The following is a 288,358-nucleotide window of genomic DNA, read 5'->3' as shown; positions in this document are numbered from 1 at the left end:
TGCACCTCAACACACCCGACTGTCAAACTCCTGAAGTTTGCAGATGACACCACTGTCATCGGCCTCATCAAGGACAGTGACGAGTCTGCATATCGACAGGAAGTGGAGCGGCGGGAGCTGTAGTGCGCCTGACACAACCTGGAGCTGAACACGCTCAAGACTGTAGAGATGATCGTGGACTTCAGGAGGCATCCTTCGCCACAGCTGCCCCTCACGCTGTCCAGCTGCCTTGTGTCAACCGTCGAGACCTTCAAGTTCCTGGGAATTACAGTCTCCCAGGACCTGAACTGGGCGATCAACTTCAACTCCGTCTTCAAAATGGCCCAGCATAGGATGTACTTCCTGCGACTTCTGAGAAAGCACGGCCTGCCACAGGAGCTGCTGAGGCAGTTCTACACAGCGGTCATCGAATCAGTCATGTGTTCTTCCATCACAGTCTGGTTTGGTGCTGCTCCAAAAAAGGACAAACTCCGACTGCAACGGACAAACTAAACTGCTGAAAAGATTGTCGGGACCCCACTACCCACCTTGAGGACTTGCACGCTGCCAGAACTAAGACAAGAGCGTGCAAAATCCAGATTATCGCACTACTAGTCACTTTAAACTGCATACATTCCTTGAAGTGCGGCACGGTGGACGACTGGTTAGAGCGTCAGCCTCGCAGTTCTGAGGAGTGGGGTTCAATCCCCGGTCCCGCTTGTGTGGAGTGTTGCATGTTCTCCCCGTGCCTGCATGGGTTTTCTCCGGGCACTCCGGTTTCCTCCCACATCCTAAAAACATGCATGCTAGGTTAATTGACGACTCTAAATTTCCCGTAGGTGTGAATGTGAGTGCGAATGGTTGTTTGTTTGTATGTGCCCTGCGATTGGCTGGCAACCAGTTCAGGGTGTACCCCGCCTCCTGCCCGATGATAGCTGGGATAGGCTCTAGCACGCCCGCGATCCTAGTGAGTAGAAGCGGCTCAGAAAATGGATGGATGGATGGACATTCCTTGAAGTCTCGCCACCCTTTGCACAATCATCATTGCGCCAGACTATTGCTATATTAGTTATTCAAACTGCTCTAAGTGCTAGAGGACTGCATCTTTTTGCACAATTGTCAACAAAAAACAAACAAACCAAAAAAAAATTGTACCGGCATTACCAGATAACTAGCAACCCTATATTGCCCAGTGACCGTTTTTGTCAATGTCTTTATGTCTCAAAAGTGTTCTCTGTCAATTGACTGTCTGTTGTCGTACTAGAGCGGCTCCAACTACTGGAGACAAATTCCTTGTGTGTTTTTTGGACATACTTGGCAAATAAATCTTTCTTGCAGAATAGTTTTAATTCAGCAACACAGGAGTTTTTTTTCAAGCATGCACAGCCTTTTTAAGATTATGCTACAGCATTTCAAACAAATTCAAGTCCAGACTTTGTCTATAGGCGACTCCAAAAACCTTTAAAAAGTTGACTTCTTGCTCGTGTGTTTTGGATTGTTGTCCTCCTGCAGAACCCAAGTGCTCTTCAACTTGAGGTCATGAACTAATGGCCGAAGATTCCACTTCAGGATTTTCTATGAAAGAGTACAATTCATGGTTCCATCAATCACAGCAAGTTGTCCAGGTCCTGAAGGAGAAGCAGCCCAAGACCATCACTCTACCACCACCTTGTTTGACTGTTGGTATGATGTTCTTTTTCTGAAATGCTGTGCTACATTCATGTCAGATGTAACGAGATACACACCTTCCAAATTGTTGAACTTTCATCTCTTCAGTCCATCTAATATTCTCCCAAAAGTATTTTTTTTTCTGCAAAAGTAAGACTTGTGTACATATGGAATTCAAGTTTTTAGTTAATGTAAACAGAGTAATATTGGATATAGGTCTCTTGGATATAGGTAAATTGTTAAATTGCTAAATTGGAATTGGGCACTGCAAATACTTGGACTAGGACCAAGTACCCTTGAATAGATTTTCTATGGGTGTTAAAGGAACCTGTATTTTAAAATCTCCTTAACTTCCGTGGTTCCAAGCGTGTTCGTTTTCGTGAAAGAACTTCGTTCGCAACAATGTATCAAAACCAACCAATTTATTCCTGACAGAGGAGTCTATACATTTGCAGAGCTCTGGGTTCGTAACTATCCCTATCTTATCCTTAGCAGATAAAGTAGTCGAACGAACGCTATCTGACTCTACCCCAGACTTTATACAATGTTTCAAACAGGCCAGTATGGAATCGCTGTCGTCTGATTGGTCCGTAATCCGACGTCATCGTTGTTCTGCGGACCATCTGATCTGGCTCCAGACTTCTGCTCCAGGTGTCGCCTGCAGATGTCGGCTCACATTCCTGCATTCAATGTTTATAGTGGCTCCCCGCAGTTCCTTTCTTCCTTGAGATGTGTCTCCAAATACCACCTGATGGGGGGGTTTTCCTGCAATAAAACGCCTACCCCCTTATCTGATTATACTGTAATACACATCCTCTTCCAAACTAGTTAGACCCTGAAACTCTATATTATATTCTATTACATATATAATTACATATTAGAATATAAAGTATTCTATATTCCCTTCAATGTCAACCTTTTTAATTAGGCAAATTTTTATGTAATACCCTATCAATGTGTGCACAGCCATTGCCAAACAACTTGCAGTAATGGCCCATACAATTTCTGTCTTTTCACAGAATGTTTCAGTCCACTTCCTCTGTGGAGTGTCAAGGTATTTTCGCTTTCACACTTGCTCCCGAGTATGTACCCTCTACATTTTGGTAATCAAACGAGGTCCTTGCTCCTATTAAATGCTAATCTTTTATGTTTGTTTGTTCCAATCATTTTTTTCACATACAGATTGTTTTCTGGAAGGCACTATAAAACAACATCTGATCAATACCAGCCTGCTGCCACGGCTGAATTGCTCTTTCATTCCCTGTGGAACCTTGAATTCATATCCGACTCCCAGCCAAAATCCCAGCAATACACACACACACACACACAACACATGCACACACACACACTAAAATGCAATCTCCCACACATACATTGTTCCCTACTCCAGTTGACACAATGATAATGTGCCAACTGACTGAATATTGACGGGCCACTTTAATGTATACCAAAAGCACATAATTACATTAAAGAAAAGGAAATATCAATCAAACTATCAAACTCAAATCTACATTTTATGTGTGTGCGTATCTCTCTCTCTCTCTGTGTGTGTGTGTGTGTGTGTGTGTGTGTGTGTGAGAGAGAGAGAATAAAAACTGTTGTCTACAACTGTTTTTAGGTGCTGAACCTAACACGGGCATCAAAATGACTAGGGCATGTGAAGTGTAAGACAATCCTCCATCTGATTGGAAAAAAAGATCCTGTAGAAATCATCAAGGTTGTGAAAGATGCTCTTCACATGTGTTCCAAAAACTCATACGCCTCTCCTTTCCTGCCATTGGCACAGGTGACTCATTTTTACCCCAAAAGCATGTATTTTTTTAAATTTGTTCTAAGACCTGCACCATGCATGCACATAATTCTTTACTCAAAAAAATAAATTACAAAATTAAAATAGAGAAAGTAAGAAATATATTAACAGCTAATAGGAATTGTCCATCTTCTGTTAAATATTTCTTTTATTTGTGTGGTCATGTTCCGATCTTATCACATATTGTGAAAATGTGTGTAATAAATGATTTATTTATTTATTTTTGGTCAAGGTAATTTAAATGCAAGGCAGGTGGCGGATGCCATGTTGGATGCAATGACTGATGGGTTGAATTCAAACACTGAAGACAATTCGTATATTTTTGTCAAGAACATGGTTAGGGCGACGCCGAGGAACGCAAGGCAAGAACATGGTGGACCCAATTGCAGGGAAGCAGGGAGGCAAGGCAGGAGTGCGGGAATCTCAAAATAATAATATTTAATCACAATGATAAAACAACAGGCGACTATGACAAAAACAACTGGCGACTATGACAAAAACAACAGGCGACTATGACAAAAACAACTGGCGACTATGACATGGCAAGACATGTGACAACGACAATGAACCGACGAGAACTGAAAGAAACCAGGGAACTAAATACAAACAAATTGACGAGACAACGAGGAACACCTGGACAAGACGAGTGGCTAGAGAGAGCTGATTGGTCAACACAAAGTAGACGAGAACAGGTGGACACAACAACCTAATGAGCACACGACAAACATGGAACACAGGAAAACATGGAACAAAACTAAACAACCCAAACCAAAACACAGACCATGACATTTTTTTAAGTGTGAATGTTTAAATATGACATTTTTTTCCTTTTAGGCTTTCTGACTGGGGGTGATGAGCCCCCCCCCAGAAAAAGGGTGATTATTTTGGATGGATGGATGGCATCTTTGGCCTTTCTGCTGCAGATTGCCAGCGTATTGTTGCGATTCAGAAAAGCATTTACGTGAACAGAAAAAATGAAAGTAATCAGACCGAGGCTTCACTCACCGTTGAAGGGCTCAGCAATAATGTGCTCATGGGCAACAAAGAGATTCTTGAAATGCTGAGCGTCAAAGATGAAAAGGAGTGCAAGAAGAAAGTGGAGCTGGTCAGGACATTGGTAGACTGGCAGTATCAACCTCAAGTGCTTCACTTTCAAACTTTTGATGTGTTGACAAACTTTCAACCTGAGCATTGTGTAGGAAGCAAGTTAATATAAAAGTCAACATAAGGGGTCAAGATTACACCGTCATCATGCCAAATGGACCTGCAACAGATAATCAGGGATAGACTCTCAAGATCAAGCAAATTGACAAGTTTAAAGGTATTAAATTATTAAATGAAATATTTCTTCTTGTTATGATTTCTTTTTATGAGTAAATAACAGAAGAGCAACTGGTCAGATGTTGCATCAAATGCGAGCAAAATAAAGTGCACCTTGATTTTAGTATTTTTGCACTGCACATTTAAAGTTCAAGTGATGAGTAACATACAGTATTTGTTGATAGATGATCTGCCTGATCACAGGGATGACATGCCAGGCAACACCTCAAGTCACAGTCACCATCAAGGCTGGTACCCAGAGCATACACAAGTCCTGAACCTCTTCCAGGCCACATGCAATTGGGTTGTCAATAAGGTGTTCTGCATTCATGGATATTAAGAGTATTGCTATTAATGTTTCTAAAATGCTTGTTGTTATACCCTCTCATAAGGAGTAGACATGTTTAAAGTGTGGTCCAAGATACAGAATTTGATAAGTATGTACCGGTATTTGATTTATAGTTTGAACACCATATCTGCCACTGCTGAGATTTATCCGTCTGCATAACATAGCTATAATGCAATTTTATTACATGCATTACAAAACATGGAAAACTAATTCAGAAAAGTCTCAAACTCAGTTGCCTGAGATTGAGAGGATGTAAAATCCTGTGCCGTGGAAGAGTCTTCAGATCATGAAGGGGTGGGTGGGTGTGTGGGGGGGGGGGGGGAAGCATGAAACAAAGCAACAGTCATCAGATCATTGATCACATGACATGTCACAATAATGTGGATGCTATTAATGCATATGGCTTCAACAGGTGTTTGGCTGGGAAGAATGGTTAGTGAGTCATCTCTGCATAACATGTACACTAATTAGTAGAGCGGTTGTCACAGTGGTTACTTTGTAAAGTTTTGATCATACTCAGTTTTGAGTCTTTATAGATATACAAAACAACAAGAAATGTGGAAAATCCTGGAAATTAGTTCAACATTCACCTATTCTATTTGTATATTCTGAGACGGCATAAAGTATTTCTTGACTTATCCTGATGACTTTTCCTATTGATTTATTTTGAGTTTGACTTGTAAGAGTACACAAATTTGCATCGACAGTTGAGTTACTACAGTATATTAAGCGCCTATTTAGACCACTCTGGGAACTCTTTAATAAACAAACATGAATAGCGACAAATATAACATTTTCTGGCGTTATTGTTCACCTTTGGACATTGAGGTTCCCTGACTGCAGAGATGTTCACCCATCCACATCCACATCCCCATCCACATCCACCTCCACATATTAGCCGTGGCCCAATGGTTCAGATCATCTCCTGCCACCGTGGTGGACCTAGGTTCAAGACCCCGACTGGACCATCCACCAACATCCCCCGTACTCATGCCTGTGGTGTCCTTGAGCAAGACTCACCGATACCCCGAAATGCTCCCGGGGTGCTTCAGCTGCCCCCTGCTCCAGTGTGTTCCACTAACATGTGTGTGTGTTCACTGTGATGGGTAAAATGCAGAGAACACATTTTTTGTGCATGCATGCATGTTCATGACAATAAAAGGTGATTCTTCTTCAGATTGCATATGAATTGTTCTTGTGTGAAGCCACTGCTGACTGATTTGACGCGACAAGACTGAATGGACAGTCGATAGTTACTTTCCTCACTGAAGTGTTGGCAACATGGCACCAATGGGAAAAGAGTACATACCACTCTCCTTATGAGATTCACTTAGAAAATATATATATTTATTTTTTTGGTTTCCAAATGAATATTGAATGGATCTTAATGACAAAACCCCTAATTAGGATTGTTCATTCAGCAGATATTTACAGGGTGCACTTGGTACATTCCACTGTAATTGCTACTGGGTCCATCATGATTGAAATTACTATGTCACTTAAAAACTCATCTTTGTTGCTTCATAGAGGTATAACCCGCTGTAGACCTAACAGAGAATTAAGACACACCTTAAAGTTTGTTTACAATGTATTCAAACCCCCACAAGTCATTGCAAGTTAAACAAACCATCTATCATTATGGAAAGAAAATGTGCTGTTGGCAGCCTCATTTTAATTAATGGGGTTTTAATGGCTGCTTCTCTGAAGTTCTGTTTAACTTTAATTTATTCATTGAGCCTCACACTCAGTCACACAAATTCTCTTATTACTTTCTCATACGATACTACATAGACAGCGGAAAAGCTGGGTTGGTTCCAATGAGCATGATTCTCATGTCAATGTGAAATGGGCTGAAACTGACCAACAAACATAATTTTTAAAAGTACAATGATGCATTTATGAATGTCTTTATGAGTGTTTTTGCTAAGCTGTTTGCAGTGGTTTCCAGATTAAAACAGGGAATGCCAGTAAAGGCACATTTAAATCAGGTTTCAATAAGTGTAGCGTGAGGAACAAAGCCCCCCATATAGGAGACAACGATGAGTTGAATGACTACAGATCTTTTGCAATCGACGAGAATGTGATAACCGTCGAGTCGAAGTCGATTAATCGATGATGTCATTGATATTTTTTTCAACACAGTACAGCGGTCCCTAACCTTTTTTGCACCACTGACCGGTTTTAAATAAGTTATTTTCCTTTTTTTCTTCTTGACATTACTCCCTAGTGTGTGTTTGCTATATTTCGCCCTGCTCTCTCCCATTTGTTATTCTTCAGTTTTGCGTCCTCACTTGTTTTTTGTCTTATTAGTTCTGAGTGTATATTGTTGTTTCCCCAACTTTGTAGCTTGTACTTCTTATTTTTGTTTGTATTTTATTATAAAAGAAGAATATGGCTCTGAATATACACTGTATGATACGTACTTCAGACCACATAATGTATTATTCAATTTTGGATCAATATCGGCGGCACGGTGATTGACTGGTTAGAGCGTCAGCCTCACAGTTCTGAGGACCCGGATTCAATCCCTGGCCCCGCCTGTGTGGAGTTTGCATGTTCTCCCCGTGCCTGCGTGGGTTTTCTCCGGGCACTCCGGTTTCCTCCCACATCCCAAAAACATGCATTAATTGGAGACTCTAAATTGCCCGTAGGCATGACTGTGAGTGCGAATGGTTGGTTGATTCTATGTGCCCTGCGATTGGCTGGCAACCAGTTCAGGGTGTAACCCGCCTCCTGCCCGATGACAGCTGGGATAGGCTCCAGCATGCCCGCGACCCTAGTGAGGAAAAGCGGCTCAGAAAATGGATGGATGGATGGATCAATATCAAATAGATTGCGGCAACAGGTTACCAGCAAATGTGACAAATGATAAGCGAAGTCGTGGCACTCCCATTCAGTCCTGTTGTGAGCCAAGTAAACAACGCATATATCACTCTCACACACTTTCTCCCTCTCTCTCTATCTCTCTCTTGCACTGCATGCTGGGAGCCTGAGTAAGCAAAGTAAAGTAAAAGTAAAAGTGGCGGGAGGTAATGAATAGGAGGGCACGTGTGGCGTCTCTCCATGTGGAGGGGTTACCTCCCTTGTCAATTAGACATTGGGTGAGAGTGGTGTCTGATACTTAGTATACTGTAGAACAGGTTCTCCTGGCAATAGGAGAACAGATAGGACATGGAAATAGAAACTAAATAGAGAAAAGAGAAGCGAGGAAAAGCTAGTCTAAAAGCAAAGTTATGGTTGTTTCATTCTTGGAAATATGTTTCTGTCATCCTTGTCTTTCTTTTTCTTTTCATAATGGAAAGGTTAAGGGTGGGAAGTTTAAATATAAATGGTGGAAGCAATAAGGAAATGCAAGGAATGATTGTTGAACTTTGCAGGATGAAAAAAATAGATGTGCTATTTTTAAAAGAGACACAGCACAGTAACCAATGAGGCAGAATCGGGAAGTTTAAAAAAAAAAAAAAAATGGCACTAATATTAGTGTAGTGGTAGCTAATCTTGTCTCACAACACCCCAGTTTAACAAATTTTCAGGATTTAATGTAAAACCGGGTAGCATTCAGGTAATTCAGGCAACAATTCAAGACACAGCATTTATTTCTATGAATGTATATGCCCAAATGGTAATGATAGCTTAAAGTTATTTAAACAGAAACTCAGAAGAACCTCATTTACTTTCAGCATCTATGCTGTCTGTTATCATTATAGAAACTCACCTTTTTTTATTTTTTATTTTGCCCTGTTCGCCTGTAAGGTCAATCAGAAAGGAAGATCTGCATCCCTTTTATGTTTTACAGTTTTACTGTGTCACAGTGGACTTTTTAAGCTGCCACTGTGGTTTCTTTGTATTCTGATGGATTGCCAAGATGGCGCCTACCAGTGTGGTCGCCTCGGTAACGCGCTCTCTAGTATTGTTTTTGTTTTTGTGTTTTTCGTCCGTCTTTGGAGACCTTACACGAGACCTGCTAACCATCAAGGAGGCTACTCCGGACTTTCTGTCACCAACTTTCGCAAATCCGCTCAGTTTTTTTCCCCGAGTTACTCACCGGAGCGGCGTCCGCGGTTTTCGGCGCATGGAGACGGAAGCGGCGCCACAGAGGGAAACGGGCCGGCATTCAGGTGAAACTCCGCAAGAGAGGACACAGATTGGCGTTCCCGTCGATCCACCTCGCGAATGTACGCTCCCTACCCAAAAAAATGGACGAGCTTCATCTTCTGTTAAAGACCAGTAAAGACTTCGGACGTTCCACGGCCATGTGCTTCACGGAGACCTGGCTTTGCGACGCTGTACCCGATGGCGCCGTCATGCTTCTCGGCTTCCACATTCATCGAGCGGACCGCGACATGGAATCATCGGGGAAAAGAAAGGGCGGTGGGATATGCCTCTATATCAACGGAAAATGGTGTACGGACATCACGGTGCTCAGCACACACTGCAGCCCGCATTTGGAGTCGCTATTTTTAAACTGTAAACCATTCTACTCGCCACGTGAGTTTGCATCATTCATACTGGCTGGAGTCTACATACCGCCGCAAGCTAACACGAACGCCGCAGTGCTAACGCTCGCCGAACAAGTCAATGAATGTGAAAAAAAACACCCGGACTCACCCCTCATTATTCTCGGGGACTTTATCAAAGCTAAACTCAACCACGAACTCCCTAAATACAAGCAGCACATCGACTGTATACCAGGGAAAATAACATTTTAGACCACTGCTACACTACGCTAAAAAATGCACACCGTGCTATACCGTGCAGCCCTGGGCTCGTCTGATCACTGCTTAATTCACTTAATACCGACGTACAGGCAAGAACTTAAATGCGCGAAGCCTACAGTGAAAACAGTGAAAAAGTGGACCAATGAAGCCAAGATGGAACTTCAAAGCTGTTCAGACTGCACAGACTGGAGTGTCTTTGAAAATTCAGCTGGCAGCCTGGATGAATATACGGACACTGTCACATCCTATATCAGTTTCTGTGAAGAGGTTTGTGTACCAACAAAATCATTTCGCACATTCAACAACAACAAGCCGTGGTTCACTGCTAAACTTAAGCAGCTTCGCCAAGCTAAGGAGGACGCATATCAGAGCGGGGACAGGGCCCTGTATAATCGAGCTAGAAACCAGCTGACTAAAGAAATTAACATTGCAAAGAGGAACTATGCAGCAAAGTTGGAAAAACAGTTTAGCGCTAACGACTCTAAATCAGTCTGGCATGCATTCCAATCGCTGACTAATTACAAGCGACGATCCCCCCAAGCTGAGAACAATAGCACACTAGCCAACGACTTGAATACCTTCTACTGCAGATTTGAAAAGGACAGTTTCACACCACACACCCACCCGGCCGCACCCGCGACCACAATCACACCTCTGACTTCTGCATTAACCATCCATGAACAGGATGTGAGACGCATCTTCAAACAACAAAAGATTAACAAAGCGGCAGGCCCGGACCATGTGTCCCCATCCTGCCTCAAAGTCTGCGCGGACCAGCTCGCTCCAGTCTTCACTCAGATCTTCAATAGATCGCTGGAAATGTGCGAAGTTCCATCCTGTTTCAAACGCTCCACCATCATTCCAGTCCCCAAGAAACCTGCAATCTCGGGTCTGAATGACTACAGGCCTGTCGCTTTGACATCTGTGGTCATGAAGTCCTTTGAACGTCTCGTGCTGGACCACCTCAAGAGTGTCACAGGTCCCCTGCTGGACCCACTGCAGTTTGCCTACCAAGCGAACAGGTCTGCGGATGATGCAGTCAACATGGGACTGCACTTCATCCTAGAACACCTCGACAGTGCAGGGACCTACGCGAGGATCCTGTTCGTGGACTTCAGCTCAGCGTTCAACACCATCATCCCTGAACTCCTTTCATTCAAGCTTCTCCAGCTCAGCGTCTCACCTGCCATCTGCCAGTGGATTTACAGCTTTCTGTCGGGCAGGACACAGCAGGTCAGGCTGGGGGAGGTCACCTCATCCACACGCAGCATCAGCACTGGGGCGCCCCAAGGTTGTGTCCTCTCTTCGCTGCTCTCCTCTCTCTACACGAACGACTGTACCTCAGCGAACCCGACTGTCAAACCCCTGAAGTTTGCAGATGACACCACTGTCATCGGCCTCATCAAGGACGGTGACGAGTCTGCATATCGACAGGAAGCGGAGCGGCTGGAACTGTGGTGCGGCCGACACAACCTGGAGCTGAACACACTCAAGACTGTAGAGATGATCGTGGACTTCAGGAGGCATCCTTCGCCACAGCTGCCCCTCACGTTGTCCAGCTGCCTTGTGTCAACCATCGAGACCTTCAAGTTCCTGGGAATTACAATCTCTCAGGACCTGAAGTGGGCGACCAACATCAACTCCGTCCTCAAAAAGGCCCAGCAGAGGATGTTCTTCCTGCGGCTTCTGAGAAAGCACGGCCTGCCACCGGAGCTGCTGAGACAGTTCTACACAGCGGTCATCGAATCAGTCCTGTGTTCTTCCATCACAGTCTGGTTTGGTGCTGCTACAAAAAAGGACAAACTCCGACTGCAACGGACAATCAAAACTGCTGAAAGGATTTTCGGTACCCCCCTACCCACCATTGAGGACTTGCACGCTGCCAGAACTAAGACAAGGGCGTGCAAAATCCTCTCGGACCCTCCGCACCCCGGTCACCAGCTCTTCCAGCTCCTTCTCTCAGGTAGGCGCTACCGATCAATGCAAACTAGAACTAGTAGACATTCCAACAGCTTCAACTTCTTAAACACCTAACCTATAATTCCATTACAACAAGCTGGCAATTTTTTGACTTGAGTTCGTTGTCACATTTCTGTGGGGCCAATTATGTATTACTCGTGCACTCACTGTAGTTGTCTCGCCATGCTGCACTATCTGGATATACTGGCCACTCATGCCAGAGTAGCATCTGCTCCATTTGCACACTGATTGAGGAGTATCTGTAACATTTGCACAACCAACATTGTCCCAGATTATCGCACTACTCGTCACTTTAAACCGCATACACTCCTTGAAGTCTCAGCGCCCTTTGCACAATGGTCATTGGACCGGACTATTGCAATATTAGTCATTCGAACTGCTCTAAGTGCTAGAGGACTCTGCATCTTTTTGCACAATTGTTTTTTGTCGATGTCTTTATGTCTCCAAAGTGTTCTGTAAATTGACTGTCTGTTGTAGTAGAGCGGCTCCAACTACCGGAGACAAATTCCGTGTGTGTTTTGGACATACTTGGCAAATAAAGATGATTCTGATTCTGATTCTGATTCTGATAGATATTTATTGAGAAACAGTCGTTGAGTCGAACAGTGTTTAAAGGAGGGTGACAGAAAAAAACAAAAAGGAAAGAGAGTGTAAAGGTACCTCAATACTATAGGACAAGAAGACAACAAAAGACAAAACACTCGCTGTAAACAAGAAGAGGAAAGTAAAGCATTATATACCTCGTACGATGTCACATTGGATTTGAGTGTTGTATGGGTCAGTCGTGCTACACCCTGTGAGGAAAGGACAGGACAATATAGGACAGGACTGGACAGGACAGGGACAGGAGGGGAAGCATGCAGGACAGGGGTCGTGGACCCAGCTGTACAACTGAATTGTGGTGGGAGTGGCTATATAAATTATAAACATCTGTAGGACCAAAGTGGAAGTGAGGGGATACCCAAGAAATTCGTATATTTATGTTATTTATGGCAATGAGTGAGGCGCCACACACCCAGCGAATAAGTCCTAGGGCTGTGTTTCTGCGGACACTTAATTGACACCGTTTGGCATGCACAATAACCGTCAGAAGTGTCCTGTAATTGCACTGCTGCCCTCTCAAATCCCCCCACCTCCCCCACCGCCCAAAACCCGCTGCCCTACAGAGATATGCGTATGTAGTGCATTTAAAAGAAAGGGTGTGTGTAATGCATTAAAATCTTGGGGGCAGGCAGGATGGAGGGGCAGGATGTCTAGACCGGGAAACAGCACTGACACCCGCACTCTCCCAACCCCTCACCAGCCCCCCAAGAAACCCCTACGGACTCTGTCAATGTCTTTCTGTCTCCAAAGTGTTCTCTGTCAATTGACTGTCTGTTGTCGTACTAGAGCGGCTCCAACTACCGGAGACAAATTCCTTGTGTATTTTTGGACATACTTGGCAAATAAAGATGATTCTGATTCTGATTCTGATTCTGAATGCACGCAAGGTGTTTTCCATTATTTTCCATCAAGTGCTAATTTGTTGTGTAATTTGCACCTTTTTTGTAATTGAACAATTTTATCATTAAAGGAGCTGTTAAAGGCAAATGTCTGTCTCTCTCTCTCTCTCTCTCTCTCTCTCTCTCTTTCTCTCTCTCTCTCTGTCTCTCTCTCTGAATGTGGACAGTAGAAACTCCTGCAATTTTCTGCATATGTCACATAGTGTCATAACCACATAAAGAGTATAATTAGCTGTAAATTATGAATGAGCAATCCTCTCACATTTCCAAAACCCACACTTGGAAGACAGCAAAGTAGACAGTGGCAGCCCCGGAGAGAGAATTCAGTATACTATACCTGTTGTTGAGTGTTTCCCTCTATGATCATTCATTGTACCTTACCTTACAGACCTTAGCTCTGTGATGCCACTGCATAACGATACCTGCGATGGTGAGAGAAAAAAATTTTGACACCTAAACTGGAAATATACTGTTTGCAATGTAGAAAAGTAGTACACGTCTCTGTTGGCTGTACTGCTGTGCAATACTGTTATGTCTCAAGCAAAAGTCAGTCAGCTGTTTAGTGTGTAACAGGTTAATGTGCGTAGACTCATCTCACAGGCGCACACAATAATCCTCTCTCTGTGCATTTATCACGAGTCCGCCATGCGTGACCCAAGTTAAGGGCGACATACACAATGTGTTTTTTACTTTACAGAATTTAACTGACTAAATCACTTTTGCTTAATTCCAACAACATGCATGTTTGGTTAATAGAAAACTAAATTGCACATTGGATGTGTGTGAATGTGAGTGTACATGACTGTCTTTGCCCTACTATTGGTGGGCTACCAGTCCAGGGTCTTGGCCAAAATCAGCTGGGATAGAGTTCAGTTCACCCATGTCCCTGATGAGGAATGTGGTGTAGAACATGGATTGATGACACTTATGAATGTTATGAAGTGCGATGCATGTAGCCTATCACTTCATTAAGACTCCCTCTCCTCACTTCTGTTTTCACTTCGCCTACAGTACGCGTCATCAAATGGTGAGTCAATTTCTTTTATTTGGTCTTATTATACAGCAATTTACTTATTGACTACATGTATGAAATTAAAAGGTTACTTAAAATTGCCAGTAGAGTTAAAAAGCTACAGTTTGATGCGAGACTGGATTTCAATTACGGTATTTCGGTATTCAATTCAAATGGAAAACACTGTTTTGAAATTAAAACAAATTGGAAGTCACAGGATGTTCTGTGTTTGACAACAGAGATTGAACTTTATGTAAATGTTCTTCAAAGTCAACCCCCCCAAAATCCTTGTAAAAAGTTAATTATTTTAAGAGGCGGCACTAAAGTTAGTTGCTCGCCTGAGGAATGAGTTACTTTCACCTCAAGCTATCATGAGTACCGGTATGTTTTGGTTGGTTCTTTCAGTGTCTAAAGACCAGCAGTCTGCTTATCAGTTTCAGAGTTTTCAGTTTTTCCAGTCAAAGGAAAGGCATTTGGTGTGTCGCACATATGGACACAAAAATGTAGGCATGTGTTGTTTTTTTCTTCTCCCAAATAATCTCTTTTACTGTCCAGCACTACAACACACACCACATTAGCAAGAACATACTGCCACATGTGATGACAAAAGCTGGACATTGTCTACTGAAGGTTACGCAACCTGTTTTTCTGGGTTTGAAAGACACCATAGCTGTCTCAGGTGCCTTTATGAAATGATTTTCTATAATTAGCCACTAATAAATTACTGTAGTCTATGCAACGTAAACATAGTCAGAATAATTGTAACAACTTGATAAATTAAAAACTTAAATAAAATACATGTGGTAGAAGGCATTGACGTTACTAATTCACTTATGAACCCCAAATTGTTTAACAACATTGTTACACTGGGTCCCACAGGTGCTTCCTGTCTCAGCTTTGATGTATACAGGCCCCCCATGTCCAGCATCAGGCAATGCAGCTGCCCTTTGTCAGCATGAGTCAAGTCCTACCTATCATCCGCTTGTGTAGTTTGAAATTCTGTGTAGACGGAGGATTTGAATGAAAATAGTGGTGACAAATTCCTTGTGTGTTTTTGACATACTTGGCAAATAAAGAGGATTCTGATTCATATTCTGATTCTGAAAACTTTTACCACAGCATGGTGGGAATCATAGACAAGACCTAACTATGAGCACATTACATGTAATGTACCTTATGAGCCATTATTGAATACAATGTCTGTGTTGTTGCATGGTTTATGCATGCCCATTAAAACCATTGCATTGCATCAGGGACAAAGATCTTAAATAATTTAACCTTCAAAAAGGAAAAAAAAAAGAAAAAAAATCCAATGTCGGCCCATCCATCCATTTTCCAATCCACCTCTTATCTGAGGTCGGGTCGCGGGGGCAGTAGCTTTAGCAGGGACGCCCAGACCTCCCTCTCCCCAGCCACTTCATCCAGCTCTTCCGGGGGGATCCCGAGGCGTTCCCAGGCCAGCCGAAGGACGTAGTCTCTCCAGCGTGTCCTGTGTCGTCTCCTCCCGGTGGGACGTGCCCGGAACACCTCACCAGGGAAGTGTCCGGGAGGCATCCGAATCAAATGCCCCAGCCACCTCATCTGGCTCCTCTCGATGTGAAGGAGCAGTGACTATACTCTGAGATGACCGAGCTTCTCTAAGGGAGAGCCCGGACACCCTGCGGAGGAAACTCATTTCGGCCGCTTGTATCCTGGATCTTGTTCTTTCAGTCACGAACCACAGCTCGTGACCATAGGTGAGGGTAGGAACGTAGATCGACCGGTAAATCGGGAGCTTCGCCTTTCGGCTTAGCTCCTTCTTTACCACAACGGACCGATACAAAGTCCGCATCACTGCAGACGCTGCACCGATCCACCTGTCGATCTCCCGTTCCATTCTTCCCTCACTCGTGAACAAGACCCCGAGATACTTGAACTCCTCCACTTGGGGCAGGATCTCATCCCCGACCTGGAGAGGGCACGCCACCCTTTTCCGACTGAGGACCATGGTCTCAGATTTGGAGGTGCTGATTCTCATCCCAGCCGCTTCACACTCGGCTGCGAACTGCTCCATTGAGAGTTGGAGGTCACGGCTTGATGAAGCCAATAGAACCACATCATCAGCAAAAAGCAGAGATGCAATACTGAGGCCACCAAACCGGACCCCCTCTACGCCTCGGCTGCGCCTAGAAATTCTGTCCATAAAAGTTATGAACAGAATCTGTGACAAAGGGCAGCCTTGGCGGAGTCCAACCCTCACCGGAAACGAGTCCGACTTCCTGCCGGATATGCGGACCAAACTCTGACTCCGGTCGTACAGGCCCGTCAATGTCGGCCCATTAATTTTTAAAGTTTGTTAAAGTTCAGACAATGATATTTAAAAAAACCTACTGAGGTACATGCCACATCTTCTGGGCATTACACTCATATCTGATTTGTTCACATAACACAGAAAATCCTTACATTCCTTTTCATCAGTCATCCCACCTCCACTCCTAACACAAAGACAACAGCACACGGCAGTTAGACTTACTTAATGTTTGTAGGACCGAGACATTCTCCAGCTACCCCATTCTTTTGTCAACACTTAATTGAATATCTGAGTACTATGGCGTGCAGCACATGCAGACATACCAAAGCACACACAACCACATCCGACTGCTTATGTACAAGAGGCTGAACCTTCCTGACAGGCCTGTCTCAGAAAGGGAAGCAATGAGAGGGTGGGAGCGCAGACAAAAGTAAAGGAATGATGGTGAAAGAGAGACAAGACAACATGATAGAGTGAAAGAATCTTAAGAGGATGCTCGACTGACAAAGTGAGAGAACGAAGGAAAAAGAGAAAACGTCACATGAGGGAAAACGAGTTGGCAGACAGCAGCTGGAGGGCACTATCAAATCAAGTGACACATAAACTCATATCAGCACAGCACGGGGAGAGCGATGGAGCGGGTTTGAGGCAATAAAAGAATGGGACATGTTTAGGAAACAGATAGACAGGGTATAGGTGTGAGAGTAACCTGAGGAGACAGCAAGATGGAGAGAGATAGAGAAGAACATAGAATGACAGATGGCGAAAGATTGGGCAGCTATGATAGACCCTGTCGAGAGTTGAGTTTAGGACAGCGGATTAGGTTTGTAAGGTGTGGCTTCAAGGAGAAGGGTTGGATTTGCATTGCAGGCACGAACGGCCAACTCCAATTCCGTGCCTAAATCTTTTTTGTTGCTGACTACTGAAATCCAAAGCGCCAGTCCAAGGTTTTACCACACTTTCTCATTCCATAGAGCAGGTTTGTATAAACTTTTTCCTCAAAGCAGACAACCACAGGATTCCGCCTTTGGCTGTTGCACATCCGAACTGGAATTTAAGGGAGCCAGAAATCTGAATTGTGTCACTTCATCGACCTCCGTTTAAGCATTGAGATTCAGAATTGAGATTAAGAATCTTTTTTTTTTTTTAAGTGTCCTGTGTCCTTGCCAGACGAGCAGCAGCACAAGTGGCAAGTTACAGTTGAAACATCACCATAATCACTATACGTGTAAGACATTTCGTTTTCAGACGACTTCAGTAACAATCATTGTACAACAGACTAAAGCAGCAAACACACAAGTCGTCATGAATGGGCATAAACAGTAAGTGAATAACGGTACAATTATAGAAAGCAGTGACATGAAAATTATTTATAATTGTTATGAATAATAATAAATAAAGTCAGAAGTGTATGCCATCAAATTCTCCATTACTGTATCCCTCTTAAAGTGCTCAGTTAGACAAGTTCCTTTAGTTTTATGTCAGTTTGCAGAGTGTTCCACTTGCAGCGATTTTCAACCAAGTAGTGTAAATCCCTCCAAAACAAGAATTACTTACATTAAGAGATAATGAATACAAAATTCAAGTTTGGACAAGATGATTATAGATTTTTTAAGGCAAATATATACAGTGTAAGCCTTTCATCCATCAGTCTATAGTCAGCTGCCTCTTATTGTCCTGAAAAGTGCTATGTAAGAGTAATTTACTATTACTATTATTATTATTTAGTAGTAGTAGTAGTATCTCTCATCCAACTAACCTTCAACCAGTTAGCCTTTAATTAGCATTGCTCAGTCCATTTGGCTGCTGGCCAGCAGACAGCCTCCACCTAGTCAGAGCCTAGCCAGTAAACTTCAAGTCAATACATTAGATGTAATGTAATGTACATTTAAAGTGACATTTAAATCCATGTAATTAAATAAGTACCTTTTGGCTAACGGATGAAAACCAACTGTTTTTAATGATGACCTGAAAGTGAAATACAGTATGTGTAGTGGCTTACATGAAACATGTTCTCCAGTATCCTTGCATAGCACTGACCCATCTCTCAAATATATTGTGTTGCACTATGTATTACTCTGTTGCTAGGTAACTTTGATGAGACATGTTCTTTGGGGCTGATGTGCTCTTCAGGTTCCCCGCTGGGCAGACAGGTGTCCCTGCATGGGTTTGATTATTCGACAGGGTGTCGTGGCAGTTGTGACAGTGTGATGCCAGTCGAAACAGGAATCAAGTATGAGATGATTATTACCACATGTCGTCTCTTCACACTTTTTTTTTTGTTTCACTTCATTCTGTCCTCTCTTTGAGCAATCTTTTCACATTGCTACTCTATTTAACATTTTCTCTCACTTATCTCACCTTCTCTTCAACGTGGGAAGGTCCTTCCGTCCCGCTGCTCAATAGCCTGTGTACACCTGTTTATATGTGTTATATTGCTGGTTTCATTCATTATGTAACTTCACAAACTCTCCTCTAAAAGTGTTGGAATAATGAAGTCAATCAATTTATTTTTGCTGTTCATTAAAAATGTTAGTGCTTGACATAAAAAAAAATAATGAAACTGAGAGGAGGTTTTTTTTTTCTGGCAAAACATTGGAACAGACTACATTTTTAGGGGTCACTCCATTCTTTGGAACTAGATGGACAGGACAAAGACTTATTTAGTTGCAAACCCTGTGCTTTAACCGTGGCCTCTTTCAATTATTTTTGTTTTGTTTTGTGGTGTGACTCCCTTTAATCTCATTTTGAGCAAGTAAAATGCATGCAACTTCTTTCGACAGTTGTTTTTTTTTATATACAATATTTCATTGATACATACTGTATAGTTTTTGGCTACACACAATGATGCTGATTATTCTCGCTGCTGTCCATATTCACTTCTGTATACTGTATATACTATCTACTATCTATTGACATTTTCATGCATAGTAACTATTATTCAAGTAGAGTTGCCCAAAAAAAAACAAAAAATAAAAACGGAATCCGCTCCAATGACAAAGCGGTACGGAAAATGGATGGATGGACAGAATCCGCTCCTTCTCAGTCTGATTGCCTGATGTTCTAAATATGCACATGAATCATTTGGGATTCTGGATTATTGATATTATTCTTTTGTGCTGCTACTGTCTGCTTTGCTGCTGTAAAACCTAAAGTTCCCCACTGAGGGACTAATAAGGGCTAAGTTTATTGTATTTCATTCCTATATATTATCTGTCCTCCCTAATGATATGGACAATGCGCCTCCATATTTGCAGGCTAGAACAATGATTAATCTTCAGCCAAACACCCATTTTACAATCTGTAAACCATTGCCTCTATTGCATAAGGGTACATTTTAGGTCAGTTAGTACCACAGAGATTCCCTGCTTGCGTCAGTCTAAAATATTTTGACAAAGCACCATTAGACTTAACATTCTGTCCACCTTTCAACTGGTTAACCGCAAGCACAGTTGTGCCCATGGGCATTAGACTTTTATTGCAAAGGAAATTATTCAGTGGGAAAGTGAATAAGTAGAAGCACGCACAGCACACCACAAGAAGTTTTTGTGCTGGGTGAGAAAAGAACACTTCCTGAGAGCTTGATAGGACACAAGTGTCACATTGTTGGGCTGAAGCAGTGAAGCAGCAGAAATCTGTTTTTGTCCTTAAAGTCATTCTTCTCTTCCCTTCTGTTCTATATATTGTCTTTGTTTTTAACCAAATGTGTGATGATCAGACCTGATTTAGTCCAGCTCATATGTATACTCATCTGCTCCATCACAAGCACACAATTTGTTTATCTACAGCATATCTTCTTTTTCTCCTTCCGTCTTCCCCTCCTGTGGAGTGCTATCCCATGCTTGATTGTGCTCAGAGGAGAATCGGCAAGCATCGTTTCCTAATTACGAATGGAACATCAATGTTAATTTCTTTTGTCAGCTGGTTTCTGGCCCGATTGTACAGGGCTCTGTCCTCACTCCGATAGGCATACTCTTTAGCCTGGCCAAGTTGCTGAAGTTCGTTGTTATTAAATCGTGCAAAATGTCTTTGTTGGTGCACACACATCTTCACAGAAATTGATATTGGATGTGACACTGTCTTTATATTCATTCAGGCTGCCAGTTGAAGTTTCTAAACAGTCTTGGAGTCATCTTTGCTTCATTGGTCCAAATATTCACTGTTTTCACCACAGAGTTAGAACATTTAAATTTGTGGCTGTATGTTCATATTAAGTGAATTAAACAGTGATCAGACGAGCCCAGAGCTGAATGTTGTTTTCCCTGGTAGGACAGTCAATGTGCTGCTTGTATTTAGAGAGTTTGTGGTTGCGTTTTACTTTGTTAAAGTCCCCCTTTGTTAAAGTGAATCTGGGTGCTTTTTTCCCCAAGTTTGTTTACTTGGTCAGTGAGCGTTAGCAGTGCAGCGTTGGTGTTAGCCAGGGGGGGATGTAAACACCGGCGAGGATGAATGAAGCAAACTTGCGCGGCGAGTAGAATGACTTACAGTTCAAAAACAGCGACTCCAAGAATGTGTTTTGAGCTCCGTGATATCGGTACACCATTTTCCGTTGATATAGAAGCCTATTCCCCCACCCTTTGTTTCCCCCGATAGCTCAGTCACACGGTCCACTCGGTGGAGTTGGAAGCCAGGAAGCAATACATCGCCATCGGGGATGCGTTCACAAAGCCATGTCTCCGTGTAGCACAGGGAGGCGAAATGCCCAAAGTCTTTACTGGTCTGTGAGAGAAGATGAAGCTCATCTGTTTTTTTTTTTGGGTAGAGAGCGTAGATTTGTGAGGTGAATCGACAGGAGCGCATTCGGAATCCTCTCTTTCGTAAGCTTGACTTGTACTCCGGCACGCTTCCCTCTGTGGCGTCGCCTTCGCCTCCTCCATGTGCCATAGACATCAGCCGCTCCGCAGGTGGGTAACTCTGAGAAAAAAACTGAGCAGATTTGTGAAAGATGGTGAGAAAAAAATCCAGTGTAGACTCATTAATGTTTAACAAGTCTTCCTTTGTGTAAGTAAGTCATGTAATGTCGCCAAAAATGAATGAAAAACAAAAAGACAGACAGCACTACACTGATGGTGTAGTGGGACACTCGGCTGATTTTGGTGCAGGCAGCGTGGGTTCAGTTCCCAGTCAGTGATGGTGTGAATGTGAGTGAGAATAGTTGTCCGTGTCTATTTGTGCCCTGTGACTGACTGGCGACCAGTTCAGAGTGTAGTCCGCCTTTCTTCCAAAGTCAGCTGGGATAGGCTCCAGCGCCCCGCGACCCTAACCAGGATAAGCGGTGTTGAGAATGGATGGATAGAGAGTACTACTGAGCCCGTTATTGAGGGGACCGCTCGGTTAGGTGCCATCTTGATCTCGTTTTCTGGTAATACTCACTGCTTTACTGCTTCCTGTTATTAGCTGCTCCTGTGGTGCAGGATTTAGGGTCACCATCGGACCCCGCTCAGGTGGCACATTATATGTTGTCACCATCGGACCATGGGTCGGTGCCATGTGACGTGCGGCGGCTGCCGTTCGTCTCGATGGGTTGGCTGGGACTTCAAGCGGGGTCTCTGCGGCTCCATAGAGTTCAGGGTTGAGGACATCAGACTGGGTGGCCTCGACGGGCCTCGTGTTCTTGGCCTCACAGTTATCGTGCGTGTGTTTTGCGTCCTGGACGGCAACCAGACTGGCCCCAATGGGTGTCTTTCGGTGGACTGATCAGCCTCCGGGTACTCTTGCGCTCATAAAAAACAAACAAGATATCTCCATAATTGAGTACTACCGGTCCATAGTTTTCAGTATTTGCACATGTTTTAAGAAATGATCTTCAAACATGTATATTAAATTTAGAAACAAATCTCTGAATTCACTTTCTAGGATCTTAGAGTGGAATTGGATAATTTCCAGCACCACCCCTGATGATCTCTCACGGCACACTAGCACCCTGGTTGGAAATCAATGCTGTAAAGTATAATGATGGTCCCTTTAATGCAATCCATCTCCAAAGCAATTATGCATTCTTCAGTGGGGTTTCCTTAATGAAATCTTGCCACATAGCAGTCGCTCCAGCAAAATCAAGTGAGGCTGGGGGGACCTAAGTGTGCCATGAGCTAAATATTATCCCTCAAATTTAATTAGACTTGAGATATTTTCCAAATAATATTTACAAGGATAAAATCTGTGTTTTTCCAGCTATCTGCTTTTTTTGTAACCCTGCAAGTCATTTGCATCAGGGAGAAATATGTAATTTCATAAATACATCTCACAGTTTTGAAGAAGATTTGTGATTTTCAGCAATGTATATTTTCTTATACACATCTAATAACATTCCTAAATACATTTGAGTGTGACCATTTAGACCAAAATAACTGCATTATGCTTTCTGTTATTCTGCTATTGCATAATATAATCCGATTGCATTTGGAATTGTACAAATAAGAGACATTAGTGCATATGGGCATGCAGAAACGACCCTCTTACCATGATTTCCACATGTTTTTCATGCATTCTGCCTCAGCTCAGCGTATGACTGCTTGGAGCTGTTAGTCAATCACGCAAAATCGTGTGCAATTTTCTGTTTGTCCTATCAGAGGTCACCACAGCTAATCAGTCGCATGATTTGTCTGGCAGAGTTTTTATGCCGAAAATCCTGACACAACCTACCCATTTTTTATCCAGGCTTGGAACCTGCAATGGCTGGGTATTGGGGCACCACAACAATACCTGTGCTCCAGAATCCGGCATGAAACAGTCTTAATTTACTCTGTTTCTGGCCACAGGGGTCAGAGTACTGGTATCCAATTTTTTATTGTACATTTGACTTCAGTAAAAGCAGTAAATAATCGTGATGTGAATGTACTCATTGTGAAAGTTGTTAAAATATTAGTTTCAACTGATTTGTGGACTGAGGATGTGTTACAATTTACTAGTGTAAGAACTTCAAGAAAAAACAAGAACCAACTCTGATATCCTACACATGCCACACCACTCTAGAAATTATTGCGGAAACAAGTTGTGTGGTTTATGTAAAATGATGAGTAGCATGTCATTCTTACACTATGCTGCTATGTTGAGTTTTGTGAGAAAACATTGATGAATTGCACAATTAAATAGGACATATTTTGTTTTCTATTCTTGTTGTTTTTGGTACTCCATGGTGTACTCCAAGTGTTGATGTGTGCATAACAAATTTGATGGACAAATCTGATCCAGCAACATTTTGTTTTCCTGCTTTGCCCCAGTTGCTTCAATTTATATGGATGGATTTATTTCTTTTGATTCAATAATAGTTAGTTAGAGCTTGTTTATACACCCTATATACACACTGTATATAACCTCTGGAGACTAAAATGAGTTGCATTTTTGGAGCTGGTGCAATAGTCTGTAACCAGTAATGTTTAGCAATAATAGACATTGCTAATGCTTTTTCACTGCTCGTGCAGGTAGTCTATCTAGCCACTGAAGTGGAGCATAGGGACCTAGGAGGTTATTATCCAACAGGCAACAGATGTGCTAATTGTAGCTGCAAATGTGAAATAAACAGCTGATGAGTACATAAATTGAAACTGAAACACATGGTATTGTAAATTGGTAAAACACCCAAATATTCTTTCTTTCACTACTTCTTCCTGAGAGGCTCTCACTCCCCTTCAAATGTATATAAAAAGTGAGGTCAGTTCGTTTATTTTTGCTGTAGAGTGAAAACATGAACAGAGACGAGCAATATTGTTGTACAACTGTCTGTTTCTTTAAATCACCCCAGCTACTGAATTGACAACTGACAATATTGTTTCACAGTACACAAAAGGTACATTTACTTTTTTATTTAGATGCAACATCTGTTTTCTGCATATTAGACATCCCTAAATACACTAGCTGTGGCGAGTAAATGTGCTGTCCCCGGGGAGCAGAGATGTGAGCACCGTGGTTAATCAAGCTGACTGGAAATTAACCTTACACCTTCCGAAAGGAAGCAGCTAAACATCTGATTCTGACGAAGGGGACGACATAGGACGTTAAAGTGTAAACATACGGTAAGCACAAGTCAGTAAACATCAAGATCAAGTTTTTGTTTTTGGTTTTTTTTTAAATAAAGATTGTTTCCTTTAATTTTGTGTGCACTTTTACTGATCCAGAATTCTTTGCATGTTCAATCCAAGGTGTCAAGTTTGTTATTGCAAGCTTGATTGGAGGTCAGCACTTTCTGTACACAATCCAGTTTTTTCTTCTTCTTTGGTATGTCACAGTAATATTTTAAAAGCTTTTTACTCAACATAACTTCTCCATTCTTTTCATTTTCTATACTGCTTATCATTATTAGTTTGGTGGGTAACTGGAGTCTATACCAGCTGATTTTGTGTGAGAGGCATTTTACACCCTATACTGGTCACCAGTCAATGGCATGGCAAATATCGCATTAACAAACAACTGTTGACACAACTGTCTCTCTTGCACCTAATCACACACCCATACAAACAAACATACACCGCTATATACTATTCACACTCCATGTTTGTAGCAGGGGTTTTCTTTTTTAATTTAATTTCTTTTTTTTTTACCCTACGTGCTCCTAGTCGTGTGGCAAAAAGTGCGCTTGGAGCAGGCAAAAGTGCCTTTAGAGCAGTCAAAGTGGCCCTGAAATTTTTCCATCAGTGATCCCCACCCAAAAAAAAGGTTAAATGAAATGCAGACTCTGTTCTTTGGTGTGAATGTGAGTGAGAATGGTTGTTTGTCTGCAGTATATGTGCCCTGGTGTTAACTGGCAACCAGTCCAGGATGTACCGCCCCAAAGTCAGCTTGGATTGGCTTCCAGGTCACCGTGACATTATGAGGAGAAGCGGTACACACTTCTGTATATCTCAATGAATTCAAATTGTCCATCCATCCATTTTCTGAGCCTCTTCTCCTCACTAGGGTCGCAGGCGTGCTGGAGCCTATCCCAGCTGTCATCGGGCAGGAGGCGGGGTACACCCTGAACTGGTTGGCAGCCAATCGCAGGGCACATACAAACAAACAACCATTCGCACTGACAGTCATGCCTACGGGCAATTTAGAGTCTCCAATGAATGCATGTTTTTGGGATGTGGGAGGAAACCGGAGTGCCCGGAGAAAACCCATGCAGGCACGGGGAGAACATGCAAACTCCACACAGGCGGGGACGGGGATTGAACCCCGCACCTCAGAACTGTGAGGCTGACGCTCTAACCAGTCGGCCACCGTGCCGCCGAATTCAAATTGTGATAAAGATTAATTTAGTTAGGTAGTTCAATTCAAAAAGTAAAACATAAAGATGCACTACACATAAAATACTGAAATATTTCATTTTTGTTTTCAATATATATGTATATTTTTAATAATGATTATGGCTTACGAACAAAAACCGTAAGTTTATCATTTTCTACAAACTAGAATATTATGTAACAAACAATAAAGAAAGCATGAACAAGATTTTAATGTATAAATTTGTCAGGGCGGCACGGTTGAGACTGGTTAGCACATCTGCCTCACAGTTCCGAGGACCGGGGTTCAAATCCCGGCCCTGCCTGTGTGGAGTTTGCATGTTCGCCCTGTGCCTGCGTGGGTTTTCTCCGGGCACTCCGGTTTCTTACCACATCCCAAAAACATGCAGGGTCGGTTAATTGAAGACTCTAAATTGCCCGCAGGATTATGAATGAATGTGAATGTGAGTGTGATGGTTGTTTGTTTATATGTGCCCTGCGATTGGCTGGCGACCAGTTCAGGGTGTACCCCGCCTCCTGCCCGATGACAGCTGGGATAGGCTCCAGCACGCCCGCAACCCTAGTGAGGAGAAGCGGCTCAGAAAATGGATGGCATGGGGAGAACATGCAAACTCCAAACAGGAGGGGCAGGGGATTGAACCCGGGTCCTCAGAACTGGGAGTCGGACGCTCTAACCATCGGCTACCGTGCCTGACAAAGATCACTTTCAACAAAATATGAAGGGGTTTTGGTGTTGACCTGTTAAAGCATAAAGGGAAATTCACATAAAAGTGTCTATTTTTAAAGGACTTTGCTATTAAAAACATATATGCTACGTATATATTTATTGCTGTGTGAGTTACCGATCCATGGTGCAAAAAATATTAGGGATCACTGATGTATCCAACTATTTAAAAAGATAAAGTCTTTTATTTGCAGATACACCCCCTCTGAATTTGTTGTGCACAGCCTTAAACTAAGAAATCAGAGGTTTTACTGTAAACAGCCTCTGTTTATGGGAGGAGAGCGCTGGTTTGTGCTCAAGTAAAACGGACACATGCAGCACAAAGCATTAATTCATAGTAGGCATGCACACGCATATTGTTTCTATTTTTTTCCTTTCATACTCCCGGAACTCTCCTGTGTTTGCTCTTGCAAAAACACAAAAACAATGCAAATCTAGTTAATATGGGAGCGCGTTGTGACTGTAACGATAATTTTATAACACTCGTAGTGGATTTATTCAGACAATTTTGAGTTCAACTTAAAAGTGTTGCTTGGCCAACAGCCATCAACACAAGGGAGGGGCTTTCACCCCAGGAAATACTTTCTCAGGACTACTTCTTCTCGCAGTATGCGCACAAACACACGCAAAGAAGCAGAGCTGTGATTGCAACTTCTACTGAAATACCACTGCTTTAGTCACACGACGTCATGACGACATGGCGTCACACCTCTTCCCTGGATCATTCAAAAGACAAGCCAAATGAAAAAAAAAATGTATGGGAGATGAATGAAGTTGTAACACTAAAAATTGTACCTGAAGAATCCATTAAGCAAACATTGACTGCAGAAAGGTATGGTTGACGTAATTGAGTAATGAGGATTGCATTTCCTAAGATTGGCTTTACACGGTGAAACTTTTACGCTTGCTTAACTAAGTGCAGGTTGCTAATTGAGTGAAGCATTTGGAGATTGCCTCGTGTCGTGATCCCTACTGGTGGATTGTATGTACAACCCCAATTCCAATGAAGTTGGGACGTTGTGTTAAACATAAATAAAAACAGAATACAATGATTTGCAAATCATGTTCAACCTATATTTAATTGAATACACTACCAAGACAAGATATTTAATGTTCAAACTGATAAACTTGATTGTTTTGAGCAAATAATCATTAACTTAGAATTGTATGGCTGCAACGCGTTCCCAAAAAGCTGGGACAGGGTCATGTTTACCACTGTGTTACATCACCTTTTCTTTTAACAACATTCAATTAACGTTTGGGAACTGAGGACACTAATTGTTGAAGCAGATGCTGGCTTTTGAACTTTGCGTCCATAGCAGTCCGAATGGTTCTTTTCCTCTTTGGTCCGGAGGTCACAACGTCCACAATTTCCAAAAACAATTTGAAATGTGGACTCGTCGGACCACAGAACACTTTTCCACTTTGCATCAGTCCATCTTAGATGAGCTCGGGCCCAGAGAAGCCAGCGGCGTTTCTGAATGTTGTTGATAAATGGCTTTTGGTTTGCATAGTAAGAGTTTCAAGTTGCACTTACGGATGTAGCGCCGAACTGTATTTACTGACATTGGTTTTCTGAAGTGTTCCTGAGCCCATGTGGTGATATCCTTTACACTTTGATGTCGGTTTTTGATGCAGTGCCGCCTGAGGGATCGAAGGTCACGGGCATTCAATGTTGGTTTTCGGCCTTGCCGCTTACATGCAGTGATTTCTCCAGATTCTCTGAACCTTTTGATGTTAGTATGGACCGTAGATGATGAAACCCCTAAATTCCTTGCAATTGTACGTTGAGGAACATTGTCCTTAAACTGTTCGACTATTTTCTCACGCACTTGTTCACAAAGAGGTGAACCTCGCCCCATCTTTGCTTGTGAATGACTGAGCAATTCAGGGAAGCTCCTTTTATACCCAATCATGGCACCCACCTGTTCCCAATTAGCCCGTACACCTGTGCGATGTTCCAAACAGGTGTTTGATGAGCATTCCTCAACTTTCTCAGTCTTTTTTGCCACCTGTCCCAGCTTTTTTGGAATGTGTTGCAGCCATAAAATTCTAAGTTAATGATTATTTGGGCACGGTGGCCGACTGGTTAGAGCGTCAGCCTCACAGTTCTGAGGACCTGGGTTCAATCCCCGGCCCCGCCTGTGTGGAGTTTGCATGTTCTCCCCGTGCCTGCGTGGGTTTTCTCCGGGCACTCCGGTTTCCTCCCACATCCCAAAAACATGCATGAATTGGAGACTCTAAATTGCCCGTAGGCATGACTGTGAGTGCGAATGGTTGTTTGTTCCTATGTGCCCTGCGATTGGCTGGCAACCAGTTCAGGGTGTACCCCGCCTCCTGCCCGATGACAGCTGGGATAGGCTCCAGCGCGCCCGCGACCCTAGTGAGGAGAAGCGCCTCAGAAAATGGATGGATGGATGGATGATTATTTGCTAAAAATAATCAAGTTTATCAGTTTGAACATGAAATATCTTGTCTTTGTAGTGTATTCAATTAAATATAGGTTGAACATGCAAATGATGGTATTCTGTTTTTGTTTCTGTTTAACACAACGTCCCAACTTCATTGGAATTTGGGTTGTAATTATTCAGTCATTTTTGTCACTTTTGTTCTGAATTTGATGTGGAGAAACCTTCATGCAGACTTGTTTCAGCCTTCCCAATGCCAGAAGAATGGTTTGCACTCAAATCAAACTACAGGCTCTCCTTTCATCACTTTTCCTAGATCTGTGTGCTTTAGCACCAAGATAACAAAATTGTCTTGTCATTATTTTGTCAAGTTGGACATACAATTCAGATTTCTAGCCACTTAGAGGCTGAATTACCAGAACCACAAATTTTGTTCTGAGAAAAGATATTTGACTAACAACTTTCGATTGATCCTTGGAGGCGTGACGGTGAAAGAGAACAGAACTAAGTGCCCGAGTGTCTTGAACACATAGAAATGGTGCAGTGATGATGGGAAAGACTTCCTAATCTGATTTGACTACACGTCCATCTCACACTTTTAAAGCAATAGTTTGTAATTTTATCTGTGTTAAGACATTGTTGTCACCTATGCTGAACCATAACCAGAACAATTTGTCCAAATTTGTCTGAATTTCCATATTTTCACAATTTTGTCAAGAACATTACCTTGCGACTGTCAAAACCATAATCGTTAATAAATTATGGCTTCAATATTTGTCTTTTATTCTTATTATTTTTTTGACATCAACCTTATAATGGCGGACACAGTTGCAGCCTGAAGCAAAGTACCAGTATTTGCGATTTCGACGTGCCATCATCAAAAATATCTGTGTCAATGGATTCATTTACATTTTGCCAATTGTTTTCAAGCCTGGTAACAAAACAAAAAAAAGTGAGTCTATTAAACTCGATTAATGAGATCTCAGATCTCAAAAATTAAAGCTCAGCACTCTATTTTGCAAACAAACAAAATTTCTCATAGATTGAATTGGATAGTTTAAGTATGGACAATAGTTTTGGTTTCTATTTTGTGCAATGTACTTCTTGTATTTCTTCACTTTGCAGGCTATTTATAGAACATACTTGTATTTCCTATATCCACAACTGCTGGTGAAATGATGCAAATTGCCCCAAAGGTTATCTTATTTTATATTACAAATATTTATTAATAATAATAATATGCTTTTAACCTGCCAGATTCTGAAGTGACGTGTGGAGTGACATACTAATTCAATTCTAGTTCAGACGCGTGTATTATTTTATATATTCTATATCTTATATATATTATATTATATATTTTGTTGTTCAAAGTTGGTTACTCTCCGAAAAAAACTTGATTCCAGTCAGACCTATGTGACAAGTGTACTGTATCACCAAATCACTTCTTTCGATGTTTTGCGACTGCATGACACGGTAGTTTCGAAATTAACATGGCTTTGACATCGTCTCCACCTTCCAATGGCTTGTCATTACCCTCAAAGGTACACCTATTGTACCCCTTAACCAGCGTACATATTAGGACCCTCACAATTTGTACCCTTAGGGTACATATTTGCTTACAAAGGGTACAAAATTTAAGGGTCCCAATATGTACCCTGTTTAAGGGGTAAAATAGGTGTACCCTTGATGGTACTTCCCCAGTGACAAGTCATTGGACCCTTAAAGGTACAAATTTAGCACCTTTTTTTCCCCTCACAGTTCACACACGAAAGCCTTGTCCACACACCGTGGGTGCAAATATTTGCTTACACTGAGAAACATCGGGAACAAAAAGTGTATGCACAGGGAACACAGCGGCACTAATGGGTCAGCGATTGCTCAACGTGAATTTGTTGTTGAAATTATGTTTGCATGTTTTTGTTGTGGCATTGAAGAGAGGAGTTACCGGAGGAGTTATTGAATCCCTGGGATGCAAAAGAGCACTGCAACAACAGAACTCTAAAAATATGCACACCTGTATGTTTTTAAAATACTAATTACTTTGTAGAGGGTGTGAGTATATCACGAACATATTCTCGGGCTAAAAGCTTGCATTGTCTGCTACCATTAAAAATGTCAAAAAATATTGTCTACTTGATCATATCGCATTACATTGGTGTGTAAAATTTTGCTTCTGTATGAGTGCAATTTATTCATCTTTGGGGGGGGGGAAACAAACGTTAGTGTGCAACACCCTGTTATAATTTGAGAGAAAAAGAAGCCCAAGAAATTCAGTTACTTTTGGCTCGTTCTCGCCTAATAATGCTTTACAGCAAGGCTTTAATCTAGTGTGTGTGATGTGCTATGAAATGTTTCGTCCCCTCAGGCTCTGTTCTGCGGTGTATCAGGCGGCTCTCATTGCATCACGAGAAAGCATACATCAAGTTTGATAGATATGAATAAACATATTGGAACTATTTTTTTTTCAGAGCTCTGGATTGGTTTAACAGTTTCAAATAGGTCATTGTTGAAATGTAGTGTATTAGGTTATATCTGTATATGCCTAATTTCCCATATGCGCAATGTGATGTCATGTGATGTCGCATTAATGTGTGACTTCATTTGTATTCAAATCTCTTACAATTCATATCATTTACATAAGTTATGCATTCCTTGTTTTGGCTTGTCCAATCTAATGATACCATTTGGGCTATACTTGTGTTCAGTTCTTTCGGTTTTATAGACCATATTTCCTTGATATCTAGTTTCACAGTTTTAATAATAATAATGAGTGGCAGTCCATTAGCAGTTGCCCATCTCCATAAAAGGACACTAGAGTGCTGTAAAAACACAGCTTTCAATGCTGTTTTTTATGTACCGCTTGTGTGGGCTGTTGGGTGACATGCACTGTTGGCTTTGTGATATAATAACAGTGGACACAATATTCTGAACTTCAGCACTAAGACTGTCAACATGGCTGCATGCATCTTCATAATCTCTTTAATGGACTCTGTGGGCCGGATAGTGACATTTCACTCACCCACACTGAATTCCACGTGAACTATAAACATGTTGCCAACCTTACACTGACTTGCCATGTGCTGATAATTGTCGTCTAACATAAACCAATTTGTTTTAGAAATTGTTTATTATATTTATTAGTATAAAATGTGATCTTATAAAATATTATTTTCCACAAAAATGATGAACTGTTTGGAAAAGGTAGCTGTTGCCTGACGTAAAAAAGAGCTTTCATAAAGCTTCTTATTTCTGTGAGTAATAAAAATTGAATTCATTTTCAGACAATATTTATACAATATGTCAAAATATCACTCTTCATTGTCTTACTCCTGCCAAACATTAACATCAGAATATTCCCTCTCAATACTGATCACCTTGAGGTCACATAGGGTATGACTTACTAAGATCCCAATTAAATTGTATGTTCACTCCAACAGGTTGCGTGCACTATGATTGGGCGTGTTGCACATGATCAACTAACCTGTTCACTCACAATATGCCACAAGTGTGTGGCAAATGCATGTATCCTGCGTGACTATGTGTTTAAAACTTGGGACAGCACACCTGAAAAACTGTTCTGGGAAAGGCCAGTACCAATCGTCACCATGCACTGAAATAACCAAGATGCCATGAAATGCAAAGGTGAGTTTATGTTTCAATGTCATTTTATCGGGTCTTTATTTTGTTGCACTTTTCTGGGCATATCCCTGTGAGTTTATGGCTAACCAACACATACGTTTACAGGTTAAACAGCAGCAGTCATGGAAGTGCCTCAAAGTATCTCTTAACAGAATGTAATACTAGCTTTAGGGTGACCAAACTATATCTGAAGGTGTTGGTGACTCGGGGTTGTATACAGACCAGTAAATTTGTCCAATTATTACTCCAAAATGACATTTAGAGCCTGATGTCATTGAGTTGCTAATCACATGTTTTTGGCTTGAGGAGAAGGCAGGGTCCTTTTAGTAACAGAGGAATGCGCTGAATGCTATTAGTCTGTCAACTCAATCGAATTAAATCGTTTTCTATTTCTGAATGCGCAGCTTTGGAAAGTAGGAGAGAACCAGAAAAGGGGGAAAAAGCCACGCTTGAGCTTTCCAGTTCGCATTATCAAACTGGAATGACAGCGGGGAAGTACTCCACCGCACACGAAGAGGTAAATGATTATTTGCAAATACTGCAAATTCTCACCATGAAGAATCAGCTGCTGTGGTGGACCCTGAATGCGGACAGGTTTCCCCATTTGGCCAAGTTGTCCAAATGTTACTGTACATTGCCGTTCCGGCGCAGATACAACAAACTTGGGGTTATGAAAACATGAAACACAGCCAATAAAACAATAACAATGACAATATTCTCTTGGTTCGAGAATTTCTCAAACACCCATGACCGGAGCTCCGTGATGAGACAGCTGGCTGTCGCTCGCTAGGCCGGAGCCAAGCAGCACTGAGCCAGCAGAGAGAGGGGAACGGAGCTTCGACTCTTGTTTTTGTGATGGTGAAATTATCTCGGTGAATGTCAACTTTCCATGTCCTTTGTAGAACTGGGTCACTGTTTTAAAACGTGTTGAAATAAAAAGCCGAGTTGAAGTGCTGAACGTAAAGAGCAGGCGGACGGTACGGCACGCAGTGATGGCTGGAAGAGCTGTCCCTTCATCTTTAAAACCTTTTTTGGGTTGTTTTTTTAAAATGAAAGTTCCTGTTTTACCCATTCACATTCTTTGCCTGTAGTCATGTCGAATGCCAAGCTGGTGAGGATAGTGATAGATGTCTTAAAAAAGATAGATGACTTTCACAATGAATTCAGAATGTTTCTGTAATGTTTATGAGAGCAATATCCACCTGAGAGAGGATGATTGATTACCAGGCTTACATCAGAATAAACATGTCACCCGACCTTATCCCAATCTTATATCTTTTTTTTCTAATTCTGCTTGCTTTTACCTCTAACACCTGCTCTATGTTAATTTCATATTGATGCCAAGAAAGCCTTTCATAAAATTCACAGGCATGGTCCCAATTTATTTTAGAAAATGAGGCAAACAGTTGAGAGACAGCTTGAAGAACACAACTGTCACTGGGGCTTGTATTGCATCCACTAAGTCACTTTAAAAATGATAGTGAATGGAAAGGCTTGCATGAAATCTCAAGTATTAATAGGAGTAATTCACCGAATATATAAATAGCTCTTGAAGCATGGGTGCAGTAATATTTTTACATTCGTCACCCTCCAGAGGATCTCACAGGAAGACCGCCTACGTTAACCTCCGTGTGCATAAAGGTGCAGAGATGTCATTAATTAATCATAGCATACATAAAAAACACATGGAAACCTAAAATCCCAAAGCTGGAATTAATTATACCTATTTCAAATGCAGATCGATATCAAATACGACTTGGATACCCACAAATGCAGCGTGTAGCGTTTTAGGAGTGTGCACAGGTGTTTCAGATAGGAATTGCACAGTGGGACCTGAATATATTAATTCTAAGAGGACACGATGGTGACAATGGAAGAAAAGGGAGTCGCATGCATAGACCATCATTGCTTCTTTTGTCAAATACGTGCCTAGTTTTATACAATTTCAGTTAAATTTGGTTACAAATTAAATATTGCCATGTATGTGGGTTAGATCAAACACAAACATGTCGAAGATGACACAACAGAGCTAATAGATGTTGTGTTGGAGTTCAGTTGTAAAGGCGGTGACTATTAATCATATGACCTCCTCCCACAAAACAAAGACACATGAAGTTTTGTCATTATGTTGTGGTTGCGCATAAATTTTGATATACAGTAATGTTTCCGGGAGCCCTACAAGTTACACAAGGCATACAAAAACTGTGCGTGGGAAGAGGTGTAAATTCACTAGGATGAAGACATGCTATTTCATGCCAGCAGAGATGATCTAAGAAAAGAGAAGATCACCTCAGTTGTCAACACCCTTTAGCTAAGCACCCATAAATCCATTTTACAAAGGCCATGCTTTCAAGCTACAGCTGACCATCTCTGAATTACTGCTCATAGTACGTGGTGGGGTAATAACAGCTTTGGTTTGGTCACACAGAAGAAGTGAAAAGCAAGCGATTTGCAACCCCGCTGAAACAATGAGGACACAGGATAATGCAATGGAGGAACAATGTACAAATTCCAATTCCAATGAAGTTGGGACCTTGTGTAAAACAAATAAAAACAGAATAAAATGATTTGCAAATCATTTTCATATGTTCAATTGAATACACTACAAAGACAAGAAATTTAGTGTTCAAACTCAAGGTTGTTTTTTGTGCCAATATTTCCTTATTTTGAATTCAATGTCTGCAACATGTTTCAAAAAAGCTGGGACAGGGGCAACAGAAGACTTGGAAAGTTGAAGAATGCTCAAAAAACACCTGTTTGGAACAATCCACAGCTCAACAGGTTACTTGGAAACAGGTGAGTGTCATGATTGGGTATAAAATCCACTAAGGGCTCAGTTTTTCACAAGGAAAGATGGGGTGAGGTTCACCACTTTGTGAACAACTGCGTGAGCAAATAGTCCAACAGTTTAAGAACAACAGTGCATAATATCTTCAAAGGATTGAAAGAATTTGGAGAAATCTCTGCACGTAAGTGGCAAAGCCGAAAACCTACATTGAATGCCGATGACTTTCCATTCCTCAGGCGGCACTGCATTATAAACTGGCAACAATGTGGAAAGGATATTGCCAAATGGGATCAGGAACACTGTCCAACCATTGTCAGTTAACACAGTTGGTCGCTACATCCACAAATGCAAGTTAAAACTCTACCATGCAAAGTGAAAGCCATAAATCAAAAACACCCATAAACAATGCCAGCTTTCCTGGGCCCGAGCTTATCTGAAATGGACTAACGCAAAGTGAAAAAGTGTGCTGTGGTCTGATGAGTCCACATTTCAAATTGTTTTTGGAAATCATGGATGTCGTGTCGTGACGTGTCAAAGAGGAAAAGGACCACTTGTATTGTTATCAGAGAAAAGTTCAAAAGCCAGCATCTGTGATGGGATGGTGGTGTGTTAGTGCCCATGGCATCTGTGAACATATGGTGCCATCCAAGAAATGTCTTTTTCATTGACACTCCTTGAACCGGGGCCCATTTTTTGATAGGGCCTACTGGTGTTTTTCCTCTCCTTATTGTACTCTTCAAAGACTGATACCCTCTATAACATCCCTGTAACATGCTGTGCGTGCGCGTGTGTTTTTGACTGTGTGCTTTTCCTGCCACTCCACTTCCATCATGTGTGTTTGTTTTTGACTGTAATGAGTCATTCTCCTTCAAATACCCGGAATGACTATTCTCTACGTCTGAGAAGCCCACACAGTGTTTTATTTATTTATGTTTTATTTATTTTTTTTAACCCAACAACAGCAACAACATATCGGTGATATCTTGGTGAAGAACAGCAAGGGACAGTTCCATTAGTGTGTTCCATTTTATTTGCTCAAATTCTACCCAATTCTAGGTCAGATTGTTTCACACGCCAACAGCATTTCACCTCGTCTTTGGCTTTCTTTCTTTTGTTCTCTTTCTCCGCCTCCTCTTCCTCCTCCCTCTCCAGATGTCTCTCCTCTCGTCACTCACATCCTATAGTAATGTCAGCCAAGGTGGTCACGCTGTACTGAAAAAGCAATCCGACTCCTACTTTGCATTGGTGCCGCAGCGTCTTTTGAACCTGATGGATGAGGTCCTCATTCAGGCATAATCAACAATATATTGTTTTCTGTTCTTTAATGAGAGGTAGGCTACATTTAGTTGTAGTATTATTTTTCCATATTTTAGAAAGTGTGCCTTGTCACATTCTAAGACTATATCAGTGTTCTTTGTGTGTTATTTAATTACCTAGACTGTACCTATTTTTTTGTGTTAAAAAAGAGAATGTTTAATGTTTAAAACAGTCTGTCCAACTGACATATGTATATTACGTATATAATAACAACTTTACTGTATTTATTGTATGAATGTTTAATAACATACATACAGTTATCAGTTATAATGGTCTTTTCCACAGAGATGCACATTTAAAAATGTGTTTCTTTTATCAATCCAAAAATCTCATCCAGCAATAAAGAAAACAGCAAGGGAACATTGTTCCAAAAGCTTGGAGGATTTATGACACCATTAATAGCCTCTTTTACACAGAGATCTGCTTGTATTGTGAATGTTTTTGAAAAATAAATGTCTTCTCAATTCGCCTCCAGCACTAAATTCACAAGCATCTACTTAGTAGGCTGTTAAAAACAAATATATATAGTTCTGTAGAAACACAGCAGTGTGTTTAAAGACGTGAGTGAAGCTCAAAAGCCTTAGAATAGCTTGCATTAAGAACACAGCACATTCTATTCCAACTCCACACATGAATAAAATGTGTTCCTTTACAGAAAGAAAATATTAACGATATTAGGCTATTGAAAATCTCCATATGAACTCATTCCACTCATCCTGGGCTAAAATAACAGTTAGCAGCTGACAGAGGTTAGTCAACTCCATGCAACACAGTAATGAAGCAGCTCTCAGAAACAGTAGTTATATAACTAAGTATTTGTTCAGAAGTTCACAGGAAAGCAGCAGTCAATCATTCACCAATGTTTCAGTTTATACAGAAAATCTTTGTGAAGAAAAATATGCCAGCCTAATGTAAGGTAACATTCAATGAATGCTTCCTTTGGGATAGAATATGCAGTGTTCCTGATGTATTTTTTTGTGCATTATAAAGACTTTGAGCTTCACTCACTTTATTCTACACTTATTATTCTGATTACACCTGCAAATGCTACTATGTATGAGCTGATATTTATACATCACAGGATTTGGATATGAAATATGCAGACCTTCCCTCAGTGTTCCATCAGCAAGTCAAAGCCACTTTCCCAAACTTGTTATTTCAACTCCCTTCATCTCAACAGTTTTATGCGGGATTACTCTATTTTGGATAAAAATGGAACTCATTTTTGTCTCATCGCCTGTCCCATATGGCTCTCCCTCCCCTCTTCTCTTTCCAACCCTCCTCTAATCCTATCTTCTCTCCTCGACTTTCCTACTTTTCTTTTCTTCTTCTCTCTATTACTGCCCCATCTCATTCCCTATTTTTCCAATCCTCACCTCCCCCTTTCCCCTTTTCTGTATGACTGCCCTCCTCTCTCTGATGGTGTCCTTCATCATCCTTTCCTCTTTGTGTCCCTCTCCCGTTTTGGTCTTGATCCTCACTGGTTCACTCTCCTGTCTTCATTCTTCTCCTTGCTTCCTTCGTGCCTCTCCCTAACACATTCTTCTTTCTACTCACATCCCCTCTCTGGCTCAGGAAGGCCATCCACAATTTTGGCCTCATTCAATTTTCTCGACATTTCTGCTTCTTGCTCATCTTCTCATTTTCTCATTGCCCTCAACTTGCGTCTCTTCTCTACCTTTTCATTCCTCAACTTCTCACTCTCCCAACTCTAAATGATCTTTGAAAAAGAAAGAAAATCCCAACGAAGGGGAAACAAGCTGCTCGTTAAGTCTCTGACGTCGACTCATTCATTTATGTTTAATCTTTTGAGTCTGGTGGGTGTAAAACGGTTTGCCTCAGGCCCACTCACAACTCACAACTCACAAATGCATGCATAGACAAGTTCATTGTGACTTGCCAGAGCATTAAATTACAGCCTCACCGATACTGCTGTGGGGGAATCGTGATCATCTGCTCCGATTACAATCTTTTGTCCTTGTCTCCTTTCACCCTCCATCCTTCTCTTGTCTCAATTGTCCTTTATATTGATTGGTACTTCTCCTCTCTGAGTCATGTTGTCTCTTCACAGTATGTTTATATTTGTACCATTGTCATTTTTTTCCATACTGGCAGACTTTCCTGCCCATCACATGCAACTCTCTTCCTCTGTGGCCTAATTGCATCACGATTTCTCCTTTCCCTCTGCTGGTCTCCATTTCTGTCACATCCTGTTCCAAAATGGCATCCATTCACTTTGTCTTTTCTCCCAAAGCTATAAAATGCATAACCGTATCCTTTCATAACCTCTACCTCCTTATCCATTTTCTTTTTCGTCACACGTAGTCATCTCTGTTTGCATTTTCATATTACTACTCTGTACGCCAACTCCCTTCTTTTTGACTCAAGATCGCCATTCTCACTCTTCCTCTTGCTCTCTTCACAGCCCTCATCACCATGTGTGTGTCCGTGTCAGGTTTCATCCTGTCAGCAAAAGGTCAACAGCAGGGATTTCCCAGGGCATCACAGCTCGCAGCTCTAGCACTGTGCAACTGCAGCCTTATGGTGCGTTTTAATAAGAATAGCAACAGCACGCTTACCCCCTTTAATGCCACCATCTTGCATATTAAACAGAAAATAGCCAAAGGCGCGATAACAAAGGCCACTAGTACAGTGTGATTGTTTTAAAGACTTAGCTCAGCTGTAACACTTACTGCTATCAGCTAAAGACTATGGCATGCTTAAAAGCAAAAGACCTATGCTGTGGTATTAGGCTAAGTGCAGAACTATCCATGTTCTGCCTGCTGGGGATACTGTAACATCCGTTTTCCATACCGCTTGTCCTCATTAGGGTCAAGGATAACCGGAACATATCCCAGCTGATATTGGGCCAGAGGCGGGGTACACTGGAATGGTTACCGCTGCATCACATATAAGAATCCATTTCAACTCATGCACATTTAGTTACTGTAACTATCATTTAGTTTAAAACATGTTTTTTGGACATGAAAGGATATGTGGAAGACCTGGGGGTGAGCATCCAAACTTTCTCTGTGGGTACAGTTGTAACACAATTTCAAGAACAAGTTAGGACTCACCTTATGCTTAGTTTAGTCCTTAGTCTACGTGAAGAAGAAGTGTCATAAAGCAGACACAGCTAAATTTGTGTGAGAAAAAATTATTTTGAGGTAAGAACATATTTTTGTTTGCGCAAATTATTTTTGTGAACTTCACCAACGTATACCATTTTGATTATGTGTCTGTTTAGCTATATTTTATTCAGATTGTTTGTGGTAATGTTTTTAGTTGTGAGCTAAATTATCTTATTGCTAATGCACTCAGGGACAGTTGTAACAAACTTCTTTGGGGTAAGTTGTAACATTCATAAAATGTTTACAAATGTTGTACATACCACAAGCTAAATTTGACTGAATACATGAGTACAAATTGGATTTTGATTCAAAAACAATTGGCCTTACAATCCAGCCACATTTGTACTTCTACAAGAGATCGTCCAGTTGCAGCTCTTTCGACCACAAGTTCAGTTACTGGCCAAGCTTCTGCTCCAGCTACCGACCAAGCTACTCTAACTACTGATCAAGCTTCTGTTCCAACTACTGACCAAGTTTTGCTTCAACTACCACCCAAGCCTCCGCCCCAACTACTGACCAAATGCTTGTCTTCAAAATAAAGTTATTTAAATTGATGCGAGTTTTGTTAGCCCATCTGTGCCATTTTGCATTGTGTGTTAGCGTTAAGCTAGATGACTTCGTTAAGACAAAGTTAATGTGATTTGGTTACATAAACAACATGTCACTGTCTTCGTTTCAAGTTAGTTGAGAGTGGCAGTAAAGAAAAATGTTTAAAAATGAAGCAAGCACTTGGGCCTTTTTTGGAGGAATTGTTCATTATCTTCCAAACAGCTCCCTGTCGGAAACTTCACTGCTACCATATAGAGTGCTCATAATTCAAATTGTTGCTCGCAACACAAGAAAAAAAAAATGCCCGAACAATGGCTTGTATCTCTAAAAACCTTTACGTTGGGTCACCACTGTATCACTGTACGGCACCCAAAATCAGACGGAAAATTGTGGCACGGAAATGTATTTTGCTTTCATTGACCACACACTGTAAAGTGATGGTGGCAAGCCGGATCTGAGGAGTTTGAACCCTGTAGTCTAAACTGTCGATAAGTGTGAATGGTTGTTTGTCTACATGTGCCCTGCAATTGGCTCTCGCCAAAAGTTAGCAGAACGAGGGCTACAGCTCATCCGTGAATATTGTGAGGACAACCGGTATGAAAAATAGATGGCTGGATCAACAATATATGGTTGGACTCTATAAATAACGTTATAATACAGTATTTCCTCATGAAATGCGGAATTACTATCATGGTGGGGATCTCTTCATTAAGTGGTACTGAACAAACACCAAGTAAATGTAATCTGAAACTAACACGTAACATGAGCTTTACCACAGTAAATTGCAAATACACTGTTTAGCATGCAGTACATTATGATTTTAATGCACAGCTGGATAAGATCATAACTCAGAACATATGTTGCTGCAAAGCTGTAACATTGGATTATGCCTTCTGGAAATAACCCAAGAAAGTAGCAAAAGACCTTAACTTTAACTGTCTGCATTTTATGTTTTATACCTTCTGATAAATATAACTATCATATTCCTGATCTTATATGACAATATCCACGAAATGCAATCCTTTGCACCATGGAGTCACGGGGTCACGACCTTTTTGAAACAAAATGCTACTTTTTGGGTACGGATTTATGTGGAGGGCTAGCAGTTTGATCCACACTTCTGAAATTTGCTCAAATTACCTTTAAGAATATATTATTATTATATGTGAATAATAACAATTAACTAATAATTCATAGTTAAAGAAACTGATCATTTTAATGATTTTGCACAATAATTAGGAAACTGATATCAATATGCAACACTTTATTTCTATAAATCTCTGCCACTGTTTACATTTTCAAATGGTAACTTCTACACCATTCCTAAAAAAACAATGGAGGGATATTTTTAGAACAGGCCCTCAGTCTACTCATGTGGTCCTTGGGGGCTACCTGGTTCCCACGGGCACCACGTTGGTGAGCCCTAATCTAGAGCATTGTAATCAACGATACGGTGAATTTTGAGCATGTGGTATGTACTGTATGTATTGAGAAGGGGAAAAAAAGTTTTCTCTTATTATTAATAGCTTTATGCAGCATCTTACAGTGTTTTGCCATTTTTTGTATGTATGTATGTATGTATAAAGTTTCATTTTGCCTTGCAACATACCATTAAGACATAAGGCATTAGGTTTATTTTGAATTCATTTCAGGTTAATGTTGAATTTATGCTTGTCTGAGTGGCGGCTCCGATAACAAATCTCTCTGGTTGGCTGCATGGCTGTGAACACCAAGAGAACATTCATTACTTTGACCTTCTTTTCACTATACTGGCATGGAATCAAAGGTCGATGATTCCCAGAACACTTCTCTCTGGTTTGCCAAGAGTTCATTTGAGGCTTTAACAATTGCAGTGTGTTGCAGACTGGGCACAGTATTAATACATTTAGACTTAATTATGCCATGCTCAGCAAAAGATGCCTTTGGACATGTGTAACCAATACAGTACATGCAAGTCATATCAGATGTGGTAAATTAATGCATGTAAAAAAGAGTCCACTTCTTTTAAATTGGTGGTAAATTAGTTTTAGCTATGCTTCATTGTGTTTTCCTGACATTTTCGAGCATAAGTACAATAGAAAATTTACTGCTCTAATTGAATAATCTGTACATGGATCTAGACGCATTTTTAGCTCTAGGTCAGGATTTCTTTTTTACATTATTCTTATTTTCTTCTCATTTTATTGTTATGAATACATATACTGGTGGATGCCATATGCTACATCATAGTTGGACTTGTCTTTCTCAACCTTTGAAATCAATTCAAACTGATAATTTTCACAACTATTCTACACTGTACTACATTTAAATCTCAACTCGTGACTCACAAGAAGAAGACACACCCAACTTTCTTTTTGGTGGTCACAAAACGGCATGGCGTGCAGCTCTTTAATAAAAGATAAGATACACAGTCACTGGCTGTCTTTCAAAGTGGAGAAACCATGTTCTCCCTCAACTTTCTATTCTGTGGCATCAAACTCATTACGTCCTGCCCTCTGGCTCAGATAGCCCCTGCTGTGGAAGTTCCATCTGTATTACTTTATACTTACAAAACAAACAGATACAGTGGACCCCACATATTTGCTGTGTGGTATTCCGAAATTGCGTCTTTTTTTTTTTTTTTTTGGGGACTTATACTCCATTAGTCATAGAAAAACCTTACTATTTGTGACCTTCTGTCATCGATGTAATGCCTGTGCTTTGCAGGGAGATCATATGTTTATTCTTCTGCACTAAACTGCACTGCTACAGTAATTCGTCATCATCAGCAGCAGAATTATTGGTGTGTACATACAGGTACTGGACATTGTACATCTGCGTGCTTAGCTGTAAGCTGTACTATACTTTACTGTATTATTAATTCTTTTAATTATATTAAAATTATATATAATTTTGTGGGAATTTCAATTATTTTTGGAAATTCACTATTTGCAGCTGTCCTCTGCTCTTATCCTCCACGAATAATGAGTCTAATGTATTAATAAAATTTTGTATGTTCCTCATGCTTTCCATGATGCCTGGTGAGGGTAAACATTGCGGCCTCCTGTCATATATTTTAAAATTGCACTAAATACATTAAACAAGAGCGGCACGTTGGACAACTGGTTAGCATATCTGCCTCACAGCTCTGTGGACCGGAAAATGGATGGATGGATGGACAAATTGATCACAGTAATAAAAGGTTGACAAAAGAGTGCTAACAGTAGAACTTTGAAAGTTCTAAATTTGAAGACCCTTAGGGGCCTGATTTACTAAGCTCCCAAAAAGCTGGCACAAAATTCTGTGTTCACAGATTACACCCGCTGTTGGTGGGTGTCTTGCATGTGATTTGACAAGATTCCAATCTTTTAACATGATCCAAAATAGCACGCATAAAATTGGATGTTTAGTCACGCTAACAGCGGGACGATGGCAACAGGTGAAAAGGTGGTGGAGGTTGCCTTACTTAAAAGTGTTTTGCGCTTGAGATAGCTTTGATGGGTTTCACCATGAAAACTTGGGAGAGCACCGCAAGCACAAAATGTAATTTGAAGTTATGGAATCAGAAGAGGCAAACAAACATATTGCTGAGTTACAGAAAATATATTGCTTTGATAATTTGGGGAAAGCAAGCCACAGCATTAAAGCCATGTGCTGTTTGACCTAATTTCGCCGCAAGTCCGTGGCAAATGGATGTATCCTGCATAGCGTTGCATTTAAAACCTGCATACCCGAAAAACTGCTCTGGGAGAGGCCAGCAGCAATTCTCACCATGCAAAGAAAGGAGTTGCAAACAGTTTTGTCAGGTGACACTGTATGGCCTGACTCCTTCTTGTGATTGGCTCCAAGTCAGCCCTTATATCATTCAGAAGCTCCAAAGTTGCATTGGTGAATATAAAATATGCTGCAATATGTTTATTTCTGGGGTTAGTAAAATGTTTGCATGAAGTAAACAGTTCTTCCCACCTCTTGTTCGGTCTGCCCTATGCTGGCACTTCTGTGTTTGCCAGTTTGCACTTGAATTTGAGATGTGGTATTTAAAGATGCAAAACCAGCCAATTTTATGCGTTTGGTAGATGCAATCCTAGTTGTACCCAGTTAGTAGATAAGCCTCCACATCTGCTTGCATAAGCACTCAAGACTGTGGCCGTTTTTGCACGTGCAACCCTTTAGTAAATCCGGCCCTAAATGTCATTTGTAATTTGAGGAAAATGTCATTATGTGTGACGTCACAAGAGCTCAGTTCAGTTCTGTTTAACCTTAGAGGCACCACTGCTACAAAAAACTAGATATTCCCCAGCATCACTCCTGAATATGTCTTCATTTAGGATAATAATAAACAAACAACATGACACATTTAGACAGACTGTTGTCTAATTTCACCCTCATCTCTTTTTCACACTTCTTTTATCATGAAAAGTATCTTTTTTCACCTTCCGTAAAATCGTGTTTTTTTTCCCCCCCTCATCATTTTCAGCTTCTCCCGCTCGGTTTATCTTCGTACTTATTCATCCACTCATAACGCACAAGGCGACAGGGTACTGTAGCAGATGCAGTTGACGTTCTGCACCAATGGAGCATAAGACTGTAGTTAGCCTGCTTGGCATGAAACAGAATGCCTCAGCACGGAACAGAGGTGAGCACAGCAGGGCTGAGGGCTCGCTGGAGCAGCAGGGACATCTCACATACTCGTCACGTTCTATGTTCACTTTCTCAGTGTCAACTATTTCTTTTCGCATTTTTTACAGTCCCATTTGTTCAGTCTGAGCTGAGTACAATCATGTGTATGAAAAAGAAATCTATTAAATTTGAATGCCGCATTTTTTAAATCACTGTGTACTCTGTACAGTAGGTGCTCTGTGATTGACTGGCGACCAGTCCAGGGTGTAGTGAGATGTATTTGGAATAACCTAAAAGAGTTAGGGCACCAGACATTTAAAGTCGTTATCATGAAATACAAAAGGCAAACGCGAGATGTCATTAGACACTCTCGTCTTCAGCAATGCGCCTGATATGGTTTTAATGAGACACCTGTTGTAGACTATGTGCTGCCAAGGCTGGTCTTGATGATCCTACCCAAATGTACAAGTACAACTGGAGTCACAGCACAGTTACAAAAGTAATAGTTGACTATTGTTTGTTTACCGCATCATCTTTGTCTGCCTCACATTGAGGAGATTAACGTCCCGAATCGCCATTGGAACGGCTCTATGTGGCATTTACATGTTCTCCTAGTGCTTGGGTGGGTTTTGGACGTTGTGTGAAAAAAAAAAACTGATATATTGCTCAAAGCTAAGCCACATAGATGTCTGACTGAGACGGCTAAAGGCATTCCCGTGATGCTCTGGGTGGGGGGTTCTGCTGAAAGACTATCACAGGGCAAGTTGTTGTTGGGCTGTTTTCCGTCAGTCTTGGTTAATCCAAAACAAAATCACTTGGCAGCCATGTCTGGAATGAGCAAAATCCACCTTGTTTCATTTGGCTTTGCCCTGAAAAAGTCGCTGTGCCGTTCGGTGCCGTGCTATGCCATCTGAAACTTTAACATGCCAGAGTTGAAGCAAGGGCACAGTGGTGCAGCGGTCTCGATCATTACTGTTGGCTCCAGTTTAATTTCAAATGTTCCTTTCCTTGCTGTGTTCAGCTGTGGCATAGTTTTTCACACTGCTGTACATTTCAATGTCATGGTGAGCTGAGGTGTAATTTTACACGGTGGTGTTAGGCCATATCTTTGCTTTGCTGCAAAGTGCCATGTGTAGTACAGCACAGGAAGGACGGGAGCTCTGCCAGAGTACTCAGTTGCTCATGCTTCAGTGACTGGAACAAAAATATTATATCTGAGGAGGCACAACTATTTTCAGAGTCTTGAAAATCGTTGAACAGCAACTTAATCTGAGTGAAATGATCAGGTTTTATTTTGTATTTTTTTTCAAAGTAATCTGTCTCCCTTCAGTGGACACAAAACAACTTTGCTTCCTCCAAATACATATTATGAATGTTGCATTATCGCTGTTATTTTTGTTGTTGCAATGTGTGTCCACCTAGGGATCAAGGATTTCAGTAATTTATCATGACAATGTGGCAGCACGGTTGTGGTGGTTAGCATGTCTGCTTCACAGTCGGGAGGTTCTTGGTTTGAATCCCAACTTGGGCTCTCTTGTGTGCAGTCTCTGTTCTGCATGTGTTAAGACAAACTTAGAAGTAGCCATGATTCAAAGTCCGAACCTACTTGCTGTGTGGCATACCTACTAAACACATACAGCCTATCACTGCGTTGCCTGCCCTACAAAATCACTATCCATCCATCCATTTTCTGAGCCGCTTCTCCTCACTAGGCTCGCGGGCGTGCTGGAGCCTATCCCAGCTAACATCGGGCAGGAGGCGGGGTACACCCTGAACTGGTTGCCAGCCAATCGCAGGGCACATACAAACAAACAACCAATCGCACTCACATTCACACCTACGGGCAATTTAGAGTCTTCAATTCATGCATGTTTTTGGGATGTGGGAGGAAACCGGAGTGCCCGGAGAAAACCCACGCAGGCACGGGGAGAACATGCAAACTCCACACAGGCGGGGCCGGGGATTGAACCCGGGTCCTCAGAACTGTGAGGCTGACGCTCTAACCAGTCGTCCACCGTGCCGCCACAAAATCACTAATAATGTCATTTTTACAATTGAACAATAGAAAATTGATGAAAAGACACCTTTGCCTCACAGCCGATGGAATTAAGAATAACCTAAGGTTGACAACCTTCCCCCCCCCCCATAACAGTGCCTGATAATGTGTACACAGTGTGACTGGATTCAGAACTCACTGACCTATACTAATACTAATACTGCAAAATGAGGGGGGGGGGAAACAACTAAAAAAAACCTTTGTACCCATCTGTCTGGTAGTCCTTCTATTCCATGTGGCTCTGCCATGCTTTTCCTATTGACCTTCTCTCTCTCTCTCTCGCTCTCTCTCTCTCTCTCTCTCTCTCTCTCTCATGCTCTCACTCACTCGCTTATCTCTTTCCCATCACTCTTTTCATCCTGAGCCCTGGGAGAAACACATTAACCAACTCTCGTTTCACTATATCCACTGCACTCCATCACAAGATCTCCTTCAGTCCACACTCGTTTTCCTTTAAGAACAATTCCAGTATATTTAACATGGGTCCAATTTTTTTTTACATTCAGGATCTGAATGATGACTACAGTCAATTTATAAAATATAAAATAAGAGACAGTTGTTATAATCTTAGAAGAAACAGGGGTATTTAAAAAATCGAAAACAAGAACAAAAATAAAACATGTATTTCTGTAAGCGGAGTTAACCTTTGGAATGATTATGACAATGAATTTAAATCATGTTGCACCCTATGTTTAAAAAGATGATTAAAACAAGAGTGATAAATAAATATACAGATCAGGTATCGGGGAAAAAAACAATGTAGGTGCATATGTGTGCTTATGTATTTATATGATTAGGTATATATGTGTGTCGTGTATATAGTATATATGTCCATCCATCCATCCATTTTCTACCGCTTATCCGGGTCGGGTCGCGGGGGCAGTAGCTTTAGCAGGGACGCCCAGACTTCCCTCTCCCCAGCCACTTCCTCCAGCTCTTCCGGGGGGATCCCGAGGCGTTCCCAAGCCAGCCGAAGGACGTTGTCTCTCCAGCGTGTCCTGGGTCGTCCCCGGGGTCTCCTCCCGGTGGGACGTGCCCGGAACACCTCACCAGGGAGGTGTCCGGGAGGCATCCGAATCAGATGCCCCAGCCACCTCATCTGGCTCCTCTCAATGCGGAGGAGCAGCGGCTCTACTCTGAGATCCTCCCGGATGACCGAGCTTCTCACCCTATCTCTAAGGGAGAGCCCGGACACCCTGCGGAGGAAACTCATTTCGGCCGCTTGTATCCGAGATCTTGTTCTTTCGGTCATGACCCACAGCTCGTGACCATAGGTGAGGGTAGGAACGAAGATCGACCGGTAAATTGAGAGCTTCGCCTTTCGGCTTAGCTCCTTCTTTACCACAACGGACCGATACAAAGTCCGCATCACTGCAGACGCTGCACCGATCCACCTGTCGATCTCCCGTTCCATTCTTCCCTCACTCGTGAACAAGACCCCGAGATACTTGAACTCCTCCACTTGGGGCAGGATCTCATCCCCGACCTGGAGAGGGCACGCCACCCTTTTCCCACTGAGGACCATGGTCTCAGATTTGGAGGTGCTGATTCTCATCCCAGCCGCTTCACACTCGGTTGCGAACTGCTCTAGTGAGAGCTGGAGCTCACGGCTTGATGAAGCCAACAGAACCACATCATCAGCAAAAAGCAGAGATGCAATACTGAGGCCACCAAACCGGACCCCCTCTACGCCTCGGCTGCGCCTAGAAATTCTGTCCATAAAAGTTATGAACAGAATCGGCGACAAAGGGCAGCTTTGGCGGAGTCCAACCCTCACCGGGAACGAGTCCGACTTACTGCCGGATATGCGGACCAAACTCTGACTCCGGTCGTACAGGGACCGAACAGCCCGTATCAGGGGGTTCTGTACCCCATACTCCCGAAGCACCCTCCACAGGACTCCCCGAGGGACACGGTCGAACGCCTTCTCCAAGTCCACAAAACACATGTAGACTGGTTGGGCGAACTCCCATGCACCCTCGAGGACCCTGCCGAGGGTGTAGAGCTGGTCCACTGTTCCACGGCCAGGACGAAAACCACACTGCTCCTCCTGAATCTGAGATTCGACTTCCCGACGGACCCTCCTCTCCAGCACCCCTGAATAGACCTTACCAGGGAGGCTGAGCAGTGTGATCCCCCTGTAGTTGGAACACACCCTCTGGTCCCCCTTCTTAAAAAGGGGCACCACCACCCCAGTCTGCCAATCCAGAGGCACTGTCCCCGATGTCCACGCCTTTAGGAACTCCGGGCGAATCTCATCCACCCCCGGGGCCCTGCCACCAAGGAGCTTTTTAACCACCTCGGTGACCTCAACCCCAGAGATAGGAAAGCCCGCCTCAGAGAACCCACACTCTGCTTCCTCATGGGAAGGCGTGTCGGTGGAATTGAGGAGGTCTTCGAAGTATTCTCCCCACCGACTCACAACGTCCCGAGTCGAGGTCAGCAGTGCCCCATCCCCACTATACACAGTGTTGGTGGTCCACTGCTTTCCTCTCCTGAGACGTCGAATGGTGGACCAGAATTTCCTCGAAGCCGTCCGGAAGTCTTTCTCCATGGCCTCACCAAACTCCTCCCATCCCCGAGTTTTTGCTTCAGCGACCATCAAAGCTGCATTCCGCTTGGCCAGCCGGTACCCATCAGCTGCCTCAGGAGTCCCACAGGCCAAAAAGGCCCGATACGACTCCTTCTTCAGCTTGACGGCATCCCTCACCGTTGGTGTCCACCAACGGGTTCGGGGATTGCCGCCACGACAGGCACCTTACCACCTTACGGGCACAGCTCCGGTCGGCCGCCTCAGCAATGGAGGCGTGGAATATGGTCCACTCGGACTCGATGTCCCCCGCCTCCCCCGCAACATGAGCAAAGTTCTGTCGGACTAGTATATATGTATATATGATAAATAAACACACAAATATTATATAACTATGAGGATGATGAAGCAGTGCTAGCTTGAATATAGGTTGTTATGTGTATTTCAATGATTAAAATCTCCATTACATTACATTAATTAATTAATTCATTTATCAATTTTCCATACCACACTTCCTCACTAGGGTCGCGGGCATGGGAGAGCCTATCCCAGCTATCTTCAGGCGAGAGGCGGGCTACACCCTGAACCGGTCGCCAGCCAATCACAGGGCACATAGAAACAAACAACCATTCGCATGCACATTCACACCTACGGATGAATTTAGAGTCTTCAATCAACCTACCTTGCATGTTTTTGGGATGTGAGAGGACCACATAACCACATAAGGATATCTACCTTTCAACTTTTAAAACTTTAACTTTATAGTGGTGAAAGCAATGATATTCATACAGTTACCCTTTCTCTTTGTCAATCTCTGTCTCCTGTCTCTGTTTTTCCTCTTCCCCTTTACTAAAGGATAGCCATGCACAGTAATTAGGAATGTGCATCTTAGTCACTGTGGCTGATGCGCGCCTCAACAAAACATTGTAATACATTTGAGATATGTACAGTAAAAAGCTACTCCCACTGTGGTACGATTCACTCCAATTAAGACGCAATATAATTTGCCTGAATGTCGACGAATGAAGACAGTAATACAGTTGGTTACTGCCTTAGCGCAAGCTAAGCTGGTCACTTGTGAGCCATGAGAAAAGTAATTAACCAGTCACAGTTAGAACTTGTAGCTGAATCCAAATAGGCAGTAGAGGCAGACCGATCTATTTAGGTGACTATGTCAATTAGTTGTTACAAATTTAATACATATAATACAGTAACCTAATTTTTGCTGATCACTGAGAATCATGACAGCCTCGAGGAAGCTGTCATATTCATATCTGTGATCATATACGGTATCTATTTCTACCGCATCATCGATAGGGAACCGTGAAGCAGCTCGGCAGTTCGACATAAACGACGCCAATGTGAGATTATGGAGGAAATCCAAGCAGAAGCTCCTACAAGAAAAACCACATGGAAGGGCTTCAGGACATGGGAAGTGGCCCAGTTTCCAGAGATGAACTGCCAGAGATAATAGCAGAACGGAGGGCAAGAGGCTGCACAATCAGCACTGTAGCACTTAATCTCCAAACCTTGAAGAGCCATCCATCCACCCATTTTCTGAGCCGCTTATCCTCACAACGGTCGCGGAAGTGCTGGAGATCATGAAGGATTTTTTCCAGTTGGTGCGACAGAAACATCACTGATTATGAGAATGCATGACAATGTGTACATACGTCAGACACAGTATTTGTGTCGGCTACATGAAACTGCAATCTGTCTTTTTATGTACAATACTTCACTTTGTCTCTCTCACACAAAAGAAACAATTACAACTCTGTGTCCTTTGAAAAATAACCAAATTAATGTGAAGGGCTAATTTGTGTCGTGCTGTCATGATGCCAGACATTATTTACATCCAAATAAAAAAATAGGACATTAAAATATTTTGATCAAATATAAGCCAGCCGTGCTATATGTGACACTGGCTTCTTATGAACGGATGAATGATAGTTATTGTTTGCTATCATGCACTCTTCAGCATTTCTCGAACATTTATGCATGCGGTCGCCCTGTGATTGACTGGGGATGAGTCCAGGGATTGCCCCGCCACTTACCCAAAGTCAGCTGGGATAGACTTCAGCTCACCTGTGACCCTGTCAGATAGAAAATCTTAATTTAATTTAATTTTTGATAACCTTTTTTTCCTTATTGATGGTTTAATTATCCTGGATAATGTCATTTTGGATTGACAACAATGTAATCAACTATTGTTTCGTCTTTACAAATCACTCAGGCAGTTCACATGTTGAGAACTCCTCAAATCATTTTCGCTCTTGAAATCAAGTCATTTTAGAGGAAAATGTGTGAGGAAAGTGTTCTTCCCAGGCCTTATTATCACCAGTTATTTGTATCTCATGTTTAGGCACAAATAGAATCACGAGGCAGAGTTACTGTATAACAAGAGCATCTGTGGAGGGTTAGTTGGAGAAGCAAGCATGGATGAATCGTTATGAGAGAGGTGGTAATGTGAGAAAAGGTGGAGCAGGAGAACTAACATGGATATGCATGAGTGTGCCTGTGTATCTGTGTGCGTGTGTAAAGGATGGAGCAAGAGAATTACAGTGGGATAGATCAGAACATGTTCAGAAGCGCTTTTGGCTTTTCTCTGAGGATAAAGCTTTTTTCGCCTTGTGCTGCTGAATCCTGCAATGGAGCTCTCCCTAGTGCTGAATCGGCTCTGGGAGGGTTCTTTTTTTTCTTTCTTTCTTTTTTCCCGCATTACCTCCTATTTCCCCCAACTTTCAGTTACGTGTGGTCTCATTGACGAGCGCCCCCGCACACTCTTCAGCAATTCTTTTTTTTGAAAATACTGAATGTCAGCCCCTTCATTTTTAAACACATATCAGGTTGACAGTAAGAAACCCTTAACTCTCACTATGATATGATCATCAGGATAAATTACAATCTTGATTTGTTTTTCTTCCCCCCCCCATCTTTACCCTTGAAGAATGTGCTTTGAAACAAACAAACAAACAAACAAACAAACAAACATACACCAAAAAAAAAGCAGTTTCATGAAGTCAGTTACAGTATAGTGGAACTGTCAATGTCAATTGTCCTTAGTTGTACAATTTGGAGTTCACCTCAAAAGTGGCATAGAGATGGAAGAATCATCGAGTACCGTCACAAAGGACTTGGTGAGATTTCTGCTCAGTGAGCATCTGAAGGATTAACTCCTCCTTTCTTGCGTTTTTGTGCAGTCACCAGGAACCAATAAGGGAAGCAGTAATCAGGACGATAGAATTGGAAATTGAACTTGCTGCTCACTAGCTTACAATATGGCCAAGATGATGACAATAAGTCAACTCTATTTAGCGCTAATGTGAAGAGACTCAGCTCCCAGGCACACACGATCTCTGCCTTTGCACATTATGGTTCCCTGTCACAGGGAAACTCATTTATATGCTTGTATGACTGAATCGTATTAAAATCAAGCACCATCAAAGGGTGAATAATGTCATTTTAGATTAGTTTTATTTTTTTTTAAACTTAACCTACAACAATCTTAAGCACATTTATTTTAACCCTTGTTTAGGTTATGGGTGTTAAAGTATTACATAAGCAAGTCCCTGTATAATTCAATGTTTTACAGCACTCCGGTTTCCTCCCACATCCCCAAAACATGCATGGTAGATTGATTGAAGACTCTAAATTGCCCGTAGGTGTGAATGTGAGTGCCAATGGGTATTTGTTTCCATGTGCCTTACGATTGGCTGGCGACCGGTTCAGGGTGTACCCCGCCTCCCGCCCGAAGATAGCTGGGATAGGCTCTAGCAGCCCGCGACCCTAGTGAGGCTAAGCAGTATGGAAAATGGATGGATGGATGGATGAATTAAAATGATAACTGTTACCTATGTTTTAAAGTTAAACCAAACTTGCCGTCAGTCAGACTCGCAGAATGAATTGTTTTCGACTTTAGATGTCAAACTTGTACTCATTATTAGAGAAATGTGTAATTGGGCCAAATAATTCCTGAATCAAACATCAACTTTTAAACCACTCAGGGTTATATTTCCATCTCATCTGGGCTGTGTTTTAGGTTTGAAACTTGTATTTAAAGCTCTCAAGATGAGCAAATCGGATTTTCCCCTTGGGGGTACAGGCCAATCAAACCATGACATGAAGTGAATCTATCAAAAACAAGACTGAAATAGTTTGTTTCTTATGACCAATAATTTAGGCAATGCTGTTGTTAAAATTTGATTGCACACAACCCAGATAGCAACCGGTTATTGAAACTACATCGGACCAACATCATTTTTCCAACAATACATCATTGAATCAACGGTGAAATCCGATGTTGATTCTACATCATTGTGCACATTGTTTAATATTGAAACAACATTGAAATTCTGATCACAGAACAGCAGAATTTCAATAGTATTTCAATTATCAGGAATATTGAAACAACAATGCGGTTTTCATTCACTTTCAACTGTAATAAAGTGATATTCAGGGCTAAAAACCCTGTTTAATCTACAGACAGGATGTAGAAAAAGTGATGAAAACCTAGAATGGAACAAACCAAAAAATCTACCCTGCATTCCAAATTATTATGCAAATGATATTTTTTCCCTAAACAGTTGATACAATGTGCTGTTACTGTGCGTTGGGGACTATTTGCCCTATACAATGTCTGTCAGATTGTAGAAAGAAATTCTCTCCTCCTCCATAAACGCATGTCGCAACTAAAGGCCTCGGACGCTAAACGATTGAGAGGAGTATAACCAAAGGGCTATTTCTTTAAGTTTCTCCATGTATTAATGTTAGTATTATGTTGTTATAAGCACTGTTGCAGTACCGCTACCTACATAGCAACGAAATCCAAGATTTGTTTCCCCAAATTTCTGTAAGATTTTGTGAGCATTTCGCTATGATAATACCTCACATTTCAACTTTACACAAATGAGGGTAGTATGAAATGTGTGTTTAAAAAAAGGAGTCTTACATCACACGCCTTAATTATGAAAGGTATTGCGGAAGACCAATAGGGCAGATTTTCTTCTGTTCTGCTTTGCATCCGCCAGAAACACACAAGAGCAAGTGAACGTCACACCTAAACTATAGTCCTGTTTACGGGAAAAGTTTGTTTCTATAAGTTACAAACTTCCTTTTGAAGACAATAAAGAATGTTGCTCAGGGTCACCCTCATGCCTGTTGCAGAAGCTGCTTTGTACACCTCAAAGAGACTTGGCACCAAGGCATCCAGGTCATCCAGAAATCACTCTAGTAGATCTTTGGTGACAATTCTGAAGAATTGCGCATTTACCTGTAACAAAAAAAAAAGAAGAAGAAAGATAAACAGCAAAGAAAGGTGAGTGAAAATAGGAACAGCACAAAGTTGCAGGAGTCGAAACAAAAATCACAAATTAAACTGAAACAAAGAAGATATGCTTCTGATGACATTAGTGCTCAAGTAACAAAACATTGACTGATTTCAATTATGAAATAAGTTCTGGTACACAAATAAGGATTTTTTGAATCTTAAAAGATTATTATTTTTTTGTCTGTGACAGACGCCACACATTTAGATAAAAAAAATCAAGCATTTAACAGTTTTGGTCGTATTGTGTGTGTGGTGTACTAGTAGTAGATAGTTTCAACACAGAACACCACACACATAAAGACTCTGTTCCGCCGCCGATCTCGAAATCTCGCGTGATCACACAAAACCGAAGAAGAAGTAGAAACACTTCCAGATATGCGCCTATGTTACTCATAAAAGCTAAATTGACTTAATGAGTTACTAACCTTCTGGTTCATTCAAAAGTCTTAATTAATGTAAAATAGCGTGGCCGCTCACCTACCTATTTAGCATTGAGAAATGAATAACCTTTCTGACGGTTCAGATGAAATATCAACATTGAACATTGGTATCTGGGCAATAGACATCACATTTAACGACAATGATTTGCCAAAATGAAAAGACAAATATGCCTCACTCCCCCTATTCGTCAGTATACACTGATAATATATTTGTTTAACTGACTGGGACGTGAGCTAAGACGAAGCTGTTCAATCACTATCATCAGTTTGTCCTTTGTACTTGCGTTACCTTCATGGCTTCATCAGCTGCAATCTCGAAACTATGCTTTCCTCTATGTAAATGACCCAATGTCTAGCTATAATCAGATAATTGAAGGGTAAGATTAAAACAACAAAACATGCAACATCTGTAAAAACCTGTGTCGAGTATTTGTGATTGCGCTAATCACTGCTATTCTTGTACAGACCCAAGCCCCATCTCACTAGTGGAATCCCATCTCCATAACTCTGCTTATCAATTACCCTTCATCAAAGAGCCAAATGTCATTTCATTCATCAGGTTCAAAAACAATTCAGTTGCGGAAAATAGCTCATTTACATCCCCTAGTGGCAAGTGGTGTGACGATGGCCTTTGGATTTGATCTCATCTTCAACGTTACATTCATTCCACCACTTTTTCCTGCATTTTTGAAGGGGGAAAAAAAAAGAGTTATACTGTAATCATTACAATACTGTTTTGTGAAAGCCATTGCCAGATTTTACGTGCACTCCGGCATGTAAATGCATTCTGCTTTCCCCCCCCCCCCCTAAATCTACTTCAAAAGTTGGAATCAAATGAACATAACCAACAGGAACTCCCCATTTTAAGCTTGGCTATGGTTTCTCTGTGTTATCCAGCTCGACTCTAAAAATAAAAGACAATTTCAGGCAAACGCCCCGCATCAATTAATTATTGCACAATCCAGGCAGCAGCCAGCAGTGTCTAATCGACGGACGGACGCAGAGGCGGGGGAGGACACAGACTGGGTTGGGGCGTGCATCGGCTCCCGGGACAAAGCCCGCAGCCGCGCTGTGTGAAAGTAACCGCAGGCGGCGCACATCTAGGATGCTCACCGACCGTTTGAGCAGGGATAAGACCACGCGGAGGTTCATTGCTGCTTAGAAGGGGATTTTGGTCGTTGGGGGGCTGGTGGAACATTGCTCTACAGGCTGCAAAATCTCCTGAGCGACGGGTCAAGTCAAAGTCACTTGTGTGGCGGAAAGAGCGCAAGGACTCCTGGGAGATCCCCGTTTTTCTTGTCATACCATCAGAGGTGTTTGGGAAGAGCTGCAGAAATGATGGCTGAACTCCGCTGTTGGGACAGCCACGCACTTGCGTCTGGGAGCGACGAGCATCATCATCAGCAACACTCAGGGGACAAACAAACACGCGACTGTCTTTAGGGAGGAATTCTCCGCTCCAGGCTTTCCCGTTGTCAATGCTTTGTCATCGGCGGTTGGATATTGGCCTTTAACGGGCGAGCGCAAGAAGGGGGCGCGGGGGTGTGGGGGGTCTCATGTGGAGAGCAAATGTTCGCGTAACGCGGCAGTGCGCCGGTTTAGCGGCGTTTTCTCCGCTCGTAAGCGCCGTCGCAGTGGATCTCGAGCGGACGCTGGGCACCTGGTTGATTTCAACTCTACTGATCCTCACTCACGTGGCCCGACAGACCCCAAAAGTGAGCGTCGCACAGTGAACGGCGAGACAACGCAAAGAGAAAAGTGGACTATTGTTGTCTCTAAAAAAGAAAAAACAAAAAAAAAGTTCCTGATCCGGAGTGGGATTATTTCACGCATTCTTGGCTGAGAGGAATTGAGCGAATGGTTTGGCAAGAGTGGAGATAACTGGAGAAATAACCTCTACCACCAGCGAGGAGGCGAGGGAGACGCACAGGTACAGTCTATAATGTCTCCATTTCTACTGTTATTCGCCTGCTTATTGCGCAATTTCCCCCACTCTCTGTCTGAGTAATGCACAAAGAGGATGTGAGGGAACCAGAGGAGGCACGATGGGGAGATAATGGCGCTGGGGTTCTCTCTACACGGTCGAGATGTGATGATATCCAATTTGAAGACTCGAGGCAAATGGCGAAATGGAAAGAGAGAGGTGGGGAGTGAGAGTAAATATGGTTGAAGGGATGAGGACGGATGGGAAATGATGATATTCCCAATTTTCATCTGGAGAGTTTGGTGGGGAGTGGTTAGCACGCATCTGCCTCACAACTCTGGGGTTCTGGGTTTGAATCTCAGCTACGGCCTCGCTGTGTGTGGAGTTTGCGTTGTTCTGCATGGGGTTTGTCCAGGTACTGCTTCTTCCAACGCTTCAGTCATACCTGTGATAGACTGTGATGAGGACAAGCGGTGTTGTAAATGGATGGATGGATTTTTGCAGAGAGAGGATTGGATGAAAGAATTGGTAAGGATACACAGTTTTCATATAGGCGGGGGCATGATTAAATAAGTTAAAAGGGTGCACAAGTGGCAGGCTGTGCAGAGGGGAGAGGAGACCTGGGGTGACTTAAAATGAGTTGTCTGGGGAAGAGGGCAGATGGAATACAGAAAAGCACAGGGGAGAGGGGATGGTCCAGGTGATAGGGGAGAGGTGTTTATGGGAGGGGACGGTAGGCCATAATGGTAGCAGAGAAGGAGGACTGCTGAAGGTGAGTGGGGAAAAAAGGGAGCATGGTAGTGGATAATCATAAAATGGAATTGGGGAGGGGACCTGGGGGGGTTGATGGTGGAAGCTCCCAAAAAGACACAGGAGAGTAACAGCAACAACCGGCAAGTATTGCAGCTCGCATTAAAAGCTCGAGCAGCAGAGTGCTATAGGGGCCAAGTGTACAAAACAATGCTGTGCTGTAGCTACTCTTTGATATTATCTAATGGTCTGCTGGGTAATGGCTACAGATCGAGAATATGTAGGAAACCACATAAAGCTGAAGGGAGAGCAGCACACACTCAACAATATAAATATATAAATTGCTGTGTCAGCCCATCAGTATTCCTTCTATTTAAATGGCCCCATATGCAGTTTTATGGGGTTTCCTCCATAAAACATATAATATAACAACATAAATGAGGCTGAGTTAGCGTTGGTGGAAATCAAGCATTTCATCCCACTCCTGTCTCCAAAACATCCCAACATTTCACATGCGACTGTGTATTGTGTGTATTATTTTATTTTTGTACTTTCTTAGAAATCTTTTTTTTTTTTTGCACTGCGGTAGTATAGTGCTTCACCGAGCTGACATCTGTGCAGCTGGTGTGGTATGAAGTCCTATTTAGCGGGCCTATTTCAATTGCCTGGTGATTGACTTGACTCAAGGTGACTACTCACTGGACAGGTTTCCAGTGCGTAGTCATCACTGCTGAGGTAGCATCAAGGTTCCACGTGACCCTGAACAGACTAGGAGGTATTGAGAATGCATGAATGGAATTTGGGTAACAGCTGCGTTCTGAGACATTATCAGAGACAATATGTTTCCAGTTTCAGTTTGGAGCTCAAAGAGAAAACGCACATTTCAATCACCAGCCTAATGATTTGAATAAAGAGAGCATTCTGTTGGAGGCAATGCGTTTTTTGGTTAGGTTCTCGTGGCTCAACATTTGTATTTTGCTAAGAATGGTTGTCAACTGCATTGAATGTGTTTTTTTTCGTCTGCCTTATACAGTAGATGCCAGAAGTAACGAACAATGACATAAAAAAATAAGAGACTTGCGTGAACAACCACCTTCTAGATGAGCACTGGAGAAGCAGATTGCCTTGACTATAGCTAGCTGAAGGTCAGATTCATATGAAGGACTTTTCAATACAATATGCAAACAGATGGAAAAGTGGCAATTCTTCTTGCCGACTGAGGTCGAGTGTCAAGTTTCTTAAGCACCATACCAGAGTGGGAGCTCAGGTGAGAAAGGTTAATGTTGACCACTGAAATTGTGCTTAGTATAATGGTGCCCAATTACTGATGCAGCAAAAAGATCCCTTCTGCATGGAAAACGAGTGCAACAGAAGAAGTCGTTTTATGGGAAATGGCGTGCATCTGCACAAAAAATGAGTCTGTAAACACTTGACTGCTTGTGCGAAAGGCGATAAAGCAGTACTGTTTTCTCTTAGTTTGTGTCGAGTTCAAGGAGTTAGGCTGCTGGATGAGTGGATTGCAAGTAATTAAATTGACAACTTTAATTAATAAACGTAACCCAGTTTAAAAGTGGCTCATCATCTCACAAATCCAAGATTTGTTCAGTCAATAAAGTCACCATGGATTGAATAATAGATGAGCATGGCAAAAAAATCTACCTGCTATCAATATTTCATAAATGTAAAAATGATAATAATTTATGCATTTTTGTTTCCCAGCAGCTTTGAACAAAGTCTTCTGTATTTGCCACATTGTAATATCCATCTCTATCTGTCAATGTCATATTCAATAAGGACGCCGAAAAGAAGTGTAAATTGTAGATTAGAAAAAGGTGGGTATAATTATTTAGTGCGTCTCCATGGGAAAGTGAACCCTGTTCTCCTGAAAATTTTGTGTGAAAAGTAAATCTTAAATAGAGCAAAAGACACACATTGGAAAAAAAACAAAACTAACCGATAAGAAGTGCTCAAGTTCAAGGCGATTTGATTCATCATCAGAATCCATACAAGAAAAGAAATGAAAAGAAAAGAAAAGAAAAGGGGGCATTGGAAGGAAAAAGTAATACGCAGTGACGGTCACATTGCCAGAAAAGAGCCCACTTCAAATCATGTACAATACTGCTTTTGCAATGATTTCATACTAAATTTGGATTAGACCTTGTTGAATATTAAGCCAGAACTACACTACACAGATACATTCAATGAGTTTTAGAAGGAGATGGACAATACTGTTTAATATTTGTGGGAAAATTATATACTCTATATTATATACCAATCTCAGGCACACGTTGCTGCCTGCAGTGATGTTTCTATTTCAACACATTCAAAATGACATTTTAAAAGGATGGCTGGGGATGGGATGTAGTGTAGCTGCAGTGAAAGGCAAACATTTGCGAGATGGAGGGAGGGTGAGATGATGAGAAGAATTTTTACTTTATTAAAAACGGAGGTCAATTAAGAGAAAATGTGGTGTTGGTGGCGTCAAGATCGTACCGCAGAGAAAGAGAGGGAAAGCGAGAGAGAAAAAAATCATAAGGTCAAATGAGATTTGAGGTTTTATAATCAATAATGGAACACATGGGAGTAAAACAGGTTGAAAAAGAACTGAAAAGCAAGTGATTATTCAAGAAGGCAGAGAAAGAAGAAAAGATGGATAATTAAAAGAAAAAAGAATGTTGTGGCAACTCTCTGTTTTATGGTTTGGTATGGTAAATCCAGATTATGCATTTATAATGTTCTCATTGCAATGACACGTTGTCCACTACAGTCGGGGTTTAAATGTCGACACCGATACGCGTGTGTTTGTGCTTGTATGTGTGTGTCTACACGCACGCTATGACAGACGCTGGCTCGTTGGCACATCTCCAGCTCACCAGGGAAGAGCGAGTGAGAGATGGTGCTGAGCGTGAGGAGAAAAAAAAAGAAAGGTGGAGAGAAGGAGAGAGGACTGATGCCAAGAGAGACATAGAGCACAAGGGAGCGAGTGGCGCGCTGAATGCCAAGCAGCTTGCACGTAGAAAGGTGCTGTGTTGTGCTGATATATCACTGCTGAGCCGAACCGCTGCATCCTGCAAGTTACCAATATGCATCTGCAGTGATGACAGTTTTATGTTCTCTTTTTTTTTTTTTTTTTAACCTTAGCAGAAAGAGAAATAGCTGATTTTAAGATGTATTCACTTAAAGGTAAAATATTTTTGACATAATGTTTAGCTGGGGCTGGTTAGAGCGTCAGGCTCACAGTTCTGAGGTGCGGGGTTCAATCCCCGTCCCCGCCTGTGTGGAGTTTGCATGTTCTCTCCGTTTTCTCCGGGCACTCCGGTTTCCTCCCACATCCCAAAAACATGCATTAATTGGAGACTCTAAATTGCCCGTAGGCATGACTGTGAGTGCGAATGGTTGTTTGTTTCTATGTGCCCTGTGATTGGCTGGCAACCAGTTCAGGGTGTACCCCGCCTCCTGCCCGATGACAGCTGGGATAGGCTCCAGCACGCCCGCGACCCTAGTGAGGAGAAGCGGCTCAGAAAATGGATGGATGGTTGTTTAGCTGGTGAGTACGTAAATAGATGTGCCCATCTAAGATGTTCTCTTGCCATAAATATCAGGTTCTACAGTGATTTCTGCAGGCGTTATTCAAATGTTTTTTTCTAATCCTAGTAATGCCTTTGTCTCTTGCTGTAAACCTAAGTTGGTGAGTAAAAACTGATATTTGTTGAAGTCTAATATAAACTATTACGTGGACAATAGAAGAAAATACCATTGCTGCTCATGTCAAGTTAAATACCAAGGGAACACAAGCAAATGGGACCACAACTCCAGCTATATTATTACTAGTTATAGTGTGTAATTACAGACGCCCTCTACTGAAGGCGCCTGCAGTAAAAGGCTTTATTGCAGCAGCAATATAAGCAATACATTTAAAACCCACTGCGGACCAAAACATTAATAATGAATATAAATTGGGAGGTGTTGTTGGAGAAATAACCCTACAATGGCTCAGGGGCATGACACTGCCATCGCGCCAATTTGACTCTGCTTTGGAGTTGCACCATGCTGTGGGTCCAGTTGAGAACCAATTTGACCAAATGTCCTCCTTCATCGATTACATCTGGGTGTCAAACTCCTTTTTTGACGTGGGCCACATTAGAGTTACAGTATGTTTTTCAGTATTGGTCCAGATTTTAGCAAGAAATATCAAGTACATGATTTGCCATGAGACTGGCTGGATCCGGCCCCCAGGCTTAGTGTTTGACACCTGTGTATTGCAGTAGAGACAAACTTAACAGTCAGTCAGTGAATATTTGTTGAATTTTTTTTTGTGTGTGTGAGAGCACTAATTGACTATAACTCGTTGCCTGTTTTTTTTTTTTTTTAACAATTAAATAATAAATGGTTTGTAACATAAGACAATGGCAAAACAAGGCAGTCCAGCTTCAAACCCAACCTAAACCTCATCACATTAAACGTACATGCCGCATAAAACCAAAAAAAGTACCTGTAACTGTACCTGTAAAAAACTGTTCAGTTAATGTAGAGATACTGATCTGCTAAGCCTGTGTTCCCACTCCGCTAGCCTGGGTAAAGTCATTCTATTCACTTTCCATCAGTGTGTATGGCTGCATTCGAGGGACTGTAGAATCTCTCCCTGAATGTTCTTAAATCCTATTTCCATTCCAGAGTTGTATTGAGCAGGTGGTCGAGCAGGAGCAACATCAATGCATCAACCAATTGTTTCCTATGCTAATCCATAGAAAACATAAAATTACAAAATAGTTTTACTTTTGAGGCACATTTCATTATAATTACAGAATCAAAATCACAGCGGGCGTGCGTGGCCGACGGCTTAATCCAAAAATAACATTTAATACGGCCTGCTTTAAGCTTGTGCTTCTCTGCTTTATACATCTTACTTTTAACATTTAATGTCACTGCTCTATGCAGGAGCAAGCGGTCGAAAATGATTAATGGGCATTGTATTACTTGCGTTAATATCAAATAACTAAGAATATTCCAAACGCGCTCGGAAAAAGTAAATGAAGTCAAGAAGAGGTGTAACTGTGCAAAGCTGCTGTAGTTTAAAGACACGGAAAAATACTTGACAGGATGGCTTAAAGATACACAGGCAGCTGTAGTTTTTTAATACCGTGTTTAACAAACTAGAACCCTCGTTAGAAAAGGTTTCGAGACTCCTGTTTGAGAATATGTGGGACTTGTGTCTCCAGTGGACAGTTTTGTCTCCATCTCATCTGTAATCGCTGTGGTCTGCTGTGACATCGCAGACCTGACAAGCAAACCCAGATAGCGAGTGGAGATAGATTGAAAAGGAGTGTGTGCTCACACCTCGAGCTCTGCTCATCAATTACCAGTGTCAGAAAGTAACACTGCCACATAATGGATGGATGCTCCACCCTTTCACCCCCTTCTCAATCAGTTCACTCATTCATTTTTCTCAACTTAGACAATCCTTTTTTTCGCTTCTGTTTTTCACTTCACTACTATGTAGTTTGTTTCCCTGTTTTTCTCTTTACTGTGGTAGAAGGTATGTGCATGTGTATGTCCTGTACAGTATGTTCGTACAAACTTTTAAATGGTCTCAGACTGCATGCTGTAGAGACAAACACAGAATCTTTAATGAGTTGGGGGGCAGTGAGCTATCATTTTGCACGTCATCTGTCTGTTGTCTTTACTAGTGTATGTTCTCACAATTTGTACTTTCACAGTGGCATGTTCTGTTTGAAAAAAAAACAAAAAACATCCATTGATGATGGTATGCCCTTGTGTAATTATGATAGCAGGAGCCAAGAGCAGTTTGATTACTGTTGATGGCCCCATCTCAGTCACAGTAGGAGGAAAATGCACAAGCTCAGATTCAATCCCATAACTGAACTGAATGAATTGTTGTTGAGCTGTAAATCTGAAACATGCAGAGGAGAGAGCTTGTTGGCCTCTTATGGGCCCTGAAGGAGTGAAAGTAAAGTTTCTAACTGACCAATTTCTTCCATGGTACCAAAAGAAGAACCGGGCTTCCATTGACAAAATCGTCTTCAAGCAGGACAATGCACCATCTCTAAAAAAGCAAAAGCGCTCCAAAACCTGTGACTCCAAGTTTAATGGATGCAAGAATTGTGAAGTTTCTATCAAATAAGGGGTCCTACTTTATGTCCAAATGTACTGTAACTTGACTTGTTGTGATGATTTCATTATATACAGTATATGACCTCCTAAAGCTGAAAATTCAATAAATAACTATTTTCAATTCGATAAATCCTGTCAAATGTCTTGATTGCATTTCAGGTTTTTATTTTTTTTCCCAAAAATACTATTATCATTGGAAGGTTTGTTCAAAAAGATTTGATGTATATTCTGTCAGTTGAAGATTTGAAAATTATGATATTTGTGCAAAGTCACTGATGGTGTAGTGGTACACTCGCCTGACTTTGGTGCAGGCAGCGTGGGTTCAGTTCCCACTCAGTGACGATGTGAATGTGAGTGCGAATGTGCCCTGTGACTGACTGGCGACCAGTTCAGGGTGTAGTCCGCCTTTTGCCCGAAGTCAGCTGGGATAGGCTCCAGCGTCCCGCGACCCTAACCAGGATAAGCGGTGTTGGAAATGGATGATATTTGTGCAAGGATTCGTCGCCAGGTATGCGAGGATGTATCGCTGACTGTAATTTGTTCATGATTGTCCAGTTCCGTGCATAATGCATTGCTCAGCGTGCAGCGGGCCTTAGTGGCTCACATGCAACATGCCCAGCAACAGCGCACACAATCTGTTACACTAACCACGCAATTTAGCGCCCGCTATTTGGAGCTCAGTAAATCGGGCCCTTTGTGTGTAAGCCTGCAAACTAACTGACTTACATATAGCAATCAAAACATAACCTTGCCATGGTCACCTAAGTCATCAGTGCTGTCTTTGTGGATGCCTTTCATTAAAGGTTGGGTATCTGGTGCAGTCCCTGGCAATGTGACATCTGCCATGTGTATCGCTTCATGTGTTTAGTCACCTTCTAGGGAGCCCCCTACAGAATTAGAGGCCATGTGCACTGTCCTTTTATGTACATTGTGCATACAGTTTGTGCACAGCTGTGTAAGTAGGCTTCAAAGGACAGTCTACTCCAATAAATCATTTCATTTGGATAATTTTTTTACTTTTAGATGTGGAGGACTTAAAGAATAGATTTTATTGTATTAACTTACCATCTCACTTATGAACTAAATCCATAAATACAATTTGCTTTTGTAACAAAAGTGAGGCATTGTGTTGATATGTTTATAATATGGACAAAAATAATTTGAGGACAGTGTGTTGCAGAGCTGTAACTTGTACAGCTTATCCATCCATCCATCCATTTTCTGAGCCGCTTCTCCTCACTAGGGTCGCGGGCGTGCTGGAGCCTATCCCAGCTATCATCGGGCAGGAGGCGGGGTACACCCTGAACTGGTTGCCAGCCAATCGCAGGGCACATAGGAACAAACAACCATTCGCACTCACAGTCATGCCTACGGGCAATTTAGAGTCTTCAATTCATGCATGTTTTTGGGATGTGGGAGGAAACCGGAGTACCCGGAGAAAACCCACGCAGGCACGGGGAGAACATGCAAACTCCACACAGGCGGGACCGGGGATTGAACCCGGGTCCTCAGAACTGTGAGGCTGACGCTCTAACCAGTCGGCCACCGTGCCGCTTGTACAGCTTATATTTATACTATTTGTTCATCTGGTAAACATGATTTTGTCTTTTTTGTATTGCTGTACAATATTGGAGCCCTGGAACTGGACATTGTCACATTGACTGTTCTGTAATTGTGTTATGTGCTCAGATAGCTAGCATCCCCTCATGAGATGCAGGAATAATTATCCCACTATACCGCTCCGAAAAGCTTGTCAGTCTGTAATATCAGAACTGATCTACACTATATTGCCAAAGGTATTCTTTAACCTCCCTTGACTCACATATGATCTGAAGTGACATCCCTTTCTCAATCAATAGGGTTTAATATAACATTGGTCCACCCTTTACCACTATAACAGCTTGAATTCTTCTGACAAGGCTTTCCACAAGGTTGTGAAGGGAACTTTTGACTACTCTTCCAGAAGCGTTTTTGTTAGGTCACACAGTGATGTCGAATGAGAAGGCCTGGCTCTCAGTCTGCACTCCAATTCATCCAAAAGATGTTTTATCAGGTTGAGGTCAGGACTCTGTGCAGGCCAGTCAAGTTCATCCACACCAAATGCTGTCATCCATGTCTTTATGGACCTTGCTTTGTGCATTGGTGAACAGTCATGTAGGAACAGGAAGGGGCCATCCCCAAAACTGTTCCCACAAAGTTGAGATCAATGAGTGGCTCAAAAGCTCTTATGCTAAATCCTTCACAGTTCCTTTCACTGGAACTAAGGTGCCAATATTTTGGACAATTCCATGTTCCCAAAGTTGGGAGTGGGAACAGTTCTTCCATTTCTAACATGACTGTGCACCAGTGCACAAAGCAAGATCCACAAAGATATGGATGAGGGAGTTTGGCGTAAATGAACTTGACTAGCCTTAACAGAATCATGATATCAACAGGACAGAACACCTTAAGGATGAATTAGAGCGGAGAGTGAGAACCAGGCCTTCTTTGTCCAACATCACTGTGTAACCTCACAAATACACTTCTGGAAGAGTGGTCAAAAATTCCCTACACACACTCCTAAATCTTGTGGAAAGCCTTTTCAGAAGAATTAAAGCTGTTATAGTGGTAAAGAGTGGACCAATGTCATATTAAACCCTATTGATTAAGAAGGGGATGTCCCTTCAGATCATATGTGAGTCAAGGCAGGTGGTCGAATACGTTTGGCAACACAAGTGACCAGTCAGCATGTAATAACTAGACATGATCCAAAACATTCTTTCCTTAGTGGGAGAAGATGGATGGATTGATGGATGGATCGTTCCCTTCATTGAATCTGCAAAAGTGGAAGTTCAGTTCAGAAGAGTTCAAAAATCCCCCAAAAGAGATGGATTTAGTGAATAATGCGGATTCATTAAAAGTTCTTCCTTTTTCTGCATAAAATTCATTTAAAAAAATGCTACTGCATTCAACAATCCTCAGCTACTATGGTTGGTGGGGAGCTATTTTACAAAGGTAAAATGTGGGTTAGATTTCCTTTGAATATAGATATCAGGCACACATGAAGGCACACACTCATACACACATAGCGAGGAATATCTTCCATGCTTCTGTCAACTTCGCACTCAAAAATGGAAGGTTTCTTGCACGCAAACACTGTTTTTTTATTTACCTTATTTACAGGCACGCGTGCAGCTCCTGATGCATATTTGATGATGGCTTGATTGACAGCTGCAGACGGCTGTGTCTGTGAGAGAGACCAGGCAAGAATTAGTATGGCAGCAGCCTGATATTGTACAGTGCCTGAAGTGCCACCTCTTCATTTTCTCATAAAATTCCCAACTTGCACGCACATTTTTAGGACCTTATTGAGAGTCCAATAAAACTCAAATGACTAATATAGAATATTTTGTCAGATTAATATAGGCACTATCATTTAAAAGATTTCTGCTTGTTCACAGGTTATGGTAAGTTGTATTCATTTATATTGTGCTTTTTAAACTGAAGTCAGAGTGATTTTTTGTTCCATTAAGCAGCCAGATTTTTTGTTCCATTAAGCAGCCAGTCTCTTAGGACATAATTTAACTGACAGCTGGGATGGGCTCCAGCATGCCCGCGACCCTAGGATGTTATCCCTCATCAAACGCTTTAAGTCTCACTGTTTTTCTTACATGTATAAATACACACCTTGTGAAACGAAGCAGGTGGGTTGAAGGAACCAGTGTTAAACACAGAACCACTGAAAAAGTTGGAAATGAATTGAACAATAAATCTAAGATCTACTGCGACAGGTCAATTCAACACCGGCTTTTGATCAGGGCTCACAGGAAGCCACTTGAGAATAAGCCAATATTTTGTTCATAGTCATTCTTGGTTGTTTTTAGCTGTGTTTTGGGTCTTTATCCTGTTGTGATCTACCCATGACCTGCGGCTGAGACCAGGCTTTCTGACACTGAGCACATTTTGCTCCAGAATGCCTTGATAGTGTTGATTTCATTTGAGCCTGCACATACTTTGAGCCTGTGCAGCAAAGTAGCCCGAGAACAAGCTACTTAGATACATGGAATGTAATTGTGTTGTAGCAACACATTAAAGGGAATGTCACTGATGATGTAGTTGTTCATTCGCTTGACGTATGTGGCAGCAGCGTTTGTTCATTTCACACTGTGACAGTGTGATTACAAGTGTGAATGGTTGTCTGTCTTTTTCTGTGCATTGTGATTCACTGGTGACCAGTCCAGGGTGAGGTCTGTCCTCTGTCCAAATTCAGCTGGGATAGGCTCCAGCTCCCCGCAACCCTGAAAAGGATAAGTAGTATAGAAATGGATGGATAGACATTGAAGGGGACTACAGTGTTCTGTTCCTGAGAGTATATCATTGTAGAGAATGTTGACAAGAATACTCGGCTGAGCTCTAATGAATTACACCCTGGATCGAGGGGGGATGAGGTCAGACATCTGGCAGGGCACTTCCAGTCAGTTTGCTACAGCTCTGATCGCGCATGAAGATGCCCCCTTAGAACTGGGAAGTGTTCTCCGCTGATGTGTTAACTACCCAATAAATCAGTTTAAGGTCAGGAGTGTGGCGCTTGGAAGGCTGCCATTAAACACTAACATTTGTAAGATAAACTTTAACGGATGGTTTATCTTATTTGCACACTTAACACGTACATTTTTGACAAGGGTTTAAAAGCGTCCACTGTTATTAGCATCCTCACGGGCTGTAGCTCCAGGTAAATAGTGTCCAGTATTTACAGGCTTGAGGCGGGCATTGTATGTGTTGGTATGTGTGTGGCAGCTAAAGATGTTGAAGTCTTTGTCCCAGCTGCTGTGATTTCCTGCCAAGTCATTGAGCTGCCAGCTGTTACACTCTTCCATTCGATAATAATACTGTGGAGAAAAAAAAAAGCTGTTCAATTCTTTCCTTTGTAGATAACATTGCTACTGGGTCTACTCCTTACCAGTCACTGTGCAGTTTAATATGATAATAATTTAATGGGCTCCTTCCCCCAAAGAGAGTGAGTCATGAACTAAGAACATCATATAAGAAATAATTAGGTCACATCACGAGAGGACAAATTAATGTTTTGTTCTTTGTCTGGCTTTGTAACGAGACAGATGCTGTTCAAGCGCACTTTCTCCTTTAATTCACACAACCATGGCGTTGCTTTCCAATGGCAACTGTGTAACACAATACCGTTTTTTTCCAGCAGCAAGACAAAATGGTTATACACAAAGCAAATTGTTTGCACCAGAAATGTGGATCACAGAACACACGTCTTGTTCACATTTTTTATTTTTAAGAGGAAATTTCCGGAATCTGTGTGTCCATACGAGGACATATATATGTAACAACATGAAAATGGTTTTCCAATATAAATAGATTGTCAGGAGTCGTACATTTCCTGTATATGTTCTCAGATTTAAAAAAAAAAACATATACAAAAAGCAATCAAAGCATTAGATTAATATTTTACATTGAAATCATCTTAATTCAGTGTTTAATGGCTAATTTTGCTACCATATTTTGACCTGCATGAATCAGTCAGACTCAGTTCAGCAGATATATCTTTATTGTCAGTAATTTGCTGACAGCATCACAGTGCTATTTAGATGAAGATCAGACTACATTTTATGACCAATTTATCCAGAATGTTAGGAAATTCCAAAGCATTCATGTCCTTTTTTTTTACTTCATGCATTTCCTTAGAACTAGTCTTACACCATGAATTATTTAACAATAGCTGTTTTTAGACCACCTGTTCTTTGTTTCCACTGAACAGACAAGTCCATCCATATCAGATAATTTATGATGTGTGAGAATCTCTGAATAAATGCTTTGATGAGCTCTTTACATGCTTACTTCGAGTAGCATTCCAAGATCTAACTTGTGTCTGAATCTGTAACTAATATCCCAATTACAAGAAGAAAACATTTCATGTTTGTTTCTTTGTTTCTAGATAATTGGCACCACAGTAGGCATTTAGCCATTCTGGAGCACTAGTCCTAACTCCAATTCAAATGAAGTTCAGATGTTGAGTAAAACATACCTAAAAACAGAATACCATGGTTTGCAAATCATTTTCACCCTACATTAAATTGAATACACGACAAAGACAAGATATTTAATGTTCAAAACTGATCAACTTTATTTTGTTTCTGCAAATATTTTTATGTGATGCCTGCAACACATTCCAAAAACGCTGGGACAGGGGCATGTTTACCATTGTGTTTACCATCACTTTTCCTTTTAACAACACTCAATAAGCGTTTGGGAACTGAGGACACTAACTGTTGAAACTTTGTTGGTGGAATTCTTTACCATTCTTGCTTGACGTACCATTTCATTTGCTTGACAGTCGAGGGTCTCCATTGTTGTATTTTGCGCTTTAATGGGCCACACATTTTCAAGAGGTAAAGGTCTGGACTGCTGGCAGGCCAGTCTAGTACTCAAACTGTTTTGCTACAAAGCCACACTGTTGAATGTGGCTTGACATTTTCTTGCTGAAATAAGCAGGGATGTCCCTGAAAAAGACGGTGATTGGATGGCAACATATGTTGTTCTAAAACATGTATGTACCTTTCAGCATTAATGGTGCCTTCACAGATGTGCAAGTTACCCATGCCATGGACACTAACGCACCCCCATACCATCACAGATGCTGGCTTTTGAACTTTGCGCTGATAACAATCTGGATGGTACTTTTCCTCTGGACCAGAGGGCACGACGTCCATGATTTCCAAAAACAATTTGAAATATGGACTCGTCAGACCACAGCACACTTTTCCACTTTGCATCAGTCCATCTCAGATGAGCTCGGACCAGAGAAGCCAGCAGCGTTTCTGGGTGTTGTTGATATATGGCTTTCGCTTTGCATGGTTGAGTTTTAACTTGCATCTGTAGATATAGCGACGTACTGTTTTAACTGACATTGGTTTTCTGAATTGTTCCTGAGCCCACGTGGCAATATCCTTTACACAATGATGCCGGTTTTTATTGCAGTGCTGCCCAAGCGATGAAAAGTCACAGGTACTCAATGTTACATACAGATTTCTTCAGATTCTCAAAATCTTTTGATTATATTATGGACTGCAGTTGATGAAATCCCTAAATTCCTTTCAATTGTATGTTGAGAAATGTTCTTCTTAAACTGTTAAGAGTATTTGCTCACGCAGTTGTTCACAAAGTGATGAACCTCGCCCCATCCTTGCTTGTGAACAACTGAGCCTTTGGGGGATGCTCCTTTTTATACCCACTCATGACACTCACCTGTTTCCAGTTAACCTGTTCACCTGTGCATTGTTCTAAATAGCTGTTTTTTGAGCATTCCTCCCCTTTTTCTGCCCCTGCTCCAGCTTCTTTTAAACATGTTGCAGGCATCCATCCATCCATTTACCGTACCACTTATCCTCACTAGGGTCGCGGGAGTGCTGGCGCCTACTGCTGACTTTGGGCAAGAGGTGGGGTACAACCTGAACTAACCCTAACCAATCGCAGAGCACAAATAGACAAATAACCATTCACACTCCAATTCACACCTACAGACAATTTTGTCTTCAATTAACCTACCATGCTTGTTTTTGGAATGTGGGAGGAAACCAGAGTACCTGGAGAAAACCTACGCAGGCACAGGGAGAATATACATAGAGCAAGGCTGGATTTGAACCTGGGACCTCAGAACTCTTTGTCGCATATTCAATTGAATATAGGTTGAAAAGGATTTGCAAATCACTGTATTTTGCTTTTATTTACACTTTACACAACATCCAAACTTCATTGGAATTTTTTTTATTTTTTATAATGTCTCACAAGTAAGTGTTTCCCTCCACTGGGAAACTAGTGTTTTGCAAATCTGTTTTATGTACAAATTATAATCATTTTTTATTTGTAGTTTCCAGTATTAGACAAAAACTATGGGCATCCATGGAACTGGAATTGAGTTTTAATTAATAGAGAGGACTGTCCATTGCATTTCGGTGAGCAAGCTACTGAGGCGCTCTGTGGGCAAATTCTTGTATAAGGTTTTTTGTGTGTCACGTTTGTAAAATAAATTCTTCAAAAGTTTATTGTGTCTAACGTTTTTATGCATATAATTGCTTCCAATTACTGTACATTCTGTATATACAGTGATATTATTTGACCGTTTTTTTTTTAGGTAAAAATGTAACAGTGTGTATGTGTATTTTAATGGTAAAGGCTTGTTTTTGTTGTTTAGTTTTTTACAGTTGGATGGTTTTATTTATTTGTGTGAATACCAACATTTAAACCTTTGTCTTTGGCTATAGTTACGATTAAATTGACAGTTTTTAAATCTTGTGTGAAGAAATTTTAATGTTTGGCAGCAATATTGCATGATTAAATAATGCTGCCCACGCAGCTAAATATACAATAAACATCCATATGAAGTGAAATGACGTTGACGTTGTCTGTGTCATTAAATCACAGAATGCAGTCAACATTATACATCACATATGTTGTTACTACTGGATCTGCTGATGACAGCTGACACGCTTTGGTAGCTTATTGGTCCTTTAATGCAACATTTATTTAATTTTTTTTTTCCAAACTCGTCAAAAATGTTTTTTGTTACAAAATACGTTGCAGCTACAGTCTTGAATATGTACCTGTACATCCTGATTTGAGTCCACTTTATGCCTGGATCAGACTACAAGACAAATTTGGTCTTTGACGATTGCACTATGTCAGACTACTGCCATAAAATCTTGCCGTATCTCGGTCAGACAGTGGCAACACTACACGACATTTTATATCCCGATACTACCGCATCCCGTCTTTTACGACCACTCGGCTTTTTCTTGTCAAATCAAACACTGTTAGAGACGCAGAACCAGAAAACGTGTCACCGGTCAATGTGACCGGATACACCCCTCACCATGGTGACGAAAACAACAGTGGATCTCGCCAATATATTGGTAAACATTGGTTTGTGCGCGTGAATAAATGTTGACAACAGCGACCAATTATGTTGACAACAACAAGCAAGGGAGGCCATGCGCCGGTCACAACACGCAAATCCTACGATCGACGTCAAGGTGTCGCTGATATGTCACACTACACGAAAGATATCCCAAAAAATCCAACATGCTGAACTTTTCTCTTTGGCGTCGCAGGGCTATTGTAGAGCCAAATCCTTGGTCGTGGATTATGTTACACTACAAAATGTTTTGTAGTACGCCAGGTTGTGTGTGATTTTATCGGGTTGTGTGTTGAAACTTTTAGGAGTGCTTGTGGTCATAACTTTTCAAGCTCAAACAACTGCAGTCCTAAATGTGGGACTGAACTCTGAAATCGCTTTGTTCCATGTATGTTGTTCATGAACATTCTTGTTCTTTAAATTTCACTTGATTTCAAAACATATTTATATTATCTGTAAAGGTCCGCTTGTTATCTTGGTCCTCGTAAATCATATTTCTGACACTACATGTTCGCCAATTAAACCATATTGAGACGCAGAAGCCGCCCCAAAAAATGTGATTAGACAAAAATGGGCCTTTGAGAGGCCCATAAAGGATGAGGTATGGCCCCATAAACCTGTCCATAAATTGATTCGAGTCAAAATGAAATGAAGGAATTACGAGGGAAGTGCGAGATCCCCCTCATGCCTTCCATGAAATGGTCTGGGTTCCCTCTAAATTTAAAAATACGGACAAAGACTCATTTGTCACAGTGCATGTGGAAGAAGGACTGTTCTTCGACACAGCGCATACACAGCAACAGCCACTGTGTAATCATTACAGCATGTAATTTACCAATTGATCTCAGTCAACTCTCATAATTCCACTGGAACAGCCCATTATGTTCTCCTCTTTCTGTGAATTCAATATGTGTGTCAAATTCATGCCGCAGCTCCATGCAACTGGACTCTGTTTCTTGAAAAATGTACCATACACACATTCACTTGAATCTTTGGACAGCTGTGACATCAATGTTGGGGTGTGAAACCATTTTTACACCTTAAAAGAAAATCAACTATATCCTTTGAGTGACATGTCAAAGTCGGCTGTTACGGGAGCGTCTGTCTCCTTCACTACCAGAAATGTCTGTCAAATATTTGTGGGAAAAAATAGAAAATAAAAAAAAAAAACTTTCATGTTATAGTCAGTAGCTGTTAATGCGCTCAGTTCATCAGTTAAATGGCTTGCGAGCATATAGCAGCTCCAGAATTTGTTTTAACGTATTATTTGTAAAATGTGGTCATAATAAGCAATTTGATCAATCCATCTGCTTATCCTCACTAGGGTCACGGGTGAATATGGAGACTATCCCAACTGACCCTGGAGTGGTTGCCAGTTAATTGCAGACTAATAACAATAATTAACAAGATAATAAAACAAATGATAGAATAAAAGAGAAACAGAGAAACAGAATAAAACTAATAAAAATACATTGCAGTGTGATTAAAGTGAGTAGGCAATATGGAATACTACTAGTACTACTACTACAACTAATAATAACAATAATAATAACAATATCCATCCATTTTCTGTGCTGCTTATCCTCACTTAATAATTATATTCCAGGACACTGTCTCCACCTTGTTTGACGCCGAGGCTCTATTTTTGTAGAAGGCGCAAATGCCAGCGAATCCTGATTTTCGTGCAAGTCACAATTGCGTGTTTGCCGATTTGGCAAACCGCTCTGCGCCGAGCTGGGCGTACTGGCACAGTGGGGATGTTTCTTTAGCGATGCGCCCGGTGGAGTGACTATTTGGTGGTTGAAAGTCTAAACCACAGGTGTCAAACTCAAGGCACGGAAGCCAGATCTGGCCCACCACATCATTTTGTGGCCCGCAAAAGCAAATCATGTGCATCAACTACCATGATTCTTGCAAAAATATGTACCAACATTTTACATTTTCATATTTAATAAATAATAAATTTGAGATATTACAAGCATTTTTTAACCAAACCCTTTTGTACAGTAACTTAAAGAATATGATATGCCATCCGTCTCCAGAATATTGTTGACGTCTGTTATTGTTGTTTATTTGATTGTATTCTGTCATCATCCACTTTTGTTGGCTTTAGTGGTTTTCCAGGAATTTTGATGTTATTGAGAAACTTAGGACTCTTTGAATGCAGTGTTGAGCAACGGCTAAATGAAGACTACAATGAGGGCAGCATGAATTACAAACATGCAGTAGATGAAGGTGACCATGACCATGATGGTAATGATGATGATGTTGATGATGATTAACATCCTTATATGATCTCAATTGTTTTATTTCAAATCCATTGTGACCTAATTGTAAATTCCTTCATACAAATCTAAAAAGTGAATTGCAGTAAGGGGGATGAAAGGCATAATTACAGTGGTGGCTTTTCCTTGTAAACATAGAATGTTCTCCCATTACACCTTCTACAGATGTGACCAGAGGCAATATTTTTCCAGGTTGTAGTCATGGTCATAAGCATTATCTCACTAACACCTTCCATTCTTCAAATTTCCAGTGGATTTTTATGAAATGACACGGTGAGCAACTGGTTAGTACAGCTGCCTCACAGTTCTGAGGACCTGGGTTCAAATCCGGCCTCACCTGTGTGGGTTCTCCTGTTTCCTTCCACACCCCCCCGAAAAAACATGCATGGGAAGTTAATTGAATACAGTAAATTGTCCGTAGGTATGAATGTAAGTGCAAATGATTGTCTGGCGACACCAGTTCAGGGTGTACCCTGTCTCTCGCCCAGAGTCAGTTGAGAGAGGCGCCAGCACGCCTGTCACCCTAGTGAGGGTAAGCAGTACGGGAAACGGATGTATAGATGGACATCCCAGGCAGTCCTGGATTGTTCTGGTACATACTGTATAATCTATAAAAAAGGAAACCCATTCTTTGAAAATGGACTGCTGGAGGCATTCTAGCACATGCTAGTAATTCCTTTCATTACACCAGTTATTGGATTGAAGTGCAATTGTGACACATTGGGAGTGACAGCTCACTGAATGCCAAAGGGCTGCTAGACATACACCAAGCTTGAGGATTTTACTTTTTAGAGATATCATTTGCATCCTATTGTATATACTTTACAATTTTCTGTTGCAGTCATTGCCGGAAATGTCATACAATTATAATTATTTGGTCAAAGAGAGCTAAGGAAGTTGTTTTTTTTCCTTATCTGTATTGTGCAATCAAATAATACTGACTATAGTTCTTGCTCACTGAAAACCTAAGCTGGAGCATCTCATCCATAATGAACAGAAGCGTTTATGTTGCTCCCAAACCTCCAAGCTGAGTAAGTTACACAGAATTTGAGCACATTTGTTGAAGTCAAAAGTCTCAATCTATTATTTGTATTCAAAATGAGAATTATTCAAATAATGAAATTAAACACTTCTATACTGTGGCTTCAGTATAACAGAAAAGTGCCCTAAAAAAAAAATACCAGTGATGATATTCCATTTCCTTTTCATCCTTTTCCTTTCTCACAGTAAGCCCAATGATCAGTTGCATTAAAAGCAAGATCCAATAAAACCTAGTGCTCCGCTTGTCATCAAGGGAACCACATGGGAATGGCTCTTGACCTATTTTAGATCTCGACCTGAAGTGGTGAATAACCATTATATGCTTGTTCAGTGTAATTTTCGCCTTTTTGTTCTTTGAGGAAGCCTTCTCAGGACAACGAAGCACCACAGAGACACTGAGAAATGGAGCGGAACCAGCCAAATTCGATCTTCTCCGGCCTCCATTGTAACTGGGGCCACAATTTAAGAGCAAACATAGAGGAAAGAATAAAAGCAAGTCAAAAACAGAAATTTCCACAAGTGAATTTGCACATTTATGTTTTACTGTATATACATTCTAAAAATATCAGGCTTTATGTTATTTTGTCTGTCATCGGAATTATTTTTGCAGTTTTCCGGACAATTCAAATTTTTGTGACAACATGGCGATACAGGATAGGATCATAAAATACCAGTCACCTTGCCACCATCTCCCTGTCGTCCTTTTTTTCTTCCTCAAGCTGTCTTGTATGCCTCAATTCACCACCTTTTGTGTGTGTCATATGCTGTCTTTCAAACAGTCGGCGGTGTGAAGCAGAACCAGTGAAAGAAATCTACAGCTCACCCCCTTTTTGTTTCTGTCTTACAGTGTCCACTTTAAAGCACAGTTGTTATGCAGATGTGTCATATCCCACATAAAGACAAGGAAAAGGATTGAGGATTGCATTTATTAAATTGTGCCTTTTCAATTTAGGGGAGGAGTTTGATTAGCTACACTGTATGTTTGAATATTTAAAAAAAACAAAAAAAAAACCTTGGGTGAACAGACCACCTCGTTGGATAGGCAGTTGCATTAAATGAATGGGTGGTTGAAGAGATGGATCAGTGGCACCCATTTTACATTAGAAATATCTTACAGCACACAACCAAACAAAAATGTCACAAAAAGTATGAATATTTTTAAAAAATCATGATCCCGCCTCAATTTAATTTAACACAAAGCTCGCAGTAAGCCTTGATTTATTCTGTTGCATGAATGGCAACAGGTGGATACACAGATTTACTGTACCTTCTGCCATCTATTTTTTTTTTTTTTTTATGTATTTGTGTCTGTGCGAGTGCATGTGTGCCTGGATGGACTAATCCTGTGTCCATCACATTCTCTGACACAGTGACCTGAAAGTCCCTGTGTAGCACGTACTAATCCTGATGAGGCCATGTGGCGATTAAATTCAAGATCATATCACTTGTGAATATGAAATAGAAGAACACTCTAGCCACTTTACAGACGGCACAATATATGGCTGTCTGAGACAACAAGATGACACAGCTCACAGATGTCACACTAAACACACACACTGATGTAAGTTGGCTTCACGGAGCCGATGACACAGAATGTTATTTATAGCCCCGGTAAGAGGTAAAAGGGTCATGAGACGACAGTTGCTCGGGATAAAGAAGCAGGAAGAGTACAGCATCCCAAAACCAGGTCACCGTGCCGATGAAGTCAGTTGATAATATTTAGTAACTCTAGACAAACATTTGCCATTTTATCTGAAAACAGCAACGATATTAGTGTCCCCTCAATCAAAAAAGCAAGGAGACTGTAATAATTTTTCAATTTAATTCATTGTCAAAGGCTTCATGCGAGTCACATTTGCCGAGTGTATTGAAGTACATTGTCGTTCAAGCCTTTTTTACTAACTGCAGTTTTTTGTTTGTTTGTTTGTACAATGTGAGCCTTCAAGGTTGAATGCTTAGTTCTTACAATTTGGAGTTCACCCAAAATCTTCTGGAAAAATATGCCACTCTTCAGCTGCGTGAAGGATAAGTTGTTTTGCTTTTTCTATGGCTTTTTGTGGGTATTTTTTGTGATCCCACTATAAGAGGAATGGCCAAAAGAGATCTCATTTCATAGCTATCTACTTATCCAATTAACCTTTTTTTTTTTTTTGCTAAAGGAGCGAGTTATGTAATTTAAAAGTGTTGTGCAAATTACTTTAAAAAAGTAAATAGTTACAATTACAAATTACTTTTCCCAAAAAGTAATAGAATTAGTCACTGAATTACTCATTCATATATGTAATTAGTTACCAGGGTGAGGAATTACTGTGTTACTTTTTCGAAAAAAAAAATTCAAATGTGTCAAAAAAAACATTTGATTTTTGAAAAGGTTCCACAGGTTAGTTACAAAGAGTAGAACAGTAGAAGAGCATGCCCTCTACACCATGCATCTCTGCCAGTTTGTTTAACTTGGTCCCAGACTAAATGTGAGGCGCCGAAAAAACGATTTTCATTTGTTTTCGTGGCGTGGCACTCGTCGTCGTCTCCGTCGGTGTTAATGGCCACTCATTTCGTATAGGTTTGTGGCAGTGAACGATTTTACATCAGGTTGCTCGCCACCGATGTGGAGAAGCGCTTTTGTCCATGGCAAGATGTACATTTCATGTATACATTCTTTCCTCTAATTCCTGTAGTTTACGGAAAATGTACGTCTATACTTCCAGTTAAAGAAGGCTGCTTTAGCTCTAGATTTAATCAGGTTCGCCATTCCTGTTATATATCATTTCCTCAGTCCTCACAACTCATGACTTACTATATGTCAATTCATGTTGTGTGTCTGTGCAACCATCCTTGCTTTATGTCTAAACCTGCCCAACTTTTGCTCTACCTCAGCCAATCATCATCACTTAAGCGGTTATCTCGTGCCCCTTCACTAAGAATAACACTAGAAGGAAATCACTTCCTCTGCGTTTAGAGATCTTGCTGGTCTGATGAAAACAGCTTCAATTATCTAATAATTAAAGTAACGTGCCATTTTAATTGGCATGAACTGTAACGTTTCTCAGGAATTGCCATTTTGTGGTAGCATTGATATTTAGAGTCCAAATGGCAATGGGGTGGAAAAGGGATAGCCCAGTTAGGGTGATATGATTTTGATATATAGTTTGAGCTAAAATGATCAGTGCACAAGTTTTTTTAATTTGTGTAATGAGTTGTAATATAGGTGTTATTTAATTCCAGAAAAAAGTAAATCTACTCAGTAGTGAAACAACTATGAAGCAGGATGTGATACCAGATGACAAAAGAACAAAAATACCTGATAATTTTGTATAATTTGATTGCAATTATTTTCCTCTTTTAGAGCATAATAGCACTGAGGAAAAGATTCATGACTTCCGGAGGGTGCAGATCACTCCATGGAGCCACAGTAAAATTGTACTAATGTGTAAATTGTATTAATACAGGCTACTGTCAATGGGCATTAAATGGATTTTAAACCAAAGAGATGAATAAAGATATTGAAGACAAATTGGTAGTGTTGAACACAAATGACAAGAAAGGTGCAGAAAAAAAAGGAGTGGGAGAACAGGGGTAAATTGTTTCCGATCTGCCCAAAGAGAGGTCAGCTGTTGCCAGTAGACACACGTTAATCTGTCATTACTCTCATCAGGCCCGCGGCACTGCCACACTCACACTGCGCGAGCATTCGCGTGCGTGCAAAAGCAGAAAGTCTGATTGGAATTCTGTTTGCGGGCTGGGTGAAAGCTGAGTCACCATGACGACCTGGAACCAAGGAATGTAGTAGAATGGGGAAGATACTTGGGAGTTACAGTCAAGTTGTTCTTAACTGCCATCTGTTTTAAGAGTGGAGAGTCCCGTACTGGCAGCCATTTTACAACATTTTTAATGATCTTTTCAAGACCCAGAAAATACTGCGTTCGATGACTATGCAAACACCAAAACTACCACTCAAAAAAAGGGTTCTACTTTTTCCCGTTACTTAGTAATCTCTAGTAGAACATAGGTTGATTTCAACAAAAAGACCTGTTCACCAAAAAAGGTGGAAACAAACTTTTTCTGAAAAGAAAGAGGCAGAACAGTGACTAATGCAAGTATTTTCTCCTTTAGTGACACCCCAAATGTTTTCCTTGTATTGAACAATACAGAGAAAGGGATTTGTATGGCAAAATAATCATCTATTTACAGATATGCAGTTATGAAACGCGCCTTTTGAGTGACGCTGATGCAATACATGGCGTCCCTCTTATGACAAACACTTTTTACTAGCTACCCTGACACATACTGTACGGTTGAAACTATACATATACATACTCTTTTTAAGTGTGAGGTGCCTAAAATTGTCCGACTTGCAACGTGTGGCCATTTTCTCCTTCATAATCTCCCATCTTCGAGTCTGTTCTGAACTCAAATCCAAAGTGCTACACTGCTGTCAACGACAAGGGTGTGTTCGTCAGCACAGTTGTGTGTTGTGTGCCATTGACGTCTACAGAATGAGTCAAGCGTAAGAATGCTGCATTTAGTAATGTCATGTTTTCCTAAGAAGATTCAGAAAATCTTTTGCTCATATTAACCACTGTTGGTTGCTCATTGTTTTGAGCAAATTCCTCATTACTGTGCCCTACCTGAGTATTCCCATGTATAGCATTATTTTCGCTTAATTCTGTTCGGTTCTGCTATGGATTCTGCTTATTTATGCTCCGCAGTTTCCACTTAACAGCTGTAGTTTGTCCATGCTCCATTAAAATTTGACTTCTCACAATGGCCAACAGACTCATGTCGAGATATAAACTCCGGAAAAGAAGATACAAGTGAGCCTGTCTAAAAGTCGGTGTTCTGTGCAATGTTGCTGTGTTTGCTGTCTGCTGCAGTGAGAGAAGTTTGAAAATAAAGTTTGAAAAACACCCACATTCCCCTCCATTGTTGTTTGGTCAAGTGACTCTTCTGACTGACTCGTGTAAGCACAGGCAGTACTGTTATGAAGTGGAAAATTGACCCTAAAAAATTGACTGAAGTGAATAGAGGAAATCACAGCCATGGTAAGACGGGGCTAAAATTACACAAAACTACCACAGGAGTAGTTTAGCTGTTACCTAATACTCTTGGTTTCTGTAAACTTGAGATGAATAGTACATTTTGGAACCTTTGACCTTTTCTCTATCCTAGTGTTTTATTTAAGTGGTAAGGCAATCTAGAATAGATAATTGCACTAAATGAGTTTGAGCGAGTGTGTCTGAGAGGTGACAGACACGCAAGCCTTCACACCAAACTGCCTAACATAGCACCTCACCTAAAAAGAAATGTGAGAAGGCAAAGTGTCAGAATGTGTATTGAACAAAAAATGTAGATTCAGGAGCTTGACAAAAGCTCCAGTGCACAGTTCAAAGATTTCACCCATTTGTAAATGCTTTGAGTATATGACTGCTTCCTGAGCTGACTTTGTTCACTGGATGAACTTCATGTTTCAGAGAAGGAGTGACAGCGAGCAAGAAATAAAAAGGTAGATGGTAAAATGGACACTCAGCTTTTTCTTGAAGCTGGTCTATATTCTGTATATCTTCAGTCAGACCAAGTGATAAGAATTCGGAATTATGTGCTGATCTATGCATTCACCTTTTATCTCCCACAACTCTACACCTGGCAACCAGATAATTTATGGATCTGCACTTTTGTAGCACACTTAGATAAATGCATTTTATTTTTAATGTCCCATATTGCTTGTAAAACACCCCAAAAATATATTTTGGGGATAATATGTTTCGCAATTCTTTTAGTGAGTTATTATGAGAAGTCACGCAAGTCTCTGAAATACATAACCTAAGGGTGTTAAATCAGCAGCTTTTCTAAACGCAAAACTTGCAACTGTCAATTTCTTATCATAGGCAGTGCAGCAACTGATCACGAGAGCCATGTGAGCCCCTGTGCTTTTGAAGTTCGAAATATGGAAACAAAATGTCATATTGGTGTAACAACCTTGTGACTATCACACTGTATCACCAGGCAATAATGATAGGTCCTGATCACACAGAGAGGGATAAAAATGTCAGTTGAATTTCGTCAACGAATGTGATAGCTGGCAGTGCGTATTTAAATATCACACCGCACACACATGACGAAATGCACACACATACACACAATGTGTGTGATGGCAGGTAGCACCTTATCCTCATTTCTCTCCACCTCTGACTCACTTTTTAATGAAATCTTATTTTATCACTTGACTTTCTTTCAATCTTGTCTGTACCTTTTATTTTCTCCAATGGAAAAAGGAAGGCTGCCTTCCTCTCCGTCTGCTCTTAGCAGCTTGTGGACTGACAGTTGTTGAAAAGAATATGTCTTGTAGACCAGTCTGTGTTTGCAGCCTTACTAAAGAAACCCTTGTTGCAGCTATCACAGAGCTAATGGAGAGTAAGAATGATGTAGAAAGCCCGCCTCCACTTGTAGGCCTTATGAATAAGCCAAAAAGTGTTTATTCTTATGAGAGATGTTCTCTGCCGCGGAATATCTGCTCTAGCATTTTACACTTCATGCTGCTCAGCGAAAGGTTGTCTTCAGGTTAGCTGCAATATACTATATATAACATATATAATGCTGTATCACTGTGCCAAATCCATCTAGCCTCAAAAATAGATAAGAAAAAGTGACACTGAAGTGGAAGTATATGATTCTAATTACATTTCAATATGTGTCTGTCTTTAATGGGTGGTGACGGGTTGTTCAAATTTAATACCATTTTTAGACAGGTTCTATCTTACCTGTCTCTAAAAATACTTTCTCTCTCCTTTTCCTGGATACAGTATACTGTAGAAAAGCACTTACGAAGAATCAGAAAAAGCACAGGGTGGGCGCAAGAAGACAACCTAATGTGGATGTTGGTGCTGTGCCATAACACACTGTCCAAGATAGTACTATATTTTACACAATACAAAAATCTAAACTCACAATCCTGCCCGCTGAAACTCCTCTCACCCGCACACTATTAAAAAAATAATAATAAATAAAAAAGTCAAGCAGCAATCAGACTGAGAAAGCAATGACAATCTCCAGGAAAATGATTTTGTACCGAAATGGGGAGCAATGTCTATAGCTACAGGGGGTTTGCAAAATAATTTGCAAATAATGAAAGCTCAAAGACTTCACAAAGACTCTAAATTTTCCACAGTTGTGAACGTTACTGTGCCTAATTATTTGTTTGTATGTGCCTTGTGATTGACTGGCAAAAATTTCAGTGTACCCCACCTCTCGCCTTAAATTAGGTGGGATTGGCTTGAGCTCACCCATGACAGTATACAGAGTAACAGAGAAACATAATACACACATTTGTCACTTTTTCACTTTTTAGTTTAACGTTAAATAATGAATATATTTATATGTTCTTATTGCCCTTTAAAATGAAATATTTTACCCAAAAAGGAGATTATTTCAAATGTATTACTTAATCTTTGAATCATTTTATTTTGACGTACCATTGAAAGTGCAATTATCGCCATCATAAATTTAGAAACATACAGTAATGCAGGGGACGCACAGTGCCCTTGTTTTGAATTAGTGTCTCACTTGGGCCTCCTGTAGATTATTCAGTCCTGCGTAATGTGTTCCGTTGTAGCAGTAGCCTACCTTTAGAAAGCATCTTTGCCCCGCTCGGTACTCGTTGCGTTGTTTGGTTACATTCCGTAACGCCGTCGTTCACCTTGCTCCTTTTCTTTTGTTTAACAGTTTTTTTTTATTCATGTCAATTTACTCCTCTTTCCTTTCCTCGTAGTAAAACATTGTCACTTTAAATTAAAAGCTAATATGAATAATTCCTTTGAATATAATTATACGGAAGGTGAATCTTCACCCTCGTTTTTGGCGCCCCCTTGAGGCCACGGCACCCTTAGCATGTGCTTATCTCGCCTAACGGACGAGCCGGCCCTGATTGCATGGTAGCTTGTACTATTCATTGAGCTTCAACTGCTTCCATGGTAGAAGAGAGAGAGAGCTTCAGGAAGCCAAGGCTTCGGGCTCACTGCTGCTGCTCATCTCCCTGCAATACAGTGTAATGTATGGTAATGGGCCCTCTTCAGTATTTTTAACAACATTTATTCTCATGAAGGCCTGGATTTTATGAGATTTTACTCAGCGCTTCCTCTCCCGTTCATTTATCTCCCAGTTGCTCCCTAAGCATCCATGTTGTGCTATGAAGTGATTTATCCAAAAGTGTCAGCTCTCAATAATGTCAGGCTTAGCAGGACTTAGTGGAGAGCCAATTATACTTGCCCAAGTGCACGCACACATAAGACACACATCGGATGCCAGTGTTATGCTGATGTGTATATGTAAGTGGTTTTATGGCTGATCAAGATGGTTGCAGGCATACTCATAACATTGCCACTGATAAGTGATGCATTAAACTGCTGGGCTTTTAAGATGTCATCTCTTGCACGCCGCCTCTCTCCACTATATCTCTCGTTCTGTATATTATCCATTAGAATTATGCTGTTTCATGTTTAAGAACATTTGTCTTCTGTGTGAAATTGAGGGAGCTAGTGTGCTGCAGATATGTGCGAGTGTTGTGTGTGTGTGTGTGTGTGTGTGTGTGCGCTAATCCACAGAAACAAGTCCTCGAGAAAACCCAAAGAGATTACTTACGCTGTGACCTCTTCCCAAATTTCTTTTACCTACTTTTGTAGGTTGACGCTTCTCTAACCACATGATGAGCAACACAGCATATGAAGAGTTGTGCTAATGATTGAATTTGTTGTCCTACTGATTCATTGCTTGAGTAGAGCATGGAAAATAAATTTCCGTGGAGAGTGTTTCTCTCTATTATCTCAACACAATTTTTAACACATTATATCACTGTAACCTGATGTGGTGGTAAGTGGTATTTTGCATAAGCACCCGAAGGCTGAACTGAACTATAGGACTGTCTTTTATTGTACATTGATTGAGAACAATTGAGTGTGTAAGCCTCCAGTTTCCTTTTCAGTGGATTCACAGAGTGCCTGGCCAGCTCGCAGATCTGTCCTTGTACATCATTTTCAATGTACGGTTTTAGAGTGGGAGACTGAAAATCACACATTATTGATAATTTCAAGTCTGCAGGGCTTTTTAGCCTCCTTCTGATTGACTTTTTTCCCCCCTCGTCCATGTACAGTAAGGATTAAGTATGTACTTAACCGATTTTGGACGGATGAGGGGTAAAACAGGCTGCTTGATTGAGCGACCCGTCAGTTCCAGTGACCTTATGCAGTTGGAGCTTAGTAGAGCAGAGAGGGAACTGGAGCTCTGAGCTTATGTAAATGGTGTCATATTTGGACTTTGCGCAAAGCTAACAGGACAGAGTGGACGGGACTCTATCTGTGTGTGTGTGTGTGTGTGTATGTGTGTCACTCAAAAGGTGATGTAAAGCATAGCACAAACAGCTCTGTGTGGGCGAGCATTTTCATCTTGGAAGATAAAGTTCGGCCGCGGACGGTTGAGATATGTGAATCTCATATTGATATCTCTCTCCAGGCCTCCAAGGCTGACAGGTTTTGTTTTCATTTTCCAGAGGGGAAGATGCTGTCCCACACCTTCATACTGCCTCAACCAAAAGCTGTTACTCTATCAGTGCAGCAATCAGCATAGCGTTATCTGTGTCTTCTCCACAATTGGATTCTATGATGAAACTGCCGCAGGGAGAAGTGGGATTCATAATATTTCTTCACATGTTTATGTACCTGAAGCTTAAAACAATAGTCAATGGCAACAGAAAAATGAGCTTTGTGGCATTGGCAGAGAGGATCTGGCAATTTTTCATGGGCACAACCCACATACTCAGCTCTGCTGCTTATCCAAAAAATGCATGTTGCTTACAAATGTTGTACCATTTTAAAAGGGAAATAAACAGGCTTTCTTTCAATACATGATTTATTGCCAAAAGGTATTGTTTACAAAAAGAAATAATCGACCAAACCCAAATGTCCTTAATTCTTAAAAATCTTTTATAATAAACTGTTTTGTACAACGTTACGTAAAAATAATTCCCTGTTTTGTTTGAGAAAATGCCTAGTTGTATTAGGCTTCACAAGAATGCCTAAAAGACAAGAATAAGAACGAATCACCAAACTGATTGACATGCAAATGCCCCATCTTCTGAACATGTCATCAGGCCTTTCTTGTACTGTACAAACTATCTTTTTTTTCTTTTTTTATTAGTGTCAGATTTTTTTTTAAATCTTCAAGTTCGATTTTCATTTTACTTTACTTTGACTGTTCCACTACTGTTTCTGACTGTTGATGTTTAAGTTAAAACACGCTTTAACGCATTTATCTCTATCACTTGTTTTAAGCACATTGGGATTTATAGAATAATCAAAAGTGCACTATAAATTAGAATATTACCGTTATTTTATTTCCTTTAATTGTTATTCATGTGAAGCAACGGGGACCATTAGCGTTGTAGAGGTTGAACATTTGTCATTTATCTTTAAAAATAATCAGGCAAGAACCCCAATTATTCTGATTGACATCCCACCTAACAATAGAAGTTGAATTTGAATTCTGTCTATGTTTTGCAAATCTGACCTACAAATGCATCAGCTTCAATGTTTTATTTAAGAGCTATGCCAATTGGGAAAAAGTGTTTTGGGGGTTGTCACAATGTGCATGTGATGTGAGGTATTTTTTCTAGGTTGTTGTTTTTGGGTGTAATGCATTTTTATTCTTGCGTAAAGCTTTTCAAGAAGAAAGAAAATTACCATCAAATCTCATGACAATATAATGCAGGATTTACTGTTGTTGACACGAACATTCTTAGGACAGTAATGCATTATTGAGCCTTCTCATTTACTGCTGAAAACTAAAATTACTGTGTTCACTTGATTTTCTAAAATTCAAAATTCATGACTGAAATGTGTGCGATAGAGTGAAGCACAAGTCTGTATGGTTATATAGACATGTTTGAAATCATGCAAGGAAGTGGCCTTTAAATTCCTTCTAATCACTTTAAAAAAAAATACACAGAAACGAACACATTTCAATAAGCTTAAATGGGTATTGCAATTATAGAATGGAATTGGTCATATGCAGTTGTATTGTGTTAATAAGACTCCATTGCACATGGCATAGAACAGTGGTTCTCAACTGTGGTCACCCTGTGACCTCCATTTTCCTATTGTTCTAAAGTCACGACACACTTTTTTATCATAGTATCAACAGTAAAGATGTTTTTGTTTTTGTTGAAATATAGCATATGAAGACGCATATACAATATATGCTACTTTTAAACACTGTTGTATGAACCATAAACCATATTGCTAGCCATGACGTATGCAAGCCAGAGGCAGAGCTACATTGGCATAAACTAGTAGCTGGAGCGTAAGGGTGAAACATTTCCTGTAGTTTACTGAATATGAATACTACACTTGTAATTTTTTACCAGTTGTCCACAACCCAGCCAAAATGGGTCCGCGACCCACTTTTGGATCCCGACCCACCATCTGAGAATCCATGGCATAGAGACTGTAATACTGCACAGGTTTGTAATTAAAATGTGTCTGTGACTTACACATCATGGCAAATGTAGTTTAACAAAATAAATAAATAAATACATAAAACATTGACAGTATGAACTATTAAATACACAGAGCCCAAATTATGCATGACAGAAATATGTACTTCTGCTCCACTTCATATTCTTTTGGATGAAGTTTACTGTGGGGCCTGAGGGAATCATGTGAGCTGGTACATCTACGTAAATTATGACCTGGTAATGTGGCTGTAATATTCCACAGTTTAACGACAAACGGTCCTGAAACGATCCCGAGAATACCCGACGTTGTCATACTGTAAGTGTACCAAAGCACTGTAAATCTTTTTGCGCTCTGTAGCTGAATGTCCTGCACTGTGTTCCTCATTCATGTCAATCTTGTTTGTACTGAAATGATTTGTATTTGAATGTTGCTCTTCACAGGCGGCACGGTGGCCGACTGGTTAGAGCGTCAGCCTCACAGTTCTGAGGTGCGGGGTTCAATCCCCGTCCCCGCCTGTGTGGAGTTTGCATGTTCTCCCCGTGCCTGCGTGGGTTTTCTCCGGGCACTCCGGTTTCCTCCCACATCCCAAAAACATGCATGAATTGGAGACTCTAAATTGCCCGTAGGCATGACTGTGAGTGCGAATGGTTGTTTGTTCCTATGTGCCCTGCGATTGGCTGGCAACCAGTTCAGGGTGTACCCCGCCTCCTGCCCGATGACAGCTGGGATAGGCTCCAGCACCCCCGCGACCCTAGTGAGGAGAAGCGGCTCAGAAAATGGATGGATGGATGCTCTTCACACTCTCTCATTGCTTCCTATCAATCATTCTTTCATTGTTTTTCATCAATACTTCCTCCACCACGACAGCCCCTTGTGGATCAACATGAAAACACTTCCCACCTACCGTCTTTCTTCACACCTACAAGGTTACCTTCTATGTTTTTATTTGAACATGATTTTGTTCTGTGTTGACAGGGCACACACACGCACACACACAAACACACGCATGCACGCACACAAACTTCCTTGAGTTATTTGGCTATGTTTTGTGATTATGCACGTGTATGTGCGCGCATGTGCACATGCACATATTATGATAGCATGCACACACTAACCCCGGGTTTCATCGACTTCACACCGACAGGTGCCCTTCCTCACTTCTGCGTGGAAACAGGTATCATCAAACTGACAGTGACTGATGTGGTTTAAGCAGCAGGGGTCCTTGCACATTTTCTTCTCTAGTCTTCCACCCTCTTCCCTATCGAACCTCCACTCCTCACTTTTTTGTCACCTCACCACTCACATATTCAATTTTGCTTCTCCTTTTACTGCTTTGATAGTTTCTCAACTGCCCCTCGTGCATTTGACATTTCCATCTATGAAAAACATTATTCAATCATATTGGTTGTCCTATAGGGTAATTCAGTTCTCACTTGTTGACTGATAGCATGAGTAAAGTAAGTTGTAAATATGTGTCTGCAAAACAAATCTTTTGCCTCAAGCCCCTACGTTGTCTACTACAACCCTTGTTTGTTGTTTGCTGTTTAATTAGAAACATACCAATGCAATTGTGTCACACTATATTGGAGCAAAAATGAGTACTGAACAGCATTTTAGTACCAATTATTATGGAAAAGTGTTGTGCTGATGCAGAATCAGCAGGGTAGTTCCTTAGTTGTAACTTTCAAACTAACAAAATAAAGAGGGGTTACATGAAGGGTACTTGTTGAGCATATGGAAAACATGAATTGTGTTTCTTTGCATTTTTTACATTGTCAGAACGATCCACATTTACACAGAGAGGCAGAAATGACTGAAAACACATACAGTATATACAAACACACGACAGTATATGCTTGACAATGCGTGCTTGCGTACAAAAGTGTATATTTAACACTCCACACAATGTCTAATTTGACACCCAAATTTTTTTCCTTCATTTCCCAAAACACCATTTTCGTATAAACATACGGCCGAAACAAAATCCATCCATCCATCCATCCATCCATTTTCTGAGCCGCTTGTCCTCACTAGGGTCGCGGGCGTGCTGGAGCCTATCCCAGCTGTCATTGGGCAGGAGGCGGGGTACACCCTGAACTGGTTGCCAGCCAATCGCAGGGCACATACAAACAAACAACCATTCGCACTCACAGTCAGCCCTACGGGCAATTTAGTGTTGTCAATTAACCTACCATGCATGTTTTTGGGATGTGGGAGGAAAACGGAGTGCCCGCAGAAAACCATGGAGGCACGGGAAGAACATGCAAACTCCACACAGGCGGGGCCGGGGATTGAACCCCGGTCCTCAGAACCGTGAGGTAGACGCTCTAACCAGTCGCCCATCGCGCCGCCGGCTGAAAGAAGATCATTTTTAAATCAGTTTGTTTGTTTGTTTTAAATGAATGTCCGGTGTTAAAAACCCCTTCAACCAAGTGCCTTTTTCAACTCTCTGTGTATTTATGACGAAGCAGCCCCACGTTTTATGTCAAACTGTCACATCAAATCCAAAGGACACCACAGCACTTTCGAAAATTACGTTCAAGTGGTATGTTTTCGTGTGATTGAGCCACCGGCACCAAAGGAGGCTAAGAATCAATGTGGCTTTATATGTCATTCAAATGTCATGCTGGAGAGATTTGGTATTACTTACAAGATAGTCTGTCCATCCATCCATCATTTATTATGCTGCTTATCAGGTCAGTGTCGCAGTGAGCGGGAACTTATCCCTGCCGACTTCGGGTGAAAGGCCCGCTACACCCTGGACTTGGCCTCCAGTCAGTCACAGGGCACACATCGAGACAGACCATTCACTCTGACATACACTGTCACTTAGTGGGAACTGAACCCACGCTCTCTGCGCTAAAGTCAGGTGAATGTTACTTAAAAATAAAACTATTTTTCCAAAAAAAACATCAAGAAAATTATGTTATTCAGAGGTTCATCCATTTTAGAAATTGTATACATTTCTTTACTCGCCTACATATGTCAGGCTTCCTAATTAAATGTCAGCTTAATCAAAGGAGCAGTGGCTCTACATTGAGCTTGCTTTGGTTATACTGTCTCTTAATTTGTGCTTATCTAAGGCTAATGCCAAAATGCCCTATAAAGGAAATTAATTCTAGCAGGTTTTATCTGCGATATCATTCTCTTGGTCATTACACAGCTCAAGACTATAGCTGGTGAAAATAGCCTTTGAGGGCAAATTTAGGGTCTGATTCATTAAAACTTTGCATGGGCAAAAACTGGTGCAAACTGGATTGTTCAGGCAAACAGATGTATGACGATGATGAAATTAATCAAATAACCAGGCGAACCCATCATTGGGTCTGCCAATATTGCCATGCAGTTCATTTTGCACATTCTGGGAGTAGTATAGGCAAATAGATGAGTTTAGCATGCGCAATGTAATTTTTCAACCCTGAACAAATTGTGATGGCTGTGATAGTGCATCTTTAAAATACCACTACTGAAGGGCAGGTACAAACCTGGAGTCAGTCACAAGAAGGGGTCATCCCATATCACCAGACCAAACTCTTCCCACCCAGCATTTCCGTGCATCTGCATTCCGTTTGTTTGACTTCTACTAGCACTTCCATTTTCATCACTTCTAGCTTCATCATTTTGCGCTTACGGCGCCCTCCCTAATTTTCCACAGTAAAAACCATCAAAACTACCTAAAGCACAACACGTTCTTTTAAATTCGGTGATCGACCCCACTTTTAGACCTGTTGCCAAAAGTGCGTGCAATCTGTTGGAGTGAGTGAACATGCAATTTAGGGTCAGATACTGGGGATCTTAATAAATAATCCCAATCTTTGCAGATCACATGCAATATGCCCACCATCAGCACAAACAATCTGTTAGCAAGAACATGTAATTTACTGTCTGCTGTTTGGGATCTGAGTAAATCAGGCCCTTAGAGCTTTGTGTTTTTTGTTTTTGTTTTTGTTTTTTATAGTAGAAATCAAGCAGCGGGATTTCAGAGCAGAATGCAATTGGGGCTGCTTTACATTGGTTAGTCTTCTGCACCTGTCTGAGGTCATGATCTGATTAGGTCAACAAACTCTGAATTTGCAGAAGTCTTTCAAAGCAAGCATATGCGCTGTATATACGGCCATGAAAGTATTGCACTGTCAGAATCGAACCATTATGGTCTGCATTAATTTCAAGATGGACCCTAAACCCAAAATGGCTTTTCTGACTTTGATTGAGGTCTGTTATATTTTAGACCAGTCTACCAAAACTATGATAATGTTTCTATTTTATAGCCCAAAGTTCCAAAGGGTACCAAAATAACTGTTCTTCAATTAGTGGTTGTGTTAACAGACAGTGAGCTCCAATTAGGCAACACATGCATCATCAACTTTCAGGCAGAGTAATGCTCCTCTCAAATAGATGCCTCCCTTGTCCTCTCAGAAAAAAAAGGTGGTGAATGTTTTATCTCAGGCCATAAACGCTACCATTCACTTATTTTGTTCTGAACAAGTCATTTTTATTTAGTTTTAAACTTCAGTTTCAATATATCCATATACTGTATCAATTTTTCAACAGTAGCTGTGACGGTCTCAGTTGATTGGTAGATACAGCATCGTCATACAGTATCTGTGTGCATAGGATAGGATTAAATATGATTTTAATTGACATGAACAATAAATAATAATAGTGAAATAAAATAAAATCCACCATGGATACAATGGATAGAATATTCATTTTTTATTAAGAAACAAAATCGGTAGCCAGCACATACTTTTCTTCGTGGAATTCATTGGCGGTTTACAACGTGTCAAACGTGCATTCACAACCAAACGGCAACACCACATCCCTTCAGCAGCTATCACTATCATGCCCCTACACCCACGGTGAAAAGACAAGCCAGATCAGGTCTGTTCGTAACTAAATTTGTGGCAAGCTGATTTGAACTATACCGCTTGGTGGAAACACGGCTTTAGTGAAGCTATAACTTTTGCGATTATAATTATTATGAAAATGAATGCGGAGGACATAAAAGCAAACTGTTAAAAACAGACATTGTTTCCAGGAGGGGAGAAAAACAAAATAAGAGAGACACAAGCAATGCGCAACAACAAAGATGGAACAGATGGATAAAAGCAGCGCCCTGGGGAATAGCTATCTGTGATGGACAAAAGTCAACGTATTTGGCTGAGGAACGATAAAGACGAGAGTGGAACAGGAAACAGTGAAGAAATATATCAGCCAGATACAGTCAATATGTTTTTTCCATCTTTGAATATTTGCCAGGTATGTCTATTAACTGGAAATAATATATTATCTTGATTTATGTCAATAAAGTCATCAGTTTACATGAATCTCTGCCTCCTGCAAGTCTGGGCTGAGATGGAAATGGAAAATACACTTTTATGTAAAAACAGAGGTTTCAAAAACAGAACAACGTCTTTAACAAACATGTTGCTACTTTCTAATTATTTGTAGTGTTGAGTGTTGGTACGCTTAATAATTGCTTCTTATGCGAAGAGCGTAAACATCTGCAGTTGAGCACAAACATCTAAAGTGGACCCTCCACAATTCGCAGCGGAGCGGGAACGGGCCCGTCCACGAATAGCAAAAATCCAATATTCAATCCAATAATTGATGTCCATTATAACTGCCATGAAAAAGTAATATTTTTTTTCTCTAAAAAGTCTGAAAATAAGCAGGACAACACCGCCAAAAAGTGATTGCAGCAAACAAAGGGAGGGGCACAAGGGGAGGGGCACCCGCCCCCCCCCAAAAAAATCTGCAAATCCATGAATCCGCTGGTGGCAAACCTCGAATATGCGGGGGCCCACTGTACAGTATATCATGGTCTGTATGTGTTGTATTGCAACATTTTCAACCTGAGGATAAGCGTTATCGCTGGATGGATGATTTGAAATCCAATTAGTGTTATCTGGTTTTATCGCATTCCTTATTGCGCCATATGTAAACTTAATTGTCAAATGTATTATACTGATTATGATTCCTCTCATGGGAATTCCTCTTACACTCATGTATATTTATTGTTGCACACCACACAGAGAAACAGACCACACACACATATCTGACATGCAAGAGAAGACGGCAAAGTGAAGTGGTGTGCAATCAGTGCTGCGTGCCGTGAGTTAATTGAGTTTAAAGGACCTGTAGCGTCCAGATAGCGTATATTTCACGTTCAAGTCCTCTATGTATTTTTTGCTTGAGAAAATGAAACTGGCAGTCATTTCCAATAATATCAATTTTTGTCACTTTGGTCCATGATTACTTCAAAAAGTGATATGGTTAACATTATTAGCAAAAAAGAAATGTATGCAAAGACAGAGAACTAGCCTCACCTGACCGGACACTGTTGCGACGCAAGAGGCAGTGACACCGATGTGTTTATTTAGGCATAGAACATAATCTGCCAAAACAAAACAAAAAATAAAAAATATAAAAAGGATATCATAACTAGACTAGGTTATGGTACAGTACATACAGGAAACAGTCATTCCTTTTTTTCTATTTTTTGAGCGCAGGATCGGCTTTTTTTTCCTCCGCTTTTCCGCAGGTTGTGACTCAGTTTCCTCGCAGGTGCTCTTTATTTTCGGGATTGCATTCGGCTTCAGTTTTTTCGTTTCTCCGACAAAAATCATTCATCTTTCAAGTCCGAATCATTGAAATGATCATGCAAATTACAAACCTCTCACTTGGTCCATCCTATTTTGTTTTCTTTTGCTAAATTATTCAAATTGTGCGAGAAAATAAAATGAATCAGGATAAAGCAACCAATAACATACCAATGTGCTCTCATTGTTCTGCGTCCTTCTCCAGCAGGTTGATGTGTCAATCATACAGGTTTTCAACCTCAATGTGGATGGGCCAGAATCTGGCTGAAAATCAATGTCTGCCATCAGAAAACAAGCCTAAAATTACGAATGGGTCTATTTTGGGGGGATTTTTTTCTGCAGAAATCGTTTTTGAGTCTAGGACTATGGGAACTTTGATGACACCTCAACATGTGTCAAAAAGATAATTAGAATCTCTTCAACAACTAGTTGCCATTTATTTTTATCCGCAGGAAGACTTGAACTGTCACCCACCATTTGCCCCCAAAAAATATTATAGCAGTCTAGGATTCAATGAGTTAAACATTCTTTAATAATTGTTTAATGCTAGTTTAGTTTTTTTAAACTCAACTATATATATTTAATTTTTTTGACATTTTTAAAATAATTTTCTTTAATGGTATTTTTAATCCCGTGTCTCCAGCTCTGTTTTCGAACTTGTTGTTTGAGTGATTACTGCTGATGTGGGCTTGCTTTTCTCGTGCTGCACGTTTCATAGAGATGGATTGGTCTCCCATGTACTTGTGTAACAAGGGCTAATGATTTTTTAATGATTATTTGTCAGTTTTCTAATTAAGTGGAAAAGTGAGAGTGCAGAGGCACACACATAGGTGGAGATATACTATATCACACAGCTAATATTCTTGGTGGTGTGCCAGAACATTTATAAGGGGTTGGAAGAAAACAAAGGGTTATACTGAAACCTGACAGTCACTAAACAAATGGCCCACAATTGTAATGTTCCTAGTACTATTTGAATGTCATTACTGTTCAGCAACGTGGGACCAATTAGAGGTCTACATTTCCATTGAACATAGCATACCTGGTCCCAATATTGGTCGCAATAAATCCCGCCCCACTCCTTCAAATGCATACATGCACACATATATATATATATATGCTATTTCCAATAATGATCATGGTTGGTGGGTAATGAAGTGAATTTATGGAGACTGATAATCATTGAGTAGTACCACTTGCTGTTCAACAACTGTTAACAACATAAGAGCTACACACGACACGTAGAAGAGACTTGAGGGGACATGTCTCACGTATTGTGCAGCAACAATAATAACAAACCTGCAGCAACACCAACTTTTAGAAACTCGCATCCGTATGCTGGTACCCTCTTAAACCGAGTGTATGCAAATGTCAGGTAAACTACTGACCCCAAGTACAATACATTATTCCCCCGCTATATTGTGGTTTATCATTGAAGCCCCTGGTCTATCGTTTTTTTTAAGCAATCTTTTTTAATGGGTTTTTATAGTATTTTAATGCCCTCCCATGTGGGAAAGGATAGCCACAGTCATCGATGCACTTTTCAGCCATTTGTTGAACGCTGGGAGAACAGTAAAACACAGTGAGAATACTCATGCAAAAGCTGCTGTCGGCCACAGCTCACACCCAGACACTCATGCGGGCTCGTCAATGTCACACGCCACCCCTACAGGCCCCTTCTTCTTAAAGTAGTGTACACAGATACAACAGTAAGTACCATATTTTCTATACATTGTTTTTCAAATGCATTTCCAATGTGTTTATGGCAAGTGTATTTCCAAATCATTGAATGTGTTTTTATTAGTCTAAATGTATTTTAAAGTATGTAAGGAAAGGGTACTGCAATTTTTGTTTAAATTTGGTCTCTCCATAACGCAAATTTTCATCTATTGTGGGGTGGGTCTGGTACATATATCCACCACGCTGAACAAGGTTCACTGAATACTATAATCTGCACTGTAAATAATGAAGAGTGATAAATTCAATCAGGCCTCTTTTTGTGAAAACTATATAAAATGTAATATATATATAAAAAACTGTTTTTTATATGCTCTCTTTCTCAGATTTACAACTATTGCAGGTTGATCTGAGCCTATTCCCCACAACAAACGGGCTTCACTGTATACTATAATCTGCATTGTAAATAATCAAGAGTTGTAAATTCAATCAGATCCCTTGTGTGTGGTTTCTTGAAAGCAATATAAAGCTGCAGTCATGCATATTAGTTTTTTGTAATGCAATCTGGGCGAGTATTGTTGGGTGACCTTGTAGCAGTGGTGGTTGGTGGAGTTATCTCAGAGGGGATAGGATTAGGGTTAGCATTATAAACAAATGATCAATGTTATTGCTACCCTTTCAATTTACCGATGCTGACCCATTCTTACAGTGTTTAAAATGAGCACACAAAGCAACTATCCCGCAGAGCTGCGACAACAACAACTGTAAAAAAAAAAAAGAAGCAGCAATGTGACAGCGGTGTTTGGCAAGGTGCAGCCAATCCTGAATTCAAACCTGCTTTCACTGATTGGAGGACAAACGCTGAGCTAAACTCCCATGATATCTCGACAACAACTTCATTCCTAAGGTCTACCTAGTGGGGTCCAGCAGAGCGTGTAAATTTAGGATTCCACCAGCAAAGTGTCAATACAAAACGTGGAAGTGCTGTGTGCATAGAGACAGAGCATAGACATGTCGACATCAACATATATACTGTAGTTATCTAAGCTTAGAAATCTATGGAGACCGAGCTGCGAGTCCAATGTGACGTCCAGGACTTGGGGCGTTGGAATGTTGCGCCCAACCTTGGTCCTATCTCTTGCATTCCACAGAAGCTACTGCACATGTCAAACTTTTAAAGCGAGTCAGTGAGAAAAGATTTCTGCGCCCAAGACCGGAAATACATAGGCAACAAAATGTAACAAAATAACTGTACTCATCAAACTATATGTATTAACTATATACTGCTCATCTAAAAATAGGTAGTACTATATAATATTACTTTACTAGATAATATTCTTGTTTATTTTTTCTTTTTTTTGTCTTCAAGATAAGTAACATGCAACATCTTTCCTTTTGCCACGTTGTTAAAATCAACCATGGCCAAAGATAGGAAGCAGGTTCATAATTTTAATAAAAATTACTATGTAAGCCTATGTGCACACCCAGTTTTCTTTTTCTGGATGCTGCGGATGAGGACTACCCATAAGGGAAGTAATGACATGAGGTTGAGAGGCTGTGGGTCACTGTTCCCAATCTATATTTGCTCATTGCACACATCATTTCATCCCCGATCCCATGCATACTCCTTTTTGTCTGGCTCTCCCTGGAGCCCCTTCGCTCCTTTCATTCACAGACTGATGTGATAGGATTCATTAACTAACACTGAGATGTTTTATTGCACTGGAGAGCAAGTGGATGCCCTATATCCCCCATTCATACTTGCACATACATATGTTTTGTTTTGAGGCTACACTTTAAATACGGCTCTAACGAGCGAAACACAACACGAGTGTAATATTGGTTGCGTCAACAATGCTCCACAGGTGCTGAACAATCTTCAACACACACACACGTGCAATGACTATACAACATATTCTTTAGCGATTCAAGAATATACATTGCTTGCACATTATGTAAAGACAAAGGGCAACGCAGACCACTGAACGCTAAAAACTAAAACGCAAATCTTTTGTGTGAAATGTCCGTTGTCTGCAATTGGATTACAAAATTACAGCATAGATTTGTTACAATAATTCTGAAGAGGAAACCCTCTTTCATGTCTTCTGGACTATGCCACTGGGCTCCTTGGGTAATGCGTATCACAATACTATACAATACAAACTACAGAGATGTAGCTGTATCTGGGAGACCTACGTGAGGATCCTGTTTGTGGACTTCAGCTCTGCGTTCAACACCATCATGCCCGAACTCCTCTCCTCCAAGCTTATCTAGCTCAGCGTCTCGCCTGCCATCTGACAGTGGATTTACAGCTTCCTGACGGGTAGGACACATCAGGTGAGGCTGGGGGACAATACCTCATCTACACGCACCACCAGCACTAAACCCCAAGGTTGTATCCTCTCTCCGCTGCTGTTCTCTCTCTACACGAATGACTGCACCTCAGCGCACCCAGCTGTCAAACTCCTGAAGTTTGCAGACGGCACCACAGTTATCGGCCTCATCAAAGATAGTGACGAGTCTGCGTATCGACAGGAAGTGGAGCAGCTGGAGCTGTGGACACAACCTGGAACTGAACACGCTCAAGACTAGAGATGATCATGGACTTCAGGAGGCATCCTTCACCACAGCTGCCCCTCACGCTGTCGAACTGCCCTGTGTCAACTGTCGAGATCTTCAAGTTCCTGGGAATTACAATCTCTCAGGACCTGAAGTGGGACATCAACATCGACTCCATCCTCAAAAAGGCAGAGCAGCGGATGAACTTCCTGCGGGTTCTGAGGAAGTACGGACTGCCACAAGAGCCCCCCTTACCCAGTCTTGAGGACTTGCATGCTGCCAGAACTAAGACAAGAGCGTGCAAAATCCTCTTGGACCCTCCACATCCTGGTCACCACCTCTTCCAGCTCCTTCCCTCAGGTAGGCGCTATCGATCAATGCAAACTAAAACTAGCAGACATTCCAACAGCTTCTTCCCTCTTGCCATTAACTTCTTAAACAGTTAACTTACAATTCCATTGCAACATGCTGCCAATTATGTCTTGAGATTGTTGTCACATCTCTGTCAGGCAAATTATACACTACTAGTGCACTCACTGTAGTAGTCTCGCCACGCTGCACTATTTGCATATCTGTTGTTGACTAATACTAGCCACTCATGTCCCTGAGTATCATCTGCAACATTTGCACAATCAACATTGTCCCAGATTATCGCTTACTAGTCACTTTAAACTGCACACATTTCCTGAAGTCTCTGCGCCCTTTGCACAATGGTCATTACATCGGACTATTGTTCTATTAGTCATTTTAAACTGCTCTAATTGCTAGAGGACTGTGCATCTTTTTACGCATTGTCAGGAAAAAAAAAATTGTACCGGTATTACCACATTACTGGTAACCTTTGATTGCTCAGTGACTGTTTTTTTTTTATGTCTTTATGTCTCAAATGTATTCTCTGTCAATTGACTGTCTGTTGTCGTACTAGAGCGGCTCCAACTACCGGAGACAAATTCCTTGTGTGTTTTTTACACACAGTACCGGTACTTGGCAAATAAATATGATTCTGATGTTTATTTCAGTCCTTTCTCCGCCATGAACGAGCAGCGATACAGTGCACGCGCAATGCAGGAATGAACATGCACCCACAGACACACACACATACACACAAGTTAAATTACAGCCTTCTCTTTCCTTGAACGAAAGGAAGTAACTCGTGCTGCATGCTGAGTGGGGTTGTGAGAGGGCGTGAGTACAAATGTGAGAAGTGAGTGAGAGCTGGTTGTGATGTACAAGTGCAGGGAACCCTTGGAGAGCAGCTGTCAGTGTTGGTAGCAGGATGTTTGAAATGGGTTCAGATGATCGTTTTGAGGCTTTTTTTTCCCCCCATGTTCACAGCTACTTTGGTGGAAGGTTTCTGCTCCAGTGTGGATGTGCAATTTACAGTGTAAGTAATGAAACAAAACAACTGCCCTTAGCGCTGTCAACAATCAGAAACAATAGATTAAACTTTTGTTTCAATATAAAAATAGTTGTGTATTTTAAGTAGTTTTATTCATTGATTTTGCCATTGTGAATCATTGGAACTACAAAGGTTTTGTCCTCAGTTGTTGGGATGAGCATCATTCTGTCCATTGCGTGGAATTAATGTGTTTAATCATGTCTTGAAGTAATTAAGGCTAAACGTCCATCTCTTTTAGAATAATACATCCATCCATCCATCCATTTTCTCAGCCGCTTCTCCTCACTAGGGTCGCGGGCGTGCTGGAGCCTAGCCCAGCTGTCATCGGGCAGGAGGTGGGGTACACCCTGAACTGGTTGCCAGCCAATCGCAGGGCACATACAAACAAACAACCATTTGCACTCACAGTCACACCTACGGGCAATTTAGAGTCTCCAATTAATGCATGTTTTTGGGATGTGGGAGGAAACCGGAGTGCCTGGAGAAAACCCACATAGGCACAGGGAGAACATGCAAACTCCACACAGGCGGGGCCGGGGATTGAACCCGGGTCCTCAGAACTGTGAGGCTGATGCTCTAACCAGTCGTCCACCGTTCCGCCTAGAATAATAAAAAAAAAAAAGAAATAAGTCACTGATGGTGTCGTGGTTAACTTGTATGACTTAACTCTGCAGACAGTGTGTGTTTTCAGATTCCATATCATGGTGTGAATGTGAGTGTAAATTGTTGTTTTATACATTTGCCCTATAATTACCTGAAAACCAGTCCAGGGTCTCGTCCACCTTTCTAATAATTGCTCCTTTGTTTTCTATTCATTTATTAATTTTCTGGAACCGCTTATCCTGTTTAGGGTCCCAGTTGACTGGGCAAAAGGCAGACTAGACTTAACCATTCCCACTCACATTCACACCATCGCCAAGCACCACTGTAAATACAAATACAGCAACAACAGTGACTTCCGCTTGGTTTCCCGGTAATCAATTAAGATCAGTCGTATCACCCCTAATTGGTTCAAGGCCTACGTCTCTAAGTCTTTGTTGTATTTGAAAAAAAATGAACACAAAAAAAAAAAAAAACTATCAAATGAATCTCGTGCCACTCTTAGTCTTCTGTCTTTCACACAACCAGGCAAGGCAGATGGTCTTGGTTCTGGTTGAGCGTCTTGTTTGAGGGAATATTTTCATTGCCTGTGTTGGTGCTGAGTTCCTTTAATCGTATGAGGAGAATGTCCTGGGCCTGCTCCATAACTGCTTTAAAGATAACTTTGGTTGTAAATGGATTTGAATTTGAATTGAACTTAATATCAAGTTGGGAAATGTTTGCCAAGAATAAATAAATAAATACATAAAACATGTATAAATCTGGTCTGAAATAGCCATTGATTTCCTATCAGAGATGCTTCCGATATACAGGATGACAGGTCATTTATGAAACATTAGTTTTGGATTTCTTTCCAGAGACTGCAGCACGTGTTTAGGCATATCCACAGCAGTGGATGTGAAAATACATGTAACAAATGCTGGTCTATACCTCTGAAGAAGATTGTAAAGCAATGTAGCATGAAGGAGCTGTGGCCCAGCCAAGCCACCATATAAAGGGAACTCATTTAAGCAGCATCCATGTGTGAGCTCATTCTTTTAATGAATGCAAAAAGCTTGCGACGATGAAGGATAATTTGAATGTAAATCATCTGTTAAATTAACCTTATGGCTTACAGGAAGGGACTTTCTGTATTTCTTAGAATATGAGTGACTGCGCTTTGTTTCTGTGCTGCCAGCATCAGATAATTGCAGGATTATCCCTATATATACATATAAATATAAATCAATAAACCTTTGTTGTTATTGCCATATTTCCATTATCAGGGTACTCATCCCATCAACTATTACTATTTGTCACAGTAACAGTAGCCACCTTCCCTCAGCTTATATATAGGCTGTTGCAATTTACAACTCAGTCTTTGAGAAAGGCTATCAAAATATGTTTTTAATTTTGAAGTGTTTGTTCATGGTGTCCAAATAGCTTTGCATATTAACTAACACATGAATGTGTGATGGCAGGTAGCTTTAAGTCAGGTTAGCAGGTGCACTGTAAATGTTATAATAATAGGGTTAGAGCTGAAAAGCAAGTCTCGGTAACTATCCTTGTAGACTTTTGTATGTCATGAATATACACCCGTTTTCCCCCTGATTCTTTTTGGATAATTCTACAATGTCAACTTTGTTGAAAAAAGGAGATTTTATTATACAAAATAGATATTTCATAATTAGTTATATCATGCACAAGGCAAAATCCATACATCCACAGTCAGATTGGTTTGATGCCCCACGAAGATACCTGAACTCAATCCATCAAACAGATATACACTGAAGAAAAATATTTCCTCCCATTTTTCATGAGCTGGTATACATATTAGACATTAGACATATAGACATATTTTATTGTTTCACTCACCCAATTGACTGAGAGTTGACTTCACTTAAACTCCGCGCGGTATAGGCTGAGGCTCGGAGCGCGTCAGACGCTACACATCGGGAAAAACTCCTTTGCGCAATATAATCTTATTCCAAGTGTTCCACTGAGGCGACTGGTCATTCATGTAAAAAAAGTTAAGACACACTTTTGTTCGCCACCGCTGCCGTTGGGCACAAGCACTTCATCGTGCCCTTTCTTCTTCGTTGGTTTACGTCGGTTCTTCGTTGCGTTTCACAAGTTCTTCTTTGGGGCTGGAGGACTAGGCATCGAAACTGGGAACCGAAAATTTAAAATCTGAACGGTTCCGGGAGAACCGGAAAGTTAGTCCCGGTTCCAATCGGTTCTCGATCCCCGATGCCCAACTCTAGCTCTGAGATCTACAGATTCAGGTCAGATAGTGGAGCACAGAGTCCAGAGCAAACATGGTGAAGCAGCATTTCGCTCTTATGCTGCTGTAGCGGACATGCTCCCCGCAAACGGAGGTGACACAGTGGCTCCCCACCGTTTGATCGACTGCAGCCTTCGAAGCCGCCCTGGTGCCAAAAGGGACCGATCGACGATGGGATGCAAATACAGCAACAAACTATTAGCTTAATATCCAAATGTTCGTGCAAGGCGCCACCCGCAGTCATCGAGAGGAACTGCAATGTCGACCGGGCGGACGCTCATTTGATGTTTAACCAAGAAAAAATGTCTTCTTGGATATTTCACGAACTCTGCAGAATTATTCCAAATGTATGCCTTGATGTCTGTGTCATTGTGTCAACTTTACAAAGGCAGGTGTGAGATTTTGAGAACTGTTGGTCTTGACTCCCAGCAGCATGAAATGTGATTTGAATCATAAGCAGTTGATGATGGAGCCACTTCCAGAGAGAGACTACCACCACCAGCCTGAGCCTACGGTCGTGAATAGACGCGACAAAAGTTTTGCCAGACTACAATATTAGTGCCTAATAATTTGGGGGAAATTACTAGCTTCAGACAAAATCTCAACTTTGTCCTCTCTCTTTCTCCCATCTGCACTGGACGCAGTAAATGCTCACGTTTCCAACTTTAGTCCAAAACACAATGTTCTATTTCCCTTTTCGTACACCTATTTTTGTTCTTTTTACCATTATTAGTGTTATTTTCTTTCTTTAGTTAGCCCCTTTGTGTGTTTCCCTCTAGATCCCTTGTAGATGTCATTAAATATACTATAAAATTCAACTCGGTTGTATTTTGTGTGTGTTCCGAGTTTAAGTAAGCCTCTGTCAGTGTAGCAACCTTCAGATTACGAGACTGATAAAAAAAAGTCTTGTCACAATCCCTAAATATTATCCACATAAAAAGTGACGTGGTGTCCCTTTAATAGGTAAAATTTGTTTGATTTTAACAATTAAACTTAAAATTATGATAAACCGGAAGTAACGCAAGGGTCGCTTCCGGCTTATTCTTTTCTCCTAAATTAATTACATTTTTACTTGACTAATATACGCTACACTGCACACAAATGCAATAAGCTGCCAACAGAAGTGAGTCAGTCCCACAAGTGTCGATATTTTTAAGCCCAGACTAAAAATCTTTTTTTTTTCCTCATGCTTATGATTGAGCATTTTGGAGTTTTTACATTTCTGAAATCTTTTCTCTTGCAAGTAATTTGAGTAAGTTTTCTGTATTTTGTTTATAAATGTCTTTCTGCTTTTTGTTTTTAAATGCTTTTAAACATGTAAAGCACATTGACTTACCTTGTATATGAAAGGCGCTAAATAAATAAATTTGCCTTGCCTTGCCTTGAATGAGCTCAGCTCTGTATATTTCCTACACAAGGTCATGGAAACAGCAAAGCTCGTGATGGTGAAATACTTTTGACGAACATAATTTCTTTAAACTTTAGCACCTTCTCCTTGAATATGCCAGAGAGGTGTAGCATGGGGCAAGGACAACATTTGTGGGCAGATTGGCTTTACCTGAAAGTCTTTTTTTCTCCAGATTTAACTGAGAACTCCTTGAATTATTGGAGTGTTGGCAGATATCATAACGTCATGATTTTTTAAATTGACTTTTGGGGTGGCGTTTTAAAAAGCAAATGGACTAAATTAAATCTGTTTCTCAGGCAGGTATGACTCTATTGTAATTTTAAAGTGTGTCCTTACAATTACATTGTAGGCATTTTGGCACATTCAAAAACACACTAACGCGGAAGTGGAGTGGCCATTTTTTCCATGATGAAATTATCATGTTTTTGTTTATTAGACTGTGTTTCTAGTACCTTTGCTGTGACAAATCTTGCTCTTATATCACAAAGGCCCTCATTGGCTTCTTTGTACAGCACCGCACGTTTTGTGTCATTTTACATTTCAACTATATTTAATGGAACGAGGAACTAAAATGAACTTCTGAATACCTAACATAAACGTGTGATTTAGCTCTGATCAATTCAGCCTCATTTCAAAGGCCCATGCCCACTATTCTTTTAGGAATATGAAAAAAAGGTACACAGATGACATTATAAGCTATATCTTGATATATATTTTTTTTATGTTCGAGGGCAGTGATTCCCAACCAGTGTGCCGGGGCACATTAGTTTGCCGTGAGCGCTCTTCAGGTGTGCTGTGGGAAATTATAAAATTGTATGTAATAAATTGTTTATTTACAAGAAATAATGTATCCTTGTTTTTCTATTTATGCCAGTGATGCATCGTGACAGACAGAACAAATAAATGCTTTTCTATTAAATGCCAGGAAGTACATACCGTGTGCTGTGAGATTTTTCAATTGGAAAATGTGTGCCTTGGCTCCATAAAGGTTGGAAATCACTGTTCTAGGGATCTTACAAACATACTGTTTGTTCTATGGATGAGGTGTCTGTTTGGTTGACATAATGATTGTAATTCCCAGTATACATATTTATTATTTGGAGGGTTGAAGAGATCACTTCATTAGGACAGCTTGTTGCACCACATGCCAGCTGGCATTCAATCAGCACACACAGACATAGACACACACACACACACACAAGAAATGCATACTGTGCAAACACACATTTGCCTTTTGTCCCTCTTCTACTTCTAAGGATACCCACACAAGGGAGCCACTAGTTGTGTTATTGAATTGTGATAGGCCAGTAAAATATAGTCGCTGCAAGTAACAAAAGAGCAAGTGAAAAAGATAATAGGGTAATGAGGTATAGGCATTGGGAATCTGAAACAACAACTTGAGATATTAATTTATCAAGAGAGCGATCGAAAGGGTGGCACGGTGGACGACTGCTTAGGACGTCTGCCTCACAGTTCTGGGGACTGGGGTTCAATCCCCGGCCCCGCCATGTTCTCCCCGTGCCTGCGTGGGTTTTCTCCGGGCACTCCGGTTTCCTCCCACATCTCAAAAACATGCATGGTTGGTTAATTGAAGACTCTAAATTGCCCGTAGGTGTGAATGGTTGTTTGTTTATATGTGCCCTGCGATTGGCTGGCAACCAGTTCAGGGTGTACCCCGCCTCCTGCCCAATGATAGCTGGGATAGGCTCCAGCACTCCCGTGACCCTTGTGAGGATAAGCGACGCAGATAATGGATGGATGGATGGAGATCAAAAGGTGACAGCAAAACAAGCACAAAGGAAATAAGAAACCCACAAAGGTTTGATGTGTGTTTTTTTTTTTTTCAGGGATGCACAACAATGTTGGTCTGGTTCTCAAAAGAGCACCAGAGGTTGTTGCTTGGTGCTAAATTTTTTTCTCGACCCACCGACCTCACTGGTTGAACCTAAATTGTTACAGTATGGGACTGCTGATTTGGAACAGTTCTGTAGTCCAGCGGTTCCTAATCTTTTTTTCCGCCACGGAGCGGTTTCCTGTAAACACATTAGGGCTGGGCGAAGTGAGAAAAAAATCCTATCAAAATATTTTTTTCCATATCAGTCAACGTATCTCAAGATAAAATAAATCTATTTTTTAATCTTAAATGTTCACTGCTACTGTTAACCTTTTGATTTATCCATCCATCCATCCATTTTCCGAGCCGCTTCTCCTCAATAGGGTCGCGGACGTGCTGGAGCCTATCCCAGCTATCATCGGGGAGGAGGCGGGGTACACCCTGAACTGGTTGCCAGCCAATCGCAGGGCACATACAAACAAACAACCATTCGCATTCACATTCACGCCTACGGGCAATTTAGAGTCTCCATTTCATGCATGTTTTTGGGATGTGGGAGAAAACCGCAGTGCCCGGAGAAAACCCATGCAGGTACGGGGAGAACATGCAAACTCCACACAGGCGGGGCCGGGGATTGAACCCGCGTCCTCAGAACTGTGAGGCAGACACTCTAACCAGTCGTCCACTGTGCCACCGCCACTTAAATCCCTTCTTTTCAACTGTGCATACTGGTAGCATGTCTTGCAATATAATTTTTAGGGTTTTTTTGGAGGGGAAGATTTGTCCTTACTCCAGTGTGGGATTGTAAAATCTTGCATTGAACATGCGCTAAGCGGGTTGCACTGCTTCTGGCTTCTATAAAGATTGGTGGTATTCTCTGTCTTTGTGTGTGCATACAGTATATGACATAATTTGCATTGCACACTACTATGTTTCTTGTAAGACTTTACAAAACCAAAAGAAGAAAACCAAATTAGCTCCACACTTCAGTACTAAAGCACACGGCTCGAGCAGTACAAACATTAGTACCATTTGCTACTGGCTGTTACTGTGCTGTGTGCGTCAACCTAACTTGGCACGGTTCCATTCACACCACATGATTGGTCCAGCGCGGAACAATTTTCATCATTACTGGCTATTAATATTGTCTGCCAAAACATGGAAGTGCAATCTATCGAAGTCTATCGACAGCATCTCATATGTCTATCAAGGAAAAGTTATTTTGAGATATTTCTTTATTGTTTTCCTAAGTTGCACCGTTTGCGACGCAGTTTCCCGTGCATCTGAACTGAGACAGGAACAAATCACTGCATAAAGTGATTCCATTCAGTACTTTCACTTAAAAGAGTTGTTCATGAACAACAACGCAACACTACTCGAGGCCCTTCTTCTGCTGTGCTCCCCCTAAAAAAGAAAATGCAAAATGCTTGGTAGTGACATACCTGATTCTGGTGTACTTTTAATATTTTCGGTGTGCATGTGTGCCACTTATTGTATGTGCATCCCTGTTTATTGATATCCTTTGATCAAGATAGGGGATGGTATTAAAGCATCCACTCGGTTTTCTAAATGTACATTTCATTCAGTCCTCAGAACGCATGTATTGTTTTTGTTTTCCTTTTTTTTTTTTAGCAAATGGCACGTTGTGGCCTAATACTTAAAAGTTGACCACGGCCCCCACTTTAATATCCAAAAGAAATATGGCTTATGGTGCACGTGCACCGTATAGCAGGTCTTGTAGCTTTTGTGGCAACCAGACAGACTAGTTACATTTCCATCCACCCACCATTTACTCTCAATCTCTCACACTTGAACTTCTGAAAGTGGTCACTCGACTGTCTGCAGCTGTACTTGTTGAGTTGACTCAGAGCACATCCATAGTTCAAATTGTTGTTGTGCAAACCAAGAGTAGTTGTGCTTTTATATTAACTTTGTAATCATTGCTGTGAAGGTTCAGTGTGATATTTATCATTATAACTATGTTTTTCTGCTGAAAACCTAGGGTAATGACATACTTTGTGCATTTTTTTTCCTTTGGTGAGATGAATTTTGAATCTTTAATTTTACAATGAATGGAAAATTGCAGCCAATTAGGGTAGTAGAAGGAACACTGTGGTCCTTTACGACAGGAATACTGTGGTTCAAAATTGGTAAAACGGATTTAGAATTTTACATACCTGTATTCTGATGCACCAAGCAATATGTAATCCACCGAAAACCAACGAAATTCTCCTCTTACTCTATTCAAACCAAATACCCTGCCCCTGAAGTCACATTACATAACGTTATTACATCAATTAGTACTATCATTCATAAAAGTCATACAGAAGGGAAACATTAAAAAAGGAAGCTTAGATTCATTTTAAAAGCCATATAAAACAAGACTTACTGTAATGAGACAGTATTTCATGAAGGACACACTTATGAAATGCACTTATCATTTCATGTTAAACCTTTAAATGAATTATATTACAAATACTGTGAGTCATAGCCATCCAATGTAAATTGTTTTCAATAAACACTTTCTCCAAAATGACTCTATACCATTTTATACAATGTATTTTTTATGTTACTCATTTTAGAGTATAATCTTTTTGACTTGGAGGCAAAGAGGCCATGCAAGTTGTCACTGTACCTGTGTGTTGTAGTAGTGCACACTGTAGAGCTCACATGCTGGCTAGATAGCAGCGGTGCACTGCACACTTGAGAGCCTTTACCTTTTACATTAAATTCTTATTTGTGATCATGACATGGTGATTGTTTGCTCAGTGTATGTCTTAGGCGTGGGCTCTGAATTAATTCACATCAAACATGGACCCCTTCTGGGTTTAAAGTGTAAACTCTGGGGGTGAACAGCACGCAGTAGGTGGTAGTCCCACCTTAAACAGAAAACAGTCTCCCATCATAAATCTTGTTGCTTTATGGGAAAATTCTGAACTGGGAAGCTAAGAGTTAAAAATGAAAGCAATGAAGCAAGCCTGTGAATCATCATCTTTAGCGAAATATGGATTTGTTTTGTGTTTATATATGACATACCCTGGAGGCAGCTGATGTGTAAGTACAACAACAAAGTTCAAGCAATGTTGAACTAAGTGTTCATTGTTCATCAAACAACAATGATATCGACCATCTAGCTAAGCCACGTAAAAGAAGCTTCAGCAAGATGGTTTAAAATCTGGGTTGTCAACTAATTCTTTGCCAAGATCATTCTATTATGTACACAACAATGACTGCAACATACTTCATTGCCATTCGCTTTTGTAAAAAAAAAAAAAAAAAAAAAAAAAAAAAAAAAAAAAAAAGTTTAACATTGACCCACAGTGCATTGTACACCAACAAGTGATGGGGAATTGAAATAGAGTTTAAACTAAATTGAAAACATATTTGATTAATCAAAACAAAAATAATACAAAATGTCTGGAGGAATGCTTTGAACCAGTAAAGAGCTGTAATATACAACCCCAATTCCAATGAAGTTGGGACGTTGTGTTAAACATAAATAAAAACAGAATACAATGATTTGGAAATCATTTTCAACCTATATTTGATTGAATACACAACAAAGACAAGAAATTTAACGTTGAAACTGCAAATAATCATTAACTTAGAATTTTATGGCTGCAACACGTTCCAAAAAAGCTGGGACAGGGTCATGTTTACCACTGTGTTACATCACCTTTTCTTGTAACAACATTCAATAAACGTTTGGGAACTGAGGACACTAATTGTTGAAGCTTTGTTGGTGGAATTCTTTCCCATTCTTGCTTGACGTACAGCTTCAGCTGTTCAACGGTCCGGGGTCTCCGTTGTCGTATTTTACGCTTCATAATGCACCACACATTTTCAGTGGGAGACAGGTCTGGACTACAGGCAGGCCAGTCGAGTACCCACACTCTTTTACTCAAAGCCACGCTGTTGTAACACGTGCAGAATGTGGTTTGGCATTGTCTTGCTGAAATAAGCAGGGGCGTCCATGAAAAAGACATTGCTTGGATGGCAGCATATGTTTCTCCAAAACCTCTATGTACCTTTCAGCATTAATGGTGCCTTCACAGATGTGTAAGTTACCCATGCCATTGGCACTAACACAGCCCCATACCATCACAGATGCTGGCTTTTGAACTTTGCGTCCATAACAGTCCGGATGGTTCTTTTCCTCTTTGGCACGGAGGACACGACGTCCACAATTTCCCCCAAAAATTTGAAATGTGGACACTTTTCCACTTTGCATCAGTCCATCTTAGATGACCTCGGGCCCAGAGAAGCCGGCGGCGTTTCTGGGTGTTGTTGATAAATGGCTTTTGCTTTGCATAGTAGAGTTTCAAGTTGCACTTACGAATGTAGCGCCAAACTGTATTTACTGACATTGGTTTTCTGAAGTGTTCCTGAGCCCATGTGGTAATATCCTTTACACATTGATGTCGGTTTTTGATGCAGTGCTGCCTGAGGGATCGAAGGTCACGGGCATTCAATGTTGGTTTTCGGCCTTGCCGCTTACATGCAGTGATTTCTCCAGATTCCCTGAACCTTTTGATGATATTATGGACCGTAGATGATGAAATCCCTAAATTCCTTGCAATTGTACGTTGAGGAACATTGTCCTTAAACTGTTCGACTATTTTCTCACACACTTGTTCACAAAGAGGTGAACCTCACCCCATCTTTGCTTGTGAATGACTGAGCAATTCAGGGAAGCTCCTTTTATACCCAATCATGGCACCCACCTGTTCCCAATTAGCCTGTTCACCTGTGGGATGTTAGATGAGCATTCCTCAACTTTCTCTGTCTTTTTTGCCACCTGTCCCAGCCTTTTTGGAACATTTTGCAGCCATAAAATTCTAAGTTAATGATTATTTGCTAAAAACAATAAAGTTGATCAGTTTGAACATTAAATATCTTGTCTTTTAATTAAATATAGGTTGAATATGATTTGCAAGTCATTGTATTCTGTTTTTATTAATGTTTAACACAACGTCCCAACTTCATTGGAATTGGGGTTGTACCTGTGTCTCTTTCTGCTAAATATAACTAATACAAAATCTTTTACCATTATTTTGGTTTTACCGTTTACAACTAATTGCAAAACATTAAAAACAAAGTAAAGCTGTCCCTTTAAAAACTCAGCTCAAAAGAGTAAACAACTAGCAAGTAGCAACACATTAATCCCCACAGCTAAACAAGCTGAAAGTAGCATCATCTTTACCAAGCTAAAGACCGAATTGCACCCAGCGCATCTAAACTGGGAATTTAGAGAGCTATAGAAAAAAAAATGAAGCAAACAAACTGTTAGTAACCCATATAATGGGTGTATGTACATGTAATGGATGAGTCCTGTGGTGAGTCACATGCTGAGCTCTGGACCACATGATGTATGGTGTATATACAATGGTACCTTGCGATACGAGTGACCTGACTTACAAGTTTTTCGAGAGCAAAAAAAAAAAGACAGAAATATTACATGAACTTACTGAGTGGTAGAAAGACAGAGGAAGAAGTATATTTTAAGTATAAGTAAGTATATTGTATAAGTAGAAGTATATTCGTCTTCATTTATCTGTTTCTTCTTCATTTATTATTCTGTGTTTTTATAAAGTCAAATATTATAAAGTGCTATTTTCCTTATTCAAAAACAAAACCACATTTTTTCGGGGGGCTGGAATGGATTAAAGGCATTTCCATTCATTTCAATAGTGAAAGATGATTTGAGATGTGTTTTGAGTGAACAGCATGGACACGGAACACAATAAACTCGTATCTCAGGGTACCACTGTACACAATAGCTGCAGCACTGTTTGGGAAAATAAACTTGTTCTTTTCTTATTGCTTTCAGTTACGGCCATATTGAATAGTTCCAATCAGCAAGCCTAGTCATTGTCACTGCACGCAAACACGCACCAGCATCAGGTGGACTAATAGATGAATGGATGCGTGCTGACCAATGCTCAGTAGAGGAGAGCAATGAGAAGCATATGGGAATAGGGAGGGGTTTAGAGGGAGGACACAATAAAAAAGGGGGAAGGAAGAAGGGAGATATTGAAACCAGCCAAGAATGAATAGATGGTGTCCATAAAACTAATAACAAATGAATACTTTGATTATTAAAGCAGTTATTGTTTGACACATTTGGGTGACTAATAAGGAGTGGATATACAAGCAAGGATGTCATAGAGACTAGAGTGGAGAGGTGGGGGGTAGTTGATTTGAGAAGACAGATTTAGGGAAGGAAATAGAGTGAACGAATGACTGTGCAGAGAGGGGGACAGATGGAGGCAGAGATGACCAAATGAAGGGTATTTTGAAAAGCAAAACAGAAGGAATGGCAGGCAGGAGGGAAGGACATTTTGGGCCATCAGCTGCAGTAAAGGTCAAAGTGTTTTGCCTTTAAACAGCCTAAATAAGCCGCATCGTGGAAGTAAAATCACCACACATAATCACATGCACAGAATGGAATAAAAAGCTAAATCTCACATTTAGGAAAGGCAGTGTGGTTTTCGTCGTGGCCATAGAACAGTAAAGCATCTCTCCACCCTCAGCAGGGTCCTGGAGGGTGCATGGGGGTTCGCGCCACCAGTTTAAATGTTCTTTGGGGACATTCAACTGTGTCCTTCGAGGGAACCTCAGGGAGTATTGGGGACCGGACCCCCTGGTACAAGCTGTTTGGACCATGTACGTCCGGTGTCAGAGTTGGTCTGTATGTCGGATCCGTTAACACTGGAGGTTGGTCTCTGCCAAGGCTGCCCTTTGTTACCGATTCTGTTCATAACCTTCATGGACAGAATTTCTAGGCGCAGCCAAGGCGTTGGTAGGTTTAGTGGCTTTATTATTAGGTCCCATCATCAATTCTCACTGGAGCGGTTGCGATGAGAATCAGCAACTCCACATCTGAGGCCATGGTAGTCAGTGCTCATCTTGGGGTCTTGTTCACGAGTGAGGGAAGAGCGGGGGATCGACAAGAAGTTCAGAGTGACGTCTGCTGTGGTGAAGAATGAGCTGAGCCAATAGGCGACGCTCTCAGTTCAGCATTTGATCCAACCCCGGATAGGTGGAAGATGATAGATAGAAGATGGTTGGACGGATGAGTTTAAATAAGGAAGGACATATCGATATGATGAAGGAAAAAAGTATAATTAAATAACTAGTAACGTCACACATGAAGTGATAGTGTATCTTGTCACTTGATGTCATTTAAACACATTATGTAAATAAAATACAATGAGGCTTGCACATTACATGGATTGCTACAAAATTATTTCTTACCTTGTTAAGTGCCCACCTGAAAAAGAAAAACTATACGGTAGACATCAGCGATTTTGGTGATGATTTGAGTGTGAGCGATAAGCAAGCGTTGCAGACAAACAAACAGACAAAGCCAATATATCTTGTGTAGCTTGGCAAGATAAATGTCACAATGTTTATGTCAAGCGATGGCAAACAAAGGTTCAGGATGTAAATGTATGAGCGTGTGATACAAACCGAACGTTAAGACAGGAGTCAGAGGAGTCAGACAGCGAAGATGAAACACAGTAAGAGGCAGACCGAAGTGTTGTAGTCCAGCGGCAACAGAGAGGGCAGTGTCAACTGCTGTGGTCTGGCTGTCTCCCCAAGACCTATCATAACCTATCCTATCAATTCAAGACAATGAATAACAAAAACACACATCCATGAAAACATGGATATGCAGACAGTGATGTGGCAAAGCAACTTGGAGAACATGCCCCAAGTGGTTATGAAATGGATAAATAAAATGAAGGAAATGAGTTGAGAGGAGCTGTTGTGATAGCGTATTCCAAGTGTTTGTGTGTGGGTGTGTATACAAATGTTCTGTACAGTATATGTGAACTAAAGTATAATCTGCTTTCAATTTGCTTAGGTTAGGGATTTGTAGAACTGCCCAAGGAAAGGACACACTTGAAGGCCTCTGTTGTCCATGTAATAGTTCGAAAGTTACTTGAGTAATTTGCCACTATGATGCTGTAGGAGAAAAATACTCATTCTACTGTGCATCAAGATGCTGGATAGACATTTGAGTTTATAGATAGCCAAAGTTATATTACAGTGCACATTTAGGCTACATTTGCACTGCAGGTATACTGCAGGTATACTCTATTCTAAATATATGCCTACTGTACATCCATTTTCTCTATTGCTCTCTATTAGCATACAACCCCGATCTACATTACATCACTGTGCTTCAGTGGCAGGCTGTGCATTTGGTACCTGGCTTTCAGTGGAGACTCATCTGACTTAATCCACCTCTTAATAGCACCACTACTTTCCTTGCAGAGTCCAAGATGAAAAGGTTCTGAAGACGTAATTTAAAGCTCTTGTATTCTATTGCAGATATTCGACTATTTTAATCAAACTTCCTGTAAGTAACTGGCTGTTCTTGAAATTAATGCTTAACTACAGCAAAAACAAGCCAGCTCGTAAGACTGGTACAAAGTCAGAGTTGGATGAAAATAAAATAAAAGACGAAAAAGATCAAATCAAGGGCGTGATCGACAGATGTCAATCATTATCGGCCGTGTGAAACTTAGTTTAAAGGCAGACTGCTATACACGCATGCACACACACATGCTCGCACGAACACACACAGACATGCACACGCATGCATGCACACACACACGCGCACACACAACCTCCCAGTATACTGACAAACATCCATCCATCCATCCATCCATTTTCTGAGCCGCTTCTCCTCACTAGGGTCGCGGGCGTGCTGGAGCCTATCCCAGCTGTCATCGGGCACACCCTAAACTGGTTGCCAGCCAATCGCAGGGCACATAGAAACTAACAACCATTCGCACTCACAGTCATGCCTACGGGCAATTTAGAGTCTCCAATTAATGCATGTTTTTGGGATGTGGGAGGAAACCGGAGTGCCCGGAGAAAACCCACGCAGGCACGGGGAGAACATGCAAACTCCACACAGGCGGGGACGGGGATTGAACCCCGCACCTCAGAACTGTGAGGCTGATGCTCTAACCAGTCGGCCACCGTGCCGCCTACTGACAAACAAAAATACAAATTTATTATTTACCAACAGTCTGTTCTTTTCATTTTGTAGCTCACTGCACTGCTCTTAGCTTTTTGGTCCAATCAGATTTTAACTTTTATGCACTACCATGTTACTCTAATTTGCCAATGACATTCACAATCAGTAGCCCTGACTGATGTAACTACTAGGGGCCATATTTTCCAGTTTGTGCATAGGTTTAAAAAAAAAAAAAAAAAAAAAATGTATTAATTTTTTTACACGCCTGGCTTATGCACTTTCATGGTACGCAGATTCTTTTGTTATGATTACTGACACACCCACTGTGCGAGACTGGCTCATGTGCGCACAACAACCAAAAAGACGTGACTCACTGAAGTCTTTGTTTATTATTTATTCATTTTTTTTATGCCGGAACAGTTTTACACTGGAGTTTATAAGCTGCCGTTGTGGTTTCTTAGTATTATAATGGATATTTATTGAGAATCAAGAGTCAATCAGTTGAACAGTGTTTCTAAAGGGGAGTGAGAAAAGAAGACAAAAGACAAAGCACTAATTGTAAACAAGATGAGAAAAGTAAATCATTATATATCTAGAACAATGAAACATTAGATATGAGTGTTGTATGGGGGCGTCAGCCTCACAGTTCTGAGGTGCAGGGTTCAATCCCCGTCCCCGCCTGTGTGGAGTTTGCATGTTCTGCCCGTGCCTGCGTGGGTTTTCTCCGGCCACTCCGGTTTCCTCCCACATTCCAAAAACATGCATTAATTGGAGACTCTAAATTGCCCGTCGGCATGACTGTGAGTGCGAATGGTTGTTTGTTTCTATGTGCCCTGCGATTGGCTGGCACCCAGTTCAGGGTGTACCCCGCCTCCTGCCCGATGACAGCTGGGATAGGCTCCAGCACGCCCGCGACCCTAGTGAGGAGAAGCGGCTCAGAAAATGGATGGATGGATGGATGTTGTATGGGGCCCCTGTGAGGAAAGGACAGGACAAGATAGGACACGACAAAGACAGGAGACGCATGCAGGACAAGGGTCGTGAACCCGGCTGTACAACTGAAGTGTGGTGGGAGTGACTATGTAAATTATAAGTCTATAGGACGAGAATGTGAGTGAGGGGATACCCAATCAATTTGCATATTCATAAGTTATTTGTCGCAATAAGTGAGTGGCCCCACACCCATCGAAAAAGTCCCAGGGGGCGTGCCTGTGGACACATGCAAGTGAATAGACCCTGTTTTGCATGCAGAATGACTGACAGAAGAGTCCTGTAATTGCTGTGCCTGCACCGCGGTGGCTGAGGACCCCACCCAATCAATCGAGAGGCGGGATCGGGCCCAGGAGTCCACCCAAGAGCAGCCCGGTGGACGGGACACTTCCCACAATGAGGAACCCAGGGCGCCATGACAACCGGCCACCCGGAGGAGGCCATATTTCTTTGACCAATTGCAATAGAATTGCTTATCAGAATTTCAATATGGCTAGTCTACCTTTGGTGCAAAGACAAAGAAACAAAATATAGAGCTTCCTAGGGTCTGCATTTAAAATTAAAATACCCTCAAATGAAATTGTCTGTCCATTTGTGAATGGAACTGATTTTCAGACCTTACAGAAGGTCAGCTACAGTATATAAATAGCCCTTTTCACACAGTTTCCCTAAAAATTGGCGCATCAGAGGCATAACAGGAAAGCCGACATTCATTCGCTTATACCGATCAGACAGGTATAGGCGAATGAATGTCAAGGCAAGCAATTGCGGTGCAGAAGTTACGCAGTTTTTTTTTTCCATTGTTTTGAAGGCCAAAGTGGCTGATAGGTTCCAGTCTTCCGGACAAATTTGTCAACTGCCGGCCAATTATTAAGAACAACTCACTGCTATTTTCATATGCTCTATTAAAGTAAAGACGAAATGTCAACTAACCCTGCAGTAGTTGTTGAAAACCTCCATACAGCAGGGAAGAACCAACACTAGTAGAAAGGCTGCGGTGCAGAGGTTACGCTGTTTTTTATTTCCCATTATTTTGAGGGCCAAAGTGGCTGATAGGTTCCATTTTTTCGGACAAATTTGTCAACTGCCAGCCAATTATAAAGAACAACTCGCTGCTATTTTCATATGCTCGATTAAAGTAAAGACGAAATGTCAACTAACCATGCAGTAGTTGTTGAAAACCTCCATACAGCAGGGAAGAACCAACACCAGTAGAAAGGCTTCCACCCCTTTAAAATAAAACACTCCTCTCGACCCACCTTTCATCAGTACACAACAAATTGTTTAATGGTTATTGTGGCCAGCAGTGCAAGTTCTTGTCAGACGTTTGCTTAATTAGACTGCCAAAAGTCATCGTATGCTAACCAACGTAACCTCTGTTACTGTGTCTGTGTTTGTGGCTTCCCATCCATCCATCCATTTTTAACACCGCTTATCCTGTTAGGGTCACGGGGCGCTGTAGCCTATCCCAGCTGACTTCGGGCGAAAGGCGGACTACCCCTGAACTGGTCACCAGTCAGTCACAGGCCACATATAGACACGGACAACCATTTGCACTCACATTCGCACCGTCACTAAGTGGGAACTGCACCCACGCTGCCCACACCAAAGTCAGGCGAGTGTAACACTACACCATCAGTGACCTCCTTGTGGCTCCCCGTAATCTGATAAATTGATTTAGGGTAGCGTTAGAGCCAAGGTCTAGTGTGTTCTATACGGTACTTTTCGGATAGCAGCAATGGCTTTTAACACAAATCGGCAGGGGAAGCGACTCTCGGGATCATGTAATTAGCCCGTAGTTCCACAAATGCAATATTAAACAGTACCATCTTTCGACTAATGGAGGCATATACAACATATCATTGCACCAAATTATTTTGTGTTTCCTTGCCCTTTAAAGGGAATGAGAAGAGCTACTTTGACTGGTGGTGAGTGAAGTGGGTTGTAACCACACCCACAGCAGCGCAGACCACCCTCTTATAGATGCATTTGGGTGCGCTGGTCAACAAAATTACCAAACCTGGACTAAACCAACTCTGGCACACTCCGCCCGTCGCGCCAGATTTACGCCGGTCACGAAAATAGGGCCCTCAGTCTCCACTCTAATTCATCCCAAATACATCGGAGATCAAAGATAGTTAGGGTTAGATAGCTACACCTGACTTTTGGTTTGGGGGATGAGACTCTTGGCCAATGCAAAGGTCATCGAGTGTGTGTTGCGCTGTGTCTGAACAGCACAACGCACTATCAGAGCATTCAAAACATACGAGGCAATTTTTAAAATTATGTCAGGGGTCTCTCATAGGCTACAGTACGGTGGTGTGAGCAACACCAGAGATGGGATTGAATGTCTTATTGGGACCATATTGCTGAGTGCCTTGGTGACAACACAGGCACAGACACACACACACACACACACACACACACACACATACACACACACACACGCGCGCGCACACACAGCTTGAGTTGAGTGTTTTACATTCAACAGCTATACAGTCAGGGGCAGCTCTCAGAGGTAATCATAGCAGCATTTAACTATTTGCAAATTGCTCTGATAGACATTTTAACACTTCATTAAGCAACCTTGTAATTTATGCTTAATTAGTTTTACTTGTGCTTTTGTATGAGACATGAACTTTGAGTCAGAAATAATAAATATATTCTTGTTTTGTTGGCTTTCTGTGTTTTCGTGTTACCACTACATGAAGTATTTACACTTTTTTCCGCCTTTTCCCCACTGTATAGCTGCTTGCTAATTTGCTATTTTTTAACAACTTGTTGCAATAACAACATATTAATGAGCTGATGCCAGCAGTCAAGTTAAGTTAAAATTGCAGGTGTATTGACCTAGAGGTAGAAATGTTCATTACATTTAAACTATTATAAAATAAATGGGGCGTAACTATGGAAAGAATTTCTCATGGAAAAATGTCTTACAATAATGTTCTATTTTCTTTTTCCTCAGAGTGAAAACCTTGCAAACTCAACCAAGGTAGTTCATGTTTTAAAATGATGCCGTTCTACAGTCTTGATACGCTTCTTGATTTGTTTTGACAGTCATCGCTGATTAAGTTCACGGTGATTGACCTTAAGTGACCGACATTTCTAATCAGCAAATGTTTTAGCGCTCACTGTATCATCCCCCATCGTTATTTGGAAAATATTTTAATGAGATACAGCTTTACACAAGGTCAAAACAATATTTCATTGTCAACGACAACGCACAAGGGCACACAACGGTATATTTCAAATTAAGTCAAAATGAAAAGAAAAAGAGCCCCCCAAAAAGCAAGTATTTCTCCCATTCCTGCTGATCTTTTTTTTTTTTTTGCACATTTATCACGCCCTTCAGATATTCAAGTACATTCTAATATCTCACAAAGACCACCCCAGTAAATGTAAAATGCAGTTTGTAAATGAGGATTTCATTCATTAAGAGTAAAAAAAAAAGTCAAAATATATCTGGCCCTATGTGCAAAAGTTATTGAACCTAATAACTGGTTGTGCCACCCTTGGAAGCAATAACTGAATCAAGCATTTGTGACGACTAATGATAACTGTTTCACATCGCTGTGCAGGAACTTTAGTCCACTGTTCGCGTAATCGTTTTAAATTAGATATATTGGAGCGCTTTCAAGCACGAACTTCCCATTTAAGGTCATTCCGCAGCATCTCAATTTGATTTGTCATTGTCCCCCCAAAACTTTCCTTTAGTATCTTTTGAGCTATTCAGAGGTGGACTTGCTGGTATATTTCAGGGCATTGTCCTGCTGTATTACCCAAAAGTGCTTGTGACTGATTGCCGGACATTTTCTGGTAGATGGCAAAATTCATTGTTCAGTTCATCACACCAAGCAGCTCCAGACTATCACACTACCACCACCATGTTTGACTGTAGGAATCCTGTTCTTTTTTTGTCACCAAGGTGTTTTTTTAAATGAAATTGACACTGTTATACTAAGTCCATGTTAGAGGTCTATCTATAGACCTCTATCTATAGAGACAACTCTATCTATAGAATCTATAGAGGTCTAAATAGCCAAAATACGGGAGCTTTACGAAATTATCATAGGAAATTAAATTCATCAGAGATGTCACTGTCAGTGTAGTGGTTCAATTGCTTGACTTCCATTCAGGCAGCATGGGTCAGTTACCCCTCTTTGATAGCGGGAATGCGAGTGTGAATGGTTGTCTGTCTATGTGTGCGCTATAATTGATGGCGACAAGTCCAGCGTGTAGTCTGCCTATTTCCCTAACCTGGGATGGCTTTATATGTATATACTGCATACAGCTCACTCGCAATGACTGTTGCTGTGACTCAGACTTTATATAATCAGTAGAAATGTTCTGAAGCTCAGCTTTGTAAACATTTATAATGAGATATCCTAGAATAAATGATAATACATAAGGAGGTAAATGTATAACGGGAACAAAAGCTTGAAAAAGATTCACACATACTGTAGGTCTCATGCTGCCGGTTTAAGGGAAGCTTTGTAAAAAGACATTAATTGGAGTCTGATATATTGAATAGAGAAACTCATGTCTAATGCTAATTTACCTTCAGTTATAGTTGCCATTGCTGTGGGGATTTCTGCCCTGTCTGTTAATAATTTCACTTATTTTATTTAATCACCGACACCGCTGACAACTCCTCTAACTGGTTCAAAGGTAGAAGAGATGGAATTTTGTCAGCTACAACTAACACACCTTCGCACAAGCTCACTCACTCACACGCACGTACGCACGCCAGGCTCACTGGCAGGTCATTTTACCACAGTAACACTGCTGTGCAGAGGGAAGCGGTGCTAAATATAGAAAAGAACTCAGCAGACGTCCAATGACATACAAGAACATCCAATGTGGATGGGAAGTGTGACAAGGGATTGATTACCTAGAGACTGAAAGCCATTTGATAATAACATTGAACCAGAATTTAAAGCCTGCTTCATTTGTCTTTTTGCCATACCGGCGGCACGGTGGTAACGACTGGTTAGCACATCTGCCTCACAGTTCTGAGGACCTGGGTTCAAATCCCGGCCACGCCTGTGTGGAGTTTGCATGTTCCCCCCGTGCTTGCGTGGCTTTACTCCGGGTACTCCGGTTTCCTCCCACATACCAAAAACACACGTGGTTGGTTGATTATAGACTCTAGATTGCCCGTAGATGTGAATGTGAGTGGTTGTTTGTTTATATGTGCCCTGTGATTGGCTGGTGACCAGTTCAGGGTGTACCCCGCCTCTCGCCTAGAGTCAGCTAGGATAGGCTCCAGCACACCCTAGTGAAGATAAGAAGTACAGAAAATGGATGGATGGATAAGCCATCCATCCATTTTCTACCGCTTATCCGAGGTCGGGTCGCGGGGGCAGTAGCTTTAGCAGGGACGCCCAGACTTCCCTCTCCCCACCCACTTCATCCATCTCTTCCGGGGGGATCCCGAGGCGTTCCCAGGCCAGCCGAAGGATGTAGTCTCTCCAGCGTGTCCTGGGTCGTCCCCGGGGTCTCCTCCCGGTGGGTCGTGCCCGGAACACCTCACCAGGGAGGCGTCCGGGAGGCATCCGAATCAGATGCCCCAGCCACCTCATCTGGCTCCTCTCGATGTGAAGGAGCAGCGACTCTACTCTGAGATCCTCCCGGATGACCGAGCTTCTCACCCTATCTCTAAGGGAGAGCCCGAACACCCTGCGGAGGAAACACATTTCGGCCGCTTGTATCCTGGATCTTGTTCTTTCGGTCACGACCCACAGCTCGTGACCATAGGTGAGGGTAGGAACGTAGATCGACCGGTAAATCGAGAGCTTCGCTTTTCGGCTTAGTTATGAACAGAATCGGTGACAAAGTGCCAAGTGCACATGTGGACACCCTTATGCTTGAACATGGTGTTCGTTATGGACAATCCGTGATGAGCACAGAAGTCCAATAACAGAACACCGCTCGGGTTCTGATCGGGGGGGCCGTTCCTCCCAATCACACCCTTCCAGGTCTCACTGTCATTGCCCACGTGAGCATTGAAGTCCCCCAGCAGAACGACGGAGTCCCCAGCGGGAGCGCTCTCCAGCACCCCCTCCAAGGACTCCAAAAAGGGTGGGTACTCTGAACTGCTGTTTGGCACATTGGCACAAAAAACTTTCAGGACCCGTCCCCCCACCCGAAGGCGAAGGGAGGCTACCCTCTCGTCCACCGGGGTGAACCCCAACGTACAGGCGCCGAGCCGGGGAGCAATAAGTATACCCACACCTGCTCTGCGCCTCTCACCGTGGGCAACTTCAGAGTGGAAGAGAGTCCAACCCCTCTTGAGAGGACTGGTACCAGAGCCCAAGGTGTGCGTGGAGGTGGGTCCGACTATATCTAGTCGGAACTTCTCGACCTCACACACCAGCTCGGGCTCCTTCCTTGCCAGAGAGGTGACATTCCACGTCCCTAGAGCTAGCTTCTGTAGCCGGGGATCGGCTCGCCAAGGTCCCCGCCTTCGGCCACCGCCCAGCTCGCACTGCACCCAACCCCTATGGCCCCTCCCACAGGTGACCATGCCAGGGACATAAAGCCCCAGACAACTTAGCTGCTAGGATCATTGGGACACACAAACCCTTCCACCACGATAAGGTGACGGCTCAAGGAGGGTGGATAAACCACACCAGGTAAAATAGCTATCTACAGGCTAAGACAGAATAGGAAGTGCACATTATGGATGTAGTATCCCTATGTTTGTGCATATTATGAATAGCAATCGGGCTTTGAATTTGCTATTTGCCATTCAATATTGGTAGGGTTTTGCCCTGACCGAGATAATGATATTTGGATTGAAGCAATTCAATTAAATAACGGGAAAAATAAAATGTGGAAAACGTGGGATGAAAGAAAGCATCAGAATATAAATTATAGCTTTCTCAACTGACATCTGTTTCGCAGGCTGTGTTGAGTTTTCAACAACGTGATTACAGTCCTTCGCAAACCATTTAACACGTGAATTTGCATATGCTGAATATGAATGCTGCATGTGGGGCTTCAACAAACTCTCCACTACAGCTTTCCACTGTGTTGTCATATACTGTAGCTTCTTTATGTCTTGATGAAAAGACACATTTGGACTTGTGATGAGAGTAATTAATTTCTCATAACATACTTCAGTTCTGTACTCAATCTGCAGGCTACCACGTCAAAGGTCCTGGTTCTTTTTCAACCCGGTACTGTACACCAATTCTAATCCAGGTTGAGTATAACACTCGTAAGAATTCAGTGATAAATGGTGTCAGAAGTAGGATGGTTAGCTGTGAAGTCGTCTCGGGTATGGTAAGTTAGAGGGACTCTTGGGATGTGTGACCAATTTACAATTGACCCTGGAAAGTTTGTAGTGGGGGCAGTGTGACGACAAAGCCATCACTGCAGTTATGTATTGACTACCATGCCCGGGTGCCTGGCTCTTTGGTCATACCACAGGTTTTTAACCTAATAGACCTGGTTCAAATTAAGGTTGTAGGTACTCGTCCTCAAAATTCAATGAGACACGAGCGTCGAACTCGCGGAGAATGTAGGTTTTGCCACACCCACACCTTTCCCAGAGTTTTCGTACAAATGTCTCACTTCAGTCACTCACTCTGCCACTCTGTGGTTGCCTCCCCTCCCACTCACTCTATTGTCCCTTCAAACATGACACAGGCTTTTAGTGCGACCGGCCGATAATCGGCTTTGCTGCCTTAAGTCCCGCCCCTCTTGTGATTTGCTATTGTTCAGCCCAAGCTGAGGAATTGGGTAGTGGGTACTAGCTAGGTTCATTGCTCACAAAGGCACACCTCAAAAGGGCTTAATTAAAGGCTAAATATTGCGATTTATTTCTGTAGGTGGGTATTAATTACAGGAGATTCATTTTCAGCCTATTCTTTACAATTAAATCCAGAAAATAGAGTAATTAAATAACTCCATTCTGTTTTTTTTTTTTTGTTGCAGTTTGTGATAGAGGTGTATCGAAGGAAGAGAGGTCATGCGTGTATCTGTGTGTGTATTTACTTCATGGGCAGTGCTTGTTTCGATCCGAGGTGCACATATGTGTCTGATGTGTGTATATAAAATTCCTGATTTCATTAAAATATGTTTGGCTGGCAACCAGTTCAGGGTGTACCACGCCTCCTGGCCGATGATAGCTGGGATAAGCTCCAGCACGGCCGCGACCCTTGTGAGGATAAGCGGCTCAGAAAAAAAATGTTTTGATTCATTTGTATGAGAATGCAGTATCTGGCCAGTTGACTAAAAACGTACATAGTAACACAGAACACAGTGCCATTTACAGCCGCTTACTTTTTTGCTACCCACGTCCCCTTCAGTTTTGCAAAGTTTACACCACTGCCATGAAAGTAGAAATCATCAAATGAGAGAAGTGGCACATAAAACTCTGAACAGCAAAAAGATCAGATTATTACAAAAGCCATTTCTAGTCGAACTCACATTGCACAGCCTGGATTCACCAAACAATTCAACTCAGGACTAATGAATCCTGTGTCACTCACATTGATTTTAATTTTCATACTGAACCACAAATGTAAATAAGGTTCCCACGAACCTGGATCCTACAAGTCCTCTGGCTGGCTACTGCTAATTACATTAGGCGAGTTACCAGACTCATGTGGTCCACTGACTGGCGTAGGTAAACAAGTTTTTGTTTAGTTTTTTTTGCCTTCTGGGATTTGCTTTATTTTTCTTGATACCAAATACATTATGAAAACGTTCTTATTCCAGAAAGTTTTTCCCCCAATTAACTTGTTAACTTTCTTAGAAATTATAGAAAAAAAGGGAAAAAAGTGTTTTCTCTTGGAAAAGTGTTCTTTTAGTCAAATATATTTGCAATATATACTGTAAACTCCGTGTTTGCCTTCCTGCAGCAGGCTCCTTTCTCATCATACACACATACACATTCAACTCTTGTTTGTTTCTTAGCGCGAATAAAACTCGCTAGTTGCTTTATTTTTGTTTTGTTTTAAATAGTTGCTGGAGGTGTTGGAAAAGTCACTAAACATAGTGACCCATTCACTAAAGTGGCAAAATGCTTCTGCTTTTGTAAACTAGAGCCTTACAGTTCGCAGCTTTGTTGTTGGTGTGGATGTCAGGAGGGGCACATTACGAACTACAGAAGCCTCTATGAAAGCAATTTTAAAAAGCCCTGACTAATGAACAGATAAATTGAATTGCTCAGCCCTACTGTAGGTGAGGGGCAACCTCAGCACATCCAATACTTGTTGCATCTCTATTATTGTTGTTCATTTTATTTTTTGCATACGTCAAACACACTGACACAAATGAACGGAGAGGTAGGGGGCGGGGGGTCACTTTTTTGAGTGACCTAAAGTAGTGTGAATCCATAAAATTAGTATGTTGACTCAGTCTATTCACCAGACTGTGTCACCTTTTTCCAAGATAGTAGCCTTATACTGTAAATAACCTATAACCTATCTTTTCTCTGTTCTTTTCTTCAGGTTGGGCTCCCTCCCTCCAGGCTGCCCATCCTAACCTATTCATCTGTAAGTCACTGCAGATGTTCTTCATGTTGACCCGAATTAAATCAAGGCACACTTGATACAGGTAGGCAAACTTGGCATACAGGTTCTTGTCACCGCCAGAATCACGTAACAATGGCTTAATATACTCAAATTTTTGTATACTGTGAACCACAGAGGAGGCTCGGAAATTTTCTGGTGCTGCTTTGCTAAAACTGGCACAGTGTGTCCTGAATCTGTGTAGGTTAAATCTCAAGATTATCAAGGAATTCTTAAGCAAGTGACACTGACTTAAAGGTCCCGTATTCTGGCTATAGACCTCCCTTGAGTGACCCTCCAACATGAACTTAGTATAAAAGTGTCTATTTCATTTCAAAAATCACCTCGGTTTTGACAGGTTTGTGTCCAGAAAAGACCCCTCTGACAGGTACTTCTGTTTGACCAAGTTTTGTATCCCCTTTGTCCACATGGAATGTACAATGTATATGTTCAAAAGGAGTAGAAAGAAGTAAAAAAATTTTCAGGTCCGACCCCTAATTATGTGAACATACCTGACTAATATAATAGTCGTGATTTAGGAAGCAGATTTATATATTATATTCTCGTAATCTTAAACTAGATAGTCCATGTAAAATATATAATATGAATAACTATTAATAACGGGTCCATCCAAGTTCACTGGACAGGTGCACGTCTCACTGATAGTTCAATAGTAGTTTGATTGCAGTGATTGCGTTAATATGTTTTCCAAGAAAGTTATAGTTACCATCCTCATCAAAAGAAATCATTGGGTTATAATTGTCATTTGAAGTTATTTCAGGAACCACTGTGTGTTTTTCTTTCTTTAAAGATAGGGTACCAACAATTTGGTCCGTGTGTGGATAGAACTGAATCGCATTAGACCTGTAACTATTTTTTGACGGGTATATGTATTTGATAATAATAATAATTTTGTACAGCTTCTGTGCAATCAGTTCACTGCTTATGCCCCATCTCCCTGTGATTGACCGGCAACCAGTCTACGGTGTAGTCAACCATTGGCCTGCCGTCACTCTGAACAGGATGAGCTCTATGAATACCGGATGAATGCTCTTCCAATCTCTTATTACAATTATAATCACAGTTCCAAATGATAGTAGTATGCTTTCCAGACCACATATTTAGGCTACAAAGTACGCATGAAGAGAACACTAAAATAATTTGGGCTGTGACTATTGGTGGAGGTGTATGTCCTCTGGATGATCTTGCTTTTTTTCATTCTGGTTGAATTCCCCCCGCCTCAAGTGATTTGTGGGCCAACAGCTCTACCTTTGTTACAGAACAGCCAAGAAAAATTGAAAAAAAATTCAATCTGATGGACCGTGACAGATGGATAACACAAAAAGGGATAACATGTTGTCAACACTTGTTGTTTGAGCATAAATTACATTTAAAAAATGTATAGCACTTTTCTGGTAGGCCTACAAAGGAGCCCAAAACTCAATACCTCCTAGAACAAACAGAATTTATCAGTTTTATTTTTCTAACTAGCTTTTGGCATAAAGGTAGAGTGTTCCTTGATTATTTATTAATGTTCATGATTAACTTTTGCACAGTTTGAATGACACATTAACAAGTTCAGGGGAGTTCAGGGGCAGTGGGAGTCTATCGCAGCTGACGTTTGGCAAAAGGCGGGTTACACCCTGGACTGGTCACCAGTCAATCTTAGGGCACCTGTCAAGACAGAAAAGTCTTCATTTACCGGGTTACTGTGAGGGAACTGAACTGCAGCTGCCTGCGCAAAAGTCAGTCGAGTAAAGCATTAAACCACTAACTTGTTCTAACCTCGCTTAGAACTTTTGACCAAGATTCACGATGCATCGAGATACGGATAAATGTTGTAGTTCCACTAGGAATATTACATGAAAACCAAATTGTCTGCAACAAAAATGATGATCCAATTCAAAAGGGCTTTATTTTTAGCTTTTACCAAGTGCTGGCTGGTGCTTGTTTTGAAATTGATTCTTTATATCATTTTCAGTTTTCTCTGGTCAGCAAGCTGTGGTCTTTTGTTTCAAGGTGCCAATTTATTGTTGACAAGGCAAAATTGGCATATTTTCTTTTTCTGAAATGGTTTAAAGGCTGAAGCTAATAAACACAAATTTGAATTAACCTACTTGAAATGCTGATTATTTTTAGGCTTTGATTTACTGTATAATGAAACAAGCTCACAAATGATTATCAATTAAAAAAAAACTCTTGCACATGGTTCTTTCCCAAGCATCAGAAGAACCATCTCTCACAAATTTCAGTCAAATGCACTTCATTTAGATGACAGAATGTTAAACATTGTCTAGCACAGAATAACAGTTTCACATCTAATTATTCATCTCGATGTAAGCATGATTTAAAATTCCCTTTTTTGAGCATTGCGAATTATAAAGTAATTTATTTTCATTTATTTAACAAGTCACAGCATTATAGATTATTCATCTGAAATGAATAAACATAACATGCACTATTATCAGGCAAAGTGTCATCTAAGAATGTTTGCAGGGAAATAAAAGGAGGTATTTATTTGGGATCCATTCTTGAGCTAGTCATCCGTGAGGCACATGCAGGAAAGCATGAAAGGACACTGACCTCTTTGTGTTTGTCAGCACAGCTTGTGTTCATGTCCCACATTACATGGTGGGTATAAAAGAAAGAATGTCCCATTGCATGAACTAAGAACACAAGAATTATCACTTTGTTTATGTAAATACTTTCATCAATTGGAGACATACCAACTTGGTATTACATGCATGCAGTTGTTTTTTTGTGTTGGTATTACCAACACAATAAGACACAATAGACATACATACTGTACATATCCATTGAAGTGGAATTATGCCCAAGTCAGGGACGCAGATTTTCATTCTCGCACGCCTATAGTATTTTGACATAATAACTGATTTTTGTGATTATAATTACATGCAAACACTTGCATGCAAATGAGGTTTGAATTTGTTACTGTACAGTATATCCCCTGCTTTCAATGCTTATGTATTTGGAGAGGAGATATTTATCAAACAGTTGCACCTGCTTGGATGAGAAATGCGCCTGACAGCCAAGCTACACCACAAATGTCCTCTCCAAACAGCATCACTTTCAAAATTTCATTACCGAGATTTACTATTCTAGTAAATGAGACGTTATTTGTAAAACAGAATGTTTTCCTATGACATGACAAGCAATTGTTTGCACTGCATTGTTCAAAGATTAAGCCCATGGCACTAAAATTTTATGCTACACTATTCAATATACAAGTCTGCATTCACAATTATGTTGTATGTTAATATGTGTGAATGTCTCTACTCAAGCTATTTTAAGAACTAGCTGTCAGCACAGCTTGTGTTCATGTCAAAAACTGCATTCATAACCGCGAGCAATGTTTCTTCGCACATTTATCATCACAGCTTTATCTTAAAAGAAAACCATGTCACATAAAGTCACTCAGTCACTGATAGTTTTGCTCATAAATATGGTGCATTTCCTAGAAAATTTCATTCTAATTGGATTTAAGGTCAGTTGGTCAGGGATTGTTGTTAAATCACCACTTGTGTTGTTGTAAAATCACCAATTGTGTTAGAAGACTATGTGCATTTCTTTTGGGTTTTAAAAAAGGACATCTATTTAAAGGACATCGTCTTATGTTGTTATTCACAAAGTCTCATGCCCATCCAAGCACATAACTTAAGTCCTTGATCAAGCCTTGATTGGCAACCAACATTACATTCAGACAGTCTTAAGTCATTGTTTGTGATTTGTTCATGCAAATGAGTTTCCATTTACCATTAAGCATCTGTATGCCATTACAAAAGGTTGAAAAGAAATCTATTGGAAAATGGGTATGCATTAGTTTGTTCTATATATATAAAAAAGGCAGTCACATAGCATATTTGACTGCTGTCACGTGTCTTTGGATTCACAGAAAAACTAAACGTCATTGTTTACAGGTATCTTTGTAAAAAAAATGGCTGCATTTTAGAATATTCTTCAAGAAAGCACAATAAAAAAAATCTCAACCACAATGACACTCAAATATTCAGAAGGTTGCTGGGTGCGCGCCACCCAGGAGGTAGGGTCGGACCCAGGAGCGCACCCAAGAGCGACCGGGTGGATGGGGCACCACCCACAACGAGGGACCCAGGGTGGTTCACTGGCCCCACCGAGGCACCTCAAAACTGGCCACCAGGACGAGGGCCCCAACGCTACCCCGCCAGCCAACCACCACCCTCCGCCGCCCACGCGCCCCGCCACCGCAGGACTGATTTAGTGAATCCCAGTCCGACAGCCCCCCAAGAAACCCTGAGTATGTGTGTGTGCCCGGATGTGACTAGTGAAAAAATATTAAGAGTGAGTGTGAGTGTGTGCTAAGTGACTGATAAAGAGGGCCCAGAGTGCGGGAGGTGGACAGACCAGGCAGCAACAAAACCCTACAGCACGCCCCATGGTCAGCAGGGAAACCCCCACGCAAGAAGAGGGGAAGACAACCACAGCCGGATGCAAGGACCGTAGAGAAGAGGAGGGAGCAGGCCACCAGCAGAAGGAACGGGAAACCAAGGCGACGCCAGTTGGCACCACCCCAACCCCAACGGAACATGAGCGAATCCACCACCAGCGCATGCCGGGAGGCCTGCTCAGTCATCCGTCACCCCCTCAAAGGTTGGGAAGGAGTAAAGATAATCGCGCTCCTACAAACGCCGGCACCGCAAGCACAGGGTCAAGAAGGGAAGATCCCCAATCCATGCATGTGTCATTCATCGTGCAAATCAGTCGAGAGTGGAAGAAAGAGAAAAAGTAAATAAATAAATAAGAAAATAAAGAGAAATAAAACAACAACATCAACAAAGAATACAGGAGGCAAAACTTTACGCTTACATTTACAATATAATCCTGTCATTGTCACATGGCATTCTAAGCAGGGAGAGGAATCAAAGAACAATAACAGCATATTGAAGAAGGGTGACCAGCTTTCTGTGTAATTATGAAATTTATTTTTTAGTTCCCAAGATATTTTTTCTAATGCAATATATATATATCAATTTAGGCGGCACGGTGGGCGACTGCTTAGCACATCTGCCTCACAGTTCTGGGAACCGGGGTTCAAATGCCGGCTGCCCTCATACATGTCCTGTATTATTCTAACATACTTCTCTGCCACTCCAGACTTCTGCATGCAGTACCACAGTTCATCTGTGGGTACTCTGTCATAGGCTTTCTCTAGATCTACAAAGATACAATGTAGTTCCATCTGACCTTCTCTGTACTTTTCCATCAACATCCTCACGGCAAATAATGCATCTGTGATACTCTTTCTTGGCATGAAACCATACTGTTGCTCGCAAATACTCACTTCTGTCCTTTCTTTCCTCCACTACTCTTTCCCATAACTTCATTGTGTGGCTCATCAACTTTATTGCTCTATAGTTACCACAGCTCTGCACATCACCCTTGTTCTTAAAATGGGCACCAGCACAGTTTTCCTCCATTCCTCAGGCATCTTCTCACCCACTAGAATTCTGTTGAACGAAAAACTCCACAGCTACCTCTCCTAGATGCTTCCATACCTCAATAGGAATGTCATCAGGACCAACTACCTTTCCATTTTTCATCCTCTTTAAGGCTTTTCTAACTTCCCCCTTACTAATCATTGCCACTTCCTGGTCCACCACATTTGCCTCTTCTACTCTTCCTTCTCCCTCATTTTTCTCATTCATCAACTCCTCACAGTACTCTTTCCATCTATCCAGCACACTACTGGCACCAGTCAACACATTTCCACCGCTATCCTTCATCACCCTAACCTGCTGCACATCCTTCCCATCTCTATCCCTCTGTCTGGCAAACCTGTATAGATCATTTTCTCCTTCTTTATTGTCCAACCTGGGATACATGTCATCATATGCCTCGTTTGGCCTTTGCCACCTCCACCTTCGCCCTACGTCGCATCTCAATGTATTCCTTTCGCCTCTCCTCGGTTCTCTCAGTGTCCCACTTCTTCTTAGCTAACCTCTTTCCTTGTATGATTTCCTGGACTGTGAGGTTCCACCACCAAGTCTTTTTCTCTCCTTTTCTGCCAGAAGATACACCAAATACTCTCCTGCCTGTCTTTCTAATCACCTTGGCCACCTTCCACCACATGGTTCTCTGTTCTGCCTTTGGCTTCTTAATCTTCCTCCCCGCCACCAGAGTCATTTTACACACAATCACCCTATGCTGTCTAGCCACACTCTCCCCTACCGCTACCTTACAGTCGGTAACCTCCTTCAGATTACATCGTCTGCACAAGATGTAATCCACCTGCGTGCTTCTACCTCCGCTATTGTAGGTCACCCTATGTTCCTGCCTCTTCTGGAAAAAAGTGTTCAGTACAGCCATTTGCATCCTTTTTGCAAAGTCTACCACCATCTGTCCCTCCAAAGTCCTTTCCTGGATGCTGTACTTACCCATGACTTCTTCATCACCCCTATTTCCTTCATCAATATGTCCATTACAACCTGCACCAATCACTACTCTCTCGCTGTCTGGGATACTCAGAACTACCTCATCTAGCTCCTTCCAGAATTTCTCTTTCACCTCAAGGTCACATCCTACCTGTGGGGCATAGCCGCTAATCACATTATACATAACACTCTCAATTTCAAGTTTCATCCTCATCACTCGATCAGATACTGTTTTCACCTCCAAGACATTCTGTGCTAACTCTTCTTTTTAAAATAACCCCTACTCCATTTCTCTTCCCATCTATACCATGGTAAAATAATTTAAACCCTACCCCTAAACTTCTAGCCTTACTGCCTTTCCACCTGGTCTCCTGGACACACAATATATCAACCTTTCTACTAATCATCATGTCAACCAACTCCAAAGATTTTATTGTCATAGTCCCAACATTCAAAGTCCCCACATTCAATTCTAGGTTCTGTGCTTTCCTCTTCTCTTTCTGCCTATTATTGTAAAGGTAAATAGCTTAATTGGTTTCCGAGGCAAGGGCCCTAGATGAATAGAGAATAGAAATATTTGCAGACCCATAACAGCAATGTAATTATCTCTTTGAGCCATCATATCCATTTTTTCATAGCAATAAAATCATTTTACCAAATGAAGGCCATAGGATACCGCATGAGCCAACTGTCTGTTTTCATTTGAATTAGGATGGATCAATTCAAAGCACAGTCTAAATATTTGTTTTTATGTGCATGTATGTTTGTGATTGAATGGTCATGTGTTCTTGGATTTCCGTTGTAATGTGTGATCAAGTCCCTAAAGTGGCAGCTGCAAAACAAACAAAAAAGCAGGAATGGAGAAATCTTCACGGTGATGACTACCAAGTGGCATGTACTGCACAGTTCTCCAGCCTGTTTTCTTCCTCTTTTGTTTTACCCTTCCATTCTGAGTTCTCCTTTCTATTATTACAGCTTGTCCTTTTCACTGCTACCCTATCACATATTCTATTTCCACTTTTGAATTTATTACTCCTCCTTCTCATTTTTATACAATATCATTACTCCCTAATCGACATAATCACTGAACTGCTTGCAATTGCTTTTTGCAAAATTAAACACATCAGTCACACCTAAACCTTTAAAATACTTCATGAAATTACAGGCAAAAGAGGGTCAAGATGAGAGAACAGTGGAAAAATAAAAAGAAGAGAGGTTTCACAAAAAATTGTTTGGGAGTTTTTGAACAAACCAACACAACTGAAACAATCAAATGGTGCTGGCAATGCTGATTACTACTTTTCGCTAATGTGCCCCACCTCTACATAAAGGTTTATAAAGTCACAGTTTGTGCTGTGTGCTGGGAGATGCTTTAAGACATCACAGCTGAACTGATGGGACTGTGATGATCCACAAGGCAGAGACATTCACCAGGGATCTGTACCTTTAAGGGAGAGGCAGGTGTTACACTAGTTTATTTGGCTGGCTGCTTGGTTGAACTGTTGGTTTTGTATGTGGAGAGAAAAGAGACACAAATCACTTTTGTCTCCTCATCTCATTATTTACCACACCGCCACAGGATTATATAATTTTAGGTTTAGGGCACAGTTGTCCATTGTTGTCATACAATGATGACTCGAACGGCAAAATTAACTTAAAAATGCATGTATAATTCTCTAAGTGACACTTTAACTAAATCTTCATAAAAGTGTAATGTATTTTGGTGGCTTTTAAAAATGTAGTTTGCCTAATTTTTCTACCTAATTTTCAACACATTTTTTAATACTGCGTGTTGTCATTTGTGTTTCCGGCTTTATTTGGGCAGGAGGTGCGGTACACCCTTAACTGGTCAAATGTAAATTGCAGAGCACAAGCATACAAACAACTCTGGAGGACCTGGGGATAACCAAAGCAAGCACGTGAGAACTTGCAAACTCCAAAAAGGAGGGCTTGAGCCCAGAACCAAAACCTCTCGGCTAATTAGACACTTTAAGAGTGTGTATGAGAAAAGGAAAATAGTCTTTGAAAGATAGACATCAGTATGCTTCACAGTCCTTAATTGTAAACCTCACAGACACAATGTTGGAAAAATAAATCAAAAGCAGTTGCAAACAAATAACTTATTTTGAATTTTTAGAACTGAGCGTGAAAACAGCTTCTAAATCTAGATAAATTAAGTCCTCCTTTTTCTTCTTTACTTTAAATAATTCATGTTGGCTCCTTCAGAAACACTCACTCAGTTTATAGTGAAACAAATGACAATTGCAATTAAGTTTCTAATGCTGTGATGACCATGCTAACCTTTACGTAATATTATACATTACAAAAATGTAAATGTAAACCAACGCTGTGAGTACCCGTTATAGAGTTTACCTAACTTGTTAAAGCCAGTAATGCATCTTTAAATATTTTTATATTGTAGAACCCTACAGTATGTTTTATGTGAAATGGTGTGAAGAGTTGGATGAAATCAGACGCTCTCCAAGGCATTGAATGTGTCTTGGCTGAGTCCTGATCTGTGATTGGTTGAGAATGTCATGGGGTCGAGGTCAAGGTGAAGGCTGTTCTATGGAGAGTCAAGCCTGCGTATGATGAAACCTCATCGATACCACCGATTCATTATACAATTCAATAATGAGTAGAATAGCCGGCACGGTGGGAGACTGGTTAGCACATCTGCCTCACAGTTCTGGGGACCGGGGTTCAAATACCGGCCCGCCTGTGTGGAGTTTGCATGTTCTCCCCGTGCCTTGGTGGGTTTTCTCCGGGCACTCCGGTTTCCTCCTACATCCCCAAAACATGCGTGGTAGGTTAATTGGAGATTCTAAATTGTCCGTAGGTGTGAATGTGAGTGAGAATGGTTGTTTGTTTCTATGTACCCTGCGATTGGCTGGCAACCGGTTCAGAGTGTACTCCGCCTCCCACCCGAACATAGCTGGGATAGGCTCCAGCAGCCCGTGACCCTGGTGAGGATAAGCGGTAATGAAAATGGATGGATGGATAATAAGTAGAATTTATTTTGTCCGCAGTGGTACATGAACCTTGACCTCTCTCCAAAGCCCTGACAGACGAGCAGGGAAGCAGGCCCAGTTTCCACAGGAATGTTCCAAGCTATTATCATAGGTTTTTTGTTTTTTTTTAAAACACTTGGCTTGAGCAGGACACTTGGCTGCTTTTGAAGAGCAGTGCGCAGGTTAAATATCCACCGCCAACAGGTTACCATTTATAACATCATAATGCATTGAGGAAAACAAAGAGAGATAGGGCAATGATGCCAGACAGGCAGAAAGTCAAAGAGTTTGTAGCATGCGAACAGGAAACAAGGACAGCAATGTAAGATTTTTGGCATGGAATAGAGATAGAGGCACAAGGATGTGTTTGTGGCTGAGTGAGTGCAGAATTACGGGTGACATTTTATGTTTAAAAAGTGGTCAAGATGCAGCATGCAAGTGCTTGTTGGTGAGTATTATTTGAGTTTTTATTAATAATGGTTCTTTTTTTTCAAAATGCACACAGGTATAATTTTAGTTTTTTTCTATGCTTGTTGGTGAATATTAGTTGAGTTTTTATACAGGAATGCTTCTTTTTTTAAAGTATTAATTAAAACAAATGTTTAATATATATCTATATGTTAAGTTATTTTACACAATATGAGTCCTGTATTATTATTTTTACTGTGTACTATTATTATCATTACTATTATTTATATATATATATTCACTCACATGCTGTGGAAATTAGCAATGTTAAATGAATATTACTAAACATGAACAGCTCTCTGGCACTTTCATTTTGCAAAAGTAGCTCACACAAGATAAAAGGATCGAGACCCCTGCAATAGAACATGGACTGACAAGCATTGTTGCTGTGGGCTCGCACCACCTCATTATGTACTATCCTGGCAGGACTATTTTAGAAAGATGATGCACTGAGAACAGTGTTGGAAGGGAAGGGCACAAACGTGAGCTGACTATTTTGAAAGGTACAGTGTGAAACAACAAGAAAGAGTCGTGTAACACAAGACATCCCCACACAAGTGTTTGTGTGTTTCTTTTCCTACCTGTATGTATTTTACAAAGTCAAGGTGAAGGTTTGTGTGAACAACTCTGTTTATCAGCCCCTGTGCATTTATGTGGGGATTTGTTTGTGCCATTGTGTGTGTATCTGCAAGGCCGCCAGCTTGGTCACACAGCTGGTATGAGATTCGGATAGCAGGGGATATGTGCCAGAACCATGACCCCATACTCAACATAATTGTTCCCTGTGCCAAAACTATGAACAAACAAAGCAAAAGGTGCCAACAACTATGGAAGTAATTCTGGGAAAACAGGATGTTCTCTAAAATATGACTTAAACTTAGCCGAATAGACTGCACTATAGGTGCATGGCTCAGCCAGTTAATGCTTGCGATTGGCGAATGGCAGTTTGACTCATGTTGGGGTGACACAACGACAATCACAATCAGCAATCTGTGCAGAGCTTGGGCACACTTTACAAGGTTAGTATGCCTACTGTCAGTGTTCTGATCTGTAGCCCTATTTTCACCATTTACAGAAAAACCACACAGTCAGGAACGTTGCAATAACAGCGTTGTACAGTGATTTGAACATGTAAACGTGCCGATACTTGAATGCTCGTCCTGGCCACTGGTGGTAGGGGAGGCTGGGGGAATTTATGGAGGAAGGTCCAGAAAGGTTCAAATCACCCAGTATGATTGACATTATAAAAAGCAGTTTGATGGAAAAACTGAGATTTTATGGAAGTAGTTGTTTTCTCTATTTACAAAAGTAATAGATTTTTAGGGAAAGCAACCATTTTAATATTGTTGTTGGTTTTTCAACTTTACCTATTGCATAACACTTCTTGAGCAAGTGAAACATTTTCCTCCATGCCTTATAATTTGGCTTGCTGTGGGATTGAGCAGGTATTAAAAATCAGTATTTCATCTGAATATATGAGCGCCACCACCAGCTAATAGGACATATGCATACATTCTTCTTTCTCACTGACTGCATAAACAGAGTCCCACACATCTTTTCTTGCAATAGGATTGCCACAGGTGGCACGGTGAATGACTGGTTAGAGCGTCTGCCTCACAGTTCTGAAGACCGGGGTTCAATCCCCGGCCCCGCCTGTGTGCAGTTTGCATGTTCTCCCCGTGCCTGTGTGGGTTTTCTCCGGACACTCCGGTTTCCTCCCACATCCCAAAAACATGCGTGGTAGGTTAATTGACAACTCTAAATTGCCCGTAGGTGTGAATGTGAGTACGAATGGTTGTTTGTTTGTATGTGCCCTGCGATTGGCTGGCAACCAGTTCAGGGGGCCTGATGATAGCTGGGATAGGCTCCCTACTGAGGAGAAGCGGCTCAGAAAATGGATGGATGGAAGGATTGCCACATACTAGACTTTTATCTTGCATCACTTAAATGAAATCTGTCACGTACGTGGTTAGGGAGAAGGCGAGGAACGCAAGGCAAGAACATGGTGGACCCAATTGCAGGGAAGCAGGGAGGCAAGGCAGGAGTGCGGGAATCTCAAAATAATAATATTTAATCACAATGATTAAAACAACTGGTGACTAAACAACTGGCGACTATGACATGGCAAGACGTGTGACAACGACAATGAACCGACAAGGACTGAAAACAACCAGGGAACTAAATACAAACAAATTGACGAGACAACGAGGAACACCTGGACAAGACACAAGTGGCTGGAGAGAGCTGATTGGTCGACACAAAGTAGACGAGAACAGGTGGACACAACAACCTAATGAGCACACGAGAAACATGGAACACAGGAAAACATGGAACAAAACTAAACACAACCCAAACCAAAACACAGACCATGACAAAAACAGGTATCTGGTATTTTTTTTACGATGACATACGGTCAGAAGGAATGTGCAGTTTATGTTTGTTATGTGTGTGTGTGTGTGTTGTGGTAGGATAGAGCAGGCCCAGTGCTCTTGGCCAAAAATAACTACGGACCACTATCCTATAGTGTAGCAGCACTCTCACAGCACAAGTGTAGTTGTATTCTCTGCTATGAGGATTCTGTTCACCAGCCATCACCCTATGACGGCAACGCATTCGTTACTTGCCAGATCTCCAGACCAATCTTGTGCTTTCTCACAGCCCCCATACACACACTTGCAACTCCCCCACAACCATAACACATACTCTTCCCACCTCCTCACTGTTACCATCCATGTGTCATCGACTGTTGCTAAGATACAGGCCTCCACCAAGTTTTTTTCTTTTTACCAACGGTTTTGACACAGACCCCAGTCTGTAGGATCACTTAGTTTTTTTGTTTTTTTGTATTAGCCATTGTCTTCAGCTGTTATTCATCCAGTTGCTGCCATGGCTATGGAGGTCTCAATTTCCGCTGTCTGCTCCAAGCCGTTTTATATCTTCACCAAGACATTGCCCTTAATGGATGATAACTGAGAGAAGAACAATATATATAACTTAGTGTACCACTAAATACATCTCCGACCATGATTTTACTTTGTGGAAATGTTGAATTAAATTATATGAAAGACAGCGTATGTACAGTACATGGCATATTTATGCATACAGGTGAAAGAGGTAGAGCTCAGTACATGTATGCAAATGTACAATATATGTTAAATCATTATTTCCATGGTTTGCTTCACATACAGGACATTATATCCACGCACAGACGACACGGTGTTGTGCGCCAATGGAGGCTGACAGGGTAATCTGTCTCCATTGTGGGATGCAGAGTACTCTAGGGAAGTGCAAGATACACCATAAGACAGACCCTCAAAAAGGCACATACTGTAGATGGACAGATTTTCCAACGGCGAGTTCACACGCATCCAAATCGCCTCTTCCGGTCATCCCTTGCTCTACTCAGTCCAATTTTAGGATAACTAAAAAAAGACCTCCACCAAGGTTGAAAAAAAGTTGAGAAAAAATGCTACTACTGTACATTGTAGCGAGCTACAGTCTGCAATCAACAGTATGACATTTATTGTAAAGCCACAGACAATAGAAGACAAAGTTACCCGTCGTGCTAACAGATTGGGGGAAGGATTTCATTGTGGCTTAAATGGGTAGCAGAGGAAAGAAGTAAATCTAAAAAAATGCTGTCGTTGTATCCAAATTTGGAATTAAATTCAACATATTTTTACTCAGCATATATGCCACCGTTCCAATAATATAAATAAATAAAAACAGCAGGCAAACAAAACAACTAATTATTACCTTTGCGACCTTATTTATCATAAGAACTACATCTCATGTCTTTATAAAATATAGTATGCCTAAAATTTCAATTGTTGATTTGGTATTCTTCACTGTCTTTTAGTGTATTCGTCATCAAAAAGTAATATTATTGGAATGTGGTTTTCAGCAACAATAATCATTCGACTGCAAGACTCACAATATTAAGACATTGTTCCATATAAGGTGTCACGGTGACCGACTGGTTAGCACATCTGCCTCACAGTTCTGAGGACCGGGGTTCAAATCCTGGCCCCGCCTGTGTGGAGTTTGCATGTTCTCCCCGTGCCTGTGTGGGTTTTCTCCGGGTAATAACATCAGTTTCACCACACAATTATGTAACTGTGCCATTGATTGCAATAGTTGCCTTCAACATGCATACTGTGCTTTATTTATTTATTTATTTTATTTTGCCTGGGTGCAGGCAGATTGACACACAAATGCAAAGCAGAGAGCAATCTGTCAAATGGCACAAAGAGACTGTCAGTGTGTGTTTGTGCCTTACTTTGCAATAACATAATCACAAACATTTGCCACTTGAAGACAAGAAATGTTATTCGTTGCAGCTTTTTCACCTTATTTGAGAGGAAATAAATTAACTGCTGCCGAGCTCACTTGTGTAATTAGTTTAAACTGATGCTGTAAATAATTTTTGTCTCCTCGGTTTGTCAGACTGATTTCTTTCATATTTTTAAGGATGTTGAACGCAAATAAATACTAAATGACAAAGTGAAAAACAAAAACAAAAAATGAATGCCATCATAAATATTAAGGCACATGGGTTGTTGCAATTCTGAAGGCCTTTAGCTGTTTAATACAATTCAGATTAGTGTTTAACAACTGAATCATCCTTCCATCCATTTTCTATAGCACTTATCGTCATATTTACAGTCATCTTCACACCTACGGATGATTTATAGTCTTTAATATACCTCGAACCCACATTTTTAGAATGCGGGAGGAAGCCGGAGTATCCGGACTAAACCCACACAAGCGCATGGAGAACACACAAAGCAAGGCCAAAGCCTGGATTTGAACCCCCAACCTCAGAAGAGTGAGGCATATATGCTAACCACTGATTTCCACCATTCCAAATTCCAAACAGCTTAATCAATTAGTCATAAATTTATTTTGATTAATATGGCTCTAAAAAACAGTATACACGTCATTGGTGCTATATATAAGCATTGTCATTGCTCTGGCCATGGTGTGACAATAGATGATGTGAGCGGGTACCATTATTAAATACAGAATGAGCTGGTGATAACTGCTAGCGACTTGTCTGCAGAGATCAGTATCTGTCTGCCTGCACCCTGATCAATTTCACCGAAATGGCGTTAGACCAGCAGTCTAACTTGCACAAGGACTTTGATGTGCTCTGAGCAGGCGTGTGTTTAGATCGACTTTCTGCTGCCAAATTTTCACCCCACCAGGCTCATTTCCAAGGACACTCCTTCACGCAGCCCAATCTGGCAAATTGGCAAACACGCAGCGTGACCTTTTGTGCTTGCACGAAAATCAGGATTCGCCAGCATTTGCGAATGTGAGTCCTACATGTGTCAGTCAGCTCCTCCTACAGATGTTCAGTAGGCTTTTGATCAAGGCTCATCGAAGACAACTTGAGAATATCCTGTTGGAGGACCCGTGACCTGCTGTTCTCACAATAGGCACATTTTGTTCCAGAACACCTAAATACAGAATTGAGATTTCATTGTATCTTTATTCAAGACACCCTATTCCAGATGTAACAGAGCAGCCCCAGAACAAACCCAAGCTTCCTCCATATAATCAGAATCAGAATCATCTTTATTTGCCAAGTATGTCCAAAAAACACACAAGGAATTGGTCTCCGGTAGTTGGAGCTGCTCTAGTGCGACAACAGACAGTCAATTGACAGAGAACACTTTTAAGACATAAAGACATTGACAAAAAAAAAAAAAAAAAACAGTCACTGAGCAATAAAGTGTTGCTAGTTATCTGGTAATGCCGTATGTAAACATAGAGTTGATCTGACTCAAAAAAGCTAGGATTTGTTTAGTTTGTTCAAAGGGAATTCTCTCTGAAACCTTGTGGTTTGTTAATATTCATGTTGGCAAATTCCATTCTTGTCATTTCCAAGTTATTTCAATGACCATTGTCCATTTTTATTTATTTAACATAAGGGTACTAAAATTTAGGCAATGTGTATAATTCTTGGGTTAAAACACAGAGGGTAGAAATTTTGCAGAAAAGCTAATTATTGCTAGCTGCCCAAAGTGCTAAAAGCTGTGGCCAACTGAATCCTTGAAGACTGCAGCAAAATAATTGAAGTGAAAAGAGCTTTAACATTTTTGTGTGTTACAACATGGAGATAAGTAACATTAAAGCTGCTGAGGTAAATAATTTATTTCAAATGTAGGACAGGATAGTGTGTCAGATGTTTGGCTCCCTTGCACGCAGACCAGTACTTCTTGGTGCTGCACACTGTACAGTTCTTGGGTTGCGGAAATTAGAAACTTGTTATTGTTAGATGAAGTAGATGAGATGAAAAATGACGACATAATTGTGCTAAGTTTACATAAAAACTTCCTCTTTGAATGTTAAAGCCAAACATGCTTGAAACTTGAAATTGGTTGTCGACCAGTCCAGAGTGTGTGGGGTGAGGGATGGACGTAGACGATTAATGTTTAATAAGTGAAATTATGAAGACTACTGTTTATGTGTCATGAATGGAACAGAGGATAGGACCCAAAAATGCATGACTCCAAAACAAATGGACAGTTTCAAAAAGAGAGGTTATACGGGCAGAGGTCGGTACACAGGCAGGCAATCCAAAAAAGGCAACAGTATCCAAAAACGTGAGGCGAAAAGGCGAGGTCGATAATCGGAACAGGGTGTAGTCTTACTGTGAGTCTGTGACGTGGAAACAAGGAATGCTGGAACGTGACGACAAGGTACAACGAACTGGCGACGAGAAAGAATGAGACACGAGGTTAAATGCAAGGGGTAATTAAGGTGAACGAGGGACAGGTGGTGAAGATGCTCTCAGGAACCGGTGTGTACGAGACAGGGGGAAAACAACAACCGAAACACACACCCATGACAGTCCCCCCCCCCCTTTAACGACTGGCCCCGGAGCCCACGGATGCGCAACGATTGAGGAAGTCCCGAATGAGCGAGTTATCCATGATAAACGCAGACGGCACCCATGAACGTTCCTCGGGCCCATAGCCCTCCCAGTCCACCAGATATTGAAAACCCCTCCCCCTCCGACGAGACGACAACAGCCGCCTCATAGTGAAGACAGGCCCCCCATCCACAAACAGGGGGGGAGGAGGGGGCCTGGAAGGCAGGACCATAGGTGATTCCCAGGCGGGCTTGTGCAGGCTGACGTGAAAAGCAGGGTGGACCCGCATCGACCTTGGGAGCCTAAGCTTCACGGTGACAGGGTTGATGATCTTTGTGACGGGGAAGGGCCCAGCGAAGCTGGGAGCGAGCTTCCTGGACTCCACCCGGAGTGGAATAATTTGGTAGAGAGCCAAACTCGCTGACCCACTTTGTAGGTCGGGGCGGGTGTCCTCTGACGGTGAGCAGCGGTTTTGTAGGACTGTCCCTGGCGCAGCAGCATCTGGCGGGCTCGCTCCCAGGTCCTCCTGCAGCGTCTCACCAAGGTCAACCAGTTTCTGAGACCAGGATCATGGCTCCTGGGAAGCGAGACATTGGAGCCCAGTCTCCAGGTCCTGGTTCAGCCTCTTGGTTTATCCGTTGGTTTCAGGGTGAAACCCAGATGACAGACTGACGGTAGCACCTATGAGATTGCAAAACTCCTTCCAAAATTGTGAAATGAATTGGGGACCCCTATCAGATAACACATTCTTGGGGAAACCATGGAACTTGAATACCTGGTGTATCATTAACTCTGCAGTGTCTTTAGCTGAGGGGCGTTTCGGGAGTGCAATGAAGTGTACCATCTTAGAGAACCTGTCCACGACTGTGAGAATGGTGGTATTTCCTTTCGAGGCCAGTAATCCCGTCACAAAGTCTACGTAGATGTCTGACCAAGGACGTTGTGGTATTGGCAGGGGTCGCAACTCCCCAGAAGGACGTTGACGAGAGTACAGCACATACGTGGCAAGCATTGACATAATTGATAACATCCCTTCTAACATTGGGCCACCAAAAGCCCTGTTCGACCACAGATTGAGTCTTGGCAATGCCTGGGTGACATACAGTCCGGTTAGTGTGAGCCCAGTGGATGACTCTTCCCCTTAAGGTCGGAACCACATAAAGCCTGTTTTCAGGGCAATTTTCAGGGCTAAGAGTGGTCTTCAGGGCCTACTTTACCGCAGTCTCAATGTCCCAAACAAAAGCAGAAACGAAACAGGACTTGGGCAAAATGGTTTTAGGGTCGGAAAAATAATTGTCTGTGCAGAAAATGCGCGATAAAGCATCTGGCTTACCATTTTTAGAACCAGGTCGGTAGGATAAAGTGAAATTGAATCTAGTGAAGAACAGAGCCCATCTAGCCTGCCTCGCATTTAATCTCTTAGCAGATTTAAGATATTCCAGGTTCTTGTGATCTGTCCATGCACAAAGTGGCCGTGGGTTTGGTGGCGAGGTAGAGCTGGTGTCATCTGCGTATCAGTGAAAGTGTAGGTTATATTTATGGAAAATATTGCCATGAGGCGGCACGGTGGAAGACTGGTTAGAGCGCCTGCCTCACAGTTCTGAGGACCTGGGTTCAATCCCCGGCCCCGCCTGTGTGACTTTGCATGTTCTCCCCGTGCCTGCGTGGGTTTTCTCCAGGCACTCCGGTTACCTCCCACATCCCAAAAAACATGCATGGTATGTTAATTGAAGATTCTAAATTGCCCGTAGGTGTGAATGTGAGTGTGGATGGTTGTTTGTTTGTATGTGCCCTGCGATTGACTGGCAACCAGTTCAGGGTGTACCCCACCTCCTGTCCGAAGATAGCTGGGATAGGCTGCAGCACTCCCGCGACCCTTGTGAGGATAAGCGGCTCAGAACATGGATAGATGGATATTGCCATGAGATAGGATGTAGCTGATAAAAAGGAGGGGACCCAAGACAGAGCCCTGGGGCACACCAGTATAAATGGGGGAGTGATGGGATTTGAATGATTTCCTTTTAACAAACTGTGTGGGGTGGGAAAGGGAGGAACTGAACCACAGGAGGAGTGTGTGTGTGTGATGCCAATTTGTTTAAGTCTGTTTAGGAGAATGGTATACAAGACGGTATCAAAAGCTGCACTCAGATTTTCGGAGTTTGAAGTTAGCAAATAAGGCCAGAGTCAGTTATCAGTATAGGCTCCAGTTCACCCAGGACCCCAAGGAAAAGAAGTGGTATGGGAAATGGATGGATATAGCTTGTTGACTTTGTTTAATATGAATAGCACAGCAGTTAAGCATGTAAAAATTCTGGACATTCACTTTTGATATCACTTATTGTGTTCATGGTGATCGGAAAGCTGAAGCATGGACAGATTACCAATCAATCATGATTATGAATGCAACGTTGACTGATTGACAAAAAAATAGGCTATGTGAAAGCCAACTTGGTGAATAATTAGAGTACTACATTGAACTACAATTTATTATGTTTGTTATGAAAACATTGTTGACTCCAAAGGAAATTCTGGATCTGGATCTGGATCTGTCTGACAGCACTTTAGCACGTTAGTCTGCTTTAACACAGTGAGTGTTGCATTTCATTAAGTGATATGAATAAACATAAATTCTGTATCCTTATCTCATTCTTTCTTCCAGTCGCCTTGTTCCCCGTGGCCGATCATGGAACGGCTGTGGTTGTCTTTGCTGTTGCTGGTGGCAGCAGGATGCAAGGGGCAGCAGTGTCCAAAACGTTGTATGTGCCAGAGCCTGTCACCATCGCTCGCTATCCTCTGCTCCAAGACAGGCTTGCTATTTGTTCCTGTTGCTATAGACCGACGCACCGTGGAGCTTCGGCTTCAAGAGAACTTCATCACAGGTAGCGTAGCAACATTATTTCAATTGTACCCCACAATAATTAAAGAAGGTAAATAACCCATTGTTGCTAAAACGCCAGCATACTGAGCAGTAGCAATACTATGAGCGTACAATGAAAATGTATTGTTTTAGTACATACAGTACAGTAGCCAAAGGAAACATATGTAATTTGGCCTGTTCCGTGATCGAATTGCTGACACTATTACACTGTGGACTAAAATTGTGTTAGAGAATATACAGCATCATAAAACGAGTTTCGTCAAATAGCAATGCACTTTAGCATGTTTCTTATTTCATAACAGAAAGTATCACTCACTATCCATTCCTTTATGTTATAATTATTATGATATATTTTTTTTGTTGGAACTAGTATGCCAATCTTGCCTGAACTGAATTACAAGAAAATATATTTCAAGTGCCCAGACAGAAAGGACACAACTAGACTAAACAAGAGTTATCATGCAAGTGAGCATGCGCTACTCATAAAATGTCACTTGTTGCACCATTATGCTCATCGCACAGCTGTAGTTATTTAGGTCGTAGTCCCTAATTTGAGCATGGGACAATGGAGTCACTGTTTTATTTTGCTTGCTGATTAATTACTCCTACACATAATATTTGAGTGAATCATTTGAAAAATGCTACAAATGCTGCATCCACGATGGCATATTTTGTATTAAAGCTTCATCATGAGTGTTGCCTCCTAACTTTAGTACTTATTCAGTTCCATATTTTATTTTTCACCACTTTTTTTTCCAAAGTGTGGACTTTTAAAGATGTGAGTTTTTAACGTTGTTGGTGGTACAAACATGTTTTAATTGTTACCCCTGACTAACTTGTGTTTCAAAATTAATACTGCATTGACACAGTTAAAGGAAACATGCATTTCTTTTTTTTTTTTTTTTTTATTTAAAACCAGGAGTCTTGAAAAAAATGAACAGTTTGTGACATGCTTTTGTCAAAATACCTTGCAACTCAACAATAGGACACTTTTAACCCCCTTTTTTTTCATTGACAAAATTAGTATGTTGAGAGAGGGCAGCCCTGTCTCATGCTTGTGTGCATGCACTGCTCAACCCGCTCCATATTTTGCTCGGCCAATGGGGAGTACAGATTTTGTTACCATGACCCCCAGTGACGGAGCTAGGAGTGGCTGCATGTTGATCCCTGAGGCCAAAAAAAGTGAGTGGAAACTGTGAAGTGCACCCGAAACCAAACTAGGACAGCCTGGATTGTATACTACTTTGTTTCATCACCGAGCCACAGTGGACACATTGATATACGTAAATACCCACCCGCCCCCAACTTAACCGAGCACCAATGTGTCACTTATCAGAAACTAATGCTCTTGGTTAACAGTAATCTCAACAAGATTCACTGGAGCTTTTCCTACCTTTTGACTGTTTGACATCGTGTAGTCCATCATGGGTGTGGGGGAAGGGGAGATCTTCCTCCAGCCCTTTCTGCTAAGTCATTGTTCAGAAAAGCTCACTTACAGACACATTTTGGGAAATGGGCAGCTAACAAAATATTAGTTTTTTTATTTTCACTTAATGGGTTGACAGGCACTCCAGAGACTAAACTATTTGTATACAAGCAATTAAGAAGTTGTTTTTCCTTTAAGGCTTTCATCCTCAGTAAATTCATTATTTTTGTGTTTGCTCTTTTCCAGCTGTCCGTAGGAAGGACTTTGCCAACATGACCAGCCTGTTGCATCTGACTCTGTCTAGAAACACCATCAGTCAGCTCCTTCCTTCAGCTTTTAGTGACCTGCGGCGACTTAGAGCACTCCATTTAGACTCAAATAGATTAACTGTTATTAAGGTAAACTTGATGGATGGCTTAATGTTTGTTTTGAATTGGGATGTATAGATTTTTAATAATGAAGTTACCCAACACAAATTAAATGACCAATAGTTACTATACAGACCTATCCACCTACAAGAATCACAATACCTTTGCATGCGCAATACTTACTGTACTTTCCTTAGCAATTCCTTAATTCTAATTTAGGTATTGGATCTGTAAGCATTAGAACAGGATATTTGGCCCAGTATATATTGAAGGAGTATGACTAGGTGGTCCAGGTAAAAGTGGGGGGTGAAATGCATTGGAAATCCTGAAGGAAGAGAGGTAAAATTTGTCAAGAGTGTCCAAAAGGTGATCCACCCTGGAGGATGCAGGAGGTTGGCTTACATGGAAAAGGATGACACGCTGTGGCAACCCCTAACGGGACAAGCTGAAAGGAAAAGAAGATGTTGCTGACAGGCCATTGACCTCAAAATACAGTACTAGCATTTCATTCCCTCATTGTTGCCACCCATTCAGTCCACACTTGTAGCCAGCTGCAGCTTTGACCATAAAATCTCAAAAGCATGCCTGAATGGTGTTTTTTTTTAAATTGAGGAATTAAAACAAAAACAGGACTTTTGTTCTTAATGTGCAAACAAAAACACACAACACAGTATGACAGGAATGATGGTGAAAAGACATTGAAAATTTTGCATTCCTTTGCAGCTCTGGCTGACTAGATTGACAAAATATTTTATCTTATCTATTCTTATATTACAAAACAAAATAAATTCCATATTATGACAGTGTGATCGCACAGTGTTTTAACTAAGCATTCTGATGCAAATAATAATTTTCCTAGTAATACATTTTTACAATGATGTACTGCATTACAAAACAACCAAAGAACACATTCACCATTTTCACAGTGTCCGTGAACACGCCCTGCGCACACAGGCTGCTGCAACATGCCTGCCGAATGTAATCACAAATGGCGGTTGCCAAATACAGCGTTCATCCACGACATATGAAGACTCGTATATAGTGTGTCCAGATGGGTTTTGCCCTAGAAGTCCCTAGCAAAACCTGGCACACTTAAATGAAAATGAACTTTTGTTCGAAAACCGTTCTTTGATGCCAGAATGAGCGAGTTTTCAATAAGGTATTGTAGAGTTTTAGTATGTATTCATTTATTTTTGCTTCTTATAGGATGATCATTTCAAAGGCCTGACTAACCTTCGCCATCTAATTCTGGCCAATAACCAGCTTCACTCCATATCTCCCCATGCTTTTGATGACTTCCTGTCCACACTAGAGGATTTGGACCTCAGCTACAATAATCTCGCAGAAGTTCCTTGGGACACAGTTGGACGCCTAACAAATGTCAATACCTTAAATATGGATCATAACCTCATTGAAAATGTTCCCCAAGGAGTTTTCACCAACCTACACAAGCTTGCCAGGTAAGAAAATCACTATATGTAAATGTAAATAGTATGATGCTTCAGTGTGTCCATTCACTTCGCTGATATTGTGGTGGTATTGAAAGAATAAATTACTCGGGACCAGTGACGATCTCTTTTTTGTTTATTTGTGACTGTCAAACCATATGCTTTTATTTGTACAGGCTGGACATGACATCCAACAAACTGAAAAAAATTCCTCCTGACCCTCTGTTCCTGAGGATCCCGGTTTATGCAAAATCCAAAGGCAGTCCCCTGTCATCCTTGGTTTTGAGTTTTGGTGGAAACCCTCTCCATTGCAATTGTGAACTTCTGTGGTTGAGAAGACTGACCCGAGAGGATGACTTGGAGACGTGTGCTTCACCCCAAGACCTTAGTGCCAAATACTTCTGGACAATACCTGAAGAGGTGACATTATAGTCCATAAATAAAGATATATTTCATATCGAGAAAATAAATCAGCTACATTATATAAATACATGTTTTCCTCCCCTTAGGAATTTATCTGTGATCCGCCAGTGTTAACCCGCAAGTCACCTCAAACTGTGACTATGGAGGGCCACCCTGCCAGTCTCAAATGTAAAGCAAATGGGGATCCAGAACCAGAAGTCCACTGGATCAGTCCTGCCGGGCGACTAATATCTAATGGGACAAGGTATTTACATGAGCTCCATAACATAATAGATAGTTTAATAGATAGTCTACAGCAATTATTTGTTCTTCATCTTTAAAGCTGGGGGGGGGGTGCATACCATTACATGCATCACTTAATACGGAGAGTACGTTTCACTTCAGTTGATAATTTGGAGAAAGATCTTAAGTCAGAAACTCTGGAGCTCTTTTTTCATGTGTTGTAAATTATCAAACTGTTTTTTCTTGTTGCTTGTTTTTTTGTCTCACCTATCTGCCTCATAGTCAGAGGTTCAAATTTCAGCTCAGACATTTGTGCAGATTTTATGTGTTCTCCCTGTGCCATGGGCTTTCTCCAGGTACTGTGTTGTCAAGCCACATTTCAAAAACACATGTTTTTGTTAATTGAACATTATTAATTTCCCATAGGAGCTAGTATGAGTGTGTATAGTTGTCTGTCTATACAAAGTATGTGCCCTGTGACTGGCCGGCAGTCAGGCAGTTTTTAATGAAAATCATCCGGGATATGGTGCAGCTCACCCATGACCCTGAACAGGATAAATTGTGGAAAATGGATGGATTGGAAGTGCTTTTCTACCTTATCTGTTTTATTATTATTATTATCCCAAACTGCTGTTGGAGCAGATATTGTAGTTACACAAATATTTCACCCCAGTAACTTTTAGAACTATATGACAGGACTATTTGAGGTGTCGTTGGAATAGTCATATCACCATAGTCCCAGTCACTGACTTTTAGGATTTTAGCAGTGAATGTTAAAAGTTACCTGGAAATGAGAAGAAGACGAAGATTGGTTTAAAAAAAAGAAGATTGATAAAAGAAATTTCTCAAATCTTCCCAAATCAAACCCTCAGTCAATAAGGCATTGTAACTTGCTTAAATATCCAGTCATCCATATTTGTACAGCTTTTCCTGTTCAGGTTCACAGATGAGCTGGAGCCTATCCCAGTTGACTTTTAGTGAGAGGCAGAGTAGGCTACACACTGAACTGGTTGCATGTCAATCACAGGGCATATATAGACAAACAACCGTTGACGCTGACATTTACATTGATGAATCTTCAATTAATTTACCATGTAAATTTTTGAAATGCGGGAGGAATCTGGATTACCAAGACAAAACCCATGTACGTCTAGGGGACAGCATGCAAACTCCATACAGAAAGCCCTGAGCCAAGATTTGAACCCAAAATTCTGAGGCAGGTATGCTAACCACATGCCCCATGTATTTCCCAGGCTTAAATATTTAGAAGGCAAATTTGCATATTTGTTCATGATTTCTTTCAGAACACTGGTTTTCCCGAATGGAAGCTTGGAGATCAATGTCACCTCTCTAAAGGATGCAGGGAACTATACCTGCATTGCCTCAAATGCGGCAGGTGAATCCACAGGAAGAGTGGAACTGGTTGTTAGACCAATGCCCCATCTGGCAAACAGCACAAGCCGTAGCAGAGACCCGTCAGAGGCCAGAGAACCTGCTCCTTCTGACATCCTAACCTCGTCTAAAGTCTTGATGCCTAACAATGAGACGAGAGCAGGAGATCGCAGGGTTTCCTTGGTGGAGCTGACAGGAAACTCTGCCCTCATTAGATGGAGCAGTCAGACACCTATGTCAGGAGTCAGGATGTTCCAGGTCCAATACAACAGTTCAGGGGATGACACATTGGTGTACAGGTTGGTCTGTCCACATGTCTAAATGTTCAGTTTAAAAAAAGAAAAGTGTCTCTCTGCATATCAGGCTTGTTAGTAAAACCCCCTTAGATGGCCTGCATATTTGCTGCTGAGTGTCTGTGTGCATTTGCGTGATAATCAGGAGACTACTGCTTCTGTGTGGATGAGAGGAGATGATAGATGATACACGTGGAGATTAGCCAAGTCATGCATTAATACATGCCTAATCAACTGAAAATATGAAGAGTTCTGCAGTGGAACAGAGATATGACAATCTAAATAAGCCAAATTTGAGGAGGGTGACTGTTGAACACATTTGAACACTTCTCTCTTGAGCTTTATCACCAAATGGCTCCACGAATAATTTCCTTGATTGTTTTATTGTTGGTGTTGTAGTTTATAGCTTACTCATGGACACTTATTTCTTTTCTTTGACATTTTTACTTTAAGGTCCCATATTTTGGCTATTTTGACCTCCATAGAGTGAATCTCTAACATGGACTTAGTATAAAGGTGTCAATTTCATAAAACAACAACAACAACTTTGTTTTGTCATACAAGTGTCCAAAAAAGGCCCCTCTGACAGCTACTTCCGTTTGACCCAGTTTTGTATCCAATTTGTCCGTATTTGTCCTTTGATTGGTTGCCTAGAAGACTCACTTGTAAGAGCACACGTTTGTTATGATGACAGCGCTGGCCCGGGGGCGAAGAGGGTCTCGTGAAAAGCCTCCATATGGAGTCTATGTGTACGTCTATGCTATAATTTCGATTTTTTTTATGGTATACAGTCGTTTCCAGATTCCAGCCTCCGTATTATCAATCACTTAATTTTCTTCTCACTTAAATAAATAACTGACTTGAACTTTAGTTCATTTTTAATCTAGTGTTGGTGGTCGAAACTTTAAAGTTAAATTAGCTGCATCAGACAGCTAGGTACACCTCGTAGGAAGTTGTGTTCTTTATCTTTGAGTTGCCAATCTTGCATGTTGCTCTTCAGTTTTGTTTTCCAAATTTCATCCAAAAGATAACCCTTGAGTGCAAATGTAATCATCTTTGGAGTTCCCTCCGTGATACTTGCTCAATGAGCGAGCCTCAGCCCTCGTCTCATACCCCGCCGGTGGCCAGGTTGCCAGATGTACGGCATGCACGAAACAAAAAAAATACTCCTCACTCACTCTTCTTACAAACAGACAAAGGAAAGAAACTCAATAATTCTGCCTCCAACAAATAACACAAAAACATGGCCTCCTTGGCTTTTAGGCAGCTCCACTACCACTTTACAACTGAATAGAATATCAGTTTACACCTAATGACTCTTGTGGACAACCAGTGGCCTCTCTTCCAGGTGCCCTAACAACTGTTTATTATTTTTTTTATTCCAAAAGAATGATACCATCCGTGGTTTTGGGGTGTGCTCCCAAACGTCGAATTTCTCCACACCAACTGAGGCTAGTTTGTCCTAAGCCTTGTTGCATGAACTGATGAAGTCTGCTCGGATGATAGGTCAAACGTCTTGGAACCAGAACAGTCCAGTTCCGATCAATGCCCTGCGAATCTAAATTCATCAAACAGCTATCTTTATGATTTATCTTAGCATAGCGCTCGTACCCTATGAGAATCCATTAGGGGATGCATCACCGGATATCCCTTTTGAGGTATAAAATAAAAAGCACATGCACAATAAGTGCATGTGCATGTTCATGTAGTTCCTCCTGCCTCCTGTCTCTTTGGTCAATATCCATTAGCAGACCTGAGGCACTTTACTTTGAAAGGAGAAGGGTGAGGAAAATATAGGGCAGGGAACGAAATTGTAGAGGAGCAGAGAGGACAGGAAAACATAGATGCAGTATACTGTAATGGTGCTCAAAACAGACACTCTTTGTGGTTGCAGTGTTTTTATGGCTATTAAAATAAAAGTCATATAATCTTAATTCTAATAGACTGTTCGTAATAGGACATCTGTGTTTTAGTCATTTTATATCTGAAAGAATAACTACATCCAAATAGAGACAATATTATTGCTTTATTTTTATTTATTTATTTTACCTGTTCTGTTCAGTTGCACGGTCATTCAGAATGGTGGATCTGTATGACTTTTATCCAGTTTTGCTGTGTAACAGGGGGGTTACAGCAGAATAATACATGGGCAATCTTGATATATGACTTCAAATAACATAACGAAGGAGTCACATTCTTATTTGTGGATGGGGTGCTGGACTTAAATAGTGTCTTTAACACCTGTAAGAACCGTAGAGTTGACGTCTTAATACAAGCTGTGTCATTATTAGTAATCCCGGCACAAGCAATTAAATCCAGTGGCGTGTCTATGTAAACTGATTAGTGAATAAAAAAACATCTCACATGCATTATAGCCAACTGGTCACTAATTTTCCTTGTCAGGAAAAAATCTAATTTTACATCATGACTAAGAATACCTGTCAGTAATAATGCTGATACATATCACACTTAACAGTACCCTGTAGGTCTGTGTCTTTATTGCGGTTTTTCAAGTATCGTGCCTTAGATGTGTTTGGGGAGACAGCATGGGACATATGTTCTATGTCACGTTTGACGATTTATATGACATACTGAACTGGAAGCAAGCAAATATGTCACACTAAATTAAGACAAAATACTATAGTTATACTTCAGGCATTACTTTTAACTTGGACACTATGTACTTCAAAATCTTGTGGTGTCAGATATGATCAGTTGACTGCAATGACATAAACATGCATCTCTTTAAAAGCAATATTGGACAATAAATCCCATTGCGGTTCTTGATATGATGGGAAAAATCAATACCAAATTTAAAATGGTTTTAGATAATGGAATTATGCTAGGTAACTCCTAATAAAGTTAGGCTTGATGTAATGAAATGTATCAGATTTGTTCCATTTTGGAAACATTTGCCTGAGAGAGTGCAAAATGTCCTTGTTCAATAATGACCAACTCTTAATGACTCTTAAACTTTACAGGCATGGCATAAGAAAATATCAAGGTACTTTTCTCATCTGCTTTGCAAGCATGTTCAACCCTTATTACAGACAACACCACAGGGGCTTCATCCGGACTGCTCACATTTCTTCCCGGTGGTAGATTGTGCAGTTGCTGCTGAGTGAAGTCTTCCATAAAATCCACCCGCATTTCATTGCCCAAGGTGATCACGTTAATTAAAAGGAGTGACATCTGTATGTTAATGTGTGTGTGTGTGTGTGTGTGTGTGTGTGCTGGTGGATGATAACTGAGTCTCAAGGGGGATAGTGTTGGAGCAGGTGATGAAGCGGAGTATGCATGTTGCGGTTGGTGTGGGGGAATGAGTGGATATTTTTTCCAGTATACAGTAGGGAGAGGTGCATGTATGTCTCTCATTCATTAATGGGGAAAAACTATAAACTGTGGTACATTGTTATTCATGCTTTAAGAGAACCAGGAACCATTCGCGATGTGATGTTTTCTTGTTAATAGGTAGCCACTTTGTAGATTTATAAGCTCTATTGAGGTGGTCCCAAGGAAGAGGCTACTGTCGTCGTCTTTTGTGGGAGTGATAAAGGTGTGAATTCAAATCTGTCGAACTGAGTAAATTTGGGACGGTTATGTAATTTATCTGAAATGGAGGAAAACGAGGGATTATTTCAGAAGTTGAAGGGTTAATGATGAAACTAACAAAGATGTGTAATTCTGAACAAGATAGTTTGGCCTGGTACACACATAGAGACTTTTTCACTCTTGGATTTTTTTTATCTGCTACAGACCCCACACATAAAGATACAAAATCAGCCATTCGACAGTTTTGGTCATTGTGTGTGGTGTGCTCCAAGAATCTCAACAAAGCAGACAAAACACATAAAGATTCTGCTGCACTGCCGATCTTGAAGTCTCGTGTGATCACACTTGATCAAAAGAAATCAAAGAAGAAGAATACGCGCCGATGTTTACCGAGTGTTCCCGAAGGTTGCCCGAGCCAAGAGCCTTGTTGTCAAAAAACGACTTGCTTTGGAAAATACTTTTTGCCTTCACGGGAACCCACTTTTATTCATAAAATGACATCAGGTAAGACATTTTTGATTTCATTTAAGGATGCTTCCGTGTTCATCAGTCTTTGATGCTTCTTTGATTGGCGACATTGTGTTCCACATCACCATTCTCAGCATCATAATGCGGGAGAAGTCGGTGTTCACTACTCACATGAAGAGTTTTGGTCGCAAATATTGAACATGTTTGTTCTTTAAGATTGTCGACTCTAACCAGTTTCGGACCCCAAAATCGTGACAGATCCAAGTTTAACACACTTAAGACCTAAGGACAATCTTAGAGGATAATCTTACGTTTGACGTGCTTGGTCGGAAAGGGGCAAAATCGGCTCAAAAACAGGCCGGTTGTCTTTATGTGTGTTCCGGGCCTTGGTTAAATTAAGACATTGATTTTTGCTTTTAATATTTCAAAATAAATAAATATTCATGACTCCATCTAATGGTCGTATAAGAAGGCTCTGCAAAGCTACACAGACTGCTGGTAATGCAATGTGAATTTACTACATGACTTTGTTGCCTCTGCCAAGGAGGCATTGTCTTCGGTCTGTGTGTAGTAGTAGGAATACGTTATTACTTAAATGATTGCCAAGAAATTTTGTATAGAGGTGGTGCATAAGCCAAGGAAGAATTATGCTATTGCATCTGTGCTCGGGTTTATAAACAATTTGGCCTTGGTGGATGTCTAATCTATAGTGTTTGTGAGAGAGCATTTTAACAGTTTTCTCCTTGGCCCATACCGTGCCTCTGTTTCAAGGAAGTTGTGTATGTAGTTTTTTCCATATTCTTGCAAGCGCACAAACAAATACATTAACGTATATAAACATAACATGTTGTCCACTGTTTGGCTCTGGCCGATGTGCTTATTGAATGCTCTTGGTATCTAACTGCATGACTCACTTCATGCACACCTAGGCCAAAATAAGAAACACATGCACATACTAACAAGGATACACATTGCTGGCACCTGCTGTATTTGTGGCAACTAAAAAATGAGTTAGTAGTTCACAGACAGGAAAAAGCCTAATCTTATTTGTCGTACCTATTTTCTCTTACAGTATGTCTCCGCAGGCTTTTTCATCCTTTTTTTTCTTCATGTCTGCGTGTTAGTCTGTCTCTCCTTCTACTTTGCATAATTTGTGTGTTTTAGTGTGCTCATTTTCCCCCACTTCCTGCCTAGAAGATGGAATGTTTGCTCTCAAACAGTTTTCCCTTGTTCCCTGTATGTTCTCTTTTCATTTGATGTTGGCTTTCCATACTTTTAAGTCATGTTCTTTTCATGTTGTTCTAATCTGTTTGGCCTCTCATCTCCCCTGTCTTGCCTCACATTTCCTCTCTGTTCTTGGACGAATGCTGAACTCAGCAGAGCGCCGGCGGTTGTCCAACGCACAATCTCCTTGTTTGGCATCTTGCTGCTCTTTTCATCATCGTCCCAAATTGATGTTTAATTATCCAGCGACGTGCCCTCCCCCACTAACCCTCCAGTTCCCTACTCATCTGTCCACTAACAACCAATCCCGCACCCCGCCGTCAGATCCTCATGGATAGAGGAAAGAATAATTAAACAGAATCAGGGAATATAGTTTGGGTGCAAGAATGGAGGAGAGAAGGAAAGGTGATGAGAGTGGATGGGGATAGGATGAAAGGAAAGATTATGCATGTTAGAGAAGGAATCTACAAGGGGAGGAGAAGATGACAAATTAGCGAGGGATTCAGAAATTAAAGAGGATTTGGATGGTAAACAGGGATCATAGATCCTCTCTCTTAGCACCAACAGCACTCAATAAAAAGTACGCAAATATAACAATCAGTTCTGACCTTTTTCATGTGTTTTCTGAGTTTTAAAAAATAATTGTGTAATGTATATCAATCATCCACCACATAATATATAACAGTTTTTGTGTTTTCCGCGGCTGTTCCAAAAACAACGTTATCTTTTTGACCTTCAGTAATCATGTTCCCAATGTTCTCTAATGGAGCTTTTCCTGGTTATGTTTTAGCATGGAGGGTAATTAATTAATTATCACTGTTCTCTTTTTTCAAATAACGTATTATGCTCATTATGATCCATCAAGGGCTACAGGGAAGCAGTGGTGCCATGCACGTCGACAGTGTTCAGGAAGCGGACTAGCATCCCTCCCATCAACTACTTAAAAGTCCAAAGCCCAAGTACTATTTACTTCTGCCATAAAACTATACTTCTGTATAGTCAAGGCTACAGCAAGAAAGGTCACATTCCATATCAGTTAAGACAATAAATGACTTTCACAAACACAGAACATCAAACAATGATTCTAGTAATCCAGATTATTAAGAATATAATCTACAGTATAACAGTTCTAGGTACGTATACTGTATCTATGTGCCACAATTACTGGATGTGCACCATTCAAAAGGATAATTCCAACTATATAAAACAACTACATTGTGGATCTTGGATATGCCTGTATAGAGAAATATGAATTATTCAGAAATTTGAAAGAAAACAAGTTTAAATGAATATCTCTTAAAACAACAGGGTGGAAAAAGAATGTGAACCCCTTGACTACTTCAAGCATTAATAAGAGTCAGGAGTCAGCCAGCCACAAGTCCAATAGATGAGACAAGTTTTTCCAATCTTTAAGACGCATTGCCCGATGTGGATCATGCCTCGCGTAAAAGAGCTCTCAGAATACCTAGAATTAAGAATCTTAACATTGTATGAAGCTGAAACTGGTCACAAAAGTATCTCCAAAAGCCTTGATTTTCATCAATCCACGGTAAAACACATTTTCTATAAAAGGAGAAAGTGTTGCCTCTCTTCCGAGGAGTGCCTATCCTGTAAAGAAGACTTTAAGGGCACAGCGCAGAGTGAGCAATGAGGTGAGAGTTGCAGCTAAAGGCTTACGGAACTCTCTGGTACATAGCAACATCTCTGTTGGCAAATCTTCAATAATACAATAGACTATAACGCTTATTATTGTCTCTGAATTTATGCTGTTTTTGTCACAGTAGCAGGATTGAGACCAATGACCTTCTGGTCATTAAGACCAGGTTCGTAGGAACTGAGCTACTGCTGTCCAAGATATGAATTACTTGATTTTTATTGCCTTCAGTTTGCGATTCAGGGACTTGATAAAATATTACTGCATCGGAATACAAACGTTGATTGTAAATATTGTACAAAACAAACATACAGGTTCATGTGTGTCTTGTTTATTCTTTAGCACATGAACACAAATGAATCAACATCCAGTCACAGGAAACATGATTCCAGCAGGGATATTGATAATATGTGTTGCAGAAGGCCTTGTATATCATGGAAAGATCTATTCTTTTCCTGTTGGTATGGATATGAAACCTAATACTGGTTGCAATGCTCCTCTTTCTCTCCTTTCGTCTTTTTTTAACACTCCTTCTCATTCCCTTTGCTTGATCGCTCTATTATTCATGCTCTCGTGCGCCAACTCCATTCTTTAGTGTATTCTTTTATAGCCTTTTGTATCCCTTATTCCAAGATCCCCTCTAAAAATAGTCCCGAATTACATTATCATGGTTTTCTCATGATGTGGTTAGCATTCTGCTTTTTCAATCAGGAGAGATTTTTGACATTGATGTGTTATAGTGACTGATAAAAGCTATGACCTTTCCTCTTTTGCTCTTCTTTTAGTAGTTTATTGATTGTTGTTGTTGTTTTTTAAAATGTCTTTGTTAAGAAAATCCGCACCTCATAACCATAACTCAAGTCTATGTAGGGGCCAATTGTGTTGCGTCCACTGCATGAGCCACATGGATCTGCACACAAATTGACGTGGAGTGTAGCAAGTTCAAATAAGCATGGTCTTCTCAGTGCTTCTGTTGTCCCTTTCTTGTTTATGATTAAATACAATTAATTATAACATGTTTTACATTGGGCGGCACGGTGGACGACTGGTTAGACCGTCAGCCTCACAGTTCTGAGGACCCGGGTTCAATCCCCGGCCCCGCCTGCGTGGGTTTTCTCCGGGCACTCCGGTTTCCTCCCACATCCCAAAAACATGCATTAATTGGAGACTCTAAAATTGCCCGTAGGTGTGACTGTGAGTGCGAATGGTTGTTTGTATGTGCCCTCCGATTGGCTGGCAACCAGTTCAGGGTGTACCCTGCCTCCTGCCCGATGGCAGCTGGGATAGGCTCCAGCACGCCCGCGACCCGAGTGAGGAGAAGCGGCTCAGAAAATGGATGGATGGATGTTTTACATTGATGTGATTATTCCCCTATAAAATAGAAGCTCATAGCATATAGGGTTAGTTCTTACTTCCCATTTTCTAGCATGTACAGGAAGTGATGTATTCTGAACATCCAACAGGACTCATCCACATAAAACATGAAATTAAATATTAAAAGTAACATTTACAGTGCCTAGGAGGTAAGACAAGATTTGACCCCCTACATTCCCTCTCCTTAATTATTTATATCGGTTTCAGTCCAAATCCATTGTTGCCTATTATTTTTAATCCATTTGACCCTGATGCCTCATAACAAAAGACCTCTATGTTTGAATCAGTGTGGTGGACTCAAGCATCTCTGTCTGGATTTGCTACATTGACTTTTATACTGGGAAAAAAATAATTGTTAACTGGTTTCACACAGGGCGGCACGGTGGCCGACTGGTTAGAGCGTCAGCCTCACAGTTCTGAGGACCTGGGTTCAATCCCCGGCCCCACCTGTGGGGAGTTTGCATGTTCTCCCCGTGCCTGTGTGGGTTTTCTCCGGGCACTCCGGTTTCCTCCCACATCTCCAAAACATGCATGAATTGGAGACTCTAAATTGCCCGTAGGTGTGAATGTGAGTGCAAATGGTTGTTTGTTTGTATGTGCCCTGCGATTGGCTGGCAACCAGTTCAGGGTGTACCCCGCCTCCTGCCCAATGACAGCTGGGATAGGCTCCAGCACGCCCGCGACCCTAGTGAGGAGAAGCGGCTCAGAAAATGGATGGATGGATGGTTTCACACAATTGCATTTTGTTAGATGACAATAAATATAAAGGTAGTCCAACAAAATATAAACATGTGAAACTGATTAATAAAATAAACCCTGTTTTTCTTTACAGTTACTCTCAATACATAGGACGTTTCACCCTTTACTTTTACCATATATCTTTTTTTTCAATCCAGTCTTTGTTTCAGTTGAATGTTAAGTAGTGTAGGTGGTACGCTGGCTGACTGGTTAGTACATCTGCATCAAATCCGGCCTCGTCTGTGTGGAGTTTGCATGTTCTCCCCATGCCTGCGTGAGTTTTCTCCGGGTCCTCCGGTTTCCTCCCACATCCCCAAAAACATGCACGGTTGGTTAATTGAAAACTCTAAACTGCCCTGTGTGAATTTGAGTACAAATGGTTGTTTGTTTATATGGGTCCTGCGATTGGCTGGCGACCAGTTCAGGGTGTACCTCGCCTTAGCTGGGGTAGGCTCCAGCATGATCGCGAGTATAGTGAGGATAAGCGGTATGGAAAATGGATGGATGGATGGGTTAAGTAGTCTTTTATTGTTCCCATATGTTCATTAAAAATACTTTTAAAGCATTTGGCACTTGTCCCTATCTATCTGTATTACTTGCAATTACTTCAAAGACGCACTTCACAGTCATTCTTTTTAAGTTCCATAATATATACATGCTAAGCTGAGGGAAAAGGGTGATGCAAAATAGTGGTGACAGGAAGGAGAAGGATGAATAAAAGCAAAAGGAGTTGGGAAATAATGAAGGAATGTTGAAAGGCAAAAGCAAAGATGAAACAGGGGTGAGGGGATGTGGGGAAAGGGCAAGGAGGAAAATACAGGTGGAAGAAGATTGAAAGCTAGACATTAAAATGCAAAACAAACGGAGTGGAAGGTAGGATGGTGGAGGGCTAGAAAATGCCTCATTAAGAGGAAGGACCCTTGCTCACCTCCATGGAGAGAAGCTTTTGTCAGGAGTCCTCACAAAGGGTCTAGATGAAAGCGCTTTTAAGACAGAGGTGGGGCACCAACTGCCCAAGATGAAAACATGTTTTCACTCGTACTTCATTCATTGATGGAGTTCTGAAAAGAGAAGAATGCTAGTGAATGCTGATACTAAAAGTTAAGTGATCATGTCATCATGACATGTTCAGTCATTGGCGTTTGAATTTGGAACTTTGCGCCCCCTTGTGACGTCGCCCTCCGTGGAAGAGATGCGAGAAGAGATGGTGTGTGTGTGGTGGCGGGAAGAAGAGGAGGAGAAACGAGCAAAGGATGCAGCTATAAAGAATGCTTCATCCTTTACGACTACAGTATGTTGTTATTTTATGAGGGTGGGGGTTTTCAACTCGAAATGGTTGCTCACCTCTCTCGTAGCATAGTGCTTTGTAATGTGCTTTGTATCATCAGCCTCTCGCCAAGAAAACTTGAGCGATTGCTTCAGATATATATTTTTTTATTTTGCTTCAAATGAACTGACATTAGATAGAAAAGTACGAGTACGATACTGCATATTTAAAAAAATAAATAAATAAAAGGTGGGGAGTGGTTTACGATCATATCTAGTAACTTGTCACATGTTCATTAGGCTATTGCAAAGACGACGAATCCCTAACTTTACAAATGAACTTTGTAATCTCATGGTATGAGCATGTGGAAAGCTTAGAAAATGTGTACATATACTATATAAAGTTACTGCAGATCAACTCATACAACTTCCTGACAGTCACTCTTTCAATAACTTGAAAGATATGCCTGTGAAATTCCAGGCCACAGCGCTGCTGCTCAGAAATGGAAGATTAGCCAGTTTCTAATCCTGGGTGCGTCCATCTACTTTCTCATTTTCTGCTGCGGGGCCATACTGGGAAACAAATGAAACCCTGTTTGACCCAGATTAGCCAGACATAAATAGAACAAGAACGCCCTTGTAGCTTTGAGTTGGAAGAGTTCAGTAATTAAAGAATATTAATACTTTCAACAATTGATACCATTAATGTCATTTAGCTTGAACGGAAATGTATAAATACTGAGTAGCAGAAAAAGATTCTAGAGTTTACAGTAGTACCCCACGAGCGACTCTGTGATTAAAAATAAGGAACATTTGATTGTATATCATTCAAAAGCAGAAGCAATTTCTGATGCATTTCACTTTCATTTTGAAGACTGGTCCACATCTTTAATCCACGTAGTGTTCATACGTAGGATGAACTGACCTGCACTGCACCAAAGTATATTTACATTCAGACCGAGACCACCTCTTTCAGCCTAGGTCTACCTGATTGGAGTGTACCAAAGTTTGGATGATTGTGTTCACACTTGGCCGAACTTAACTGCACAATCATTACCAGCGCACTTGAGTTTTTTTACGTAATGAAACCACGTGACTATACCCTTACTCAACGACCACAGTTGCATTAGTTGTCTTGTGATGGGCAATCAGTTGGCTTTTTCTTGGAAAGAAATGTTCATTTGCTCTCAGCTATGTCAGATTAGCTCCTTTATTATCACCAGGTGTCTTGCTTTGACAGAAGACTAATTCTATTTTCATCTGTTTACTAATTGTGACCAATCAAGTGTTGCCGATAACCCTCTGTGAATGTAATGGAACAATTGTCCGCGTATGATTAAAGCAAAGAGAGATATTACTGACATTGATCTAACAATTTAATTCAGCTGGAGTTTTTTCAGCAACAAGACACCATAAGGCTGTTTAATGAATTGCTGGCTCAGTTTAGCTTTTAAAATAGGACAGTATTGAATGAAACACATGCTTTTCTTGAGCTCCTAAAACTTGCAGTGTCTATCGGGCACAACTTGTCATTGAACTCTAACGTCTATTTCAGCCTTTACAAGACTTTTTAAGCCATTAACAAGCATCAGCCTCAGACGCACTCTCTCCCCCTATGGCCCACTTAGATTGATGTAAAATTAGGCTTTAATCCACCAGCTGAACTAAATACGCTCCCCCCCAGTGTCAACACTGCTCATTCGACCAAATGTTATCCTTCTGCGTTCATTTCCTATCTTTTTGTGATTCTAGAGCTGCTCCATATCTCGATCCAGATTCTCATTATTTATTTCTGTGGGTCATGTTTTATAAATTTCTGTTTATTTAACAAGTTGTCCCCACTTGCCATACTTCATTTTAAATTAGTCCATTCTCCTCTGCATCATTTTCTCTCTCTGGCACTACCGTATACTCTCCGTGCTTGATGGCCCATGAGCAGTTTGTGGATCGATTGCGTTGATAAATGGGAGACAATCTGACAGAGGCTTTTGAAAATATAACCTATTAAAGCTGGTTTAGGAGCGTCCGCTCATGTAGGCCAAAATGACAAACGGACAGGCATTAACAGACACAAATACATGTCAGTTTGGAGAAGCAAGCATTGCTGTTTGGATGTACAGCTGTGGAATCAAGGAGATATACAGTAGCAGCAGCTTCGAGTAAAAAACATTACCCCGTGATCACCATGGAGATTGGCTATTTGAGTCTTTATTCTTTATTAAAAGTACAGTTATTAATGTGGTTTATATATGCATTGAGAGCGAGGTGGAGAGATGTTGTCCATGTAGATTTATCAGAAAGAAAAAAAAAATACTACCTTTGTCCTATTTACAAGCACCTCACATTATTTCTGCCGTCTGGTCTTTCAAGGTCGCAGAATTAGCAACACGGCCTTCTGTTGCTTGAAGCGGGCTGTGGGAAAAATTACTCACAAAGTGAACTGGACGTGCAGAGGAAGACAGGGGCACTAACGATTGAGGTAGCGGTAGAGACATTGCCTCAGTATTGGTTGCAATTACAGCATCAAGTGGTTGTGTTTTATCGTAACATATCTTCCATATATGATGTCCTTGGGATGGTTTATTTACCACCATGTAAAATTCAAACACTCAAGAATCGAGGTTCAAAAGCAAAACCTTTGAGGGTTCCAGCCCAATTTCATTATAACACTAAAGTTCCAATGATGAAGTCAGAAGTGGAATTGAAGGCTGCTTCTTTAGTTCTTCTATTGGGCCTTCAGTCCAACCTCCGTGAGTTCGCATTACATGGATGACTTGTATTGAATACCATTTTCCTCGATTCCTCATTGTTGTCAATTGCACATTTTTGGGATGTGACTTTCTACAGGTATGTGATTTGGTATAATTGCCTTTACGGTTGGAGACAGGCACTAAATGTTGCTTTGGTTGGGGAAAATTAGGCCTCTATAGCCCTCTGTCCCCCAGTTTAGAATTTTTTCATAAGTGACAGGAACACTGGATTATAGGGGCATGCAGAGACCTTTGGAGGGACAGGTGCTCAAAGTAAAAAAGGGAGCCCATAGAAGAAGAGTTTGAAACACTTTACAGTAACATAACTATGAAATTGTAAAACTCACTTTTCATATAGCTGAAGTGATCTGCCCGCTGCTGTCTTATTACACGGCACAGGAGATGTTTGCGTAGCCCCAGACATGAAATGGGGGGGGGGGGGGGGGGGGGGGGGATAGCTCAATTGTGGCCACAATATACTTTAGATAGAACGTGCACACAATATGGTCATTCGTGGCCACAAAGTAGCAGTGACTCCGTACAGTAGTACTCACTACATGATTGTATTTTATTTTAGACTGGGCATAAGCTACAAAGACATTCTGAAAAACCTGGCATTGCAGGCTATCGATGGGAACAGAATGAGAAACGACACATACTTGAAGGAAATTGGGTATTGCAGTTTCTACCGAAGGTGTATGCCATTGGCCTTTCTTTTTTTTTTTAATGGGAATTTATATTATTATACCTACAAATTAGTATTTTTGTGTGGACCTTATACCTATTATTGCCACTAATTAAACCACAAACTTTTAATACCATCTCAACCTTGAAAGTACTCGCACTGAACTATTAAATATACCTTAAATAAACCTATTACACAACCCCAGGTTAACACACCTTTAATATGACAGATGTTATGCTTAAGTCAGATGGTGTCCTAGTGCTTGTAACATAGAGTATTGACAGCGAAAACTGTTATGACATCTGACCTATAGACTGAAAATGCTTAATGCGCTGCCAAGGATGAGGTCCAGTGCGTCTCAGGAAGACTGTTTCTTCCTCTTACCACAGCCCTTCTTCCTTCTTATTCACACACTCGCCATGTCAAATGCATAGAACCTAATTGATTCCTTAATTAGTTTTGTCTTTACCAGTTTTTTTATGATGGATTACATACATTTTATTGCACGCACACATTCAAAAAAAATAAAAAAATACGGGGAAACCGGCAAGTGTTCCGGCACTCAACGCGCCCCACTGCACACCCCCGTTGGAAGAACAGGGATAAATTAAAACATGGTGTTGTGATTGCAATTTGTGTACAACCGGAATTTGCATATCAAAGACCCTATTGGGAGAATTTATGTGGCGTGTGATATCTGCTCACTTCCAGCTAATATGTATTCAAGCTGTGCAACGTTCCATTGTTTATAAATGCACAATTGATTTCAAATATTTGCAGAGATAGGATCTGCTTGCTAAAGCCAACATAAATCTGGAATTGTGTAAATACACTTTTTGCATTGCCTTTTTTACTGTAAATACAAGTATTTTTGACTTATTTTCACATTTAATTTTAGAAAAAGGAAGCATCTACAACGGTTGGATCTTTGGAACGCCTTTTTTTTTTTTTTTTTAAAGAAATTCATAACTTCTCCCTGCCAGTCGACATTACAAGCAGAGATGAACGGCAGAAGAGGCAGACAGAGATAATAGCAGACATTTGTTCTCCAGTCAGTACAAGCAGAATTGACAAACCAAAAAACATACAGCAGGCTACACACTCCATTGTCATTGGGCTCAGATCTATGCTAATGAAAATTGCTGCAGAATACACACATTCACTGTTGAAAAATGTGACCTAAACAATGAGAACACCACAGATAGAAGACAATTTAATTTTTTTCTCAGAGTTATGACTCTTTTAACTGCATCTGAGTATGGCCATACATGGGCCTTTCTTAATGGTACCTTTATTTGATTAAAATCCCACCTCTGCCATAATTTGGCGCAGCTCTGAACGAGTGTGGAGGGGCCCCAGGTTTGATTGTCCAGAAAGGCAAATGGATAAGTGTTCCCTCTGTAGACGTAAAGCTAGAACCTAACAAGCTATCATTAACAGTTTGTTCCAGTTGTAGTGCCACTAATCCCACTAATCTCCTGTTTCCAAAGAAAAGTAAAAATAGTACACATATACAGGATACACGATTCTCAACGAACTGGTTCAATGTTTTTTTTAACTTTTTTTTTTGTTAGGAAGTACAGATTCTGACTACAAATTGTGGGTGTTGCAATTCTGAATTCCTATGGGTGCTTCCAGATCCATATGGATAGTTTTGAGCTTTTTGTGAAGTGTATGATACATTTTTAGGAATTGATAGTAAACATTTATTCCAAACAGTGGTAGAAAACCTTGATGTGGTGTGAAAGCTGTCGTAGTAGATCACACAGCCAACAGAGTAATTTAGTCAGTGCATTCTTTAAAACGAGAAGATGGCACAAAAAGATTTCTGAATGGAACAAATTTATAATTGATAGCATTTCCCTTATGGATAATTAGATACAAAATGTCCTAATGATGCAAGCCTTTTAACCAAATGGTTAGATTTAAAGTTCCTTGGGGGATGAATTAGTGCAGCAAGGCTATGAAAGTGTTCAGATTAGTGACAATGGTGCAGCCAAAAATACTTGAAAATCACACATCATGTTATCACTGAAAATTTTAAAGATTAAACAATGCAATTAAAAGGTTAATAAAAGTTCAGCTCATATTTGAAGTTGTCATGCAATGAGGATTTATTAGTCTCAAACAAACTTTAATAATAAATAAATATTTTTTTTCAATTTTTTATATATATATATATATATATATCTTTATATATATATATGTATATACACATGTTGTCATGTAAATATGTGAGTTAAATGGCAAGAGCACCTGAAACAACAATGCCAGGTGATTGAACACATTTTTTAGACATCACATAATGCATGGCATCGTTTTTGTCAGATTGGCTTCTGTAATGACATCTTCGTTCCATGAATGAGACAATTATGCACAAGGTTAGAGCTCAGTTATTTGATGTGATGAATGTAACTATCCTACTGTCAGTTAAAATGCCTAATCTCACACATGCACACACACACTCACGTGCACACACACGCACACACGGTTTGGTTATTTAATGTCCTTGTGAGCAGTGTGCCAATGGGGAAAACTGTCACTTTAATTTAATGCAGTATTCCCCATTATCCCAGCTTGCTAATTGACTCTGTCAGACTCTTCAGCTTGACAGAAACTGACATTTTCCGCTGTGTGCTTATGTCTGTCACAATGTATGTGTGCGTTCATGGTGTGCATGTTCCTGCCCATTATTTACTTAAGAGCCATGTGAACCTCTGTGAGAGAATTGACATGTTAAAATCAATTAAACGGTGTAAAGTGTGACTTTGAGTCCCTTTTGTAGCCTGTTTTGTCCTTGGCTTCTTTTAAGTAATCAATCATTCTGCATTTTGTTTTCTGTTGGTGCACGTTTGTGTGTGTGTGTGTGTACGCGCACGTGCTTATGTGCGTGTGTCTGTGTAATTTCCTGTGAATCTCTTATGGCTTTATCATTTAAATTATACTTCACACACTCACAAACACATTAACCAGCACAAATCCAAAACATCCCTGGAACCAATTGATTGACAGATTTATTGGTGATTTGTGGGCACATTGGCATGTTTCAAGCTAACTCGGCAGATTTTAAAGGGAAATGATGCGTGTTTACACACCCACTTGAAGCAGAGGAGCAAGATTAGCATCTTGCTATTCTTTTTTTTAATATTTTGACCTTGTGATTAATGCATGCCGGTATCTTAATGTGCCAATATGTGCTCAACCTTCTGTCTGCTGTTTGATGCTGGGCACCTGCTGCTGCAAGAAATGAGGTTGAAACTAACCAAATGTCTCAGAAAAGGAAGGTGGAACCAAAAATCTTTTTTTAGCAATCACGTAGGAACAGAGCAGCAGAGAAATTAGAGCACATGGGGGGGAATGACTGATGCAGATGTGACGCACTGTGATGTAATTTGGAACGGCTTTAGATGAGTCAACGGCTCATTTTTCTTGTACTGATGCCAAAATGGTTAATTTTGGCCGGTAAAGTGCCTTGATATTTAACAAGGTATGAACTTTTCAACTCACTGTACGGGTTGTAAGTTTTTACCAGGAATCAATCCAAATTTCAAGAGGACAGGACGTAGCGCTTGAGAAATCTAACAACTTCTCTGACACATCTTCAATAAAATATGCATTTGTTCCAAAAATATACTTTTTGTTTGCCTTCATCAATCGTTGCCGTGATGTCTATCAATGCACCTCGAACAGCATCATTTTTATTTTATTACACGCCAGCAGCTGATGTATTGCTTTCACTCCACTTAAGAAACTCCAGGCCAACGAGGCTTTCTTTTCAAACCATAAGAGATTGACAGTGATGTAACTGCACACAAACAAACACGCACGCATACACACACCTTCCTCAACAAACACATTTTGTTACCATCCAACAAAATCTTTCAGATGTTTATCCTAGCCTTCTCGTCTTGGCTCATCTTAAATTATTAGCATGGATGGGTTGTTGAGGCATGTTTGCCATCGTAAAAAACCGTCTTCATTAAATAGGAAACAACACTGTATTTACAAAATGGCACATTCTCTTTAAAAATACATACAAGAAATGAAAGCTAAATGGTTGTGCCATGTTGTTGTTTTTTTTCATCGCATAAGGCATGACCTAAAACATGACACAAGAGCCCTTTGGTTATAGAACATTATAGATAACCAATACATGGGCTTGGTGAGCTATTTGTAAATAAATAGTATCCAGACCACACAACAACCTCTCAGTCTTGTCCAGAGAGGGCCACATGTCAGTCAGTATTTTTAATTTTTTTCTGTTTGTGATTGTGTCCTCTCTCAGTCTATTTCTCCGTATTAGAGTGGATCTGCCCACCTGTTCATTTATCTTCCGGCAGTCACTGTAACCACCCACCAACCTTCCAATTCCCATGAATCTCAGTCTGGCTCTCCCAACATGATAGTATGCACAAAGAACCTACTTCAGACCCAACTAATCTCACAGTAATCTCTGAACAGATTATCTGTTCCTGTTTTCTCAGGGAAGGAATGGAAGGGAATACAGATGGTGAGCAAAGAGAGCAATTCGAATTCCAGCCGTGATTTATTTCCCCACAGACACTTTTTATGACAGTGGCGAAAGGGGCCTGAACATTAATGAAGACTGGCAGTAGCCTCCTGTCCTGCAGCAGACAAACCATTCTCTAACTAGACAGCCACTCAATAGAGCACAGACCTCCACCAAGGTGGAAAAATTGTGGTCTACACAGAAAATAATGAAACCTCCAAAGTCGAACACGATGGGTTGTGTGGTGCCGGTTGATTTTTTGTTGTTGTTCTAATTTCAAGCAAAACATGTCAAAACATGCTATTGTTTTGTTGTTGTTGTTGTTGTTTTTTGCTTTTATGTCATACACCTCTAGATCCAGTTTGTCCCAATTTTACATTATTTCAAGTGTTTATTCCATACAGTAAACTATGTGAGTCCCAAGATGCACATTTCTGGAAAAACAATGAGTCCCAGCCCTGGAACAACAATGAATCCTTGCAATTTATCATCACGGAATACAGATACAGTAATCCTACGCTATATCACGGTTCTTGCTTTGCTTGTCCCGCTATATTGCAGATTTTTATAACAGTTATTACTGTAGTGGAACGGTGACCGACTGGTTAGCATATCTGCCTCACAGTTCTGAGGACCCGGGTTCAAATCCTGCCTCGTCTGTGTGAAGTTTCCGTGTACTTGTGTGGGTTTTCTCTGGGTACTCCGGTTCCCTCCCACATCCCCAAAAATTGTATGGTAGGTTATTACAAGGTTATAATTCATTGTTAGGGATAAAATTCATTTAAAATTTGGCCAATAAATTATTTGTGCATACTGTAAGTGTATAAGTGATGACCTCTTTTCTTTGATATATACAAGCAGTACACCAAAGTCAATTAGAATTCATAATAGCGCTATCTCCAGAATAGCATTTAACCTAAGGTTAATACTATGTTGAAATTCCCTTTTTTTATTCTTTCACAAAGAACCCTAGTGTGATCTCAATCACCAGGATAAGTCATTGGTAAATCCTGTATCTCGCTATTATTAGACCAGATTACTTATATATTTATCTATGAATTTTAAACGTTGAGGATTGTTTTTGAAGACAATATTAACACTCGGGATTAGTGCTGACTTGATCTCATTCCGACAATCCTTTGTACGTTATCCTCAGTGAGAGTGCACGTCGTGCATTTCTAAATCATATCTCTACCAGAGGGCTGTATTATTGTTTTTTTCCCCTTATTTCTGCTCATCTAATTTTCAGCTACAGTGTTAAAAGTTAAGCTATGCCTTTCTCTAGTTAAAATATTTGTAGGCTTTGTAAATAAATGACTGGCAAGAAGATTGAATTAAACTTAATTTAATTTGTGCAGCTCCATCATATCTTGCCACCCAGCCAATGTGAAATACTTTATATTGCATGTCAGCCCTCTCTGACCTCCATTCATGCGGTCATGTTATGTTTGACTGCAACCTAACATAGAGGGATGTTATTGCCTTGCTGCCGAGAGGACACATACAGCCATTCCCCTGCTTCGTTATACCTGTTTTGTGAAAATCTGCTCTACCTCTTACTATTTTTGTAAACTTTTGTCCAACAAAATTACTGAAATCAGAAATGACATTCATACAGTAAGAAATGCAATATATATATTTTCAGATTGTTAGAACATTCATTTATAAAACGGTAAGAAGTCATACGACATTTTCACGTTGTAAAAAAAAAGCTGTGGTATGAGAATTACATTGAAAGATCAGCTGCAATGAGTACAATTTTCACTGTTAAAACACAAGAGAATCAGAACATTAAAATTCATCTTCATGCATCATTTTGGGAACAAAATAATGTACAATAGATTGGTAAATTAGATAACCACTGCATACATACTAGATTTGGGACACGCTTTCACAATTTGTGAATTTTGGGATTTTCCATCATTAACTGTCAACACTGCCGATCCAAACAACCAATGAAAAGACAGCTAATTATGCTGTGAGATTTACACCTTATGTACTTAAAACAACGCCATAGCCTGGTTTTCACTCAACTATCACAACTTGTGTGCAAATTGGCAGAGGCGGGCACACCTGAAAGAGCAGTACAACGGCCGTTCAATTGATGCAGTGTGACAAAAGCGTTTTAATTCTATTTAATTATGTTTTTATGAAGTATAATATTATGCAGTGCTATTTGACCTTCTTAAAATACTCCTTCCGACATGTTTTGTTGTATTTTGAGGGTGAAGGCTGGAACGGATTAATGGTATTTGTATTCATTTCAATGGGAAATGAAGATTTGAGATGTGTTTTGCGTTATGAGTGCGCAGAACAAATTAACCTTGAACCTCAAGGCACCATTGTACATATATTTCAAATTAATTAATTTAGTTCTCTATGCTGAATGTGCGCGAAGACAACATTTTCTCTTATGGTGCAAATGCTCCTGCCACACTGGAATACGATACATTTATTTGGCCTCAGTCCATTTGGTGGTCGACTTGGGATTGGTACAGTCGCTCCGACATGATTGCAGTAATGCTCATATCATACATTATATCATGACATGTAACTGTGCCTAAGAGTTATGTTAGTGCAGGCCAGTGGGTTCCAGAGGAAAACCTGGAACATTGTATGGGACAACTGGCAAGTGTGTGTGTGTGTATGTGTTTTCTCAACTATGTATTCATCCGTATACTGTATGTATGGTAGATAGTTCTTTCAAAATAACAAACAGTTGCTCGAATATGGAAATATATACAGTAGTTACATTTGGAAAAATATAGCGAAATATCGTAGCATGACATACTCTGATTCTTAGCCTGAGTGAATAATAGTATCAATACCTTTTACAACTTTTTGGGGAACTTTTTTTCCACGATATTTGTTTGAGGAATCAGTATCCCAACTCAGCAATGTGTGCATCTTTATCCAAAATAACCTCCATTTGTAGGGATTTCAATTCACCAGGACCCCCACAGAGTGCCTCTCAAGCATGTCTAGGCCCTGTTGTGTTTTAGGGAGATGTGTGTGCGAGTTTGGTATCTTCTATTCTTCTGTGTGCCAAAAAACTCGCTGGCTTTTCGAAATGCAAAGCAGCAATAAGCTTAACTCAAAGGCTCCTGTGGACTGCCAGGCTCCAAAATGTGTCACGGAATCGAGCTCAGTCGGCAGATGTGGGCATGTCAATTTCAAAGCTTTAAGACTTTTTTTTTTTCCCACCATGCATCTCCCTTAATCATGCGGTAAGGTATGATGGTTAAATAGTAGTCATAACGGACAACTCGGAACTTAGCCGGGCTTTGTGTCAAGTTTTGGATTTGTGTTGTTCATCCAAGTCTGCTGTCTGTCCGGGGCACATTATGAAAGAAGTAAAGGCAATGCCCATTATTAGTTTCTTCAGAGTGGATTTGAAAGGTTGACAGACAACATGATTTTATTACACTGCATTTATATAGCACATAATATGGAAAATTGACTTTTTTAATTGCTTGTATACAAATATTTGGGTCTCTGGAATACCTCCCCGCCCATCACGTGTGGTCATTACATAACCAAATCAATCTTTTGTGCATTGCCTACTGTTGAAAACGTGGCTGTTAGTAGGTGGAATTGTGGGAAATTTACAGTTGCCGACGGGACAAATGGGTTGTCAACGGCCAAATGCTGCAAACACAGGAATGATGCAAAACCCAAAACACACAAACACAAGACAAATGCAACAGGAAAACGCTGCAAGAGAAAAATGCTGCAATAACAAAGTGGAATGAAAAACTGACAAAAAAAGCAAAAGAAAAATACTGCGAATACCCAAAACACACAAAACTCCCCCAAAAAGCGGCAAGAGAGAAATGCTGCAAATTCGCGCCACAAGACGGAAGCGTGCAAGGCCACTAGGGGGCGACCTGAGGGATGGACCCACAGATGTGGGTATTCCATAGATACTGTATTGTATTCCATCCCAAAATGGATAAATCTCTCTTTTTCTATATTGAAGGATAGGCTATGCAGTTGCACTATTGTTGTATTTTTTTCAATTGTGTTTTGGTTCACTCATTTCACTTTTTGTATTGCCTTCTGTATTCATTTTGAACATTTTGCTCAAGTCATCAAATATGTTTTTTTGTCAAACCAAAGGCTTAAAAGTGGACTTTTTTTGTATGCAGTTTTATGTACAGTACTCTCAATGACCAAAAGTGTTGTTTTGCTCAGTGTGGCCTAAATAACTTTCCAAAGACGTCCCTTCATGGTTTCCAAGTGCTGAGACTTTCCTTGAAGGACTTTGAATAGAGCCCAAAAGGAAGGGGGACGTTCTCCCGAATCAAGACGACTACACTGAATTATTAATTTCAGGAACAATATTTTCAGAATTAAAATTAAAGCTTGCTTCCCTTCGGTAACCGCGCAAATGATAGTGACCTGACAATGATCTTCCTACATTTGTACTAGTTTCTTTTTTTCTTTAGCAGTTAATTATTTAGATAAACAAACGTCACTTAATTTTGGTTGCTGACATCCTGTTTTGAGATCTTATTCTTTGCTCATAATGGTGCAGCATGTTGAATGGGCAAAAATGGTCTGTTGTAACGACTTTGCCATCACACCTTTGCCCTATACTGTCCTGGCCTGCTTGCACTGGATGAATAATTGGCACATTAATATTTTAAAAACAGCCGGAGAGCATTAACATAAATATTCTCTTGACGTTCTGCTTACATCAACAGTCACAACCCGGGGCTCTGAATGTAGCGCAGCATGACATCTAGTGCGTGTGTGTGTGTGTGTACGTGTATGTGTGTGTGTGTGTGTGTGTGTGTGTGCGTGTGTGTGTGTGTGTGTGTCAGGATTTTGAGAGCCCAAGAGCTGATTGATGGACAGTATTTACTAACAAAGCTGTCTCCCATCAAGCAACCTAACTGAATGCAGATAGCCTGAAAAGGTCAGGCTCATGCACAGACATAGCTGGGCATGTGCATTAACATGCAGTGAGAAAGGAAATGTCAGCCACTCTCTCCACTTGAACACGCAGCCTCATGATTTGGCAGTACTGTCCCCCTGTGATGTTGGGTTGTAACGAGGGTGCCTAACGAACCTGTCGCTGTTCTCGCAAGGCAATAATGATGCACTATCAGAGTGAAGCCGCTGATAGCAGATTAGCATCTGTGAATGTCATTTGTGACCTCACACTCAGACCAACCGTTAAATCCCCTAGAAGGATTTTGTATAATATTAAAAAGACCAGTGTGACCAGTGTGTAACTTAAATGTGCTTATCTAACATAGCCACCACCAGTTGCCCACCTGTGATTTACGTTCGTTGGCTCCCTCCTCAGCTCGTCTTGTTCATTTTCTGATTCTGATTGGATAGATCTTACTTTTTTATAGATGGCATCATTTTGTGTACAGCTGTATCATATGTAGTTTAAAATGTTTGATTGCAAGATAAATTACTACTTTGATAACATGCTTCAATAAAGATGTTACCTGAAATGTTGGTATTGTGTCAATATTGAAGAGTTAACATTGGCACAAACGTTATGGTCCACTGTGCCATGAGCAAAAAGGTTTCTGATCAATGGTTCAGACATTGTTGTGGTGAGGTAGATGAAGAAATGAAATCCACCCCCTTGTATGTTCTCCTTAACAGTTGGTAACGGTTGGGAAATGTCTTCCATTTGATAGATCCCAGAAAGTGGCGTGGAGTTTCAGAGGACAAAAAGGAAAGAGCAAAGAAAGCTGTATTATGTTACAATTTGGCTCATTTGGTACATCACAAAACATCAGAGGTCAAACACTGAAATGTTTAGGGTGAAAAGAAAATAGAAGTAGCTTTGTATTACCAAGTTGTGATTTAACTTTTCTAGATGGACACTACCATATATCCTTCTTTACTTTAGGCTCTTCCCTAATATGAAATTAAACATACCATAACCCATTTATAATTTATTTGGTGAAACCAATTCAGGGATGATGAAGTGGAAGGACATTTTGAATAATTTCCCCTGTATTATATATCCCTCATTTACAACACAAAAATTGTCTTTGAGAAAATGGCTTCAAGGGTGGAAGTAATTGAGACAAATGGAAGGCAGTGAAAATTCTTACAAATGAGAAGGCGTAGAATTTTTTTTATTCAAACATAGAATTATAAATTGAATGAAGTTAACTGACATTTCATTTAAAAGGGCTGCTGTGATAATCTGCTCGGCTGTGTGAATTCTTAGTGCCATCATTTATAAATCCTTAAATGGCCTTTTTTTGTTCCGTATGATTAACTGCAATATTAAGGCACATACAGTCTAACAAAGTTGGCACATGATAGTTTTTATCCTTTTCATGAGCACACAAGGAGCGTCACTCATTTAGAATGACTATATAATAATATTCACGATTGTTTTTTTCCCCTTCAACCCATTTCCCTCCACCGGTCAGCTCTATTTTTGTTGCACAAAACGTACCATACATGTTTAATAACACACATATTTTAGGATTGTTTTGTTTAAGATTATGTTCACACATCACTTGTCTTTGCTGGGTTTCATGCGATATGCGTGCAGAGTTTAACACACACATCATATACAGTGTTGCATTGTTAAAGCTGTGTGGTTAGTTCCACCAGACAGTGACAAGAATGGTGTAGTTTATAAACATCTTGGTCAGCATAATTTGCTCGCATATAACTAAAAGATTAGTATCAAATCGGGTTGAACTTGAAGCTATTTGCATTTTCAGGACAGTGGGGGACAATAGAAAGCTTGACTTGTGAATTGTGACAGTCTTTTCAATTTCAACAATAAGATCATTTATTGATTTCAATATTCAGTTTTGTGTTTTTCACTGTGTGGGCTCACAATAGGTTGATGTGAGTGCCCGTGCCGACTGTGCTTGTGGGTGTGACGATGACCGAAGAGGAATTGAATGCTTGTGTAGCATTTTAGAAGTGGCACAATAACCATTTGCCAGTTGAAATCGCTGTTGTGTCTATGAATTGCAAGCAACAAGGAAAGGCATCGATAAATTGTGTGTGTGCGTGTGTGTATCGTGGTTTGAACCCATTAACTGAATCAGGATCCAGTATGATTGCAGTGTTAAATGGGTTCACCCAAGTGTTTCTGCTTGGGCTCGCAGCCCTTGTCCTTTCCAAAGACACACTTATGCAAGATGCAGAACTCTTTCAGTCATTATAAATGTTTAATGATTAGAAATGTATTAAACCTTACAAATTAGTACTGTATCTAATGCTACGTACCATTAGATGTGCATTAAAGGTAGTGTTATGTAGCTGTATGTCTGGGAATGAATTCACTAAATGATATACTTACAGTTTTCTACATAAGATTGTGCACATGCACAAATTCCAGTAGAAACACACTCGCGGGACTCCTGCTACAACACACTGCAAAAAAACAAGGCAGCGTTAAAAAAATAAAAAAATATAAATACTATGGAAATGAACTGTATGACGGCTGTTGCAAGTAAGTGAGATAATTTTGAGTTCGTTACAATTGAGGTGACTGGATGGAGTTGTACTTCTATCTCTTATTCAGTATTTATTTTACATTCAGAAGCACATTCAACAGAAAGCAATTTGTATGAGTTATGTAAAACACAATATAAACTATAGACAAAAGTCTACAGTTTTGTGAGATATGTATTTGGTCTGGTGAGTTATGCATAGTGCCAAATCTAGTTTACTTTTTATTAAATCTGATCTGTAATCAGTTTTTTAGGTTCCATTTTCCATTATATACAGTGTATTGCGAATGCATTTTGGACTGATTACCCTATGACATTAACTTACAGATATTTATTTAATATGAACATCACATACAAGTGGCTACTTAAGAAATCAGATCAAATTATTAAATCAGGTCGAACAAAGTCAGAAAAAGCCCTCTGGGCTGACCATATTATGCAATACTGTACATTACCACCATGTTCCGATCTTTTATAAAGGTAACTTCTGTAAATATTCTGAAAACTTCAGCACTTTTAAAATACATTTAGCTATTGAATGCAGAAATTGGTTTTGTGATTATGTGAGCGATGTGTTGGACTGCAAGAAATAGATTAGAAGCTCACTTGCACTTTACAGATTTCACAAAAACAGCCAGCACAATTCCCCTGCTGATTTCCCTGAGGTATCCTTTCCCAATAAGCTGTAATTTAGTTTGTCTTTCTGCAACGCTGAGAAGAGCCCTATACAAGATAACTGAGTGTCAAAAACGGAAGTTGTTTCTCGGTTTGCTGAAATCATTTACATTACGATGGAGAATTACATTTATAGGGAAGAATGGTCACGGAGACTTTATTTTTCTGATATAATGCAAAAAATCATTTAGAAGCACAGCAGTTGCATTTGCATATCTGACATCAAGTTATAGTTGTAGAAAACAAAAAGACAAGCGGAAACAAGGGCAAAACTGCTTTGAAGAACATATACCCCCTTTAACTAAGTCTTTCTTAATTTCCCCATAGTGATAGCATGGAAAGATTACAGAAGGAAATGGGTAATAATGAATAAGCAGTTTAATCTTATTTGAGGTGGCGCAATGCAGAATGATTTGAAAATACATCAGTAAAATCTCCTCATTATTCACTACTGTATATAAAAACGTATCTTATGCCAATAAAGGGGACCCATTTTGGCTGGCTGTATGACACACAGCAGTCTCTTTATGTCAACATAAGACATGCTTGATTGAAATATGCCCAAGGAAGCGTGTTGGGGTGGTGAGAGGGTCAAACGAACATGGCATTGCAGCTGGAAATGGCTGTTCAACTTCAATTTACACACATGAGTTGACACTAAATTGTGTGCAAGACTTTCAAAATACCAGTCATTATGTCCTTTTTGGGTTCAGAGACGGGGGCTAATAAAAAGAGAGAGAAGATTATGGATTGGCTTTGTGCAACTAATATTAATGACGCCTGGCTGAGAAGGGAATATACGGATGCCATAATAATGAATGTATTAGATCCCACAGGCAGTGTGCGTACCTGAGATAACGACTTGACGATTAAAGAACTTTATTGTTGTAAACATATACATAGGACACAGGAAAGCAATTCAAGTAAATATAATTTTAATGTCTTGTTTTAGGAACTGATTCGTGAGTATACAAGCCTTATTCTTATGTGATTCATACGTTGATAGAATTTAATAGACGGGGTATTGGTTGGCAGGTATTCCATCTTTCTAGATAGAAGAAAGCATATTAGAGGGCAATAAGATTATAATTCGACACAGTCACAGCTTCCTTTGTGCTTTGGGGCTCGACAGAAAAAAAAGGGCCTTCCCCAAAACTCTGTGTGTAATGATTAAGGATCGTTAGAATATTTACACTGCGATTGGCTGGCAACCAGTTCAGGGTGTACCCCGCCTCCTGCCCGATGACAGCTGGGATAGGCTCCAGCACGCCCGCGACCCTAGTGAGGAGAAGCGGCTCAGAAAATGGATGGATGGATGGATAGAATATTTACAGAAGAACACAGATTTGCAGTATCCTGGAGTTGTCAGGTCTCCTCAGAATTTCCTCTCTATGAAACTAAAAGCAATATAGTTTGCTTTCAACGTAGTTGAAATTAGCTGACCAAGTTAAGATTATTTTTATTATTTTTCCTCACCCGCTGTGCCTCCTTTTACGTCCTCTTGCAAAACTACCCTGGATTGGATGACATTGTGTCCAAGACTTTTATCCATAAAAGTCATAATTTCATGAATGCATATTGTAGTTTATATTTTTGTCAAACTGTATGAGAGAAATGTAATTAAAAAATGTCATAACATCCATTTGAGTGCGATCTTAAATTCGCCAGATAAAATCCACACACTCACATTTGTTGGCAAGTGACAAGATTCACACTGTTGATGATAACCAGACTATAAATGAAGCTCTGATGATTTGGTTTACCTTAGCTGTTGATTGACGTACGCCTGTTTCATGTCTTATGCATTTTTTTTTTGTCTGATCTCTCTACTTTTCTAGGATGATTCCCTCCAGCACCAATGACTTCCTGGTTCGTGACCTCGCTGCTGGGAGAAGCTACGACCTGTGCGTCCTTGCCGTGTTCGACGATGTCGTCACCTCACTGACTGCAACACGTCCTCTGGGTTGCTTGTCATTCACGACAGACACAGAATTCAGCCAGTGTCAGGCATTACACAGTCACTTCTTGGGAGGGACTATGATCATCATCATCGGCGGAATTATAGTGGCTTCTGTTCTGGTTTTTATTATTATCCTGATGATAAGATACAAGGTTTATAGCCACCAAGGGACAGCCCATGGAAAAGCTGCCATTTCAACAACTGTGCCAAGACAGCAGAGCAATGGGCAAGGGGGTCAGGCCCAAGTCCTGCCTCGCTCTGCTTCAGAAATGACTGACAGTCAGGACGAGGCAGCAGTGGGCCCATCTGGGGCCGTGTCACCTTGCGACACCCTGAGAGACACTGTTGCATTGGTTGTGGAGGAGGCTAGTGGGCGCAACATCATGATACGGACTGATTCTACGGCCAATGAGGAGTTGCTCTCACCCAGTAAGGCCCGCTTCAGCTCCAGGGTGGCCATTGAGATGAAAAACAGACCGCCATCTGTCGCCAAAGAGCCCACCTCCCCCAAGGAACTGGCAGGTAGAGAGCCAACAGACAAGGAGCATAGATAGCACAGGCAAGCAGCTGAGGGCTAAACCGGCACAAGAAAAAGCGAAAGAACATACATATATAAAGACATTGGGAAGAGCTTTACAGTAAGAGATGGAGGGTGAGGAAAAAACAAGGTATTTTTTAAGAGTGTAAAATGATAATACAGTCAAAGACAAGGAAATACTATAAGCGGAGTGAGTGTGCAAGAGAATAATCAAAATAAGCCATCTTTGTGTCTTGAATCAAGGAAATTTTGGAGGAGGAAAAACTATTTGTTGAAGTACATTTACAGTCATATATTTTAGAACAAACACATGATACATAACTATTTTGTTCAAACGTTTTTTTTTTTGTTTTGGATAATCTTCTACTTCTGTATTATACCTTAAATTGATACTACTCACACAAGAACTCACACTCGTAGAATTACATACCCGTGTAGAAAAATGCTAAATTAGCCAATAGAAAAGGAAAAAATATGTTACCTTAATGTGATTTTTCATTTTAGATGACTATTTTTTGAATGACAGAAGCTGGTGGTTTCTTTTTTGACTTTGTATCGTCATCCGCGAAGGTTAAAAAAAGTAACAAGCCCATTTTGACAAAGAGTAGAAAGTAGAGACATCTGTTTTCAAATGTAGGGAGTGAATCTAAAAACTAAAAAGCATCTGAAAAATCTACAAAATCTAGTACAGTAACAAAGTATTTGTAGTTGGTGACTTTCTATCATTGAAAATAATTTGGCACATACTGTTTAAAGTTCAGCCTGTCTGTTTGTGCTGTTTTACAACCGTTTTGACTCACAGTTTAGGTTCTTCTCCCTTGAGTTATTTCTGTATAAATCCAGCCTATTTTCCTTTGAATATTCAGAACTCTAAGTACACCACTCCTGAGGAACAAAGTATAATAGGAGCAGAAACAACGCAACCGATAGGGAATACACCGCACAAACGACTGTACGTGAGAAGGAATTATGCTATGAGTGAAAATGCTAGCTGATCATGGTGGTGAAGGGATTTAAACAGTATAAAAACACTTGCTTTGTGGGAAAAATCAAGTAATGACAGCTAAAATGCAGTACAGTATGGGCTTATAAAAGAGGAGCAGAAAGGCACCATTGTGACTGTGAGTCATATTAAATAAAAGTCTTGGCCAAGATTTTTGATTCACCCATGCCACACTAACACGGAGAGATTGAAATTATTGTTGCATTTGATCAAAAAGGAAATGTTCCAGGGTGTACAAATGACTAAAGGCTAATGTTCAACATGGTCATGAACCAATTTTCTCCAGTGAAATTGGTTAAAATCCAGCTTCAGAACTATCACATCTCAGTCTTTTGAACTCATGTTTCCTCATAGATCTCTTGTGGCACTTTAATAAAGTATATAGACCTTAACTGATAGTAAATAAGTGAAAAAATGAAAATGTTCTTGTCAAAAACCATAATCTGTGCATTCCAATGCACTTAAATTTGAGAATTCCATCACATTGAGTGCAGAATGTTGCAAAATTATGGTTTTGATTATTATTGAACATGCAGGACCATGGTCTCGCAAGCCATCTCCAGTGTGTGCCAGCTCTGTGTGTGATAATAGACAGACCAATAATGTGATGTGGTTGTACCCAGAGGTGGGACCAAGTCATTGCTTTGCAAGTCACAAGTCTCAAGTCTTTGCCCTCAAGTCCCGAGTCATACACCCTGAGTTTCGAGTCCTTTCAAGTAATTTTAACAACAGAATAAAAATATATTTTCATATTTATATATTTAATTAGTATGTATAAATATTACATAACGCATTTATATATTTTAAAATCCATATGTATTTATCAAAACAAATGTGATAAACAAATGCATGGAACCTTTATAAGAAAACTAGGGGGCTAATAAAAATTTCTGCACCTTCAAAGCCAATCGTCAAGTGGGGGGGGGGGGGGGTCTAGTTTATTAGCCCATCAAAACCGTTCGATAGCACGTTTTCAGTTATTCTATGAAAATGCTATGCTATGACTTACTTTTTCTCACTTTATTTCTGACGTGACATTAAACAGACCTGTCACAAATAAGAATTTGGATCCAGTAGTGCTGCAAATAGTAATCGTGTATTCTACTGACAATTCTATCAGAATAATCAAGTATGAGGATAAAATATATTTTTGCTTGGTTATAGAGCAATTATGAATACACGAGAAAATGAGAACTTTTTACAGAATAATGAACAACCAATTGGTTTCCTCTTTTAGATAATCAACACTATTTTTCTTAAATTCACGTTGTGCATATAGCAGGAAACTGCATTTTCTTGCCTACAAACATTTCTAGTGAGGCCATTTCACACACAAATATAAAAAGTAAATATAAAAATTTATTGTGAGTATCAAAAACATAAGGCAATTCAAAAAAAGAGGAACACAAGTGTGTCATGTCATAAAGGCACAATTCTATCCAACTGTGGTATCTCAGTTGGAACACTACATAAAAGTATTATGTCAAAAAGAGGTGAAGAAGAAAAGGCCAGAAAGAAGAATCGAATAGATGTTAGCTGTGTGCTGTTCGTTCAATCGGTAAAATAAAGTGAATAAAAAAAGAAATACAAGACTGATTCTTGAGAACCCTACACTGAGTAAACCAGACCGTATTGAACAGGAAGCCCACACAGCGCACAGCCAGCCCGCCGTGTTACTATTATCGTGATCGCTCACAAGGCTAGCTGCTAATGCTAACGAAAACAAGCATACATCACATCAAGCCATGCGATTCCCACAATGCAATGTGGATTTTTTGTTGTTGTTGCAATAATTAACATCCTTATTGTTACGTGAATTGTCATTGTTGTATCTCTTTCTAGGGTTATATGTGCCATTTATATTTATACTACAGGAATATATGAAAAGTGAAAACATAATGCTTAGGACAAAGTGTAACACGATATTATTGTTATTGTTAGTTCTTATTATCTTTAAACAGTTAACACCCAGATGGGCACGCTCTTGTAAAGGAATTGAACGAGCGATCATTCTTTCACGCGCGACCTAAAGTAATGGTTTCATTAAAAATAAAATACACCATAAATCAGAAATAAATATGTCAGTTCAATAAGGTATACATTCCAAGAACCACTGTACCACTGTTAGTGTTTTTTTTTTTAAGTCAAGGGTTCAAGTCCAAGAGAAGTCACAAGTCATTGCTGTTCAAGTCGCAACTCTTGTAACATATTGTCAAAGTCGAGTCCAAAGTCGTCAAATTCATGACTCGAGTCTGACTCGAGTCCAAGTCATGTTGTCTGGTTGTACCCATCCATAGACTACAGTATACTGATGTGACCAAACTTTAATCAACAAATTGAACCCCTCCCCCATAAAAAAAAAAATATGTGACCTATGTGAGAGATAGACAGCTAGACAGACCGATGGACGGACCGAAGGACAGACAGGCAGACACTATATTGCCATAAGTATTCACTCACCCATCCAAAAAACTGAAATCAAGTGCATTCCAATCGTGTGCATTCCAACAGGTGTATAAAATCAAGCACCTAGGTATGCAGACTGTTTTTTCAAATATTTGTGAAAGAATGGGTTGCACTGAGGAGCTCTGTCAGTTCCAGCGTGGTAGCATGCCATCTGTGCAACAAGGCAAGACAAGGCAATTTTATTTATATTTTATACAAAAGGCACCTCAATGTGCTTTACATCAGTGGCGAGGCCAGTTCTATTTTGGTTGGGCTCAAACCCACCCAAATCTTGCCCACCCTATGAATTCGTCCACAAATTAATTTGAAAAACAAAAAATATATATATTTTTTGGTTGGTTATTAGAAAAACAATGTGGTGATAGTCATAGTGATGGTGATTCTGTGGTGATAGCACATGCTTTTGCATTGACAAAAAAGTAAACCTCGTGAAAATTGGTTTAGAAATGTTAAAATTATGACTTAACTCATTCACTGCCAGCCTTCCCAGTTAACATCGATATTTGACTTCTAAAGCCGTCAATGGCAGTGAATGTGTTAATTTCAATCTCCATGGATTGCCTTTGAAGGGAACATCGACCTTCCCAACATGGCTGTCACATAGGCACGTCGGGTAGCTGGGCTGCTACAGCGCGCTGGTGTACAGCCTTCATATCTATGGTCAGAACCGCTACACACATTTCCAGGTGTGTTAACGCCAATAACCAGGTCATTTCCAACCCTGACACAATCTATGAAATGACAGTTGACTACACAGCGATGCTTCAATGCCTTTATGTTATGTGTCGGCACTGACTCGGCAGGAGCTTGTATTGGTGCGTACTGCGTAGCTATTAGCTAATAAGCGAATTAGGCACTTGGCGCTATCACGAGCTAATTGAATAGCAAACATTTTTTCCCAGTGTATTTGATACGATATGAAATGTCTCCGTGAAGTATAATAAGCCAATATAGGACGTGCTCATACATGTTTTTATTGATTTATTTATTGATTTATTTAGTATGGGGCACTAAAAGTTGAAAAATTTAATTTCTAGTCAAAACAAATTAAAATTAAACACATCTCAATGTACAGTTTAAATTAAGAATCGTGTTATAGTAACTGTGTAAATACAAAACACGATAAAATACAACATGGTCATTGTTTGAGTGAAAATGACCCAAGATATATTTATATATCTCAAATGTGTCATTACAGTTCACTTTCATTTAATCATTCCTTCTTCCAAACAGTCTTGTTTCCTTTCATCACATTAGTGGTTCAGAACTGCATTATGTACCTCACACTGCCATCTATTGGCTCAGACATGCAATAGCATAGTAACAAAAGGTCACAGAGTCCTCTACTGGCCATAATAATAATTATAATAATAATAATAAAATTACAACATTTAAAAGCACTGGTCTGCTTGGAAATGCAACCCTTCACTCTGGATATGTTCTTCAGCTGTCTTTGGTTTTCAAAGACAGTAACTCCAAGTATTTACAAAAATCTATACTGATTTATTTTACTGCCAACAACAATTGCAGGGACACAACAGCCCCAATGAACAGTAGTCATCTGGGAACACTGCAAGTTATAACTGTGTGTCATCTGCATAGCTACGATGTCAACATTAGAGTTCTGCCTTTGACCAAAGGTAGATTATACAGGCTGAACAACAGGGGTCCAAGAACTGACCCTTGAGGGACTGCATATTTCATAGCCATTCGATCAGATTCAAAATGTCCAATGGTCACAACATTTCTGGACCTGAAACATTCAAAGACTGTTCCATTGAGTCTTCAACCTGTTCATCAGTATATTATGATTTACAGTACAATACAGTTCTGTACAAGTCCAAAAATAAGCATATTCTCACTCCTAAATATTTTTAATATTCAACTGTCAGCGGCATTATAACTAAATGGAAGTGATTGGGAATAACAGCAACTCAGTCACTAAGTGGGAGGCCAACTCAGTTGAGAAAGTCGGCAACTTTCTGCACAGTCAATTGCTACAGATCTCCAGCCCTCATTTGACTTTAAGAACAGTGCGAAGTGAGCTTCGTGGAATGGGTTTCCATGGCTGAACAGATGCATCCAAGTCATACATCACCATGTGCAATGAATAGCATCGGATGCAGTGGTGTAAAGCACGCCGCCACTGGAATCTAGAGCAGTGAAGATGAGTTCCCTGGGGTGACTCATCACTCTTCTTCATCTGGATATCTGATGGACAAGTCTGGGTTTGGTAGTTGACAGGAGAATGGTATTTGTCAAACTGCATTGTGCCGAGTTCTGTGGAGGGGGGGATTATGGTGTAGGGTTGTCTTTCAGGGGCTTGGCTCCTTAGTTCTCATAAAAATAAATCTGAATGCTTTATCATACCAAGAAATCTTGGACAATTACATGCTCGCAAGTTTCTGGGTACAGTTTGGGGATGCCCACTTTCTGTCCCAGCATGACTGAACCAGTGCACAAAGCAAGGTCCATAAAGTCATGGATGAGAGAATTTTATTTGGATGAATTTAACTGGCCTCAACCTGATGGAACACCTTTGGGATGAATTAGAAACTGAGAGCAAGGCCTTCTTTTCCAACAGCAGCATGTGACCTCAAAAACTCTTATAAACACATTCTTACAGTTTGTGAAAAAGCTTCCTAGAGGCGTTGAAGCTGTTATGGCTGCAAAGGATGCACCAACTTTATATTAAACCCAATAGATTATGAATGGGATGCCACTTAAATTCTTATGCAAGTCAAGGAAGCGGCACGACTACTTATGGCAATATGGCTCACAAGCTAGATTTAAATAGCAGCATGAGACTAAATGTCCTTGATAATAATAACAATACATTGTATATACTGTCCATTTTAAATAATAATAATAATAATAAATAGAACAAATAAAGAAAGTTACATTAAATAAAAAATGAGAAAAACAAATTAAATTTGTTTAAAAAAAATAATAAATAAAGCATGCACTTTAACAATTACAGTTGTTTTGTGCAAACTTAAACCTTGTAAATTATATATTTAATTTCTACCAATGTGCACACTGCAGACTAGGATCACAGAATACAAACGAATATGTCTGTTTGAAAGTTATAGGGAAAAACGAATAAAACCCTCTCTATATGCCTCCGGACCACGGTTAAAATTTTGGCCTGGATACAGTCCTGTGCAGGACTAATATAACTGTTCTATTAAGCAACTTAATCATGGGAAGAAAAGGCTATTCTAAGGCTAATAAAATTTGTTGATGACTGACTGCCTTACTCCCTGGATCCACACCCGCAGACATGCACAAAAACACTCTTTATAATTCTCAATAGTGCCATAATTATAGAATTCCACAAGAGCAGATTTTCACTAAACTAAACTCGCTCCAGTAGATTTCCACTGTAACTGCAATCTACTCAGGAAATTAGAATGAATAAATGGAGACACCATTTCACTCGTCAGGCTTAAACAGCTAAAGTTGAAATATGTTATCAGTGTCTGGTCATTGAATTAACCTCTGTGAGTGGGTTGAAATGAGGTGTCATTGAGCCTAAGATAATAACACAGAGGGGAGGGGAGATAACACAGTGGCTTAGCCATCTAGCTCAGGGAAAGTTTTGACCTTCATGAACTCTGTTGGAACAGGTGTAACAATTATAACAGTTAATTGACCTGGACACCCCTTAAATTGAGTCATACAGTCTGGGGTTGTATTGTGAGAGAATCTGCAACTATTTTTTTGAAGATTAATTGGGTGGATTAATTAAAAGTCGCTCTTATCCTTTTCACCTTTTCAACCATGTGGAGGGATCGCTGCACAAGTACTTCACTGAGTGTTTTGAGAAGTTGTTAGCGAAATACTTTTGGGTATTCATTAGAACTACAACAGGCTAGAATTTCACACAAAAAAATATGAAAGGGAATACATTTTACTGAGTAACTGAGCATTGTGGCGCTACCACTTGCACAAAACAACTACAGTATTTTCTTAATTGCCCTAATTCTCTTCTAACCCAAACTGACTGAAGACTGTCAGTCAAAATAACATCCGTCCATCCATCAATTTTCTGTACCGCTTATCCTCACTGGGTTCGCGGGCGTCCTGGAGCCTATCCCAGCTGTCTTCGGGCGACAGGCGGGGTATACCCTGAACTTGGTCGCCAGCCAATCGTGTGGCACATATAAACAAACAACCATTCGCACTCACATTCACACCTATGGGCAATTTAGAGTCTTCAATCAACCTACCATGCATGTTTTTGGGATGTGGGAGGAAACCGGAGTACCCGGAGAAAACCCACGCAGGCACGGGGAGAACATGCAAACTCCACACAGGCGGGGCCGGGATTTGAACCCTGGTCCTCAGAACTGTGAGGCAGATGTGCTAACCAGTCTACCACCGTGCCGCCCAAGCTAACATCCAACAAGCCGTATGCACGCTACAGACAACTGTAACAATAATTTGGGTACTCTGCAAATCAAACAAGTAACAGGTGTCCTTTTGTGTTCCTTGCTTCGCTTTGCTTCCGCATTCACTGTGTGGCACTTCTAGGGCAAATCGTGTTGAGGAGTGATGCTCAAATGTGTCTGACGAGAAACATTTAGGTTTCTCGGGGTGTAAGATAGGCCTGTGATACATTTCACTGCTTGCTGCATTGCAGCGGCAGGAAACATTGATCTGATCAGAGGGAGCTGCAGTCAGAGTGGTTAAAGAACACAGCGTGTGACAGAAACAAAGAGAGACCCCCATTAAAGGCCCCCAGTTGTCAGAAATGATACCCAACATGGGAGAAGAGGCACATTGTGATATTTTAGTTTGTTTCGGTGTTCATGGAGTGTAAACACAAGTATAACAGTCGAAACACAAGTATCGGTGCTTTTTTCTCAGATTAAGTTTCATGATAATTATTATCAAGACTTCAAATGACTTTAAGTAACACTTTAATTAGTCATCCTCCATGAACCTGAAAGTAGCCTACTATATAACAAATAGATGGACAAACTAACACATACAGGAAAACATACTCCGCAATATTCAGCCTGAATATTAAAAAAATATAGATGGTATAATGTGAACCACAGATTGCAGTAAAATCTTGACACACGATTAATTGAGTTAATTGTTTCGCATTTAAGATCAGTGAACCAAATGGAACATCTGTTCATAGTATGTGTTGAATGTGTTTAATACTAGGACGGCAATCCATTCACACAAGCTTTAACTGGGGACAATGAACAGCTTGCTCTGTGTAATCCCTCATGTTTAAAGGGTTAAAAATTCCCCCCGGGAAGTCAATGTAATGTTCTCATAAGTGGAGTGGAAATCTGTGTGTGCACAAAAACTCAGGGTCAGCCACCAAAACCCTGCAGGTCTGTGAATGCATTTCGGAGAGGTGATGTGTGAGGTTTAACCGCCTTAAGCAAGGGCAACAGTGCACACTCTCGCAAGGTTAGCCAAGATAGGAAAATAGTTAATTTCTACACAAGGATGTGTTGGAGTTTTTGTGAAAAGCAACGTGTGTTATCCCTAAGGCCCACCCTTGACCTTGTAACCTGTCTTTCCTCTGTGCCCTTAAAAATACCACCACTCCTTTTATGTCAACCCTCATGCCTGGCTTCATTCTTGTTTGCCATCTGTGTCTCTCTGAATGCATCTCCCTGCTTGCACCACCTGCTGTGTTTTCCATTCTCCTCCTGTCACTTACTCTTGATTTCCCTCTCTGGATTTTTCACCGTTTTCTCGCTTGTTGTCTCTGCTGCTGATTCCTTCTCTCTTTCTCCATGTCTCCAATGCTTCCACCGGCAGATGAAGGACAGCCTCGTAGTGTCGAGTGGAGACATTTTAAGATCTGACTGTCTTCTGGCCTCACAATGAGATGGCTCCAAAGAGTAATGATTGACATGATTTTTAGCATCCCCTGAGTCTCCTCCAATTATTGTAGAATATAGTCTCCGTCTGACCCAAAAGTTTCTATCTTACCCTTTTGTGAATGGCTATTTTTCACATTTTACACATATAATTTAGGTATGATGTGATCAGGTTTTGAGGCATCACTCCGCACGTAAATACCCACAGTTCACTTCATCTCTCCATTTGTAGCTTGTTTCCATCACAAGGTGTGTTAGCATGTTGGTGATAGCTGTGTTAGCTAGGAAAATAATGTCAAACACTGTAGCAGACTAATCCATTCAACAAAAAAAGAAGAATATGATGTAATCAAACAAAACAAAACAATGGAAAATTTAAAATGTAAAATTGTAAATTCTTCTTGGAATGTGACTGTTTGTTACATAAATGCAGAGTTGCCTTTAGATGAGATAATTTTTCAAGATACAAGGCAACATCCAGCCAATTTTTTTGCTTTGACTTGCGAACTCAAACTTGAGATACAAGCGCTGTATGGTGCCAGTGAATTCAATTCAACTCAATTCATAATAAGCAGCAGTTTGACAAACATTGAACAAGTCATCAAAGATAAATACACATTTTTTCTTTCAGCCAACCACATACATGACATAAGCACTTAAAAAGTGCTGTTTAGCTTAATGCTAGCAAACAATGCAAAACACCACTGACATGCTAATGATTAACATCAATAGTTGCGGTTTTATAAGCGACAGATATTTGAACACACATGATGGAGCAACACATACAAGATAATCTAACAATACTCACACGCATATATCCTTTATACTATAGCCTCTATGAAAAATTATAACTATTACAGCAACTTACTGAGTAGTTGTAATGTCGAAGAAGTCTCTTCTTTGTTTGTGTCTGCATGACTCTGCCGCTTCTCCTCACTAGGGTCGCGGGCGTGCTGGAGCCTATCCCAGCTGTCATCGGGCAGGAGGCGGTGTACACCCTGAACTGGTTGCCAGCCAATCGCAGGGCACATACAAACAAACAACCATTCGCACTCACATTCACACCTAGGGGCAATTTAGAGATTTCAATTAACCTACCATGCATGTTTTTGGGATGTGGGAGGAAACCGGAGTGCCCGGAGAAAACCCACGCAGGCACGGGGAGAACATGCAAACTCCACACAGGCGGGGCCGGGGATTGAACCCCGGTCCTCAGAACTGTGAGGCTGACGCTCTAACTAGTCGTCCACCGTGCCGCCTTGCCTCAAAGCCATGAAAATCAAAATAAACAAAACAAGATAAAACTAGAGGGTCATAATATCTCAGTGAATTGTTGCTGTCATGCACGCTACCCGTGCAGCCTTTTCTTTAGTCTGTTGGTTCCACCTTTGTTTCCTTTGCTCATCTCCTCCATGTGTCCATCTTTCACAGTCTTTTTCAACATTTTTTTTAAATATAATTGCTCCTGTTTTCGGTTCATAACTTTCTACCTATTGTATATTTTCGCTAGCAGTGCCACTTGTACCTAATTCTTAATCGTATATGACTTCTTGTACCGCTCTCCATGAAATTAATATTTGTCCTTTCCATCCATCTCATTGCAACACACTGCCTTATGTTATCTGTGTAGGTTTTTTTTTTTTTTTTTTTTTTTTTTTCACCTGCATTACCAGAGTGATGGAGGTAAGGATGGGAGCGGTCAGATGGAGGGGCTTGTTGGGAAGATGTTGACACGTAAGTCGGCACAGCTGTGCTGAGGTTGCGATGGATGAATACAGTTGGGTGGTCGTTGCGAATACCCTGCTTCATTCTTTAACTGAGACTAAAACCACCAGCGTTACATAAACGCTGGTCGAAGATATTCCTTCTGACAAATGTAGTTAAGAATGTTCTCCTGACAAAATGCACACGTTACAAATAACATATGTTGCAATAACCTGCCAGAGAAAAGGACGGCTTCATCCATCTCAAAGATATTGCACTCCCTTCCTTTGTTGCTCTACGTCAACAAACCAATACTGTGTTATTAAGTATTATTATGTGTTAATACTATTATATATATATATATATATATATATATATATTTATTTTTTAGTTTTATTTTTCCATATGGACCACACCCTAAAGTATGACTGAAATGTATCCATCCCACATATTGCAAATCCTGGTAGATTTAGCTAACCATGCCTCTGCTCTGTTGCTGTGTGCCAAATCCTTCGCTTTCTATTTCCCTTTATCCAAACGATTTCTTTTCAAGGTACCCTATTGCATGTAAGTGTTTCCTTTGGGAGTTCAACTGATTCCAGTCCTTACACACACACAAAAATTGGTTTCCAAAGTTCACATCTAATGGTTGTATTTTCTTCTCTGTTTTCTAGAACCCTGAAGTTTTTGTTCCGTGTGGTTGAACTGAAAAGAAGACATTACCACCATGGGGAACAAGACAAAACCAAGAAGAAACCACCCCTGTCTGTTTAGCTTGCTTCCTGTACCCATTGTTGTGTTGCCATCTGGTTTACCTTTTTCTAATTATCCCGGTTCTCATTTCTGGATTGGATTACCATCTCAGTGCTTGCCAATGGTGACTGACCAGTTCCTGAAAGATCCACCTGTTAGTATGATCATCATGATCACCACTAATGGAATACATTTTACAATCATGAACGCAGCAATCTCCTTATTTAAGAAAAAATACAAGACACAGTCAAAGTTGATGCTGCGGACTACAGTGAATAGTTTAAAAAAACAACAACAGAAAAGCATACAAATATGTCGTGACATAAAATGCATATCCTGTAAAGGATCTCCTCTCCAATTGGACAATTACCGAGTTGATGAGGAAAGTAGACTGGCTGCATTTAGAATTTCCTTCGACTTGGATCTACAAATGCTGACCACTGGTGTTTTGGATGTAAAAACTGCTCATACATTAATAGCCCAGATTGCAGCTAACATTAGGAGCACTGACAGTCAACATGTATTCCTTCTATATAATCACGTGGTGAAATGCAACTTTGTAAAAGGAAGATGAGCCGCTGTGAAATGGATTTTAACTTTGACACAACCCTTGCATACAGTGGTTCATTCTGGACAATTCATATCTGAAGCGTAATGATTTGACTCTCAGAGAAAGATGAGCCTTGCCTGGGTTCTGGATGTGAATTCCAAATGTTCTGTCACTAGTCTTGCACAGACTAAGCTGGACTAGACCAAGCGGACCATCTTTTGTACCAGTCTAAAAATTTCCACTGGATTGGACCGCCAAGGACCTCAAACACTCCCTTGCAACTTTCTGGGTCCCCTTTAATCCAGGTGAGTAATATTCAAATTAGCCCATTAACCCAAGCAGACAAGCAGCCAACTGAGAAGTCGTGTCACCCAAAGACCGAGGCGTCTTAATTAGTGTTACATACCCACTGACAGTCACCCCGGCCTTACACCAACTGTGGCTCCTGCTCCAAGACACACTACACTTGCCTTTGTGTCCTGCTACGGTGATTGGATGGGTGCTGGTTAAATGCTGTCTAATTGCTGTCAGCTAGACAATTAGAGAGTCACTTTTGCTAAACAAAGTGTTTTCTTATTACACTTGCCTGACGATATCTCAACGGGCAACAAGAAACGCGTCACACCCTCTTGTTTAGCTCTTTTGGTATCTGACTCACGTGGATTTCACAGTCTCTTCCCTTTCTCTATCTCCACACTTCTTGTCCATCAGATGTCTTGTTCTTAAATATATTTTCGTCGTCTTGCACATGACAATTTGGGTCTGGAAAATGGTGTAGCTTGATTATTGGTCACAAGCTTTGTCAATGCACAATGGTATCAGCTGCATGTTTTTGGTCACGAAAACAAATTGTGACACACTAACTGTAAGAAAGGTGGATATGGCTGTACAGTATGCTCAAATATTCTTGTGAAAGACCTGATATATGCGCATCACACACACATGATTATTTTTTTTTATACAGTATATATTTCTTAACAATTAAGGCAAATTTGTATCACAAATTTAAAAAAATCATATTTCAGACACGTGGCCTGTTTGCAACATAAAACAATTTTTTTTTGTTGACCTGTGCTGTTCATGTGTTCGCATACTAATACACATACACTTTTTTCGACTTTCAACTGTAAGCTTATCCTTATTTCATCCCTATCTTTATCCATGTATTCATTCTTCTATTTTGTAACAGCAAGCGTACAATCAATCTAATTGATCTTTTAGCTTTTCACCAACAAAATACCTCTTATTTTGATATTGAAAAAATAAAGATCAATGAGATTGATTTTACCATGTGGCCAAGTCAAGCACTACTGACAGAAAACATTGCAAGTGAAGCAGATCGTTTTCTCCATTTGACTTACTTTTAATAATACTAATACAACATTTATTTAAATTACTATTGACTATATAGTCACATTTAAAAATATATATATATATTTGAACCACTTTACAAAAACACATTATCATGAACTGTCTGAACATCCCAAGACTTAATTACATCCCTCAAGCTGCTGTGCATGTCACCTGCTGGTTGTTCCCACCTCACTGCTCCCCCCTATGCCACCACCCCATTCCTCGTGTCCATCCTGTTTAGTTGTCATAAAAGGTATGCAGTATTCAGAGCTAGTCTGAGTCATAATGATCACACATGGTTGCTAGAAAAGATTTTGATAAGGTTAAAAACATGTTTGAAATGAAATATATTACTGATGGATTCTCTAATCCCCTCCCCCCAATAACGCTCTTAAAAATAGTTGGAAGAAGAAGAAGGAGAATTTCAAACATACAGGGCGATAGTTCTGATTGCGTAGGTGGTAATATCATCAAGACACAGTTTGTGCCGTGTCTTGTCTGTTAATTTAAGTTTACAGTTGATTGCCGCACAGTCTGATTCCACTCAGTTTGATATCCTCCATCTGTGAAAATTGCACTGCAACATGCAAAAGCACCCCCTCGTTGCCGTTCAGTCTAGTTCTTTAGCCATTGGATAAAGACATTGGAGTCATGTGTCGTTATCGCAACGTAAATGTAGAGGAAATGCATTCGCTGCGTGTGGGATGATTGGCAATACTGTACAACATGACACATCCCGTGGCTGAAGAGGCTCTGATGAGGATACATGTGCCCATGCATACATTACTGAGTTTTTACACAAACAGGCGCCCTAGTCACTTGGATGTGCCCTGGCTTGTACAAACATACAAATAACAATGGGCTCTGTGGCCTGCAGTGGTAACACATCGTTTTCCATGCATGTGTTCACCAGCAACTATCTAACCTGAGTTGATGCCACACTAGAGCATAATGACACCCGAGGTAAGGTGGGGAGGGAAAAGACAGGGGAAATTAAAATAATGTTTACAATGCCTTTACCACCGGGGTAATAATATTTCTGGGGAAATTAACAAATATACAACACAAACCAACAAAGGAAAAAAATCGCTTAGCCAAGGGCAAACAATAACGTCAAAATGTAGATTTCTTCCTAGGTTGATATTGCATGTAATGGAAACCGAGAAAGTAGGAAAGAATTAAATGAATAAATAAAAAACTGAAACAGGTTGAAAGAGGCTCATTTACAAACTATGCACACAAAGTTGCTCCCCTGGTACGACATCTATGTATTATACATGTACTGTACACATGTTCCAGTGCTATCTTATCGTGAAATGTGGCTTTATGGATTGAACTGTATTGCTGAGGAGTAGAATATGGGCGGAAAGCTGAACATGATAGGCAGCTTTGTTTAATGGAATTACGGGAAAGGGGGGATAGAAAAAAGGAGGATTATAGAAAGGGGAGGAGAGCAGGAAATATGCAGCAAAGAGTAACCAAGGAGGGAATAAGATAAGGCTGCGAAGAATAGAAGAAACAAGGAGCTTTGTGGCTCAGATGAGGTGAGGACGAATGTGCGTTGTTCTATTGTGATATTAGATACTGCACATTCAGTTCCGGTAACATAAATGACATAATACATACAGTAAATGTTTAAAGATTATGTACAGTCTAGCATTTAATTAATATCATGTATATACACTGTATATGTAAATATGTTCACTTAAAATATGACCAGCCACTGGGAAAAACATGTAACCCATCCAGGGGGGAAAAAAATAAAGAAAATTCAAAATCATCCTACAGCGACCTTGAAACAAAATGCAAATTGTATTCATATTGTTACTCAATACAAGTATTGAGTAATAAAAGCCACTGAGTTTGAAAGGTCTGCATTTTCTATATGCAAGCATTTCACCACCATTGGGTTTTGTTATGGGAAATAAGTGCTTATATCATGTAGCACATCCTACAAAATGCAACAATTTTAAAGACCTTCTCAATATCCTTTCTTAATATGATGTTCCGTGATCTTGCTTATTACTGATACTCACGATTTGCGATTGGAAGGTTAACACTTATGCTGACGCTGTGTATTTCCTTATGCGCACGGTAAAATGATGAGGAGATTGCAGTGTGCAGCATTTGGAAATGGAGTGTCAGAATGCTCACATGCTCTCTAGTGTCCTATTGGTTTGGCAAATTTAGCGTGTTAGGCAAATATTGGTGGGTATTTGTGTTATTTATAATGCCATGCTGAATTGGGCCATAAGGAAATTAGGTGTACCTGTTCTTGTTAGTGTCTCTTTTTTGGCTGTATGATATAATTTGTTAGAGCTTTCAGAATTGGACAGATTTCAAGTATGATAATGCCAAAATACCTGGGAAATTAAAACATCATGATAATATCTCCCTGGTGCTGTTACAGGAAAGACCAGTAAGGCTGAAGATTAGAAAGACAGGAAGGTGTAAACTGTGAGGGAGAGAGATTGTAGACAATCCTGGATGGACCTTGGATGAGAAAGCGACTACGGACACATAAAAGAAGACAACGTACAGTCTCAAAAACGATGATATGTAATTAAAGACCCAGGCAGATTCTGGCAGTATTACTGGGAAAAACAAATATATTGTCTGGCGAGAAGATGAGTCAAGATGGACTGAGCTCTTAGAAATTGTTTCCTAGCAATGGGAAATGTGAATTGGAACTTTGTGACGTGATTGAAGAGATTGTGGCCAGTGAAGCAACTCTGCTAAATCATGGCAGCAATGCAGAGCAGATATTTTTGCGGCTTCGGTGAGAATGCTAATCAATGAAGAAAGGGCAAAAATTAAGCAAGGTCCAGAGGGAAAAAGTAGAAATAATTGATTTTTGTAAAAGGAACATTTTATTTCATTCTAAGTGTCTACATTCTCTTATGTACAGTAAATATCAATGCACAGATGTCTGAGCATCAACAGGATTGGTTGAATTTACTGTCCGACATCAATTTCTCAATGCCAAAGAACACAGTTTCGCATGATTCATGCCATGGACATAAGCACATATGTGGTGTAAATGGATTGTTGTTGTCTTTCATATTTTATTCTGGTTTCATTAATCCGTTCATATGCTGTTCTGTACATGCAGTGTTGGAAAGATTACTTTGGAAACGCAATTGGTTACAATTACAAGTTACGCATTTGAAACAGTAATAGTAATGTAACTATTTTCAATTACTTTCTCGAAGTAATATAAATAATTACATTTAATTCCAATTAGATTACTTTTCTTAATTTTGAAGTAATGCATCAACAGAACCTTGGATGTTTCCTCGAAGAAAAGTGAAATAAAACCCTAGTAACCTTTTCCAAATCTCGGAGGGGGTTGGTGGGAATAATAAATTGAGCTTTTGCGGCTATTTTTCAAATGTAACTAACATTTCCAAAAGCAACTGTAATTTAACTAAGCATTTTCTCCCAGTAATGTAATCGATTACAATTACAAATATTTTGTAATTAGATTACATAATCTCTTTACATGTAATTAGTTACTCCCCAACAATGTATGTTTCTGTTCATTACATTTATTTTCATTGTGTGTCATCATACAGACACCCTCACACACACACAAGCACATGCACACTGCGTCAAGTTATCATTAACATTATTATTATTCAAAAGCATTTTTTGTGGGGACCAAAACATGTACCCTGGATTAAATGACAGAACAATATTCATTTATTTATAAATATTATTTTTCTCTTTTCAGGCCCAGATCTGTCATATCTGAAGAAAAAAAGCACAGTTCTCCTTGACAACAAAAAGAGATGAAAACAGCAGTGCATCAGTGTCAGTCATCTATCATCATTCTTTTTAACCTTTAGCCTCACTGTCATTCAGTGTTGTTGAATATTTTCATGTGCAGAACAAATATGGTATGCGAGTATATTGACAGCAAATTGTTTACAGCATTGTTTGCGGTAGGTCTCGGCTCCATTTACATCACGATCGCATCGTTATTGTCACCATGGATTGGAGTGTGTGCCCAGCATGAATTACCTAACATCTCATCATAAGTTTCATTTGATTCCTCTGGAGAGTTTTCCATTTGTGTATCTTGGAACACGCCGCATGATCCACCTGATTATCACTTTAATCTTCCTCACGCTTTGGCCCATGCAGGTGGAATTCAGGATGAATAAGTACTGTTTCTGATATGTACCACCCATGTCTGTCTCCATTGAAATTATGTTCATTAGAGTTATGATCCCCATCATTTCAGATTATTTTGGAAGAATACCTGCTCCAGAAGGAAAACTGTGATTCTTTTAACCTCTTGCGGAAGAGACTCACCCACATTCTTCCTTACCAACACACGTTCCTTCTGTGTATGCTTTTTTTCTCCTTTGGTCTCTATCTTTTGTATGTGTATATAAAGCAATTTCAAATCTTATAGTTTTGTACATGTACTTTTTATGGTGTGTGAATATTTTAATTAAAAAAAAAGAAGTGTGGATTTTCCAACTGAGTAGCTGCTTGCCTTGTTTTTGTTGTTGTTGTTGATTGTGTGTTTACTGTAGGTCTGTTTTTCCCTGCTGCAAAGAAATATTTTTGGGACATTTTATTGGGCTGTAAAATTTTTGGATGATTAAGTAAATTTGGCTGGCGACCACTTCAGGGTGTAACCCGCCTCTCGTCCGAAGATAGCTGGGATAGGCTCCAGCACGCCCGCGACCCGAGTGAGGAAAAGCGGTACAAAAAAAATACTTCAAACTTTAATGGGACATATTTTACCAAACCAATTTGTTCTAGTATTTGGGATTTAATATTGTCTCTAGGGTGCCTCAGTAAGCATGTGGAATATGAATTAAAATCTGGCACGCATTCCTGAGTCCCAGACGTTTTTCTGCCGATAGGTCAGGTCATTCGAATTTCTCGAGCTTATCTACGTCACTAGCGAAGAGCTCTGCCTTCCCTTTCAACTCCCGAGCCAGCGCTGTCAACATAACAAACACGTGTGCTCTTACAAGTGAGTCTTCTGCACGGAGGCAAACAATCAGAGAAAAGGGGTGGTCTTACCCAAATATGGACAAAGCGGATACAAAACTGGGTCAAACAGAAGTAGCTGTCAGAGGGCCCTTTTCTGGACACTCATATGACAAAAACAAGTGTTTTGTTTTTGAAAGGAATTGACACGTTTACGCTTTTACAAGTCCATGTTACAGAGTCACTCTATAGAGGTCTAAATAGCCAAAATATGGGACCGTTCAGATATCCTTTAATGGGAAAGAAAACGAAAATGAGGCTCGACTCAATTTGCCAACACTTTGTACTTACTTTATACTTATCAGCCACATCATTACGTTGAGCAGAATCACTCACAAAGCATCCATCCATCCATCCATTTTCTGAGCCGCTTCTCCTCACTAGGGTCGCGGGCGTGCTGGAGCCTATCCCAGCTATCATCGGGCAGGAGGCGGGGTACACCCTGAACTGGTTGCCAGCCAATCGCAGGGCACACATAAACAAACAACCATTTGCACTCACATTAACACACGCAATTTAGAGATTTCAATTAACCTACCATGCATGTTTTTGGGATGTGGGAGGAAACCGGAGTTCCCGGAGAAAACCCATGCAGGCACGGGGAGAACATGCAAACTCCACAAAGGCGAGGCCGGGGATTGAACCCCGCACCTCAGAACTGTGAGGCAGACGGTCTAACCAGTCGTTCACTGTGCCATTCACAAAGCAGTAGTCACAATATTAAGACAGTTCATAAAATAGTAACCTAATTTTTCATCTTTTGTCGGTTAAAATTGACAATACGTACTTCCTTGTTATTGAACATGACGCTGAGTCACATGTGTTCCTCATTATCTTCCTCACAGGTGCTAATGACGACAGTGAACATAGCCTATCTGTCTACAATAGCTCCCTCCTGCTCCTATTATCTTCTCCTCCTCTCATCAATTCCCCCCAGGCCCTCTTGTGCTTCTACTTCATTCTTCCTCATCTCTCACCCCCTTCCATTTCTTCATGACTTTAATACTCAGTTAGTGTGACAATACACAACTCCATTCGACTCCATTCCTCAGTTCTGTGTTCCTAAGTTTGTGGCAGCCTGCCAGCACTAGATCAGCTCCCTGCCACATTTGCCTTCTTTAACTGTCTTTATTTTGAACGGCAGTTTCTATTTTTTTTTTTCATACTTAAAATAACAGTAAGTATCATTTATTGTTGCTCATGGCACTGCCTACAATTATCAAGTATCATTTTGTAACCACCTTTAACAGTATAAATAGACAGCAATAAATTATGCAAAATGATGTGAAGTTAGTTAGATATTAAGCAGATAGAAAGAAAAGGATTGTGCTATATTAGTTGGGGGGGGGCAGGGGATGAGGGAATGTAAACATGGGGCCTTGAGTTTGACACCTGTGCGCTCCTTTGCAAGCTTCATTTTTTATGATACTGGTGGGAAAACAGGCTAGCTTCCAGAAGTGCAGGCAGGAATTTCATAATGAGGTTGATTTCTTTGGAGGAGGCAGGAAACAATGCAAATAATATGACAGGCATGACACAGAACAGTAACAATCAATGCAGGTGGTAGTGATATGACAAACACTTGAACTGGGGAGCTGTATGCTTATGCAATGCATCCCAGTGTGTAGACCCAATAAGATTGGAAAAACATCATGTGCCCGAAAAGAGATCAAACACAGGAAATCAAACTAAAACTAATTTACAAGTCCAATGCCGCACTGGGTCTGTTATATCGTTGAGGACTGTAGTTTCTGATGCTGTGTTGATGTCTACATGGGTGGAATCCACCCAACTTGATTTTGAATTTTTTTGGGCAAGTTTTTTCAGGGCATGAAATGTTTTTTTTTTAGAAAAAAAACTATGTGTGAAACAGATTTTATTCTAAATACTCTCAATCTTGGTAGCAGTCAAATATTTAATTGACCTACTTGTCATCGCAGATAGCGAGTCTATTTCAGGAGAGTGAAATCAACCAAGCAGTGTTACATTCCGTCAGACCATAAACAAGGCGAAATAAAGTTATTTCCCCACAATGATTCAATAGATCAAAAAGATATGTGCATTGAGGTCAGTGGCTGGTGAGGGACAGACTTTTAGATATGAATGAACCCAACCAAGTACAAGTAACTTAAATTTACCATTTCATTTGTCCCTTGCACATTGACTACTGGTAATCTGTTATATCACATTTCAGCATCCAGTTTAAGATAAATAATTGGATGCATACAGAATAACAATTTTTGCAACCCTAAACCAAACCAAATACACAATACACCAGAATGAAGAGTACAAAAAAGGTCCGAAGCATTCTACTTTTAAATGATTTTACTCTATTCTAATTTGGCACATTTTTTTATCGTATTGCATATAAATGGATCATTTGGGAACTTGCATAAAGTAAATATCTTTCACTGATTAGACAACATGAACAGTTGACATTTTTTTCAAATCACTAATGCGTTTCTATGGAACACAATGTCTTTTTTCTTTTGTCCCCAATCCAAACATAGCATTGTACTCATTATTCTTGGCATTTTGGGACTATCAGATGCTTCCAATTTAGTTGAAAAATTGCACACCAAAGAAAGACAAGTTAATTTATTAAAAAAATTAATGCATATAATAATTTCCCATTGCTGTGCCCTGTGATTGGCTGGCGACCAGTTCAGCGTGTACCCCGCCTCTCGCCCAAAGATTGCTGGGATAGGCTCCAGCACGCCTGTGACCCGAGTGAGGATAAGCAGTACAGAAAATGGATGGATGGATGAATTTCCCACTGGAATAATAAAAAAATACATTTTTAAACATTTTTTTTGTGTAATTTTCTTCTAAATGGTTTCTAACCCTAGCCTTTCCATACAAAACTTTAACCGTCACTCCTGAAAGTAGCATTATTAATTGTTTACAGATGAATCATGAACAAACTTGATTGATGAATGAGGATTAAAACATTAGCAAAATCACCCTTAACACATACAAATCCTAACATTTTTCAGACGTATATTTACAGTATAAGGGCATCACATGCTGGTTTACATTTTTCTAATCTCTCGAGATAAGCGGAAAAACTGCTCTCTAGACTGGTTTTTAATCTAAGGCTGGAGGAACACCACAATAACTCATCAACTCGAGTTCAACTAATTATAACTAATTATAAGTTTCCGTCCTCTCTTAGCCCAGTCTCTTGAATGAGCAAACTGCTTTGAAAGAACAACAAAGGGGGACAGACTTTAATCACTAATGTATCTATCCATCCATCCATTATCTGAGCCGCTTATCCTCACAAGGGTCGCGGGAGTGCTGCAGCCTATCCCAGCTATCTTCGGACAGGAGGCGGGGTCCACCCTGAACTGGTTGCCAGCCAATCGCAGGGCACATATAAACAAACAACCATTCATACTCACATTCACACCTACGGGCAATTTATAGTCTTCAATTAACCTACCATGCATGTTTTTGGGATGTGGGAGGAAACCGGAGTGCCCACGCAGGGACGGGGAGAACATGCAAACTCCACACAGGTGGGGCCGGGGATTGAACCTCGGTCCTCCAAACTGTGAGGTAGACACCCTAACCAGTCACCCACCGTGCCGCCCACTAATGTATCTATGAAACTTAAATTATCTCATAGCAATTAAGCGGTTTTCCAAACTTAGGAGGAAGTAGTAACCTTAACAGCAATAATGCGGTTATGATTGACCAAATTTTGCATTGTATTTGAAAACCATGTAAAGGGATTTCAGAGATTTGTTTCTAAAAACAGTATACAATGGAACCTCGATAAAACAGACCTCGATATAACAGATACCGACTAAAACGGACCGTCGGGACTGAACCATATGTCCACAAATAGTTTCCATTTGTCACTTAAACTGTCATTAACAAGATCTGTTAGTTCCAAAATTGGCCACTGTTGTTGACTGGCGCTGTGGCGCAATGCAGGCAGAGAATGGGACTGACATATTTCCGGGTCACAGATATACAAAAAAAAAGTAGATCCAAGTCCAAAAAATATGAAACCCTTGCCTACGTGGCGGCCGTATTGAATGCGGGCATTGATGTGGCAGCCATGTCATTGATGGCTATATCGATTGTGCCGTAGAGTGCATGCAGAGAGAGAGAGAGAGAGTGCATGCAGAGAGAGAGAGAGAGAGCATGCAGAGAGAGAGAGAGAGAGAGAGAGAGAGAGAGAGAGACATGGTGGCAGTTTTATCTCTGAGGAATACATAACACAAGTCTCTGGAATCTGGAGCATGCTATTTTTGGCACAGTAACAGTTTTTGGTATTTTTTTTTTTTCGTTTTTTTTTTTTGTCAAGCCCTTCACCTTAGGAAACAGATTTGGAACTAAGTAGCACAGTTACTACACACGGCTCATGAAAGCGACTTGCCTATGATGAGTACTGTACATCAACAATGTCACCATGACCAAGCACACCGACATGGTTAGTTTGGATAAAAGGTGAAACTTTCAAACATTGTCAAGCATTATTTAAATATTTATTTATAATAACTTTGTACTGTCCTGGGCATTTTAGGCCACGAAAAAAACCTATAAAACAATAATTTTGTACTGTACAGTAATAAGGGTGCATATGGCCTCAAGAAAAAGAAGTGCTTCGATGGAATGGACAATCGGATCTATAGGACGACCCCGTGCCACTGTTAGAGCGTTCTATCCAGGTTCCACTGTATGTTGTGTGTATGTTTGAAGATAATTTCTAAATATGTACAAAGACTGAGAACAATGTAGGACTTTTTTTTGTGAACAATGTAGTTCTGTCATGAACGGCAATGCCGTAAGGGCAGATCCCAAAAAATAGACTCCAGGTCAGAGCTCCGAACAATTTTAATTAAATGGCAGAGCAGGTGATGGCGAAACATACAAAACTAAAGGAACTCACAACCAGAGAGAATCAAAAACAGATAACGCAGGGAGACACGACAAACGGTCCGTGTGGTATAATCGTAGTGAGCCTAAATTTGGACAGCGGTCAGAACGGCGGCAAAAACAAGTGAATATTCCGACACCCACACACTGTCACGGTGCCCCCTAAAAAGGTTGATGATTACAATGCATGACAGGTGTGTCACCGATGTCCACGCCCACCCAGACACTGCAACACAAAGAAAAACAACTTGAAACACAAGGCCATGACAGTATCTTCCCCTCAAAGGACGCCCCCTGGCGGACCACCCGGCTTCTGCGGGTGGAGAGAGTGAAAGGGATGGATCTAGGATCCAAGAGTGGGGAACCCAGGAACGCTCCTCAGGGCCGTAACCCTCCCAGTCGACCAAATACTGCACACCCCTGCCCCTTCTTCTGGAATCCAATAGTTCACCCACCGTGTACACTGGCTCACCATCAACCACCCGCGGAGGAGGAGGAGGCACCGCTGGAGGACACAGAGGGCTGGAGGAAACCGGTTTGAGCAAGGAGACATGGAATACAGGGTGAACCTTCATGGTGGGAGGGAGCCGAAGTTTAACTGCCACCGGGTTAACAACAGAGTCAATTTCGAAAGGACCAATATACCGAGGACCCAGTTTTTTAGAACCCCCGGCCAAATGCAAATCTCGTGTGGACAACCAGACCTTCTCACCAGGACGGTAGGGAGGAGCTGAGATCCGATGACTATCAGCTAACTGCCTTTTGCGAGCCTCAGTACGGGACAAGTCCGCCCTTGCATCCCACCACACCTGATGAGCCCTTCGGAGATGGACCTGTACAGACGGGACGACCACCTCCCTCTCCTGAGAAGGGAACAACGACGGCTGGTAACCGTATGCAGTCATGAATGGCGACCGTCCAGTGGCAGAGCAAACGAGGGTGTTATGCGCATATTCCACCCAAGGCAGGTGAGAAGACCACGAGGAGGGGTGCTGATGGCAAACACAGCGAAGAGCAGCCTCCACATCTTGATTCGCCCTCTCAGCCTGGCCGTTGGTCTGCGGGTGGAAACCGGATGAACGACTGGAGGACGCCCCCAGCGCTTTGCAGAACAACCTCCAGACCCGAGAGACGAACTGCGGCCCCCTGTCCGACACCAGATCAGCAGGAATACCATGAACTGGGAAGACATGGTCGACAAGGAGATTAGCAGTCTCAAAGGAGGACGGCAGCTTCGGCAGAGCAACGAAATGGGCCATCTTGGAGAATCTGTCGACTACACTCAGGATGACCGAGTTCCCTCCGGACAGCGGAAGGCCCGTGATGAAGTCCAAGGTGACGTGGGACCAGGGGCGGGAAGGAATGGGCAGTGGACGAAGAAGACCAGCTGGAGGACGATGGGACATCTTGCTACGGGCACACACTGAGCATGCCGAAACATATTCTTTAATGTCCCTGCGTAGTCCCTGCCACCAGAACCGTTGGGAAATGAGGAAAAGTGTCCGACTGACCCCAGGATGGCAAGCGACTCGAGAAGTGTGTCCACACTTCAACACCTTTGGACGTAAAACGACCAGAACAAACAATTTGCCATCAGGAATACCTCCCGGGGCCTGGACGTCCCTCCCCGCCTCCACCACCTTCTTCTCAACCTCCCACTGAAGCGCTCCCACCACCCGGGTCCCAGGTAGAATGGTCTCCACAACAGGCTGAACAGCAGCCAGGTCATGCAACCGAGACAAGGCGTCAGGTTTGCCGTTCTTCAACCCAGGGCGGTAAGTGATGATGAAATCGAAACGGGTAAGGAACAGGGCCCAACGTGCTTGAGTCTTTTAGCAGTCCGGAGGTAAGACAAGTTCTTGTGGTCGGTGAAAACTTGAAAAGGTTCCATCGTACCCTCCAGCCAATGCCTCCACTCCTGCAGCGCCAGGACAATGGCCAGCAGCTCTCTATTTCCCACATCATAATTGGCCTCTGCAGGGCTCAGGCGCCTAGAGAAGAAGGTGCAGGGGTGCAGCCTCTGGTCGACCGGGGACCTCTGGGACAGGACCGCCCCCACACCTGAATCAGATGCGTCCACCTCGACAACAAAAGGAAGGTCAGGATTAGGATGATGTAACACAGGAGCCTTCACAAACAATTGTTTAATATGATCAAAAGTCACTTCTGCCTTAGGGGTCCATAGAAATGGTATTTTATTGGAAGTGAGTCTTGTCAGGGGTCCCACTTTAAGGCTGTAATCACGTATAAATCGCCTATAAAAATTAGCAAAACCCAAAAACCTCTGCAACTGCTTCCTAGACGTTGGAGTTGGCCAATCAACCACAGCCTGGATCGGCCCGAAGCTGGCCCTTCTCCACAATGAACCCCAAAAACTGTACAGACTCCGCATGGAACTCACACTTCTCAGCCTTGACGTAAAGACGGTTTTCCAACAAATGCTGCAACACCATGCGGACATGTTGGCGATGTTCACGTAGATCACGGGAAAAGATTAATATTTCGTCCAAGTACACAAAACAATACATTTATCATGTCCCGGAGCACATCATTAATAAGACACTGAAACACAGCGGGTGCATTCGTGAGTCCAAAAGGCATGACCAAGTACTCAAAATGACCTAATGGAGTATTAAACGCCGTCTTCCACTCATCTCCCTCCTTCATCCTCACCAGGTGATAGGCATTTCGAGATCTAATTTTGTGAACACCTTTGCAGACTGCAAAGGGGCAAACGCTGAGTCCAACAGCGGGAGAGGATACTTATTTTTTATCGTGATGTCGTTAAGACCCCGGAAATCGACACAGGGTCGCAGGGTCCCGTCCTTTTTATCGATAAAAAAAAATCCGGCACCCACTGGCGACAAATCAACCCAGCAGCTAGCGAAGTCGAAATATAATTCTTTAATGCCTCTTGCTCAGGCTTGGAAATCTGATACAGCCTCGCACATGGTAGTGGACCCTCGGGAATCAACTCTACGGAACAGTCGTATGGACGATGCGGAGGCAAAGACTGAGCGCGATCCTTACTGAACACTAGTTGCAAAGCATGATACTCAGCCGGTACTTCAGCCAATTCGATGTGCTCGTCTTGAACACGGGGGGTGGTAGTCAACATGGCAGACTGCAGACAATGAGAATGACAAAATAGGCTCCAATTCACAATCTGTAGTTGATCCCAATTAATATCCGGATTATGAAGTTTTAACCACGTTAATCCCAGCACAACTGGAGCAGATTGACAGGGCATTACAAAGAAATCGCCGCGATTCAATGTGGTTACCCGAGAGCTTTAAACACAGTGGAGCCGTAATGTGTGTTGTAACCGCCAGGAGACGCCCATCCAAATCAAGAACCTTTCTCGGTTTGCTAAGTCTGTACAGTGCACAATTTAGAGTCTCTATCACACAGGAGTCCACAAAACACTCATCAGCTCCGGAGTCAATCAACGCGGAAACCTTCACACTGCCGCCAAATCCCGATACTTCGCCCGGCAATTGCAGTCTCCTGTTATTCGATCCAGTTCTCAATTCACCGGGTACAAAGTCTTCATCTAAATACTCACACGATGAGACGTTCTTTCCGGAGGCAGAAGGCGCTGTCACCACCACCTGGCCACTCTGCTTGGAACGCGTAGCGTCACTTCCCCGTGAAGGTCTCGCCATGCAGGTGGATACCTTGTGTCCTGGTCGGCCGCAGTACAGACACGGCCCCGCTCTCATGCGTCTCCGACGTTCCGTCTCCGTCAGTCGCCCCCCCGCCGAGTTGCATCGGCTCCTCCATGGCCAGGGCCGGCTCCCTCGTCGACGCCGAGGTGGATGGGGGAACACAGGTGGCGTCTTCCATGGCGGATAAAGAATGTCCCGGGGAAGCGGACTCAAAAAAAATGCGCTGCCGTTCCCTCAGTCGATTGTCCAGTCTAATGGCTAGTCCGATCAACTCCTCCAAATTAGTGGTCTAGTCCCGGGCCGCCAACTCATCTTTGACGGCAGGACAGAGTACCCGACGAAAAATGCCGCTTAACGCCACATCGCCGAATCCACTCTCTGCTGCCAGGATGCGGAACGAAATGGAGTATTCGGCTACTGACAAGTCCCCCTGGGAATGGTCCAACAACCGGCTACCGGCTTCCTTGCCCTTGACGGGGTGATCAAAAACTCTCCTCAGTTCAGATTCGAATGCCGGGAAGGAGGAATGTAACGCTGGGTTGGCGCTGCTGACCGCCATCGCCCACGATGCCGCCTGACCCGTAAGTAGACTCATTATAAAAGCCACCAAATACTAGGGTACATTGATAAATAAATTGACCGCAGCCACCGAGCTCCCCAGCATAACGAGGTGGATTTGGGAGACAAGCTTCCCTGGCGGGTGGCACCGCGGCCACCGTGTTGGTGATGCCACCGTGATGTCTCGTGTCTTCCAACCAAATGTCCCTGACTTGCCAACGCTTGGCGAAAAGAGTCTGAGTTTGTGGGATCCATTTCTGGTCTGAATATTCTGTCATGAACGGCAATGCCGTAAGGGCAGATCCCAAAAAATAGACTCCAGGTCAGAGGTCCGAACAATTTTAATTAAATGGCAGAGCAGGTGATGGCGAAACATAAAACTAAAGGAACTCACAACCAGAGAGAATCAAAAACAGATAACGCAGGGAGACACGACAAACGGTCCGTGTGGTATCATCGTAGTGAGCCTAAATTTGGACAGCGGTCAGAACAGCGGCAAACACTAGTGAATATTCCGACACCCACACACTGTCACGGTGCCCCCTAAAAAGGTTGATGATTACAATGCATGACAGGTGTGTCACCGATGTCCACGCCCACCCAGACACTGCAACACAAAGAAAAACAACTTGAAACACAAGGCCATGACAAGTACTGAATTGTTGCTATATGGCGTTAAACTCTTTTTCACCATTTAAATTGTCCGGATTTTTGGGGTGTGGCTAAAACAAAGCGCGGCGACGCACTTAGGCTTCTGGCATGAGTCGGCCTTCCCCTACTTAATTAAAAACGTGATTTCCTTCTCAAATCAGTGGTTTTCCTGGGCAATTATGAGTTATTTATTACAAGGTCCATTTCAACCATGACAGCATGTTAGCCAGCAAGCTACGCCTGCAACGCGAAAACCCATCTTCCCTGGATGCCACAATTTACAGAAAAGCTTTGTGGTTATTTAGATTCCCAAATGTGATGTATTTTTTGTTATTGGGACTACCAATATATGTTGAAATGCAAAGCATTGTGGGGTTTATAGCTAGCACGAAGTATATGCTCAAACTTCTGTAGTGTGACCCACACTTTGAATAAGAAGTGTAGGCATATGCTAGACATACAAATGTATTTGATGGACAGCTGAAAGTTTAGTGGGCTGTGTTTTAAGCGCATTCGGTTGACACGCCCACAACGTCTGAGAGCTGAAAAAAACCTATCGATTTTTAACCATTTTAAAGCCTGTCTTCATATACTCTGTGATATTTGTATTCAATTAAATTAAAATTTGGCAAGCTTCTCTTCTCTGCAGTGTGTCAAATTTATAAGACATTTTTATTTTCTTTACAGGGACCTACAAAGTCATCAAATCCCACAGGATGGTTTTATTGAATATCAACATTTTTAAGAACATTTAAACTTGTGTATCGTGATTAGGGCTTGTGCATCCATCCATCCATCCATTTTCTGAGCCGCTTCTCCTCACTAGGGTCGCGGGCGTGCTGGAGCCTATCCCAGCTATCATCGGGCAGGAGGCGGGGTACACCCTGAACTGGTTGCCAGCCAATCGCAGGGCACATAGGAACAAACAACCATTCGCACTCACAGTCATGCCTACGGGCAATTTAGAGTCTCCAATGAATGCATGTTTTTGGGATGTGGGAGGAAACCGGAGTGCCCGGAGAAAACCCACGCAGGCACAGGGAGAACATGCAAACTCCACACAGGCGGGGCCGGCGATTGAACCCGGTTCCTCAGAACTGTGAGGGTGACGCTCTAACCAGTCGTCCACCGTGCCGCCCTTGTGCATCCAGTTGATGCATATTTTGTATTTAGATTAAATAAACTAAATGGTGTCAGAATGAAACGGAGGGATCGTGATCTGAGAAGCGGACCAGACAGATGTTGTGTGGTTTGAGATGCCTTAATTTGCATTGAATTTTCTCTGAAACCATCAAACAAACAAACAAACAAACAATTAATTGGCACCATAGAAATTTATAATACAGTACTGATCTTCCCATTCCAAATTAAGTAGCAGAGGGTAACTAAAGACGACCACAGAATTTGTGCTGACCAGCTTCCTTTTCTCATTGTTTCTTCAGATAAATGAGAAGTTGTGATGTTGCACAGTAGCTGACTTGGACTATAAGACAAACTTAAATGTCTGGTTTATCTCAGTGTGCAGATGTTCAGTGAATGAGGGAGCTAAAAGCATCCTGCATTTGGTGACAGGTGTTATGGGAAAGGGAGACTTGGGGCAATGAATTAATTTCCTCCTACACTTAAGTCATGCACAAGCAATGATCCCAACCGTTCTGCTTTTTCTCTGTACACGTGCTCAACTGATAAACTAAACTTCAGTGTGTATCAGTTGAGCATCTTGCACTTATTTCTCTCCTTTCCTTTGGTGACGAAAGGAAATAAAAGCGTTACAGACTGAAATACAGTAGACAATTGCTGATGACAGAAATTGGACATAAAGTTTAATAGAAAAAATAATTATTTGCTCATAAAAGGGTCACTTCAATTGTTAATGCAAAGCCCAGAAGTATACACCACCAATGCATAATGAATGTAAATGCTATTGTCATGTGCGGCAATGCCGTAAGGGCAGATCCCAAAAAATAGACTCCAGGTCAGAGGTCCGAACTATTTTAATTAAATGGCAGAGCATGTGATGAAACTAAAGGAACTCACAACCAGAGAGAATCAAAAACAGATAACGACAAACGGTCCGTGTGGTATAATCGTATTGAGCCTAAATTTGGACAGCGGTCAGAACGGCGGAAAACACGGGGCAAAAACGAGTGAATATTCTGACGCCCACACACTGTCACGGTGCCCCCTAAAAAGGCTGATGATTACAATGCATGACAGGTGCGTCACCGATGTCCACACCCACCCAGACACTGCAACACAAAGAAAAACAACTTGAAACACAGGGCCATGACAGTATCCCCCCCTCAAAGGACGCCTCCTGGCGGACCACCCGGCTTCTGCGGGTGGAGAGAGTGGAAGGCCCGGAGAAGGGACGGATCTAGGATCCAAGAGCGGGGAACCCAGGAACGCTCCTCAGGGCCGTAACCCTCCCAGTCGACCAAATACTGCACACCCCTGACCCTTCTTCTGGAATCCAATAGTTCACCCACCGTGTACACTGGCTCACCATCAACCACCCGCGGAGGAGGAGGAGGCACCGCTGGAGGACACAGGGGGCTGGAGGAAACCGGTTTGAGCAAGGAGACATGGAATACCGGGTGAACTTTCATGGTGGGAGGGAGCCGAAGTTTAATTGCCACCGGGTTAACGACAGAGTCAATTTCGAAAGGACCAATATACCGAGGACCCAGTTTTTTAGAACCCCCGGCCAAATGCAAATCTCGTGTGGACAACCAGACCTTCTCACCAGGACGGTAGGGAGGAGCTGAGATCCGATGACGATCAGCTAACTGCCTGTTGCGAGCCTCAGTACGGGACAAGGCCGCCCTTGCATCCTGCCACACCCGATGAGCCCTTCGGAGATGGACCTGTACAGACGGGACGACCACCTCCCTCTTCTGAGAAGGGAACAACGGCGGCTGGTAACCGTATGCAGTCATGAATGGCGACCGTCCAGTAGCAGAGCAAACGAGGGTGTTATGCGCATATTCCACCCAAGGCAGGTGAGAAGACCACGAGGAGGGGTGCTGATGACAAACACAGCGAAGAGCAGCCTCCACATCTTGATTTGCCCTCTCAGCCTGGCCGTTGGTCTGCGGGTGGAAACCGGATGAACGACTGGAGGACGCCCCCAGCGCTTTGCAGAACAACCTCCAGACCCGAGAGACGAACTGCGGCCCCCTGTCCGACACCAGATCAGCAGGAATACCATGAACTCGGAAGACATGGTCGACAAGGAGATTAGCAGTCTCAAAGGAGGACGGCAGCTTCGGCAGAGCAACGAAATGGGCCATCTTGGAAAATCTGTCGACAACACTCAGGATGACCGAGTTCCCTCCAGACAGCGGAAGGCCCGTGATGAAGTCCAAGGTGACGTGGGACCAGGGGCGGGAAGGAATGGGCAGTGGACGAAGAAGACCAGCTGGAGGACGATGGGACATCTTGCTACGGGCACACACTCAGCATGCCGAAACATATTCTTTAACGTCCCTGCGTAGTCCCTGCCACCAGAACCGTTGGGAAATGAGGAAAAGTGTCCGACTGACCCCAGGATGGCAAGTGACTCTAGAAGTGTGTCCCCACTTCAACACCTCTGGACGTAAAACGACCGGAACAAATAATTTGCCATCAGGAACACCTCCTGGGGCCTGGACGTTTGGGGCCAGGTTTTCCGTTCTTCAACTCAGGGCGGTAAGTGATGATGAAGTCGAAACGGGTAAGGAACAGGGCCCAACGTGCTTGACGGGTGTTGAGTCTTTTAGCAGTCCGGAGGTAAGACAGGTTCTTGTGGTCGGTGAAAACTTGAAAAGGTTCCCTCGTACCCTCCAGCCAATGCCTCCACTCCTGCAGCGCCAGGACAATGGCCACCAGCTCTCTATTTCCCACATCGTAATTGGCCTCTGCAGGGCTCAGGCGCCTAGAGAAGAAGGCGCAGTGGTGCAGCCTATGGTCGACCGGGGACATCTGGGACAGGACCGCCCCCACACCTGAATCAGATGCGTCCACCTCGACAACAAAAGGAAGGTCAGGATTAGGATGATGTAACACAGGAGCCTTCACAAACAATTTTATTGGAAGTAAGTCTTGTCAGAGGTCCCACTTTAAGGCTGTAATCACATATAAATCGCCTATAAAAATTAGCAAAACTCAAAAACCTCTGCAACTGCTTCCTAGATGTTGGAGTTGGCCAATCAACCACAGCCTGAATCTTGGCTGGATCGGCCCGAAGCTGGCCCTTCTCCACAATGAACCCCAAAAACTGTACCGACTCCGCATGGAACTCACACTTCTCAGCCTTGACGTAAAAAACGGTTTTCCATCAAGCGCTGCAACACCATGCGGACATGTTGGCGATGTTCACGTAGATCACGGGAAAAGATTAAGATGTCGTCCAAGTACACAAAACAGAATACATTTATCATGTCCCGGAGCACATCATTAATAAGACACTGAAACACAGCGGGTGCATTCGTGAGTCCAAAAGGCATGACTAAGTACTCAAAATGACCTAATGGAGTATTGAATGCAGTCTTCCACTCATCTCCCTCCTTCATCCTCACCAGGTGATAGGCATTTCGCAGATCTAATTTTGTGAACACCTTTGCAGACTGCAAAGGGGCAAACGCTGAGTCCAACAGCGGGAGAGGATACTTATTTTTTATCGTGATGTCGTTAAGACCCCGGAAATCGACACAGGGTCACAGGGTCCCGTCCTTTTTATCGATAAAAAATAATCCGGCGCCCACTGGCGACGATGAGGGACGAATCAACCCAGCAGCTAGCGAAGTCGAAATATAATTCTTTAATGCCTCTTGCTCAGGCTTGGAAATCTGATACAGCCTCGCACATGGTAGTGGAGCCTCGGGAATCAACTCTACGGAACAGTCGTATGGACGATGCGGAGGCAAAGACTGGGCGCGATCCTTACTGAACACTAGTTGCAAATCATGCTACTCAGCCGGTAGTTGAGCCAAAATTTGGATAGCGGTCAGAACGGCGGCAAACACGGGCAAAAAATGAGTGAATATTCCGACGCCCACACACTGTCACGGTGCCCCCTAAAAAGGCTGATGATTACAATGCATGACAGGTGCATCACCGATGTCCACGCCCACCCAGACACTGCAACACAAAGAAAAACAACTTGAAACACAGGGCCATGACAGCTATATTCGATTATGGTGCTTGAGGTAACACTTGTACCAACTGTAAACATGTACAGCCGATAACATACTACTAATACTATTACTACTACTACTACTACTACTACTAATACTAATACTAATAATAATAATAATACATACATACATACAAACAAACATAAACAATACTACTACTACTACTACTACTAATAATAATAATAATAATAATACATACATACATACATACATACATACATTCATACATACATACAGTACCCTCCAAAAGTATTGGACCGGCTCGGTCAATTCCTATGTTTTTGTTGTATACTGAAGACATATGGGTTTCAGATGAAAAGATGAATATGAGACAAAAGTCCGGAATTTCAGCTTTTACTTCATGGTATTTACATCTAGATGTGTTAAACAACTCAGGACATAGCACCTTTTGTTTGAAGCCACCGACTTTTGAAGTGAGCAAAGGTATTGGAACAGATGTGATTAAATTACCTTAAAGTGAATAACCTTTAATATTTGGTGGCATAACTTTCAGACCGTTACATTCTTCATTGGAAATGCTTTTCCAGGCATTTACTGCAGCCTCTTTCAGTTCGTATTTGTTTCTGCAGGTTTCTCCCTTCATTCTCCTCTTCAGGAGGTAAAATACTTTCTTGATTGGGTTAAGGTCCGGTGATTGACTTTGCCAGTCTAAGACCTTCCACCTTTTCCCCCTGATGAAGTCCTTTGTTGTGTTGGCAGTGTGTTTTGGGTCATTGTCTTGTTGCATGTTGAAGCTTCAAGTAAGGGTTATGCCACCAAATAATACATGTTATTATTATATGTAGACATATATCATGTCTGTTCCAATACTAATCCTTACTTGAAAAGTGGGTGGCTTCAAACAAAAGGTGCTCTGTCCTGAGTTGTTTAACACATCTAGATGTAAATAACATGAAATTAAAGCTGGAATTCGGAACTTTTGTCTCATATTCATTTTTTGATCTGAAACCCAAATGTCTTCAGTATACAACAAAAACAAAGAAATAGACCTTGCCGTTCCAATACTTTTGGAGGTGACTGTACATACATACAGTATATACAAGGACTTTGCCAGAGTGTCGTTAGAGGACAGTTTTATTGAAAGTGTCTTATCAAAGTTTAACATTCTGATCAGAATTATTGAGCGAGATAACATCATTTTCATCAGAGTCAACATTAGATGAGGCGGTGGGGAGTTGATTGAAATATCACTGCCTGCGGATTCATGTCATCTAAGCCTTATTCACATCAGTGTTTATATTCATATGTCCTGAACCTTGTATCTTGATAAACAGACTATATCTCTGGTCTACCATCTGCGCATCAATCGACACATCACTGGATCTTAAGACCACAGAGGAGCTGTTTAGATTCTACAGCAATTCTAGCCTTTTATTTGAAGAGCTCAAACTCCATGTAAAAGAATTTGTTAGCGGTATTTTTAAATTGAGTTAATTCTTTTCAACCGTGAAGGTCAATTTTCAATCATAAAAACGTACTGAAAAGTTGAATAAGAGTGTGGATGACTGCAGGATGAAGGTGAAGTTGGTATGAACCTCTTTGGTCAAATTCATTACAGACATTAAATTGTACGAGATAAAGAACTAATCATGAAAACCTAAAGAACTGCTCAACAAGGCCAAAAAGACCTCACGCTAGAGCAGTCGTTCTTAACCTTGTTGGAGGTATGGAACCCCAACAGTTTCTTCTGGAGTTCACGGAACCTTTCCTAATTTGAAAAAATAAAATATTGTTTATTTCAAACTCAAAACAGGTATATATTTTATTGTCTGTGTAGATTCTCAGTCATTCAGGTCATGCACAAAATGAACCACACATCAGTTGCACACAAATTCATTGTGTTAAAAGAACAAAACCAACCAAACTTGAATTTCCCACAAAAAAACTGACAAAAAATTAAATTCAATGAAAATTTACTGTAAGTGAATGTGAATATTGCTGTTGCCATTCCCCTTGGTAAGAGCCACTCTCATGTCAGAGAACATGTCAGAGAACATGAGAGTGTGAACATTCACAACAAAATCTGTTCCTTTTCTTTATTTCTACAATCCTCGAAAACTGTTCATAGGTAAGAGTACATTTTGTGTGCTCTTTTTAATTATTGGATGCGCTGTTTGAAGCCACAACAATGCTACTCAACTCGTGTATCGTTGAAACGTTGTTCAATAAAGAACAAAGCGGTTCAACTCGAGGCGCAGCAGCGCAATGTTAAACGCCCACCTTGACGCAGCGTTGCGTTTTGAACGGCATGAACACGGCATTGAAAATGCCGTGTAAAAAGGCTTTTACGGATACATGCAAGCAAGCATGCACACACGGTGTGTTTCGAGTCCTCAGTGAACGACATCAAAATCGCTGACATCCTAACATTCGATCATGGTATTTTTAACGGACAAGTGAAGAAGAACAAGCGTCTCTCACATTTATTCTCAACTCCTAGCCCCAGAAAGAAGACATATATATGAGAGGCTACTGAAGATAGCAAGAAAAAGAGGACTAGTGCAGCAAAGCTCAAACTGTGGAATAAAATACTGCAGTGTCCAAAGCTTAGGCAGAGAAACAGAGTAATCTTAAATTAGCATATGTAATTATTTTTGGTCATTGCTTGGCGCGTATACACCACAATTACTATGATTTAAGAATCAGCTCGAGCAATTAAACAACCAGCAGTGGTTGAATTAATTCATTTGGTATTTATGCCGGCGGCACGGTGACCGACTGGTTAGAGCGTCACCCTCACAGTTCTGAGGACCGGGGTTCAATTCCCCGGCCCCGCCTGTGTGGAGTTTGCATGTTCTCCCCGTGCCTGCGTGGGCTTTCTCCAGGCACTCCTGTTTCCTCCCACATCCCCAAAACATGCATGAATTGGAGACTCTAAATTGCCCGTAGGTGTGAATGTGAGTGCAAATGGTTGTTTGTTTGTATGTGCCCTGCAATTGGCTGGCAACCAGTTCAGGGTGTACCCCGCCTCCTGCCCGTTGATAGCTGGGATAGGCTCCAGCACGCCCGCGACCCTAGTGAGGAGAAGCGGCTCAGAAAATGGATGGATGGATGGTATTTATGCCCATTGCCTAGATCAGACTATAGGATTTTAGACCCGATATTGGCCTGATTAGCTGTCACGGGCTATTTTCCAGTTTGGACCTGACATAAATTGTCAGGACCGACAAAACTTCTTGTAGTGTGACATAATCTACGACCAACAATTTGGCCTGACAATAGCATAACATGATCTCAATAAATTTATGTTGCTTCGATTATGCCGCTTCCACCTTTGCGACAGTACGTCAGTATGTTCTGCACAAAGCAGGCTCACAGCAGGTGCTTTTATTGATTACAGAAGTTATTCACCTGTATGGATCTCTAAGAACAATGTCTCTGTGGCTATATGACGTCATCTCACAGACATAAACCGCAACAGAAGGGGAGTCTCCACAGGACTCTGAACCTCTCAAGGCCCTCCCCGGGTGAATGACGCTTGCATACATCTGAAAAATGGCATTTTGTCACATTGACTAGTAATTTTTTCAGATTCAGTCACTGGTAATGGCATGTTCCAGCTATTTAGTATTATTTTGGCACTAACGCATACAGATCACAACAAAGTGAACCCCCGCATGGCGTGGCGATCGAGACAGTACAACAAATGAATGACTAAGTCTATATTTGCTATTATTAAATCAATAAAAACAAAGCGCAAAAGGCCTATAAAAATGTTGCAACTAGGATCTCATAGCTCGTTGTGCTTGTCGTGGTGTTGTGAGCACCAGAGATATTAAACAGGCCTCATTTAGAAACAAAATGTTAGCATTTTGTGCTGACAGCGTACCTTTTTTTTTTAAAAGACATAATTCCAGTACAGTATATTGCTTACTTACATTGGAGTAGACAAAGGTGGGCCTATTGAATTCAAATGACTCTGCATCCGAATGCATAGTTTTATCCACAGCCTGGGGGTTTGTTTTGAGATTTAGGAACTGAAAAAAAAAAAAACTCCTCCTTTCCGGATAATGTGTGTCAGTTGTCACAAGCACACAATTTAACCATAGTTGTCTTTTAAATGAGTTCAATGCTATACAATTCAATACTGTAGAGCAAAAAGGTCAACTTAAAACGCCATCACTGAATTCAACAGCACAGCTGGAAGTAGCAGTGCTGGCTTGAAAGGCACCCTGTGTGGCGCCCCTAGTTGGCGCCCCCTAGGTGTGTCATCCATAGGGGCGGGAGTGCTGAATGCGAAATTCTATTTAACAGGCTATTCTATGTCTAGAATGCAGATTAAGAATACACCTAAACTACCGTATCTGTCAAGAAGGTTATAATTAATTGTTCTTTTGTTCTGAAGGATCATTAATGCAGCCCTATGGGGGGCACAAGTCAGTGCAAACTGTAGGCCGGTCCCAAGCCCGGATAAATGCAGAGGGTTGCGTCAGGAAGGGCATCCGGCTTAAAACCTTGCCAAACAAATATGAGCGTTCATCCAAAGAATTCCATACCGGATCGGTCGTGGCCCGGGTTAACAACGTCCGCCACCGGCGCCGTCAACCTGCAGGGCGCTGTTGGAAATTCAGCTACTGTGGGTCGAAGTCGAAGTCGAAGTCAAAGAAGAAGAAGAAGAAGAGGTGGAAAGCGGGTTCTTCGGCAGAAAGAGAAGAGGAAAACACAGAGCCTAGAACTGAATGTGGGGACTTTGAATGTTGGGACTATGACAGGAAAATCTCGGGAGTTGGTTGACATGATGATTAGGAGAAAGGTTGATATATTGTGTGTCCAGGAGACCAGGTGGAAAGGCAGTAAGGCTAGAAGTTTAGGGGCAGGGTTTAAATTATTTTACCATGGTGTAGATGGGAAGAGAAATGGAGTCGGGGTTATTTTAAAAGAAGAGTTCGCTAAGAATGTCTTGGAGGTGAAAAGAGTATCAGATCGAGTGATGAGGCTGAAATTTGAAATTGAGGGTGTTATGTGTAATGTGATTAGTGGCTATGCCCCACAGGTAGGATGTGACCTAGAGGTGAAAGAGAAATTCTGGAAGGAGCTAGATGATGTAGTTCTGAGCATCCCAGACAGAGAGAGAGTCGTAATTGGTGCAGATTGTAATGGACATGTTGGTGAAGGTAATAAGGGTGATGAAGAAGTGATGGGTAAGTACGGTATCCAGGAAAGGAACTTGGAAGGACAGATGGTGGTAGACTTTGCAACGAGGATGCAAATGGCTGTAGTGAACACTTTTTTCCAGAAGAGGCACGAACATAGGGTGACCTACAAGAGCGGAGGTAGAAGCACACAGGTGGATTACATCTTGTGCAGACGATGTAATCTGAAGGAGGTTACCAACTGTAAGGTAGTGGTAGGGGAGAGTGTGGCTAGACAGCATAGGATGGTGGTGTGTAAGATGACTCTGGTGGTGGGGAGGAAAATTAGGAAGACAAAGGCAGAGAAGAGAACCATGTGGTGGAAGCTGAGACAGGACGAGTGTTGTGCAGCTTTTCGGGAAGAGGTGATACGGGAAGAGCTTCCAGAAGACTGGACCACTGCAGCCAAGGTGATCAGAGAAGCAGGCAGGAGAGTACTTGGTGTATCTTCTGGCAGGAAAGGAGAGAAGGAGACTTGGTGGTGGAACCTCACAGTACAGGAAATCATACAAGGAAAACGGTTAGCTAAGAAGAAGTGGGACACTGAGAGGACCGAGGAGAGGCGAAAGGAATACATTGAGATGCGACACAGGGCAAAGGTAGAGGTGGCAAAGGCAAAACAAGAGGCATATGATGACATGTATGGCAGGTTGGACACTAAAGAAGGAGAAAAGGATCTATACAGGCTGGCCAGACAGAGGGATAGAGATGGGAAGGATGTGCAGCAGGTTAGGGTGATTAAGGATAGAGATGGAAATATGTTGACTGGTGCCAGCAGTGTGCTAGGTAGATGGAAAGAATACTTCGAGGAGTTGATGAATGAGGAAAATGATAGAGAAGGGAGAGTAGAAGAGGCAAGTGTGGTGGACCAGGAAGTGGCAATGATTAGTAAGGGGGAAGTTAGAAAGGCATTAAAGAGAATGAAAAATGGAAAGGCAGTTGGTCCTGATGACATTCCTGTGGAGGTATGGAAGCATCTAGGAGAGGTGGCTGTGGAGTTTTTGACCAGCTTGTTCAATAGAATTCTAGTGCGTGAGAAGATGCCTGAGGAATGGAGGAAAAGTGTACTGGTGCCCATTTTTAAGAACAAAGGTGATGTGCAGAGCTGTGGCAACTATAGAGGAATAAAGTTGATGAGCCACACAATGAAGTTATGGGAAAGAGTAGTGGAGGCTAGACTCAGGACAGAAGTGAGTATTTGCGAGCAACAGTATGGTTTCATGCCTAGAAAGAGTACCACAGATGCATTATTTGCCTTGAGGATGTTGATGGAAAAGTACAGAGAAGGTCAGAAGGAGCTACATTGTGTCTTTGTAGATCTAGAGAAAGCCTATGACAGAGTACCCAGAGAGGAACTGTGGTACTGCATGCGGAAGTCTGGAGTGGCAGAGAAGTATGTTAGAATAATACAGGACATGTACGAGGGCAGCAGAACAGCGGTGAGGTGTGCTGTCGGTGTGACAGAAGAATTTAAGGTGGACGTGGGACTGCATCAGGGATCAGCCCTGAGCCCCTTCCTTTTTGCAGTGGTGATGGATAGGCTGACAGATGAGGTTAGACTGGAATCCCCGTGGACCATGATGTTTGCAGATGACATTGTGATCTGCAGTGAAAGCAGGGAGCAGCTGGAGGAACAGTTAGAAAGATGGAGGCATGCACTGGAAAGAAGAGGAATGAAGATTAGCCGAAGTAAAACAGAATATATGTGCATGAATGAGAGGGGTGGTGGGGGAAGAATGAGGCTACAGGGAGAAGAGATGGCAAGGGTAGAGGACTTTAAATACTTGGGGTCAACCGTCCAGAGCAATGGTGAGTGTGGTCAGGAAGTGAAGAAACGGGTCCAAGCAGGTTGGAACGGGTGGAGGAAGGTGTCAGGTGTGTTATGTGACAGAAGAGTCTCTGCTAGGATGAAGGGCAAAGTTTATAAAACAGTGGTGAGGCCAGCCATGATGTATGGATTAGAGACAGTGGCACTGAAGAGAAAACAGGAAGCAGAGCTGGAGGTGGCGGAAATGAAGATGTTGAGGTTCGCTCTCGGAGTGACCAGGTTGGATAAAATTAGAAATGAGCTCATCAGAGGGACAGCCAAGGTTCGATGTTTTGGAGACAAAGTTAGAGAGAGCAGACTTCAATGGTTTGGACACGTCCAGAGGAGAGAGAGTGAGTATATTGGTAGAAGGATGATGAGGATGGAGCTGCCAGGCAAGAGAGCGAGAGGAAGACCAAAGAGAAGGTTGATGGATGTCGTGAGGGAAGACATGAGGGCAGTTGGCGTTGGAGAGGAGGATGCAGGAGATAGGCTCTCATGGAAAAGGATGACGCGCTGTGGCGACCCCTAACGGGACAAGCCGAAAGGAAAAGAAGAAGAAAGAAGTTCTGAAGGATCATTCTTCAAAAGTATCAGTCATTTGTGAATTTACAGATAAGTAGCCTACTTGTCTCGTACCTTCCTTTTCTCTTTTGAAATTGCAGTTGCAAGACACCTACTCAACCACCTGAGTCATGCTCACAAAAAAAAAAACATACTATTATAAGATGTGTATTTACTACTTCAGTGTCAGTTGGTAGTCTTGTAATGCAATTCACCTTTGTTTTAAAGGGTTAATTGCACTTTTAATAAACCAAGAGATGTCAAACTTGAATGATTAACATTTACAATGAAAGTATATTTGAAACAATTATTTATATATACTTTCTAAACTTTGTATGGGAATTACCAGTAAAAATTAACAAATGAGACTTTCATCTGCAAATTAAATGACTGCCACATACCCAGCAGTTTTTATTTCTTATTGCACATATCAGACTAATAACTGATACAGAGGTCAAGGATATCTCCAATATTTGTCTGTTTGAGATTTTCTTGTCTTGTCTTTCTCTCCAGCTGAGTTGTTCCTAATATTCTCCGCAAGATGCTCGCAACACAGACAAGCCCATATCGTATCATTGCTTTCATTAGGATTTCAGAGATAGCAATATTGCAAAAAATACTGATTAGCTAAGCCTAAGCATTTCAGAACACAGTGAGCTTTTAACAGTCATTTTGCCACTTCAAAGTGACTTTGACTTTATATATTATGACACTATAATTTTTTTTTCTTTAAAACGGACAAAAATGTTTTTTCACAAACAAGACTCTTGTATTAAATGTAATATGAATATCATATGAAGATCTCTTTCCATAATGCTATCAATACATTTTGATACAAATATTTTTTTATCGACCCAAACCTGCAAGTTTTACAAACAATCTTTAAACCAACCAACCCATTAAAACAAGAACAGGGAAAAATACATGCATTATGCAGAAATCTTTGCATCATATAATGATACATATAATAATAAAGATATCAATTATATAGTTTGCCATTTCTATTGTTTCATTTACTCACCCAATGAGAATTCATAAGAAATCAGATCTATAAGCAGAATCTATAATGGAATTGAAATCAGTAAAGTCTTACAAGTTCACATCCTTACTCTTGGTTGTTGGACAAGAAGGAGAACACTGAAATTTTGTCAAAATTAGCATTATCACGTGGCTATGCAGACTTTCCATTGCACAGTGAAAAAATACAATTGTTTTAATAATGATATAAGAAGAACAACCAGGAATGATAATACAATATAATATTAGGTACAGTCATGGTTTGTGCTCACATTTTCCGTGTTTGCACATTATGTGGAGAGCAAATGTTATTATTGTGGGTTTTATACAGTGCAAATGTGTAGTGTATTTTTTCTTTAAAAAAAAAAGCAAATGGTGTTTTTGGAGGGATTCCATTCATTTCAATGAGTAGAGATGATTTGAGATACAAGTCTTTTGATACCTAAGCGAGGTCATGGAACAAATCTGACTATCTCATGGCACCACTCTATAAGGTTTACACCCATGCAGTTGATCGCTATGATTTACACACTTGGCTTTTTTTTGTGTTCTAATCAATTGTGAAACAGAATTGTTTTATTTTTTTTCTCGCTATACTGAAGGACACTTGAGAAGGACGGATGTTAGCTGTCATACAAAGATTGAGCATGGATTGTCTGGCTAAAGGACGCTTTCCTAACTCACGAGCGTTTATCGCACAGCTGTCTGTGTGCTTCCGAGCGTGCCTCCATGCAGGGCATTGGTGACTGACAAGTATTGCTTGACAAAGGAAGCGGACAATCAAACATGTGGAGGGCGACATTTAATATCTTAGGAGAGCTTCTTTTGTAGGCAAGGATAGTATAATATTTATTGCATATTTGGCATCTGACTGTGGCAAGTAATTTCTGTCTCAAGGTACCTCAATACCAATTTGCTTTGTACTGACAGCAGGGAAAGAGAATACGGACACATGTCTGCTGTATCTTCCCGGTTTTGTTGACAGATTAACATTGGACAAGAGGTACGTACATAAAAACAAATAACTATTCACCCTCACATTCACACATATGGAAAATATAGCGTCTGGAGGATTGGAATTAAGCAAATTTATTAAAAAAAACATACGGTGGATTACGATGGTAAAAGAAATTAAAACCATTTCTTCAACTTGTTTACGGAATGTATCAGTATGCAATGTACCATGTCACATTTATCCTCTTAATCCACAGGCAAGTTCAATGCTGTTGTGCTGCTATAATTACACACTATTTTCGGTAGCATATACTGTAGCGGCATCCCGCCTACAAGCGGTTGAAACGCAAGTCGGATCAGTATTTATTGTTCCAAACCATGGCAAACTGTATTGCTTGGTGGAAAAGTGGCTTAACATGATCTCACACAATAGAGGAAGAAGAAAAAGGCCTTTTGTGCGAACATAATTTTAGAATAAATGTAACATATATACATATATCCTTTTTCACCAATAAATAATTATGCTTGTATATAATACCTGCGATTGGCTGGCGACCAGTTCAGGGTGTACACCACCTCTCGCCCGAAGATAGAAGGGATAGGCTCCAGCATGCCCGAGACCCTAGTGAGGATAAAGCGGTACAGAAAATGAATGGATGCATGGATGGATGTAAATAATACGGTGAAATGAAAGAAAGGCAAGAACTCATCTGAAGGCCCGTAGATGGCACGGAACATAAATATGACACACGACATTGCAGAGCAAGCACATTAGGGACAATTGGAATGCTAATCGCAGGAATAGACACCCTCTCTACACAACGTAAGATCATTTTTAATGGGGAACTCATTTACAGCATCCCAATGGCAGCTGGTATGACTCCAGCTTTTAATCTTTTTAAGTGCCTTTTTAAGTTGGTGCAGCTGTAGCAACAGAGTTCAAATGGGATAATCACTTAACTCTTTAACGTCTGTGTGTGAAAGAGAGCATCTATTAACTGAGGGTAATTACAGCTACAATACTACGTGTTATTTTTCTTATTTTCTTCTTTTTTTCCAGTTAACATATAGAAATAAACAATTCAAATTTAAGTTTGACGTCTTTTTTTTCCTACAAGTACAAATATAACAGTTTTGTAATATTGTTCCAACTATATAACAGAAAATTCTAACTTTTAAATTCTTCAGGCATCTCTAGATCTCTCTTCAAGGCGGCAGACGGGTTCCTCATCCTCGTCATCCCCTTGTGACGCAGGAAGGAATTGTAATTGTACTTTAAGATTACTATTCAAGTTAAGCTTTATTCTCTATTCATAGTGATGTCTAAACTCTTCCTAACCGCTTCGTCCTAGTGACTACATGCATGTGTGTATGCCCTTTTATCACCTGTTATTTCCTGTTATTTCAAGCAGGTTGTCGCTGCACACCAGGTTGAGTCTTCAGCTTTACGCAGCCCTAGAGTTATGGGAAAGCAGTTTACCCACCACGTCCATTATTACTTTTGTTGTAATTGTCAGTAAAGTGAAATCGGTGTTTATCGGTAGCATAACTATAGCTTTAAATTCCCAAGAGTCATGGGACAGCACAAAAAACAAACACAGTCATCATCATTATTGGCATTGCAGTCTCAGAAAACCGTAGATTTCTTGAACCTGGGTGTTAGGTTTTAAAAAACAAACTTTTTTCGCTTTTCTTCTAGTTGTGAAATGGCGGCAGTCGATTAGCATCACGGAGCATCATCGCTAAGTTAAAAGTGTGAATATCCAGCATTCCAAGCTATTCAAAATTAAGCGTATCCATTTTTTCGAGTTTTTTTCCAGTCACAGTGTGACGACCCATTGAAAACCTTTGATTCGTGTTGAGGTAATATTTTGCTTGCTGTGCCGTTAAACCAGTAAACATCCCAATAAATAAAAACAAGCAACTCCCCTGATTATTGTGGAAAATTACAAGTGCTGTGAGCATTTGAAAGTCCTCCCTTGTTGTACGCGACAAGCTCTCCTTTTCTCCTGTTACTTAAAACTAAATAAGACGAACGCATGCATCCGTATGGTGGAATTTATTCACACAGACCTGGTCTCAAATGTAATTATACAAAGAACAATCTTGTAACACAAATCTTTTAATATTTCAGAGCGCTAAAATTCTCCTACTCTTTCCGATGGCTGAAATGGGTTCATTGAAAATAATAAAAACTTTGCTCTATTTCAATCGGACTTTATCACAATCTGACATTTAATTCAGTGGGCATTTACTGTACAGTATGTCATTCTACTCTATTCCTCATTCTACAGTTTTTTTTTATTGTTTACCTGCTATTGATGTCATCTTGTTAATCTTAAACCCAACCATAACTCAACTGTGATGTCTACAGAAGGTATTTAAAATAGACCTCAATTTACTCCTGCCTGGCACTAAAATAGTGCTCGTGAGACAGAAAAAAAACTCCTGATGTATCCAGATTTTCTGTCTGAGCACGCTCTATGCGTAAACAGAGAGCAGCTGGACAAACGAGTGGGAATAAATAATAAAAGACTTCCTGTGGAGAAAATGGGAATGGGAACAAAAGATGCAGAGCGGGATAAATGTGCTCTGTTCATTCAGCTTGCATTTTAAGGTGCAAAGAATCTGCTTCACGAAAGCACAAGGCCAAACAATAATAACTAGGACAGATGAAAATTCAGACAGGTAGTGACGAGAGGAAAGATGGGACAATGGGTGAAGGAGAAGCGTTGCCAATCTGCTATTGCAATGACATCCTCGAACCACCTTACTTAATAGTAACCTCATTACATTACAGTTCTAACACTGCAGTTGGGTGGCGACCCGTCCAGGGTTTACCCCGCCTCTTGCCCAAAGTCATTTGGGAAGGTTAGAGTTGGCGACCCTATTAAGGATAAGCGCTATTGAAACTGGATGGACGGGTTGATACAGTTCTAACAATGTCAATGTAACTGGTCTGAATGTTATTTTTAGGTTTTGTATTCATTGAATTTCCAAAATCCTACACCTTAAATTATACAGTTTGGATTGCAAACTAAATGTTCTGGGAAAAAAATATGAAAATCTGCTTGCATTTGTCATGCGTTTTGTGTTGCAGTGCACACAAAGCCTTACTGCTCAATACAATATGGCTATATCACAAGTGCAAGGAGGACTGTAAAAAAATGATTTATTTTTGCACAACTCTGTTTTGGTTTCTAATTAGTTGACATGAATAAAATACAAATATATACAGTGCCAACATTTTTTTGCTTTTATCATCCATTAACTTAATTTCACACCTAAAGATACATGAAGTTAAATTGGGTGACCCTTCAGAAAAATAAAATATGACATTCCTAAAGAGTTATTAAAAGGATGGCGACAGTTACACTCTTAATCACATTAATACATTTTCCATTCTTTTCCATTCATTGGAGCTTAGGCAGTGTCTCGGGTCGGATTGTGTTCAACTTTGAAGGTCAACTTGTCTATGAAAGTAAAGCAAAGCAAATTTATTTATATAGCACATTCCATACAGAAGGTAACTCACCGTGCTTTACATGATTAAAAGCATTTAAAAACAAAAAACAAAATTAAAAAGCAGCTTAAAAACATTTAAAACAAAGAGAAAAATAAAAATAGAATAAAAACAGCGTACAGTGCAAGAAATCAGAATCATCTTTATTTGCCAAGTATGTCCAAAAAACACACAAGGAATTTGTTTCCGGTAGTTGGAGCCGCTCTAGTACGACAACAGACAGTCAATTGACAGAGAACACTTTGAGACATAAAGACATTGACAAAAAAACAGTCACTGAGCAATAAAGGGTTAATAGTTATCTGGTAATGCCGGTACATTTATTTATTTATTTTTGGACAATTGTACAAAGATGCAGAATCCTCTAGCACTTAGAGCAGTTTGAATGACTAATATAGCAATAGGATCATTTAAAAGTGGAAATGCTCTAAAACGCACGAGAAAAAAGAAAAGGACTTAAAAACATGCACACTTAGGGCTGATGTCACTTCTGTTGGCAACTTATTCCATTTGTGTGCAGCATAATAGCTAAATGCTGCTTCACCATGAGTCTGTCGATTTCAGAGCACTACTGGGTATATATTCCACTAGCATTTCTTTCATGTATTAAACCATTTAGTGGATTATAGACCAGTAGTAGAACTTTAAAGTCTATTCTAAAGCTGACTGGGAACCAGTGTAGAGACTTTAGAATTAGAGTATTATGTTCTGACCTCTTTGTTCTGGTCAGAACCCGAGCTGCAGCATTCTGAATGAGTTGCAGCTGTTTAATGCTCTTTTTGGGGAGTCCAGTCAGAAGACCATTACAATAGTCAAGTCTACTTGACATAACAACATAGATGAGCTTCTCCTGCTCTGCTTGGCACATGCAAGCCTTCACTTTGGATATGTTCTTCAGCTGGTAGAAGGCTGTTTTAGTAATTGATTTGATATGACTATTGAAAGTCAGGTCGGAATCTATCAGTACACGAAGTTTTCGGATTTAGTCTTCGTTTTTTAAAGAGTGAATCCAGGTATTTACTAACAGCAATCCTCTTTTCTTTACTCCCAAAAACAATTATCACAGTTTTGTTGTGGTTTAATTGAAGAAAGTTTAAGCTCATCCAGTTATTTATCTGTTTTATACTCTAGTCATCTGGAGACACTGCTAGATATAACTGTGTCATCTGCGTAACGATGACAGTCAACATTAAGTTTCGGAAGAATTTGACCCGAGGGTAACATACGGGCGGAATAGGAGGGTTCCAAGAACTGACCCCATTCAGGCCCCATACTGTAGGTCATTGCTATTTGATGAGATTGAACACTTCCAAAATAACTCCCTTCCTCCAGGTAGGACCTGAGCCATTTAAAGAGTGTTCCATTTAGTCCCACCCAAGTTTACAACCTGGTCAGCAGTATGTTATCCATCCATCCATCCATTTTCTGAGCCGCTTCTCCTTACTAGGGTCGCGGGCGTGCTGGAGCCTATCCCAGCTGTCATCAGGCAGGAGGCGGGATACACCCTGAACTGGTTGCCAGCCAATCGCAGGGCACATAGAAACAAACAACCATCCGCACTCACATTTACACCTACGGGCAATTTAGAGTCTCCAATTAATGCATGTTTTGGGGATGTGGGAGGAAACCGGAGTGCCCGGAGCAAACCCACGCAGGCACGGGGAGAACATGCAAACTCCACACAGGCGGGGCCGGGGATTGAACCCGGGTCCTCAGAACTGTGAGGCTGACGCTCTAACCAGTCGTCTACCGTGCCGCAGCAGTATGTTATGATCTACCATGTAAAAAGCCGCACTGAGATCCAACAAGACCAGAACTGTCACCTTTCCCGAGTTAGTGTTCAACCTCATATCATTTAGCACTTTGATAAGAGCTGATGCTGTACTGTGATGAGTTTGGAAACCAGAAAATGAAAATGAGATTTGCTCCTACTGTTGTTTCATTAAATACTGCATGTATTGATAATGCATTGATATTTAATTATCATCAATTTTCTATACCGCTTAATTTGCTTACGGTTGCATGGAGCCTCTCCCACTTGACTTGGCACGAATGGTAGACTACACCCTGCACTGGTCAACACTCAATCGCACGGCACATATAAAGACAGACATTTAATTCACAGATTTTCAATTGATTTGAGAGTAGTTTTTAATGAAGTTTCATGGTCGTTCACAAAGCTGTATCATACATTTTTAACTAGGGTTGGCATATGGTCAAAATGGTTATTGAGTGCTTGATTCAGTTTGACAAAATCATGTTGCGTGAAGTGTAGTTTGTTGATTTAGATTCTAAGTGAGTAAAGGCATTTGTTTAGTTTCATCCAAAAGACACACGGACAATTAAACAATTTGGGAATCACAAAAAATATGCCTTCATTTACAGTTGTCTGCTGATCCATACATGACAAACCACTGTTGATGTGATTATTTGATAATTAATTACCATAATAAGATTTTCCCTCACTTTGATATCATGGCAGTTAAGCAGATGACTGCACTGCCTCTTCCTCTCCAAATAATAGTAATGTTGGAGGATATTTTGGTGTACAATATATTTCAAGTGGAAGTAGGTATTTTAGAATCATCATATCCAACTCCCTGCTAAATTGGCTACATACCCCCTTGCTTTGGGGAACTGGTTGATCGTCAATTCCCGACAACTACAAACAGTTTCTGACTCCACTTGTTTAATCTGGTATAAATAATGCAATGGCTCATGTTGTCTCTTGCAACACTTAAATTCTACACTGGCACTTTAAAAACACAAAAAGCTCTTTGACGTGCATCTGTCTTTTAACTCTATCCCCTGAGACCCTGGAGGTGGAGTGGGCTGTCTAATAACCGTGGCTTGAATCCTCCAGTGGCCATAAGGAAAAGTCCTTGAGCAAGACACTTAAACTTCCAACAGCACTTCCAGGCATCACCATCAGGGCGATGACTGTGTTTAAAAAAAAGTATTTGACATATAAATAGACAGATGTCACAAAAACAAGGTCAACTATCCATCCATCCATTTTCTGAGCCGCTTCTCCTCACTAGGGTCGCGGGCGTGCTGGAGCCTATCCCAGCTGTCATCGGGCAGGAGGCGGGGTACACCCTGAACTGGTTGCCAGCCAATCGCAGGGCACATACAAACAAACAACCAGTCGCACTCACAGTCACACCTACGGGCAATTTAGAGTCTCCAATTAATGCATGTTTTTGGGATGTGGGAGGAAACCGGAGTGCCCGGAGAAAACCCACGCAGGCATGGGAGAACATGCAAACTCCACACAGGCGTGGCTGGGGATTGAACCCAGGTCCTCAGAACTGTGAGGCTGATGCTCTAACCAGTCGCCACCGTGCCGCCCAAGGTCAACTAAGTAAGTCAAAACAAATTATAACAGTAGAGCGAGAACTCCGTTTTATTCAACATGAGGCCTTTTGATTGGAAAAAAACATGAAGGACATTTTCAAAGGGAGTAGGTCTGTTGGTTGAAATAGGTGCTCATACGACGTGCAGGATTCTGAAAATCAGTACTGATCCTTGACTGCCTCTTTCACTGACAAAATCCTGAAATTTTAAGTCAGTGGGTGGTGTAGAGGTTGACCAGCTTTTCTTTGGAATGGATGTCATAATGGTTCTCAAAAAGAAAACGCTATTCTTAAACTATCACCTTGTACAAATGTCTCAGTATTAAAGAATTCACTTTAATGTCAGGTATAGAGCAATACACACTTAGAAATATTTCACATATTGTATTTTTATTGAATTAACCTTTTGAATCACCTTTGGCACTTTATGTTGTACTTCAGCATTCCTTTCCTTATAGCATTTACACAGAAGAAAAAATAATATTTGTGTAAAAAGGCAACTTTTTACCCATTTTCTTCTTGCTTCAAAATCCAAAAAACAGTTGGGCTTTGGAGTTGGAGGGTCACGATTCGAGTCACGGTTCGGGTCCCGCTACTAACAAAGGAATTGCAACAATTGTTGGAGCGATACTAGTTTGCATCCTGACTACTGCCGAGGAGCTCTTGAGCTAAGCTCTCAACCCTATCAGCCTCTGCTCAGGAATTTTTTAATTACACATCACATCTAAGTGTTTGCTGACAAAATGTTGATATGGGGCTCGTGTTGCTGTATTAAGGTCTCTGAGTAAGTTCGCATTTACGCAAGAAATATCATGATGTAAGTCATAGAGTAACATGACTTTTCAAAGCATATTTGACTTTTGGAAAAGTGGGCTGGTCAGACTGCAACACAATTTCTGTAATACCTGCAGTCGGTGGTTTACACACTCAAGCTGGTGCTGCTCTACAGCCTAGAACACCTCAAATTTGCAGCGACTCATGCAAGTACTATCCAGCTCAGAGAATACAGCTTCATGTTGAACACTGTCATTCTAGAAATTCTCGATGAGTGGAGCATTTCCCCTGCCTTCTGTTAATGTATTACCAGATTCCTGACAGGCAGAAAACAGCAGGGCAGGCTCGGTGATGTCACCTCATCCACAGAGATAATAAACACTCGTGCCCCTCCAGGATACATATGCTCTCTTACCCCTCATCATTACTGGCATACCTTACATCCATCCATCCATTTTCTTTACCACTTATCCTCACTAGGGTCATGGGCTGCAGGAGCCTATCCCAGCTGTCTTCGGGTGGGAGGCGGGGTACACCCTAAACCGGTCGCCTGCCAATCGCAAGGCACATAGAAACAAAAAACCATTCGCACTCACATTCACATCTATGAGCAATTTAGAGTCCTCAATCAACCTACCACGCATGTTTTTGGGATGTGGGAGGAAACTGGAGTGCCCAGAGAAAACCCACGCAGGCACGGGGAGAACATGCAAACTCCACACAGGCGGGGCCGGGGATTGAACCCGGGTCCTCAGAACTGTGAGGCAGACGCTCTAACCAGTCATCCGCCGTTCCATCAAAAGAGTACCACAGATGCATTATTTTCTTTGAAAATAAGTACAAAAAGTACAAAAGTACAGAGAATGTCAGAAGAAACTACAGTAGAGTGTGTCTTTGTAGAGCTAGACAAAGCCTATGACAGAGTACCCAAAGAGGAACTGTGGTACTGCATGAGGAAGTCTGGAGTGACTAAGTATGTTAGAATAGTACAGGACATGTATGAGGGCAGCAGAACAGTGGTGAGGTGTGCTGGAGGTGTGAGAGAGGAGTTTAAGGTGGCGGTCGGACTGCATCAGGGATCAGCCCTGAGCCCGTTCCTGTTTGCAGTGGTGATAGATAGGCTGACAGATGAGATTAGACTGGAACTCTCCGTGGACCATGATGTTGGCATTGTGATCTGCAGTGAAAGCAGGGAGCAGGTGGACGACCAGTTAGAAAGGTGGAGGCATGCACTGGAAAGGAGAGGAATTTAGATTAGCCAAAGTAAAACAGAATATATGTGCATGAATGAGAGGGGTGGCGGGAAAAGATTGAGGCTAAAGGGAGAAGAGATAGTGAGGGTGGAGGACTTTGAATACTTGGGGTCAACAGTCCAGAGCAATGGTGAGTGTGGCAAGGAAGTGAAGAAGCAAGTCCAAGCAGGTTGGAACAGGTGGAGAAAGGTGCCAGGTGGGTTATGTGACTGAACAGTGTTTGCTAAGATGAAGGGCAAAGTTTATAAAACAGTGGTGAGGCCACCCATGATGTACGGATTAGAGACAGTGGCACTGAAGAGACAACAGGAAGCAAACTGGAGGTGGCAGAAATGAAGATGTTGACGTTCTCTCTAGGAGTGACCAGGTTGGATAGGTTCAGAAATGAGCTCATCAGAGGAGTAGCCAAGGTTCGATGTTTTGGAAACAAAGTTAGAGAGAGCAGACTTCGATGGTTTGGACACGTCCAAAGTAGAGAGAGTGAGTACATTGGTCGAAGGGTGATGAAGATGGAGCTGCCAGGCAAGAGACCGAGAGGAAGACCAAAGAGAAGGTTGATGGATGTCGTGAGGGAAGACATGAGGGCAGTTGGTGTTAGAGAGGAGGATGCAGACGATAGGCTTACTTGGAAAAGGATGACACGCTGTGGCAACCCCTAACGGGACAAGCCGAAAGGAAGAGAAGAGTCTTGAGATGTCATTCATATATTCATGATTTTAAATACCAATAACAGACAGACTGATATGGAAAAAGGCTACATTAGTTTTCTGCATAGCAACCACTTTGGGGTAACTACATTCTGCAGTCATTTAATGCAGATTAAATTCTTTGTTTTCAAAATTTTAGAAATATTTTCTGATGTGATTGTAATATATCACTCAAAGGTGAGAAAGGAGGAATAAGAAGATTTAGTTCCATTCCCTTTTCCCTGTCATTGAGAGAAGGCAATAGAAAGTCAATCTGGAAGATTAATCATCTTTGACGGCATAATGTGGGGATAATTTTCTTAAGAAGTCTTCCTAAAAATCAAATCCCTGCTATTTTCTGGTCTACTGAATGTCTATAGAAATATTAAAGCTAACAAAGGACAATTTTGCTTCACGTTGTTCGTTATTGCTGTAGAAGTCTTTACCCCATACGACCAAACATTTTACATTGCAACCAATAAGAGAACAAACTCACATGGTGAGTAATGATACATTTTGGTTCATTTGGACTTTTTACCATTTAAAAAGAAATGAAGAAACCATTTTTAGAAACCCACCAATTGATTTCTGTCAGACAAAATGAAATATATGATTGGCAGTCTCCTTTATGGACATATGGCATAGATCCGCATACATGGAAACTTCATATTCACAGACCCAAAATTTGACCCACAATCCTGACCAACATTTTCTTTCTGTGATACATGAGCAGTGTCTGCATCATTAGGGATCATTTGAAGACAATGCCCCCCCAAATGGGCTCCTGTGCCATCCACCCCACCCCACTCCCTGCAATGTAGTCTTTTTTTGTGGCAAACTTTATATAAAATCCATAAAATAAAAGGCCCAGTTGGTTCAGCTGTCATTTGAGAGAGACCAAAATGCACAAACAAGTGGAAGGACACCCTGCAATTGGCTGGCGACCAGTTCTGGGTGTACCCCGCCTCGAGCCCAATGTCAACTGGGATAGGCTCCAGCATACCCGTGGCCCTATTGAGGTTAAGCAGTACAGAAACTGGGATGGATGGATAGAGTGGAAGGACACTGTCACATATATATATAAAAATACCCACACTCACCGATTACAAATCTTCTAAAGCTAAACCATGTGTTTAATTAACGTTAAATTGTTTGCCGTGGCATCAGTAAAAGAAATTGGCATGTGCGAAGTGTGCGACTGCACAGGGTGCCACTCTGGGAGGCGGGGGGCGGCATGCCAACCCCTCCATTGACATATATAATCACCAGCTAATAAAATGTTATTTAAAGTTGGCGCTCACGTAGCATTTGGAGTGGCAATGATTACAAATTTTCAGATGCTAATATTAGCTGAGTTGGTTGTATTCTGGCGGCACGGTGACCGACTGGTTAGCACATCTGCCTCACAGTTCGGAGGACCGGGGTTCAAATCCCGGCCCTGCCTGTGTGGAGTTTCCATGTTCCACATCCCGGTCACAAGCTCTTCCAGCTCCTTCCCTCAGGTAGGCGCTACCGATCAATGCAAACTAGAACTAGCAGACATTCCAACAGCTTCTTCCCTCTTGCAATCAACTTCTTAAACACCTAACCTACAATTCCATTACAACATGATGGCAATTTTTTGACTTGAGTTCATTGTCACATTTCTGTGGGGCCAATTATATATTACTCGTGCACTCACTGTAGTTGTCTCGCCACGCTGCACTATTTGCATATCTGTTGTTGACCAATACTGGCCACTCATGCCAGAGTAGCATCTGCTCCATTTGCACACTGATTGAGGAGTCTCTGCAACATTTGCACAATCAACATTGTCCCACATTATCGCACTACTCGTCACTTTAAACCGCATACACTCCTTGAAGTCTCGGCGCCCTTTGCACAATGGTCATTGCACCGGACTATTGTAATATTAGTCATTTGAACTGCTCTAAGTGGTACCGGTAAAAAAAAAAAGTGGTAAAAATTTACCGGCATTACCAGATAACTAGCAACCCTTTACTGCTCAGTGAATGTTTTTTTTGTCAACTGACTGTCTGTTGTCGTACTAGAGCGGCTCCAACTACCGGAGACAAATTCCTTGTGTGTGTTTTTGGACATACTTGGCAAATAAAGAAGATTCTGATTCTGATTCTGATGTTCTCCCGGTGCCTGAGTGGGTTTTCTCCGGATACTCCGGTTTCCTCCCACATCCCAAAAAACATGCGTGGTAGGTTGATTGAAGACTCTTAATATCTTGTAGGTGTGAATGTGAGTTCGAACGGCTGTTTGTTTCTATGTGCCCTGCGATTGGCTGGCGACCAGTTCAGTGTGTACCCCGCCTCTCGCCCGAAGATAGTTGTAATCGGCTCTAGCACGCCCACGACCCTAGTGAGGATAAGAGGTACAGAAAATGGATGGATGATTGTATTCTGCTGCGATTGGGTGGTGACCAGTTCAAGGTGTGCCCCGCCTCTTGCCCAGAGTCACCTGAGATAGGCGCCAGCACATCCACAACCCTAGTGAGGATAAGCGGTACAGAAAATGGATGGATGGATTGTATTCTGTCTAAATTGGAGATTTCAGGCACAGATTCAAAATCCACCGTAACCCTCCAAACAAATGTAAAAGGTTAATTGACACTGACAGTGGCGGGCCGCTAAGTACGGAGCTTAACAACATAACCTCACAGATCACAGCTTTGGTGGAGGTCTGGGTTGTCTTTGTGTTCTTGTTGCTTTGCTATGCGTCATTCAGTATAGCTGTCAGCAATATCTATTCATGCATGCAAAATATTAACTCAAATACGGGACTACCTCCTCTCGCTGTGTAGTAATGTTGGATCCAACACATCATTCTTTTCTATCCATAGCTTTGGATCATTAAGTCAGTACCAAAACAGCCTTATGAAACATGACAGCATGGAAGACCACATGAGGCATAAGGGGGCACTATAAGAAAGGGAGGACAGAATGTAAGAAGGGGAATGTGACAACAGAGAACATGAGGGGACAGGGAAAGACATAAGAAAAAGTGTTAAGACCGATAGGGAGAGACAATGTTTGGAATGTGGGAGGTGCAGAAAAGATTTCACCCATCATTAGTGAAGTTGTGGCAGTCTCTGAAGCTCCCCTGAGGCCTTGATGTGGAGGTTTCTGCTGGGTCATATCTTTCAACTCCACCTGGCTGCTATTCCCATCAGTCAAATTTCTAGCTCTAGTTTCCATTCCTCTGTTGTTTCTTATGAGTGAAAGGTTGACTTTTACTTCCAGCCGTATCCCTTTCTGAGTCTTATTTAGCGAATGTTTTCAAATGTGCCTTTCAGTAAGTCACTTAACCTTGCTTCATTGAAGTAGCTCAAAAGTGTCAGATCAGCCTCTGGAGCTACTGGGCAAATTTGAGGTTTGAATATTTACCAGAGTTATTGCACCATATTATTTTATTGGATGTGGTTTTAATGGAGTTCTTACTATATGTGTACATAGCAAAATGAGACATAACTCATAAAGACATGACATTTAGCTTGAGTCTTACAAAATAATCACTTCCTCCCAACTATTGTTGCAATATGTACACCACCAATGATGGATATGACATCAGAGTCAATTCACATGAAAGATAACCTTTATAACTGTCAGACTAGTTTATCATCATGTTGTCGAAGTAATAAAGTGATTAATATTCATGTGGTGTCTTATCTTATTGTCCGTTCAACTATCAGATGGAGAAAGGTCATGCAGCAATGCCATTCAGTATGTCTTAAGAGCCACTTCTTATTTTGTTATCTGTGTAATGTGGGCAAACAAGCATGCTTTGACTGCTACTCCGTTTCTTTTTCTCTGTGTAGCGCAATCATTGTCCGTACTTTTGTAGCGTCCTTGAGCGTATGGAGCATGACTGTCAGTATGGGTGGTCTGTAGTCACATGATTTATTTTGTTTCAATTTCCAGAACCTTAGGATTTGGTAGTCCTCGGTCACCTCTTTTTCCTCTGGTCACAATACCCAATCAGGAGTATAAGTACTATTATTTGATGCCAAAGCATGAACACTGTGGGCGCACAGTGGAAGCTGACAGATGTGGAAGCGGATCTACAAACCAAGATTGCGTCTGCCAAACACGCTAGGCTAAATTGCTCTGCAGTTTATTTTGCATATTGAAGAAGGGGTATATGCGAATAGATCAACTTAACAAGTGTAATGTTAAACCTATGACAAATTACACTGGATGATTTAAAATCTTTAAATACCGCATATGAATGGCAGGTGACAACCAGAATGCAAAATAATGCCAAGATAGCGCAAAGTAAAATGAGAGGCGGCGTGGAGAACTTGTCCGCTTGTGTTAACATTTTCAAACAAAAATTATCGCAACACATTTTCTATTTAGCAATACAATTTTCGGAGACTCTGAATCATCTAAACGGCTGACTTGGAGCTAGTCACAAGAATGAGCCTCATCACCAATGACAAGACTCCTTTCAACTCTGCATTTCCTTGTGGCTTGGTCATTTCAGCGCGATGTGACAATTGGGGCTGGCCTCACCTAAAGCAGGCTGCGGCCCTCCTCGCGTACAATTCCCTTTGAAAAGTGGCCTCACGGATACAAACGACTTGATGATCGCAAGATAACTCACTGCTTGCCTGAAGCCATAGGCGTGTTTAGCTCTTTTTTTTTTTCTAAAGTGCATCCAAGCATCCCCAAAATTGGAGAGCTCTTTAGAATTTTTTGTCACTCTGTGTCCTTTTTTTAACAAGATAGAAAAGTGTTAAAACCATACAGTATATGGTTGAAATGTAATATCTTAACAACCAAAATGCAGTACCCGCCCTTTTGCCTCAAATATCTTTAGAGCCACCTCATCCCTCCCACCTCTTCTGGACTGAGCCGCAAGCCGAGCGTGAGTGCGCAGAACCTTCCGTGCAGTCATAAGTGAGTAGGCCGACCTTGCTTAAACCAGGATATGTGGCATATTTCTTGACATTCTAACACTCAATATCAACACACTATTATCATTACCAGGCCTAATTTTTGCTGCATTTAACCGTAGGTCACTGTTTATGTTGTTCGGCAGGCGTTAGCTGACACTTTTTCTAGGTAGGAAACATTACAGGTGGTCAGACAGTACCACTGTCCTTTTTGAACTTGAATGAGAGAAGAAAGCTTTTGCCATGTGCATGTGTTACTATTAATGCCAAGGTGCTACTGACGAGCTAACTGACTGGATGCCCATCAGTATTGAAACTTCTACTGTGTGTGTATGTTTTGTTTGTATGTGTGCTTGTCTGTTCACACATGACACAGATAGCCTCATCATAGATAAAAAGATTGTTTTCTGGGAATAAAAGAGCGACGTTCAGGTACGAATTTTAGGTCAAATGGTCTATCTATCTAGAATGATGTTTTAAGTTAGATCAATGTATCAGTTTGTATTTCTTATCAGATATAAAACGCATTGTATGGTTATCTATTTATCTATCTGAACTACAAGTATCATATAGTTACAAAACACCTTTTGGTCTTTGTTTGATTTGTATGCAAGATTTTGTATTGACTATTGATTTATAGAGTCATATATTATATGACTAAATAAACTTAAAAAATGCCCACATGCCACCTGAACATTTCTTAAACTAAACCATTTCCCAAAGCCCACAGTGGCATACCTTTATTATAACCCTAATGTTGTGTATGTGTGCATGGCCGCATATTTTGAGAGATGAAATGTGAAGCCCCGAACACCCCTCGCCAACCAAATGCCCCTATCGATGTGCTCTGGGTCCGAAACTGTCAGCCCCCTTAAACAGCTGATGCTAGAATCACCTAAACAGACCACAAAAGAAGGAGAAAAAAAACAGAAAATGTTGTGCTGATGTAGTTTGCTGAAAGGATTTCCACTGTTTACTCTTATCTCTCATATCCACTGTTTAGGTTTACAGCCTTTTTTACACCTGTTGCCGCGAGCTGTTTGTGAGTGAGTGAACAAGTAATTTAGTGCCAGCAATTTGGGATCTGAGTAAAAGATTGAAATCTTGGTAAATCACACGCAACACACCCACCGAAAGCGTGCACATTCTCTGGCATCTGCTATCAGGGGTGTATTTGTATTGTGTATTTTAATTGAAGTCTTAACCAAACATGTCATTTTGAACCAATCAAATTAAAAGGATATGTAAATCTTTCTTATCTGAGATCTATGCCTTCAACAAAGTTCACATTTACAAGGATTATTTAGACATGTCAATCAAATAACCATTTTAAATTGCCACTACAGCTTTCAAACAAATTGTAAGTCTTTCAAGTTGCAATCAGTCTATTTTTTTAATGATATAAAAATCATTAACATTGACAAAACATAATTATATATACTGTACACACACACACACACACACACACACACACACACACACATATATATTTAGCGAGAGAAAGCAAGAGAGAGAGAGAGAGCAAGGGAGAGGAGAGAGAGAGAGCGAGTATACAGTACTGTATATTGGAGGTGACAGTATATTTAATCTAATCTACTGTAAAAAATGCCTTTTATTCAGAAGACAATCACATATGCCCCCATTCACATACACAGCCTTTCACGCAATCATACACATCAATATGCATCGCACAAACAATAAATGAATCAACATGACAATGTAATTGCAACCTAAATGCATTGCTTAAAAGGAAGCGAAGCAAGCGGAAGCTCATCAACTGATTTGCTTGATTAGTTTGACAAATTTAATATACAGCATGGAGTCACAGTGAATACATGGCAGCATAACTAATTGTCTCCTGTCGGTTTTGCCTTGCATGTCTGGTAAAGCAAAGTGTGTTGGCAGAGTTGAGTCAGAGAGGTTCCAGGACTAGTCCACTATTTGACCTGAGTCTGTAGATGTCAGAGCCCTACTGGGTTAATATTCCACTAGCATTTGTTTCATATATTCAGGACCTAAACCATTTAATGATTTATAGACCAGTAGCAGAAATTTAAATTCTATTCTAAAGCTGAATGGGAGGCAGTGTAGAGACTTTAGAATTGGAGTAATATGATCTGACCTCTTTGTTCTGGTCAGAACCCGAGCTGCAGCATTCTGAATGAGCTGTAGCTCTTTAAAGTTCTTTTGGGGGAGTACAGTCAGAAGACCATTACAATAGTCAAGCCTACTTGAGGTAAAAGCATGCATGAGCCTCTCCTGGTGTGCTGGGCACATGCAAGCCGTCACTCTAAATATGTTCTTCAGCTTGGTAGAAGGCTGTTTTAGTAATTGATTTGATATGACGATTGAAAGTCAGGTCGGAAACTATCAGCACACCAAGGTTTCGAATTTGGTCTTTGGTTTTTAAAGAGAGTGACTCCAGGTGTTTACTAACAGCAAACCTCTTTTCTTTACCGCGAAAAACAATTATGTAGGTTTTGTTGTGGTTTAATTGGAGGAAGTTTTGGTTCATCCAGATATGTATTTGCTTTAGACGGAACACCTCAATTGAACTGTGGTCATCTGGAGACACTGCTAGATATAACTGTGTCATCTGCATAACTATGAGGGTCAACATTAAGGTTCTGAAAATTTTGACCGAAGGTTAGCATATACAGCCCAAACAAGAGGGGTCCAAGAACTGACCATTGAAGGATCCCATACCGTATATCATTGCCATTCGATAAGATTGAAAACTTCCATTGGTTACAAAATAACTCTTTTCGTCCAGATACGATCTGAACCATTTAAGGACCGTTCCATTTAGTCCAACCCATGTTTCCAACTTGTTCAGCAATATGTTATGATCTATTGTATCAAACACTGCACTGAGATTCAACAAGACAAAAACTGAGACCTTTCCGGAGTCAGTGTTCAACCTTATATCATTTACTACTTTGATAAGAGCTGATTCTGTACTGTGATGAGTTCGGAAACCTGATTGAAATTTGTCAAAAATCCATTTGAGTTCAATTAATCGCTGAGTTGATTAAAAACCACTTTCTCAACAATCTTTGCTATGAAGGGGAGATTTGAAATGGGTCAATAGTTTGCTAACATGGAAGCGTCCAGCATTCTCTTTTTTAGAAGTGGTTTAATGGCAGCAACTTTATGAGGTTTACTGTAGGAAACTCGCCTGACTGAAGTGAACAATTAATTATTTGCTGCAAATCAGCTAGCACAGACTTCACAATAGTTTTGAAAAAGTCAGATGGTATTGAGTCAAGACAGCTAGTTAACGGTTTCAGCTGCTCAACTGTTTACTCTACAGTTTTTTTTCGGTCAACTGTATTAAATTCTGGCCTGGTAATAGAGTAATTCCTGGGAGGTTGTAGATGTAGAATTTTTTGTTCATTTTGCTGATTTGTGCTGATACTTGCCCTGATGGATGATTTTTTTCACAAAAAATAGCAAGCAAATTCATTGCATTTATCTGTTGTGTGAAGTTCTGGAAAGCTATCTGATTAGGGGGGGGGGGGGGGGGGGGGGGGGGTTGTGAGCTTATCAACCACAGCAAACATCTTTCCATCCATTTTCCGTCCCACTTATTCTCTTTAGGGTCGTGGGCGAATTGGAGCCTATCCCAGCTGACTTTGGGTGAGAGGCGGGGTACACTCTGAACTGGTTGCCAGCCAATTGCAGCCACAGCAAACAGAGTGTGTGTATTGTTCAGGTTCTTGCTCATGATTTCAGAGAGCTGTTGTTGTCTGGCCCTGACTAACGTTTGGTCAAAATTACAAAGACTTTGTTTGTAGAGGTCATAGTAAATTTGGAGTTTATTTTTTCTCCATTTATGTTCTCCCTTCCTACATTTTTGATCGAGGCCTTTACCATCATAGTGCTCCTCCATGGTGTTTTAAGGTTGTCTTAATTGTAATAGGAGCAACAGCCTCCATCACATTTAAGACATTTCCATGTGAACATATCCAAAAGTTCATCAACTCTCTATGTATTCACTGTTGGTGACACAGCTACAGTTTCCATAAACGTAGCGCTGGTACTCTCATTTACTGTATGTACAATTTTTTTTAATGGCACAGAAGGTGCCTGAACTTTTGGGAGAATCTGTAATTCAAAGGACACTAAAAGAATATTGGAAATAGCCAAGTTCTTAATGTCCACTGATAAAATTGCAACATCCTTAGAGATTACTAGGTCTAAGATGTGACCTTGAGTGAGAGTTGGACCTTCATATGCTGAGAGAGGTCGAATGTGTCCAGTATAGCAGAGAGTTCTTAAGAATTTATTTCCATGCTATTGTCAAGATGAATGTTATAGTCTCCCATTATGGTTGTAAAATGGTTGTAGTCAGTACAAATAACTGACAGCAGTTCTGAAAATTGTCCTCCACATATTTTCCATTTTATCTTGGAGGTCTATAAATTATTAAAGCAATAACATTTAGATTACCTTGTACTAAAAAACAGATGTTTAACAGAGCTAAAAATCACCCAATAAAATGTCTTTACACTGAAATAATTATTTAAAAATAGCAGCAATTCCACTGCCTTTTTTCCCAATTCGACACTTGTTCATGAAACTAGAATTTGTTTGTGTTGCCTCATTTAGAATGGTGTTACTGTTACATTCTGTCAACCAGGTTTCATTAATGAGTAAGAAGTCTAGATCATAGTCATTGATCAACATTGATTTGTTACTCAGTAACCTTATATTGAATAGAGCTAACTTTGCAGAGATAACTGTAACAAATCATTTGTTTGATTGACATTTTATATTAACTATACTAAATTTGATTACATTGATTAAGCTTTAGAGCAAACATAGTGTGAGTCACAAAACTCACCAGATGCTGTTGTTGTTCTGACGCCTTACATTATGCAATCTCTCCATAATTCAAAAGACATCGCCTCCCGGAAAATAAAGCAAAAACAAAACAAAAAACAAAACAGGCTAATAATGTCTGTCATCTGTTCACTCGTTATGTGATTTAAAAAAAAAAAAAAAAAAGTACAAGATTTGTTGGACATTAGCTTTGGCATCTGTGCTTGTGGGCAAGGCAACATTATTGGATGATTGTATTTTCCTGATGCATATTAGTCCCGTGACTTTAGTGAAACGCTCTCTTCTGCTGTCACTCTGAGAGAAAGGTTTTTCCACACCCGCACAATAAAATTAATTGTCTTTTTTTGTTGGTACAGAAAATGTTGTATTTTTTTAAGTTGAATAGTGCACCGCAGCAGCTGGTCATTTTAATGTTCTTTTCTTCAACAGCTGTGCAGTTTTGCAGGGATAGAATTGCAACACAACGTACAAAGAAAAGCGCACAATTTGACAAATTAAACCCTAACATATACCTATTCAAGGCAGCAACTCAAGAACACGTATTCTCCTGTCCATTCAAAACTGTCATTTACGCACCCTCAACAATGTCATTTCTTGTAAAATAAAAAGAATGTCTGATCAGTGGGTATGATTTTATTAGGCTTAATAAAGATTTTATGATGGTCATACTTTGGAATGACTTCTCTTAAAGATATAAATTACGGAATTTCTTTTGGTAAATAACAACAACCAGCATCACAGAGCATATTATGTTCAACTTTGGAGCTTCTACTGCAGTGTCTGTGTTTGTGTGTATGTGAGACCCAGTCAAGTTGGGAGCCAGTCCCTTAGAAAAGCGAATCTGAACTTAAGAACCATCACCGGCTTCATAGCTAAAGGAGTTTGATCCAGATATTTTTTTAACTGAGAAAAAAAGCTATCTTCTTGTATTAACCCCTTCACCTCCGAGCAGACGAAACATTCTTATGAGACAATTGCCTCAACCATAAGAAATGGTCTGTAAGTTCACCCTGTGATCTATCATAGTGTTCAACAAAACAGACCATGAAACTGAATTCCTGGGTTACAAACAGGTCTTTGGGTTTCTCTAAGACAGTAGATCATCTGAGGTCAAACACAATGTACTGTATTTTCTGGGACACTGGTCTTCGATTTGTTCTGAATAGGAAACATACATACATACATACATACATACATACATACATCCTACACACTAAAACACTAAGGCCAGATTTATACAAGAACGATGAAATAAAAAGAATAAATAAATACAAATAATTTCAGTGTCTCCAGAGTGCATCTTATGCATCTGTATAAGGATGTTTAACATTCACAACTATCGCACGTGTAAAAATGCACTGTAAAAACAAAGGTAATGAGACACCCTAATAACAAGTGATGAGAGCAAGCCAGTCAACATGCTGCTAGCCCTGTCAGTGGATTTAACGTCTCTTTAGTACTTACATTTCAATGGCTCCTTACCTTATATTTTGAACTTTGAAACAGTTTTGTTTCGTAATAAAAATATTATCCCATCATTTTTGCATCATATGCATGAGAGGGAAAATATTAAAATAAAGCACCAGTGCCAAAGAACTAAGCAAAAATGTATGTAAGTGAGAATTTTCTGTCGGAAGATGTTATTTTTGACAGCTGCTTCACTGGATGTGATTGTGTATTGTGTGTGTGTGCGCGTGCGTGTGCATCTGCATGTGGGTAAATGGCTCACTGATATTTGCATTTGGTAGATAAAAAGGCTTAGTTTGTCAAGTAAAAGTTGAGGTCAGGCATGGTGTTGCAAAATGGATTAAAAAGGAGAAGAGCCTTGTGATAAGACAGAGTGGTTAGTGCAAGCATACTGGGTGAGTGAATGGTGAGGGGTGGTGGGGTTCAGAATGGATGCAATAAGATGGAGAATTTAAGAGATTGATGGTGGGAGTACAGGAAAAAAATTAAGAGGAATGTATGTTGGGGAGGCACAAATCCGGAGCAAGCCTGGAGGAGGAACAGCATAGCATTGTGTTGTTATATTCTCTTCCGCAGGTGAGAGAGAGGAGGAATATATACCCGCTGATTATTTAGTTTTATTAGCTAACATTGTGAAATTGTGAAATTTGGTTGTGTAAAAAGTATTAGATAACAGATCATTTGGATTTGAAGTAAACTTTCGCCATCTCATCAGTCTTTCAATGTGCATGTTTCCAATGTTTCCGCAGTTATCCTTCCTGTGTGGTTTCACCCCTTCCTTAACTTCCTGTTATGCTAGTCCTCTCCCATCTTTCAATTTCTTGCTTCCTCTCGCACTCCTTCCTTTCACCCCACACACATACTTTCATCTCCTCTCTTCTGCAGTCTTCATAGCAAAACTTCTGCCAATGAAATCATCCCTGAAAGGAATTTGAACACTGGTCATTATGTTGTTATATGAAGGAACACATATGCACAACAAGCGACAGAGTGGATGTACAAGTCAATAAATATATGTTTTATTCAAGAACAGTACACGGTCGCAAAGCCACGTTTGCTCTAGCTGGGGTAGAAAAAAAAAAAAGATGACACATTTTACAACATGTAGGCCTTAAATATTCACGTTCACCTTTGACATTAAGCCATGCATGACATTTGCATCCTACATGAAAAAAATAAGCATCTCCACGTCGCAAGGAGACTGCTCAGCTGTGGATAAGGGATGCTTTTCATCCTGTAAATACAAATCAATAAATATGTTAAGTCTGATCTCCTATCAGATGGCATCATCATGCAGGCCGAAACAGGAGGGAAGCGAAAAGTTACCAATTTCTTATGTTAATTTTGTAATTTTTATAACTGCCCAAAGTGGACTCTCAGAAGCAGGATCGAAGCCCTCTGAATGATAATTGAAACAATTAGTGAGTTGATGAGAGAGTGCCACACCTAGCAATAACAGTGTCCTAGTATGCATAACCAAAATCCATCTATATGCAATGTTACAATTTTAAGCAATTTCACATTTACAAAAATATGTTTCAAGTGGTAATGTTCACAGTTAATGGTGAACTATAAGGGAAAAGGTCATAGAAATTACATGCCTGTTCTGATTGACAGCAGTTTTATGCTCCTTCAACATTTTCTATACACTGTGACCGAACAGAAATACATTGTGAGTCACTGACTCATTGTACATCGTGGGTATTGGACCGATTGTTTTAGTTTAACCGCGGTTTTTGTCTTCACTGTTTTGGTGCTCTGTGCCCTTAAACCTTCACATCTTTTTTTTATCTACAAATAACAGACTCACTGTAGCTGTTAGAAAAAACTGATTTATTTTTTTTGGAGCAGCCTCTGATCAAAACATTGACAAAAAAAGTTGGGCGCGTGCTCGCTCACTCGTGCTCTCTCTAAGTGCCACACGCAGAAAAAAAACATTCTTAAATAAAGCTGCCGTACATGGGGCGACGTGGCCAAACCAGACTCAACTGTCACGCAGTGTGCTCGTATGCACACAGCACTTCCGCGTTTGGGGTTAGGTGGTACGTTAATTTCCAGCTGGCAGTTAAAGCTTTGCATAGTCACAACAATGGCAGCGTTAAACTTGTCAAAGTTCACTCCCAGACTAGAATGTTTACTTAGATTTGCATGGCTCCACTTTCATCTCAACTGTATTTACTGTATATAGCACTACAATACAGTATGCTGTAGTGGTAAAAGAAACTGCAGTACCCCTCCAGTCCAATAAGTGGTGGTAAGAAAAATAATGAAGGCCAAACAACCACAATGGCATCATAAATGGCGACGAACAAGCAAGCATCATCCTGTGTGCGACAAAATACGCCAGAATGGAGGGAACTTAGTTTGCTTTTTCAGCATGTCATATGAAATTGTTCTTGAAACAATGCGAGTGTGATGGAAATCAGTTGAACTTATTCTGCTACCCTTTTGTGGTTTAAATACGCGATTACTATCTATCAGGGCGTGATCCCCGCAGCGGTGGAAAGCAGTGGTTTCAACCCAGTGGATGAACAATTTACACATATCCAAGGACACCTTTGACTACTGATGAAACTTTTAAGTGACAATGACAGGCTGACCACCTAGCAGTTAATATACAATAATGAAGCAAGCAGAACCATATTAACAGCTGAGCATTCATTTGAAAGACTATAAAGGGCAGGTGGAGATGCAATAACTGCCACCTAAGCAAAATTAAGTTCGGTCTTAACATGTTTGTTGGATAGTTTGTGTGAACTGAATGGGAATGTCTTCCCACTTCACTGGGGAAGCTTCCTTGTTTTCTTAACCTTTTTGTTTCCAAAGTCCACACTACTTTTGGTAGATCTTTTCAGCCACCTCTTATGGGCTTTTTAAATACAGCAGTGTAAAGTATTTGCTATCTGTTAATGTGTTTGCATGACCAGTTTTTGAAAAGAAATGAATGAACAAATTGTACACTGCAGTGTTTTATTTGTGGACATAAAATACTAAACAAACACAGCCAGAAAGACAGTCGGAAATCCCTTGTCCTAATCCCTTGGCCAACTCTGCATTCTCCGCAACCTGGAGGAGCTCCTACCAGAGCAGCCCAGATCATCCTCGGCAGTTTACTGGCTTTGGTCATTTGCTGTCCTGATGAGCTGCTAACTTGGGATTTCCATTTCTCTGACTAAATCCAGGTTAACATACCTTGTTCAAGTTCCTGTTGACATATAAAGGCAAACTGAATAACAGTATATAATTCAAGTGTCCTACAAGTTATGTGAAATGTTTTACTGAAACAAGTTGCTGCTTGGTTTCAGTTAATTTTAAGATTTAATTGACATTTTTGATCTTGTTTAGAATGAGTCTTTTAAGCTTATTTTAAGATTTAGTTGGCTTGTTTTATTGCGTATAATAAGTGTTTTAGGCTTATGTAAAGATTTAATTTCCTTGATTTAATGTTTTAGAGTAAGTGTATCAAGCTAATTTTAAGTTGTATGTAGCTTGAGATAGTTTTCTTACTTCAAGAAATCTAAGTAAAATTCACTTGGTGCACTGGCAGATAATTTCACTTATTTCTTGTAAATTTACACTAAAAACAAATGTATTTATCTAGTATTAAGAAGATGTATTTTTTCAATGTCAGAGGGGTGTTTTCTGGACACTCATATGTCAAAACCAAGGTGGTTTTTTTTTAATGAAACTTACACTTTTATACTAAGTCCCTGTTAGAGAGTCACTCAAAGGGGATCTAAATAGCCAAAACATGGGACCTTTAAGTGGAAAAAGTGAATGTGTTAGAAATCTTCTTAATTTAACAAAGGATATTGTTCTAAATACTATATGAAAACTCCTTTTTGCTTGATATAAGTATAAAATGACCAACTTTTAGATATATAGACTAAATAAGAACAAAATGTTATATTTGCTTGAAATAAGTGTAATAACCTTACACAGTAATCTGTTAACTTTTATTCAACACTCAAAACAAGATGGAGATGATAATTTGGCTAGATCTAAGACTATAAATCTTGTTAAGATGTAATAATTTTGCAGTGTAGATGAATCACTTACATTGGGTAAAAATTCTAAATGAACGTCTGGAAATTATTATGCAATCAGTCAATACCGTGACAAACGATCGTGCTTATCAAGTGAGCATTTATTCGTACTAATTAGTCCAAACAATGCAAACATGTCCATATCATTCCACGCGAGTGTTTGCCAAGAATTCCATTTTGCTCTCAAAGAACAGCAAATGCTGGTTTCCACCAAACTCAGTAGCAAAGAAAAAGGCTAACAAAAGAAACAGATGCAAAAGAACATGCACGTTAGCCTGTCTCAGATGTGATTTCGTCAGATGCATGGATTTTCGGTTTATTTTAAGACTCTAATTATCACCATAAATGCCGACACTCCAGACACGCATCTGGTCCAAGGAAGGCCATGTTTATTTGTTCTTTAATTAACACAACAGTTTCTAGCATTGACATTGCACAAGTGTTCTCTAATGACCAATTAGCCTTTTAACACCACTGGATGTGTTTGCCAGGCTACCACCATGTTGAACATTCTTCAATTTAATGTAATGACAGCCATGTTCTCTCGTAAATTCAGATGCCAAAAAACTCCCTTCCTCGATGACAATTAAATTAAATATCAAAAGAAATTTAGATTGGTTTATAAATGAGCTAAGGTGCTATCAAAACCTGAGCCTGTTTTTAATTTTTGTCAGTTTCTCCTCCATCATAAGGAAGGAAAAAACAAATCTATAGTGCTGCCTATCACCATGGGGTTCCCAGTTCACGTCATTGAGTGCAGCTTCGTCATACAGTATGTGTGACCAGACTGATGTAGTGAGGACCAATGTAACTGCATGTACTGACTTGAATATGAAATGAAAGCAAAATGGCTGCGGAGACAAACAGATTGGTTCATTCAAAAGATAGTGATGAGTATTTAATCAGTGTTGTTACCTTGATCTGCAAAAATACAATTGTCTTTAATAACTCTTAGAGAGATTGTGGTTGGACCTAACCGACCACACTAACCAGGAGTTTTAGACAATCGATGGCCCAAAAACTGCTGCTTGCTATTTGGTTTTAAAAGATGCAGGAGCTAGTTGGTGATGTAGTAAACATTTCCCTTCGACTCCAATCAATCGAAGACACTGTCGTAAAAATATGAAATGAAAAACAGGCCAAGGAATGGATTTGATTTTAATATTTAAGAGTCAGCTGGGAGAGACTCCAACATGCCCGAGACCCTACTGAGGGTAAGTGGTATGGAAAATGAAAATGGAAAAATTGTTCAGGTTATAGGTGAGCAAGACTTTAAGATACACAATTGTTAGAGGTACGAACGAGTCGATGAGAAAATCGAGCCAATTCTCGAGATAAAAAAAAACAAAAAAACAAACGCTGTCAGAATTTTCACATTGGAATGAAGCAAGTCAGTCTACTTTTTTTAGTCCGTCAAGCACCTTTTACTTTCCCCCGCCATTTAGACTTACTCCACATCACTTCTGCGTATGTACACATTGTGGATTCACCGAGTCACGGCTGAAGGAGGCTAGCTGTCCATTGAGCTGCATGGATACAGTGGAAATGGAAACGGGGACATCGCTAAACGCTGGCGAAGGAGATCGTGGCGGCAGATTTAATGGGAGTATGTTGATCGGACACAGCGTGCTGTGAAGCTACAGCGGCTAGGTAGCCAGCAGGCTAAATAGCTACCCGGCTAGCTGGAAAGGCAGCAGCTTGGTCTGCGAGGATTTATGGCACCGGCGACGAGCGCAAAACAGACCCAAGATTCTACCTGTGACTAAGCTACGGCAATGGATCTTCGTAAAAGTAAGCCATTTTAAAATAAAAAGAAAACATTTTCTTTACAGAGACACAGTAGCTACAACGTGCCAGTCAAAAGTCAAAATGTGCCTGCGTCCTCTCTTACCGGTTCAGTATATAGTTTTCAAATAATCATATTGGACTTCTCATTTGTTGGACTATAATTTTGGAATAATACAAGGTATGAATTCATTCCATCATCGCTCGTTTCCGTCGTCACGAATAACGACTGAGGAAAAAATACCCCGAGTCTGAGCACTAACAACTTTGTTAACCGCCACAATGAGTCAGGACCACTACCACAATCCATCAGCCATTTTCTATTAAGGACAAACGCGTTTGGAGTGTTAGTGTGTAATCCATTTCACACATTATGTCTGACACAGAAGAAATGCTTTCATCGCGTTGTTTTCAAGACATGTATGTGACACAGTCCACAAACATCTACAAGTGGACTAGTAGACTCACTAGAATTACAACACCACCAGTATTTTAGTTCTTCTTTCAACCATTGTGCAATGGTACACGAGGAACTGTGGATTGACACTACTCATAAAAAGTTAAAGGATATTGGGTTTTAGAGTGAAATTTTAAGATGAAACTAAAATGCACAATCAACATTACACTTCAAAAACTCAAAATCTTACCAAGAATATTTGTCTTATTTCTAGTCAAAAGTCTCAATTAATCTTATTACACTTAAAATAAGACTCATCACCCCAAAAAATTTTTTGGGGTAACAAATTTCACTTGGTTCAAGTTAATTTTTAGTTGAAATAAGTAGACTAGGCGGCACGGTGGACGACTGGTTAGAGCGTCTGCCTCACAGTTCTGGGGACTGGGGTTCAATCCCCGCCCCCGCCTGTGTAGAGTTTGCATGTTCTCCCCGTGCTCACGTGGGTTTTCTCCGGGCACGCCGGTTTCCTCCCACATCCCAAAAACATGCATGGTAGGTTGATTGAAGTCTCTAAATTGCCCGTAAGTATGAATGTGAGTGTGAATGGTTGTTTGTTTATATGTGCCCTGGCAACCAGTTCAGGGTGTACCCCGCCTCCTGCCCGATGACAGCTGGGATAGGCTCCAGCACGCCCGCGACCCTAGTGAGGAGAAGCGGCTCAGAAAATGGATGGATGGTTGGATGGATAAGTAGAATAAAAATTTCCTGTCGAGTATGTTTCTTTTTTCCTTTCGAGACTGAATGTGACTTTCAACATCAATCCTGTCATATTGAGTTGCCAGATTGTGTTTGCAGATTAAGGACTACAGTCCTGTTCTGCTTCTTTTTTTTTTTTAATTCCTTCTTTAAAAAAAGACCACTCAAACAACATTTTCCACATGTTTTTTAGATTGTAGGGTGAAAGCTACTCGTGTGGACTGAATGGGTGGCAACAATGGGGAAATGAAATGCCAGTATTTTGCGAGCAATAGCTCGCAGCAACATATTGCGAAAACAAAACACTATGAACTATTTCATTTTTGGAACAGTGATCTTAGTTCAAAATGTTCAATTAAACTATTTAACTATGAACTGAACTAGTTCATTTTTAAAAGTTTGGAACTTTTTAAAAGTTTGGAACTAGTTTGTGTAGAAAATGAACTTTCCCAACATTGGTAATATGAATGTAGTTTTGAATGTGGGTGTCAGTGTTCGTCTGTCCCAACACTTTTACACTGCATTCCAAGCAAATTAGCGCATCAGAAGCATAAAAGTAGAGCTGGGATTTTTTTCTCCTGTGCATTTCAAACAGTACTCGCGGAAGCGGGACATTGCTATGCCCGAAGTGAACATTCATAGAGTCAATGCGGCTTGCTCCATTAACATACACCTTACTTACCCCTCTGGCATGTAGCCTCTCAGGCTCAGTCAGCTGGGAAAGGTTTCAAATTTTCCCACTGTGGCTGAGAACAGGATAAGTGAAACAGAAAATGAAAGGATGATGTATATTTTTGTCAATACTAACATATTTCCCTGTCAAATAGTCAGTAATTTGAGTACAGGATGGCATTTAAGACATTGTTTTTCTTTAGCGTTCATGTTTTTTTACACCAGAAAAAAATTGTTTTACAAACAAATAATAAACAATTCTGTATGTTGTACATCTTCATATCTATAATAATTATACCATACCAGTGCAATGTACTCATACTACTCTTAAAAACTATGATAATATATTACCCTAATAATGTACACATTCTAAACCCTTTTCATTATCATTTCCATCACTGACTGGGTGGAAGAAAGGACATGGTTCTACTGCCTTACAGTGAGAAGTCTGATGTTTCATTTTATTGCATTATTTTTTTGTCTGGGAGGAATAAGTACATGCAGGTGGGATTTGCATCAGATTACAGTTTACATTGATAGTATAATAATAAAATGAAGCAGAGCGATATTAATATTAATACTGAAACTCTGCTACTGCTACGTATGATCACCAGCAGCCCAGCCATGCAAGAACACATGCAAGAACACAAATGCATGCGGAGAGCAAACACAATTCTCTGTCAGCTGCCGCATTGATCATAAGTGAATCTGAAGAGTAACTATATATTTTTAGATCTTAAAATCCAAGCAGAAACAACTATTGTTTTATTGAATCAACTTCACCTGCAGGTCGGAATGCTAATCGTGTTTGTACTTATTTGGGTCGGGTTGCAGAACTAATGGGTTTGTGAGCCATATGAGCTAATGAATATTGACAGGTTGGGCCTGAGCCTAATTTCATAAAATGAATCCATGCAGGAATCTCTTACCAATTATGGGTCCTTGCCCTTTAAATGTTTGTAAATAAATGTAAGCCATCCAAAACGTACGGAGCCCCCCTGGTGCCAAGGTATGAGAAAAATAAAATTCATTGATAATCTGTTCCCTCAGTTTAGTAAACTGTACCCTCAGTTTAGTAAACTGTACCCTCAGTTTAGTAATCCGTACCCTCAGTTTAGTAATCTGTACCCTCAGTTTAGTAAACTGTACCCTCAGTTTAGTAATCCGTACCCTCAGTTTAGTAATCTGTACCCTCAGTTTAGTAATCTGTACCCTCAGTTTAGTAAACTGTACCCTCAGTTTAGTAATCCGTACCCTCAGTTTAGTAAACTGTACCCTCAGTTTAGTAATCTGTACCCTCAGTTTAGTAAACTGTACCCTCAATTTAGTAATCCGTACCCTCAGTTTAGCAAATGTCTGGGGCTCCGTATACCTACGTATATCTGTCAAGTGAAGTTAATTCTATTTGTATGTTATATTCTTACTCGTGTGAATTCTGTGGAAAAATTGTCATGTCGTGATATATACTACATCCCATTTTTTCAACTGAAAGGCAATATTGCTGTAGTTCGAGGGGGTTGATCATTATATAGCAGTACTAGCAGGACTGGCTACAATTAGCCTGCGTGTTTCCTAAACACAGTACTAAATTGAGGGTACGGATTACTAAACTGAGGGTACAGTTTACTAAACTGAGGGTACGGATTACTAAACTGAGGGTACAGTTTACTAAACTGAGGGTACGGATTAATAAACTGAGGGTACAGTTTACTAAACTGAAGGTACAGTTTACTAAACTGAGGGTACAGTTTACTAAACTGAGGGAACAGATTATCAATTAATTATATTTTTCTCATACCTTGGCACCAGGGGGGCTCCGTAAAAACATGAAACTGAAATGTTTTTTTTTTCTTTTGAGTTTACCGCTGCTCCAGCCTGCAGAGAGATGTGCATTTTTGTATTAGTATTTAAACTTGTCCATGATTCTGGGGTTCAAAAGGCCTCCTTGTTCCTTGTTCCGGCCTTGCATTTAAGTTAACCTGGGCCAGTGATAAATAAAGGATGGCTGTCAGGTATTTGTGTCCTTTAAGCACCCCGGACTGCAACAGAAAGTAGTTGCTTGAGATCTCGGTCATCAGAGTAATGGTCAGTAAAAAGATAATGAGGAGATATTACAATGACTAAGTTAATGAGAAAGCAATGGTCATTGAATTGAGATAGATATTAAGTGTTTTTGGGACTAAAAATGTGAACTACGTAAATACAACTAATCCAGGCTCCAGTTTTTTCAACCATTAGGCATCAGTAGTATTATACAGTACAGGTAGGATGCGGACTATCATCACTGCACTGAGTAAATTTAGAACATGTGTTGTCTCTTTCATGCATGAGGTTCTGTTATTGATGAATTCTAAACTTGAAACATGCTTTATCAGCAGAAATGTTTATTTAAAGCCATCATGTATGAGTGCAATATCCATCATCATTAGTGGGTCATTTGTGTGATCACTAAGGGTTTTGTTAAGCCAGAGAGTTTCATCAGCAGTTGAAGCCAGGCAACAAAACATGAATATAATCATAGTCAATGTAACACACAGTTCTATGCCAAACCTACGTAAATAGTTTTCCACCCAGACACCAAAATTCGGCTCAGATTTATAAGGTTGGTCAAGTGAAGTTTATTTGTGTAGCCCTTAATCACAAAAGAGTCTCAGAGGGCTTCACAGGCCCACAGTTGGCAATAATTGACGACATCCCCTAATCGAAACACCCCGATCGAGCAAGGAAAAACTCAAAACCCCATTTGTGGAAAAAAGAAACCTTGAAGGGACCGCAACATTTATCACATAGTCTGGTGCTGTACATTGTTCATTACGAGAGCAAGATGCTGAACAATGTTCATTAGGATGGCATAAGAGTCCATTTCAGGAGAAAGGAGCCGCATGGGTACACGCCTTCGGTGGTTCTGCCTCAGGACCTGACCCGGTCGGTCAGAGCAGAATTCTCCATGGCAATGACTCCGGGGGAAGAGGTCCACTTCAGATCTCATCCCAGTTGGTCAGTGCAGAAGCCAAACAGCAGCAGCCTCAGATTCGGTCAACGTCACCTGGCCCTCTCCGAGCAGTAGAAGAGGGGAGAGGAGCTAGGACAAGCAGCAGTAAAACAGGCCTACATGTACAGTAGTTTAACTAAATACCAAACAGTGGAAATAAGACTTAAATCGGGATTGAAACATTTCTGCTGAGGCAGTAGCTCTCTTGTTTTAGTTCTCTGGTTTCATCTTTGAGCCAAGGAGCAAATTTATTTTGACGCGTTTTAAGTCTTGAAGGTGTTAAGTTGTTGAGAGCATTACGCAGAGTCAAACAGTCACATTAAAGTCATTTGTGAGATTATCAATAGGACCCACGTAAGGAAGTAAGGAAATGAGGCAATTGCCGAGGGTAATAGCACAGCGAGTCCATTAATAGTTGAAGAACTAACATTACGGCTGCTATAGCTTTGGTTGCGGTCAGAACAATGGAAATGGGCCAAGACTTGCGATTTTATGAATGGTCGGACATAGCAGTTTGTCCGGAGTGTATGCCTTAAATAAGAATGGATTATCTGTGATGACCATACAAAGACTAGACTGAGGACCTCACTTTTTTTTTTTCTTTCTCTGTATTTTCCGAAATTATCCCCATCCACATGAATACTTATAAAAAATTGAGAACAATTCATACAGTTCAGATGCCAAACCTGAATGTAGCTATTTGATGCTGCCACAGCAATAATTGAGAAGAAGTAGCTGCAACCATTTGTGTATTTTCACAGAACACAGCAATTTTAATACACTGTTGTTTCTTGTTTATCTATTTAAGAGCAAGGTGGGTGGCGATTGCTTTGCAATTCTTAAAATTACTGAGGTAGCCTGCTGCAACACATCAAACCCAACCCTAAACAGTTATTTTTTTGAAGCATGGTTAGCCTTCCATTCATCATCATCATCATGAGCATGTGCATAAAATACTGCATATCAGCTACACGAGTGTGTATTTAAACACTTTGTGGACACATAGTCCATAGTTCTCAAAGTATTGTCGGCATTCTCTTTCATGCATGCTCTCACACCATCTGTCCACCTCCTGATGTTATCAATCCAGCCTGTTTTCCCTGTGTCCTTTCCTTCAAATTCTCCTTTGATTGCTATCTGTACTACACTATCTGGACGTCGCTTCAAGTGTGAGAAAAGAGCTTCATCTCCTTCAACTCGCTCTCTCTCTCTCTACCTCTCTCTACAATCTCACACAGGTGTACTGCAAGTTGATGTATGGAAAAATCACAATGGAGAATATATACATATATATATATATATATATATATATATATATATATATATATATATATATATATAACCAAACATGCCAAGAAAAAAACTCCTTTGCTAAGTGCCCAACCAAACAGTATTTCCAAAATTGACCCAGGGTGTATAGACGATCTGATCATCTCTGCTATCTCACACAGGTGTACTGCAAGTCGGTGTATGGAAAAATCACAATGGAGAGGCTGCGACAGTGATACTCTGAGCAAGATGTAATCATCATACGTATAATGCTGAACCACCGAAAAGTCACTATAATATTTATTTAGAATGCAAGTATGTACCTGTCCATTTACCTACAGCAGGGTTGTCAAACCTATTTTTGCTGCAGGCCACATCGTAGTTATTGCTTTCCTCAGAGGGCAGTTATGACTGTGAACCCATATAAGTGTATGATGACCTCACTTTATTACACATTTACACATACTCTACACAAAAAAAATTGATGGATTACTAGCTTTGAAATCAGAAGCAAAAAAGGTTGTTTGTTTCACTATTATTCAGTTTATTTTGAAAGGGGGATTGTTACAAAAAATGTGCGCAATAGCTCAATGTTATTAAAAGTGAAGACAATTTGCAGTTTTGGTATTTTAGCAAGAACCATGAAGTTGACGCACATGATTTGCTTTCACAGGCCACATAAAATAATGGAATGGGCCGGATCTGGCCCCAGCTTCGAGTTTGACACCTATGACCTACAGTATGATTGTGGCATGCATTAGAAGTTGCTTTGCTTAGCTTAGTTATTGTTGTAAAGTGTGTTTCTGTCCAGGTTTTCAGTATTTTTTGTTTACTGATTTTTGTATTGGTCATGACAGGGTTAGACGACTGCAACCCTTTTTTGTCCGTGACCACAAGATGTGTCTTCTTTCAAGGTTACTATCGAAATTAGAAACTACTTATTAGTTAGTGTAAGATAAAATTTTGCTAGCAAAATTAATAGATCCCTAGACTAGAGCAATACATCTATATCTTTCTTCTATAGCCCATGTAAGACTCCAGCTTAAATTGGCTTTTTTCATTGTTACCTCTTGAGTTATGGTGGTTTTCAGCATGAGCAAGCAAGATGGGAAGGTCAATAACTGTGTGCCTTTGTGGAGGGGGGTGGGGGGTAAGGGGGTGGATGAAGTTCCGACCAACAAAATAAAGAAAAGAAAAAATGTAGTTGTTTGTTTAGAGAGGTTGTCTTATGGAGCTTTATATTTCGAGTAAGAGGCAGCAAACCAAAACAAAACAAAAACAAAAAATGCAAAACCTATAAAAGCATTGTTAATTCTATGTGGGATCTTGCCTTTGACATTTTAGCATTCCTAACTGCCATACAAGTATAAAAGACAAGTTAACCACTGTAAAATAAAATGTACATCAAGTAAACTACTCACCATTTGAAGACCTGTGGCAGATTAATATTGCAACAATACATCATCAGTAGGGTAAAACTAACCTGTCTCAGAATGGTCTAAACCCAGCTCTTGTTCCCAGGATCATATCATGTGATAAATGTTGGCCACTTACCTTCCAGTCTAGTCATCTGCCTCACAGTCACAAGTTCTGGGTTTGAATTTGTATGTTCTGCCTGTGCTTGGTTTTCCAGTTTCCTCCCAGATCCCAAAAACCTGCATGTTATGTTCATTGAAGATTCTTAATTGCCTGTAGGTGAGAATGTGAGCGGACCGGTAAATGGTTGTTTCTAAATAGCAGGAATCATCAACATGGTGCCCACAGGCAGAATTTGGCAACCAAGGACCACATGAGTCGCCTCCAGGCCTGTTCTAAAAATCGCTCATCAGTGAGATGCCTCAAATTGTTTTTGTGTCGCTGTTTAAAAAAATGGTGCCACTTACCAGTGAGCTGCATCTAATCTGTTTTTATTGATATTCTCCTTAAATCACACTGGTGTACCTTTGGGAATTGACACTAGGCCTACTTCCAAAAAAAAAAAAAATTGTTGAGTACAAGGGTCAGTATCGTAGCGCAAGACCAAAACAGCGTTCTTGGAAACAAGCAAGCAGGTGCAACGACGCTGAGATGTTTTACACACAAAATAATTTGAATATTCTTTTTATTATTATTTCAAAACGCTTGATCCAACTGGTAACCTTTTGTATAATTTAGTTTCGACAAGAAGTAGCTCTCAGTTTCAAAAACATCGGCAAGCCCTTCCTACAATATGTGCCCTGTGATTTACTGTCGAGCAGTCAGTGTACTGTTGTCCACTAACTACTGACTAACCACTAACTTCCATTTGTCGTTTTATGGTTATCGTTACACTTTACCGCTGAACCACTAAAAAAAAGCTATAGAAAAAGAAAATCACACTTAATTGTTGAGATTCTCACTCGCCTCATTGGCCAATAAGAGTGCAGCACATCACATAGTCTTCTTCTTCTTCTTCTTTATTATTATTATTACTATTATTATTTTTATTTAGTACTCAATATTATAGAGTGACAATCATTGTAGGCACATTTTCTCAGTTTCTCTCCCTCTCTCACTTAGTACTTATCTAGGAGGCACTTTTGCTTGCCTCAGCTTGGGAAACGGTCATGTTGTTGGTCGTTTCACAGTGTTTAATATGAGCGTAGAGACACTACAACAAGGTATTGATTTCCTCCGCTGTTCTTTATCTTTACACACCATTTGGCCCACGCGAATCTGTTACGAAGCTATCACCATCTTTCACTGCAAACGCTCTCCTCTGTGTACAACATTTGGGCTACTTTTCACAAATTATCTGAATTTATCTTTATATGCCTTGTAAGATTTAAGTTTTATTCCTTTTCATACCTCTTCACTGCCTCCTCAAATCTAGCCATTGCTGTACAAAGGTGGGCTGAAACAAATGAATGACAACATTTTCCGCATTAATCACGCCCACTTCAAAATTCTGACCAATCACACAATAGCAAAAGAGTTCTGGCCAAGTGATTTGTCAAGAACAAATTGTGTGAACACTCAAATGAGGGGAGAGAGAACAAACTTCTCTGTTGTTGCATAGTATGTATAGGCGTCATTAAAGTGGCTCCTCAGTACAATTCATCCAAAATGTGAGGAGGAAATATTTGCTGAAGTGTTCCCAAAATACACTTGACAATGTTTTCAAGAGATTGCTGCCTACACATACTCCAGTGGCGTGCAAGGGTGTGGGAGTGGGGGTAGGGTCATAGCCCTGGGCATTCACCTGATGGGGGGAGGGGGGGGGCATCCAAAATGGTTAGAACGGGCATCAATCACAATGCCCCCAAATTCCCCTGTGGCCCCTGCCCCACCTGTCGTCACCGATTGTTTTGGAGGGGGCCATAAAATACATCTCTGTGCTCTGTGTAGCTTCGAAGCTTTGCTCGCCACTGAGACTCTCTCACAACTTCCTCAGTGTATCACCTTTTTAAAACGTGCATACATACATATACAGTACATGGTTGTTTTAGTATGGAGTATCCCAACAAGACAATGCAATGGCAATTCAGCCAGCGGATGCCGATGTTAATTTTCCATCCAATATATTTCGTAATGTAATACAAAGCAGCAATGCAATAATGAAATTAATTCATTTTAATTATGCTTCTGGTGCTGTTTAAGGAATCCTTTCCATTTCCTGTGTGTCTGTCTGAGTTCCGGTTGGTTCTTACCAACCCATCAAGCCTGTGCCTCGGACCTTTTCCCCTCTGGTTATGACCGACAATGTGTAATTTACGGACCGCAACTTGTTTTTTTTCAAGGTTAGACTTTTACAGTTCTGTATTTAAATCCGAATATCTTGGGAAATTTCCCAAACTTTGGGTCCTGGTCAGGTTATATTGTAAAATGCAAAAAGCTATCGTAGTAATCAAAAGCATTTGCTTTTCACGACACAAGTAACTTAAGTCATTTAAACCGAAACCCATAAATAAAGCTATATTGAGACTCCTTCTACAAGCTTATGCCAAATAATGCAATAATAGATAATGTTACAAATAAACCAATGCAGCATGAATGCGGCATCATATTATCATTATGTCACCAATACTTTCTTGTTAATGTCTTTTGTTGAGCAAAAAACTTTGGTTCAAATAAGTTACCGGTAATTGTTTTTGCATATTTTTTGGGCCAAGTGTGATAGTGTAGCGGCACGGTGGCCGACTGGTTAGAGCGTCAGCCTCACAGTTCTGAGGTGCGGGGTTCAATCCCCGCCTGTGTGGAGTTTGAATGTTCTCCCCGTGCCTGCGTGGGTTTTCTCCGGGCACTCCGGTTTCCTCCCACATCCCAAAAAAACATGCATTCATTGGAGACTCTAAATTGCCTGTAGGCATGACTGTGAGTGCGAATGGTTGTTTGTTCCTATGTGCCCTGCGATTGGCTGGCAACCAGTTCAGGGTGTACCGCGCCTCCTGCCCGATGACAGCTGGGATAGGCTCCAGCACGCCCGCGACCCTAGTGAGGAGAAGCGGCTCAGAAAATGGATGGATGGGTGATAGTGTAAGAAAAACAACAGTTAAATAGTCGAGGAGAACGACGGTTCAGTTTCAAATTTTATTTTAAACCATTTTTTGGTATCTAATTATTTAATTTTAGTTAATTACCTATTTTTACAGCTGAAGACACATAATTAGCTGACTTTAACAGCCAGTGGATTCCATTTTCCCCAATTAAAAGTTTTAATGGACACTTTGTCATACAGACCATTACAGTATAGTTAACTACCTAAACTATATATATATTCATTTGGCATGTAAATGAGTTAATAATCTACATTATCATGAAGGTTTATTTATTATTTTTGTGTGTTTCTACAACCCCAATTCCAATGAAGTCGGGACGTTGTGTTAAACATAAATAAATACAGAATACAATGATTTGCAAATTATGTTCAACCTATATTTAATTGAATACACTACAAAGATAAGATATTTAATGTCCAAACTGATAAACTTGATTGTTTTTAGCAAATAATCATTAACTTAGAATTTTATGGCTGCAACACGTTCCAGATAAGCTGGGACAGGGTCATGTTTACCACTGTGTTACATCACCTTTTCTTTAAACAATATTCAATAAACGTTTGGGAACTGAGGACACTAATTGTTGATGCTTTGTTGGTGGAATTCTTTCCCATTCTTGCTTGATGTACAGCTTCAGCTGTTCAACAGTCCGGGGTCTCTGTTGTCGTATTTTATGCTTCATAATGCGCCACACATTTTCAATGGGACTGCAGGCAGGCCAGTCTAGTACCCACACTCTTTTACTACGAAGACACGCTGTTGTAACACGTGCAGAATGTGGTTTGGCATTGTCTTGCTGAAATAAGCAGGAGCGTCCATGAAAAAGACGTTTCTTGGATGGCAGCATATGTTTCTCCAAAACCTGTATGTACCTTTCAGCATTAATGGTGCCTTCACAGATGTGTAAGTTACCCATGCCATTGGCATTAACACAGCCCCATACCATCACAGATGCTGGCTTTTGAAATTTGCATCCATAACAGACCGGATGGTTCTTTTCCTCTTTGGCCTGGACACTACATCCACAATTTCCAAAAACAATTTGAAATGTGGACTCGTCGGATCACAGAACACTTTTCCACTTTGCATCAGTCCATCTTAGATGAGCCGGCGGCGTTTCTGGGTGTTGTTGATAAATGGCTTTTGCTTTGCATAGTAGAGTTTCAAGTTGCACTGACAGATGTAGCGCTGAACTGTATTTACTGACATTGGTTTTCTGAAGTGTTCCTGAGCCCATGTGGTGATATCCTTTAAACACTGATGTCGGTTTTTGATGCAGTGCCGCCTGACAGATCGAAGGTCACAGGCATTCAATGTTTGTTTTTGGCTTTGCCGCTTACATGCAGTGATTTCTCCAGATTCTCTGAACCTTTTGATGATATTATGGACTGTAGATGATGAAATCTCTAAATTGTACATTGAGGAACATTGTCCTTAAACTGGTTGACTATTTTCTCATGCACTTGTTCACAAAGAGGTGAACCTCACCCCATCTTTGCTTTTGAAGGACTAAGCAATTCAGGGAAGCTCCTTTTATACCCAATCATTGCACCCACCTGTTCCCAATTAGCCTGTTCAAATGTGGGATGTTCCAAACAGGTGTTTGATGAGCACTCCTCAACTTTTTTTCCACCTGTCCCATCTTTTTTGGAACGTGTTGCAGCCATAAAATTCTAAGTTAATCATTATTTGCTAAAAACAATAAAGTTTATCAGTTTGAACATTAAATATCTTTTCTTTGTAGTGTATTCAATTAAATATAGGTTGAACATGATTTGCAAATCATTGTATTATGTTTTTATTTATGTTTAACACAACGTCCCAACTTCATTGGAATTGGGGTTGTATATTTCTGTCTATGCAGGTGAGTGTTGATGAAATGTTGTACGACTGGTGACTTGCTCTTCTCGCAAACCTGCAAAATTGAGTGGACTGCACCTACAGGTACCCTGTTGGCAGTCACACAAGGCATGCAGAAACCATGCAAATGCACACATGGACAATGTTACAACTAGCATTGAATCGCATGAACGCACTAGGACACATGCATTTCCTAATTCACATTTAGTCATGCTCCCCCAGACACACGTGCGCACACACACACACACACACACACAAACACGTGCACACGCACGCTCATATAGTCATGTGGCAAAATAAAGAGAAACTCTGATATGGATGGTTGCAAAAGGTCAAACGCTGAATGTGAGTACACCAACCACACACGTGAAACGTTCAAGTACACAGATTCATGCAAAATGAGGGCATACAAATGTATACTGGCACATGGATTTAGCTGTGGGCCTGAAAATAGATAGAAAGCACAAGTGGACAATATTGAGATAAAAGATGGAGGATCAAAAGACTGCAAGAGAAGAAAGGTTGAGATAATTGGATGAGGAAAAACAACACAAGATTAATAAAGAGAATGATACACCACAAATAGAAGAGTGTTTCAGAATGAATGGAATGTTTCAGAGAAGCTTGAAGAATATGAAAATGGAGTGAAGGGAAGAGGGAAATGAAGTGTTAAAGTCGTGGAAGACTAATAATTAAACTTTAATCTGGCATAAATTTTCTGGGGGGGGGGGGAAGACCATCACAAATTACTTCTGAAATAAACTTCCACTGAACTTCCTCTTGTTGTCACAAATTTCCTTTAAAAAGGAAAGGACAAAAAAAAAAAAAAAAACATGCAGCATGAAATTGGAATTTGCTCCTCCCTGAGCCTTCACCATACCGTGGTGGATGGGTTTGTGTGTCCCAATAATCCTAGCAGCTGAATTGTTAGGGGCTTTCTGCCCCTGGTAGGGTCACCCAGGGAAAACAGGTCAGAGGTGAGGGACCAGACAAAGCACAGACAATTTTTGGAACCTGTTTTTGTCATGACCGGAACAGAGGATAGGACCCAAAAATGCACGACTCCAAAACAAATGGACAGTTTCCAAAAAGAGAGGTTTAATAGATGGGCATAGGTCGGTACACAGGCAGGCAATCCAAGAAAGGCAACAGTATCCAAAAACATGAGGCAAAGAGGCAAGGTCGATAATCGGAACAGGGTCAAGTCTTACTGTGAGTCTGGGACGTGGAAACAAGGACTGCTGGAACGCGACGACAAGGTACAACGAACTGGCAACGAGAGGGAATGAGACACGAGGTTAAATACAATAGGTAATTAGGGTGAACGAGGCACAGGTGGTGAAGATGCTCACTGGAGCAGGTGTGTGTGAAACAGGGGGGAAGACAAAACCCGGAACACACACACATGACAGTTTTCCCATGCCTGGATGTGGCTCACCGGGTTCCCCTCTGGAGCCACACCTTGAGCTGGGCCTCCTTAGCGAGTGCCTGGCGGCCAGGCATAGCCCAAAGAGACAACTTGGGTCCCCCTTTCCATGGGCTCACCACCTCCGAGAGGGGCCAAGGCGACCAGCCGCATTGTGAGTTGGTTGGGGACCCAAAATCGGGGACCTTGGAGGTCCAATTCTTGTCTACAGAAGCTGGCTCAAGAGATGTGGAACATGAGCTTGAGCTGGTGTGAGAGGTTGAGAGGTTTGAGAAGTTCTATATAAATAGTACACTCTCAATGCAGTCTAACTATCAAATCTGAGCCGTATCGAGTTAAAGAAAGGCAAGATTTTCACAAGTAGATGATGTCACTTGTTATTTTTTGGCTAAATGTCAAGTGAATCCAATTTACACAACTGAAAGTGTGAAGGAGAAAAGATTTGATCGCTGTTGGAAAATTGGGTTAAATGTATCTGCTAAATCCATATTAAAAATATACTGTGGATTTTTGATATTGGACAATGTTTAGGACCATTAAATTCCAGTGCATGTGGAGTCACCAAAGCATTATGCTCATCAATTATTACTATCAATTATTTTCCATTTGTTTTGGGAGTGCACACAGCTCTTTCACTGGATGTGACAAATACTCACAGCTTGGACCGGTTGCCAGTAAATCACAGGGAACAAATAATCAAACTTAATTTAGTCTTTAATTAATGTAAAATGCATGGTTTTGGAATGCAGGAGAAAGCCTGACAAGCAAGCCCTGAGCTGAGATTTGAACCATGCTAACTGCTAACCATTTAAAGCCAACTAATACCCCATTGAAACTAAAATCTATAGTACAGTATTTATTTTGATATATTTGTGTTTCATAAAATTTAATGTTACATATTTCATTATGTACTGTATTTGCTATTATTCTATGTACTGTAATTAATTAATTTTCCGATACAGAGGTTCAAACAAAACTATTTATATTCACGGAGTATACTGTATATAGCTTAAATGGGAATAAAAGGAAATATGAACTGTATGTCTTCATTCCAATCTCTTAGAGCAATTAAACATTCCGGATGGAGGATTGACCTGTACTGGATAAAGACTAGCACAGTGGAAGTCAAAGAAGTAGAGTGAGGATCCAATGACTGAGAAAAAGGCGAGAACACGAGGGACACTGGGGGTGGACGTGGCGAATTGATCGGCAGCGGCCTGAGGAGGGAGAAAACAGTTGGCGACACTTGAAGACGACAAAAGCTAGAAGCATGCTCCTGCTGAAAAAAAAAAAAGCCAGAGTGGAGGGAAGACAAAACATGCATTGCAAGAACGAGAGCAAGATAGGCATATTGACGTGTGCTAACATGTTGGCGGGGGAATCCACTTTTCAGAGGACGGACAGCATGTCACGACTGGCAAAACTAAGGTCTGAGTTCAGCGGGAGGCCAGAAAAAGATCATCACTGTAGGCGGACTGTGCCATTCCATTCATGATCGGTGTTAGCTCCCAAAATAGTTACCAAAGTGCAGTAAAATATAACACAAATTAACATTTTAAATACTATCATGCCATTAGAATCCAACAGAAAACGTTTTTGTCTGACTCATGTACAGGTATTACAGTGGAACCTCTAAAGTCAAAAGACCTTGGTCAATGTAAGTGATTATTTTCAAAAGGTTTATTGACTTTTGTTTGTTTTTTGTTAAGGCAGCCCAGAAGAGTCCAATAGTGATGACCATGGTGTAATCCAGGAAGCCTTAATTTCAGATGACTCAGCACTCTGTCACTCATCATCACAGTTCAGGTTGACAATATGTTTTAGGGTGTGTTCGGAAATGCACTCCGAGTGTGATCTGCTACACTCCGGACCGTTCGGAAACTCAGGAGCGTGGTTAGAATGTGCTGTCCAGGTATCCAGAGCGCCACATTCTGGGAGTGGCGGAGCACTCTCTGGCCGCTCTGGGGAGACGGAGTAGCATGGCGTCAGGAACAGCATGGAAGCTGTTCAAGAAAGAAACGAGGGTTGTGGGCTGACAGTGGTTTGAAAGACAAATTCAAAGAAAGGGAGCACGCTCTGCCTCTCAGAACACTCGCACTCTCAGAGGAGAAGTAGGGCGTCAGGTTGAATTTCAACACACTCTTAGTATTTGTATATATTACTATTTAAAACTATTAACCTATTTTTATACTTTTATGACAGTTAAAAATGTTAAAATTTCCCAGGCTAATGTCCCAGAATTAGTTGCATTGGACTGTAAATCCCCTCCTGGAAGCCGTCACCTTATCGTGGTGGAGGGGTTTGTGTGTCTCAATGATCCTAGGAGCTAAGTTGTCTGGGGCTTTATGCCCCTGGCAGGGTCACCCATGACAAACAGGTCCTAAGTGAGGGACCAGACAAAGCACGGCACAATGACCACTTATGAGGACGACAAACTATGGACTCAGTTTTCCCTTCCCCTTACGCGGGACACAGGGGCCCCACTCTGGAGCCAGGCCTGGAGGTGGGGCTTACGGCCCGAAAGGGTAACGTGGGTCCCCTTCCCATGGGCTCACCACCTGTAGGAGGGGCCATAGGGGTCGGGTGCAGTGCGAGCTGGGCGGTGGCCAAAGGCAGGGACCTTGGCGAGCCGAGCCCTGGCTACAGAAGCTGGCTCTAGGGACATGGAATGTCAACTCTCTGGCAGGGAGGGAGACCGAGCTGGTGTGTGAGGTCGAGAAGTTCCGACTAGATATAGCCGGACTCCCCTCCACACACAACTTGGGCTCTGGTACCAGTCCTCCCGAGAGGGGTTGGACTTTCTTCCACTCTGGAGTCGCCCACGGTGAGAGGCAGGTGTGGGTATACTATTGCCCCCCAGCTCGGCACCTGTACGTTGGGGGGACATCGAGTCCGAGTGTTCCGCGCCTCCATTGCTGAGGCGGCCAACCGGAGCTGTGGCCGTAAGATGGTCGGTGCCTGTCATGGCGGCAATCCCTGAACCCGTTGGTGGACACCAACGGTGAGGGATGCCGTCAAGCTGAAGAAGGAGTCCTATAGGGCCTTTTTGGCCTGTGGGACTCCTGAGGCAGCTGATGGGTACCGGCTGGCCAAGCGGAATGCAACTTTGGTGGTCGCTGAAGCAAAAACTCGGGTATGGGAGGGCTTTGGTGAGGCCATGGAGAAAGACTTCCAGACGGCTTTGAGGAAATTCTGGTCCACCATCCGGCGTCTCAGGAGGGGGCAGCAGTGCACCATCAACACTGTGTGTAGTGGGGATGGGGCGCTGCTGACCTCGACTCGGGACGTTGTGAATCGGTGGTGAGAATACTTCGAAGACCTCCTCAATGCCACCGACAAGCCTTCCCATGAGGAAGCAGAGTCTGGGTTCTCTGAGGCGGGCTCTCCTATCTCTGGGGTTGAGGTCACCGAGGTGGTTAAAAATCTCCTCGGTGGCAAGGCCCCGGAGGTGGATGAGATTCACCCGTTCCTAAAGGCTCTGGATGTTCTGGGGCTGTCCTGGTTGACATGCTTCTGCAACATCGCGTGGACATCGGGAACAGGGCCTCTGGATTGGCAGACTGGGGTGGTGGTAACACTTTTTATGAAGGGGGACCGGAGGGTGTGTTCCAACTACAGGGGGATCACACTCCTCAGCCTCCCTGGTAAGGTCTATACAGGGGTGCTGGAGAGGAGGGTCCGTCGGGAAGTCAAATCTCAGATCCAGGAGGAGCAGTGTGGTTTTCGTCCTGGCCATGGAACAGTGGACCAGCTCTACACCCTCGGCAGGGTCCTCGAGGGTGCATGGGAGTTCGCTCAACCCGTCAACATGTGTTTTGTGGACTTGGAGAAGGCGTTCAAATGTGTCCTTCGGGGAGTCCTGTGGGGGGTGCTTCGGGAGTATGGGGTACCAAACCCCCTGATATGGGCTGTTCGGTCCCTGTACGACCGGAGTCAAGAGTTTGGTCCGCATATCCTGCAGTAAGTCGGACTCGTTTCCGGTGAGGGTTGGACTCCGCAAAGGGTGCCCTATGTCACCGATTCTGTACATAACTTTTATGCACAGAATTTCAAGGCGCAGCCAAGGCGTAGAGGCGGTCCGGTTTGGTGGCCTCAGTGTTGCATCTCTTCTTTTTGCAGATTATGTGGTTCTGTTCGCTTTATCAAGCCGTGATCTCCAACTCTCACTGGAGCAATTCACAGCAGTGTGTGAAGCGGCTGGGATGAGAATCAGCACCTCCAAATCTGAGACCATGGTCCTCAGTCGGAAAAGGGTGGCGTGCCCTCTCCGGGTCGGGGATGAGATCCTGCCCCAAGTGGAGGAGTTCAAGTATATTGGGGTCTTGTTCATGAGTGGGAAAAATGGAACAGGAGATCGACAGGCGGATCGGTGCGGCGTCTGCAGTGATGCGGACTTTGTATCGGTCCGTTGTGGTAAAGAATGAGCTAAGCCGAAAAGGTCGATCTACGTTCCTACCCTCACCTATGGTCACGAGCTGTGGGTCATGAACAAAAGAACAAGATCCCGGATACGAGAGGCCAAAATTAGTTTCCTCCGCAGGGTGTCTGGGCTCTCCCTTAGAGATAGGGCGAAAAGCTCGGTCATCCGGGAGGAGCTCAGAGTAGAGCCACTGCTCCTCCGCATTGAGAGGAGCCAGATGAGGTGGCTGGGGCATCTGATTCGCATGCCTCCCGGACGCCTCCTTGGTGAGGTGTTCCAGGCACGTCCCACCAGGACGAGGACCCGGGGACGACCCAGGACATGCTGGAGTGACTATGTCTTTCGGCTGGCCTGGGAACGCCTCGGGATCCCCCCGGAAGAGCTGGATGAAGTGGCTGGGGAGAGGGAAGTCTGGACATCCCTGCTAAAGCTACTGCCCCCGCGACCTTGGATAAAAAGTTAAAGTACTGATATGCATCTGCTAATTAAATCTGGCCATACCCCTTTGTTTCCCTAGAATCTTCCAAGACTTTGAGGTAATTACATGCTTCCAACTTTGTGGGAACAATTTGGTGACGGCCCTTTCCAGTCCCAGCATGACATTGACCCAATGCACAAAGAAGTCAACCCATATCAACACACACCCTACCACTGGCATCCATGCGCTACCACAATGCTGAATTTTCTTTCATTTCTTACTAGTCAACCTTGTCTGTCTTAAGTCATTCTTGTCTTGTCTGCCACCGTTTGAATATAACTTCTGAATTGGTAACTGAAAAACATTTGTGTCTTCAACTAAAATTATACTTGCCTCCATGATTCAGGGCACAACCATTTTTGATTTTTCTTTTTTACATTACTGAGAACCCTGATTGGTCGAAATAGTGTCACATTAAAAAAGCAAAAAAATGGGATATATTGCGGCTTGATACAAAACATTGAGACAGCTGACTATTGTGTCTGCACACAATAGACAATGGCAAGATTATTATTATTTTTTTTAATAAGGTACTTACTGTATTTCGTTTTGAAACGGAGCACTTCATGAGTACCGCAAAATCCATCCATTTTCAACACCGCTTATCCTGGTTAGGGTCGCGGGACGCTGGAGCCTATCCCAGCTGACTTCGGGCGAAAGGCAGACTACACCCTGAACTGGTCGCCATTCAGTCGCAGGGCACATATAGACACGGACAACCATTCGCACTCACATTCACACCGTCACTGAGTGGGAACTGAACCCACACTGCCCGCACCAAAGTCAGGCGAGTGTACCACTACACCATCAGTGTAACTAGCTTTTTTACACATACACCAAAAAATGGGAATGTAGGATACAAGAACACATTCGGTATTTCTTGTAAATAAATAACCACATCTTCTAACAGACGGGTTTGGGTCCATGCAGTGCAGCACACCAGCATTGAGTCTTCTAGGCATATAGGTCTAGGCTGTCTTCTTTTGTCTGTTTATGTGTCTAGCTTGCTGAGGGAATGATCTTAAATATTAATGCATCAGGAGACGGGAAATGTAATGTGGTGCTAAAAACACTTTTCATAGAACGACACCAGTGAAAAACTCCATCAATCAGCAAACACTCCCGATTTAAAGCTTCCTCTGCTTCCCAGGGTGCATTTGGCCTTGGCAATAATAAAATGTTTAATTAAAGCGCTGACTTGCATCCCTCATATTTTATGTATGATGGCGTGCTGTAGAAAACATTCCACTTGGACATTTCAGTATCTCCAAGACGGTCTTTGTTTTGTTTTGTTGTTGTTGTTTTTTTAACTAAAAAAAGAATGGTTTTGTTTCAACTTGTGATTGACATCTCTCTTGCAAAAGAAGAAAAGTTGTATAGAAAAATTTGAAACTGTCAGAAGGACTCATTTGCTTCCTAATGCTTTTCTTCTCTTGTAACTTAATACAATGAACCATCTTGCAGTATGATGCAGTTCATCTAAATAATGGTAACATCATCAGTAGAGTGACCAAGTATCTGGCCAAAGCGTGCAAACATTTCACTTGTCCGTTTTTTGTTGGGCTGTTGTTGCTTCATTTTATTAATATTTACAATTTAAAGGGGGGATGAATACAAATCAGTAAATCACTGCTCAATGGCTTTAATACGAGCAATGACTTGATGCTTTTTCAATTTGGTCATTGACCTTGGTTCTCATGAATTTTAACCTTCAGAGGACCTTCTACTGGGCAAAAAAATCTACGAGAGACAATCTGAGATAACTGACGTTTGATGTGAGTCCTTGAACGCGTGTTTGTGTGTGTCTGCGCGTGTGTGTGTGTGTGTGCGTGTGCGCGCGTGTGTGTGTGTGCGTGTATGTTGGTGTGTGTGTGTGTGTTTCTACTGATTCTGACCATGGGATTCAATTCCTCACCGTTTGCTTTCGGTTCAACAAAATTCACTCTTTAGTTGGAGGTGGGAAATTAATCTAGGAGGCTCAGCATGCAACATCGCTATTAATGTCATCTTCCATTTTTTTTCTTTTTTTCATGTACCGTATTATCTATCAGTACTTTTCAATCTTATATCAGTGAACCCAAAAATATTTTTATCTTACCATCTGAGAGATCAACATCAGCTATTATGTGCTCACAGACCGCATGACCTCAATGCTTTTTTTCCCTTTCCTCTGAGTGAACTGTTCTCAAGGACAGATATTTAGATTTTTCTAGCTTTGTGTGGGTGAGTGATAAATGTGCAAACTACTGCACCCAGTAATGTAGTATTGAAACATTTTGCTTATTGATTTATTTAGTCGTCACAAAAAAAAAAAAACATTTTGCATTGAGATGAACAATTAAAACAGTGGTTTCACTGTGCTAAATTATTTAAGCCACTTTAACAAGTATTTTATGTGGCCAGCGACACAAATTGATAGATAGATTTTAGATAAGGAAATAATTCATTAGACTAATCAAATAATAGGCTCAAACTCATACAGTTCCCACCTTTTGCAGGTTTGAAACTTATTATTGTTATTGGGGTTCTTGTTTTTTTTTTTTTTTTTTTTCTGGTGACCTTTGAGGCAGTCCGTTGGAACATTTGTCCTTTGATTTTTATTCAATGCATCTCAATTAAAAACTAATTTCTTTCTTTCTTTTCACGCTACATAATCAGTTAATAATAATAATGTTGCTGTTGTTATGCATGAGGTTAGATAGAAACTCATACAAAGCCGGGGGCCTAACACATTGCTACACCAGTTAAATCATTTTTAATTAATGTCAATTTCCCTTTGTCCAGCCCCCAGTTCTTGCTGAATGCCTCATTAAAGATAATTTATAGTATAAATGCTTTGTGTCAACAATCAATTTTGTTTTTCTCTGTAAAATATATTATGAATCATCGAGTCATAAACAATACTCCGTAGCAGATTTAATTCAACAGCATAACAGCTTGAAGAAATGTCTTTGCTTCTTCCTAAAATTATATGAAAAGCAAACATTTGTTTGGGGGTATTACCATATTATTGGGTCTTGACCTGTCACCATTTTTGTGATGGCTTATCACTGTCAATATTTGCCAGGCCAGGAATTGTGAGAAAACATCTGGTCATTAAGCCTGCACAGTCCTTAATCAGAGATGGCTACGGTTTCCCTTGCGGTCTGGGCTACCATATGTTGTGCACCATCAGTAAATGTTATCTAGATTATATGTCATTTTGCATTCAGTATCCAGGTTTTGTACCCTCATCCCTAAGCACATACTCATGTGTGCCAAGCAGCACATGCAGATTGGATATTAATCCAGAGCTAGTGAAATTGTCTTCCAAGATAATAAGATGCACGGTGCACATATGGCGCTGATATTTTGTGTATCGTAAAGTGTTCGACTGATGGATAGCTCGGTAGATGATAGTAAATTCCAAAGATTTAAAAAGCACATGCAATAATCTTTATCAGGGCACTTCTTGGCCAAACATTATTCATATTTCTGAAACTTTTATTGAGCTTTAAAACACAGGGCAACCCCAAAATTCAAATGCCCAAATTGTAGTACAATTTGCAAACCAACAAATGGTTGCACAGAAGCAAATTCAATGAGTTGACACTAGTGAGTTGTGAGGACAGATGAAATAAACAACAGAAATGGGGCACATAGTTAAATCTACAGGTAAAGCAGCCTACTTTAGCTGGAAGTATAGACATTACGTTTCCAGAAATTAAAATTAACGGAAAGATTTTTATGCAAATGCACAGTATATGCCATGGACGTAAGTGCTTCCACATGTTAAGCCAGCCTGATGAAAAATATTTCACTGGCATATGCTTCTACTAAATTAGTGGCCATTAACGCAGAAGGAGACAAAGACAGTGTCACGCAACTGAAGAAAAAAAAGAAGAAGACTTTACCCCATGCTGAAGAATTCCTTTAAGAGGTGGTCTTGCTAATTGCCTCTCATTTCCACCAATGTATGTTCCATTTGCACAAAAGTTGGTGAAATGGATTTGCTTCCTAACTAGACAGGTTGAGTGACAAGTAGTGTGATTGAGTTGGAATTAGTTTTTTTTAACAACTGTATTGAGAAGTAATGGTTTAATTTGGTCCATATTGCCAGGCCTTGTCTTTCCAACTGTGACTTTATCTTAAACAGAAAAAGAAGAATTAAAGAGATGAAACACAAAGGGGTGAATGTAGCTGACAGACTGTGGCCAGTGATTCGAAAGGGCAGACGGAAAGGTTGAAACACAAACAAAAGTGCAAGCTTATTAATAATGCTTGGCGTATATGCGGGAGAACAAAACAAAAAGAGGTTGAATAAATCAGGCCGAAGATCATGCACCACTGGTACATGCATTGTGGAAAACTGTTCATACGGTCTGATAATGGACTGTGGTCTGCACTCACCTCGGGGCGAAAGGACAGTGGCCATGGGTATTCAGATTAGGGGGGCATCAAAATGATGGGTGGGCTTGAATCATAGTGTGACTGAGGATAAATGATGTTGAATAGTTTTCAGATCGGGAAACTCCAGAACTCCTGTGCCTACATGGCAGCCATGTTGAATGTGTGGCTTTGACGTGGCGGCGTGGATATATCTATGTCTAGTGTACATTGACTCACAGGAGAGAGCGAGAGAGAGAGAGAGAGAGAGAGAGAGACGTCAGCAGTGTTAACTCTGAGGTATATAAAACACACAAGTCTCTGGAGTCTGAAACATGCTATTTTTGGTACAGTGACATTTTTTTGCCAAGACGTTCGCCTATGGCAACATATTTGGAAATACAAAGCACACTAATTCCTCTTGGCTCATGAAGGCATCTCGCCGATGATGAGTACTGTACGTCAACAATGTCACCATACCAAGCACCCCGGTGTGGTAGGTTTGGATAGAATGTGAAACTTTCAAACATTTTCAAGGTTTTTTTTATCTTTAATTACAATAACTTTGTATTGTACTGGACATTTTAGGCCACGAAAAAAAACCTACAAAACAATAATATTGTACCGTACAGTAATATGGGGGCACATGGCCTAAAAAAAAAAAAAAGTGCTTCAATGTAACAGACAATTGGCTATATCGGACGACCCCCCACCCCCTCCTATTATTAGTCGCTTCTATCGAGGTTCCACTGTATTGTAGCATAGCCCTTCTGCAGGATGCAGGGCAATTCTACATCACTGCAAAATACATCCACAGCAACAAAAATGTTGCTGAATTGAGTTTGGCTGAATTTTTACTTTCTCTTGTACCAAAGAAACTAAAAAAAGAAACACTTGTCAAAAACTGTTCTTGTTCTGCGCCCGGTGCAGCAAAAATGACAAATATCAATAATTGAAGAACACATGCTGTACACTCAGAAACAATTGGGAAAATGCCAAAGCTATGCTTGGCAGATTTGTACACACACAGGGCTGGACTTGGACAAAAAAAATCCGCCCTTGCATTTTTTGCTTAGACCGGCCCCTCATGATTAGCAGACCACAAACAACTAGTAATTTATGTATTTGTTCCCTGAAGAAATGTACTTAACTATAATCCCAAACCCAACTCTAATTATTGTGGTGAGGTGTATATACAGTATGTTATGTACCAGTAGTATGTATTTGTAGTCTCCGCTCTCCTTAACTGCTACCTCAACAGCCTGTCTTAACTAGATAGGAGGAGAGGGAGCTATTACACTGTATAAAGTGATGAATTGAAAACCTAAAAAAAAAAACCTGCAAAAATTTAAACCATTAAAAACACTAGTATGGGACTATCCCACTAATGCTTGCTTGCTGCCACTAATGCACACTAGATTTCATTGGGTTCTATCTATTCAGCGATATTCAGGCTTATAACTAAATAAATAATAACAGCATCATAGTTAAAAAAAAAACATTACATTTTGCCTTTTGGCCTATAGGAAATTCACAGAGAAATAATTATTACCTGTTCAGTTTATCAAATAACCATTGTGGAAAGAAAATCTGTAAATTCCCTATACTTCTACCTTTCTAGGTACTGTATATAGTATTCTATTTCAAGCAAAAAGACATTGCCCAAGTTATTTTTGATTACTGTCACAATATTGATAAAAAGAAATACCATTGTGCTTGCCGAAAATTTTGTTTTTTCTATATGTCTGTGTCGATTCTCAGAAATCCAGCTCATGGTAACCAGCAAAGGTTGACTCGAGGAAACTGGACTGTTGTTTATGATTAATTTGTTGTTATTTTTTTTCTTGTTGTCCAAAAATATTCAAAACAACTTATAGGCAATTATGCTATATGCTGAAATTCTTTGCCGATACTGGCATACAGTCAGCAAAGATACATTTTAACTGTGGTCTGAAAAATAAAATTTCTAAATTTCACCCCCCCCCAAACTTCAGACGACAAATCTAATGATGGTACAGATGTTACTTTTGGGCATGACAAATTATTGCAGATCCTGGATCAGTAATTATGCATAACTGGCTGTGTCATTAGCATCCCTTTGACAAAAAATGCTGAGGCAGATTTTATCCAACGGAAGAAATTCCTTCGATTGCCAGACTACCCAAAACCTTACACTCGTTATTTACATGACCTCTTGTTGACACAGACATGGAATTTTGGGGGAAAGAAAAAGTACCTAGCTGGAGCTTTTATCCCACCCAAATTCTTGTAATGTGTCTAAAGCACTTTTTGTGTATTTATATTTAGTAATGTTTTGATTATCAGTCTCAAAGATAATGATAATATTCAAAATTTAAATTAGTATAATAGCTAATAGGTTGGAGCATATTGACTCTATACTGATCATGTATATAATGAAATAACAAAGCAATTACAAAATACAGAACACATGGTAGCACCAGCAACTGGTGGAAAATTAAGTTTTGAAAGCCAAATTGAATAAATGCTGGGAAGTCAATTAAATTAAGTATATACGAGGATGCGTGTGCACCCTATCCCCTTTTTGAGATTGTCTTTGCACACACTCCATTGGACCGGATCCATTCGGGTCTGACAAGGCCAGGTCTGCCAATGGACACATGGGATTTACAGGTATTGCGCATTGACTAATCAATTTTACGAAACAAATCCTCTCAGCACTGCCATGGAGCAGCCGAGGCCAAACCCTACATGACATCAAACCCGGCGACGTGTCGTGTTGACAAAGAAAGAGGTGCTTCCCTGTTAACTAAGAGCTACCTGGGTTCATGCATCACCTCCTCGCCTCCAATGCTACCTCCCGAGTCCTTCCTCTCCTTCTGCAACGGACGGCGGGAATGATCAGCCCGACCAGGCTCCAGTTCCCCAGGGACCCATGGGTTTTAACAACCTTCCTCGGTGGTTTTGCATTAATTTTCATTACTATTAGGATCAACGTGTGTATCAAATCTTCCACTTTTGACAGTTGGCACAGTTTTGAACCTTACAAAGATGTGACACCTATGACAAATTGTTGTTGCACGCACCTCTGCTAATTTCTCTTTTATGGTATGACTCTGCTAAGACAGCGATTGTGTTTGTCCTTGCAAATGTTTTTAGTACAACCTGTTATTGATTAGACTTCCCTGATTCCTCGACTTGTGCATGCTCCCCTTCTCCTCCCACATTTAGAATGATAACTGTGTGTGCAGCTGGACTGGAAAAGTACCGACAGCTAGGTTTCTCTAACCCCTTAATGTGTCACCCTCTCAAAATCGCTTTGTTACGCTTGTACCAATATATCTCAGGCTGGAACTTCACCATTGCCATTTCCCAACTGTTCAACCCTCTTTCCTCCTAACCTTAACTTTTCTTAATTCTGCCCCCTGTACCACATGGCACATAACTCCTCTTATGTCCTAGTCCTTCTTGCCAGTTAGTTAAACACTTCCTCACAATAAGTCAAAACACCGGGAGCGAAAATTGAAATTATCATCCAGAAAGTGTGAAACTATAATAAAAATACATACACGGCGGTAAGTATAGTGCAGTGATTCCCAACCAGTGTGCCGTGGCACATTAGTGTGCCGTGAGCACTTTTCAGGTGTGCCGTGGGAAATTGTCAAATTTTACTTACCATTGCTCAAAAAATTATTTACAAGAAATAATGTATCTTTGTTCATCTACTTATGCCAGTTGTCAGGATTCAGGTTGCAAGTTGGACCCAGATGCAGAGAGGACAGGGTTGTGAATAAAGGTTTATTGCAGCTTGGAAGCGAACAAAGGAACTCCGAGAACTAAATCCGGGATTGGCAGGGTTTCAACGAGGACCGGTCTGGCAGGGTAGGAGTCCGTGTTGTCGGTGGGCCGCAAGAGGTGAGCACTGGTTTGCAGGGAGTAAGGGCAGATCGCAGAATGGGGACAAAGAACAAGAATTAGGTAGAGGTAACTCAATAGGTCTTCAGGAAGCAAAAAGATAGGCAAGGTGGCTAGGCTGCGAACTCGACGTAGAGCGTTGATAGTCTAGCGACAAGTTGGAGTCCCACAGCGTCTTAAGAGCAGTCAGATGTAATTAGGATGACAAGGTGCAGATGCTAGACTCCAACACGTCAACCCTGCAAAGCACTCTTGACACACACACACGGGCTGAACTCAGGGTGCTGAAACAGCAGCCCTGACACCAGTGAGGCATAGTGTTAAATATATTGTAGAAGTTATCATTTATTTGCTTAGCTTGCATTAGTATTATGGACGATTTTGAGAAAGGGAGATGTCTCACCTTCAAGAAGATGACTCAGCAGGAATCATCAAAGAGAAGGACGTGGCAGGTGTTGGTCCCATGTTTTCACCTTGAAACCCTACCCTTAGTGTGTTGTGTCTTGTAGCTTAGTACGTTGTGTCTTGTAAACTTAGAAACCTCCCTATTTCAAATAAATACAGGAGCGACGGGAGAGATTGTTTAGAGCGTATTGAGAGGCTGTAATCCGAACAATCTCCCATACGCCCTCCTCATGAGAAAAAGAAACCAGCGTCTTCATTCCTTTTGTGTCTATTTTTTATAATGTTGGGTAAGATAAATCCAACACATAGTGACAGACAGAACAAATACATGCTCTTCTATTTGATGGCAGGAAGTACATACAATAATTAATGTATCCACTTTTTGTGACATTTTTGTTTGTTGGTGTGCCGTGAGATTTTTTTCATTGTAAAATTGTGCCTTGGCTCCATAAAGGTTGGAAATCACTGGTATAGTGACATAAACTTCACTGCTAGAGCCAGACGTGGTAGTTAAACTCACAAGGCAACTAACATTAGCATGCTTCATGAGACTTGCTGACACTATCCTACCTTGGAACAAACCTTTTTCCTTAAACCGCTTAGATGACATTATGACTGACGTTCATGACTCAGAATTCCTGTCTGATTTTGTTGCATGATTAAGTTACAAGTTTATGTAAGATTTCCTTAAACCTAGATCAAGGTGTATCATTCAAGCTTTTAGTGCTTACTTAGTACGTAGTAATTTTGTTTGTGTTTACTTGATTAATATTTCTTTATATAAAGAGGTGGGATTGAGTTGGCAAAATTACTTATATTCACATTGATAAGGTTCAATGGCTTAATGTATTCTTTATTGTTCCATAACCATGGTGTAACTTCTCTAAGATGTCCAGCCTTGCGAAGAGCAGCAAGACATTGTTGGTCTTATCCAAGGACTTTCCCAAGCGGCTACAACAGCTGGCTGGGTAGCTGATGGGAATATCCTGATTATGGAATCTGACTGAAGGATTTTATAATCTGTTTTTTGGAGTTTTGGTTTCAGAGAGAGTGTGTGGGGAGCAAGAGGACAGCTGGCCATCTCCCCCTCACTCTCCTCTGCTTATTTTTTGCACTTCTTTCTCCCTTTCTCCCTTGATTATATATTGTGAAAAAAGCTTTTTGAGTTAGAAAACCCATAAAGACAATTACTTCCTTACTTATTCTGTCATAAAAAGATGTACCAAAACAAAATATTAAAAAAAGCTTGAAAAGGTATCACGTTATCCAAACTTATCACACCGGTGTGCTTGGTCATGTGAGATTGTTGACGTGCAATACTCATCATAGGCGAGTCGCTTTCATGAGCCACAAGGAATACATGTGCTTCCTAGTTCCAAATTTGTTGCCATAGGTGAACGGCTTGACAAAAAAAACTGTTACTTTACCAAAAATAGCATGGTTCAGACTCCAGGGACTTGTGTTTGTATTCCTCAGAATTCTGCACTGCGCTCTAAACACAATAGACAATAAATATCCAGCCATCCATCCATTTTCTTCCGCTTATCCAAGGTTGGGTCATGGGGGCAGTAGCTTTAGCAGGGAGGCCCAGACTTCCCTCTCCCCAGCCACTTCCTCCAGCTCTTCCGGGGGGATCCTGAGGCATTCCCAGGCCAGCCGAGAGACGTAGTCTCTCAGCGTGTCCTGGGTCGTCCCCGGGTCTCCACCCAGTCAGACGTGCCCGTAACACCTCAACAGGGAGGTGTCCAGGAGGCATCCTAATCAGATCCCCAAGCCACCTCATCTGGCTCCTCTCAATATAGAGGAGCAGCGGCTCTACTCTGAGCCCCTCCCGGATGACCAAGCTTCTCACCCTATCTCTAAGGGAGAGCCCGGACACCCTGCGGAGGAAACTCATTTCGGCTGCTTGTGTCCAGGATCTTGTTCTTTCTGTCATGACTCACAGCTCGTGACCAAGTGTGATGGTAGGAACGTAGATCACGTGGTAAATTGAGAGCTTCGCCTTTCGGCTTAGCTCCTTCTTCCTTCTGCAGACGCTGCATCGATCCGCCTGTCGATCTCCCATTCCATTCTTCACTCAGTCGTGAACAAGACCCCAAGATACTTGAACTCCTCCACTTGGGGCAGGATTCTCACACTCGGCTGCGAACCACTCTTGTGAGAAATGGAGATCATGGCTTGATGAAGCCAAGAGAACCACATCATCTGCAAAAAGCAGAGATGCAATACTGAGGCCACCAAACCGGACCCCCTCTACGCCTCGGCTGTGCCTAGAAATTCTGTCCAGGGACCGAACACCCCGTATCAGGGGGTTCGGTACCCCATACTCCCAAAGCACCCTCCACAGGACTCCCCGAGGGAAACGGTCGAACGCCTTCTCCTAGTCCACAAAACACATGTAGACTGGTTGGGCGAACTCCCATGCACCCTCGAGGACCCTGCCGAGGGTGTAGAGCTGGTTAACAGTTCCACGGCCAGGACGAAAACCACACTGCTCCTCCTGAATCTGAGATTCGACTTCCGGACGGACCCTCCTCTCCAGCACCCCTGAATAGACCTTAACAGGGAGGCTGAGGAGTGTGATCCACCTGCTCAGCACCTCTCACCGTGGGCAACTCCAGACTGGAAGAGAGTCTAACCCCTCTCAAGAGGACTGGCACCAGAGCCCAAGCTTTGTGTGGAGGTGAACCCGACTATATCTAGTCGGAACTTCTCTTTTTTTTTTTTTTTTTTTTTTCTTGCCCTGTTCGGCAGAAAGGAGGATCTGTATCCCTTTTATGCCGGAACAGTTTTACTGTGTCAAAGTGCAGTTTTTAAGCTGCCGCTGTGGTTGCTTAGTATTATAATGGATATTTATTGAGAATCAGAGTCGATCAGTCGAACAGAACAAAGTTTCTAGAGGGGAGAAGACAAAAGACGAAGCACAAATTGTAAACAAGATGAGAAAAGTAAATCATTTTTCTATAGAACAATGAAACACAAGATATGAGTGTTGTATGGGGCAGTAGTGCTGCACCCTGTAAGGGAAGGACAGGACAAGATAGGACAGGACAAGGACAGGAGAAGAAGAATGCAGGACAAGCGTCGTGAACCCAGCTGTACAACTGAAGTGTTGACCCCTCTCAAGTGGACTGGTACCAGAGCCCAAGCCATTTGTGGCCCAACTATATCTAGTCGGAACTTCTCAACCTCACACATCATCTCGGGCTCCTTCCCTGCTAGAGAGTTGACATTCTGCGTCCCTTGAGCCAGCTTCTGTAGCCAGGGATCGGATCGCCAAGGTCCCCGCCTTTGGCCACCGCCCAGCTCACACTGCACCCGACCCTTATGCACACTCCCACAGGTGGTGAGCCCATGGGAAGGGGGTCCCACGTTACCCTTTTGGGCCGTAAGCCCCACCTCCAGGCCTGGCTCCAGAGTGGGGCCCCTGTGTCCCGCATAAGGGGAAGGGAAACCTATATCCATTGATTGTATCCATCATAGGGTTTTTTTAAATCGATATATCCATCATTAACATGGCCACCACATCAATGCATCACATTCAACATGGCCGCCACGTGGGCACGGGAGGGACGTGTTTTGGAATTGGATCTATTTTCTTTTTTGCACATCCGTGACCTGGAAATACATCAGTCCCATTCTCTGCCTGCATTGCGCCAGTAAACAACAGCATCCAATTCTGAACTATCAGACTTTGTTAACGGCAGTTTATGGATGGAAACTGTTTTTGGACACATTGTTCAGTCTTGATATCCAATATCAGGGTCCGTTTTATCGAGGTTCCACTATTGGTAATGTATATTTCTAAATATTTTTATTGTAATATTATAAAATGTTGGTCTTATTCAAGGTCCTATCGCCCTCTCATGACTAGCCAGCACTGCACATTCCTAATGTGACCCAATGTCACCTCAATATTAATAATTTTGACGCCACAGCAGTACAGGGAAGCACTTTCATTCTATATCCTGATTGGTTTGGTTCACTTTCTATATTGAAGATTGACCAGTGGGCAGCCCTTTCTAAATTGTGGCCTTGTTTCTTAAAAAAAAAAAAAAAAGTGGAAACAAATTGCAATAGTACCAGCTGGCAAATGCCCAGTATGCCTGATTTCCAGTCCAGCCCGATACACAGAAGATAGAATGGATGCGCTTGTCAACCTTGTGTGTTGACAATTAAAACTCATGCATTCAAATTTTGAGATTTAAAAAAATATATATATTTAGCTAGATTAAAGACTTGCTGATAATGACAACTTGAGGTAATTGATGTGCTATCAAATTTGTATTGGAATCACCAACTACGGATTTGTGGCATTTTGAGATTATGGTAGATTCTATTCAAGGTCACTCTACTTGATGTATCATGAATATTTATGACTGGAAGATGGACTTGGATTTTAAGTATGATTGATTTATTCCAACAAACAAATAAGGTTTAGAATTCATGTCCACTTCACAGCACAGTGAAAACTTTTAGTAAATAAATATATTTTAAGACTACATAAATTGTCGGAAAGAAAGAAAAAAATATGACATTAAAAAAAATAGATCTTGTAATCAAATGGTGGGTCAAATAAACCATGTGATTTTGTATAAAATGTTCTCATGAATTTCTTTGTAAATGTAGGATTCACCATAAAACCTTTTCCTATGGCACTGAACATGACCTCTTCTGTGGATGTACACATGCTGCGACGAAAGGGTCCATGGAACAATGTAATCACCTCAGGGATGCAGGATTTCCATCTCTATTAAGTTAGCGATAACTCTGTTATCCAACAGTTAGGAAGAAAATGATCTTTCTGTCACGCTGGGAGAAAGCAGTCGGAGCCACTCTGCATATGAGAGGATTCTTCTGCTACAGCATTTAGTACTTATAAGTAGGGACGGGTAGTATAAATCATAAATATTTTTAGGGTAACATTGCAGATAATGTTTTGTTGTTATCACTGACGTGTTTAAAAGTAAAATACCAATAGTCTTGATCACAATAGGTGATTGATACTTCAAGCCATCTCTGTTTAATATGGCGATCAGCTTCAGGTGTCACGATTGTCTCACATCAACCCTAGGTGGGACCGTCGTGCAGGGAAACAAGCTCAGCGATCCCACGAGACCTGCATTATCATGAGTTGTACTGTATTATTGTTAATAAGAAGAACCAATCCAAGGTGCAGTGAACCTTTTGCACAAAGTCATCTGGGTAGTGGCTCCAGCTCACCCACAAACCTAATGAGGACCCAGCGGTATACTGTAAAGATAATGGATGGATGGATTAATAACGAGATGACATGTTTTTTGTTGTATTCATTTAATGATTGGAGGTGAACGTCAGTATATAATTCATTTAAATTAAAATACAATCTTTCGGTGAGTGCCCAAATTATGTTTCCGTCACAGGGGGTCGCTGTGGTGGGTTGGAGGCAAAAGCAGGAAAGCAAGCAAGGCAAGGCAGGAATGCAGAGTACTAAGAAAAAGGTATTTACTTTTTGAAAAGGCTGACAAAGGTACTTAATTTATTTTTAAAAAATCATCAATCAATATCCTTTATTTAACCAGGTAAAAACTATTTGAGTTCTAAAACCTCTTTTTCAAGAGTGGCCTGGCCAAGACGGCAGCATAAAACCAAAATGGTTACAACAAACACCAGTGGTGTGGACTCGAGTCACATGACTTGGACTCAAGTCAGACTGGAGTCATGAATTTGATGACTTTAGACTCGACTTGACAAAATGTCACAAGACTTGCAACTAACGCCACTTGGACTTGAACAGCAATGACTCGTGACTTCACTGACTTGAAAAAACTGGCAACACACACAGACACGACAATGACAATTAACATAACAATAATTAACAGTTAATTATTGCAACAAAATAAAAATTCTACATTGCATTGTGCGAATCGCACGGCTTGACGTCAAGTATGCTCGTTTTCGTTCGCGTTTGTAGCTAGCTGTGTGAGTGTTGACAATAATAGTTAAACGGCGGGTCGGCCGTCCGCTGTTTGGGCTTCCTGTTCATTATAGTCTGGTTTAGTCAGTGTAGTGTTTTCAAGAATCAGTCTTGTATTTATATTTTTTTCATGCACTTTATTTACCTATCAGCACACACCTAGCATCTATTCATGAAGCAACATTCTGAGTGTCCTTTTCTTCTTCTCTGCCTGTTGTTTATGTCGTATTTTCATGTAGTGCCCGCTAGTGAGATACCACAATTGGATAAAATTGTGCCTTTATAACAAGATGTCAAACTTGTGTTCCTTTTTTTTTTAAATTAATGCCTTGTTTTTGATACAAGAAATGCCAAATTTAAACTGAAACCTATTTATATTTGTTTTATTTATTTTTATTTATGTGTAAAATTGTCTCACTCGAAATGTTTGGAGACAAGAAAATGCAGTTTCCTGCTATATGCACAATGTGAATTTAAGAAAAATATTGTTGATGATCTAAAAGAAGAAACCAATTGGTTGTTCATTATTGAGTGAAATGTATCATTTTCTCTTGTGCATTCATAATTGCTCTTTGGCCCAACAAAAATAGATTTTAGCCAATGACTTCATTATTAGATGGAATTGTCAGTAGGATACTCCATATACTAATTGCAGCACTACTGCAAATTTTCGTTTGTGACAGGTCTATTTAATGTCACTTCAGAAATAATGTTAGAAAAAGTAAGTCATAGCATGTTGTATCATTTTTCATAGAATAACTGAAAAATGTACTATCGATTGGTTTTGAAGGGACAAAAACTAAACTTGGGACTTGACTCGTGACTTGCAAAGCAATGACTTGGTCCCACCTCTGACAAACACTCTGGAAAAACAAGTGGGATTATACAGTGCAAGCACAAAATCCAATTGAATTTATTTCTCTGTCGCTCATAATTGTCTTAAATTCATCCAGAGTTACTGTATACGATGAGTCAATTTCAAGTCCTTTTTTTCATCATAATTAACAAGTGCAAAAACTGTGAAACTAGGAGCACAAACAACACAGGGGACAGACTCAATAGCACAGACTACATGATCAACGACAGGGTTTGCAACAGTGTCCAGAGACAGAGTTAGACCAAAAGACACACCGAGACAGGACAAGTGGATGTAGAGAGCGAATGCGGAAAATGAGGTGCATGAGACCAGGTGGAGGCAAGAAACGAATGGGCAGAGAAGGAAGGCACTAACACAAAACTCCAGATAACAACATGAAATTAACCAAATCAGAATAAAACACAATGCAAACACAAATCCAAATGGTCAACAAAAGTACACATGATGACAGTTTTCCAAAATGCTCTTGTTTAAGAGTTGTGATGAAACAATAGAAAATGTTAAGATTATTATAGTGACCAATATCGTTTTTTCCTTGCCGCATTGGGGGGGTTTAGATTAGTCGTTAATCATCACCAACTGTGGGCATGTGAAGCTCTTTGAGACTCTTCTGTGATTAAGGGCTATACAAATAAACTTAAAATTAGAACTGTTTTATCACAAATTGCTCAAAGAAATAAAAATACTGATACATACCCCTAAATCATTCCAACTTGTATTTTGAATACAAAAATATATAAAATCAAAAGCCCTTTGCAGTTTTTGCACATTGGACCAGATCTAGAGCCTTCTGAGGCATGGCTCAACTTCTTTACTGAGTTACTTAATCTCTTCTGACATTTTCCAATTGTTCATATTTTAAATTTGTTTGAAATGGATGAGCCCTAAAATCGCCTTATTGCCATATGCTTTGATTACCTGAATAAGATACAGATGGGAATCAGTTTCTTTTTTTACAATACTGTCAGCTTTCTTGTACTGACTTAACCATTGTTTCTGTCACTTCGATTAGCAAACCTACAGCAGGCCAGTAGCCTCAGCAGGGGCTCTTCCGGTAGCCCAACTGCTAGTCATGCACGCTGCAGGAGGTTTTTGCTGTTTTAGTGCTGTGCCTCTCCCTTCACAAATGCTAGTGTGACACGTGGTGCAGCAAAGCAGTTTTTGCTTCGGCAAATCAGGATGACAGGTGAAAACCTTCCAACAGTGACGCATAAATTATGCAGCTCAGGCAATTTAATTGTGTCTGCAGATTTATTGATGTGCACATTTATAATTGAGAAGTGAGTAGTGACGTGGATTTGTTGAGTGTTGTGCAAATGTAGTCAGTGAGGACAGGTTTGGTCTGATTTTTTTTTTTTTTAATAAGCGTGTATTTGGGAAGCAGAAATCATGTGAAACATACATATAAAAAATTTTTTTTTTAAAAAGGCAGCCAAGAGTAGTAATGCAATATAGCAAAGTAAACGAAGTGGAGCCTCATGGAGTACAGTGCAAGAAGCATGTCAGAGGTCAGTGGGAGAATGGAAAGCGTGATGGGAGCTGGCAGTGGGAGCAATCAGCAATGAAAGATGGAGAGAAGTAGAAAAGAAAGCAGCAAATATATCTGCGGCGATAAGAAGCGCAGAAAAACTACTTTGATCGGTATGATTCAGTTCATCCTACGCCAAACCACAGTATATCATAATCTGGTTTGGGATTGATTGGCAAAAGCAAAAACAGCCAGAATTGAAATGACCAGATTCAGAAGTCAGGTGGGATAGGCTCCAAACGAAGACAAGCAGGATAGTATTATTTTTTTAAATGGACGGAAGATGGGGAGCGCTGTATTTTTGTTCTTCCCCGTTATTGTGTGGCATCCATCCACACATTTTCATGGGAAATGGTCGTGTAGTTAGTGTGTAATCATGATAACAAACAAACTACTATATTGCCTTTGCACTTGGTGGAGGTATTAAAAATTCAAAAAGTACACATTTGTTTATTTTTATTTTTTTCCAGATGGTGGTTTTAAACGGGCACAAGAAACATTTGCCACAAATCATTCTTGTTGCCAACGGCATCAAACAATATTCTTAAATAATGCTCTTCGTGAGGAATATCTTAATTCTCTGAATCTGTTTATTGTTTTTAATGCTTTCTGGTTCACATTCCTCCATGTCGGTGCTATCCCTGTTTTTGCAGCCTTACAAGACCCCAAGATTTCACTCAATCAAAATCTCAACTGCAGTTGAATTTACTATACTTTTCTCAGTGTCTTTTTTACGTAGTGTCATCATCCGTGGCGGGTGAAAAAAGTAACAAACATCTTAGTGTTCATTTTGTTGACAAAAAAATGCTCATCATGGTTATAGTCAACAACCTTTTTTTTCTAGCAAAAACGAGACGTTGAGATTTTATCAGAACAACATTTGTTTGAAGAGGCGGAAGGTAACAAGAGAACCGATTAGAATGACGTGAGAAGGAAGTTACGTAGCCAGTTTGAGACTGAATGCAGCAGCCGTGGTCATAGAGATATACAGTGTAAATATAAAATAACTATCTACACTATATCGATGGCTGCGAGTGCATGAGAACGTGTGTTTAGAAGCATGACCGACCGGAAGAGACATTTACAGTCTAGTCATCCTGAAATCCATGCACAGCGGCACAGGTGAGCATGTTAAGTTCTTCAAAATGCAACTTTTATTGAATGTTTAGCGTATATAAATCTGCTAGTCCAGTGGCATTCCCGCTGTTTCACTGATCCTGCACACCATTTGCATGTTTTCAACGAAAACGATTTGTAATGTTTAAACTGTACTTAAATGATTCAATTAAAAATGTATTGTACACAAAAGCTAAATTAAAATTGTACCTAAATAAATACAGTTGTAAAAGGTTAATTGTAAAAGTTTGAACTTAAATTTGAACTTTTTATTTCTATATTTAAATACCCAAAAAAATAGCAGAAACAGAACCCTTACTGAGTACAGGATATGTAACTCACACATTTGGTAACTCACCAAATGGTTTGAGAATACTGTATATAGGAAGTGCCCGGAAAGTGCCTGTTTAAAAAACAAGCTACATTCAGAGTTTTATTAAATAAATTCACTAATACCAACCTCAGCCCGATGAATAGCTAATGCACACACTCATAACAATATCGACAGGAACAAATGGAAGTAAAGGTCAACCTTTTCGGTTGATTTTCTACAATTACAATATTGTCGTTTTAAAATATCACTGCAATGATTTCTGGGTATAATGCTTCTTGCTGAGCACATTGGAGGATCATGAGTGTAGGGATGGAGTGTAAATGGTCCACCCAAGAACTCGCTCATTAATGGGCTGCTGTTCACGACACGCAAGCAGTCCATGCGAGATAGGTGTGTGTGTGTGTCTGTGTGTGGATAATAAATGATAAGAAAATACCTGCACTTCTCTAAAGTGCAGTATCACAAATTGGTATTAAAAGGCTTATATGAAACTTGTAATTTGTAATAATATACAATTTGTCACTGGAGATTTCATTCACTGTGGCGGGTTTCCCCTGCACGCACGCGCACGCATGCACGCACGCACAAAAACACACGCGCGCACACACGCATCTTTAGTTATATAAAGAAGAGAAAAGATTGGCTGACAGTGAGTTTGTGCCAGAAACAGAACATGAACAACAAAATGCAACTGAGGGTTTTACATGACACTCCAGTGAAATGAGTAGGAGAGGTTGGCTGACTATTTTCTGTCTTTCACCCTCACGTTCTCTACCTGTCACTGTCCTTGAAGCAGAGCGAGAGCATCGAGTGCTGGTGCCACAATCCACGGTACATAACACGCACACACACACACACTACACTACACCACACCACACCACACCACGTTGCCACAAATGCACATGCAGCCTGCTATCAGTGTTTCATAAACAAACTGACACATGTTGCAAAGCTGCTCCCACACAAACACTTGCAAGCTTTTCTTCTTTTTTTGTACTTTTGTCTCTGTTGTGTGCTTCCACTGACTCAGCCCTCCAATGTTGTATATCAGATTGCCTCTTATCCCCCAGTCCTTCATCTCCTCTTTCATTCTGATCTGGACTTTCTCCCAAAACAAGCATTTCTCATCCAAATGGGTCCGCCTTGACTCTCTCTATGCTGCTCAACATGTGTTTTTCTCCTGCCGCACATCGGTTCATCTCATATCTATCAGAAACACAATGTATTCAGAACACAAAGACTTCCATCAAAGCACCTTACTCATGTAGTGTATTCTGGATAGGCAGTTTCCTGGTTTTCTTGCGTGCCAACCACCCACAGAGATGGCTCAGTGAAAACCAGACAGAAACAGTAAGAAAGACAATGCAACAAATGAATGTGTTGATGATTTCTGTGATTAATTTGCTAGGTAACTTAACGGTATCAGTCTCTTTCAAAGTGTAATGTATTGCCATTATGGCAAAGCACGTGTGTCAGATTATTCAGTGAA

General features: G+C 41.0%; 1 protein-coding gene and 2 long non-coding RNA genes across 4 annotated transcripts in view; 2 read left to right on the top strand and 1 right to left on the bottom strand.

Annotated features, from left to right (window-relative positions):
• Positions 1 to 56,343: 56,343 nt before the first annotated feature.
• Positions 56,344 to 198,005, top strand: zgc:172282 (leucine-rich repeat and fibronectin type III domain-containing protein 1-like protein). Of its 2 annotated transcripts, XM_061782618.1 has the most exons (12): positions 56,344 to 57,283; positions 125,689 to 125,794; positions 145,195 to 145,414; positions 147,086 to 147,237; positions 148,414 to 148,667; positions 148,832 to 149,075; positions 149,165 to 149,322; positions 150,605 to 150,991; positions 179,177 to 179,820; positions 189,096 to 189,178; positions 191,536 to 192,469; positions 197,251 to 198,005. In XM_061782618.1, the coding sequence occupies exons 3-10, from the start codon at positions 145,219 to 145,221 to the stop codon at positions 189,140 to 189,142; spliced, it is 2,082 nt and encodes a 693-aa protein (XP_061638602.1). In that variant the 5' UTR covers positions 56,344 to 57,283; positions 125,689 to 125,794; positions 145,195 to 145,218; the 3' UTR covers positions 189,143 to 189,178; positions 191,536 to 192,469; positions 197,251 to 198,005. The 2 variants fall into 2 exon arrangements, with proteins under 2 accessions (XP_061638602.1, XP_061638604.1); XM_061782620.1 differs by lacking the exon at positions 189,096 to 189,178.
• A 39,401-nt stretch (positions 198,006 to 237,406) lies between these two features.
• LOC133482573 (uncharacterized) overlaps positions 237,407 to 288,358 on the top strand; it is a 65,260-nt gene continuing 14,308 nt past the window's right edge. Inside the window, exon 1 of the long non-coding RNA XR_009789838.1 lies at positions 237,407 to 237,468. This is a non-coding gene — a long non-coding RNA (uncharacterized LOC133482573). The remainder of the gene's footprint in view (positions 237,469 to 288,358) is intronic.
• Positions 257,248 to 288,358, bottom strand: part of LOC133482571 (uncharacterized) — a 102,698-nt gene continuing 71,587 nt past the window's right edge. The window contains exon 3 of the long non-coding RNA XR_009789837.1: positions 257,248 to 257,382. This is a non-coding gene — a long non-coding RNA (uncharacterized LOC133482571). The remainder of the gene's footprint in view (positions 257,383 to 288,358) is intronic.

Source organism: Phyllopteryx taeniolatus, chromosome 8 (genome assembly GCF_024500385.1).
Source record: "Phyllopteryx taeniolatus isolate TA_2022b chromosome 8, UOR_Ptae_1.2, whole genome shotgun sequence".
Lineage (NCBI taxonomy): Eukaryota > Metazoa > Chordata > Actinopteri > Syngnathiformes > Syngnathidae > Phyllopteryx > Phyllopteryx taeniolatus.
Note: the sequence above shows the minus strand (reverse complement) of the source record. Positions and strands in the feature narration are given on the sequence as shown.

What these genes read in the sequence shown, in the direction of transcription:
- zgc:172282 (XM_061782618.1), top strand. Translation starts at nt 145,219, where the DNA reads ATGGAACGGCTGTGGTTGTCTTTGCTGTTGCTGGTGGCAGCAGGATGC. An exon ending in AACCTACACAAGCTTGCCAG is followed by an intron (nt 148,668 to 148,831) that starts GTAAGAAAATCA and finishes TTATTTGTACAG; the next exon opens with GCTGGACATGACATCCAACA. An exon ending in CTAATATCTAATGGGACAAG is followed by an intron (nt 149,323 to 150,604) that starts GTATTTACATGA and finishes GATTTCTTTCAG; the next exon opens with AACACTGGTTTTCCCGAATG.